Source organism: Pithys albifrons, chromosome Z (genome assembly GCF_047495875.1).
Source record: "Pithys albifrons albifrons isolate INPA30051 chromosome Z, PitAlb_v1, whole genome shotgun sequence".
NCBI classification, from domain to species: domain Eukaryota; kingdom Metazoa; phylum Chordata; class Aves; order Passeriformes; family Thamnophilidae; genus Pithys; species Pithys albifrons.
Genome location: NC_092497.1, coordinates 35,360,401 through 35,648,758, shown reverse-complemented (window position 1 = coordinate 35,648,758; position 288,358 = coordinate 35,360,401). Strand labels below are relative to the sequence as shown.

Here is a 288,358-nt window from a genome sequence, read left to right as displayed (position 1 = left end):
TTAACATTGACATGCTTTTGATTCAAGTAAAATAGTTAAGTATTTTTTCTAAAATTAGAGTACTTAATAACAATAATGAATGTGAGCTTTAATCTGCATTCTCTTACTTCCATAATGTACTAAATTTGTATCTTTTCATGCATTGTAATTTGGGAAGTTGTTCCTGAGCAATTCCACACACAGTTAAGCTAATCTTTCTTCCTCAGGATGGGAGATTCCTTCCTGATGCAAAACTAGGGACTATGATATCCTTTTCCAGGATACTTGACTTTGACTGATAGCAGCTAATCTATTCCTTTAAAAGTTCCCTGAAGGTGATGCTGCCAAGGCTAGGGCTGTGACCTGCCCTCCTAAAGCAGAGCATCCTGTACGTAAAACTATTGTGTCCCAGGGATTGTATAAGTGGCAATCTCTGTGGATGTGTATAAGAGTACACAGAGAGAGAGCAAACCTCTTTCATCAGAGTTGCTGTAGACTTGCAGCTGAAACAGCAAGTGGAATACAAACATTGAATAAAAGTCAAGACAAGAAACCGGGGGGGGGGGGGGGAAGGGGGGGGTAGTTTTTCAGTAGAATATAGGCTTAGACTAGACCTGTGGTTTTTTACTGATACTAGGAAGAATAACATGTTGACATAATTCACTTGAACAGGAAATTACATGTTATTCTAATCTATTAATATTTTCAAGTCAGTTCCTCACTGTTGTGAGCTGGTTTATGGTCATTTATACCTGTGTAGAATAAAAGTCTAAAAACTTGTTTCCTTTTGCCCCACGTTGATGCTGTCCCTTTAGTTTCTGCTCATTCTGTGGAAACATGGAGAATGAGCTTTCCCAGAGGTGCATACCAGTTTACTTCAGTATCACACCTTCCATTCTCACTTTGAAGAGATAACAAGTTTGCATTAATACCATCTCAGTTACTTTAAGAAGGGATCAATTTAAGACCATCTTCCACCCCATGCCACAGTCTGTCTTCTTCTGAGGCTCCCACCCCCCAGCCAGTCTGTCCCTCTCTCACTTCAGTGCCTTCAGAGTGGTGTAATTTTTCTCCCTCCTGCCAGGCCCTTTTTTTCTACAAGGTCTGACTGGCATTCACTGTCCAGCATCATGCATTGGGATATTTCAGTGCTTTGCTATCTCATGGCCCCTTAATTTTTGACTTCCGATCCCCTGTTCAGCTAATTCCATTGTCTATGTCAAGAAAGTCCCTGTCCTGATCCAGGCTTCTCCAGCCTCCTGACAGCTGTTGTGATATTTATCTCCTTGATGTAGCATTGCTTTTCTGGGCATCTGCAGAGAAAGCACAGGAGTCACATTACCCCAGCTCCAAAACATAGCCTGTTACCACCCTTGCTCCTCAGGGACAGAACCAGGAAGGTCACAGAAGATTCAATGGCTTCAGGCTGTATCCATAGCCTATGTCATGAACAACATGGAGTTGCTCCTCTTAGAAATGGCTAGCCTCCCTCTCAAGTATGTCTGAAGCATGTGTGAGCTACTGTCTCCCACGGGTTTGCAACTTACATTCACCATGTCATTTAAAAGACCAGCTCCTCCAGTCTACTTCTGAATAGCAAACACATACCATGCAGGCAGACAGGGCTATCCCAGGAGTTACAGAATGAATATCTCTGAGTATACAATAAATCAGAGCACATAGGAAGCTGTCTTCTGACTCGTCACAAGCATGGAGGGGAGGGAGGAAGGATCAGAAATTAAAAAATTACCTTGTGGCAAATTATTTACTTAGTTCTAACAAAGGACAGATCCTTAGGTAATCTAAGTCACTCTAATACTACTGAGGTCAAGTCATATATTTTAAGATCAAATGAGACTTCTACATCGTGTAATTTCACTTCTACCAGGACATAGGAAATTTCAGTCATTCATCCATCACTTTATTGAATTTAATAATAAATATTTGTTAGAACAGACATTAATGAGGTGTTGACCTTGATATGCTTTTTTACTATTTCAAAAATATTTCGTAATGCTGTCACTATGGAGCAAATATCTATCTATCTATCTATCTATCTATCTATCTATCTATCTATCTATCTATCTATCTATCTACATATATATATACACACACACATACACATACACATATATTTACATAGGCTTGTGTGTATTTACATTCACTGTAGGCATGTGGTGTGTTCTTTAAAGTTATGCTTATTTAATTAAGTTCAGAAAAGGACTTTTCAACTTATTTTCAGCCAAGATATACCAGTATGACTGAGTGAAATTCACATCTCCAACCCTTTTTTTCAACAGAGCCCTGTTAAAAACCCTGGCTAAACTCTCTCAATCCCCAGGGGGTCACAGAATTTTCTCCAGACTGCTCTCCTTGGCAGTACCAAGGAAACACACTCTAAATGGCTGGTGTGAACAGAATTTTAAAAATCCAATTATGCACTTCTGAGTACAATTGAAGAATCTGCTAAGGTAGCACAGAGCAATGCTGTCAGGAAAAAAAAAATCACACAGAAAGGAGGTCCCACATCTTCAAGTCAGCGTGTCATCCAAAGTATAGGTGATATTATGTTCAGATGTTAAATATTTGTTCTCTGATTCAGTATAGCAGTAGCTGCAAAGTGTGAATATAGATGTGTTGTGTTGCTTCTCTCATCCGTGAGAAAGAGCATCTGAGTCAAACAGCCCAGCTAAGGCAAAAGGAATACAGAACTGCCCATCTTGCAAAGGGCAGGTTTGATATTCAAGAGGGAAAAGGTCATATATTGGGTCCTGCTGAGACGGAGGAAAAATTCTCCACAGCAGCCTTTACAGTGCTGTGCTTTGCACTGGAACCAAGAAGGGTGTTGCTAACACACCGGTGCTTTGGCTACTGCGGAACAGTGCCAGCACAGCACCAGCCCATCTCTCCAACATTCTACATACCATGAGTAGGCTGACAGTGGGAAAAATCTTGGAAGGACACACAACCAATACAGCTGACCCAAACTGTCCAAAGAGATATTTCATATCATATGGCCTCTGCTCAAATACAAAAGCTAAGAGAAAGGAGGTGGAAACAAGACATTCATTATTTACAGTGTTTGATGTGAGTGTGTTTCCCTATTTTCAGTTGAAATCACAAAGACACTTGAATCACAGACAGAAACCTAGTATTTTCATATGCATGGATGATATACTGTGAATTCTCTTGTGTTTTCTTATGCTAAGTGCTTGTTTATCTGTATCTGGTTGGTAATTTTTATATATGGCAGAACAAAATATAATTAAACTATTCTATATTAACTCTCACTATTAAAAATTGCTACAGCTGACAAGCTCTTTTCTGAGTTGAGATTAATGGTGACATCTAATTGAGCTATACCTAAGCTACAGCTGGTTATCCATGTATCATTATAGGAGTGCCCAGAGTCTCAGAGAAAACTGATAAAGATCAGCCTGCCATGCCTGTCCTTAGTGTCTTGTGTAACTTGAGATGATAAAATCAATCATATGCAATTAGGCATTAATTTCATTATTGAAATGCTACTGTACAACAAAATATGTCCCTTGTGAACAGTAACCACAAATAGGGCAGACCCTTTTCATTATGAAAGTTTTTATTTTATGAAAATCCTGTTAAATGTCTTACCAATTTTTAAACAGTAATTGCTTTTAGAAAAATTCCCTGCTAAGTGGATTCTGATCCTTCATTCATGGTCCAATGCGAGTGAAAAAATCTTACCTATCAATTTGAATAAATATTCTCCCACTGCTGCTTTTTCCATGCTCAAATACATCTTCTAAATTGTTGCTTGTCTGTTGTAATGCTTGTAAGATGCCTTTTTATGAACACTGTTTTTTTTGTTACATGACACCAGGCTCTCCTTAGTGACCACATAATCTGGTTTTTGTTTTCACTCATGCTCTGGTGCTCCTAGAATTCTTTCTGCTATGTCTGTATGGAGGAGAAAGGAAGAAGGGATTTTTGTTCTTTTATTTTACCCTCTCTTGTGTCTGGCATGGTTCAAATTGGTCCCAATTCTGGAACTTCAGCCCAATGTTTGATACCTGCCCCATTGTCCTCAGTGATCATATTATCTGATACTTCTTAGATTTTAGATTGCAGTTCCTTGAGATAAAGATCATGTCTTTGTCCTACTGCAAACTGCCTACTAGATGTATGAAAAGAGTCAGTAACCATAAAAGTCCACCAGGAAACATTTGCACAACTAAAAGCTTTTGAACTTCTCAGAGTACTTTCTCACATTAATTTTACAAATACTTTTCCCCATATTTTCAGCAAGTCTATTGTTTTGTTTTCTAACCTATCCTCCAAGTGTGTATATAGCATAAAAGTAGGACCTTTGGACAAAGTCTATCAGAACAGTTGCCCCTCCTTAATGCATAAATCAAGCTTTTTAATCCACAGTGTTCAAGTGGTTTCATGAGGGTGTCACTCATTTAGTTCTTGGTTTCTTCAAACGAACCATATAAAAAAGCATGATATGAAATTGGATTTTGATCCAGTGATTTTAGTGACAATATAAGCAACAAGAACAAAACTGATATGATTTTAACTCAAATTTCTAGTTATAAGGTAATTAAAAATCTACACATGCATTCTAGTGGTCTACTATAGGCACAGTCTATTTACATGGCTCAGAGAAAATATGAAGAATAAACAAAATCGACTGATAAAACATTCATATTTGGAAAGCATTGTGCAAGCTGCATCACATGCCTCCTTCATTTTTCATATCACTGAATTGCCCACAGCAATACTTTGAACATGTAAGGATATTACAAATTTGAGTAGCTTTTCTCAAGACTCTGGTTAAAACTTGGTAGTTGCTATCAGAATCACACAGAGTGGATATTTATAGCATTTCAGCTCTTTCTGCATGGTCCCTTTCATACTTGAAAGCTTCACATCGTCTTATTCAGTAGTCACAGAATAAATAGCTTAGAAGATCATAGTATTTAATTTTGCCAAAAAAGCTTTTTTTATTCCATTCCATTTAGCTATCTTTTATGTGTGATATTAATAGAATAGCTACATTTCAATTAAAAATTATCAGTTAGCAGGAGTAAAAACACTTCTGTAATCCCTTTCTTTTTAGTGGTTTTGTTTATTTATTTGATTATCTGCTAGAAAATCTGAGATTTCAAGGCAGTTAATAATCCCAGTGACACAGATACAGTCTCCTTCAAATAACAGAACAAAGTGTGTATGCACTGACTCAGGAGATATGGGTTAACTAAGAGCTAAACATAGAAAGACTACTTTGAAGTTACGTTTTCCTCCTCAGTAGTGTTCTCTACAGCTTTTAGGATTTCTATTCTAAACCACCTTCTTACTACACTTTTGAGCTGAAAGAAATAAATATAGAAGGGCATACACATTTGTTAGATTCTTAAATAACTCTGAGCTCCAGTTCCCAATGGTAAATGGAAACAGTGTACATCCCTGAGAAATTTAGTATTTGGTACGTTAGTAATGCACCCTTACCTCAAGAAGATGTCATGAGAGCAAAAGAAAGACAGGTAACAAGGTACTGTCTCAACATACAGGTGCTTTGTTTTGAATTCAGGATGGATTCAACCCTGTCCCTTAAATAAGGCCATCATTCCCTGTCATACCTCTGTTTCTTTCTTCAGGACATGCAGTCATATTGAGGTCTTAAATAGGGGTCTAGCCTTATAGTGCACATGAATATCAGCCTATATTATCCATAATAAGTGCTGGCTTAATGGCTCAACTTTTAGGATGGTGTTATCATTCAATTACAGTGGAGTAACTGACTTTGAAAATATGACTCACTTGCCAAAGGAAACAGAACAAGAAATTGTCAGTTCTTCCTGTCTTCAATGACACAGTAGCACAATGGGTCTCTGCTCATCCCATGAGCTGAAGTCATGGTCTATTCTGATCAGGGAAAACTGTGAAGTGATGTAGAGAGGCTGAGCTGTAAAAGCCAGTGATGATCAGTCAAGATGGAAGAGAGAATGGTTCAGAAGAATGGGCAAAATTTTGGGATTGTCTGGATGGTCTTGTAGATAAGGCATGATGAGGGCCTTCAAGAAGAATTCTGCCATCCCTCTCCCATCTGAAGAACACAGTAAAACCACATGCAGTCGCACTGCCAAATTTCCTTATGATTTTTATACTAAGCCACAGGAACCTGAAGGGTTTTTTCTGTTATATTTCCATGTTTTCAGTATTCCTTTTTTCCTTCTGTTCCTCACAGAAGAGCAGTCAATGCAAGCATTCCCATGAACATTTTGCTGCAGTTCAGCAGCGGAAATTGCTGTCTATCCATTTGTGATCTGGTCATCAGATCCCCATATGTATAGACTCTGCATGTTCTTTGTTTTACTACAATATGTCTTTACCTCACATGGTATTTTTTTCATTTTAAATGGCATGATGTACTCCATATTTCTCTTTAAACATTTTCCCATTCAGTAACAATATTTTTACAGGATTTTACAAGGTATAAAACAAAGATAAATGTTTGAGATCTTTTTCAGATGACTGTTAAATGAACTGTGTTCCCTTCCCTCTCTCCAGCTGATGTACAGCTTCCTGAATGGTGGTCTGACAGCGTAAACAGGGACAGAAATTTCTCATTCACTGTCTCATAGTTAGAGAGTAATTTCTCCTCTGCCTGCACCGCAGTGTGCTATGGAAATGCAGATCTACTACAAGGGATGATGGACAGTCCTGCTGAGCGTAATTAACAGGTGCCACACAGATAGATTTCACTGGCCAAGCTGGATGTGTCTCTGCAGAGGGTCTCGTCACAAGCTGTCATGCAGTTTTTGCTCTGTCCATCAAGACATTCTAAGTCCACAGGCACACATGTCGTTTGCAGGATTAAAAAGGAAGGTGACACCAAATGATTTTTTTTATAAATCCCTTCTGTCTCAACTAGGTTCACATGACAAATTTTGTGGTGTCATTTGCAGTGGTGAAAAGCTGGATTTCTGATACTGACCTCACTGAAATTATAGTTGGATTTACACAGGTGAGACCAAAGTCATGTTTGCTTTCTATAGAAATCTTCATATTTATCTTTCCTGATAAGTAGCTGAAAACAATGAGCACAAAACTGGCAATGTGCCTTAGCTACAAACAATCAAACAAAAAAAACAAACAAAAAAAAACAACCAACCAACCAAAAAAAGACAGGAAAGAATGATAAAAAGTTTAGAAATTATTTTTCCCCCATATTTGAGATCCAAATGGGTTCCTACTTCTTGAAGTGCAAAATAGTTAAAAATAAATAAATTACCATTTCCTTAGGTTTATAGTGTACAGAGATGAGAGAGAGGGAAAAGGAAACAGTTTTACAGTCCATCTGAGTCCTCTCTGTGTAAAATGCTAAACTTTTTCTGACCTTTCCACCATGAATTTAAAAATGTCTCCTCTCTGCTCAGTCTCAGATTTATTGCAGAATGTCTAATGCCTGGTTTATGCATGCACAATTAAAAAAATAAGAATTGCTGTTAGTAATCCGTGTAATACTATGTGGGTGAATTTGGGTGAGCATGAAAGCTCCAGTGAACTGTTCACCTCCACAGTAAATGTAGCAAACAATCCCCTCTAAGTTCACAAACTGAATGCTGTTTTCCCATGAAGAAAAACTCTTTTATCATTCAGCCTGAATGTGCCCATTAGGATGGCAAAGGAGTGTGGGTCTAAAGAAAAAACGTTTTCTGGTGTCCATGGGAGAGGGATTCTGCAGTCCCATGGCAAAGCAGCTCCTCTCAGCCACAGGCAAATGCGCCTAATGATTGTTTCCTGTTAGCCAGAGACACGTCTCAGCTACCTGGCTCTGAAGCAAAATAATTCTGACTTTTAAGGACTTATGGATGGCTTGTTTCAATTTGCATCAGTGAGCCTGAGATCAGAACCTAGTGTGCTGTGGACCATCTTTCTGAAAGATTCATTACTTTTCCCTCTCAGGTTTGGGGCAGCATCTGGACTACTGATAACAATCCTGGAGCCAGAAGCTGTGAAATACATCATGAAAACCAAGTTGAGAGTTCCTGAGTGCAACAATCATTAAGGACTGTTTTTCAGACTAGGAACTCAACCATCCTACCTATTTGCTTGCATAATTACATGCCATCAGATGGATCTAGGCTAGAAGACAGCTTTAACATACCTTAAAGCACATAGAGTTATCCCTAATTACAATTTGGGCCTATCTAATGTAGTTGAGGATTGTCTAATTAGCTACATAAATGTTTAATTACTGTTGAGTCCTACTAACCCACTAGCCTCAGTAAGATTTGATGGCAATGGTTCACAAAGGTTGTAAGTTGCAATCAGATAGCAGTAGGGCACACTCTGGAGGAGAATGATTGACACACAGCACCAAGTAACTATGCTAGTGAGTCAGCAGGGAATTTAGATTTTTGTTGTCAAAGATCATAAAGATCATGCTTCATAATCCTTCTGGATATTTTAACCATGGAGCCTTATCTACCACAATCTCTGTATATAACAGTCACTGTCAAGTTGCTTTGGTTTCTGAAGATCTTCCATTGTTAGGGTTTCTTGAGCAAAAGAGGGTATGCTTTTTACTTTCCCATCTAAATAAGCAGGGATGAAAGGGCAGAAATGTTCCTGGATTACTTGATCAGAGACACCTAGGCCACCTCCTGTTGGGAAAGGTCCAGTGATATCCAAAGACAAAGCACAGCTGAGTGGGATGTTTGTAAAATTAAAAAGAAAATAATCTAAAGCACAAAGAGTGGCTACAATCTTCGCTTGACTAATGCCACATCGCACAATGTCATCACCAAGCTACCCTGAGGGACAACAGGATTGCCTCAAGGACAGCACCAGGGAAATCACAAACAGCTAAAAGCTGGTATTGCTGCCTAGATGAAGTCTCTGTTGCCTGATCCATTTCAGATGGTTCAAGTTTGCCTGAGTCAGAAGGTGCAGGGCTAGATCAGAGTGCTTCTTGCAATTGGACCTGGTGGAGCAACACACAGGCAGATGTTGTAATTGCTTTCCTTTCACCAATTTACCCAGCTCAGCAGGAGATGGAATAAAGCAGGTGTGCTTTTAGAAACACTGTCATTGTGTTCCACCAATTGATAACTGTCCACCAAAGCCTGGATTGAGAGAATCATGAAACAGACTCATGTCATCTGGGGCTTGGGCTCGTTCCAGCTGCCTGCCCTTCTAGCTTTGAGATGCTGGAATATGCCAGGTGGGCAAGTTCACCAGACAGGCAACTCCCTCCCTCCTAGGACCAATTCTCTTTACACTTCACTCTAGTGGCAGCTCAACAATCAAAAACATATTCATAGCATAGTAAGGCACATCACAGAGTTTCATACAGAAAGAAAGCAAATTATGCTTGAATGCCTGTGTCTGATCTGCCTTGTATCTTGCTTGGCATACCCTTCCATAAACCAGAATTTCAAGAAACTGTTACATAAAATGTATCAACTGCTCTCCCCAGCACTTTGTGAGCAAAACCAGTAACTAGCAGGTGAGGAAAAGCTTGTGAGAGATAAGCATTAGCTGCTTGAACAGGTATTTCTGTGGAGTAACTTCAACTTCTCCTGGCTATCCTTTTTGAGTACTTCGACAGCCATTGCTCTGAATGCTATTGCAGAAGAGCTTGGCTCTTGGAGCAGCTTGCTTTAGCTGCTGCTTGCCATTGTTGCTAAGCTTCCTGCTGTTTTTCTAAGCCTCAGTGCAGGCTAATAATACACTTGTTTCATTTTTAATTCTTGTACGACAAAGACACTAAGCAGAAACTCATTTCTTATACTCCATTGAGTGAAGGACTGGATATAAAAAGTCACTGGCTGAGGGCTGTTCTCTGTAGATTAATGTTCAGGTGGACTTTGGCTGTGCATTATCATTTCTACAGAAATAAACCAGTCATTTCTGGGGCTTGCTGCCTGAACCATTGAAGAGCTCCTTGGCAAAGTAGAGGATTCCTTCCACCAGGAGCTGCACAGCCACTTCATGTGCATCTTGGACATGGACATCATATACAACATTGCAGTAAATAGCACTGCAATTAGCCATCCTCCTTAGTCATGAACAGTCCAGCAGGAGGTATTGTAACCCAGCAAGTACTGTAGGGGTGGAACAGGCATAAACAGGTAATTCATGTGTGCTGAGAATCTCTGTGGGAACTGGGGAGAGGAGAGCAAGCTGTTATGTGTACACCTACTCTTTGGTGTCCTGAAATTCTGCCACTAAACCGAGCTTTCAGCTTTCTCCTGACCTTTAGTGAGCACACTGGCCTGTGGCTCTGGGCCACCTAGAGTCTATCCTCATGCTGGGAAGCTCCCTTCTTCTTCCTTCTATTCTGACACACAGCAGTTTTTACTCCTATTTCACTCAGGTTGAATATGGTGAGGTTGTGCAATGTGTTGGTGCAGAAGCAGGAGTAGACAACAGTCTCCAACATTACCTCAGTAATACATCTTTCATTGTTTCAGTTTAGCAACTGGCACAGTAAGCACCGTGACTTTGTTCCCATGACATTTCATCATGAGAATGTGTGCAGCTTTGAACAAAATGTGTAGAAAATCGCTTTAGGAGTCAACAATGAACTAACTTATTCAAAATTTGCTCTTGTTTAAGACTCAGAAACACTCTTCCTGCAAATCTGTTTGAAGATGTAGCTAAAAAGCAGAGACTCTGATGATAATTAGATCTCTAACAATTGTGGTAGGTCAAAGAACAGACCTGTTGTATCAGTCTTGAATGCAGTTTTACTAGCCCCTTATTTAACTCTGTTTTTTAATCATCTTGCTTGAAGGTTTGTGTTAGTTCTTCCCTGCCACGTATGTCTCTGTTTCTTGACCTATAAAATGAAACACAGAACAGTAGTAACATGTTTTTAAAAATGAAATAGTGAAACATTAGGCATTGCTGAAGATTTAATGGGAGAAACTTTCATAAAATGTCACTCAACACATTCAAAACTATATCAAACACTTTCTGTACTACAGAGTAAAATAACTAGAGACCTCATTCCTTATGAAAAATCAGCCTCTTTCTTTTCCTTCTTCCAAAACAGATGGAACAGTATAGATTATTGTTGTGAAAGTGGATTGCTTTAGAGACTTGGGTTTTGTCCAACTGGAAAAATGGAAAATGTATGCATGTGTAACAAGGAAAGAATAACCAGGAAGGCTGTATTATATGAAGGTTACTTTCAGCTCACCTTTGTGTTATTCTTAACTGATTAGTTAATTTTTAGAACTTCAAAGCTTCTAAATGGTGTTTGTCCTCTGGGCACCTAGATGTCTTTCAGCTATTAGTTTGGGACTTGCAAATTTAAAGATGAGATTTTCAAAGCTGCAGGAAGAATTTGAATGCCTAATTTAGTTACTTCCAGACCTTCTGGTATTAAAAGGCCTATCCTAAATGTTTAAAGCCAGACACCCATGCTATGTTAAATTCCATTATAACGGTGTTGGCAGTGCTAAGGTATTGACTTTTTTTTCATGCTTGAAGTGTTTATTTAGAAAGTTAACAATGGATTTGAGTCTCTAACTGAGGTTCTCAACATGAATGCTCTGCCCTTACTACCAGTATGTCATATACACAAATGCACACTCACATATTCTTTGGTGTAATGGCAGCTGATAAATAAAAGGCAGGCCAAACAGCTCTCGCTCCTTGAGCATGCCTAACATAGGAACTGCAGACATCTCAGGGAATGGAGCAATCACTTGGAGCTTACTGGCAGCACCCAACAAAATAAGACCATTATGACAAACAGTTAAAGGCAATTGTGTTAGAGATATTTTGGCTTTCATCGATTTAGTGTCTAGAAAACAAGGTTTGCTGGCAAATACTACATAGTATATCTGTGCTGAATTGCTGAAAACTTTGTGATCAGAAGTTTCAATTAATTTCTTAAAAGTAGTCCTAATTAAAGTGATTAATTGTACTGTAGCTTTGATATTTAAGGGATAACCATTAAGTAAGCCTTGCTTAAATGAGAAACATCTTCTGGACAAAATATAAAGGTAGAACAAAGTATATGTTTTATGTCTGTGATATGTGTGAGTGAGCAAACTGCAGTGAATCCTGCACTAATGAAGGACAAATCTTATACAAAACTTAATCTTTAACTTAGATGTCAGCTTTGCTTCTTTTTTATCTAGAATGAGATTCCTCTTACTCCTTTTATCCCCACCCCAGCCTTCTTTGTGTATCTGGGAAATCGAAATCATAATATCACTTAGACATCTGGGAGGTCATCTGATCCAAACTCAAACAAACTAAACATTATGAAATGAATTGTCTGTATGGTATCTTCGACCATGGGTAAGGTCCTTTACAAGTTATTATAACAAGTATGTAATATCCACGTTCTCTGACAGGGAAATTGTAAGGACAAACAACTTCACCAACATGCTCAGTTTTTTTAAAGAAAACGGTTAAGGAATGGTTATGGTGAATTCATCTTAGTCTAGCATCATCATTCCATATGGCTCAACCAGCAAGAAGTATTACAAGTTCCTTTAATTCCCACACTGGTATTATCTTTAAAGAAGAACATCCCATGGTGAAGAATTGCACTTTGTTCTGCCTGATATAAATAACTCTATTAGGTTAATATGATTAAGGCTAATGAGACTCTGAGCCTCATCCAAAAATTCTGCATTAAATCACGTTTACTACTGATGAATTCATTAGTAAAATACAAATCACCTTTTAAGCAGAATATATACCAGGGTTATTCCAAAAATGCCAACATCCAAGCGTTTTTTTTGTGGTGCTTCAACTTCTATGTCCAAGAAAAGTATAGAAGAACAAATATGCTGCTGATATATGCTCTGACACTGAAACTCAGAACCTTAATAATCACAATTACAGTCCTATAAAGATGATTAGCTTCAATTCTCTGATATTTAAAGAGGTTCTGATTTCTTTCTAATTTACTTAAACTCAGTTGAAATTGAGAGATTAATCAAATTCAAGCTGACGTGAACCAAAATGATTAACTTGTCAGGCTTCTCCTGACATCACTGTGTCTCTGTGGCATAAACTGTCCAGTAATTTTATTTCATACCTGTAGCTCCTTTTTGAACTCAGGCATCCACTCTTGACTCCACTACACCTTCAGCCAAATTGTTCTAACAACTGGTAATATTGGTGTATTATTACTTATCCCTATTATTTGTTTTCTGTTACTTTAGCCCAAATGTTCCACAGTTTGTGTCTTGCTGCAAGAGTATTAAGCTCAGTTCAGGAGGGAAAGAGGAGACTATGCTTGACCTGTACTAACTTACATAAGGGTTGCAAAATTCTGAATTGTAATTTGCCACCATGTTCATAATATAGTTGTATGATGACCACTCTTAATTACTCATGGCCTCTTGTAAACCACCATCTACACTGTTGGCCTGAAAACTAAGTTTATCATGTTATATGCATTTGCTAAGAACTGCTATCCTGATTTTTGTGTAGTTATCATGTGCAATTTGCTCAGAGATTGGCTTGATAATTTTCTCATTCTCACCAGGAGAATCTGGTTTCTTAAGAAAACTGGGAAATGCAAAAGATTCAGTCTTTTAAAAATCTTCACATTCTCATAAAAAAAAATTACCCAGTTGACCTGATTATGGACTGACTTAATAAAATCACAGGTCAACTTTAAAAGCTCCCTGGTAAAAGTATTTCAGTTTCTGTTACCTTACTTAGTCAGGCTGTTATATTGACATGTCAAATCTTTAATCCATTACCATCAACCCAGGCAGTGACATCCACATTCTTCTGTCTGCTAAATGTCTGATTGTATTTAAGAATATATATATATTAAGTACATTTAGTGGTATGATAGAAGGGCTAAAAAAGAGAGGCGTGATACTATATATTGCAGTGCTTTCCACTCATTGCATTAGGTAGCAGAGACCTGATTCTGTTGTTGCTTTGCTTGGCATAAGAGAGCAGACATGTGACCCAGACATGCATCCAACACTCATGGTGTTGTGCCAGTGCATGGCACAGGACAGGTCAGCCCTGGGTGTGCAAATTCCCCATGTCAGGGAAATGAGTGCTCACTGTGTAACACTGTAATTACACCTCCACCACATGCAGGCTGCAAAAATTACCTTCCTTGATAAAACATTAGCCAAAATTGTGGTGCTGTCACCAGTCCATTTAGGAAGAGCGATAGGCTTGTTCATCAGCACCTGAGGAGCTGTGAGACCTAAACAGGCAGGATCAGAGAGTATGCACCCAATTTACTGTCTAGCTGATCTGCAGGGTTGGAAAGGTACATCATCATCAGTCAGAGACCACTTACAGGGACAGTATGTCTTTCCAACACCTTGTATGTAATTCATTTATGCTGTAGGATAGAGCATGTAGCAGTTACTCTCACCAGATGAATACAGTTTGTAAAATTAACGCTTTGGGTTTGCAGGGACTTCGGGTGGGGATTCACAATCCCCTTCACAGCATGCACAACAATGTCGTTATCTTTTATTTGTTATCTTACAGACTCTAAAGGCCAAAACTCCCTGAATATTTGAAATCCACATAGTTACAACCTTTATATTTCCTCACTAAGAGATACATGTTCAAAAGTCTCTTTAAAATACACTTGCAAGTACAAAACAGAGTTTTGCACATAATTATATATCTACTTAGTAATATATAAATGTAAATTCAGTAATTACATATGGAAACACACAGAGCTGAGATCAGCACTGAGAGATGTCTGGAATGTGTCTGGCACTAAACTGGTGGGCCAAGGAATTTTGAATTGGACTGATGTTATTATTCTTCCAGTTGTGCATATCATCATTACCTGACAAATCTCATGTACTGGGCATATTTAACCATGATCTCTAGCTCCTATTCCACTTCCTGATGGAAAGCTATTCCTCTCTTCAGCATTAGAAACACACTTATTTCTAGTTCAACTAACTTTCTTTTTCCTTCTTTATTTCTTGTTACATTTTGTGTGGTGGGGGTTTTTTTGTTGTTGTTTTTTTTTTTGTTTCGTTGAGTTTTCTTTTAATTTCTGTTTTATTTTTATAAAACAATTCTTTAGAAGAAAACTAAGTCCAGAGTTTCTGGACCTGAGGGCCTATATTTAGATTTCTGTAATCGGATTTATTGTACATAAACAAATAGTTCATCATCAAAGTTGTTGAGAACCCATAATTATCATCAACTTCAGTATTATCTTGTTTCCACAAATCAAGAGATGCGCAGGCTGGTTTTAAAAATATGAAGACCAGTGATGGTCTGTTTTGAAAGCTATGATCTTTTGTGGGTTGTCTGAGAAATCAGTGGCAAGCTTAGAACTGAGGAATTCCTAGCTCCAGGCCTATGCCTGATCCATTCATTGGTATAGACAGTTATAAAAGCATACATAGCTCTTTCATTAAAATTCTGTCATGTTTTAACAGGAAATTCATTAGTCTGCTAAAGCTTAACATAGCTGTACACTTAGTCCATGGACCAACTTTTTTTTTTAACAACACAAGAAGCTACAACCCCAAAATCAGTTTTACAGATTGGTTCGTTGCTACATAACTCTTTGTAAATTCTTAAATATATAATTTGTCATCACTGGAATGTTCTAGCAATATACACCATTTTCTAATTTGCAGGAAAGGCTCCTTGTATGTCAGTGTTGTAGTTTGGGATGATTATGTAAATTCTCTCCCCTGCCACTTAACTGCCCAGGCCAGCAGTTAACAAAAGAAGTAGTTAACTGTTGATTACTTGGGTGGGGGCAGGTTTGTCTCTTTTGGGTTTTTTTTGGATATTCTTCCCAGTCTTGGCTCGGCGGAACGCGGGAGTGGGGGCTCCAAGGAGGCAGACTGCCCTGCTGGTTACTGCTGGGGTTTTCCTCGCTGTCTCGCTGCCGCTGTGCCCGGACTGCTTTTTGGCCACACAGCTGCTGCTGCCTGCCCCTGACTGCTTTTCTGGCCAAGTGGCTGCTGCTGCCTGCCCCTGACTGGTTCTGACCGCATTGCTGCTGCTGCCTGCCTTGGATTTGCTTCTGGCTGCTTGTGCTTTTCTGCTTCTTGAACGGGGAACACAGGGGGAAGAGACTGAGTCCATCTGAAAGCTCACTGCTCGTCTGTCTCGCTGGAGAGGGACTGAAACTCACTCTGCAGCCAGCCGGGCTGTGACATTGACACTTAAGTATAACTTTTCCTCCCGGAGGAAAACCTGCTGGGTTTTGTTGTTGTTTGGTTTTTTTTTCCTTTCTCTTGTGGTGTTGGGGAAGTGGGTTGCACTAGTCTGTATATATATACATATATATATATATATATATATATATATATATATATATATATCAGTTATCCTTCTTGTATTTAATTCCTTTTCTTAAATTTGATAAAGAGTGGTGTGATTATCGTGGAGGAGGCCCCTCCCCTGTTTGTGGGTAAACATTTTGTTTTTTTCCCCTCAAACCAAGACAGTCAGTGCTAAACAAAAGTGAAAGAAAACTATTGATGAGGATAGTCACAAAACAGCTACCCACTGTGTAAACTCAACAAGGAATAAAACTGGGTTTTTAATATTTTCTTACTATGACCAAAAAATTTTTGTCTTTGGAGAGAGGCACTGAATGGTTACCATAGATCACCCTAAAGAGGTTATCTTTCTTCAGGTCTGCTTTTTGTTTGCCTTATTCTTTTTATGCTAGGTACACTGAAACTCATTATTCAGTTTTCCTAGTAGCTGTTTCATTGTGCTAGTCTCGTTCCACCACATCCTCTCCAGAACCACCTGCTTGTTTCTGTTTATTAAAGATGTGATCGATCAATTCACCATAAGGAGGTGTTTCAGTTTTCTTTTATTCAAAGCTTTGCAGAGGGAGGCATGGAAGAAAAAAGAGAAAAGTTAAGGCTTTCTAACTTCCATAATTTCTAGACATGGCAAGATGAAAGCCTGCAGAAAATACTGCCTGAGACAATTATGTCAAGCTTGAGAAGGAAATATATTAATTTGACACTGGGAAGTGTTTTGAAAATAATCTTTTCCTGGCAGTGTAAATTGAGGGGTAGTATCCACTAATAGATCTCTTGCTAATGAAAAAGACTTTGTACCTGGATTCCTAGCTTTATTTTGTTACTGTTTTGACAGTCTGTGGTGTCTGTAAGCACTTTTCTGATATTCTCATATACTGAATGAAGCTGACATTCATTAACTAGTTTTTGGCTTCTAAGTTTGCTCTCAGCTTAATTAATGTATTTAGGCAGCTATGAGTTACATTTATATGGAAATGAGAGTATAACCAGTGGAGCATCTACTCATCATCCTTTATGTATAAATAAAGACATACTGGGGAATTGACATGGTTTGTGAAAAAAAATCCAAGCAAAAACTTTCTGTGTTTAGGATAAAATAAACAGAAATAATACATATGAAAATATGAATCCTTGAACAAGTAACTGGAAGAAATGTGACAATGGTGGATATTATAAGAAAGAGTTTTGGGTTGTTTTGGTTTTTATATCATCTTGATTAGACATTTCATTACTGTAATGCTTTTCCAACTTGTAGCTAATTAGCTATGGTTGCTCAGAAGATACCAGAAAAATATTTTGTATAGTCACCATGTCATTAGAGGTAGCATAGGGCTAAAACTTGCCAAAAGGCTCCTGAAATCAGCCTGCAAAGGCTGATAAACTTTCACAGAAAGGGATTATGTATCAGATACAGCACAGAATTACAAAATGAAATTGCCATACAGCATACACAGTACAGCAATATGGGAACGGAATTGGAGCCTATGCAATGATGGTGACACACTGGTTTATGTGGATGTTTATTGCTAAAAGGGTTGTCAGAGCCTCTCACCAACAGAAGGAAGGAAACAGAGCAGAGAGACCACACACAGACAGTTCTGGCATAGGAACAGGGCCATTTCTCAAGCCTTTTCTCCACATCAACTTTAGATTATTCATACTTCCATTTAATCTGTTGTTTCCTGCCTTGTATTAATGAATAATTTGCATTAATGAAGAGCTATTCAATGGCTAAAAATAAGTTAAGTTGGGGAATCCTAAACTAAGAGACAACACTAGGGAAGTTGTTCAGGAAAAGGGGTATTGTGCAAAGTAAGGTTTTGGGGTTTTAATGAATGAATCTGCAGGTCCAAGCAATTTCATGTCACACGCTCAACCTGCTACATAAACAATGTTCATGTCAAAATATGTACCTTGAAAAACATGAGACATTCATGGGTGCCTGGTGTACAGGTGAAATGCATCTCTTTATATAAATTTAATTTGGAGAAAACATTCTATAAATAAAAATGAGCAAACATTTCTGCTTTGCTGAGCTGAAATAAAATTATTCTGAAAAATTTATTCTGATTCAAGAAAAATATTTGGATCAAACCAATCCTATTATGTGAGGTTAAGGGGAAAGACTTTATTGTCCTTGGAATAGAAGGGATTATTCGCTTGCTGATTTATTTCCTTCCTCTCTGCCTCTCCCATTTACGTACACTTTCTGAGGCTAAATGATACCATGCTGAGTAGTGGAAGTATAATGTTTGACCATGACCGTTTTGCTGTCTTGGCTGATTCCATTAAACTTTGCAGCACTGCACAGGTGGTCATGAGGGTGTCCCCTGCAGCCACCCAGCTCATTCGTCTCTTCATGCAAGTGCAGGACAGGCAGTATGAAGGTTACTCATGCTCTCAGAGTCAGCCATTTAGCAAGGTCTTTGAGGTCATGACTCAGCTACTGAGACAGCTGTAGAAGTTCAGATGAATGAAACTGTCCAAGGGGAGCAAGGATTTTGGTGCCTCTCTCTCCAAGCTACATAAGATTTCTATTGCAAAGAGTCTCGTTTCCATGGGAAGGGTACATCTCAGAGCAGCCAGGATTTGGGGGTCTTTCTCTTCTTCAACAAGAGTACTCTCTCATGGTACCTATTCATAACATAAGTTTTATGACTCCTCCCAGTGGTATAACTGTGGTGTAAGGCTGTGAAAGTAATTTACACAAATCAAGTTAGGCACCACTCAGAGAGACTATGCATGATCTGCCAATTGACTCATGTCGACGCTGTGAGGGGACCCTCTGAATGTGAAAACAGCTCTGGTTTTTCAATTCTCTGTTGAGACTGTTGGGTGCTTAAAATACAAGTTTTGTATCACAGATCAATGGTTCCTGTGCTCTGCTATCACATAATCAAAAAGTTTTAGTAAAGTTGTAAGAAGGAAGAATTAAGGACTCATAAAAATGCTTAAGCGATTACATGAGACAGAGGATTTTTTTTTTAATATAGATGCAGAGAAAATAAGCTTGGGCTCATACCTCCAACCATATTCAATAGCATTTGGGACTTACATATATGTGTTGATCAGATTTTCCATAAATGATGATAACAGGCAAGATGGTTTAATAATCTTAGGTGAAGAGAATGTGCTATGGCCTAATGAGAAATTTTTTAACATGTAAACAACTGTCAGATTTATTTTCATGCAGTCTATTAAATGTTTTGATAAATTTGGGCCAATGCATTGATAACTATAAAAAAATATTTAAAATTAAACCACTGAATTCCCTTGATTCTAAATAAAATCTTCTAAAACAGGTTCTAAGCAAGCACAATTTTATGATCATGTACATATAGATGTGATTGATGTGATGTGATGGTAGTTCACATGAACTGGAGATCAGTCATTCAGTTTCTTCACTTGGCAAGACTGATGCCCTGGTTTAGGGTATAGGGAAGAAGTTTAACAGCAACTTTGCCCCTAGGAAGAGGTCACAAGTTCTGACATCAGGGCAGCATTTCACCTTGGACAGTGATCATCCTTAAAATAGGATTGTGAAATTGTGTGTGAGTACAGGAAACACAAATGTGTGTTTACTGGATTCAATGGAAAAATGAGAGCAAAAACCCTGTCTGTTAGCTGGACAATAAAGTTTAGATTCCTTGCCCTCTTCTGGGTAAGAAAGTAATGCAACTATTTTAAAAACTCAGTTTCATTAAAATCAAATGGTTTTATGGTGGAGAAAACAGACAAGGGTTTACACTTTCTGTAACTCTTCAGTATTTAACATTCCTTTAGGTCCCTGAAGACATTTGATGCCCTCAAATACCTGATGAGATCTTTATCCTTTTCCCATGAGATCTTTATCCTGTCACTAAAGTTTAAACCATCACATTAGGGAACAGAACGTGAACTTCCTTAAGTTAATCATGTCCTGAAATGCCTGTGGACTTCCCATAGGTATGATGAGAAGAGGCTATTGTTAGTCCTTAGGATATTGCATACAGCCCAGCCTCATTTTCATAAAGGTTAGGAAATGGCAAACTTGTTTGCTGTTGACTGATCTGTGCTGATGCTACCTTGCAGGCTCTCCTGGCAGCCCCAGTGCTGCTGCCCAGCCACTCCTCACTTCCCAGCCAGGTCTCCCCAGCTTCCATGGATTGGCAGGAGTGTGGGGCAGATGCCAGCCCTGACTGACGTGCAGAAGTACAGAGCACTACCTTCATCCCCAAGCAACAACTTGCATCATGAGCTGCAACACAGAGAGAAGGAGTGTTGTCTCTGGGTCTTTATTTTTGCAAAGTATGACAAGAACAGCAGGTCAGTTCATGCTGAGAGACATATGCCCAGGGTCTTACCTTAGTTGTCCATATTCTTGTCAGCTGTCATCTCTAACTTTTTAGAAATACTCAGTAGAAAGAGTAGGTATGTAAACATACATGAAGGTCAGGTTGTACTTGCACCCTTCTTGTACTGCAGCTACAGAAGGTGTGCTATTTCCTTCTCTTTGAGACAAATGGAAAGGCAGAGACAAGATGGTGATGAGCAGAACTGAATTGCTCAGGCAGTAGCTGGGAAAGATTAGACACAGGTTACATGTATAATCATCAATGCAGATTTTTACTGACACAACTCCAGCAGATTATACCATTTCCAGATGTATTTAGGTGCCAGCATCTGTGATTAGCATCCTAGATGGGCAAAAGGGAGTAACTACATTGAAAAGATAAATTCACTATAAAACATCGCTCTACAGAAGTTGTCAACTTCATCTGTGTTCCTTGGTTTTTGGAAGACTTCTTACTTTATTTGAATTTTTGGTTCACCTGATGAGTTTGAACTATTTTCATGATGATGATGTTGATAATGATGGTTGTGTTCCAGAACCAAACACAGCCTCAACTTGATTCCCCATCTGTTTCTCAATATTTGTTGGGCCCTTCAAAGAGAACACTTCAATAATTAATATTACAGCAGGAGTTGTGATTTGGGCATCTGAGCACTTCCACCAGCAAATAACTTCAAGCACTTTTTCAGTGATGCACCATTGCCAGTTTACCCAGGAGGCAGGGTATGTATGTATGTATATCACTGTGTGATTACAAAACTCTATAGTGTGCGGGGGGAGGGTGCGGGGAGGAGGGTGGGAACTAAAGAAAGAAGAAGATGAGAGGGCATTTTCTGAAAATCTTCTACAATCTCACCCTCAGAATTAAGACAAGGTGTTGGTCTGCCAAGCAGAAGAAGGGGTCTCATATCATATCAATGAGCTGACCATGCTTTCACCTTTCCTCTGTAGTCTAGAAGTGTAAATTCATAATCATTATCACACAGGTGTTCAGCATTTTCAGCAGTCAAGCAACAAGGGATTTGTCTTTATTTCATTCCAGGATTTTTACTTTCCAATTTAATGTAGTAAAATGCAGTCATTTCTTGAGCAGAAAATACTCTTATGGTTGTTTCCTGAGAAACCACTTGGATGGGAATGGTGCAACATTTTCTGCTGTCTTTCTGCCAAGTTTCCAGCTTCAAAAATTAGCTTTTAGGATTTCCCATTAAAAAGCTTAAGAAGATTAAAAAATAAAGATTGCCACAACAATTACAGCAGAAAATAATCCTTCTGCATCAAGAGCTATGGAACTTCCTGGTTTTATTTTGCAGCCTTGGCCCTATTAGCTAGAGCTAGGAATTAACCCCTACACTGCTTGACTTCTGCTGCCATTCATGTGCTGTTCTGTATGGAGGCCGCAGTCAGCGACTGAAGTTCTTTTGCTAAACACTGTACAAAGGCAGCCCCTGATCTGACCTCAAGAACCTGATAGATGAAGATTTTGATAAAATCTTTCTTCTTCAGCTAACATCTTCTTCTTACATTGTCACATCTCTCCTTCATCTAATATCTAAATAGCAATTAATAATTAAATAAGGAGAAATTGCTGAGGCTTTGTTGTATCTAACTCTGCACTAACACAATTAATTCATAGTTAAATCTCTTCTGCACTCATGTCATTATAGCTGTGATAACCTGTCATGTACTTACTTACAAGCCTTCAAGAAAAGAGACTGTTCATGGACTCATATAGCACCTCTGTGTGACAGAAAGAACACAAACCTTACATCCAAAAGTCTCTGGGCCCTCTTATATTTCTGGAGTTGTTTCTGGGTTAACTTCAAATCCTGCTGTGTGAACTGAAGAGCAGTAACTCCTCAGATATTTACATTGTAAAAGCAGTGAAGTCTGGTCTTTATTCTTATTTTATTTGCAGGAAGAGCAAAAGCTTGGAAAAAAAAATCTTTAAAAATTTCATATAACATCTTATCCTGAATATCACTGTTATCCTGTCAGAGAACATATACAGTAGCTTTAATTCCAAAAGGAGAGTATCAGAACTGGACAGATTGTGATCTAAATTATATGTGATAAATACAGAGCAGTTCTTCAGTCTACCTGATTTCTTGTAGCACAACTGAGCTCAAAGTAGGTCTTAGTATTTAATCTGCATATTAATATTTTATTCATATATTTTATTATTATTTTATTTAGAAATATTGCCAAAATGATCCAAGATATTAAGAGAAAGAGCCCAACACAATGAAGAAGTAGGGTTTTTTCCAAATCTCCTTCCCAGAAATCTACTACAGACTGGCTGCAGATTATGGCAACATATGAATGAATAATAACTTCAGATGCCTTAGATGAAATATACATATATATTAAAAGACTTGAGTCAGAAATGTAACAGGTTGTACAGAGCTTTCTGGAGAAGAATGCCAGTACCTATGTCAATTTATATGAATGGCTACATTTGCAGTCATCCCAAAGAGGGATTCATAGGAACTGATCTTGCAGTGATATTCCTGAGCTGAATGGATGATCTGGAGTGGATGAGGAAAGCACATATTGTATACAGGAATTTGGTTTTCTGTGTTTCCCTAAATGCTATTTTTTCCCATTCCATTTTCAAAGGCAGAAGTTGGTCATATATGCAACTGCTGTGTATACAAAATCACAACAAGATGAGGCTGAAAGAGAAGTCAATGTTGGACAGTCAAGGACCCACAGTTCAGAAGTACCAGCTGTCAGTCTCTCACCCGTGTGGTCCCTAGACAAATTTGTTAGGTGTACAGTGCTTTCCACTTGGTTCTTGTCTTGTTAGTGAACAAACTACTACTACACAGCTGATTAGCTGCTTTTCTGTATTCTCCTCCCTTTGCTGCATGGCTTTCCCCAGGGCATATTCAGTGATTTTAGCGTAAAAGAACTTGCTCAGTTCTTAGGGTTATTCTTCTTCCTGCGCTTTTCTGAGGTGCACGTCAAAATGTTGTGCCAGAACCAAAGAAAAACAGACTTTGTGTTTTGACCTCAAAAGATTTTATGCCTGCCTATGAAATGCTGAGCTGGATGGCTAGGTCCCCCAAATGACATGCGTCATGAGGTAGGCATTGCAAGAAGTATTCCACAAGGACAAATACAGAAAGATACAGTGTCCAGCCCATGAACAAGGAGGTGCCTATGGGGAGAAAGGACCAATGGGGAGAAAAGGAAGTTCTGCTTCTCTGTGGGGCTTAGAATGCCCTAGTCAATATATCTCCCTACAGACAAACTCCACACCTTCCAGGGCATGTGATAACTTCATAATGCTTTGGGTAAAAGAGCAGTGTTCCCTCCTTTCTTTCACAGCTGTAATGGTTTGACCCATGGTTTCCTCAGTAACCATTGTATCTAAGGAAGTTACAAGTATTCCACACGTGTCTTCCACATAGCAGGGGAGGAGTGTTTTTAGCTCTCTCTCTCTCTCTCTAGGCCGGGGAGCTGGTGGGAAGTGTTGGAGTCAGATCCCTCCGGTTGTTGGTGGTTCTCCTGTCCTGGGTGAGATTGTTTCATGCTTGTTCCCCTTCCTTGAGGTTTTCAATTGCGTTTGTCTGTTTCATTTGGGTTTTTTTAGTTTGGGTTTGTTTCTTCTCAATTTTCTGATTAATCAGTGCCCTTTTTCCCTTTCCCTTTCCCCTGGGAGTGGGATCCTATGTACTGTGTATACAGTGTGGTTGTGAATGTTAGAAAATATAATTTATTCTTTTTATTCAGTTCAGTTTCTTTTGAGTTTGTTTCTTTTCAGGTTTTTTTTTTCTTTCCTTTGCTGGAAGAGCTCTGGGAGGGGGGAAAAGGGGCCAGTCCAGGGTTGGTAACAGCTAGGCCAAACCTGCGACAACAGCATAGTCACTAAAAGAAGAAAATGATGCTCCTAAGCTTTTACAGTAGAAGGGGAACATGCATATTTTGTTTCGTCTCTACCCAGGACAACAAAGGTATTGTCCCAGAAGGCTTACAAGTTTTCTTTGAGTTGGAAAAGGGACATTGTCTTCCCAGTTTATGGGAAATTAATTCAAATGTGTGACACAGGATGTCTGAAAACAAATGTTCATAATGGGAAACACTGAGAATATCATTAATAAGCCTGGGTAGTCCTTCTGTTGATACCTTCTATAATTTCACAGAGATGCAATGTGATGACTCCTCTGACTGGAGTGTTTGAATGGAAGGACACAGGCTCTTTGAGAAGGACAGGGAGTGGAGGTGAGGAGAGAGTGTCACCCTCTATGTCAATGACCAGCAGGATTCATAGAGCTCTGCCTGGGGATGGCTGAGGAGCTGACTGAGAGCAGAAGACCTGGTTCTCAAGGAGACTTCAACTGCCCTGATACCAGTTGGAAGGACAACACATCTGGGAGTTAAGCAAGCTAGGAAGTTCCTGGAATGCTTTCATTATAATTTTCTTCTCCAAGTGATAGAGAAGTCAACAAGGAGAGTTGTTGTACTAGATCTTAAGGAGAGGCTGGTGGGGGATGTAATGGTCAAGGACAGCCTTGGGGCAGTGACCGTGAAATGGTCAAATTTGAAATTCTTGGGGCAGCAAGAAGGGAGCACAGTAAGCTCACTACCCTGGAATTCAGGAGAGCTGGTTTGGCCTCTTCAGAGATCTGCTGTGGGATAAAGACCCAGAAGGAAGAAGACTACAGGAAAATTGGCTAATATTCAAGGATCACCTCCTTCAGGCTCAGGAATGATGCATCTCAATGAAGAGGAAGTCAGCCAAAAACATCAGGAGGCATGCAAGGATGAATGTGGAGCTCCTGGACAATTCAAGCACAGAAAAGAAACCTACAGAGAGTGGGAACAGGGATAGGCAGGAATACATATGGATTGTCAAAGTATCCAGGGATTACATTAGGAAAGGTAAATCTCTCATAGAAGTATATCTGATCAGGGAAATCAAAGGCATTAAGAAAAGCTTCTACAAATACACTGGTGGTATAAGAAAGACTAGGGAAACTGTGGGCCCTCTCCAGAAGAAAACAGGAGACCTAGTTAGCCAAGAGATGGAGAAGGCTGAAGTACTCAATTACTTTTTTGCCTTTTTCTTCACCAATAAATTCTTCAGACACATGGCCCAGATTGCAGAAGGTGAAGAAAAGAACTGGGAGAATGAAGAACTAGCCTGTTAGGAGAAGATCAACTTCAGGAACATATAAGAAACCTAAATGTGCACAAGCACATAGGACCGGATGAGATGCATCAATGGGTCCTGAGACAAACTCAGGTTAAGCTACAACCCATTACATCTGAGAAGTTTTGGCAATCCAATGAAGATCCCACTGACTGCAAAAGGGGAAATAAAACCCTCATGTTTAGGAAGACATGGGGAACTACAGGCCAGTCAGTCTTACCTCTGTGTCCAGCAAGATCATGGAGCAGAAGTTATGCTAAGGCACGTGAAAAACAATCAGATTATGGTGACAACCAATACAGCTTGATTAATGGCAAATCATGCCTGAAAATTTGGTGACTTTTTACTACATGGTTACAGCATTTTCAGATAAAGGAAGAGCAACTGGCATCATTTACCTGGACTTGTGCAAAGCTTTTCACACTGTCCGGCACAACAGGTTGATTAATTAGAAGTTCAGCATATCTCAGCAGTGTATGCTTGCAGTCCAGAAAGCCAACCATGTCCTGGGCTGCCTCAAAAGCAAAGTTACCAACAGGTCAAGGAAGGTGATTCTCCCCTTCCATTCCTGTGAGATCCCATCTGGAGTACTGTATCCAGCTCTGAGGCACCCAACATAAGAAGGACACAGACCTGCTGGAGCGAGTCCACGGGAGGATCACAAAAATGATCAGAGGGATGGAGCACCTCTCCTGTGAAGGCAGGCTAAGGGAGCTGGAGTTGTCCAGCATGTAGAAGAGAAGTCCTCAGGGAAGACTTAAAGTAGCCTTCCAGTACCTAAAGGTGCTACAAGAGAATGGAAGAGAGATATTTCCAAGGGCATGTAGTGACAGGGCAAGGGGGGATGGCTTTAAACTGAAAGAGGGTGGGCTTAGAGAGATATAAGAAAGAAATTCTTCACTTTGAGGGTGGTGAGGCACTGGATGCCCCACTGAGTTGTGGATGCCTCATCCCTGGAAGTGTTAATGACCAGGTTGGACAGGGCTCTGAGAAATCAGGCATAGCAGAAGGTGCCCCTGCCCATGGCTGGGGGTTGGAACTAGATGATCCTTGGGGTTCCTTCCAACCCAAACTATTCTATGATTCTATGCTTAATGGTGCCAAAATGGTGGCAGCAGGAAAGACAAAGTAAAGGTCCTGTGTAGAAAAATTTACTGAAAACAACTGATTATTTGGGGGGAGTGAATTTTTGTTTTTACTATCTTGTCAAATTTTTGCCTTTGAAAGGACTTATAAGCATGAGGTTGTAGGGGAAAAGGTGATGCGTAGCAAGAGGGTTTTCCGTGTCCCCGCCGTCAGCCCCGATGTGACCTTGGGTTTCGACTTCTAGTCGCAATGTGCGTCTTTCTCATAGAGATACCGCCATGCGCTAAGGTTAAAAGCAATGAATGGTCAGACAACTTTATTGAGGGTGTAAAACATATAGGGTTTTGAAGGGTACATGCAAACTGGGGCAGCTTTGGATAGGCTGAGGATCTTTGTTCACGAGGTGGAGGGGTTCTCCCATTGGCTGGGAGGCAGCTTGCATGCGGTGTTCACGCGGCGAGCATCAGACCCTGGCGCCAATGGGTCTGGCCCACTTGCCTGCTCTGGGGTTGTTTACTACCTTGTTGGCTGCCCCAAGGTCACCCTGACCTTGCCAGCCTGGCAGCTCCTGACGAGGGTTGAGCAATGCAGGGGCAGAGGCCAAACCTCTCCTTCATGAAGTCAAACCACTGATGAGCCATTTGTGAACAAAGACACTTTGCAGTGATGTTCTGAACATGCAATTATGTGCAAATATCTATGCTTCCCTCCAGATACTTAATCTGAGGATCAAGGGCTGAGATAACAAATTTCTTTCAAGCTTGCATTCAACTTCTCTCAACTAGCGATTCCATTACGCTTTTCACCACAAAACTACATTGCAGGTTTTTAAGTCACAAAATAGTGCTATTAGCAACAACTCAGACTTTGAACATCATGTAAGAAAAGGCAAAGTTGCTCCCAGAGTCACAGTGCCTTACACTAAGAAGTTTTGTAGATGAGTTTAGAAGCCCTAGGAGGAAGATGAATGAAAGGCAAAGCAGTAGCTGATGCTTTTCCAGGGCAGCAACTTCAAGAATTGATTCCCCCTTTCCATTATTCTTCTTGTCACTGATATGACTTACACAAATGTGTTACTATGCCACATTTCCAAACATGACAACAGAGTGCATCTTGAAAGGGGAAAGTATTTTTTCAGATAAAAATCAAGAAAGATCCACAACAAAAGGTAGAATTGTAAGACCTCCTACTACAAGGTTAAAAGTGTATTTAAAAATCTCATTATAAATTGTGCTTTACTGTGCTACTCCCCTTCCTTTTGTGAGGTTTTTTTTTGTGGGTTTTTTTTTCAGGATGGCAAGTTTCCAAAGCTATTTCGCAGATGCTTCGCAGCAGATGTGATAATTACAAGATGCACCATCCTAGGATTTTGGCATTTGTCTGTTTTCCTTAATTTCATTCTTACTACCTTTCCTTTAAAGACAGAATGGATTGAGGCCATAAACTGCCAAATTCTGTATCTTATGAGGCAACCAACATTATGAAAGGCAAAATTATTTAAATCTTCTGTCAAATGGACAGAAATGAAAAATTCAGCACAATTTCCATAGAAGCATTTGAAGGCTCCCAAGTGGAATTTCTTTTCACCTTATTTCAATCTTTGTAATTTTGGTAGTGAGACTAAACTAGACTTTGTAGAAAATCTTCATGTCCAAAATTAGATCAGGTTAATAAAAGGAATGCTCTTTTCCTTAGTGTTTTCAGGAACTTCCTTCCCCCGAAGAATCAGGCTCTGTGGCATGATTAATTCTTGCTGGCAAGAAACAAGAATGCTATGACACTTGCTAATCAGAAGGGGAAAAGGTGAGAAACAGTCACTCGTCTGCTCTGGAAGAAGGATTTCTGTATCTAAGTATCTAAATATTAATAAATCAAAACTTGAATTGACAATTTGAATAGACAGTTTGTGGACAAAGCAGATGTGGCTCTTCTTTTCAAGTAATAAAGAGGATCTTGAGTGAAGGCACTGTGCTTTTCCCCCATCCCATTCCCTCCCCCAACCAGAATATGACATTGTGAACACACACACAAATAAGCACACACATTTATCGCTATGGAAGCAAATTTGTTGAGTAGCAGTGAAAGAGAATGCAACCTGCAAAGCACAAGGAGAAGTGGAGAGAAAGACATATGGTGACGTTGTGCTGTGCTTCATATTGTCTTGACATGAAAGACAACTCAGCAGGAGGATTTGCAATGCCCATCAACATGCAAAAGGCACCTTTCAGCTAAGCAGTTCTGATAGCATTCAGTGGCTAACAGGCATGGAGAAGTGTAGGCCACTTGGGGTCACTGGATAATTAAATGTAATCCTGTTTTTTCGCCTTCACTGTGGCAAAAAACCCAACAAAACACAACAGAAAACAAAAAAAACCTATGAGCCCTGACTTCAAAAATCCAAACATATTTGAAGCTTTTTCTCACGTTATTGGTTACTTAACTAGAACTTGATACTTCTGGTTAGGTTTCTATACTCAAACATAGGAGCTCTTACATCAGTTTGATATCTCTGTACAAGATATCATAAGATAATAGAAGACCCAGTGACATAAATTAAGGAGATGAAGTAGGGGGAGGGGAACTCCTATTCCCACATGAACTGTTGAAACCACTTACTCCAGTTGTTCTTGCTGAATTATTTTACATCAAAGCTGTTTCAGGGTTGCAAAACATCCAGGTGTTAAAAAAGTGCTGGGTGTTTGCTGGGCCAAAGGTGATGTTTATGCTAGTCAGCACAATGGGGTAGAATACAGCAAACCAGGTTTCCCTGCAATCACAAGAACTATGAAGGCTTCTGGGCACCATACATTGCAAAGTTGGGTAAGGGTTTTTAATGAGCTTGTTGTAGTTTGGGATTATTATGTAAATTCTCTCCCCTGCCACTTAACTGCCCAGGCCAGCGGTTAACAAAAGAAGCAGTTAACTGTGATCGCTGGGGTGGGGGCAGGTTTGTCTCTTTTGGTTTTTTTTTTTTGGATATTCTGCTCAGTCTTGGCTCGGCGGAAGGGGGGAGTGGGGACTCCAAGGAGGCAGGCTGCCCTGCTGGTTACTGCTGGGGTTTTTCCCTGGCTGTCTTGCCGCTGCCTACTTCGGACCACCTTTTCCTGCCGTGCTGCTGCCTGCCTTGGATTTGCTGCTGGTTGCTCGTATCTTTTCTGCTTCTTGGACGGGGAACACAGGGGGAAGAGACTGAGTCCATCTGAAAGCCCACTGCTCGTCTGTTTCTCTGGAGAGGGACTGAAACTCACTCTGCAGCCAGCCAGGCTGTGACAAGGACACTTAAGTATAACCTTTTCTCCCGGAGGAAAACCTGCTGGGTTTTGTTGTTGTTTTTTTTTTCTCTTATGGTGTTGGGGAAGTGGGTTGCACTAGTCTGTTTACATATATATATATATATATAGCAGTTATCCTTCTTGTATTAAAATTCCTTTTCTTAAATTTGATAAAGAGTGGTGTGATTACTGTGGAGGAGGCCCCTCCCCTGCTTGTGGGTAAAACATTTTGGTTTTTCCCCTCAAACCGAGACATTTCTTGGCGCCCAACGTGGGGCTTGCAAACAAAGAAGGATAACTGCTATTTTGTGGCACCATGTGGGTCTTGAGCTTAGGGTTCATCAGGACCATCCTGTATAATATATTGGCTTTTTGTTGGTACAAATTCATGCCAAAAGGAGCGGCAGGTTTAAGTCTTATCAACAAATCAATGAGCAAAACTCAAATAGCCGCAATTATTATTGAGTTCTTACTCTGGATTTATGGTGCCATGAATTCGATGCCTTTGGATGTCATGTGGGTGGTGCTCTCCAGGCTGTTTTCCTGCCGCAACCTAAGCTGCTACCTCTGGGGATTCAGTGATAATAGTACGGACCCTTGGGAAGGAACAAAGGGGAATCTCTTCTCCCAACCCTTTGTCCATTCCCCATTCAAGTCTGCTACAACAGCTTTTGAGATGTTTAAATTCTCCCTGGATGCCAGAGATATCTTGCTCTTTATGGTTTTTCTGCAGGGTTGTATCCCTGCAGCTTACAGAATGTTTGAAGGTAGGGCCAGGGTTTTTCCAGAATGCATTCAGAAACCTAGCCCAGTGAAGGGGGAAAAGCAAGAGAATAAAACCCCTGATTCCACAGTGAAGGGAGAAAAGGATGAGGCTAAACCAGGAGGACAGGCCAAGCCTATGGAAGTTGCCCCTATTCAGAAAAGGAAATATAAGACCAAATTAGACCATCCAGCAGACGATGAGGGGGCTGCTGCACCTCCACAGCAAGCAGACCCAGAGCCTGAGATCATCACTGAGTCATTGTCATTTGATAATCTCCGTAGTTTGCGGAAAGACATTGCTCGACACCCAGGTGAGCCCATCCTGACTTGGTTGATCCGAGTTTGGGACCTTATGGGTGAAACCTTACAACTGGATGGTGCTGAAGCCAGGTTTTTGGGGGCTCTGGCCCAGGACGTGGCTATTGAACAGGTGTTCGTGAGGGAATCAAAGCCCCTTTCACTCTGGGCACGACTTCTAACGAGTGTAAGAGAGAAGTTTGTTTATAGAGAAATCCTGCAGGAACATCATATTAGGAAGACTTGGAAGACGATGGAAGAAGGAATTTTACGTCTGAGGGAGATGGCAATGATGGACGTGCTTTTTGGAAGAGGTGGGCAAGCCAATAATGACCCTGACAAGGTCAGATGCACACCACATATGTGGTGGGACCTTTCACGCTCGGGGCCAGCTGAATACACCGATTTCCTGGCATCCATGTATAGGGAAGACAACCATGAAACAGTGGGCGCAGTAGCAAATAAGCTCCGGATATATGAAAGCATGACCCACAGCCCAATGCAGGCCCGTATTTCTGCTGTAGAGACATTGGTTGAGAGTCTCAAGACGCTGCCTGCAGAGGTAAAAGCGATCAGAGAGGAAATTAGGGAAAGTCTCCAAGTGGCACCAGTGCGAATGAGAACCTCTGAAGTCAGAGCCAGACGCCCCCCAGCCAGAGGAAGTGGACAGACCTCACGAACTGAGATGTGGTACTTCCTGGCCAAACATGGAGAAGACATGGGACGGTGGGATGGGAAACCCACCCGTGCCCTTGCAGCCCGAGTACAAGAACTGAAGGAGAATGGAAGAAGGTCAGTGAGAGTAAGTGCAGTCCCAGTTTCCCACGGGCAAGAATCTGACCCACAGGAGGGTACCTCCCAGGTGTACTCATCGAGAAAAGGTTCTGACCGCTATGACCAGGATCAGTGTTAGAGGGGCCCTGCCTCTAGCCAGGTAGAGGCACGGGACAACCGTGTCTATTGGACTGTGTGGATTCGATGGCCTGGTACATCAGACCCACAAAAGTATAAGGCTTTGGTTGATACTGGCGCTCAATGCACATTAATGCCATCAGGACATGTGGGCTCAGAAACTATTTCTATTTCTGGGGTGACAGGGGGATCTCAAGAGTTGACTGTGCTAGAAGCTGAAGTGAGCTTGACAGGGAGAGATTGGCAGAAACACCCCATTGTGACTGGTCCAGCCGCCCCATGTATCCTGGGCATTGACTACCTCAGGAATGGATATTTTAAGGACCCAAAGGGGCATAGATGGGCTTTTGGAATAGCCACTGTACAGACAGAAGGGATTGAACAATTGAACTCATTGCCAGGTCTCTCAGAAAGTCCTTCTGCTGTTGGACTGTTGAAAGTTGAGGAACAGCAAGTGCCAATTGCCACCACGACAGTGCACCATCGGCAATACCGAACGAACCGTGATGCTGTGATCCCCATCCATAAGATGATCCGTGAACTGGAGAGCCAAGGGGTGGTCAGCAAAACCCACTCACCCTTCAACAGCCCCATCTGGCCTGTGCATAAGTCTGATGGAGAATGGAGATTGACTGTGGACTATCGTGGCTTGAATGAAGTTACCCCACCGCTGAGTGCCGCTGTGCCGGACATGCTGGAGCTCCAGTATGAACTGGAGTCCAGGGCAGCAAAGTGGTATGCCACTATTGACATTGCTAATGCGTTCTTCTCCATTCCTCTGGCACCAGAGTGCAGGCCACAGTTTGCTTTTACCTGGAGGGGCGTGCAGTACACCTGGAACCGACTACCCCAGGGGTGGAAACACAGTCCCACCATCTGTCATGGACTGATCCAGACTGCACTGGAGAAGGGTGAGGCTCCAGAACACCTGCAATACATTGATGACATCATTGTGTGGGGACACACAGCAGAAGAGGTTTTTCAGAAAGGAGAGAAAATCATCCAGATCCTTTTGGGAGCTGGCTTTGCCATCAAACGGAGTAAGGTTAAGGGACCAGCCCAAGAGATCCAGTTCCTGGGAGTGAAGTGGCAGGATGGACGCCGTCAGATTCCAACAGAAGTCATCAATAAGATCACAGCAATGTCTCCACCCACCAGCAAAAGGAAACACAAGCCTTCCTGGGTGCCATAGTGTTCTGGAGGATGCATATCCCAGCATACAGTCAGATTGTAAGCCCTCTCTACTTGGTAACCCGTAAGAAGAATGATTTCCACTGGGGCCCTGAGCAGCAACAAGCCTTTGACCAGATTAAGCATGAGATTGCTCAGGCTGTAGCCCTTGGACCAGTCAGGACAGGACCAGACATACAGAACATGCTCTACTCCGCTGCCGGGAATAATGGCCTGTCTTGGAGCCTTTGGCAGAAGGTGCCTGGTGAGACTCGAGGCCGACCACTTGGATTCTGGAGCCGAGGCTACAGAGGATCTGAAGCCAACTATACCCCCACAGAGAAAGAGATCCTAGCCGCCTATGAAGGAGTTCAAGCCGCCTCAGAGGTGATTGGCACAGAAGCACAGCTGTTTCTGGCACCTCGACTACCAGTGCTGAAGTGGATGTTGTCAGGACAGGCTGCCTCTACACATCACGCCACTGATGCTACCTGGAGCAAGTGGATTGCCCTGATTACGCAGCGCGCCCGTATAGGAAAATCAAATCGCCCTGGGATCCTGGAAATCATCACAAACTGGCCTGAAGGTGAAAATTTTGGTCTAGCAGATGAAGAGGAAGAGCAGGTGACACGTGCGGAAGAAGCTCCACCATACAATCAATTGCCAAAAGAGGAAATACGCTACGCCCTCTTCACCGATGGCTCCTGTCGCATTGTAGGGACTAATCGCAAATGGAAAGCAGCTGTATGGAGTCCCACCCAACAAGTTGCAGAAGCTACTGAAGGAGAAGGTGGGTCGAGTCAGTTTGCAGAGCTTAAAGCCGTGCAGTTGGCCCTGGACATTGCTGAACGAGAGAAATGGCCAAAGCTTTACCTCTACACCGACTCATGGATGGTGGCCAATGCTCTCTGGGGATGGTTAGACCGATGGAAGAAAACCAATTGGAAACGCAGAGGGAAACCCATCTGAGCTGCCGATATATGGCAAGATATTGCCACCCGAGTAGAGAAGCTGATTGTGAGAGTCCGCCACGTAGACGCACACGTGCCCAAAAATCGGGCCGATGAGGAACATCTCAACAACCAACAGGCAGACTGAGCTGCGCAAGTGAAAGTATCACAGACAGATCTGGACTGGCAGCACAAGGGAGAGCTGTTCTTGGCTCGATGGGCCCATGATGCCTCGGGCCATCAGGGCAGAGATGCCACTTATAAATGGGCACGAGACCGAGGGGTGGATTTAACCATGGACATTATCTCTCAGGTTATCCACGACTGCGAGACATGTGCTGCCATTAAGCAGGCTAAGAGAGTGAAGCCCCTGTGGTATGGTGGGCGCTGGGATAAGTATAAGTACGGGGAGGCCTGGCAGGTTGACTACATCACACTGCCACAGACCCGCCAAGGCAAGCGCTATGTGCTCACCACGGTGGAAGCAACCACAGGGTGGCTGGAGACACACCCAGTGCCTCACGCCACTGCTCGGAACACCATCCTAGGCCTGGAAAAACAAGTGCTGTGGCGACATGGCACCCCAGAACGAATTGAGTCAGATAATGGAACTCACCTGGGCGAGAGAACATGGCATTGAGTGGGTGTATCATATCCCCTACCATGCACCAGCTGCCGGGAAAGTTGAGCGGTGTAATGGACTGTTGAAAACCACTTTGAAGGCGTTGGGTGGAGGGACTTTCAAACACTGGGATCAACACTTAGCAAAGGCTACATGGCTAGTCAACACTAGAGGCTCTGTCAATCGAGCCGGCCCTGCCCAATCAGAACCCCTTCACACTGTAGATGGAGACAAAGTCCCTGTAATACACCTGAGAGGTATGCTAGGGAAAACAGTCTGGATCAACCCTGCCTCAGGCAAAGGCAAACCCATTCGTGGGGTTGTCTTTGCTCAAGGATCTGGTTCCACCTGGTGGGTGATGCAGGAAGATGGAGAGACACGATGTATACCTCAAGGGGAACTTATCTCTGGGTAAACGACTCATATTACTGTATTTGTAAACACTTAATTATTTGAAAGAAAATTTAAGTTTAATGTAGAGTATCGGCATGGAAGAGAATTTAGGGGTGGATAATGTTGTAGTTTGGGATTATTATGTAAATTCTCTCCCCTGCCACTTAACTGCCCAGGCCAGCGGTTAACAAAAGAAGCAGTTAACTGTGATCGCTGGGGTGGGGGCAGGTTTGTCTCTTTTGGTTTTTTTTTTTTGGATATTCTGCTCAGTCTTGGCTCGGCGGAAGGGGGGAGTGGGGACTCCAAGGAGGCAGGCTGCCCTGCTGGTTACTGCTGGGGTTTTTCCCTGGCTGTCTTGCCGCTGCCTACTTCGGACCACCTTTTCCTGCCGTGCTGCTGCCTGCCTTGGATTTGCTGCTGGTTGCTCATATCTTTTCTGCTTCTTGGACGGGGAACACAGGGGGAAGAGACTGAGTCCATCTGAAAGCCCACTGCTCGTCTGTTTCGCTGGAGAGGGACTGAAACTCACTCTGCAGCCAGCCAGGCTGTGACAAGGACACTTAAGTATAACCTTTTCTCCCGGAGGAAAACCTGCTGGGTTTTGTTGTTGTTTTTTTTTTTCTCTTATGGTGTTGGGGAAGTGGGTTGCACTAGTCTGTTTACATATATATATATATATAGCAGTTATCCTTCTTGTATTAAAATTCCTTTTCTTAAATTTGATAAAGAGTGGTGTGATTACTGTGGAGGAGGCCCCTCCCCTGCTTGTGGGTAAAACATTTTGGTTTTTCCCCTCAAACCGAGACAGAGCTACACCCAAGTAAAAGCCAGCATATGTTTTGTTTTGTCTAACTGCAGCATAGCTCAGGTGGAAAGTAGATTTCATCATATGGAAGCAAGAGCACTTGGCTTTGCAACTAACCCACCTCCACCATGTACCTGACACTATTCTTGCATGAGAGTTTAATTTTGGAAACAAGGGGATTTATGCAGATAGAATTTTACATATCTAAACACTATTCAAACTGAATTCATTCACTTTGCTTTATTGATTTAGAGAGCTCAGGATTTTGAGTCACAGCTAATGGAAAGGCTCCCTTTTTATTTTTTAAGCTATATAAAAATACTTAGTAAACCACTACCACTGCTATTACTACTATTAATCATCATCATCCTCAGCACTTGCATGATATTTCCATTTTTTCCTCTTGAAAACAACTTATAAGCACTGTCTATGAGGAGGGAGCAAGTCTTCTTATTTCCATTTTACAAATGAAGAAGTTGAGGCAAAACATTAAGATTTCGCTACTTTACCTCTAGTATTAAATCTTAGGGGTTGAAAATATTTTACCTTACTTTCTTCTCTTGTTTCCACTGATTCAGCTCCAACATACCAGAATCTCTGCTAGTGAAATTTTCAAGCTAGCAAACCAGAATTGCTATAGTCTACTCAAGTTTTTGATGTGTCTTTGCTGATTTGAAACATATCATTACCTTTCCCTTTTGTTAACCTATAAGGTGTTCAGCAGTTTCCAGCAGCAAAAGAACTTTCACTTCTGCATGTCCTTTGACCTAAAAAGCTCTTCTGACTATTACTGATGTTGTTCTGCAAATTATTGAGCCTGAGGGCCCACTCATAAATTAGATGCTGTCTTCTGCACAAATGCTTACTAAAAAGACAAATCTTGTTAGGAGGAACTGAACTGTACAATTTCGGTAGTGGTTAGGAGGAATACATTTTACTTGAGATTAGGAGTAATTTAATGTAGCTTGAGATCCATGGTGTTTCTCATTTGAACTCACAGCAGGTATGCATAAGACAACATGTCCTTTACATGCTAGCATTTTAAAGAGGCCTAAATTCCAAACTTGGGTGAAAAAATGTTTTCATCTTGCTTTGTTTGTATTTCTGCATTTCTCTCTCCTTTTAATATTTCACCCTAAAATTGTAGTATTGGATTTTGGAAGTATTCATGTGATCATGCTAGAGTGACATCTATCTGACAATGTGAAAATATGTTTTCCTGTAAATTTTTCCCTTGAATCAAAATCTACAGTACTTACTGGAAATACTTCTGGTGATTCAGGGGCTTTCAGATTGTGAAATGTTATAACACGCTGCATTATAACAGATAAAACACTTTGAAATCATTTGTTTATTTCATTGTTCAGGTGAATATTTGCCTCTGTCTCAGAGAGTGATTCTTCAGCTAGTAGTATCTTTTGGAAGTTTAAGACAAAAACAGTCTTCCTGACAAGGGAAACATATTCCACCACTCATTAATTGCAATTTGCTCCACTTGCTGCACACCCTGCGCAGTCCAGCCTGAAGTCCCTGCTGCAGCTGAAGCATGGCATAAGTGGTAGAGATCCATACAACTGCATGGAGAGTCAAAGACATCCTTTGAGTCCCAATGAGCAGGATGAAGATTGAGACATTGATTAACTAACCTGGTTTTGCACTTTTGAAACAGTGCTTACTGTTACATGCTGGCCAAGAGGTTGAGCAACATGCTCTTACGTATGTTTGACATTCACACTGTAGAGTGTTTCACTGACCCCTCTACTTCTTTAATTAAAGAAAATAATAAGATTTTTATTTCCTCTGCAATGCTCTAAAAGTCTTGTGGCCACTTTAGCAACATAAATTAGGATTATTTCATTTTTCTGTTTCATTCTCTGTCTGCAGCACAGAACCAAGCCTTTCATATTAGGATGTCAGGAATCAACAGTGAGTATTCTGTGCAAGAGTGTAATAATGCCTCTCTATTAAATATGAGCAAATAGCTCAAGGAGAAAGTATTCTTTTTCTGTATTTCTGTTAATCCTTTTTTAAGAAAGAAATCTATGAATCATTCATTTTTTGGTGTCTGAAACACCCCACAATTATTAGAAGTCCACAGAGCTAGAAAGAGTAACATAAACCATACTCAGCAGCCATTAGCTTTTAAAGTTTTGATTAGATCTGACTTTTTCACTCTGTCTCATTTTGATTTGTAATCACATAAATTAGAAGTTTTATTTATTATGAAATTATTTTTAAAGTGGCTGAAAATTCAGATTTGTGTTTAGGTATGTGCATGGCAATTTCACCATGCCTGAGCCTCTCTTCTTCCCTCCCTCATGTGCTGGAAATCTGTTCACTGTAAAAAATTATTGTAAAACTTTATGAAAAGATTCAAAAAAGAAAGAGAAGTTACTGTAGAAAACAAGTCTAATGGTATATCACAGAACTTGAATGAAAATGTGATTGGCCTTTTTTAGCCCCCAGCACACTTACAGCAAGCGTGGGTACAGCCCTTCCCAGATCTTCATTTGCGAAGCCTAGCCATCATGATGATGATGATAGTGCCATAGACAGATGCCTTACTCTTTAAACAGGAGCAGTCATATCTGCAAGACCTATGAAATAGTCAATTTGCTTGGGATTAGTTCTTTCTAAGTAAACTTCATGCAATCTGTAGTTTGCAGAAGATGGGATTTAAATCTGATAAAGATCTCAATTAACTATATAATCCCCCTAGGTACATCTCTTCTTGTGCTATGATATCTGAGAGTAACTTACTTTATGAGTTATCCTATTGTGATCCATGTAAAAACTACAAAGTAACTCAACAACAATAGGTCTTCAGTTTAAACAGAAGATGCTCTTTGGTTCAATTACACAAATAATCAAACAATAAGAAAGTTATGAGTATCTGCAGACACACATATACTGTCAATCTTATCAAAAATAGTATGATATCATGATATTACAAAGATTAGCTTTTTGTTAACCAGAAGGAAAAATGTGATGTCTCCCATTAATTGTAAGACACAAGTTTTAAAATGATTACATTTGCAGGAACTCAGCCTCCTCTGTAGTGCCAGCATTCTCAGAAAATCCAGATGTCAAAATGAATCCTTTCCCTAGTTCAGCAACCTGGGACCAGTTTATCACTGTGTGGGTGTGACCAAAGTTGTGTATTCTAAACCCTCTATGTAATTTCCCCTTAACTGTTAAAAATGGACCCTTTGCAGGAGCTGCCCAGGGCACATACAACCCCTCAGGGTGCAAGCTGGGTGTTAAAGAAGCCTGTGAGATAGGAGCTGTGGTAACGCCCCTCCAGGAAGTCATTAGCACCTTCACACCCAGCCTGAGGGGGTGTGTCTGCTAATGGGCCATCAACAATTCCAAAAATACCCCATGACTCACAGAGTTAGAGCTCCCATTGTGGAACTCCCTGCCCTGGGGGAGGTTCCCACTTGAAGCTGAGGGTATATAATCTTGGGGTTTGGGGACTTCTGGGACCATTTCCTTGGATCCAGAGGAGAAGCAGAACCTCAACCAGACTGTGACCAACACTCTTGATCAGACTGCGAGCACCACTCTTGACCAGACTGCAAACATCATCTGCACCAACAGGTTTTTCTTTCCCTTCTTTTTACTTTGGACTCAGGAGAACAACATGGGGCTCAGCACAGGTGCTAAATAACACCATTCTGTTTATGCCCCAGGGGGCTGGGTTGTACTTCTGGGTTTTGTGGGTTAAAACAAATTTCTCTTTGTATCATTGCATTTATTGTAATCTTTTTATTAAATTGTAACTCTGACTTATAATTTCTTTTGTGTTGGGTTCATTTCTCCTGCCAGTTTACCTTTAAACCAGCACAGTTCTGAAATTTCCAAAAGCATTCAGTGTGTAATGCTGCTCCTGCATGGTATCTGTGGCTGTGTTTTTGATAGAGCTCAGTATTCAATGTGATAAGGAAATGATTTTGTGAATGCTGAGCTATTGTGAAAATCATAGCTGTGAGGTAAAGTTTTCAGAAATGCCTAAGACATTGTTTCAGAAACTAAAACATGATCTCAAATATGCAAACAAGTTGCTGTGAATAAACAAATCAACACTTACCCGAATAATTAATCATCTGCATGTACACTTCTAGATCTTTCTCACCTAAGCCAACTTAAGGGCTATTATTCAATAATGCCTGAGAGAGCATTTAGGATAGCACAAGCACCTCAGTAACCCATTTGCTGACTAATAAAAAGAGCATATTAAAATCACAAGACATCTTCAAACACTCATAAGCCTTTGACTTCTATAGCAAGCAGGAAAGTAGATATTTTTGAAAGCTAAAATAGGCCACTTATCTCCTCAGATTCTTCAGAAGTTTAAAACAATTTAAAAATATGGTTCTAAAGCACTTTTGACTAATAGTAGGTAGATTCTTTTAAGTCTTCTACAAGTATGTATTTGGTAAACAATATGGTAAAAAACTTATAGCTAATTTGATAGTATTTCTTCTTTTCTTTTCAGATGTTTTCTGCAAGGAGTTATATTCTCAAAACTAGGCAAATACATATGCTGATGTGTTCCATGAATCATTTTTTAATCTAGAGCCCATTCAGCAGTAGTTCACTGCAAATATTCAGAAATAAGTATTTGTCATTTCATTAGATGAATTACATGATATTGTATCTTTTTGCCTGAATGGATGACTTGGACAACTAAACTGCAACAGGAAGAGTCTCAAATTGCAATCTGAGTTAAAATCTGACGTTACAGATGCAATTAGGAACTTGCTGAGTGTTATACATGTGGGTATATTCCAGTAGCAGGCTCATATATGCATGTGCACATGTCTTCAGGACCGGCTCTTGGGCTGTGTAAATACAAGTACCTCTGTCGAGAAATGAGAATCTGGCCCCTGTGTTTAAATCGTCATCTCAGAGCTATGTAGATCAAGTCAGCTTGTATTTGCATCTTTCTCAAAGTGCTATGAGTGCATTTCAGGTTTTAATGGCTGGTGGAGAATATGCAGCACAGCAAGTAGATCCACATGTATCTCTGTGGCAGTTTTCCCACCAAAGTAACAGTAATAAATGAATAATTAAAGTTATTCACAGATATCTTAGTCCTAGCTCTTAGTCCAGGCATAGCTACCTTCTAAGTCTGAGAATAGCACTGCTTCAGGGTAGACACAACTGATTTATTTTTTTAAGGGTAATGATTGGGGCATCCACATGGTGATACACCTCACAGCCTCTTGATCAACTTCCTAATTACCTAAAAGAGATTGGTGCACCTGCACTGTCCACATCTGATGCTGATTTTGCTTACTCTCAAGCAGGAACTGCTAAGAATACATCAGAATTTCAGAAGCCTAAACTGGATATAAATAAAGATCATAATCTCTTCTGTGAAAACTTAATAGAGATTCAGATTGGCCTGTTCTCTGCCAGTTTGAAAATGATGACAGTGCAGCTTTAGTCAGCTGCACTTCTCTGGATCTGTTTTTCTTTCTCTTCATGAAGTCAGCACACTAATGCAGATCACATAAGATAGTGTAGACTGAGTCACTGGTTCTCTTGCCGTATTTGATCATCAACTGATCCACAATGTGGGGAATGGCACTTCACCTTCCAGAGCTTCCTCATATGTTAAAGGTATGTATCAGCATTTATTTCCTTAGAGAAGTCCCATATGACTTAAAGCTCTCTCAGGGCTCTTACAGCTCTCTCTTTTTACCAGCAAGAAGAATCCACTATCACCACTGTTGCTTCAGGGTGTTACGTTTATATAGTCAAAAGTTACCAGAGTGGCATGTTGATAAACATTGTGGCACAAAGTAGTTCAATCAAGCTGCTTAAAATGTTGACAAAATTGTGCATCCTTAAGTGACCTGCAAAGCAATCTATGGTGTAAATTACAGTTCTGTATGTGGTATGTAGTAACATACGAGTCTCAGTAGGAGAAACTTTGAAACACTCATGTGTTGATGGATATTTCAGAAGCTCCCATGCACTTTTATGCTGGCTGCATATCCTATATGCTAAGCTATATCTCTAGGAGATCTACTCAGTGGAAAAAAAGCAAAAACACTTTCTCTCAACCAAAAGGCAGGCACCAGAGCTTGGTAAGTGTGTAAAATTTCTGAACGGAGAAACTTCTTGCTTGTGAGAGAAATACAAGGATACCAAGCAATATGGGCAGATCTAATTTCAGCCCTAGATCATTTTCAAAATTCAGCCATGGGAGGATTTCCAACCACCATTAAAATACAAGAGTAAATCAGAAAAATTGCTCCTCTGTGTGCATAATTGAAGGGGCAATTAAAATAATTAGAGAAAGAGGTGTACAGAGAGCTGTTCATAACTCAATATTTCATCCCTCAAAGCCCTTTGAAAAATGTAGCCCTAGCAGGATTTCCTGAAAATGATGACATATTGTTCCTTAAAGTATACCAAACTATACTGCCTAGCATTCTACATGTGAAGTAAAGGCAGTTTGAGTACCAATATTCTTAGACAAAATTATTATACCTGTGAAATAAGTTATAATGTGTGTGACATGACAGCATAAACCCAAGTGCCTGGGAGAAATCCTCTCTGGCAAGAATCCAGAGAGACCTGCCCTCTGTGATAGGGATAGATATAGCTCAGGGATAGTCCAAATGTATTTGATGGCAAAATTGTAGTGAGGATCTCCAAGTCCTGAGCAATTTTTTTTTCCAGTAAAACTTCATTTTAGAATTGTGAAGTCGTTTACAGGATTGCATGTCTCTAAAAGTTGCAAAAATGAAGTGTGAAAAGAGCTGGTATAGATACCTCTTTAGCTACCTCAAGGTATAATAGATTTTAGTGATAACACAGAGGATAAAGTCCTTTCTGGAGATCCGTTGACAGGCTTATTCATTCTGTTGGCTTTATTTACTCTTCTATTGCTCCAGTTTATGTTTCAGTTCAGTGAAGTTACTCCAACATAAAACTTGAGTTAGGTGTGAATCAGCTCTTATGATTCTGTAATGCTTTCAACTCAGTTGTGGGTGCTAAATCTTGCTTTGGCTGACTCACTAATGATGTTGCTCAAACATGTCTTTTTAAATTATTTGAACTATATATATATTTTACAGTAATTCAGGAAGTCAGAATTGAGAATCTAGCAGAACAACATAGTCTGTGGAACTCAATAATCAGGATGACAGTTTATGTGATACATTTCTTTTTCTCTTTTTACTTGTGTATGTAAATTACTAGCCTCTGCAGATCTGTTTTTACTGTGATATATATAGGAAACTGTAATGCTATAATAATTCTCATGCTGCAAGGCAGTTATGTATAGCTGTTGCAAAATTATTTAACTAAAATGATATAGACAGGACCTCAGATTTATTGATGCTGAGCACTCACAACTCCCTCTAAAATTCATAGAAGGGTGCTCATCACTTCTGAAAGTAGGCTAGTAAGGTATTCTTGACAAGATCTGTGTATACAAGCTATCCTGTGAGTAGTAGCAGTGATTAGGCCTGCTTTCAGGAAGACTGTGTTCATACTTGCCTCCCTGAAGTAACTCCCAGTCCTTCCACCATGGCCCTCTCTCACCTCTGTAACCTCAATCCCCTCTGCTCTGTTCCTAGAGTTGCCTTAGCCCACACTTCCACCTCTTCCCCATGTATCCCCAGCCCCATTCCCTCCTTAATACTTCTGGCTTCTTCTACACCTCCCCTCAGGCATCATACACTTACCTCTTACCTCTTTTCCAGTTCTCTTCTATGCCAACTGAAAAAAAGTCTAATTTATTAGTTGCTGATAGGCCCAAAGTAATTTGGCCATGTTGGCTGGCCAGCTGGCAGGCAGAACTGAGCTGGTAATTGTTTAATTTGTGCTGAAACCATCCCCTCATTGGGAGTACTTATTTAGCTCTCTTTTACTTGTCTAGCTGCCAGTTTTCATGAAACCTGGGGGAACAGAATATATCAAAGGCTGATACCTCTCTGTTAAACTGAGTTGAAATAAGCCAACAGAATAAGAAGTTATTCAAGGCCAGGACACAAAACCCCCATATAAATATACATATATATATATATATGTATACATACATACATACATACATAGCAAGTTGGCAAGTAGTACTGTTCTGCAAGTCTTATTTCCTTAGGAAGCCAGGCTAATAAAACATGTGGGCAGCTGTTAATTGTGTTTTACTTCTCATAACCCCTTTCCAGTCCACTTGGATCCCAGTTCCATGATTTCATCCATATTAGAACACCCATTTGCCCATTCAGTATATCAGTTACACCAGTGCAGCTCTATGTAGATATCACCCACAGACTGTAGACCGTAGAAGCCTTACTTTCTTTCAGACAAGCCACTTGCTTTGAACAAGCACCTTTTTTTGACAGTGACCATTCATTATCCACCTTGGTACTGTTAACAGCTTAGAAACCAGATACTTCATGCACTAAAATCTTCCATCATTTTCTTCCTGGATACTGCACAAATTACTGGGAGTCTAACCCATTAACAATAATTTTAGAGTTTGATCAGTTTCTTGGTATTATATTTTATTGTACACTTAGAGATGCAAAGGATCAGGGTGTTTTGTTTTTCTTCTAAGAAAGCAAATTAAATATTTTTCTTCCTTTCTTCTATTACAAACATTTGAATTTTTTTTCCCTCTCAGGGGCTTTTGGAGGTATCCATAGAGATGTGACATACAGACATAAACTGAGCAATAGACTTTCCTCCTTGTATGGCAGCTGTGGATGTGAGAGAGATGTTGATCCTCAGAATTGCCAGAGCAGTGTAAAAGCCTATGGGAGAAGGCTGACCAGTTGTAAACATGGATGTGCTTGTTTGCCTATGGCAGCTGTACTACTATGGTTGGCACAGCAGTGCAAAATTTTCTCATGAGTAGTAAAAAAGTCTACATTGGTGGTCCTGTGGCTTATTCCACAAATGGAAGGACTCCTGTCCTACTGTAGACAAATTACATAATGAGCAATTTGTAGAAAATTAATGCAATATGACCTTCTTCACTTCTTGCCTACAGAAGTTGTAACTTTCTTTTAACCCCATCTCAAACCACTAGAGTGAACTGGGTTTAGGATAGACCTTCCATGGATTAGGGCATGCTGCCCATGAAAACCAGCTCTAGCTGAGTACCATACTCACAGTAATTCCATAAGCTTAGTCTAAATATAGCACATATGCATAGCAAGAGAATTTTAATGACCACAAATTGTTCTGATCACAGATCCGCATCACACTTGAAGTGATACCAGTTTGCCACCTCTGAGGAGATATTGATCTGCCAGACTTGCTGATCCACTGTCCCTTTCACCACACCTAAGGGCACTGGGATATCACAACACTAGCCACCACAGCCAAGAAGTTTATACTAAACTCCAGTGAATCAAAGTCTATTGTACCAGAGAGCTGTTGGGACACACTTAAGGGCTCCTCATCAACTCCTACCTGGCTTCCCAGCTTTGAACCTGTTGGCCTGAAGACAGATAGGGAAAGAGCAGAAGCAATTCCAGCTACAATTTCAAGGAGATGCCACTGTTACCTTTGGCATTACACCTCTCCACATGGGTACAGAACCCATCAAGAATGGCTGGAGACTTGGTCCATAGTCTGCATTTCTCCCAGTCCACATGCTGAGGCATGGAATAGTTTATCAAGTCTCTTCAGCAGTATAGGTTAAGCAAATTTTGTTGACATGCAGATGAAAAGCAAATAACTTCCCTGGATAGGTCCTTTTGTCCAGATTTAATGGAGCCCTTCTTCTTCTGAGGGAACTGAGACAAACCCTCTACCAGACTGAATAGACTTTGCCTTTCCCTGAACTGTGAACTTGAGAGGGGCTCAGCAGGGATAACAGATGGGAAAGTCATCACTACATCTTTCCTTCTCCTTGGGCCCTGTTTTAGAAGCCTCAGCAGCTTGTTGCTTGGGTCCATCTGGAGTGAGCAGCTCAATCCCATCACTGTTAAATGCACCCCTTAAGAGGAAAAAAGACTGGCTTGGTGGAGAGGGAAGTATATTCATCAGTAGGGAGTAGCTATTGTACAAGCACCAAGGCCATTACTAGTCCTCATTATGGTATGTCTCTGTCCCCAGAGCTGTCTCCCAGGGAATATCCCATCTGCACTACCTGCACAGTCTGCCCATGGCCAGAACTGGGCTTAGTGGCAGACCATTTCACTGGAGCCAGGTTCACCTCTTTTTAACCACAGAGCTGGGGCAGCAACTAACAGACACTAATATAGGAGGATCTCTCCTGATGCAGATACACCTTTCATTAATTGCTGAGGTAATGCAACAGCTTTTATTATGGTCCTGCACACACACATGCTGTTTCTGACCATCCTATTGAGCCACATTGCTCTCAGAAGCATACTAAATCTTTTGGCAGGTGTGAATGGTTTTATTCTGAGTATAGCAGGGGATGTGATCTGCACTGCTCCTTGCACTTTTACTTAGCTGAGTCTACATGGGTTGATGTTTGTCAGCTTTGAATGTGAAAATCAGCACCTAATTTTACACATTCAACAAAAAAGTCTGAGTTTTTCTTTGGAGAGGCAGCTTTTCAGAACGGCACTATTAAACCACGCCTTGGAAAGGTCTGTCTCTTATCTGAGAGAAGACAAGTCTGAATCTAACTCTGGGCACCAGTAGAACTTAAAAAATATAAAATCAATAAGCTTATCCCAAGTATATGTTGTCTCAGACCTGAAAACTTCTTGCTCTGCTTCTACAGAAATGGAATCCAGTCACGAAGTTTAGGTGTGAGTCACAGAAAACTCAATTGACAAAATCTCAAAGACAACAGGTACTCCAGTACCTCACAATCAATTTAAAGTCAAACCAAGGCAAACCAAGGAGATCATCTTCCTTGAGTTGCCTAAACTAATGAGAATCCCACAGTTTGAGACAGATCCTGCAAAAGACTTTTGACATGATCTTCAAAAACCTGGTTCCATGACTATAGTGTGTCTTTTTCATGCTTTATTTCCATGCAATCTGAATGAAGAGGGTCTTATATGCTTCAGTTCTCACCTCTGTGGAGAGTCTTGATGGACAAATCCGGTTTGCATAACTACCCTGAGAAATTAGGATGGTGGAGAAAACCATACAGACACTGATCTGTACTTGGGCATCCTGTCTCATGAGCAGTACTGGATGTTACAAGCATCAGCTAAAGGAACCATGAACAGTCCTATAATTAATACTGACTTCAGTTATTTACCTACAATTGATTCTGTTTCATCCCAGCTATTACTTGAGAAATTTTACACATTAAAATGAAATAGTATCATTTGACTTAAATGTTTACACAATGTATTGTAACTGAATTATAGAGAAGCTTTTTGTAATTATCTGAATGATGCTGGAGCCCTTTTTTCTTTCTCAGAGGTGAGTGCACTAATGGGAGAGGAAAGAGCAGGGTTCTGCTTCCCAGAGGTTCTTTTCTTGACCAGATAGGGTGACATTTGTGACCAAGAACAAGGATGAGCTTTCAAGAAGGAGGTTGACTTCTCATCTGTAGCAGTCCCACAAGCCAGAGGGATTCTAGGCATCCTTGAGTACACAACAACCAGGCAGTTGTCTAATCCTGAATTTTTATAAATTACTTTTATGAGTATTAGCGCTTTCGGTGCTTTACCATATAGTTCTGGTTTTTGCCTTCACCTACCTACTCCCCAGGTCTTTCTGTAATTAGCTGGAGTGCCGTCCAGTAAGGGGATCATTTTGAGACCTTCAAACCTGAAGTGTGGTCTCCTTCTCCAGCCAAGAGGGTGAAGGTTTGATGATGCTTTTCAGTGTTTTTGTATGGAGGCTCTGATGTGTGTTGTCTCTGATCTGTGCTGGACCAAATTCAAAATTCTTTATTTTCCTAGCTTTTCACTATTGCAATTACTTTTGATGATTGTCTTCAGGGTTAGCTCCCAGGCTCAAAAGATTTTATTACAATAGTTCTACCTTGATTAAAATAGTTCACCTACTTATTCGCCAGCCTAGAGATCCTATATGTTCTTCAATGTATTCAATAATAACACTAAAGAAACTCTCCCATTAGCCCAGCAACAGCCAAATTATACCAAATATATAAAGAAAAATGACATAGACTGCTAGGCTTTGCAAAATCAAATCCTTAGGGGAGATTTAATCACTAAATGCTCTGAAGCTGTAGCTGAACAAAAATAACAATCCAGTGGTTACAGACCAGAAGAAAGAAAAATTGGAAGTCCATTTAGCCAATAGTAACACAAACAATAAATATTCTGTGGGACTGAAGAGCTTTCATTGTATGATATGAAAATGCATCTTATTCTTTCTGCTTATATTGTTCTTGGTGAGACCACTTTTCTGTCCCTTCCCCTCTCCTAAGATACCACAAAACAAATGATTTTTATTTCACATTTACTAACTCATTTCATTTCTGGAAGAAAAGACAGCTCTGTCAGTTGTAATGTCTCTTCAATACTAACAACAAGCAGAGGGTCTGGAAAATATACATTATGCAACAAGTTAACCATTTATAATATTTCAAAAGTTACTTCCCTTCAGAGTTTGCTAAAACCAGAAAGAAATCAAATCATACCACTGAGAAGAGTAATGAAAAAATGCCAGAAGTAAACTTTAACTCTCAGCTGCTTCATCCATCAGTGGATGAAGAGTGAATCTTTTGTAATTGCAAAGAACTTGGTTAAGATTTTTTTTGTTAACCTTTTCAGTAAAATGATATAAAGAGTGCTGTTCCTTGTAGCAACCCTTCAGTGAGACTTTTGAATACAGCTATGTGAAATGCTAGGCTTTTATCTTGCAGGTGTTGGTAGGTGCTTTTTTTTTTTTAGTGTTTGTGGAAATTTCATATGAACCTCATGGCTAAGCAGTAGTAAAGCAACTGTTCTTTGGCTAGCTTTGGCATCAGATTTATTAAACCAAAACCAGGGCCTGATTCACCAAAAACCTGCAGTTTCTCTGAGTTTTCTCTCTGCCAAGTCCTCTTTGCTAAACTCAGAACTCAAAGCAGACTGAAGGCTTCCTGCAGTTCTGAGGAGCTCTTAGCTGGTAGACGGAAGAGGGATCCCAGCCTCCCTCTTCTCTCTCCCACACAAAGTGTCAGGATTGGATGCAGATGCACTGCACCACCTTCCAAGTTCTTGGGAGTCAGCAAGATAAAATTAAAAGTCAGCACCATGCAGACGTGAAGTAAATTCTCTCTGAACTCCTGGGGCTGGTCTGATGTCCACCAGGCAGGAGAAAAACCAGAGTGAACTCAAGCTGTGCTGGCTGAATGAATAACTCCTGTCTCCAGGACAGCAGTATGAAAAGGTGGTTCAGTCATAAGCTTTTCAGCAAATTCCACTTCTGTAATAGCAGAAAACTTATGTATGATCAAAGTAGTCTTAAAACACTGGTCCAAATTCTGACTCGGCTGTACAGAACATGTCCAGAAAAATGTCCTAAGACAGTGGAGTTGCTTCTGCTTAATGTCAGTATCAATTTGGTTCAATGCAATTCGGCTAAATTCAATGAAATTATAGCGAAATATGTAAATGGGGAATGATTTTAGTCTCATAGCTCGCCTTTTCCATGGTTTGCAATTCCCCTTTTGGCTTCTGCTTCCCATTTAATTATTCTAGGCTCTAAAATGCATTCTCAATGGCAAGCCAAGACTTTGAGTAATTGCAATGAAGGGAGGATTTCTTGTTCTGACACACACATTAGCTAATTTTCCTGGGCTTCTGATTCCACTAGCTGATTCCACTAGCTGATTCAACTATCAGATTCCACCACCCCACTCCCGTCTCCGGGATGGGTTGTTTTTTTTCCGTTGTTTTCCAATTGCGAAGCAGACATCTGGCAGCTTTCTGGTGGCAATAGCTGATACACTCACTCTGCTTACTGCACTTTACCATTTCTCTGTGGGAGGTAGGATAAGAGGTAAAAGAAGCCGTGGTTTCAGATTCAAGCCCTTATTTTTATCCTATGTAATTCCATAGAGGGAGGTTTTCTTCCTCCTACCACCCTCAGGCTTGTGCTTTCTATTATCACTGAAAGACCAAACTAGCAAAAGAGGCTTCCCCTGCCTTTAAAATCAGGGAAATTATTTCTGTTTTCTCTTTTTGCAAATACTATGTATTTCTTCTCCTAAACCTCAAGTGAACTCCTTCTCCAGCAGCCCCAGAGGCAAGTGGTACCTGAACTGGGGCAGGGGATGCTCAATTCATCACCACCACCTGGCCTGCCTGATGCTTGCTGCCTTGGAGATCACAGCAATAGGAGAAGTGATGTGGAGAGCCCCTGCCATGCTGGTTTTCTGTCCCCAGGGGACATATTGACATGTGGGAAGGGGCGGAGAGAAGGAAAGCAGTGCAGGACTTTATCTGCCATAATTTATGCAGAATATAATGGAGCCCTCCATGACCTCAAGCTTTCACCTTAATATTTAATAATGGTTTAGATTACTGTGATGTTGATTAAGGCTGAGTAAATATATATTACACATAAATGATTTCACTCTAAATCAACAGCCACTTTTTTTTCCTCGTAATGATCATCATTAGCCTGAAATATTTCTCATGCTTATAATTTTTTAATAGATTGAATTATTTTTATTGTGAAATAATCCCCACATGTCCCTATGTAATTTTGAATATTAATTCATCCCTATTCCCTTATCTGTGACAATTCTGCCTGAAGTCACTTAGGCTTATATGAGAATTATCACATTTTATTATGCAAACTATAGAGACTGTTATTCTTTTGATACCAATATGTATTTCATCTTCAAAAGTGATAGATACAAAATAATTGTCAAGATATTTCAAGATGTCTGTGTAAGGGCCTAATTTATGTGAGACTTTCTTTGTTGTCGATTGCTATATACATGCCTGACTGTCTAGAAATTATTTTGATAGTTGGTTTCAACTGTGCAAGCTTGTACACATAATCAATAGATATCTCTGTTTGCATTCTACCATGTTTACCTTACTGTCTTTATTCCAGCTCAATTACATTGCAAGAAACTGCTCAATGATATTTAAGAAAAATGGAAGGTACTGAATGTTGATATTAAGCAGACTTATGCCTCAGCAAGAATAACAACTATGATGTGTCAGCCTCAGATAACATCCTCAAGTTGTTTTCTGAATAATACCGATAATTCAGTCTCAAAAAGGCATTTTTCAATTTCTAAACAAGGCATCATAATGTTTGGAGTTGTCATATGAATATGTATTAAAAAGCTTTAGTATCTCAGAATGTCTAAATGTATAAATATTAAAAGGAACATAGAAGAAAAATTAAAATGCTTTAAATATAGGCTCAACTGATTGAAAACTTTGGCTAGCATTTTCTGGTATGTATGCTGGGAATGCACAATAGCAATGAGCCTGGGATGTTGAAAATGTGCCATTACTTTTTTCCCATGTAATCTCAGTTTGAGACTGTCAGCAGCTCTTAATGTACTGTTGTTATTAAAAGATCCACCTCGAATATGTAGAACAGGCTTAGTGAGTAGATACACACACACAAACACACACACACAAAACCACAAAAAACAAATCACAAAAACTCCTGCAGCCCACAGGTCTGTCTTCATTGCAAGAGGCAGTAATAATCTTCACTGCTTCCTTTAGGCTTAATCACAGGGCAGGACAGTAAGGGCTTGCAAAGAAAGTGTAAAAACAATACTTTTGTGGAAGTGTCTTTTCTGCTAAGAACATTTCTTTTTCAAGTTAACATAGCACCTCAGCTAGAGAAGGGTCATTGGTGTCCTGCAGCAGCAGAATTGGTCTGATGCTGGTAACAACCCAAGGGCACGGTGGTTTAGCCAAATCCCTGGTCCATCAGGACCACTCTAAGTTTCAGATGCCAGTAGTGCTACAACTGCTGCTCAGTCATCCTACTCCCTGCTACAAATCTCTTCTGTAGGAGAGCCTTTCTCAGTGTGTTGCATGTGGGCAGATTACCTCTTCTGTCTGCACAGAGTAAGCAAGATTACACTTGACCTGTCTGTCTGGTGTGTCATTCCCAGCACACAGATGGAATTTAACCAAAGCTATCATCACAGATGGATGGTGTACACTGATTTTTTGTGTGGCTCGGCTTCGCAAATGAAGATTTGGGATGGGCTGTCCCCCCACGTGGGTGTGCCCTTCCAGCCTGCGCAGTGGATTTTAGATGAGGCACAGCATGCGCAGAACTGGCCCCACTGTTTAAGTCCTGAGGTTCATCTGCCACGGCCGAGCAAGCTTAGACAGTGCCAGTGAAGTCCTCAGGACTAGAACCCACAGCACCCGGCATTTCCCAGGAGGTCTCCCATCCGAGTACTAATCCGGGGCTGGCCCTGCTTAGCTTCCAAGATCTGATGGGATCGGATGTCAGGGAGGCATTTAACTGCCCTCATGGTGTACACTAGAGGTGATCTATTTGACAGACTACTGTACTGCTTCCTACTTTACAGTGCCTAAACTCTGTCATGTGCTAAGTGCTGCTGTCAGTCTTAACTCAAAGTGAGCAGTCTCAGCAGGTCTCATTAATCTTGAGGGACTGGTGTTTGCTCACTTTCAGAGTTTCAATTGCTTCTAAAATTGTTCTAATGACCTACATATTTGAGGAACAAATTAGGAAGAAAAGTATTTGCCCCTCCATGTAAGCCTAGACACCAAGTGAGATATCCTCACCCTCACATTTGCCAAAAGTTTAGGCTGGAGTCATAGCATCCTCTCGCTGCAACTGTTGTGCATTCCAGACCAAGAGCTATAAGTCATTTACAGTCAGGAGGGAAAAGTCAGTAAAGTCATTTTAAAGGCAAATTCCATTCTAGTTATTTTTCTCCAGTATTGCTTTTTAAATGGATCAGTTCTGTTTCCTGGAAGTTCTGTCCCCCTCAGCTTTTTAAAAAGTGATCTACTGTATGCTTTATAGCCTGTCTGACTCGATTCTTGCTGTTACAGAAGTTAATCATACATCAGCTATTGGCTAGGTACAAAAAAAAAATAAAAAAAGGAGAGACTCAGCAAAAGAGTTGTTAGCACTCATATTTTACCTCACATTTGGGACAGACTAAGTGAATGTATGATGTGTTACTGTGGCTCTGCTGATGTGCACTAACTCATTGAGCTGCAGTAACCTTAGCATCTGTTTGAGCCCTGAAGGTTTCTCTACACACAAAAGTTATTGTGTTTAACTGTACCATTAAAGATCCCTCAAGGTCAGATACAGCCATTTTGATATAAAAGTATGTAAAACCATGGAATTCTGTCTTGTAAGAGAATAGCAGTAAGCTAGAGAGAATAGCAGTAAGCTAAAGGCACATTAAGTATCTTTATACCTTACTATAATATGATCTACAGGAGAATATGCCAGCATATCACTACTATGTGCAATTAAATGTGCAAAAATGCTATGCAGAAACTAGGCTTGACATAATACAGAACTATCACTGTTGTTAAAATTATAACAACACATTTCAAATCCTTTCACTTCTGCAGTGTCTGTCATTCAGCAGGGGAGAAAAAATTATCCCAGACTGCACACAGGGAAGATGTGTGGGGTGGGACGGAAACAAACAAAAGGTAAAATGTCAGAAAGAGTCTTGTATAAGAGGTATTAAAACTTTCTACTCAAGCAAGAAATTGTGTATTAAAAATTCAGGAACTGAAGAACAGGAAGGAATCTGAACCAAGGGTCACATTGATTTGCTAAGTTTTCTATGTTGAAAGTTCATTTTATAATTCATGACAATTAGCTGACTTTAGGAGGGTGGAAAGTATGACAGTAACATGATAGTCAACAAACAAGTTCTTCCGGATTTCTTATCACAGCTTGATTTGAGAATTTAAACCCACATATGATGTCTTTACTGTTTTACAAAGGAGCAAGAAAACATGACTCTTGCACATACATTGCATACACAGACCTAAAATCTAATACAGAATATATGTTATAAGCTGAATATATGCATAGAATGTGAGGAAGCTCTTTGTGGTGGAAGGACAGCATTGCTCCTAGAGGGGATAATAAATTACAGACTATTTCTTTTGACATGATTTAGAATATTTATTGCAAATATCTGTCATAACATAATCTATTGTGCAAAGCAAACTGGTAAAATATGTAGGGTGTACGCTTTTTGTTCCTGAGGAAAGTATGAGGTCTGAACTTCAGTGCAGAGGAGGTTTCTGCAGAGGTTGGATCATCACTATCAAATGCTATATGACAACCAGTTATAGGTCAAATGGCCATCCTTCATTGGTAATGAACAACTTCATGCCATTCTGTATCCTTTTCACTTCCAAGATATATTTATATTTTTAGTCTGTTGGATTTACATGGTGAAGTGAACTGCAGAGGTGTGTGAGAGACTGAAGTGTTAAGGGTTAGTGACTCAAAAAATCAGCCATTTGCAAAGCAGCAGGTGCTTTGCTGAGGCCAGGCTTGCACTTCCTAGCCAACGGGGAAGAGGAAAGGTTTTGGGTGTTTGGTGACAAAACCTCTGATCTGCATAAGAGCAGCCCAGGTGCAGAGGGGGTCTGCACCCACTATTGAAGGATAAACAGGACAAACCAACCTTTGTTTAGCAATAAACTGAGTTTTAAGGCAGATAAGGAAGAGGCTGATAAGAAGCAGGTCCTTCAGGTGGGACAATGTATATTATCATACCAATGTCCTCCCTTACACAACTGTTTCAGGTCTAAAACTCCCATGAGGGAGGTATTGGGACATTCACTGGTAGGCCTGAAGGGACTGACCCCTCCTGATAAGGCATACCTGGCTCAACTACACTGATGTGAGAAACAGGGATCTTGTCTTAAAAGGTGTCATAAACCATCAAAGACACCCCAAATACACCCAAACTCATTCCTAGGGCCTTCAAACAGACAACTGCACATGACCCACAGTGTTGCAACAGTGTTCAACTCCCCCCACCCAGGGGAGATACCTGGGCAATTTCATCTGAACTTGAATGTATATGAACTCTATGCTTCACAGTCCTCCTCCACTCCCGGTGGGTCAAGACTGTGACAATCACTTTGACCAACGGAGATCAAAATTGCAACAATCAAATCTCATGGTTGGACCCAAAACCCACATATCTTTCCCCTCCAGTAACTACATTTACTCTCTTTTCTTTTTTTTCCTTATATATATTCTTAAGTGTTATTTTTATACTTTCATATTGCTATATTTCTGTAGATAAAAACCAAAACAGCTACATACTTCCTTTCTGTTGCAACCAAATTGTTCTAAAATAAATGTGCCACATATACATATATATAAACACTGGTCATTCAGTGCTGTTTCACTCTAATCTACCCCAAGAGATCTATTAACAAGAATCTCAGTCACCCTTACCTTCAGGGATGGGTCATAACAGGGTGGCTTTTGTGGGAAGACATCAGCAAGTGTCCCTATATTGGACAGGAGGAGCTCCGAAGCTAAGCTTGTCAGTGATGTTGGTAGCACCTCTGTAATAACATATTTAAGGAGGAGTAAAAAAAGCTGCACAACGGCATCTGGGAGAGAGGAGTGAGAAAACATGAGAGCAACAGCCGTGCAGACACTGAGGTCAGTGAAGGATTGGGAGGAGCTGCCAGAGCAGAGTATGGTGAAGAGATGGTGAGACAGGCTTTCCCACTGCAGCTCTTGGAGGCCCACAGTGGAAGAGAAATCCATCTGCACCCCCTGAAGAAACCCATGTTGCAGCAGACCGGAAGGAAGCCCATGGAGAAGAATCACACAGAACCAGGTTTTCTGGAAGAAGCTGTGACCCTGCATGGGATTCAGGCATTCCTGAATGACTGAACCCCATGGTAACAATCCATACTGGAGAAGTTTTTGAAGAACTACAGCCCACTCTGAAATGGGAAGGACCCACTGTGAAGCCATTTGGGAAGGACTGTACCCCATGGCAGGGACCACACAGGAAAGAACATGAGGAGGAAGAAGTAGGAGACAGGAAGCATTATGAGCTGACTGCAACCTCTATTCCTCACCCTCTTTTGATGATTGAAGGGAGGAGGTAGAAAAAGTATGAGAGAAGCTGAGCTTAACAAGAAGGGTAGGAGAAGGTTTTTTTTTAGTTCTGTACCTATTTCTCACTATATTAGTCAGTTACAATTAATTGTCAATGTATTGAATTAGTTTCTCCAGGTGCAGTCTGCTTCACTCTTGGCAGTAATTGGTAAGTGTCCTTAGCTCGACTCACAAGGTTTTAATTGTATTTTCTCCACCTGTCCTGTTGATGGAGAGACAGTGATAGAGCAGGATGATGGGCACCTGGCAGCCAGTCAAGGTGAACTCACTATAGAAAGAGTAGTGTTGAAGGACAGGTTCTCACATGATTTTATCTTCTCATGTATTAACAAGCAGCTCTAACACTAAAATGCCACTCAAATGTAACACAAGTAGTAGACTTCAGCCCTACACAGTTACCTCTATAAAGAAGAATCTTCATCTGCCAGAGTCAGCAAACCTTTAGTACCATTTCTTTTCAAAGTACAGGCATCAAAGTGCTGATTTTGCCATTAGATTTCAAAATCACAAAATGCCCTTAAATTCTTCTGTACCAGTATATTTAGCATTACTAGAATAATACAGATTCACACCCAAAACACCCATGCAAAATTAAAGCACAGAAGTATCAGGACACACTTTGGGAGACTGTTCCTGGACCAGTAGATGCACAGGTGCTTTGTACTGACTGCGCAAATGCACACATGCATTGAATCAATGGACTGGAGATTTTCACCAGAGCATTTCATCAGTATGAAAGCAGCTACAACAGAAAACAACACCTAATTGTTACACCAGTGTGGAACAGGCAGTCCCATTTCAGGCCTTTTATTGCTTAAAGAGAGAAATATTGGGAAGGGTGTTAAATTACATTACCTCTATTTACAACAATGTATCTGCAGAGTTTGAGTAAAGTTAAAATTCCAGTTAATCGTAGGTGTATCAAAGACTGTCTTCCTACCAAATAAAACCCCTAAACCCCACCCTAGCACCAGAGAGTTGCCTGCAAAATGCCTGGCATTTCCTTTTGCCTGTAGCATGCCACACTGCCTGAAACACAGCTACTCAGGATAAGAAGGCATCCTCAGCAAGTGAAAATGGTTTTACAGATATCCTTTCTAGATACCTCTCCCAGCCTTTAATTTGCCTTCAGTGTTTCCTCTGTAAGGAGAGCTGTATAGAAGGAGGTGTAGATGATGACTACCCTGGACATCATTCCTGCACGATCTAGGTGACAAAGAAGAGAAAGTGCTCTGAACTTCTGCTAAGTGAGTTCAGTTTCCCCACAAACTATACCAGGACCTTGTGTGAATTAGGTTCTAAATGGCCCACAGGCTGTGTTACCCTCACTTAACATTTTGAACCAAGTATATTTCATATTAGGAAAACTGACCACATATGAACTCTTACAGCGTCTCAATCATGCAGTAAAATGTAGTAACATAAAGAGTTTCAGCTTTCATGAGGGAGAATATATTTTGCCTCACCTTTTAAATAGCCATACATATAACCACCATACATACACACACATATAATCACCTACCAGTGGTGCATAATAGACATAACTCAGTCTTGTATTTGAACTATGTGTTAAGTCTAATATATTTATAGTTATTTACACATATATATAAACTTTATTTTACTTCTTCTTTTACTGTTTTTACATCTATACATGTCAATTCTGTTCAATTCTTCCAAATGTAAGTGAAAGAAGAGACAACTCCATAGATCTGAATAACCAATAACCTTTAAAAGTGTAGTTTAACCAAACACTTCCAGTGTAGATGATCCCTTTGATTGATTATAGACAGTACTGCTACATTATGGCACACAAAATGACCTCAGCCTAGCAGTTGTATCTTTCTATTTTTAGTTCATTTTCATTCAAACTTTTATGTCAGGTAGTTTAATAATTAAATAAAAAACACAAACATGCATTCATGATGCATATCCAACAATGGTAACACACTGACCACCCAGCAGAGCAGAGTACTTTTGTTGTACAATTGCATTTCATATGACAGCTCTCAGAAAACACAAATTTATCCAATATGTACAGCAAAAAGTAACCAAACAAGGCCATTAGATGTAATAAATTATATGGAATATGCAGGCCTCTGGAGTGAGATCCAGAATTCTGAATTAAGTGCTTCCTGCTCTTTACATACTGCCAAGGGAGCCAGAATTTCCTTTCAAGGACAATCTGGACACCTTGAAAATTGAGCAAGTAATTAGGAAATCACCATTACTGAAATTTCCCCCATCCAGTGTCAGGGCTACAGGGATGCCACTCTGCATGCTTCAGCTGAGAGGCCAGCTTTAGTGAGAAGGTAAAACTCTACCTGTGTTTTACTGGGAGGCAAAGCAAAATGACAGGGATGAATAAATCCTGCCCCTCCCTGTGACTTATTTCCTGCTGTTTGTAACAGAGTATGGAAACTGTCTCACCGCAGTACAACAGTTTAGTTCCAGTGCTGAATGCCTGAGCAACCAAAAAGGTGACGTGCAGAGATAGGCACTCTATGCTGTCACCAAGCACAGTGTTCTGTTGCTGCAACTTGCAGTCTCCTTTCTCGTGACTAAAATCTGCAAGACAATAAGAACAATCATTGACTGAACCGAAGTCTCCTGCGACTTGAATGAATGGTTTTGTTATCCAATGAGTGCTGTCTGCTCCTTTACCTCCTGAGACAAACAAATTGACCCCATCAGCATTCAGATGAGAATCTGATCCTGACAATGAGTCAATTTGCGAGGTTGTATCTACATAGAATACGTAGAATCATATCAGGCAGAAATACTGATCTCAGCTGCATGAAGAGCTGCAAAAGGATCCCTGAACCAGAGCCCTGGGCACATCACAAAATTTCAAGTCAAAGAATATACTCAGGGCTAAAATTGAAAGATGGTATATATGGACGTCAGTTTTACACTCTCATGGCATAGCTCCACTCTAGTTCTCCTTTAACTATGAAAGCCCTTTATTTGGTGTAGTTCACCCTTTCATCTTGACAGAGATAACTGGAACTTCCAATTAGGATGAACTGTGATTGAATCACTGACTTTTTTCAGATGTTTGACCTTTTAAAGGTAGGATTTTAAAAAAAAAGCTGAGTAAGGAATATGACATGTTTCTATCAGATTTGTGTTTTACACTCATACTCAGACATATCAAGAACTTTAGGACAAAAAGTAGCCTCTGATGTCTTGGTGATGGTGCAGCAATTGTCTTTCCAAGACAGTGAGATATTTAATAACAGATATTCACTGAAGAAAGTGTCTATGTCAAAATAGGCATATATAGGAAAATACTCTTTGTTTCTTAAAAAATAAATTAGAAGGGAGCAGAAAAGTTCTTCATTAACAGAATTCTTACAGAGTCCCCTCAGTTTTATGTGAATTACTCATTATTTTCAGAACCTTAATATTATAAGTTTTTCAGTCTTGAAGCACAATGTTATATAGAGAGGAAAATAGAAGCTATATGAATAGTTACTAGTAGATTAAAAATAACTTCCCCATGAATACATGGTTAAAACTAGAAAAAAAACCCCAAAAAACATACAAAAAGGAACATGCAATTACTGGAGCTCTATTTATTAATATTTTCTGGCCAGGCATACCTCTAATAACACTTGGAAACAAACTGGCAGAACACCAAAGCTCCCTGCAAGTGCAAGTATGAGACAATGAAATCAACAGAACCTTGAGTTCATTTGAGATGCGCATTGTTTAAAAAAACTAAAAAAAATAAGTACTTCTTTTAACATGTTTTTTCTTTCTTCATTGTGTAGTTTTCCCCCATTTAAAGACAAGCATTTGAAAAATCCTTCTCATCTAAATGGTCTAAGATTACTTACTGCTTTCAAATATAAACAATCAAATTACACAGAAGATCTACAACTCCAAACTAGAACCGCAATATTGAAGCAACTTATGTCACTCAGACTAGGCAGTCCCATGGTGTAATGGAGTGCACTTTGGGCTCTGAATCCCAAGGACCTGAGTTCGAGTCTCAGTGGGGACCATCCACTGGCAGTTCAATGCCTCCCTGCCATCCGATCCCATCAGATCTCCGACGCTCAGCAGGATAAGCCCCGGTTAACGTACTGGGTGCTGTAGACAGTCCCGAGGACTTCACTGTCACTGTCCAAGCTCGCTCAGCCATGGCAAATGGACCTTAGGACTTAAACGGTGGGGTCAGTTCTGAGCACACTGTGCCTCACCTAAAAAATCCACTGTGCAGGCTGAAAGGGGGCACACCCACGTTGGGAGAAGCTCTTCCCAAATCTTCATTCTCGAAGTCTGGCCATGCATACATGTCACTCAGAGCAATGCTTGTCTAAAGAACCTCAGATGTTATCAGTACTTTATGATCACTTTGAAAGTCAGTCTTAATGTATTGAGTTCCTATGCACCTTGAAAACCTTACCACAACCAAAGAAGCGTGAATCTGAGCCTTTCTGTCAATTTTGTGTTGTGCTTCTCTGGAAGGGCTTTAAGAATTTTATTTATATATTTTGTATCATATGATTATACAAATTGCCTGAGTGGATCAGAATTTCCAGCCTATTTCCTCTAAGATGAGCCAAAAGTTATTTCCTAGAGAGATGCCTTCAGAGCAAAGCAAGGATTCAGATAGACTTCCCCCGAATTTTCTCTATGTTCTTAGAATTTGCAGCTTGTAGATTTCAAAGATGATTTTTCACATCTTAGAAGGCTTCAGATATTCATCTTCCAACAGCTAGTTCAATTTTCATTTGACCCTGTGTGAAACGTTAGTTTTCACAACATTCTCTGGTGAAGAACTCCCACTGTATAATTACCTATTATGTGTGTGTAAGATCCATCAGCTCTGATTGTCCTGACTTGCCCTTTTCTGGATATTTTCTAAACCTATGACAAACCTTTTGAAGTAAAACACTATTGAATCCACCACAACTTTACAGAGGAGTAACATTCTATTCTCTGTATTCTTTCCTACTTCTTTCTTAATAATTCCCAACTTTCCGTGTGGGGGTTTTACCACCAAGAACACTTTGTCATGAAACTTTCTGTGGTGAATTCAAGTCCAGTTCCTGACTCATTGCTATCAACTCCCAGACCATATTTTATATTTTCCCCATGAACTCATGGAGAAAAGGAGAGAAAGGCATGCCCTATGTTTGTCAATTTGTATTTATCTTGTTACATTTCATCTGTAATTTTAATCCCCAAATACCAAATTCCACCAAGTTCTTTTGCAATTCTGCACAGGTAGATCCATCATTGCTACCTTAAGTACCTTTTCATCATCAAACTTTGTCACTTCTCTATACACCCTTACAAAATCAGAGATGTTTCCTAGGTCTGTGGCAATGTCACACCCATGCAGCAAATGGGGAAAAGTTATAGATATCAGGGCTATGGATGACAACAGCGAAACAATCACAGATTTGAATTATTTATTCATGCATTCATTGGAGTCTAGATTCCAGGAGACTGATGAGGAAAAGGTGAGATAAAATCACTCTTTCAGAAAAAGTAATCTCTAAAACATGGTTTAACCCAGTTTAACCAAGTCACTCAAATCAATTTAGAATCCCTCTAACAGACTTAAGGGGACAAATACATTGCAAAATAGCCAGTTTGTTTCTACTTTCATAGTAGAACTACTACAGCAAATTACAGCTATTTTTAGCATGCATACTTGTACAAAGTGTATGAGAAATGAGGCACCTCAACAGCAAATGGACACACAGCAGTCTTCCAGTATGCTTTGTTATGACAGAAGACAGAAATGTTCTCCCAATTACTCATTACTTTTTCATTTATTTAAATGTTAATTTATTAACATACAGGCACTTTTCAGAAATGCTGTTGTATTTATCTCAATCAAACCCTCCTTCTAGTAAATGTGAGCTAGCTTGTGAGCTGTGTGTGAGTCAAAAAAATCTGACACTGCTGGATATACGGAAACCAGGAAGACACATACCAGATACAATTGCTGCCTTCTGCTAATGCACCACTCCTTGAGCTTCCCAAAGGAGGCACATAGAATAATGGCATAGAAGATACATGTGCTAAAAAATTCCCAATCTAAACAGAACTAGACCTATCACAGAAATAGAGCTGTAAAAGTGCTTTTTGGAGTAGAGGCTAACACACCATCTGCAGATAAGAGAGCATGAGAATAGATGTGGAGGGATAACGGAAACCAACCATGGAGGAACGACTTCTCAGAGAACACACCACAAGCAACATGGGGGTGAAACCAAAAAGCCTTTATTAATGGCAGAATTGGCTTTTAAGGGGTCAGTTCAGGGAGGTCTGAGAGGAGGATTCTGGATCTTGGACCCAGTAAGACAAGAGGAGGGGCAGAATGGCTGACAGCTCAAACCACCAATGGGGAAACACCTGTCAAGTAACAGGAGAATGGACCAATAGGGACTTGGAGATTGGGGCAGGATGGGCAGAAGAGAGAGGCACCATTTACAGTGGACTGCCAGCAATGTTGGCCAGGAATAGCATCCTTGGGAGGGGCTGCCCCTGTTTGGAACTGCCCTTGCGTCGGGGACACTGTGGTGGCAGCGTGCTGCTTGTAGCTACCACCACTGTTGCCCATGCCACAGAGGTGCAGGTGCAGCAGCACTCCCCTGGAGTGGCAGAGAAGCCATGGCGTTGTCACTGGGCGATTGTGACAGCAGCAGTCTGTCATGGTGGCAGCCAGGATCGAGCAGCCCCACGGCAGGGGACCACGCTGGGCAGGACTGGCCCATCCCAGGAGATTTGCCTCAGAGCCCCTATGGCACTACAGTCCACCAGGAAAAGCCACAGCAGCACACACACACACAGGGGGAACGAGTGTGGGGGTTTCAGGAGCCACACAGGAGGGGGAGAAAGCTGACTGGCATTGACAGTGCAAAGCAGCATGACAAAGCTGTAGACAGGGGTCATTTTGCAAGGAAACCAATACTCCAAACTGAAGGACTTATGTTTGAGAAAAAGAGTGATTAAAATAAATGATCGTGTTGATGCCGAAGGGATTTTTGATTTTCACATTTTGTAGATTTTAGGAACACAGTAGCTGTAGATTTTTAGTGGGTTAATATTTCTGGCTTAAGTTTAATGTCTTTCTATTACTACCCCTGCCCCAGAGTGGGGAGCTCAAATTCCTTTAGTTATTTAATCTTCTTTACACTCTCTTCAAGGTAGAATGCTGACAACTATCAGAAAGGCCTGCAGAACAAAACATAAACACAGGTCAGAGTGACCCAGAAATCATAACACTAGAAGAACTCCAAAAGCTCGAGGAAGAAGAGCTGATGAAGAGGGTCTCATCAATCCCCCAGACTCAAATCCTGGGGGGTGGAATAGGGGTGGGACTGGGGCTGGACTGAGAAATGTGTAAAGTAATGATTGGAGGGATCATATTATAAAAGCCATGGAAACTAGAACTGGAGAACACGTGCATGTCATCATGTATTCCTGTGGGCCATAAGCCTGATATTAAAGGACTTTTACTTTTTATCTTATCCTACATTAACTTGGCTCAGAGTCCTGCTTTGTGAACACAACTAACATAATACAGCCACAGTTATCAGTGAAACAAACTCATAATTCAAATCAAAAACCTCTTTACTCCTGTAAAAGAAAAGGTTTGACTTGTTTTAGAGTCAGTGGTGGAATATAAAAGCAATTAATCAGGGATTGATGGTAGCTGCCAGTGTCTTTTTACTCTTATGCAGGTGCTATAGTTTTTAACTTCTCAGTTTTCAGGCTGTAAGTGAGGACTCCAGGGATCCTCCGTTGAAATCCCTGAGTCCAAAATGCTTTCTTGCTGTAGTAAAAATCCTCAGGAGTGGTGGTTCAGAGTCCAGTGGAAGACAAAGGCACTCTGTACATCAGGTGAATCCTGAGGCTGAAGCCAGCCTGGTAGCAGCTTTAGGCAATAAAGGCTTTCCTTCTTTATCAAAAAATTATCAGCAATTATGTGCCCAATGCAGCCCTTTCCTCCACTTGGTGCATAGGCTAGGTGGTACTGGAGAAGGTTTCTTTTTAAGATCAGGGCAGCCCTTCTTAAAGTGCTCCGTTTGTTTACTTAGCTGCAGTGCTGCCAAGGCTTTAAATGGTAGGGAGGTGGAGTGGCAGCAAGCCCGCACCCATTCCAGCGGCTTAAGAATGTTTTAGTCTCCATAAAGTCCAGTAAACTGGATCCATGGGCAGCGCCGTCTTGGACTGGATGTTTACAACTGACACTTCTGCTCTTCTAGGGGGAGGCACTAACATCACTGGAGCGGGAAGTAGCCCAGTTGCCATCTTGGTTGTAGTCTTGGGAGCTATTGAGTTCTTCTGGAGGCAGGGACCAGAAATGGGGGGCATGTGGGGCTACCATGGCCTCCTGGGGACTGGGGCTGCCAGGATGAAGTACAGATAGCTGAGCAGTGCCCTCTTGTGAACCACCACCACTACTGCTGTCTTTCACCTCATGGCTGGTCTCTGATACCACAGGACTTGGGTGGTCACCACGTACCATGTGGCACAGGGAGGGCAAATCATTTTAGTGTGAAACACCACCATTTTGTCTTTGTTTGTTGGGGTGGGAATCACCATCTTGGCTTTGTTTAGGAGGACAGGGCACACACGGCGATGCCAAAAAGATGTTTTCTTGCCTTTTTCTTGTCCCGATAGAGTTTCCGCGCTACAACCACAATGACTAACTGTCCCTTTCTGGTATTCATCGGCCAGAATGGTAAGAATAACTAGCCATGCAACTGTTGCCTGCACTGCCTGTTGATCAGTGCACTGAGTGGCTTGCCACAGTTTAAAATGAAGCTTATCCCACTCGGAGTGAGTAATTTTGGAGAGGATCACATAGTTGTTTTTGATACCCACTTAACTAATGATTGAAGAGAAGCTTTATTGAGAGGGTGCCGACAGCAGTAGATTAGGTATTTAAGCCTGCTAGAGCCCTACTGCTCTTTTTTTGAAAGTCGTGCACCCATCGTGGGGCTTAGAGTGGATTTAGGGATAAAGGGCACAAGGGGGATGCAATTTTCACAGTCACAGACCTACTATTCATACAGGTCATTTAGTATTCTCACTGCTTGACCATGGGGTAATCATTTGGAGAGGGAGTCACACCACTCTGCTGCTCAAGCCTGTGGGGTTTGGCAAGATGTTCTTCATAGAAAAATTCTCATTCTCATTTTGTTTTCGAGTGCCAGTTAATGGAAACTGATAATGGGGGGACGGTTTCTCAGAGAACACACCACATGCAACATGGGTGTGAAATCAAAAAGCATTTATTAACAGTGGAATTGGCTTCTAAGGGGTTGATTCAGGGAGGTCTGAGAGAAGGGTTATGGATCTCAGACCCAGTAGGGTGGAAGGAGGGGCAGAATGCCTAACTGACAACTCAAACAGCCAATAGGGAAACATCTGTCAAGTGACGGGAGAACAGACCAATAGGGACTCAGGCATTGGGGCAGGACAGGCAGAAGTGACAAGCGCCATTTTTAGCAGACTGCCAGCAGTGCTGGCCAAGGACAGTATCCCCATGAGGGGCTGCCCCTGCTCAGATCTGCCCACGGTTTCAGAATGCCATGGCAGCGGCATGCCACTCGCAGCTGCCACCCCTGCCATCTGTGCCACATGGTGCAGGCATGGTGGAGCTCCTCAGCAGCAGTAGGGGGACCATGGCATTGTCACCAGGCAATGGCAGCGGTGGCAGCCTGCCATAGTGGCAGCGGGGGCCAAGCAGCCCCATGACAGGGGACTGCGCTGGGCAGGACCAGTCCATTCTGGGAGATTTGCCTCAGAGCCCCTGTGGCGCCACAGTCCACCAAGAAAAGACACAGGGGGGGACATGCAGGGGGTGAATGAACGTGAGGGGTGCAGGAACTGTGCAGGAGGGTACAGAACTCTTCTGAATCCCAACCTGTACAGAGAAAAATGCATTAATTATAAACTCTAACAATAAATCCTGCATGTGCAGCTGGTCACATTCTCGGGGGCACATTTCAGAATTTCCCCATAGAGGGATGTAAGTAGGTGCAGTTGTGGCCCAGAACTATTGGCCTTCATAAGGGCTATTGGTTGCACCACCCTGAAGTTGTGGTACTCCAGGGAGGAAGGTAGAGTAAAACACTCCAGAGCTATGTAGACAGTTGAGCAACTGGTCTGGGATAATGTTGGTTTCCACATATTAAGGCAACATTTTCCTTGCAGCCTATGTACCATATAATACATTCTGCACTGCCTCTGAAGGAATGCCAGTGGTTCAGTTTTCATGTGTCAGGTGGCATCTGAAGTGTGGCCTGCCATAGGTTAATCTGGGCTTCAATAAGAGAAATAACCCCATATTAAGCATTGTCCCAATTTCTTTCCATGCCCTACTGTAGTTTTTGCCCTGAAATAACAACATTATTGAAATGCAAATAGATAAGACTGAAATTATAAAAATACCTGTCTTCTTTTAGTTCTTCTGATGCCTGTAGATTGCGTATCCCTGTGAACAGAGACACGCTGCAGACAAGTTAATGGAGAAAGATATAGGGTTTTATTAGAAGGATCTTCCATGATCAAACCCAGGGGGTTTGATCCCAGATCTGACCCTATGGTCAGGAAGTCACAGGGTTTTATACCCCTCATGGACATCCAATCAGAAGTTCCCGTTTCTCTCTAAAGCCCACCGAAAAGTCCTGCCAATCTACCCCCTTCGTAATGGGGGGGGCAGTTAGGCCTTCTGTTGTTTGTCTTCTGTTATCTTGCAGGTGTCTGCTGCAAAACAGCTCGGCCTTGACTAGGCCTGCTAGCTGGTGGGAAAGGCACTTTAATATTCAGACTTAAGATCAGGGCAACTTAGCAGAGACTATATGATTCTAAAACCTTTTAAAATTACATTAAATCACATTCTTAGGCATCACTTCAAATTTTCAAATTAATGCAAGAGCACTGTGTGACCTGGGAAACAGCCAGTGACTTTTGACCAGCATATCTAATGATAATGTATGTCCATTGAAAATTAAGAAGCCATTTCCTGAGGCCACCTTATTTTGCTGCTGGCTGGCTGCTCTAAGGTCAACAGCACAGTTGTGCACTCTGTGCTACCAAATGTAGATTATTATTGAAACCATGGTACTAGACAAACCGGCTTCACTACAAGCTGTTCACAAGTTCATTAATTCATTTATCTAAACCTATTCCTAAACTGTCAGATGGTTTGTTAACCCATTGTGAATTTTCTGATAGAAAGTTGTGGGTTGTCACTGAAGTAAAATTTGACAACTTCTTTAAACACAGTGGTCTTGAGAGCAGTGAGGAATCACAGGTGACTATACTAAATGCCTGAGAGGAACGCTGCCCTCTATGTCTCCTTCTATAGAATGCCCATGGTTGGTAAAGGCTGTCTTCCTTTCATTGGTGTTCATTGTGGAGAGAAATGCACTGGTTATTTACTGATGAAAATGAGATAGCAGTAACAAGCAAAGGAAGACAGTGTTGTTTGTCATTTTGCATTGATGCCCCTCTACAGAGGCATGCATTTCTCACACTAATCTTTTCAAAGCCTTTATTGTCCTGGCTTCCTGTTACAAATCAAGCTGGGGATGGCAGCCCCACAAAATCCCATTGGCATACTGAGAGCAGTGTATTACAGTACCAGGCAATAGAACAAATGCAAAACAATAAGTATAATAGGGAATGCATTACCCCAAAATGAAACAGCAGCTCTGTACTGAGTGCCAGTTCTATGAAAGTTCCACTGCTTGAAAACAAACAAACAGCATTTTTAGGGTTCAATTGCACTGTCAAGTAAAGTCTGGCTAGTTTGAGCCAAGAAAAACAGAGATGCAAAAGGAGATACACACCCAGGTGCAACTGCCTGTCTCCCTGTTCATGCTCTCTAATTTTAATTTCTTTGAAAGACTGACTTTCAGGTACAAAAAGCTTCTTATTTTTTGATCTATAGATATAACTGGATCCTCCCAACAGCTGAGCTTATTTTAGAGCCCTGTTCTTTTCTTTGCTGGTATCAATAGCAAGCACATGACAGCAGCCTTTGGAAGAGATGTTGTCTTTAAAAGCACCAGGGCTGATTTTTAGTGTTAGTTCTTGTGAAGCCTGGACTAGGGAAGGGAAAGAAAAATTGCTAGTGTGTAGCCAGTCGAGCAACAAGTTGCTGTGGATGAGCAGGAAGACAGCTGGGTCTTCAACATATGCTAATATATCAGTAATGCTGACAGTTCTCAGGGCAGGCCTATATGTACCTTCACCATAGGTGGTCTTACTGGCCATCAGTAAAGGTATGTATAGTGGACAACTTTTGGGAAAAAAGAGACAAACCAACTAGAATGAAGTATAATTCTGCAGAGGAACTAACATTTACCTTTGCCTCAGACAGGGACAGTAAAAATAACTTCAAAGATGTGGATTCCCACTCCTATCAAACACCGGTGTGTTCAAAGGTGGAAAAGGAGCTGTGTTCTTCCAGAATGAAAAGAATGATCTATTTGAAAGATTTTTAAGAAAAGCTGTCAAAAAAAAAAGAAAAACAACTTTCAAAAATGCAAATTAGGTTAGGTATTGGCATGCTGTGTCTGATGGCTAATCTCTTTCTAGTTTTAAGTATAGGTTGCAATTCTAAAACTGGAGAGTTCAGATTTTTTTTGTGATACAGAGTTTCTGTGTTAGTAACTTACAATGATATAATGACATGAAATATAATTTTCTCTCAGAAATGGTTTAATTTTTAAGTGTGTCTGTGGCTTGGCATGAAGGTCCAAAGGTCTTCTAGAACAACAGATTTCCATTTGGCTCTGGTACTTTCTTTGCAGATGAGTAAAGGAGTAAAATATGAAATGAAAACTTGTCAATGAGGATTTGTATTAGGACAAACATATGTAAGTTTGATTTTCAGCTGAATATAGCTGAAATGCAGTGTCATGAATTTTAGTATGAGTTAATCTTGTTTGGTATGTTCTCTTGTAATTCTCTTTGTAAAATTCAAATAATAAATCGGGTTGAAAAAGATCTTGAAAAACAAATTAAAAAAGGAGATGTTGTGTGATATCTTTGTGGTTTTTTTCTTTCCAGATAGGTTAGTCTTGCTTTGATGTAAGAAAAAACAAGTAAAGTCTTCATAAACTCAAACAAATATGTGAGTGGGCAAGGAGCATGAACGTCTTCAGAATCTTAGAAAAGATATTCCACTCCGGAGCTCAGGCTGAAGTTGGACAAAGGTTTGAAGTTAAGACAGAAATCTGTCACACAGAAAGCCATCTAGTCTGTGCTAATTGGGCAGCTCTGTTTTGCCCCAGAAGAACATGGTTGCACAATAAGCATCACAATAAGCATGCCAACAGCAGATACAGGCCTCATAATGGGAGCACGAAGGGACTTGCCTGGATTTCCCACCTTAAGATATCAAAGAAGATGTCTACACAGATTTTGTCTAGAAAAACAGAACCTAGAAAGGACCATTTTGGTTGTCACATATAAACATGCATGCAAGAGATTTTTAAATCACATAGATCCCCAAGATCTCTATTTTACCTGTTACTGCATATCACATGTCAAAGAAATATAATTTCCTCTTAAAATGGAGACCATTCAGTACAAGAGATGAAGAATGAGATTCAACAGGAACAGAACAGGAGAATTCAACAGTGTTGCCTATAGGCTGGTCTAGAATCCATAAAAACCCACTTGCTAAGCAGCACATGTTTAGGAAGATTCAAGTTATCTTAGCAAACACAGTAAGAGCCCTTAACTCCAGAATAAATGCTGAAGTATTCTTAGTTACAGAAAACTAAAAGACAGGAAACTTCATCCTCTTTCATAATGATAACTCCTTAATTAAGGGATGGGGGATGTTAACAATATTTTACAAAGGAAAGTCCCAAATAGTCCAACAAAAATGGAAATACTCATATATCTGCACAGAGTGTGAAAGGGAACATGCTAATAATCTCATAGGTAAAGTACAATTGATTGCACAGCTTTTGAAATTATTACCAGCAATCGTGTAATTCTTTTTATCCCTATTGTACCATGTATATGCATTATAAGTCATGAAGATCTAAGAAACAGAAACTACTTCCTGTTCTCTTGGTGGATGGAAATGCTCTAAGGATTTCTCCACAGAGCTGGGAAAGGCTCCCCCCGTGCCAAAACCGCTTGTGCCAGCGAAGCGCTGCAGCCATGAAGGAAGGACATCCGGAGACCAGGAGGTTTGGTGGCAGAAAAAGCAAACTTTATTGGAGAGCCTCGTTTTTATAACCTCAAGCAGGGAAGATTCTGGAAGGGTGGGTGGTACAAAGCCTTCTATTGGCCAGGGGGCATGCATATAGGGGATTGAAAAGGGACCAGTAGGGTAAGGAGGTGGAGTGTTACAACAGCCAATGGGGGAAGAGAGATAAGAACCAATCAGTGAATTGGGATAGCAACAAATAAGGATACCTAACTCCAGTCAATAGGAAGAAACGGCGGGAAAGAGACCCTAAGAGATTATGGGAAGAAGACACTTGGATAGGGAATGACTAAGGGAAAATACAATAGGGAAGACATGTTTGTGATGCACTTTTATTATACTGCTGAAGTGTCCATATAAAGGGCATTTGTGTCCAAGCCACTGTAGACCTTCTGCAGAACATTAATATTAGGAGCCTGAGGGGCTTGTAAAGTCCACATCCTTGTCGACCCAGCACTTGTAATATTCCTGATATTTTATAAAACCTGGGTCTTCTCTCACAATGTTCACCTACCTGCTTCAAGCTAATATCCTGAATCATCCTATATGCATATGCAGTGAATTTATTCATTCCTCATCTTGGAAGCTGCCTTTTGACACAGTGGGCTCATGCTTCCTAAATTGTTAGTTGTTGTGATGGGAATCCCTCAAACACCACTGACATACATGAAGAGAGATTTGCATTTTTTCACCCTAATCTCATATTATTCAGTAGTAATGAGTGGCATAGGGAGCTGGTACTGAAAGTTCAGATCAATTTAAACCGCCCTTTGAGATTGAATGCTCCTTAATGTTTAAATTTTCAAAATATACTTGTAGCATAAAAAATAAAATTATTAATGTGATACACATTTGGAGTAAGAAAACCATTCATAAATATTTTAATAAAGCACACTTGTTTCTAAGTCTCCATAAGAAAACTTTATTAGAACAGTAATCCACTCTGTAATATCTTCCCCTCATGTTAAAAGCGAACCATATGAAAATCATCTCAGAGGCGTGTCTGAGCATAACTTGCTTTGAGCATGAGCATATCAAGTTTCATGACAGGCTGACCTTCATTTATAACCAGTCCATAGAAGATCTCAAAGAGTCAAGCCATTAATGCTCTGAAAATATATGTGATTTTCCAAAGTTTTACTTTTCAGATGCAGTCTTACTTCTCCTTCAGCTCTAATGACCATGTGAAATAATCTATTCTTCCTTGAAAAAGTAGAATGAAAAGGTAACCTGCAAGTGATGTTGTTGACTTCAGACCCTGAGGAAATCCTGCGCATTTGCAGAAGTCCCTCCTACTATCCCGGTCAGATTAGGGTTTTGCTATGTGATATCTGTAATAGGCTTTTGCTATGTAAATACAAACAGCTGTCCTCAGAAAAGTCATTCACTTCTTGCCTAAATCTGTAAAGGGCTAAAATTTACAGGACCACACTGGTTTACATCTAGGCTTATGGTCATTCCTAAAATAACTGGGAAGCCCTTGCAGTAGTTTCTGTCTCACATGCAAGCCCCACTGATTCCATTATCCAGATCTGTTTTCTGCTATATGGCTTAATACAATCCACATTGTGAGGGCACATCTTCCAGATGGCGTCCTGCAGAAGGCATGGCCATTGCATTGTCTCCAAATGAGTCAGATGAGGGACAGGATACACCACTGCTCCTGCTGCTTATAGAAAATCTATTCCAGTTGTCTTCCCTACTTGATGAGATCCTAAACTATACATTTGGCCAGATCATTCTGTCCTTTTGTGTCACCTGTCCTAGTAAGATAGGACTCCTCCATTGTCAGTTTTACCTGTTGTACATCCACTTGTTATTGAATATATCAAAGTAAAGCAGGAACAGGTAGTGAATGTGAACATGTCCATCTGTCATACTAAGTCTAGTCCCTGTGTATTGTGTATTGATATCAGGTATTTTATCAAATGACTGTTTAATGTAAAGTATACCTAAGTAGGAAGAACAAGGTAGACTGTCTGCTCCAATTGTGCACATTTCCAATTCACATTTCCAAGGTATGAAGAACATAAAGGATTTTTATTACAGTGACCTATATTCAAACTCTTCATTCAGTTACATCAGTCCAAAACTACACTGCAGGATGTCTGATGCCATATGTTGCCTTCTAGCACACCAATCAATGAGGCACTCAGTGATGTATAGCGCTTCCAAGGGAGGGAGGGAGGGAGGGAGGAAGGAAGGAAGGAGAGAAGGAGGGATGGAAGGAAGGAAGGAGAGAAGGAAGAAGGGAGGGAGGGAGGGAGGGAGGGAGGGAGCACACCAATCAATGAGGCACTCAGTGATGTATAGCGCTTCCAAGGGAGGGAGGGAGGGAGGAAGGAAGGAAGGAGAGAAGGAGGGATGGAAGGAAGGAAGGAGGGATGGAAGGAAGGAAGGAGAGAAGGAAGAAGGGAGGGAGGGAGGGAGGGAGGGAGGGAGGGAGGGAGGGAGGGAGGGAGGGAGGGAGGGAGGGAGGGAGGGAGGGAGGAAGGGAGGGAGCGAGGGAGGGAGGGAGCGAGGGAGGGAGCGAGGGAGGGAATTTTTTTTTCCCCATGCTTTGTACTATGACCTCACAGCAATGTGTGGTGATGCTGCACAAGCTACCAGATCTACTACTGTGTTTGTAGTACAAGTATTTTGTAGCCTTGGACTGTCAGTTTTTAGTGGAGCTGAATGTATGTTTAGTCAAAAAACTAGTGCTGATTTTACAACTGATGATTCCTGTCTCTCATTAGAAGTCCATCCATTGTACAGAGGTGGGATGTGCTTCGCTTTGCTGTACTCAGTTCCCTTCTGTTTCTACAAAGGATGTTCGTGTCACAGAAATCCCTGCTTTGGTTAAGTTTTTTTTTTTCCTTTTTGTAAATTCCTTGGGATTTTTACTTGGGTTTGGGTTTTTGTTGTTTTTTGTAGTTTTTTTCCAATTTGAGCCAAAATAAACAGAAAAATATTGTAAAAAATTGAATTCTTTAATGGAATTACATTTCAAGAAATTTACGGGCCTGTTTCTCATCAAAATATGTTTAGGCAAGTTTGATTAATCTTTGAAATGTAACATAAAACCCTGCTAAAATTCTGTGCCAAGCCACTTTCAGTATTATCAATATTGCGCTAACCTGCTAGAGTTCATTTTTACTTTACACCAGTTAATTGCCCCTGTGGTTCTGCTGACTTGCCTTCAGGAGTGTTTTCATACCACATGGCTTGCTCGCCAGCAGAAAATGATCCTTAATCCTCTCTCTGGGATCTGTAAAGATCCCTAATAAGATGTGCATTTGTCTAGAGGTCTCCCAGTCATTTATTACACCCATTCCCTCACTCTTCAGAAGAGTAACTCTGGAATTGTTCCTTTATTCGCAAGAACATAACAAAGTAATGTAAGCCTAGGCTGTGCAAAACTTTTGGAGGAACAGCTGCAGTCCAAGAAAACCCCAGAAAAAAGTGCTCTCATTCCTACTAATTGCCTTGTCCTATCTTGTTATTATACTGCTCTTTTTTGGTGGGGGAAAGCAGGGGGAAGTGATTAAAATATACCTTCATTGAGGTTATAAAAAAAACACTGCAGATTTCTCAGGGGAACAATGCAGACCTCCCATTGTAAATTAATTGATTCCCAGAGTGTGTCCATGTTTTTGATGGTGATTCCAGGTAATTAAAAGAAATATACAGCATGTAAGTAAAATTAATATTTTAATCAAGTGCTTTGCTGCATAATCAACCTAGGTGATTTTTCTTTATGGGCTTTAGCAGAAGGGAAAATAATAGAAAAATTAAGGATTTTCTTTTTTATTTGAATTCTATTCAACTTTACTTTGCCTAAACAGGGAATAGACCATCATGGCTACGCTTCGCGAATGAAGATTTGGGAAGGGCACTACCCACACTTGCTGTAAGCACGCTGTTGGCTAAAAAGGCTGATACAGGATAGGCAGGTCCAGTCACAGAAGGCACAGCGGACCATCTCCTTTGGCGATATTGGCAAGGAGCAGTTCTTTCTGCGTTGTCTTTTCTCCTCAAGACTGACTCTCCGTGCATTCTCAAAGGAAGCAGCAGCATCGTGAATGGTGTGTCTCCATGAATCCCGATTGGAGGCCAGAGTGGACCCTTGGTGGCAGTCAATAAGGCCAAGGCTGAGGTGTTGTTTCAGGGAGTCCTTGTACCTCTTCTTTGGGGCTCCTCTCTTGCAGAAGCCGATGGCGAGTTCACCATAGAGCACAATCTTCAGGAGACAGTGATTCTCCATCCTGGAGATGTGCCCTGCCCAGCGCAGCTGCGTTCTCATCAGCAAGGCCTCGATACTGCTGATCCCTGCCTGTTCAAGAACAGACACATTGGTCATGTAATCAGACCAGTGGATGTTTAGGATTGAATGGAGGCAGCACTGATGGAAGTGTTCGAGAAGCTGCAGGTGGTGGCAGTAGATGACCCATGATTCACACCCATACAAAGAGTAGACAGTACAATGGCTCTGTAGACACTGATCTTTGTACTTTTCTTCAGGTGTTTATTTGACCAGACTCTTTTATGGAGTTTTCCAAAGGCTCTGTATCCCTTTGCTAGCCTGTTGTCTATCTCTTTGTCAATCTTACCATCTGACGAAATGATACTTCCCAGATAGGTGAACTACTGGACTGACTTAAGCTCTGATTCACCTATGGTGATGCGGGGATGATGGAAGACTCCCTGAGGTGCAGGTTGGTAGAGAACTTCTGTCTTCTTCAAGCTGACTTCCAGCCCAAAAAGCTCAGCAACCTCTACAAAGCAGGATGTTAAGTGCTGCCCAGCTGCTTCTGTGTGAGCAATGAGGGCGGCATCATCAGCAAAAAGCAGTTTGCAGACAAGATGATTTAGGGTCTTAGTGTTGGCCTTCAGTTGCCTTGGGTTGAATAGGCTTCCATCGGTATGATAGCAGATGTAGATGCCGTTTTCTTCATCAAGGTCTGCCTTGGCTCTTTGGAGCATCGTGCTGAAAAAGATTGTGAATAGAGTTGGTGCAAGAACACAACCTTGTTTCACAACACTGGTTATTGGAAAGGTCTCAGAGAGTGCATTGCCATATCTGACTTGTCCACACTGATCTTCCTGTAGAAGGATGATCATTTTGAGGAACTTGGGGGGACATCCTAAATGTTCCAAGATCTGCCACAGGCCTTTTCTGCTCACAGTGTCAAAAGCTTTGGTGAGGTCAACCAAGATTACATAGAACCCTTTTTTCTGTTCCCTACACTTCTTGCAGTAGTTGGAGAACAAATACCATGCCTGTGGTGCTCCTATTGGTTCTGAAACCACACTGGCTTTCAGGTAAAAGTTCTTTTGTGAAGGGTGGTATTCATCTGTTTAGAAGTATTTTTGCAAGGATTTTACCAGCAATGGAGAGCAAAGGAATACCTTGGTAACTGGAGCAGTCTGATATTTCTCCTTTCTTCTTGTACAGGGTGATGATGACTGTGTCACCGAGATCTGGTGGTAGCTTGCCTTGTTCCCAGCAACACACAACAAGCTCGTGAAATTTGGCATAGAGTGCTTGACCTCCATGCTTCCAGATTTCAGGTGGAATTTCATCAATCCTAGGTGCCTTGACAGTTTTCAGCTGCTGTATGTCCTTAAGTGTCTCTCCCATAGTAGAGGCTGCATCCAATTCATTTTTCACTGGTTGTTGTGTAATGTGCAGAATTGCTGAGCCTTGGACTACACGGCTGGCACTGAAGAGAGTCTGAAAATGCTCAGACCATCGGTTCAGGATGGAGGTTTTATCTGTGAGAAGCATTTGAACATCTGCACTGAGTAGGAGGCTTTGAACATGGTGTGTGGGTCCGTACACTGCTTTCAGGGCCTCATAGAATCTTCTGTGATCACCCAAATCTGCACATAGTTGAGTCTTTTGTGCTAGGTTGAGCCACCATTTCTTCTGGATGGAGCTTACTGCATGCAAGACGAAAGGCGGCTTTTCTTATATGGCAAGATGGCTGAGCAAGGTGTGCTTGGTGTGCAGTTCTCTTCTTCTTCAAAAATTCCTGGATCTCTTGATTGTTTTCATCAAGCCAGTCTGTTTTTCTCGAAGGAGAACCCTAAGGATTCTTCAGAGGACTGCAGGATGCTATTTTTAAGGTGTTGCCAAAGTGGTTCAGGAGAGGGATCTATGGGATTATCTTTAAGTCTAATTTGAAGGTGTACCTGAAAGCTGTCTCTCACTGTATCTGTTTGCAGATTGATAATTTGGAGCCTCCTCCTTGCAATGCCACATCTCTTTGGTTTGGGCTTGAAATGGTGGTTAAGTTGGCAATGCACAAGGCGATGGTCTCTTTGACATACTGCACTCGGCATCACTCGGGTATGACGGACATCACCAATGTTTCTCTGTTGCGCTAAGACATAGTCAATGAGGTGCTTGGATTGAGGATGCATCCAGGTTGTCTTCAGGTTCTCTTTCTGTTCAAAGACAGTTTTGGTGATGGTGAGCTGCTGTTCTGCACAAAACTCTAGCAGGTGACGTCTGTTGTTGTTGCAGTTTCCAACATGTCTTGGTTTGAGGGGAAAAAAACCAAAATGTTTACCCACAAGCAGGGGGAGGGGCCTCCTCCACGATAATCACACCACTCTTTATCAAATTTAAGAAAAGGAATTTTAATACAAGAAGGATAACTGATATATATATATATATATATATATATATATATATATAACAGACTAGTGCAACCCACTTCCCCAACACCACAAGAGAAAGAAAAAAAAAACAAACAACAACAAAACCCAGCAGGTTTTCCTCCGGGAGGAAAAGTTATACTTAAGTGTCAATGTCACAGCCCGGCTGGCTGCAGAGTGAGTTTCAGTCCATTTCCAGCGAGACAGACAAGCAGTGAGCTTTTCAGATGGACTCCGTCTCTTCCTCCTGTGTTCCCCGTTCAAGAAGCAGAAAAGCACGAGCAGCCAGAAGCAATTCCAGGGCAGGCAGCAGCAGCAACACGGCCAGAACCAGTCAGGGGCAGGCAGCAGCAGCCGCATGGCCAGAAAAGCAGTCCGGGCACAGCGGCAGAGAGACAGCCAGGAAAGCCCCAGCAGTAACCAGCAGGGCAGCCTGCCTCCTCGGAGCCCCCACTCCTGCGTTCTGCCGAGCCAAGACTGGAAAGAATATCCAAAAAAAACCAAAAGAGACAAACCTGCCCCCACCCAAGTAATCAACAGTTAACTACTTCTTTTGTTAACTGCTGGCCTGGGCAGTTAAGTGGCAGGGGAGAGAATTTACATAATAATCCCAAACTACAACACAACACCATGCTTGCCTAGTACTCCTTTCCAGGCTTCAGAGTTCTTACCTACTCTGGCATTAAAGTCACCAAGTAATATGATCTTCTCCTCTGCAGGAACCTTTTGGGTGAGGCGGTACAGGTCAGTGTAGAATTTGTCTTTTTCCACTGGGTCAACTTGGAGGGTTGGGGCATATGCACTTAAAAGAACAACATGTTGTTTGTTGTGTAGTGGGAGCCATGAGGACATAATGCGATCGGAATGACCTGTTGGCAAATTTTCAGGTTTGGAGGCAATGGAGTTTTTAATCACGAAGCCAACTCCTGAAAGGGGGCTTTTGGCTTTGGGTTTGCCTGGCCAGTAGAGTGTGTTGCCAGCATCATGTTCTTTAAGGCTGCCTTCCTCATGAAGATGAACTTCACTGAGAGCAGCAATGTCAATGTTGAGTCATGACCATTCATGGGCAATTAGAGCAGAACTGTGCTCAGCATGTCCAGTATCCCCAGTATCAAGCATGGTTCTGATGTTCCAACATGCGAGCGTTAATTTGAACACACCTTTGGAGGCAGGTGTATGCCTTTGAAATCTCTTTGTTTTTGTTTGACTGCATTGAAAGATGCCAGTTGGCTGCAGTTATCCAACCAGGTGTGGAGATGAACTTTGTTTAGGACACCTTTGCTAGGCCCCTCTCCGTGTGGAGCAAGCAGTGCTGTCCCTAGAAAAGGCTGCTTGGTCATTCAGGATGCTACCGCAAGAGACTGTCATCTCCGGGGTCAAGTCTCTAATGACCCATATCCTGAACCGCCTGCATGGAGGGTTGGGGTCTGCAGCTTCCAGCTGCTTCCTATTACCTGCCGTTTTCGACCCTCACCTGTCGCTACAGGGCTTTGCAATGTGGGTGAACCCTTCAAACCTGCGCAATGGATTTTCTAGGTGAGGCACAGCGTGCGCAGGACTGGTCCCACCCTTTACTTCTAAAGGTTCATCTGCCACGGCCTAGCGAGCTTGGACGGTGACAGCGAATACCTCAGGACGTAGGTTTGGTTAGAGTATCCTTCTCTTAGATGGGCAGCCTTACAGGGCATTTGCCTGGGTTTGGAGTTAGAGTTGTCCTTCTCCTAGGATGGTTGCCAGACAGCTAGCGAGCCCATCCTGCCCATGGACACACTTTGTCTGACCCTTCAGCTGAGACTTGTCTGGCATGGGAGACCTTACTGGCGGCACAAACCACTGCCAGCATAGCTCTCAACTTCATCAGGGCACTCAAACTTCTCCCCCGTGACAAGGAGTTGTCCCCGGAGAAGGAATAAAACAAGGGGCCTAAAAAAGCCAGTCTTATCAGTTTAAGTTGTACACTGAAATATTTTGCTTTTCATGAAAAATTATCACACTAACAGTGGCTTTTAAAGAAAGCAAGTTTCATGTGTCTATCTATTGTCAGCATTTTTTCTAAGGCAGCATTTGTACTAAAATTTCTTACTTTTATTGCTGTTAGCAGACTTTGCTGGGTCTCAAGCTTTCCACAAACATCTGTTTCTGTTTTTAGGGAAAAATAGGAAATCAAAACTCAAGGCATTGTGAGAAAACACAAAGTATTAATATTTCTGAGTATTCAAATCATATGGAAAGGTAGACAAGTCACAAAATTTTATTTCTAGAGCTATTTCCAATAATCCTTCACATTTAGGCTGAACAAGGCATTAAAAATAAGCCCTAGACACAGTTTACCTAGTAAGTTTAATTTTTTATAAATTTGTATTTTCTCAGAAAGTGAAATCAAGCAATCTGTCTTATTTTCAAGTCAGCAGAAAATAATCTCTTAGGGTCCTACTGAGAGAATTGTACAAATAGTTAATTAAGCATATTTATATAAAGCTTCACTACCAGCACCTCTGGATCTACAAAGTAGCATCTTTTCACAACTCAGTTTGGGAATTTTATTTTCCCTTCATCCAACAGTGATATCCTCAAAAATAATGAATGTTTCAATCAGAGCTCCCACAGTTCTTTAAGAATACCACAAGAACTTTACTACTAATTGAAGAAATAGATAGCATGTGTCTTCACTTCAGCAGCCTTTATTTATTTTATGGACATTTTTCATCAACTTACATTTTCTGATTGAAATTCTCTATTATTTAATGTTCCTCATCTGGAATGTTAATACTCAACATGAAGAAAAGTAAGTTAAAGGAAAAATATAACAACATTACTTTGACTCCTATGTCAGTAGTACCAATTAGCTACATGAAGTTTCCATCTGCTTTCACTAAAGAATATGTGAACAGCTGCATCCTACAGGAAGACAACCTGATGCAGCCAACAGAAACTGTCAAGCACCTGGTCTTTTCCTGTCACTAGTTTCACCACTAATGCAGACATCAAATCAAACGGGCTTTGCCAACTGCATTTGTAAAAACATCACTAAAAATATTGCCACTATTTTACTTTCTCTTAATGAAATCCCTTTGCCGATTGTTTGAAGTGTTTAGGGCTTATATTTTACTTTATGTGCACTGAATTGAATAGCATAACGCTATATGTCTGGAAATTTATAGGCCTCACAGTCTCTAAACAATAAATACACCAAACTAATGCAACAAATTAAAGACAAATCAATTATTTTCTTTGGCATGGTCTGGCTCTGCTGTTAATTGGTAATATATATTGTGTTGGGTAGTTGCATCTAAACTATTTGTATTCTTGAAGGAATACCTACCACTTTGCCCTTATGTTTCACAGGATATTGTGCAAACTTTCTTATTCTTCAAATTTAAGAGACACTATTTTTGACCCTCCTCCTCCCCACCATACCACTCCTCTGGAAAAAATAAAATAAAATGCATAGTTAATATGGATGGACGGATGGATGGATGGATGGATGGATGGATGGATGGATGGATGGATGGATGGATGGATAGCTGATTTATAGAATCAAAAGTGCTGAGATTTTCAGATCTTATGCAAGATACTTGGACCTCTTCTAGCTGCCTACTGTCAAAAATTTTGAGAGAATATCTTCTCTTTCATTGTTGAATCAACCTTCTTACGCACGTGTTATTGTTCAGACCTCTGTCTAAATCACTGAAAGGCTTATACAGAGCTAAGATCATCTATGGTCTTAGGCAGAGATTGAGAATGCTTTCTGAATTGTCAGGGGAATTAGGAAATTTCTAATCTTTTCAAATTCAAGGATTGCAAGCCCTGTAATTTTGATTTTGCTTGTTAGGGGATTCACCTGTCTGTAAAAACTGCCTTATAGGCTGCCAGCCTTTTTAAATGGGCTGATACTATGCCTGGGGTCTGCAGAACTGTGAATCCAAGACCATCTCTTTTAAAATAGTTTTTATGATCTATAGTCCTTCAAGTTCCAAATGGTCCAAAAAATTGTCTTTCTCCTCAGCTTTCCCAGTAATTATCTAAAAAAATGTTGCAATTGAGATTTAATATTGTAGGGGCATGCACACACTGAGAATACAGCCTGGGTTTGCTAACAGAGTCATGCCTAGAAATAGGGAGAATCCTTGAACAAGCCTTTCCCTTTGTTCTGTGAAGGTCTCTGTTGCAAAGATTGTGCCTGTGTTCTCTTCCCAGGTCCTCAGCAAACACAGGCTCAGAAAACCAGCACCAACACACAAGCCTACATCTGTGTGGGAGCCTGGGCAGACTTTATGAGGCTGGAGTTATGCTGGTGTAGCCACAACGTTGTAACCTAATACTTCTGTTAGGTCAGCTCACACTGGGATGTGCGGCGCATCAATAGCAGCCCCTTTGTGTCCTTTGACTGGAAATGACAGGTTTTATGCCACAAATGCATTGTTGTCCCTCAATTCTACACAAACGTTTGTGAATCTCCTGCACCTTTAACAGAGGGAATTGAAATACAGGGATCAGAACTATGACCAACAAGTGTCTTAATTAATTGCAGGTGCTCCTCCAGGGAAAACCATAGCACAACTTTAAAGAATTTTGTGACACTTCCTAAGTTCTAGATGAGCTGTTTCATCTCACTCCCATGCTCACACCTGTCCTCAAAGCACCTGTCCCTCATTTTTTCCTTTCACAGTTGACAGCCAGCCATTTTCTGGTCTTAGCTCTAAGAGTTAAAAAAAACCAATTATTTGGGTTCCAACAGATGATGTTGTAAGTAAAACTGAATAAGGATTTCATAATGGGAAAAGCATATGATTGGTATTCAGCAAACTAAAGTTGTGATGGTTATTATTAAAATTCAGAGCACACAAGACCCATCAGAGATAACAGTGAGTTCTTTTATGTTACATTTTCTAGTTCTCAAAATACCCAAATATCTGTATCTATGAAAAACTGGTGACTTTTTAATATAACTATCTAACCTTTAAAGATAGTATCTGAAACTAAAACTCATTTTCTTAAGATATATTTAGATCCTTGAATACAAGCATATAAATGACTGGGGTTTGGACCCTGAACCATTAGGTTATCATGTTATGAAGGATTTCTTTTAGTCAGAATATAGAAGCATATGGTTTATTAGAACTTTCTCTTTTCATAATACATTCTGTTGCAGACATATCTCCATTCTCTTTTTCTCTTTTAGGCAATTGCCCTTGTCAATAACTATAACATGACAAAATTACACTTCAGATCTGAGAAGATCACAAAAGGAGATTTTGTAATGAATTTTCAGAGCTAATATCCATAAACCAAAGACTAATCTTCAGCTGAGATTCATTATTGGAACTATTTGTGCAAGGTTTATTCTTGACTCCTATTCTTATTCATTATTGGAGCTATTTGTGTAAGCTTTATTCTTGACTCTTATTCAATATCTTCCACACTTGCTTTAGCTTGTATACAGGCTCTTGTTTCAAAAGATTTATAAGTGGTGTACCATTGCCTACAAAACAAGTTGTTGATATTTGGCTTTTGAAAATCTGCATTTATTCTGTAAGTTCACAGTTCTGGCTTACCCTCCATAAACACTTCTGAAGTATCGACTCATTATTAGTATCCTATAACATTTTAGCTGTCCCTTTGAGACTCCTTTATGATGACAAAATCTCTGATAAGGGCTTCTAGTATATCAAGCTTTATCATTATCACCTCTGCTATAACAGCATCCCTCCGCTACAGAGTAACAAAACTGTGTTTTTGAAAATTGTTTTAAATTGTGTAAAGTATCCATTAGACAGACAGATACAGTATGCAATATATCTACATCATACAGCAAGAAAGGATGGGGCATCACAGCAAATGTAGCTCATTTTTTCAGATGAAGGTCTGTCTGACTGAATAATTTGTTTTATTTACTGATTCACTGGATGAACCAAATGTTGCAAAGCAGGGAATTATGTCAGATAAAAATTATGAACAATAATTCAATTCTAAGTTGAAACAGAGGCAGGAGTATTATCCTGTAGTGCTTTATTCAGAAAACAGGAGGGTAGTGAAGCTGTCAAGGTAAATTTATTTTTATTTCTTTTGACTTATAAATCCACTCATTTTGCAGTCTTTAAGCTATGCACATTTTATCACATAGTGTAAGTTCATACTGTGAAGCATCAATCAGCATATGTGTTTAGATACAAGGCAAAGATCTTTTAATTTCATAATTGCCACTGTGTAAACATATAAACAAACCTATAGCATCAGTCATCAATTTCTTTGGTGTTTCCCACCTAGTGTGAGGCTCAACTGAGAGAAATGTTGTACTAATAATGAAATAGTTAACGCCTTTCTTGTTAAATAGAATACCTTTCATTTAATCCCTATGGTCACACCAGGCTTAAGGATAGCTGCAGCAATTACCCACCATCAGAGAAAGGTAGCTAAGAGGTGTTGCAATGGAAGCTTGTTTATTTGCACATCTGGAAAGGTACCAGGAGAATGAGAGAGCAAACAAGTGAGAATAAGAGGGAAAGGAGGGAGAAAAAGAGAAGACAATGTTCATTCAAAGTACAGGAGAAGCAGTATATTAGCAACAGACAGCTCTGAGGAGCCCCACTGGAGGGACAGAAAGAGCAGCTTGAAGGCATTGCTGTGAAAACCATTGGCTGTGGTGTCACTTTTGATATGGTTCTGTCTCTGACTGCTACTGTGGCGGCTTGTGCTGCTCACATCTATCACTGTCATAAGCCTGAAGGAGAACGCAAGCTTTGCAGTAGCATTGGGTAGATGTAAAGACCCCAGTCAAAACAGCCAGTGGACTGAGAGGGGGAAGGAAATTCTTGCCTGTGAGGATGTCAAGCCTGTCCCACTAGCCACACATTGTTGAAAACCCCAGAGCAACAGTTTAAGCTACTCCAAGCAGCAATGTGCTGCGCTGTGCTCTGCTGTGCTGCCCTGTGCTGTGCTGTTCAGGGAGTTACAGATGTCTTGAGTATGCAGGTTTGTGCCAGAAACTGTCAGCATCAATGAAAATGCATGATGTTGGATGGGAGGATTTGTGCTAGTTCTGTAATTTAAGCTTTATCCTGGAGCCTTCACAGCTTTAGCATAATGATTTCTTAAGGAAGAAACTGAAAAGATTGTGCTCAGTGGCTAACATCAGACACTACAAATCAAGAGAAAGGAAAAAGATATTCAGCGGATATTGGACATATCCATATCCATCAACCAGCAGTATCTTCTTGTTTATTCTGGATTATTTTCTTTGCTGTTCAAGTCATCATCGATTTTTCCCCCTCTCCAGTGGTACAATTATTATTTAGGCAGAGTCAATCACTATAAAGGAATTCCTCATTCTGTTTATCAAAGCAGCGGGACCCAAGGTATGATTTGCTAGCTATGTGTAAATGACAAAGACTAAAAAGAAGTCAAGTTCATTAAAAAGAGATGAGAATGTGAATTGATCATTTTTCCATGATTGCATTTTTTCTATAAACTTCTATGCTCTTTCTTGATGCACTCCTGTGAAAAATAATGGTACTACTTGAATCAGTCTTCCAAACTCTATTCAAGTCTACTCCAACCTTTAATGACAAGCACTTAAGCAAACAGCACTGTTCCACTGGATTTACTGTGAGCCTCTTAAGAGATTCTTCTGGTCAGCAAACTCACTCGAAAGCTTGACAATCTGGCCTTTTTTTAAGTTGAAGAGGAGCTAATTTAAAATCACTGGAAAAATCAAATGTAGGAAATGAAAGCAGCAAATCAACGGAGGGAAGGTGAACAGAATTAAACGGTCAGTGAGTCGGTGATTTAACTGGTATCATCTCCTCTGATCACAGATACTTTATGTGAATTTCACCCGCCTTCCTGCCAGTATTTCTTTAAGATTGCTAGGGGTGCAATACCTTCTTAATACACATATTATGAGTAAAAACAATCTTAACAGATTTTTTCATAAATGCCTCCATTTCACTTCATGTTTCTGTAGTGAAATAACAGAATATAAACTATATATTTAAAATGGCTTCCATGTAGTATGATTTCTGATGACATCACCTAACAGAACTTAGACAATAACAGAACTATATCTGGGTATGTTTTCTTATTCTTTTGAAACCAGATGTCAGCCCATTTATTTAAGCCATATTTCTACCTTCATGGTTTTGAAACCAGTCACAAACTTGCTAAATTATTTTTACTAAAAAACAAACAAAACAAACAAACAAAAAAAAACAGGGAAAAAACACCCTAGCAATCTTCAAAGTAGACTTCAGAAAACCAAGGAAGAAATATCAAGGGTGTTTCTGGCCCTTTTCATTTCATGAGCTAGTGTGTGCTCTCTCGAGATCAGTTCCCTCGTCCCCCAATGGTCATTTCACATGATGTCTCTTGCAGCACACTGCCTCTGTCAATATGCTAAAGTTTATTCCAAGACTATCAGTCTGTTCATATCTTGTCAGCCTTACTGAAGTCTCAATGCAGTGGCTCTTCGGATTGATCACATGAAGTGGGATAGTGGCATAAACAAACCTGGGAGTGACTCTGCCTCACAAGCTTGGCAGCATGTCAGAGGCATCAATGCTCCTCTGGAGCCTCCAGGACTGAGTCTTCTCAGAGAGAGGAGAGGATTGAACCCAAGCCTTGCCTGAGCCATTGAACAGACCAGTCTCCAGACTGGATGAAAGAAGCTGCTACTGCAACCACATCGATCCTAAAAATCTGTCCAACAAAAGTAGACTCCACTTGACCTAAAGCATAGCATGCGAAGTTTTCCTCTCTTCACCCCTCAGCCTTCAGGTCAGCTTACCAGGGCTGTAACCCACATTGTGTTAAGCCTTAGATACACAGTCCCAAATGACTGTGGTTAATCACTTGATTTTTTAAATATTCCAACACCCACTGCCAACCTCAGCTCTCCAAGGTCAGCTTTCTGCAGCTCGCCTGGATTATCACCCTCTTCGATCTGCCAGGGGAGTTGTTTGTGTGATTTTTCTCTTTAATACATTTCAAAATAGACATGTCACATTGGCAAAGCCCTAACACTTGATTTGTCTAAGGAAGATAAAACGTTGTTTAAACAGCCGCATGAGGGTCTTTCACAACTATTGTCTCTGAAAATATGTCAGAGACAAAACACTTGTACTAAGCAGAAGAAATGTGACTTTGTGAGTGACTAAAAATAGCATGTAATAGAACTTCTATTTTTTTCCCCATGTCTAGTAAAAAGAGAGAAAATAATCATAAATATGCTGTCCTATTTTACACAGGACTAGCCCAACCCTGAGATACAGTCATGAACTGTCACACTCAGAGGTTTTCATAAAATGCAAACCAAGAACTCTTGAAAGTATTTTAGGTCTTTGATTTGGCTTTTTATTTTTTTCTGCCTTTGTCTACTGACTCCCATGTTAAACAGACAAAAAAAACCACCTTAAATTTTATCTTCTTTACAGAAAACATTGCTCTATTAATTTTCAAATAATTTAGTTGGAATGCAGGTTTTCACATAGTTTTTGTACTTGACTTTTTCAACATCTCAGCCCAAAACAGACACATGAAAAGATCTCCATGATGCTATTGTGACTTTCTCCCAGTTAACAGCCTCAGTGGAATCCTGTCCCACTGAACTCCAAGGCATTTTAAGGTAGACGGTTGTGGCATTGGACTCCTTACCTATTTCCAGGAACAACCTAGAGAAATCTAGCAGCATACATTATACTTTGAATTAGTGGATGAATAGTAGTTGAGGGCAGACTCAATGTCTCTGGCTTCCTGCTTGCTGCTGCAACTCTATTTATTAATTCTGCAGTATGTATTTTATAGGCACCATGCAATGCCAGCTGAAGGTTATAACAGTAAAGGAAAAATGATGAGGACTACAAAGACAGTGGCAGTTTATTTTAATTCAGCTGAAAAATGTGACTTCTGCTTTTATCATCCTTTGTATTTGGTGAAGGCTAGAGTTTATCTGTTTCACAGGCTGCCAAAGGGCTGAGTAGATCCTGCCATTGTCTCAGTGAACACTGAATTGCATATTAATTGAAGATCTAAGGCTCTGCATCAAACAATAGAACTGTAACCAAACATTGCAGACCTGGGACAGGAATGCCTCTAGAGCTAGATGGGAATGTTTGATTTAACAAGGTCCTTTAAATGTTTCCTTCAGAAACATTGCTAAGTCCTTTGAAATTTTGACGGTGTTTTGCTATTAGCTGCAGTTAAAAATTATTTTCTGGAGGTCAGTCCATTCTGCATACCTTATGGTCATACACAAATAATCAGTGTCAGAAACAACCCCAGCATCCCAGCTCCCAGGGCTGCTCAAGACAACACACATCACAAAGATTAAACACTTTACCTCCTGCCAGGCTTATTGATCATGCACACAGATGTGTACTTACTACTCCCTAACAAAAGTGAGAAATAAGATGAGGGTCATGAGAAGAGCTGCCTATCTCATTCTTCTAGAAGGTGTATAAGTGTTGGAAGGGCAAAAATCAGCTGCCAAAGGGGTAGACCTAAACCAGCAAAATGTCATTTGTGCACAGGTCTCATAATGATTCCAGCATACTAGAGTTGTAGAAATTGATCTAAGCTGTTTGTCTGAATAGGTTTATTCTTTTATGGAAATTTGCATTGGATCTGGGTTCAGCTTTGCTGGTCAGTCCTTCTTTTATACTGCTCCTGATCTAAAATATGGAATTCCAGCATTTAGAAGCTTACTTATTTATGTATGACCTCTCTCAAGCACGATTTGTTTGTTCAAGAAAACACTGGGAGTTAAATGCCTGTTTAAACTATGCAGAGATAACTGGCAACAGCCAGTATCACCATGTCTAGTTAAGTCCCTTGCTATAGAAGCAGAGTCACAAATACAGGTTATAGTGTGAATATGGTATCATAATTGGCTACTAGCCACCATCATCCCTTTCTGGATCTGACTGCACATAACTGCCCCCTCTGTACTCTGTGCCATTCACATAGGATATTTTGCTAAGCAAATCCCTACACATAGTTTTTCTCATTATACATGCAATACAAATGGTAAATAGTGCATAGATGTAGATTTCCAAGTATAAGTAATTAATAACACTTGTAGTTTTAATGAACATTCTTTTAACAGAGATAAAAGACAATAGTCTTCAGCAAGCAATGGTGTGGTGTAATTTAAATGTGGTCCTAAAGTCTAGGAATCAGATATTCAAGTAGGAAGGAGCTTAAAGTACTAAGTATCTGCCATAATTTTAGACTGTCAATGATGTAAACTGTAGCCAGCAAAATTTGCATTCCAGAGTTGGATATCATTCATAAAGGATCTTCAGGCTCCAACAACTTTTTACAGACCTACCGTAAGAACTACCATCTCTACCTCATCCATACAGTTGATTCTTTCCTTCTACCCAAACTTTGAGCCATAGATACTTCTAGTAAATATGTGGGGCAACTGACCCTTAGGATTGCAAAGAAGAATGGGTGAAATAAAAGATCTTAAGACTCTATGTCCATATTTAGTACACATACTGTAGGTATCAAAGGTTTCTTGAATTTCTTTCATTTCCTCCCTTGTGGGCATATAAATGATGTGTTGTAGAGACTTTGTCCTACAGCTACTGGAGTCAGAACAAAGAATTCATGGTGTTGACAAGTCATTTATTACCAAGTGCCTCCTCTATATAGTTACACACACATAAAATCTGTGATTCTAAGACAAAGCAATAAAAATTTTAAAAAATCCCCAAACAAACAAAACAAAACCCAAACCAACCAACCAACCAACTAACCAAAAAAACCCCCCACAGTAGGGACATAAGGGAGGTAAATACAATGAGATAAGACCTGCTTTGTATGAAAAACTCTACACCTTGATGCTCTCACTATAGAAAAATTATTTTGACTGCTGTCTATATATTTCATTGAATTCTTCCAAATGCTGGTTTACTTCATAATTAGTATTTAAAGGCACTAGTATTTGACAGGCTATGTGTTCTAAATAAATCATACTAGTGCTGTTGTTGAAATGTTCAGATCTATACACGCAGAAGTGTGTGCAAGAACATCAATTCTCAATGAAAAAGTTGCAATGTAAAACTGGAGCTCTTAAGATAGAAGATACTATTTGTGATTTACCCACATGTTCAGGGGTGACTAACAATCCCCACACTGATTCAATGTCTGACAACAAAAGAGTACTTCCTAGGTAATTCTTCCAAGAAAAATTACAACTTCAAAGGAAAGAGTAGCTCCATTCATAGAACAGGTTACCAACAAGAGCTGTTAGATGTTGTCTTGTGTTTGAGCTGGCAAAATGCCAACAGTCCAAGGCAGAGAAAAAGTGTTCCTCCCCCCCACCCCCCACTCCTTCCAACTAGCTAAGGGAAAAAGAAGAGGGAGAGAGGGAAAAAACCCCTTCAGACTACATGTATTTATACAGAAAAGAGAAAATTAAGAGGATACTACAATATAACACACACTTACATAAGTTATGTATAACAAGAAATAACTTCCCACTTCCCAGTAAACACAAATTCTACCATTTTAACTACAAATCATTCTAGAGAAGTCAATTCCCACGGAGACAGACTTAAGCAGAGAGAAAAGCTAAGAACAAACATTTTACTTCCCTAAGATAAGATGATGGTAAGCTGGTGCTCTGAGCTCAGGCCTCCCCATCCCTCCTGGGATAGCAGGGTGTGTCTTGCTGGGACCACAGCTGTGAAGTCACTGAACCAAGCTACACCCACACACCGGCTCTTACCCCTTCTGAGATGATGTAATATGGTATGGAATACAATATTATTGGCTAGAAGAAGTCAGCTGTTAGCTAGCCCAGCTCAGCTCAAGTCAGCTGACAATTCCGGGCCTAGTCTGAACTTTAAAGCCTAAATTTTTGGCCTACTTGGCCAAACCCATAACAGATGTAAGGAAATATAGCAAGCAAGAAGCATGGCAAAATGGAAAGTAATTTTTTTTTCAAAAGGGTGATATGTGCAGTGCAAAGTCAACCAGAAAATCCATAAAAATCTCTTACAAAGTTTCACTCATGTATTGCCACACACAGTGCAAATTAAGGATAGATTATATTTAATCCCCACTGGGGTTTGGTTTTTTTTAAATTCCCTCATTTACCACTATATTCATTCAGTCCTACTATTCCAGTTACATAACATGAAGGCACATAGTCATGTACTGGAACCCTCTCTTCAACTCATCAAAAAAGTGAATTGTTTAGCCAGTCTAGGGACAATAGAAGTCCCACTTGCACAAATCTGCAACCAATATAATACCTCTTCTTCCTGTTGATCTGCTCGCAAAACAAACTAAAAGTCCCTCCCACTCCTGTGCACAGCCATAGAGTGCAGATGGGACTTTTCAAAGAGGTGGTCACCCTGACTTAATTACCTGTGCGGTTATACAAGCTAAGCTAATAAGGCTAACTGAGTTTCCCATGTCACACTGTAAACTCATCTGTAGAAGGGATAAGATCTAAATAGCTGGAGAATTTTACCTGTCTTCTAAAAACTGGTGGACAGAGAAAATACAGCAGTCAGAGATTTTTAAAAGCCCTCATTTATGGTTAGTTGCCATAAGGTACTTTTTTCAACTCTTCCCTAAGCAACTTGATGAATTGAACATAGGGCATTTACTATAAAATGTGATCATAGTGCTGTATTTTAGGTTTGTAACAGGAGCTGCTTGTCTGGCAGCACAGTGCATACTTTTTTCCCATCCTAAATCTGGAAGACTGAGAAGTTGAGTCTACCAGTTCAAAATTAGATGTGGATACAGAGGACTCACCCAGGGGTGTTTTGCAGCCACATATGCAGCACTGAAATACCCAGCTTGCTTGTTTCATTGTATTTGCTCCCAAAGAGGAGCTCTAAAGAGACATTTCTTTGGCTGCTGAATGCCCTGTATTTTCTCTCTTCACTAATCATGCATACTGTGCAATGTGGAGTTTGAACTGCTAAGCATAGTGTGATTCACTTCATTATGCGAAAAAAACGCAGGACTGTTGCACTTCACATCAAAATCAGTGAGTTTGTAACTGCTGAGACTTTTAATGATTGATGAGAGCTTTGGCATAGTTTTGTTTGGAAAAGAGGGCTTTGAACTAGTGGATGAAATACCAAGAGGAGAGACTTACATAATGGGCCCATCTCCCCTAATCTCCTCACTAAAGAATACACAAGGAAGAAAAACAAGGAGTCCCTTGTAACCCTTGCAGTGACTAGCTTCTCATTTAATATATTCAGTTACTTATTAGTAGGCCAATATAAATCTAGCACAACAGTGTGCAAAGTCAGCAGGGGGTCTGAATCTTGATGTTAGTTTTCCCACCACTGAATAAATGATCCTAACCACCAGCTTCAGAAGCTCATCCTCATTAGTATGTATGAAATGAGTGGAATAAGCACTGAGAGATTTATATTGTGCTGTAATCAATTTAATTAATAAGAGACAGTGTTGATTTTTGGAGGAAAGAGGCAGTGTCCATAGATTCCTACGCACCTTTCATTGTTATTAGTGATAGAAATCTATCACAGCATGGCAACCTTAAAAAGTGCACTCATCATTTTCTAATCCTACTGACATTTATTAACCAGACATCTTAGCAACATGCATTTTATAATGTGCCACCAACACTAAAGTCACTGTAGAGTTTTCATTATAAGCCCCCTACTTAGAAGGCTTTGTAACTCTGCTGGAAAATTTAAGGATAACCAAGGAGTACTTTTTGCAGTAGTCTTGTCTACTTTTAAATTTTGGATAGGCCAAATCAAAAAAAGAACAATATAAATGCCATTTAGAAACAAATGAAAACAACACTTTAAAAAACAAACAAACAAAAAAAACCAAACAAAAACCCCAAAAAACCTCACATCTATCTCTTGGTGTCAGACACCAGCCTGAGAACAAATAGCACCATTTAAGGCACTCTGAAACTAGTTCCCAGGAGGCAGGAATTATATATTCATTTCATTAGCATAAAGTAGATTGTGGAGAAAGGTGGTTTGTGTATGTCTTATCTGACACACACAAAGACCATGCCAAAATCTGGATTTGAACTGGAAAATCACTGTCTCACTACACTGAGGTAAGATACAGTTTTGTCATTGATTCAAGACCAAGACTGAACCAGACTTTACAGTTTAATGCCTGGGTGGGAAAAGGGTTATTTTACACTTTTGACCTTCTTAGTTTTACGTTTTCACAGATTTAGGAGGCTTGTTACAAAATTGTTAATATTACATATTTTGCATCTTGGGTAATGTTCTGGTCCCATGAAAGTCAGTAACAAAATTCACAAAGACTTCTCCACAACCACTTCTTCTCCCTAAGCACTTTAGCCCTAATCAAATAGCACATTTTTAAATCTACTTTGACTTTTATTTAACTTAACATCCAAATTACAGATTTCAATTGAACACAGGCCTCACAAAATATTTAATTCTCTAAACCCAAGTTTTATTTGTGCCTTTAACATAGTGTGTAAGTAGGTATTAAAATGCACATATGTTTTCTGCTGATCTTCTGTAAACACTGATGCATACTGCACACAAGGCTGAAAAGTACTAACCAAGAAACATCCACAGGAAGTCCTTGCCAAAATTGAGGAACAATGTTGTCTTCAGGACAGACCAAATAAAGTGTTAGTCACCAAGAATATTGCTATAAATGATACCCTGGCCAATAATGTGTTAATTTTAGTGGGAGTTTCATCACTGATGGCACATCAACGAGAATGCCTGTGGTTTATTGCATGCAAGTCGATGTTTTCCTCCACATTTCTTCTTTCCACTTCTCCACCTATGAGGTATTCTTTATCTGCTAAACTTCCACATATGCACTGGTGAGACTATGTCTGGTATGATGGTTTATGGAAAAGGCAATGGTTTGAGCCAGAAACGAAATATACATCTCCAAACAGTGGAAACCCTTCTTTCATGGTGAGTTAAACAGACTTCTCTTAGCAGTCAGTTTCTCTGTGGTCTCTTGTCCTTTTTATGTTTGAGCAGTGACTAATGTTCCAAATGGCTTTCACTCACTTCCTCTCAATCTTCTTGCACTAATTTCAGGCACACCAGAGTGACTGAAACTCACTTAGGCAGGACTGGAATGTCTACGCTGTGATTTACCTGAGAGATTCACCGTGGGGAGCGGCAGCTAGGTAATGATTGCCATGAATGAGCAAACACAGGAATTCTCTGCTCCCCTTCCCTCATTCACTGGTGATAGTGCAGGCTTCATTAGCAAATGCTTTTCAGCTCTAATAATCACCAGGAAACTACAGATTACAACCAGCCTGGAGGTAGGGAGGAAGGAAGGCTTTATACATGGCAGTAAAGCCTTAGTCATCGCCATCCTCAGATGGGCCAAGAGCTATCACCTCTGCATACAGTAAGAAACACCTAACTCTTCAGTTACCTGCTACCTTACTACCTAGCTCGGCTACCTTCAGTGCAGCTCCTTGTAGATTTTAAATAAAAACACCATTGGCAGTGTACAGATAATTACCTGAAAAAAATCCAGACTACTGAATGTGCATCTCCAGAATTCTTATTATGACTTTCCTTGGCCTAACATAATACAGAGAAAAGCCAAAATAGAGCCCTTTCTACCCCAGTTACTTGAACTAGAGTTAGAAACACCATTTGAACAGTTTTCCACTTAGGAAAAAAGATTACAGATGAGCAAAGGAAAATATCCATTTCAACTCTTTTTCCTGAATAGTACCTTTGCTAGACACAGCATTCTCAGAAATCACTGAAAATACCCCATCAATTCCCCAACATAACCCATAAAAATCACACTGTGCTACAAACTAACAGCTTATCCCATGTTTTCCACTAGAAAGGAATAAATTTCTGCTCTTCCCTGTGAGACATCAGGGACATTAACTCAACCTTGGTGAGGGAAAGTGCACAGGGAGGATGTGAGAGACATGTTTCCCTATACCTCCTGGTTTTGCCTTGCTCACAGATGTGAGCCAATAGGTGCCAAACTCCATCCAACCCACCCAGGGGTGATGACTGCTGGTTACCTTGGTACCTTTCTATGATCCACCATTCAGCCCACATTCCAGCATACTGTTTCTTGACTATCCTGTGTCACTTTTTCCACACAGAATAGATTCAAATAGCTCATCAGGCTATGTTGGGAGGTGGCTGACTGATGAAAACTGCTTCACCAAAACCAGGACACACACTTTTTTTCCCAAATACTTTGTCATATCTTTGAACACATTTTCAGTCTTTTGTGTCCTAGCAGGCCATAATGTGCTTGACATTAATTTCTCCTTCAGAATGTAAAAATATTCATGTTGCTTAAAAGCAAGTGTAAACCTATAGTAACTCAGTCTCTTATTTCTTGTTGTTTCAATTCAGTAATTTCACAAGATTGAAGGATAAAAACTGACTAAAAGATCACTTCCCATCAGCTGCTCAATGGTCAAAGTTTAGCCAATCTCATTTTCCCTACATTGCTTTATCATATCTCACTAATCTTTTGCTGCATATAGAGATTATTTATTTTTCTCTGTCTTTGTTTGTCTTCCTTCATTTTTCCTTTTCCCACAACACTTCTTACTGTCTTTTCTCCTTCTTGCCCACTGCACATTCTGCTCAATAAATTTTCTCAGCTGGAACTTTCTTCTAGTCTCCTCCATTTTGTCCTGGCTCCATTTTCCTCCTCTGTTCATCTCACTCCTCTTTTTAGTTTGTCAGTTGCATATCCCTTTTTCTACCCACTGCCATCAATTTGAGGGTTTAAAAAAAAAGAGTCAGCTGGATGAGATTTAATGTTATGAATTAAAGTGTGTGTGTTTGGGAGGGGGATGGAATAAAGCCTCTTTATTTCAGACACTGAAACTATTAAAAGTTTCTCTTTGTTAATATTGTATTGCCTGGAAATTCCACATACTGAGTGTTTCTAAGGGCTCAGTTCAGCTGAAGGGACACTGAATACAATGATTTTGACTTACTAAACTAACCATTTCTTTTTATTTAAAACTGTGGTTGCTCTCAGTTTGATGTTGTAATTGTATTTAAAACATTTTTATTGCAATATTTACTTCTGTGCTGTGTTTTCAATTATGATAAGTTTACACTCAGTTATGGCATCTAGATCTGAAATGTTCATTTTGTTGCGGGGGAGCCACTGCAATCGTTCACTTTGGACCATATTTATCCACTGCAAAAACACAGACAATGCCAAAATAAATGTCTTTCCTTACTGTTTTCCTTAAGCTCTTGGTCAAGCCTGACTTTATGGAGTCCTGATGAAAACAGAGGATTTAACATCCCCCGTCCCAAAAAAAAAACAAAAACCAAACCAAACAAACAAAACTTTATCAATTTAACTTAACTTTCCAATCAAAACGCATTTTGCAAGTTTTCAGAGAGTCTCTCCGCCTCTTTGCTTGCTGTCCAAACAACTTAGTATTTAGTGTCAAACCTTAAATATATGAACTGAAACAATAGAGAAATATTTTATTTCTTCAGTTCCTCACTGTATTCAAAAAGGATGCAACACATAAGCAGACTGTTGGAGTAGCTGGGGGTGTGGATCTTCTGAAACAGTGAACTAAAAATGTAGAGTACAATACCTGAAAGTAAATCACCATGAAGTCCCTAAGGAGCACGCTGTCTTCTCCCACAGTAAAATTGAGGGGGGAAAAAACCTTGAAAACTCTCTTTAGATGTTCTCTCTATAGTTTCTGATTAATTTTCCTCTCAGAGAATCTAACTAGAAGAGACTAATGTAAGATCATCAACATCCACTGTGTGAAGAAATTAAATTTTCCTTTATGGAAAATCCAATAGAGTTTAATAGCAAATAATTTTTCTAGTGACTTAAGTGCATATGGACCAGTTACAGTCCTATTGTGGAGCTTTCTAGACTAGTTAAAAAGTATCATAAGATCCCTTCCTGTGAAATTTTACAAAAGAGATCATCAGCAGGTGAAATCAATACAGATGTACCAACATTAGTAAGATTACATTAATTTACACCACAGGAGTATTTGACCACTGTGTGTTTAGAGTAATTTGATAATGAATCACTGCAAATTTCTGTTAGCTTTAACAACTGTTAAATTCTACATCACTTTCCCACATTGATCTTACATACTCTGTTTTTCTTTTCTTTTTTCTTTTTAACAGAGAACCGTTCCCTTCTCCATATGGTGCAGCTGCTGTCCACAGTATTCTCTGCCTATTCCACCATCATGTAACACTTTTCTCTTTTGGGAATTAGATGACACGGTGGTATGTGAATGTTGCTCACAGTGCAACATGAATTTCTGCTGATTTTTCTGGCAAAGTACAGCAGGGGCTGACCAGGGCAGCTTCCTGTATAAAACATCTGCTCTGCAGCTCTGCTTGCCTTCCAAAATCCTCCACAGTTGTAAAGACCAACCTGCACAGAATTGGCACAGAGACAATTAGGGTTCCCAGAAGAGACAAATCCTTCAGTGAAGGGTTTCCAGAGAATACTTCAAATTATTTTGCTGAACTTTCAATACATTGAGTGCTCCTTGTTGAGTACCTCTCATGTTAGCCTACAGTCTTCTGGGTATCCATTTGGAAGATGTCTGTTTAAACAAAGCATTTAAGAAAATCAAACCCCTATAAGCTATCCAGCAAACTAAAAATGTGGCATTTCCAGTAAGGTTTTTAATTACAGAAGGAATTTTGCAGGGATTCACCACTGAAAATTACATCCATGAAGGAAACTTGTTGTTAATCTAATCTCATTTTACATGTTCAGAAAGATATGTAAAATGTCTAGCACTCATACTTGTAAACTATAAGCCTGACTCCACAGGAATTAGTTGGGCAAAAACCTGTTGCCATTTTACACTGAGAAGCTGAAAATTTTACACCAAAAACCAGTACAGAGTGTGTACTGGTTACTAAAAGTCTTTTTTTCCTCTAGCTGCTCTATGCCCAAGAACAGCTAAGGACTGATAAAAATATCTGCCCATTTTCAACACATGTTCACAGTGGAGCTAAGTCTGGTGAATTCCCTTGAAGTGATTAAAAAGAAAGATCTTATTTTTCTCTGTGCAGGAGTAATTACTTTGCCAGGCATTCAGTAACCTGGTCTTGACAAAAAATATATTTGCATTTTGATGCAATTTCATGATTGCTGTAAGATTAAAGAAGTCAACACTCTTTTTTGTATTAAGATGTGCCTGCACTCAACATTTTGGTTTTATTTGTGGTGAAATATATCCCCACAGGTAAAAGCATCTCCTCTGATGCCAAAATAGGAGAGGAAAAAGGAGTACAAGCCCTTCCTAGATTACAGGCTTCAAGTGCCTCATGGACATCAGAACTATCTCATACCTTCCTTGAGCCAAAACCCCCTAGTGTTCCTCAGCTGGCTGTAAAAATTCTCAGCTCTGCCACTCATGTGGTGTTTCCTGACAACGTAAAACTCTGCTACACTTTGAACTTTTGAAACAGAGGCAAGAACCAGCTGAACTGAACTGAACAATAACAACTGGAATCAGGGAATATTGCACATACTATTCTGATGTAGGAAGATACAAATGGGGGTGAGGTCAACAAGGTACCATTGCACCCCTGCAGTTTCTCAGCTCCTCAGAGGTATATCTAATGGGATGCTGCTCCTACAATCACATAGCTCTGGGAAGTTGGTAGAATATATAATATATATGAATACAATATGGGGCTCAGCATGGCAATTAGTATGAAACTGCACATCCCAACTGAATGTGACAACTGCTACCAGTGAAGGAGACCCAAATGCCCTTCCTCTTTATAGGCCAAGTGTTCCACAAACGTCAACATATTTCATATGTGATTGGGAAGAAAGGGTAGGTGTAATGTTTTCTTATGAACTCAACACAAATCTTTGCTAGACACCTACCCTCCAAAGGGGTTGGAATGAGTTGGAGAAATTCTCTATAGCTTGTGTGAATTGTTCAGGTAGGGCTTTTAAAATGCACAGCTCCATGGAGACATCACCAAGAATTTCTGACTGGAAAACTCACTGTACTCTACCACTGCAGCTGCCAAAAAGCAGTGAAAAGATATGACTTTTCCCGTCAATAAGGGCAATCATTCCCTTCCCCAAGTCCATGTGAGTAGCCCACAGTTAACTAGTCTAGGCAAAACAAATAAGGTTGTGTCCCTGTTTTCAGAAAATCTGACAGCATGGAGAATTGAGATTGCCATTAAAGTTCCACAAAAATAGTCTAAAAAACTTGGTGGGAGAGAAAAGGGGAATAGTTTATTGGATTAAGTACTGAGTGAGAAAGGGAACAGGGAGTCAGGTAAAACAAAAGAGGGTGGGTTTTTAAGCCACAAAGTTGTCTGGTTTTGTAGATCAATTCTAGTAGGTTAAGAGCAGAAGGAGTAGTAACAAAGGACAGAAGAGCTGGCTGTCATTTTGGCAGAGGCCTAAGTGAAAAAGGGCTACAATGTGTGATTTAAGTAAAGTTAAGCAGTGCCGACTTGGAAATTAAAGACAGGGAAAGAAAATGGATGAATGGAAAACACTTCTGTAAAAGAACCTGAATAAAAAACTTATAGTAACTGATGCCTTAGCAAGTACTAGTGTCTTGGAAATGGCATTTTTTTTTAGTGCTACTTCTTGAAGAACTTTATTGTATAAAAATCTGGTCTGTATTTTTCAAAATCCTAAATATAGGAGGGGAAAATGTTCTCTCTCAGAGAGCCTTTTTTTGATTAATGAAGAAATGCAAGCGTAAAACAAACCATTCAGTATTGCAGAAATATTTGTGAAGTATCTGAAGCACACAGTAAAGACCAAGCCTAGATCTGCTTACAGTTCAAACCCACAACAAAGACAGTGGCAATTTTGAAAAGCTCAAAATGTATGGAGTAATTGAATATAATGTAATGATGGGATGTCAGCCTTTGCTCTTGCCAAATGGGTATTTCCCACAAATCCTGACTATGTTCAGTATCTGTTCCTATTTCCTGACAGCGGGAGAAGTAGCATGATATGATCAAGGGCCTCTTTGTGGAAATGGGGTTAGGGGTCTTGGCAAATCAAGGTACATTCATCTGGTTTACGCCTCTAACACACGGTTGGGTACCCAGAAATTGTTTGTACCACTTGAGTTTCTCTAATTGCTTTCAGATCTAGAATAAGTTTGTTTCAGTAAAATATACCTACCCCCAGCAATTATTCTCTTTGGTGTAGAACTCACTTCTGGTTTAGATTTACAGGGGAAGAAAGAAAATATGTATTAAGGATCAGTTTCTTTGGTCAGAAAATTACTGTAAGTATACATTGTTTAAACTGTTAGAAAGGAAAAAGAAACTTCCTTGACACAGATGAATGTTTTTCTTTGTAATCTAACAACGTGAAATTGAATGGATATGTGGTTAATTTTAGAACCGAAATCAAGTACAGAACCAAAACCAATGTCTGAGTCCTTTCATTATCTGAAAACAAAAGGAAGACAAAGCGGCTGTCATAAACAAGTCACTATTTTAATGCCATACTGCATGACCTGACAGAAAAACCCTTAGCTAAGTTCTGTCCTTTGACTTACGTGGTTAAATAAATAAATAAATAAATTTTAAAAAATAAAATCATGTTAAAGCAATTGCACATGTAAATGAATCCCCCGGAAATGAGATACCTCCGTGATGAAATAACTAGAGCCTCTCCTTGCAGCCTTAACTCCGGCGAGATCTACAGGGTACAAATTACTGCTAAAACTCGAGGAATCGAATGCCGCCGTCAAGGAAAGGAGCACGAGGGGTTTCAGCTCGCCGATTTTCGACTACTTCGTAGGGTTTACAGTGTAGCCCGCTCCCGTAGCCTGTCCGTCCCAGTCCTGATGCTCTAGGAGGTCAGCGGGAGCGGAGAGGGAAAAGGGGAAAGCCCCGGGCCGGACTCACGGGCCGGACGCACCGACTCCGGGCGGCGCCGGTTCCGCACCGGCCGCTCCCGTCCTGGGACCGCGGCGGGGAGGTGGCGGCTCGGGCGCCTTGCGCGGCGGAAGGGGAGCGGTCCCAGCACAGCCTCCGGGGCCAAGCAGGGGGATTACCGCCGGTGGCAGTGGCGGGGGGCCTCGGGCAGCGACGGGGAGAAGGGGATTAATGTATTAGCGCCGCTTGCTCCTGCTCCTGGCTCGATCGGCTCCGAGGCAGGGATTAGCGCAGTCAGCGACCACCGCGGCGAGACGGGGTGGAGGGAAGGCGGAAAGGCGACAAGCGGACGGCCAGCCGCCAGCTGCGTCCCCAGTCCCGCTGCCGCTGGGGACACGGGGGATGCGCCCAGGAGGCACGGCCCGTGGCGGCTCCATGCGCGGCGCTACGCTGCCGCCGGGGCCCGGCAGCGGCCCCTGCTGCCGCCCTCTGCCCCGCACCGCCCTTGGAAGGAACCGTTCGGCGTGGAACGGCTGTGATGCTGAGAGGCGGTGGCATCTCCGAGGGGACGGGCAAGCCCCAGGGGCGGTGGGTTCGCTCCGAAGCCACCTGCTCGACACATGCCTCATGGCGCCCAGCACCGGCCCCGAAATGCCGCCTGCACCAGCAGCACTGCGTCACCGTCAGGCCCGGGCCCGCCCCGGGGGACCTGCAGGCCCCGCCCCGCCCCGCCTCGGGCCCGGCCCCTCCCGGCGGGGCGGGACTGGCGTGGGGTGGGGGGCGCGGCGGGGCGGGGCTGGGCGCGCCCTCTCGGCGCGCGCCTGTCTGCGCCCAATCTCCGCCTCCGCCGGCGGAGCCGCGTCCCGGGGGCAGCGCGGGCGGCGGGAGACGGGCGGCGGAGCGGGAGCGGCGGGAGACAGGCAGCAGCTCCCGGGTCCTTGCCGCGCGTTGTCCAATACCCGGCAGCCCGAAGCGAGGAGCAACTGCGCTTTCCTGCCGTGGCACAACTAGTGCCTCCAACCTCGGAGTTTTTCTGAAGCAGCCGTCACACCGGGAGCACTTTTGGTAGAGGGAGCAGGAAGAGACCCCGAAATGACTTCCCTCCCGAGGCTCGACTGAAGGGGACTCACTGGAGTGGAACCGTAGTGGAATTTGGGTCTGGAGAGGAGTTGCTAACGTGTTGTTGGGGTTTTTATATTTTTTCTTTTTTTTTTTTTTGTTCTACCTGATCCCTCCCCTTTTCGCCCATCATTGGAAATGAACAAATTGCTTTTGCAATTCAGAAAGTAGAAATATTAAATACACCATCCCCCGGGAAGCACACATGTAGTAATGACAAAGGATTGCGAAGGACAGAGGCTCCGGTTTCCCAGAGAGATCCCCTAAAATGGATTACTAAATGGGACACTACATCAGCTAGTTGTCCTCTAGCTGCCCAGATACATGCACCGAAAAGGTACAGTACTCCCCCGTCCGTATTGCCTACCTGGTGTTTTGGGGTTGCTCGGAAGGAAAGGCTCCCGGGTCGCCCCGGCAGGCTCGGAAGGAGCGAGGGTGGTGTGATTTGAGTCCGGCTGCTGCCTTCTGTCTCGACATCGTTTGCAGCGCCTAGGGAGGAGGATAGGCGCCCGCAAGTGCACACGCTGCGCTTGCTGTTGCCACTTTCCCGGCATCTCGTGGCTTCGTCTTTCTTTTCTCTTTTTTTCCCCTCTCTCTTATTCTTCCCTCCCTCCTCTTCCCCCAGTTGCCTAACATGTTACCCTCCCTCCCCTAGCCCTTGGCATGGCTTGCATGCGCCGTGCTAGGGCTCCTCGCCTTCCATCCCCGAGCCCTGCTCCCCGGGGGTCGCGCCCGCCGGGGCACCGCGGGGCGCTGGGCAGTCGCAGGTCGCCGCCGGTGCCGAGGCCGCTGCCCGCGCCCCCCGAGGCCACCGGGCATCGTGTGGGGATGGGTGGTGGGGTCTTTGTTACAAGAACTATGTGGCCGGTCCGTGCAGAGGCGTAACCCCGCCGTCTCTCCTCTCCTGCGAGGTAGTTCGGTCGCGGCCGATGTATTTATTTACTGGTTTTTTTCCAAGGCTGGGACTGCTTTTTGAGGGAAGTGGCTGGGAACCGAGATAACTTCTTCTGTGGAGCAGCCCTCGGCGCAGCCGCGGGCTTTGTTCGCGATCGTGGGCCGGGGCCGCTGGCTCCCCTCATCGTCCTCTCCCTGTGGACAGTGGTCGCCATCCCCCCCGCCCTGGCTCCGGCCAAGGTGGGCTGCCAACTGCCCTCTCGCAGCCCTGAGGAGAAGGGTGTCACTGGGGCAGGGATGCTCCCCGCCCCTATCTGCCTGGCGCCACCAGCCTCTCCCCCGCAGGCCAGTGGCTCTGCCAAGCCCCTTCTCCTCGGCCGGGGAGCGCGGGCAGACGGGCTGGGCGAGGCCGGACCCCTTCGGGCTGGCCCGGCGGGCGGGCAGCATCGCGAGGCGGCCCAGCACTAGCCCTGCGGCTCCCGCGGCCCCTCTCCGACCCCAGGCCCCGCGAGAGCCGAGCGAAACGGTGGAAAAGAGAAAGTTTTTTTAAAGGGGAATAACAGGGCCGGCCCCCGAGGAGGGGCCGCGGGATGGCGGCGCCCCGCAAACGCCCCGCGCCGCCGCGGACCGGCGGGCCGACGGCAGGTCGCAGGGAGGCTGGGCGGGGACCGGGAGCGGAGCTCCTTAGTGCTGGTGATGCCGAGGAGGGGACAGGATGCTGCTGAGGGGAAAGGATGCTGAGCACGAAAGGAGTAATTTCCCCCTGCACACATAGATAACTCGTCCCCTCATCTGCATGGGCCGGGAAGGCTCCCGGCTGAGGGCAGGGTGCGCTAGCAGGCTGAACCTCCATCTGCGGTACGGTGGCGACGCGGCGCCGAGGCACGGCAGGCGACGGCGGGGGCTCGAACAGCCGTTGGGGCGATCGAGGGTCAGCACCGCCCTTAGCTTCCTCGGCCGAGAGAACAGTGAAAAGTTTGGGTCTCCATCACCCGTGGGAAAAGTACCTGCGTCTTACGAAGGCTCGACCGTGCCCCCGCCCCTTCCTTAGTGCCTGGCTGTCCAAGGAAGGCGTTTCTCGGGGGTGGCCCGGACGGCGTGTGGGTAGGGGGCTGGCGGGGGAAGCAGGACTGAGACTGAGGTTACACCCCGGTCAGTTGCAGGGGAGATGCCCTTCTGCCACCGGCTCTCTCCTGCTTGGCTCATCTTAGGGTGAGTCACAAGGCGGCAGCTGCTGGGTCTTCCGTACGCAAATGGCTCTGTCTTTTTCTAACCTTGACCGTCTGTTCAGGGAGTATTTTCTTCTCCTGTTTCTCTCGCGAGCTAATTGCTGCTTTTAAAGTTTGTAAACATGCACGCTTGTGCTAGCGTCAGTACAGCGCGGATGTTTGGCTGATACAAAGAATTATTTCACTAATAGAACGGCAAAAAATAAAGGCTTTAGTTAGGTCTGTGATAAATTGTAAAAGATGCTACTTCCTGATACTGAAAGGTGAATACTTCATTTTCCAAAGGAGCACACACAACGTGCAGGTGTTGTAAATGACGAAGTGCTGAGTCTCCACAACCATTTTCTGTCACAGGCTTGCACGAGGTGACTTATTGTTTGACAAAGATTCCGCTCACTTGTTTTATATCATCCAGCAACGATATTAATTATTAAGTTGACCTCCAAGACAGTAGCTAAATGTGTGATTTTCCCACTGTCTTCACAACGATTAATTCAGTAACTGATTTTGCTGTGCATTTAATTTAAGTGTGACCCAGTGATTCTTATCCAAGTAATTTTTACTACGTGAGTAAATCCTCTGGCATCAATGTCATGAAGTCCAGTAGAGTCAGGTTTTTTTAATCAGAATTCATGCAGATTTTGAGCAATCTGTGGCGTTTCTCTCCAGGTAAGTTTTATGTACCTATTACTATGTTTAGGATTTCCTTTGCCATTTCAGACCAGAAAAGCAAAATGATCTTGCTGTGATTAGCTTTTTTCCCCCTTTTCTTTTTAATGAGATTATTCTAGTGTATTGTGAAGAAATTTGGGTCTGCTCAGCAAACCCCTTTCTTCATTGATTTGCCTCATACATGGTTGAAAGGAAATACCTGCTTCAGTGAGATTGGGAAGGTTTGTGATTATTAAAGAAGTACAGATGCCAAGATGTTTAGCTGTGTAAGGTATCACTTTGTCTAATAGGAGCCTAGTTTTAATATGGTAGCTCTCATAAATTATATGACCAAGAGAACTAACTCTCTTTAAAGCCAAACGTTTTCCTACATGTTAAAAAGTTGATTTCCATTCTCCACCACTCTTTGTTGGAGAAAATATCTCCCTTTTATGGAAGTTTAGTTCAGGAGCAGAATGCCTAAATGAGATTCTGTCTAAATGCTAAACAAAATTTAAAATAGTAAGTAATACCCTAACATATATTTGTAACATTTGCTTTTCATATAATAGGAATCAAATGTTTGAAGCATGGGTGAATGCTTTCAGGGACTATGAATTATACAGTCACAGATGTTCTATGTACTCTCAATTAGTCTACTTGAAAATTGTGTATTCTTACTTCATGGTAAAACCCACCCTACCAGCTGAAATCATACCAAAAAATAATTGAGCACTGACATTTATGAGAAACATGGTTAGCTAATATTTTTAGCTGCTTGAAGATGAAAGTGAATATTAAATATTAACCATAGTCCACTTTTAATGTTTTTAAATAGAAGATTGCAGTTCATGGGGTTTAAGACTGAAGGAGGTGGATTGTGCTAAGGGTGAAAAGTTGCCTTCATTCCTTTTTTGAAAAGAATAAAAAAAAATGGAGAGAAATCAAATTAATGACCTGTGATAAATCCAGACTAGAACTGTTTGCATTTAAAAGGAAGTAGGTGATTGTGAACTTGCTTGTGTATGTTTTGGGAAGAGAAGGGGAAATTTGTCATTTTGTTTTGAAGAGCCTTACATAAATACACATGAAAGGAGTTCACATGGTTTACAGCAGGGAAGACATAAAATGTTTCAGGATTAAATTGACCTGAGCTAATACATGCCTTACATCCAACTTGTTTGCAAGAGCACATTGTTATACTACCCAAACAAATGTTTTGTGTATAGTACCTGACTCCCACAAGCTATAGCAGAGTGCTGAAAACAAACAAGCCAGTAAATTCTGGAAAACAACAATCAAATTATATTACACAAAGTATATGCTAGAGAAAAGTTGAACCATACTAAAACAGAAGTTTTCATTATCCTGATTTGATACAGATGCTGCAATGTTTGACTTCCTACTATTTATTGATGAAGTAAATCTTTAGCCCTTATCTTTCCTAGTCTCATTCACCCAAGTAAGCTTTGCTGACCCAGAAAAATCTTGCTTGCCTGTATAATGTTCTGAGAATAAAGACAGTTGCTGAAATATTACTTAAATGGGAACTTTTCTCCTTGTTAAACCCCAAACCGAAAATACTATTCTTTGCTGGGAATCAATACTTGTTAAGTACCTGAAGCTCTGGATGGCCCTTTAATGTTAAATCAGACCTAGGTTTGTGCGTCATGGAGCAAGTCATGTCTGACAAATTGTGACAAGCTTTGCTTGACAAGGCAACAGAAAAATAAGGAGTAAGGAATGCTTTTTTTTCTTGACCATTTGAGCATTTTATGCTCATAAATTCTGAGTATCAGGATTACTCTGAGGTGGGTGAGACATTATGGCAGTAAGATACACTCAGTAGCACAGTCTGACTGCTGATCAACAGCACAGTTATATGAACGGCGTTCTAAGGCAAAAACTAGCAGCTGGGGGAAAGCCTGGGCCTGAGCCTGACAAGTGGTCTCTAAAGGAGTATTTTTATTTTTGTCCTGGTGCACCAGTCTCTTGAGTGAGGAAGAGCTTTGGTGTGTGTAGGGTCTGTGAAGACAGAAGTGGACTCGGTTCAAGTGCAAATCTGACAGAGTGGAGTTTATATGTCTGTATTTTCATTATGTGCTATGTAACCTATGACCATGGAAATAACTGAATGCTTAGGCTTATACAGTGTTAAGGGATCTTTTAATTGTCCGTGGTAAAAATCGCTTTGGTTTGGGGTCTGGATTGCAACATGGCAATATGGCAGCACATCTCCAAGGCACAGCTCTAGGATTTAAAGGGAAGAGTGCCACCTACTGTGTTATAATTATAGATATTGCACCTCCCATGTGTCTTGTGGTGTTCCCAAGCTGCTCATGTGTCTATTTTGTTTCAGCCACTGGAAGATGTGAAAGGATTCAAAATTAAATATGGTATGGGAATGGCAGGAGAAAAAAAATAAAGAAGCAGTCTGCACCTACAAAATTATGGTATTCTGGAGGTCTTGGCTGGGGTTATTTGAAAGACAGGCATACACAGAGACATTTACAGCTTTTATCACTTCAGACTTTTACAGGCTGCTAACAGTTAATAGTGGGGGCCCTGAAAACAGTGAAGGGGATGAGAGATCTATGCTTCCCTGCATAAAATAATCATGTTCTCAGCTTTTGTGGACCAGATGAATATAAATAAGGCTAACAGATTTATGCCTTCTGAAATCTAAAGTTTAACTTCAGCTATAGTTTAATAAAAAAAGGAAGAAGATTTTTTTTTAAGAACAGTTTTCAAAAAAGAAGAAAAAAAGGAAAACCCAACATGAATTTTCCTGTATTTTGCTGCAAAACCTTATGAAGTCTCTTGCAATATCGAATTGTAGTTATCTGTTAGCCAAGAGGAGGGGTGTGCTATGCTTAATGTGCATACAGGGTCATTTTTGTATGAAAAGAATTTTTCCCAAAGCACCAAAGTGTTTCTTCAGTGGCTGAAACAGAGATCTAAAATGAAGCAGATAAACCAGCTATTAACAGAACTGCCAGTTGCTGTATCTGTAGAGTGAAGACATATGGTAATTCACTACATTCAGTGATGACCTTTCCTTTAAAAGTATTGTTAATAATAGGCACTTCTATATAAAGTATTTATACTACATAGTTGAAATTCATATATCATGGACTACTCCAGGCCATTTTTGGTTTTGGGGATTTTTTGGTTTTTTTTTAGCTACTGACAAAACTGCTACCAAGGAACTTTCTGTAGAAATATACTTCTGTAACATGCCTGAAGTTTTGAGTTTAAAAAGTTTCCAGGAACAGATGCACAGCATTGTTGCACATCATGTGGCATGGCATGTGTGCTGTCCTCAGTATGGGGAGGCCTTTGGCATCATCTCTCACTCTCTCCAGGTAGAACCATGTGTTGACTGCAGGATTGTACCCTTTCCATGAAACAGGCAAAAAAAAAGCATACCTGTGCTTTCATTTATGTTCTCTAACCAGTTTTCTTTTGTGAAAACTTTATGAAAGTGGAAAAAAAATAATATTTTTGTTATACCCTTTCACCTTAGTCTGAGGCCATCTAGTTGGCTAAGAACTACTACACTAAGTACTTTTGCTGGAGATAGTAACAGAGGTTCTGTTATGTGCTTAAAACAAAAAGGTATTCCTAACCATCATTAATTTTACAATGACCCTGACAAACTCTTGGGGCCTTCTAATAATGAAAATGTATAGAGACAGATATGGTCGGGTGTTGCAGTTCAGCAGATGGAAAAAGTACTCTCCCTTAGGAATCCCCAACACAATGCGAAAAACTGCAGCTGAATATATTCCTGGCTGCAGCAAACATTATTTCTACTTTCTTATCTCTGTCTGCTCATTTTCGCTCAGATGTTTTATATATTGAGTATTCCTCATATGGCTTTGATAGTCAAATGGGAAATTTCTCATGTTGTTTCTGTTGCCTTTGTTCACGAACATTTATCCATTACTTGCATTTCAGGCAGCCATTCATTGAAATGTTAATGAGATTTTGAACATTTAATGGTTCCATAGTGCTTTTTTGGTTTTTGGAACAGAAAAAAAATGGTGGTTTTGTTGATGCCTTTTGAAATTTGTATTTTATTGGTAGATTGAGATAGATTCTATGCTAATTCCTCCTGCATTCCTGAATTATGGCCTAGTGAGGCACTGTCACTGGGATCTTCATCTATTAATCATGGAAGCTGCTTTCTTATTCGGTTGCCATAGTTTCAGTGCCTCAGATAGTGTTGGGGTGCCTTGGGAAAAGCTTGCGATACATTCGGACTTGCAAGCCTTGCAGTTATTTTGGCAGTAGAAGAGCTCTGAAGGAAGAGAGAACAGCATCCAACATTATTCAGAGCTGGATTAAATGCGGAAACTTCTGGATATGTCTCTCTGGACCTTGTTATGTGAATGTCCAGCTGATATTTACTCCCAAGGTTTGCTTTTTGTTTTGTCTTGCTGGTAAAATTGTACACTTCAGAGACTATTGGCTACCTCTTTGCATTGTAAGAGCAAGAGGCTTTTCATTAGTTCTTCTGATAAATTGTTGGGTAAATTAGAACATTTCTAAGTAATCCAGGTAATTTGTTCTGCATTCCCTTTTAACTTAGTTACATACGACATCATATCCTGTTTGAGACAGTTCATGTTTATTCTTACTTTTAATAAAATTACAATAAGAGCCCTTTTATTACCTGCAAAGCAGCTTGAATTACAAAGTCAAAAAGGGGAAATAAACTTTTTTCAGACAGAAGTAGTGCTCTTTCAGCACTATGTTGGCATTGGCAGTATTTTTTTAAAGGTATTTCAATATTTCTTCACAAATTCAGTATTAAAACATACATACTTTCAGAAATGTAGTTAGTAATACCCTTATGGATGAAGGAGAAAAATTGTAAAGTAGTAAATACGACTAACAGGAAAGTAGCTAGAAAACAGACTTGTCGATGTAGTGCTCAATATTAATTATCAGTTGTGCATAATATAAAATAATACACAAAATATATTTCACTAAGCAAATAATGTTTTCATTTTTCTTTTCCCATTGAGAAAAAAGTTTTATCACTTCTGTGTGAGCAATAGTAAGCCACATATTTTAGCAGATATTTAAATCCCATTTATTCTTTTCTTCTGGATTTTACAGTGTCTGCAGAATCATGTGATTTCCTTCTGGTTCTGATGAAGCAATTTAAGTCTTGTACAGATAAGCTTCATGTACTTTCTGCTCAAAAAATAATAAAAACAATAATAAAAAAGCGCCAGCCTTAACTATTCAAATCAGTCAAAGTTAGTGTTAAAAAGCTGTGCAGTTTAGATTAAAGAATTCAGTATGATTGGAACTAATCTAGAAAATTAGCCACTTTTTTACTTTCAGATGGTTAGGGTGCACTTAAAGATGAGCTTTCAAGCATCCGCTTACGACTTTACTACCCAATCTTGTTAATTTTTGAAGTGACATCAACAAGCAGATTGAGAACATGTGCCTGTTGTACATAATCCACCCGCAGGAGTCTTACAAACAGAAAAAATGGAAGTCCGAAAATTTCACATGAATTTTAAAACTTTGTTCGTAGCTGCACGCCAAATCTGTATTTGTAATTTTATACTCTCACATAGTATGGAAGTTCTGGTTTATAGTCTGGCTTTTGCATACTCTGTTGTATACAAATATTTTACATGAAATTAATCTTGCCCTTTTTCTAGGTAAACTCACAATGTGCATGTATCTAGTAGACTGGCAATCTGACAGGATAGAATAAGATGTCCTGATCATTTTGCAGTTCCATTTGGAAGAGTGGGGAAGTAGTGATTAAGTAAGAAAATTGTTAAAGTGGGGAAATATCTTGGTTTGAAAGCTGTAGAGGTACATTGTGTTTTTCTTCTTAGAATTTATTGTACTTCTTTTAATTTCAGGTTAGGTATAGAATCTCCTGGTATAGAAATTAATTTAAGCAGTTCTGTAAGGTACATTCTTTAACACTGATGATTTTTTAATCTTGTAATTTATTTTTTTACCTTCAGGAAACAGAGAAATGAGTGATACATCAATATAACAAGCCAGTCATGTTCATGTTGGAGATTAGGAAAGAATTTGCACTGAACACTTCAGCAACAAGCCCTTACTCCATTTAGAGTTTAGTATAGAATTATAGAATCTTTTAGGTTGGAAAGGACCTCTAAGATCGAGTCCAACCCTTAATCTAACACTGCCGAGTACATCACTACACTGTATACCTAAGTGCTACGCCTATATATGTTTTATATACCTCTGCCCAACTTTTAAAAACCTGAGTCACTGACTCAGCCACTTCCCTGGGAGCATTGTTGTTTCAGTTTATTTATGGTTGACAATAAAAGTTCTTCTGCATCCCCAAGCAACTGAATCAAATGTACTTATCCAGAAAAAAAATAATTTCTGGGAAAGTAATTGTTGTATTTGTGTCTTTTATGCAATGTTACAGCGTTTGTTTTGCAAATCTTGCACATCTTACCATCTGAATATTGCTGGAAGGCTGAACCTTGTCTTGGTCTGTGTGCTTATGGACAGACCTGAGAGAGAAAAGAGTTGTCCCCTATTCAGCCTCAAAGCTCCCTGGGTGCGTGCAGCTGGTCACCAGGTGTGGGAAGAGCACACAGTGGTCCTTTGGAGTGGGTGGGTGGGGAAGAATGACTGGTGGGCAGCTGGAGCACTGGCTGCATGCCTGATGTCCATAGGAAATGCTGTGGTTGCAGTCTGCACGGCCCAGGAGCATACTGCTGCATCATGTTCCAAAATGCCACAGCAAAGAAAAAGATGGGATGAAATGCCTTTTCTGCCAGTTGCTCTATGCTTTTTGTCGCTTGATGGCAAAACAGGCTGAGTCCCATGGGATAATCTTTCTTGAGTAGTACTTCACACCATGAGCATGGCTAAATGCAGCCTGGTATTTGATTCAAAATGCCTCTTGTTATATAGAGAGGACTAGAGGCTATTTAGTTGCAATCTTGAACCTTGGGTCATAATCCTTATAGTACTGGCTTTTCTTCATAGCTCTCTAAAGAAAGAAGGGTATCCTGAATTAAAATCAACTGTTGAATTTATTTTCCTGTATGAACAGATTTTGTTATACGAGTATAAACTTCTAATAGTATTCAACCTACTGAGTAATTTGTACTCATTAATTACAAATGTACAGCTTTTGCAGTTAAAACTTACTGATCCAACACGTATTAAATCAGAAACGACCACAGTTAAATTGAATTTTAAAAATTTTGCTGTAGTCTGTTATATGATAGGAGGGCGATTATGTAACATGTCTTTTAAGAACTGTGTCCATGAAGAAAGTCTTGCTTTTCTAGAAATACTTGATGCAGATTTTTCATGAAGAAGCAAGAAGACAAAGTTTACTCTAGTGATTTTTTGGGATGTTTTGGTTTTTAGTTGTTTCTATTTTTCCCTCTGATGAAATTATTCTTGAATTGGATTAGGGATTTGTTTTTCTTTAAAAAGAAATTAAAAACTGAAACCTTAAAGAGCTGTTGTGGGAAAAGGAAAGATTTTTGCATGAGCTACTACACTTTTGCATTATTATCTGCAAGGTGTTTCCTTTTAATTCTATTGTAGGGAAGTTCATCCTGTTCAGATACACTGATTAATTCCATCACGAGACACATATATTGCAGGGTGGTGTCGTCTTTTTTGCTTTATCCTGTTCTAAGCATAAGACCTAGACATACTGCCAGAACACTTCCTTTCCCAAGATAAAAACAACAAAAAAAGGGAGATCCTGTTCTCATTCAACAACATGTGTAATACAAAAGGCAGATTTAACCAACCTGGAGCTAATGGCCTGAAGGTGTGAGATGAAGGCTCTTGACTGTCTGGATGACTGTGAGAAAAATTCAGTTTTGATTTTCAAAACATACTTCTTAAAAGGACTACATGCATGTGTTAAGTATCTATCAGAGAAAAACTTTGAAAATATGAGGCAAACTGTGGAATATAGTAAGTTCTCTAACACATGAATTCTAATTCCTTTTCAATGCACCTTTTGCATTTATTACAATTTTTTTGTGGTCATCTTTGTCATAATCTCTCTTGCTTAGCTGAAATCCTGAAGGTAGCATCATTTGCAAAAAACCCAACCAAACAAATAACACCCAACTCAAGCATTATTTATGTGAGAGAGGTAATTCAGCCAGGCCCTTCTTGGTAACATGTTAGTAGAATAAATGCTGCTGATGTGCTGAAGAGCGGTGGAAAAGCTGGAACTGTATAATGATTACTAATATCAGAGAAGTGGTCTGTAAGAATGTTTGCATTGAATCACCTTGAATAGCAAATCTGTTCATTAGACTTTTTTTCCTTCCTTTTGTTTTTTTTATTTCCTCCCCTCCCCCCATAAATGGTCAAGAATATGGTTTAGTTTGAAGCAGATAAAAGAATTCATTGTTATAACAGTCAAAGAACTTCAAGAACTTTTCAAAACCTGGATCCTCTACACAAATGCTTACACCACTGTGTTTTTTAGGACTAATCCTGACCTTCCCCTTTATGCCAGGCTCCAAATATTGAAATATCTGAATTCCTAGCTTAAAACTATTCAAACAAATCTTCTTAGTTTACATGAATATTTCATCAGAATCAATTACATTGCTTATGTAATGTGCACTTATGTAATAAGTGTAGAGGGCCTGGGCAGAGACAAGAAAATATGGATTAGAAGGGTCTAACTGTTGATCTGTAAGCATCAACCAAAAAAAAAAAAAAAGAGGACTAACAGTTTTGCTTCAGATTGCATATTTTTGCCAGGCATGGAATTTGTCTACAAAAGTAACCGCTGGCCTGTCCATATTGGTGACATAAAGCTTGCTGATTTCATTAGAAGTCATTAATTACTGATTTTGTTGTTGTTGACAAAATTAACTCATGAGCTCAAAATATCAACAACAACAACAATAATAATAGCAGCAAAACGCTCAAGAAGGCATTGTACTGTGACGGCATCTGTAAACTGAATTGATATTTTAGCTTCAAAGATTCTAGTACTGGAAATTTTTCAACAGCAAACCAGCAGAGAATGTGTTAGTAAGGGGGGCTGGATTGCTACTTCGCAGCTGCACTGCCTACTTCTAGGAGCCGGCTGCTCTAACAACTACCCGCATTTAAATAGCAGGATTGTGTAAGAATGAACACAACACACTTACCAAAATACATTTATGGTGGGGAGAGCCTTAAATATTTCAGCGGGTGGAATATACTGGGAGAGAATCTGTTGCATTTTCACTAGACTGCGTGTCAAGTGTTGGAAAGAGGAAAAGTAACTTTTCTTACTGTTGGATAGTAGCCTTAGAAATTGCTACAAGTTTCAAGAGAAAAGACCATTCACCTTTTGACACAGTTTCTAACTGCAGAGGTAGTGTATTGACTGGAGAAAAGGAAGAGCTTTGATCACATGTTTTTGATACTGAAAGTGAGAAGCGCTTCTCTAATTTTTAAAATTTTCCGACAGTCTGTTTAACATTGGCTGTTTGGGTTGTGAAAACTCTTGGGGAATGCGCCGCTCGTTTTCCTTTGCATGTCGCCTGCCCTCTAGTGTTTAAACAGCTCAGTGCAGGTGTCTGGGTGACAACGGAACAATGAAAAACATGGAGTTAGAACCACGGGATGATGGGCACAAGCCATGTTCGTCAAAGGCACTGATTTTGCCTCTGTGTATGTGGGTTGCCTTGCTGTTTGCAGTCTAAGAAGCAATATAGTTTTCAGCTTTCTTATACAGAGGCACAGACATCAGAAAGTGGGTTAGCCAAACTGATGTGCAGCAAAGCTCTAGGAGTGATATCAAAGCGGTGGATAAAGGCCATAATGCATATGATTAAAGTGAAATATGCTGCCTACACAAGGAATTGCTAGCAAGCTTCTTTCACAGCTTTCGTGTCTCAGCTCTGCTTTTACAGAAAATAAATTCATGTTTGGTTTCAGTGGGTGTGCTGTTTTCCTCAGCCCTACAGGATAGATAAGACTGTCAAACTATACAAATGCAACCAACTGAACACAAAATAATACAATTTGCACTGAGCAGAAACAGCAGCTGTGCTTATTAGCAAAAGGGTGTACCAAATTCTCTTGGTCTATCTTGAGCTTCTCTCCTCTTACTATTTAGTTTTTCAGTATTCATAAAAAAGAGATGGTATATGCTAGGTTAAGCATAGAAGCGTAGATTAAGCTAAGGCAAATTAGTTGTTTGGTTTGGGGTTGGGGTTTTTTTGTTGGTTTGTTTTTTTAGGTTTGGGGGTTTTTTGTGGGTTTTTTTGGGTTTTTTGAGACAAGGGAAGAGAGAAAGATATTCCATGTCCTTAACACAGTTGGGGTTTTTTTTCTTCCCTCTTCAAACAGGAGGATAGAAATTGCTTCAAGCCTTTAAATAGTTCCTGGCAGTAATTTTACCACATCCCCTTGTTCCTATGAAGTATATTTTCTGTAGCTTTAAAAAAGTATTTAAATACTCTCATGCTTAAAGGGCTACCAGAATTAGATAAAGTTTTTGCAAGACACAGAAAAATAGATTGCAGCAGCTGTGTTTTCCCAGTGCTTAGAAAAATAAAGAAATAGTAATTCAAGTAATTCCTTATTAAGAAAGGCGTTTAGAAATCAGCTGCTCAGTTGATCCACAAATCTAAGGTAATTTTAATTTTCAGTTTTCCAGTTAGGTTTGTTTGTTTGTTTTTTATTTTATTGAGAAATACTGTTCATTTGGATTGGAATTTTGCCTCAGGTCAGTCCCATGTGAATTCAGTGCTTATCTCAAACCCTTTCGTTTGTCTTTCTTGAGACACAGTATCTTTCAGTCCTTTTTTCCTAACAATAGTCATATCATGGATTCAGGGAATGTAAAATGCAGATTCTGAAAGTCATTCTTTTAGCCATCCAAAAGTGGCTTTTGCTTAAGGACTCAAGCCCAAGTGCTCTAGTCTTAACAAAAAGGACTTGTGAGGGTTAGCATGTTTTGGGGATTTGTTGGTCTGGTTGGTTGGTTATTTACTTCAGAGCAAGATACTCACGGAGGAAGTTTTATGTTTTAGAATCACACTGCTCCTACTCCTGCTGAATTCTTTAGATCCACATAGGCTAAGAAATCAGCAGAAGGGCACAGCTGGCTGCTCAAGATGCCTGTGCTCACACATGTTGATTTTGGGCCGCTTGTGCTTAAAACTTCTCTGTGTTTTGCTCTCTCCCTGAATCTATCTTATCATACTACAGTGGCTTCCTATCTGGGGAAGACCTTTCTAAAAATGTAGCATATTTGTGTTTGTATCCTGCAATTGCTCTATGGACAGATGCTTCCTTCTGACCTGAGTTCATACCTTTGCCACTCAATCCACACCTCAAGTCTTAGATCAGTCATGCAGCTGACATTGTGTATAGCAGAAAAGTGATGTGTTCACAAAGAAAGCATTTAGTTCTTAAGTCTCATATGATCAGGTCTCAGTTCTTAAAAAAAATAGCAAGTTGAGTGTTGAAATGTGTCATGACTAAAATGTCTAGAGACTTAGAACCGATACAACTCAAATGGAAATATAAATAAATCAGCTGTACCAAAAGACTTTTAAAAGACTCTAGCTTTCTTTTCCTGGCTACATGAAAATGTTGCATTGGAAATGCATTGGTGATATGTGGAAGTTTATCTCCAATTAAAGATGGTGCCTGATTTCTTCACTCACAGTTTTTACCTGATGGTAAACCAAACTTTATAGACCAGGCAGTTGTTTATGTAGATTTCTGCTTTGCGCAAGCTCATAACTTCAGATGTGGAATAAGTCTGGAAGCCTTCAGTTTTTCTCAGAGGAGACCACAGACTCTGTAGGTATCTGTCCCAAGCTCACCTCAATAGCCCATCTCAATATCATTGAACAGTGCGGAAAATAGAGAGGTTGTACACTGGAGCGTGTATTGGATTTTCAGGATGACAAGCACAAGTCATCTTTCCAAGAGTGGTGCCTCAGCAGCCCTGGCTCTGTAGACAACATGCTGCCAGCTCCAGCTTAGGTCTCACTGATTCAGACAAGGAAAGCTGCTTTGTGCAACAGTGTGGTGAAACCAGAGAGAATTAAGCATAAGTGCCACTGAGTGACAAGATGGCTCACACTAACTAGACTATCTTTTAAGAATTAAGTGAAATACTCTATAAAATATTATAATAGACTCTAATGATGGAACCTGTGATCTCCCAAGAACATACGGAGTATTCCTACCAATAACAGTGAAACAGGGTCACTCTCTTTGACCATGGTGTAGGTTTAGAAAATGCTAGAATATCTTGAAGTCAGTGCCATTATTCTCTGCTTAAAACTCCATTACAAATCTATGTTATAGTGTGACATATAGAAAGATAAAACATATTTCTGGAACCTACAGAACTAAATGGAAAATTTAAGAATGAGATGTCTCCCCTAACTACAGGAAAAATTCTCACTTTTTATCAGTTTGAATGAAAGCCTTTTCTTGAACCTTGTACCTCATACCTAATGTATATTCTCAGCCTTAACTCAGCAGGCAAAAGATGAGAAGCTGTGTTGTCCTGCTTAAGGATAGATTGGAGGAGAATAAGTCGTAGAGAATTTATCTACTTCAATATTTGTGGTGTCTTTGAAGTGCTAATAATATTTGTTAAAGTTTACATATATCAGGTTAATGCCTGCTCTGTGAGCTTGCAAGAGAGATTGCAAGCTATGAATAATTTGCCGGGTTTTTTTATCTTTGCCCATAGGAAAACTACTAAGATGGTCCTGGTTGAGGTATCACTTTATCTTGTCCACTTTTTTCTTTTTTTTTTCCTGACTGAAGTTTTGCTCAAAGTATTTCAGTAATGAGAAAGATACTTTTGATAGGTGCTCCCCAGTTAATTAAGTTGAAGTTCAATTTTTGGAGGCATGTCAGTGCTGTTGGTAATCTCTCAAAAATGTTATCTTTGAAAAAATAGCACCATTACTAAGTCAACAAGAAACCCATAAACCTTGAAATTATGAGTGGCTGCAGCAGTTGTATGATATTGCTCTTGCTAGCTCCCAGCTTACCCCCAAGTGATGGGAAAACCACTGATATGTTAGAGTAACTTCTAAGAAAAAATGGGTATAGATAACAAGGAAAGTAGCTGTAAGGTCAAGGCTGAGGGGAGTAGAACGTTTCTGGAACCTGAGGGATTAATGAACTAGCTGTAGGTATATAGTCAGATGGGTACAGAAGAATAGCTGAAGTGCCAAATTAGAGGAGGTGTCTCGGTTTGAGGCGAAAAAACCAAAATGTTTTACCCACAAGCAGGGGAGGGGCCTCCTCCACAATAATCACACCACTCTTTATCAAATTTAAGAAGAGGAATTTTAATACAAGAAGGATAACTGCTATATATATATATATATATATATATATATATATATATATATATATGTAAACAGACTAGTACAACCCACTTCCCCAACACCACAAGAGAGGGAAAAAAAAACAAACCAAAAGAAACAAAACAACAACAAAACCCAGCAGGTTTTTTTCTCCGGGAGAAAAGGTTATACTTAAGTGTCCTTGTCACAGCCCGGCTGGCTGCAGAGTGAGTTTCAGTCTCTCTCCAGCGAAACAGACGAGCAGTGGGCTTTCAGATGGACTCAGTCTCTTCCCCCTGTGTTCCCCGTCCAAGAATCAGAAAAGGTACGAGCAACCAGCAGCAAATCCAAGGCAGGTAGCAACAGCAGCACGGCACGAAAAGTAGTCCGAGGTGGGCAGCGGCAAGACAGCCAGGAAAAAAAAACCCCAGCAGTAACCAGCAGAGCAGCCTGCCTCCTTCGAGCCCCCACTCCCCCGTTCCGCCGAGCCAAGACTCCTGAGAAATCCAAAAAAAAAAGAAACCAAAAGAGACAAACCTGCCCCCACCCCAGCCATCAACAGTTAACTACTTCTTTTGTTAACCGCTGGCCTGGGCAGTTAAGTGGCAGGGGAGAGAATTTACATAATAATCCCAAACTACAACAGGAGGGGAGAGCAGGATGGAAGCATTCTCTGCCTTACAAACCATAAGTATGCTGTGGGACAATTCCTTTCTGATGAGCTGTCACCATCTAAAGTATATATGAAGCTTGAAGTGGAAAAAACAGATGGCACATGGGAGCTCAAGTGACATCGTTTGTCTCTCTGCCTGATTTCTTTATCCTTCGTACAGAATTTGGTGGTTGGAGGAGGAAAAAAGCCCAGATTGGATTATTCTTCATCCCCACACTCTTCTGGTAAATCTCACGTGACTCTGTCAGATTCTGTCACAAGCTATTGGTAAAGAAGGTTTTCCACCATTGTCAAGGACTTCATGTGACTGGCTTGGCGAGGTGTTTTCTTCTTGTGGGGAAGAGAGATTGACACATAGCAATGCAGAGATAAGAGGCACTAAAAACAAGTATGGTAAGCAATTTTGTTGTTCTGTCTTGGGCAAAGAGGTGGAAGGATGCTTTCCAAGATGTGCATTTCAAGGGAAGCTGATAATGGACTGTGTGATATTCTTGACAGGCCAGTGGTGAGCTGACATGTTTGCAGCCATGAGGGAAAGGTATTACCCTTTGCAGCTGACTGATCAGGTGTCTGGAACATGTTCACAGCTTTTGGCCAGTTTCCAGTGAAATAGTAAAGCTTCCTTTAAAAAAATCCTTACATCTGTCTCTGTTCAGGAAAATCATTGGTAGCCTCATTGGAGAAGAAAAAGCATGGCTGAATACAGAGGTTAAAATCCCTAAAAATTTGATTTTGATATATTATACATTCTTAAAAAATAGCATGTTTTGTTGAAGAAAGGGATTTGTGGGTAGGAATGTGAGAGATGGGGTGACTCTGGAGGCAGGAGGCCTCTGGCTCTGTGCTGGACACAAAATTCCTGCTGAGATGGGCAGGACTTGTATCTGTACAGACAACCAGTACAGGGTTGATCTTTGTAGTACGGGAAGGGTAACATCAGCACTAGGATTATTTTAAATGTGATTGTGCCACTGTGGCTATATCTACTAATGTGCCAGGAGCCATGTGAAGTTCAAAGACTCTTTTCCAGCTCCAAACCTAGATGTCCACAGAGGGAAAACCTGCTGATCTGGTTGCTCCAGAGTGAGCCAGGACTGTGTCATGCTAGCTGGGTAGTATCAGGAGGCAGGGCAGGGCAGGATGTGTGGTGACTCTGCCTGTATCGTGACGAACATAAGCAATCTGGTGTTTATCACAGGTCTTAAAATTAAAACCAAGTGTAAATAAAGAACCCTACAATTTGTGTAGTGATTTTGAGGAATTAAATCAAACCTAAACTGCAAGGGAAATACTCTTCTGCCATATTCAAACTTTGTGTACAGAACATTTCAAATAAATGCTCTGTAAAAATTATTTAATTCTGCTGTGATTATGAACTTGCGCAAACATGCTGTTTCACATTACTTTCTTAAATGAATTTGATTGGTAACAGCTGTGGCTCCTCTAGTCCCCCAGATTTTATTTTTTCAATAGAAAAGTGTTGAAGAAATCATCAAATTATTGTAAATTAAGATTTCATTTGTATATTAAGGTATAATGTGTTTGACAACATCCCAGCAATAATTAGATGGACACACTCCTTCTTGGAGAGGCTGCAATGAACTGCCTTTAGTTCAAAAAAGACAAACAGTCTTTTCAGTTCCTAGAGCACTCTATTAGCTGCTGTGTGCTGAACAAGTACTGAAATCTAACCAAATAATAAATGGTACTCCTCAGTGACAGGCAGTTTGACCCAGAAGCAGGCTGCCATGGCTGCTTTGTGAGCTATCCGCTCATGCCATGCAGACTAGCTGCAGACACTCATCCCCTCTGATGCACACATACATTGCATGTTTTCTTATGGTAGTGTGTGTTTACCATCTGTGACTGTGTGTGGTGCTCCATGAGACAAGACAATGCGACGCTGTAAACATGTGTTGTCTTTCCCACCTGTTCCTCCCACATGCAGAAAATGTACTAGGGACATGTTCTGCTGGTTGTACTCTATGCTGTTGAATCTGCTGTTTGGTTCTCTACTAAAGATGCCAAATCTCACTTTTAGGCATGGTGTGCTGCAGAGTTTCACCTGCATTAGAGGACCGACATCCCTGCCCCCAGCTCTGCCATCTACAGCTATTGCTGCCAGCACTGGCTGGCTTTCTGCATGTGCAACTTCTCTGCAGTCCTTGACATGACCAAGGGCTGCAGGCAAACTCTTCTATACAGCTCTTCTGCTAATGAGCTTGTCTGCTAATTAAATAAAAAGGCAAATTTGGCAATGTCTTTGATATTTATTCTCAGTGTGGACTTTTTGACTTGTTTAAGATTTCAAGGTGGTCTTGAGGGAAGAGATATGGTAAGCAATTACCAAGTTTGTATTATGCTTTATCAACATTAAAATAAAGTTTGTAAAACACTGTTTTGTTCCTTCTAAGACAGAGAATGCAATATAATTTTTAAAAAATATAAAGGTAAAGCTTAATCCAGACCAAACTTACAATACAGAACTAAAAACAAAACAACACAAAACAAAAACAAAAACAGAAAAAAACCCCAAAACAACAAAAATACCAAAAACCAAAACATGTGGGAAAGACATTGTTTAATAATTTTATGCATGCCACATGTGCTCCATGACATCCATGACAAATGACAGTCAGAGGTTAAATAGCATTTATTACACACTTTTGACTATCTTATATGTACTTTACTTCTTAATTCTCCCTCAAGATTACTACTAACCATTTCAGCCTTCTTGAACAACTTCAGGAGGCTGCTGTTTTGCTACAGGAGAAGAAAAAACAAACAAAATGGCAGTTGGAATAGGAAGGTTGCCTTTTTACTGAGGAAATGAAGAATATCCTACCTAAGCATATCTTTGGCAAAAGTAAAATATTTCTTTGCTGAGGTAGGAAATAGGTTTAAAGCTGAGATCCTCTGATCTGGTAGGGTGAGAGGCAGATGGCTGGATCCCCAGGTGATTTGTATCTGCTCACTCACTACTCCCATATCAAGCATCAGTGCTCTGCAGTACACAGAGCCAAAGATTTCCATACCTCCAAGGAGGAATGTGCTGCTTGCCTCCTGGTTGTGTGACTTACATAGGTATCAGAATGTATAGCATTAGTGTGACTAAAAAAACCCAAGACTGGGACATTTCGAGGTTTAGAATTTCTAATTAGTTTGTGGTTTTTCCTTTCTTCTTCTCTATCCATGTCTGTAGGTAGAAGCAAAGTAGCTTAAGCACTAAATATGGATATTCACAAAAATATGTGGAAAATGGCGCAAAGCCACAAGAGTTTAAAGTTGTGAAATGCTACAAGCAATTTGCAGTGCTTCTGGTTTTGTCTCTGCTCTGGAGATTTGTTCATGGTTTTTTCTAAAGATGGGATACCAAGGTAGGTGAACTTCTGGTCATAATGGCAGGGATCTCCATTCCAGTGTTCTGATGTTATAGAGAGATTTGGACATGTGCCTTTGTCTGCTTTTCAGCAAACCAGTTACTAGTGGAGTTTTTTATGCAGATTGAATGAAAAAAATATAGTGTTACTACTGTGGCTCCTTTCTGGGAACAGAGCAACAAAATAATAAAGGGAAAGTTGAGGTAAGCTAAAGAGCCACATTGGTAAATGCAGTAATTCCAGGAAAAAACAAAACAAACAAAAACAAAACAGCTTTCAGAACTCGTATCTGATTGTCATTTGTGTTGCATTTGAAAGTAGGAACCAAAGCTACTCAATAAGGGCTGACTGAGGAAAAAAAATGGAAAAAGTGAAGCTTGTTCTGAATAAACTGAGAGTAGTTCCACATCTAGCAATGACCCCCCCTAAAAAACCTGCTAAAGAGCTGGGAATTGGACTAGTAAATTTGCTTCAAATACATTCACTGTCTGGTGAACCAGTTTTCATCAGCACTGTGCCCACAGCAGCTAGATGCTCTTGTAAAAGCAAACTGACAAGGAACAGCATTTTTACCCCACTGCATGCAGACACCAGAGTGTAGAAATAGGAGTAGCATCATCACTGCTCAGTGTGCGGAGGTTTACCAGTTGACGCTTGGTGATATTTGCAGAACAAAAGCACAAAGCTCTGTCAGCATGGAAAAACTCTGCTATTCAGAGTCTTGTAATACACTCACTCCTTTGTTTGATGTACACTCCCTATTATTTCACCCCTTATATATGAAGGTCACACAAAAGTGATATTTATTGGTCCTATGAAATATTTCTGGAAATGAACTGATTTACTTGAATATTTCGGTATAGGCAGTGAAAAGGAGTAGAAAAACTGTAAACATAGGTATTTTCTGGTGATGTTGACAAATTAATCAGATAGATTTAATGGATGTTAGAGATGTTAAGGTTTTGCACAAGTTTTCAACAGGATATAGTCTCCAAATAAAGTAGGTATGTTAAATTGATGCTAAATGGTATCTCTGTTCTGTACAGTAAGATCAAATATTTGATAATTACTCGTAATTGAAGAAAACCTATTTCTTCAATTCATGTAGAAAATATATTTGCAGCTGATCATTGTAGTGTATGAACACTTTTGAGATAACGTCAGTTAGTGGGAATTAATTTCCTAATGGAATTCACAGTGGTTAGAATGTATTATTCAACCCAGTTCTGATGTAGCTAATTTTTAGCACTTTGACATTCCTTCCAGAGAGAAATAACAATACTGTAATTTTCAGGATTTGCAAGGAGAAGGGGAAGTAATAGACCTTGACTGCAGACGCTATAGAAGAAAGTTCCCATTGCCCATAATGGCTTGTAAGATCCCCAAAATGGCAGAAACCTGCAGGAATCCTGCACGTAGTATGGTGACCCTTTAGAGAAGTGCTTGGTTATGAAAGCCTGGATTGCAGATGTGTCGGGGAGAGGTGGGTGAAAACCATGTCACAGCCTGGGGTTGGCCGCACTATTCCTGGAAATTGGTAGGACTAAAAAGAGTCATTGTTCACAGCCTCTCTCCCCTCTTTATTTGCTGTATAGTGGTGTTTTGGGGAAGGTATAGTTAAGGACACAACCTGGCAGCTCTGTGCCAACATCAGACCGTTCTCTTTCTGAAAATGTCTTGTTACAGCTCAGCTGCAGAGGTCTGTGTCCGTTTGCCCTCAGAGCCAAGATGACAGCACTGAAAGAGTCGAAACAAAAAAAAAATCTATGAGCTGGCAAAAAAGTGCTGTTTATGCTTTGCAGTTCAAAAGCAGAAATAGTTCTTTATTGTGAAACAAGAGATAAGGAAATATTTCTTATCTTTGTTTTCTTTTTCAACTCCCTTTGATTTTAGGACACATTTTTTATTATTATTCATTGCATATAAGACATACTAAACTGCCAGACTTAATCTGAAAATTAATTACAGTACACCTTAGCATTTTTACATGCCTTGTGGCGTACAACACCTGCACTCCACAGGACTGAATTATCTGCTGATAGCCATCTTCTTCCAGGGTAAACAGAGACTCCAGACATGAGACCTGATTGGAAATGGTGGAAAGAGTTACCGCACCTCAAACAGTTGTTTGTACTGGCTCTATTCTTACCAGAGAATTTGACAAGTCATTTGAGAAAAGGAGCTTTTGTTTTATTTGTTCAGTGAGCTCTTGTAGTTTATAGTAATAAAATATCCCAAAAACTTGTATCAGAAAGGAGGAAAAAAACCAACAACCTGTGTGACCAAATGTCACATGGGTAGCTGGAAAGGAATTCGTGGTACTTGCAAACTGCTCCTCATAGGACTGAGGTAGGAATTGGGTTCATGTGTGACGAAACAGTCCAGTGCATGTCAAAGCTCTGCAGTCTTACTGCCTCAGCTAAATTTTTAAATAACAGGAACATGGGAGGTGAAATATCCTGTTCTCTTACTTGAAATGCGTTTGCTGCCTTCATTATTTCCTATAGTGATGCAGAGGATATCCGGCTGATTAGTCACAGCAGGCTATGTGATCTTCCCATCTACAGGAACCTAAGATATAATCTCTCACTGAACTTGAAGAATAAACCTTTATGATTTACCAGCAATGCTTATACAGGTTTTGGAGAAACTGAGTACAGATTGTCAAGGGATGAGGATCTGGTTGCTTATGATAAAGTCTTACCATTATTTTTGCCAATCAGGCTTTTTAAAATCTCTTATATTCTCTGTATCTTATCTCCTTATATCTCCTTTTCTGTATGTCACCATGTGCTTATTCTCCAGGACATAGATAGGTAAGACTCTTTATCTACAACTATATTTTAATTAAAGTGTATTGACCTCAGTGTGAGTAATCTTACTGTAGCCTAACTCTGCATGCTTTGGAAGATTAGTATGTTTTAAGAATTACCTTTGAATTCACATCTTTCTTCAATTCTTCTTGACTTTCCTCCATATCTCAGTATTGACAAGCTCCTAATCTTTACTGCAGTTGAACCAAATCCTTTCTTTCTCGGAAGGATTCATATTTCAAGTCTTCTCCTTTTTTCTCGATAATTACAACTGCTTTTCTCTCTACATCTTGATTGCAGTGGTGCTTGCTCCTTCCTTTTTTTTTTTTTTTTTTTTTGCTTACCTTCTGCCTCTTTACTACTTGATTGTTTGCCCTTCTAGTATGTGACAACACCTGCGGAAATCTGATCTTCAGCCTCTTTGTGGCATTGTACCATTAGTCTTTGAGAAAAACTTGAATATTCTGAGTTTAGGAGATCCCTGAGAAGCAGGCAAGTTTTTATCCCTTTGTTATATTAATAAATATACATTCTGTAAAAACAGTGAGCCTGACATAGAAGTGAAGCATTATTTATGCAAATGTGAAGAAAATGTGGATGGGGTTCAGGATTTGAGCTGGAGGTCCAGTTGCATCTTGTTCTAGCTAACTCAACCAAAAATTTAATGTTGTGTTGAAGGAAAAGACTAGTGTTCATTTTTCTGTATCACTGAAAATAATTTGACCAAAAACCTACTAATATGCACAGAAACATCACTAGCAGAGATTTTTGGGTAGTCAAATAGTTTTTAAGGATGCCTATTCTTTCAGCAACAGAAAGTGTGTGCTTGGGAATGAGTGTCAGAGAAACTAGTCATCTGTAGGTATATCTACATGATTAGCTGCAAATTTTGTATCTTTTTAAGCTTTTGTTTCGGTTATGAACTTAATGTACAAAATAGGCAGAACTATCTACCAACGTATCTTCATCTTAACAAAAAATGGGTTCTTTCCTGTTAGCGTCAGTATAACTTGTGAGTCTCACAGCAAGAGAGAAATACTTGCTCTTGTGAGGTCAGTGGAAAAACTCTCACCAACTGGGATTTTATTCCAGGTTCTGAACATGTGTAGATTTATCTGGGTATGAAAGAGCAGGGGTGCCCTTCCTTACTCTGTGTCTGGGATCTCAGTCCTCTGAATCGGCATCAGACAGAACTGCATCTGGTGCAGATCCATTTCTTCTTGCACACATCTGGATCAAGGCTGCTTTCTCTTCTGGTCTGAAAGCTGGAATTCAGAAGCTAGTGCACATGTCAGTTGTGTATCTAAGAGTAGTATATAGTGTAACTAAGAGCAGTGTATACTGCTTCCTGGTTTGGAACGCCTGTAGTAGTTTAAGCATTTTTATATTAACTCTGGTGTATACATAGCTTGCAGATTCTTCAGTTGATTTTAATGATGGACAAAGGTGAAACAGAGATGGAAGTAACCCTTCAGTTGAAAATAAATTCTCAAAAGAGAAAGAGCAATGGGGGGTGAGAAAAACTGGAACAGTCAGATGACCTTTCATGTCTCAGATTCAGTATGCTAATGGATCCCAGAAACAGTCCAGCTGGAATCCCTAGTGACGGGTGTTGTTTCAGTACATTAACAAGGAGTGTATCCAAGCTACAGTTCCTCAGGTCTGGCCAGAAAAAAATAACAAGCACACCCTTTGGTACTCTAAAGTTGAGCAAGTTGCAGCTGGCACTGTTTCAAACCTCTCATCACCTTCATTGCCTTAGAAAGAACTTTTTGCTAAAAGGTGAAGGCATATGCTTTTCTCCTTGTTTCATCTGCACAAATTTTTACAATCTTTAAGTAAATAAAAATGCCACATAGGCTCAAACAGGTTTCTAGCCATAATGCTGATATTTATGGAAACTTGGATTTACCAGCTTATGTTGATTATTCATCACAAGTTGAGTCAACAAATCTGAGTGCAGAAAGTCTTGAGAAGGGAGCCTCATAATTGGACACCTGAGGTTTTGTAAGAAGCAAAGAATGAAGTACAAAATCTCTTCAGAAAAAAAGTGAAATTACAGTATTCTGAAAGTTCCTTGAAGTCAGATGTGCCATGACCTTCATGTGTGCAACTCTTGAAAAAAGAATTCTTCATACTTGAACTTACATGTTCTTCTTAGTCATTTGCAAACCAGGATTTTCAGATCATTAGGCAAAGAGAAAAAGAGCAAATAAATGAGAGTATGGGGGCAATAGACAATATGCATTAAATAGATTATTATTTTAGGGGAAAAGGTCACCAAAACTGGCTTAGTAAAACACCATATTATTAAGCACTACAAAGGCTAAAAGTGTACTGTTTCTAATGAGAATCATGGAATTTAGCAGTCCATTGAATTCTAGTAAAAAGCATGTTGTACCTCATTTCATTCTCATAGTAGAGAAAGCTGGGAATTACATCACCGAAGCCTATACCATTTTTTAGTATGAATCAACCTGGTGGCAGTTAGGTGAGAATCTTTTGTTTCAGTGGGAACCTGGCATGGAATTTTTCTACAGAGCAGAATTTAAACACTGAGAGTTTCGGCACAGTTTTATCTACTGCTAGCATGGACTAGCATGTTGCATATTTTTTGGTAAATGGAACCTTGAAGTGCTTTATTTTGTTCTGCAAAAAGGAGCAACATGTCAGACAACCGGTGTCAGTGAGGTCTGAGGGTGTCCTAAGAATCTCTGAGCCCTCAGCAACTCTTCCTTCTGACCACCAGGGTAGGGTCTGCTGCACATTTTTGAATATTCTTTTCGTGACTGTAGGGATTTTATGAAACCTGGAAGAAGAGTGAAATAAGTCATTGAAATAAGAGAGCGCTAATTTTGTAATGGGGGTTGCAGAATGCAAAAATATATGTAAGCAAGGGCATGATTATAGCTATGCAGGAGAATTCCCATGTGAATATTCCAGTCTTCTTTATGGCACAGAACTTAGATCTTTTCCTGTCCTTGGATATACAGCCACATGTAAGATAGCAGCAAGTGTGCTAGAATTTACTAGAGTGTTTGAACCTGTGATGACAATAATGTGTTAAGTATTGGAAGACAAAAGTTATGTGGGTGGATTGTCATCTTCAGTATATAATAATTAACCCTTTCCTGTGTCCATGGCAATCTCCTTTTTAGCAGTTACTTCAACTATATTTTTAGTTGTATAATATGTATAGTATGATTTGTATGATCGTACAAATGATTTCTTCAGAACACCATAGCTTTCAAATAAAATCTCTCTGCAGTTGTTTGTTTTTCTTCTCAAAATGGACACCCTGTTTTTGTAAGACTGATAGGAGGAAGGACTGCATTTTCTGATTTCACTTCGAACAAGTTCAGGATTTTTATATTAAGGTAATTCCAGTTAATTGGTAGTTTTCTTCAGCAAAGCTAGCATGTAATTCAAGCTTTCCTTTACTGCAGGGTTGTTGGTTTTTTTCCTCACTATAACCTGCACCTGCCACCCACTCCCAAATGTCTCCAAGTGTTCACAAGGGTATTCAGCCTTCAGCTCACATGGCACAAAACCAATTGTTGCCCTTTGTCATTTTTCAGAGAGCTCTGTTAAGAGCTTTTGCAGGAGGGGTGAATTTTTATGTTACTGTCAGTATGGCATGTTTGAATTCTTGTAGTTTACACTAAAAACTTTGACACTGACTCAACTTTGCCAGTAGAAATATATTTGTAATGATGGTTTTGGCTTCATTTCGGAGACAGAGCAATAAACTGTAGCCCAAGGGCTAAGAGAGACTAAAATTAAGCAGGGAAAAGGGAGAATTGTGCCAACTAGGAAAAGGAAGGATTCCCAAGGCACAGTAACATTATCTTACTCTTGCCTGGCATCCTTTATTTGATTAACTTGAAGTAAATTACAGGAGTTAATGGAAGCTCGTAACTTCCTTGTGAAGCAGGTACTACATAACAACACTGATTTGCAAATACATAAACAGAGGTCTCTTGCAGTTCTGGGACACTCAGCAAAGTCGTCAATATTCTCAAGAGAGATTGTGAAGCAGGGGAAAAGGCGACCTGACATATTGATGGGTGGGTTTCTATCAGTGAACCACCCATACACTGCTCAGTCTTAATTAAATATGTCTGCCTGGCATCTCTCTCCTAGATAAAATCTGGCTTATAATGTTAAGAGGAGAACGTTAAAGAATTCTACCCTCCCCAAAAATGGCGGGGAAAAAAATTTGGAGACCTGGTATTTTTGTTTGACTACTAGCTCTCCTCTTTGAAGAGCCACTCCAGTTCTACTCTGCTTCTCTCTCCTTTTAATTTGTTTTTCTTCGTGTTCCTCCAAGTGCAATTTAAATGACTTAGCAATGGCTTTGCTGTCTGCTACCGCAGGGCTCTACTCAGCAATCTTAAGGGAATTTCCCACCTATCAGCTTTTTTGCTATGATTATTCTTTGTGGGGAAAAAAATTGGAATCTAGGAAAAATCAAACATTGCCCAACCTTTACGACCTTGCAAGACCACCAATTGTTGAGAGCTTTGTATTTCCTGTGTTTGTCCCTGCTCCTAAGCACAACTAGTGAGCGGGAAATGCTCTACTTAACACTTGCAAAGCAGGCTTCATTTGCACTGTGACTAAGAGAGTGCGATCCTTGCATGCCAAAATACATACCTTTTTATTGACATGAAAGCAGCTTCTGGCTTGGTATTTAGGACATAACACAGCTCCTAGCTCAGGCTTAGTTTCCAGAATAGATAGAGCACATTCTTTTCTACCATGCATGTTAATGCATTGTACTTCTTCCTTCTCCTAATAGCCCGTGAGATTTGAACATCGAGTCAGCAAAGTAGGGGCTTTGTGAAGCACAAAAGAACACCAGGTTTTTATCACACCATGCCTATAAAAAGAGCTGTTCAACCATTCAGTTGCTGTTCGTATTGTGCAGCTGTTGTTCTGCTGCTGAGAACATCTTGCTGTCGACACTGAAGTAGTACCTACAGGAAACACTGGCACACTGAGCTTTTCAGGAGAAGTTGGGCTGGGGGATTTGCCAGATCACTGTGTGCAAAGCTGAGGTATTTTCTCGTCATGTGCCTTTCCCATTCTAAAATTTTGTAAGTAAAAAATTTTTGTCTGCTCGTCAGCACCTGTTCTGCGATTTTTCCATGATGACCTCTTCCCAACACGATAAAGGTTCATGTTTCTTGTCTTCCAAAATCACCTCTTCAAAGCTGACAGTGAGGGTGTGATGAGCAATGTGCTGTCTGGGTCCCCGGTGGGGGAATGCGGATCTCTCACACAATGATCCTTTGTTCGCTGAGCTGATGGTCAATATCTGATCAGCCTAATCTATTTAAAGTCAGACAAGCAGGGACCCCAGGGCTGGTGGAGGGAGTGCTTTGTTTTCTTATTAGTTAACTGGAAATTCAACTGTTTGAAATTAAGCACAAACAACTGTGTGAGGACAGGGTGAGTGAAAGAAGTGTCTGAAATCCACCAGAAGGGAGCGGGGTCAGAGATAAGTTCAGCCCCATTCAACCTCAAGGCTAAACTTGTCTCTGTACAGCTAGGGGTACAATGCCCACTGTAGTTCAGAGCTGAAATTTTTCTGAGTAATTAATGCAAAAGGCTGTATTTTTAGCCTGGCATCCTAAAGAAACAAGACTTGTGTGATCTCATGGTGTCTATACAGGCGGTTGTCAGCTCCCATGAACTTGTGAATTTTTGGGTTGTACTTAGCTCAGTCTACAGGATAGCAGTTTTCCAAGGCCTCGCCTGAAACCAGACAAGTAAGTGAAAGAGTGGCTTAAGAGAGGCAAAGGGCTTGTGGGGAGGTCTGTCCTCTTAAAGACATCAGCATCAGGACACAAATTCATAACAGCCAGGCATCTCTGGTTCTAGTGCTTGTTTAGTAGTAACGTTTCCATATAAATAAACAGAACGTTCCTGCTGTAGGATTGTGTGAGGCTGAATTTGGTATGTTGCGTTTCACACTGCCCAACACATCCTATAACATAAACTCAGAGACTAGCTAGTGCAGAATATTAATTTCATAAGGTCTGCCTTGCTGGCTACACTCCCATTAACTCTATTAAATGTCAGTTTTTTCTGCCTATATTTTTAGGATGCAGAGCCACAGTTTGCATATTTTTAACAGTTTTAAAGTGTAACAGTCCACAGCTCCTGATACGTGGGATACTAACTTTGTGTGCCTTGTGTTGGAGATAGAATCCCATTAGAATAAAACACTTATAAAAAAATAACACCTTGGAAAAATGCATGGAAATTAATGAATGACTGTGTGCAAGCAAGCAATGGGTTGGATAACAGTGTGACTGGCTATATATGTGATACACCAACATCAAAGGAATTAAATGTTATTGTCTTAAATATATGTGCTTTCTTGTTGCTTTTTCACTTTTGTTGTTTTTGAGAGTAAAAATGCTGAATTAATGTCATCTGTATTTCCAGCTGGATCTTTTAAATCTAGTGGAAATCCTTCTACTAACTCTACTGAGAGATAAACAGATCCCTCATTTTAAAAATTAACTAATCTTTCTGTCACTCTGTAGTGGTGCAGAAAACGTTTTAAATCCTTGAAAGTACAATTTCAAGCTGTAAAATGGAGCATTGTAAGTCTACTTCTCAGTTGGAATTGATTTGATGTCTGAGATTGCCAAATTCAAGTCTGATACAAATTGCAACAGCTGAGCAAAAATTTTTAAATCAGCCTTGAAGATGAGGGATTTATAAGGGTTTCATGGGAAGCATGTTTCTTTGCAGCTGTATGAAAAAAGATGTCTGTTCTGTTTAGATTCATTACTCAGTTTCCATGGTCTTTCTGTATGTATCCTTTCTCCCTCTTATTTCTTGCAGGTTCCCTTCACTCTGCCTCTCCTTCTGCCCTAGTTCTGTCCTTCTGTCTTTCCCTTCTTCCATTCCACCTTGAGGCTCCCTTCTCGGGTGCCATTTGTCAGTCCTCTCCAACGAGTCTGCAGACTGAGGTGTATGATAGTGCTCTGCAGGAGGACGTTTTCCTGTGTTTTTATAACAAGTCCCTGTGCTTCAGGCAACAGACATGATTACTATATAAATCAAGGCACACATGAATACACACAGGGAGCTGGGCCCAGACACCAAATCCTTCATCTATGAAGCATAAGGACAGTTTTCATGCATAGGCAAAATTTCCTTGGCTCAGGAAAGTCTCCAGGTTTTTCAGTGTGAATCTCACAAAAGTGATACTGTTTGGTGGACCACCTGCCTTCCCACCCATGATCTAAAAGATATTTCCCCTTTCCTTTATGATTAAATGAGATGAATACAGTGATCGCTGACACAAAAGAGTGCATTTAAGAAAGTTTTTAATGTACTTTAATGATTTAGAGGGGTTGTGACTAGAGAGATGCTGACAGAAGTATTGGGGAGTTGTTCAGCATGTGGTGAGCCACAGAACACAAGCCATGAACCTATGTTTTGATGCAGCTGTAATAGTCATGTCTACAGCCTTTCTGAGAGCCAACTGCTGGGAGGGAAACATCATTGTAGTCTGTAATACATGGCATCAGTAAATAAACAGAAGACTTCCTTCTGTCCTTCTCTCTCATTGAATACTTCTCTGAGATTAAAAAGTTAATGAATTCATAAAGAAACAAAAATATGATGCACCCAAGAGACAAAATTTTCAAGCATGGGCTCCAGATGAAAAAGAATGTGAGACACAATAGTTCCTTAATGATGTGTTTTCTTACTTTTTTGATTCCTTCCATCCAGCTGATGCCCACTTTCTTAGGAATCCTCTGAATCTTTTCCTTTTCCCATTGCCCATAGGTGCCTTCCTTCACTTCTAGAGATCTGTTGACACATACCTGTGTCTGTCCTTTTCCCTCACCACCTTTTTACAGCTATATTAGTTTTGAATGGTCCTTTTCATACTTGTATTTTTGCTGTCTCCTGTTTGCCAGTCATTTCTCTCCCTCCATGCCCAGATGCCATAATAGCTCTGCCTTCCTAGCCTGCTACACCTGTCTGAACCTCCAGCTCTCACTTTTCATAGTCTTTGTTCTCTGCTTTCCAGTGCCTGTTCTGAGATTTACATCATTTATTCTCCACTTTAGCCTTGCTCTTCCCCATTTCTTTTCCATCTTCTTCTATCCATGTGTGTAAATACAACCATACTTTCAGTCACTTCTGTTCACTAGTGTGGGAAATCTCTGTGAGAATCTGGGAGTAGGACTTCATCTAAAGTCTTAGATACATTTTGGTGGTTGCGGTGGTGATTTATACCTCATTCTTACTTACATTAGGCCTGCTCCTAGTGTTTAGCTAGGAGTCATAACAAATCCCTGGCACTTGAGAACATTGAATATTGTTTCTTCTATCATTTAATGTACTGGATCAGGTTTGCCATGAAAGTGTCATAATATGAGAAATACTAAGACAGCAATCACACAACAGTGGAGTGTGAAAAGATACATCTACACATATGTTCAGGTACATTCATACCTCTCCTGTGTCAGTCTTCACAGTAGTTTCCTCAATACTTGCTTCTGCAACTGCTCCCCATAGTGAAGTCAGTGGAAGTTTTACAGGCAGAATGAATGCCAAACTCCACTACTTTAGACTGTAAATGCTTCCGAGGAGTAGGGAGCACTTCTCTCTGTGTCTGTACTGTGCTGAGCACACAGCTGTTGCTCAATGAATAATATATACATGGGCTTGGTAGGAGTGACTGTTCATCTAGTGCAGCTGAGGTGAAACATCTCTTTGTAATAAGAGGCAATGCATTATTACTTTTACTGGTCTGTTTTATAATTTGGGTTTTATGGTGAAAGTATATTAGCCATCTAGTTCAGGGGAAGCTCATTTGCACTGCCTTCACACAACATGTCCCATGTTTCAAATGACAGGAAAGATAGGTAGTTCTCTACAGCCGAATGCATAGTGATTAAACTGTCTGGGCACCAGCAGTAGGCAGTCATGGAACAGATCATTATTAAGATGGCTATAATTACAGAGTCAGAGTAGCTCCTTGCAGTGCACTAGTAATCTGCTTTGAAAACTGGAGACACAAAGGCATATCTCCTTTATATGTTGAGGTCCAAGCTGTGCAAAGTAACTGCAGATTTTTTTATGTTACATCACTCATGTCTTAAGATGTTAACTGTTTCTGTCTGCTGTTTGGAAGCTGGCCTGTTTCTCTGACCAGGAGGATCTGAGATAGAAATAAATGCTTAGTAAAGGGCAGTTAAAAAAAAAAAAAAAAAAAGAAGGATAGCTATGACACCTCCACAAGAGCTCTCATGGTATTGCTTTAGTCATTAGCTGAGTGGATACTTGAGCTTAATCAGTATCAAAGGGACATACACAAAGTCATCTATTTCATTAAGCTAATTTGCATTACTCGGCTTACCAAGAATCAAATTTTCATGTATTGTCCATCTTGCTGTCAGCAAAATAAGGGGAGGGGGAGGAGTAAATGGTAAGCAATGCAAAGACTGAGGTGTAGTGGTGTTTATGACTTTTTTCAGAGATATCTGCTAGTCTCTAAGAAGCAATCATCGCTTTTGGATATCAAAAATACAGACTAGTAAGAGGTATAAAGTTTATTTTTAGTACCTTCTGCTTAGAAATCAAACTTACAGAGCTTTAGTAAGTGCAAGATCCTTCAAGCAGTGCCTAGTTAGGCTTTCAGCTGCTGCTGTTGAAGAAGGTAAGTGTTGGTTTGGAAGGAAACTCTGGGAGCGTTAGAGTAGTTAGCTAAAATATACCTTTAGCCTCCTCTGGTCCTCTAGAGACATCAATGAAGTGTTTTGCGTGTAGCTTCACACAACGTTGGAGTCCCAAGGGAATGGCTGCTGCTGTTTAGCTTGTACCAGATCTGACTGTGGCTTTAGCAGAAAGCTCTAATGTGCTGAGTTGGCTGTTCTTGCTCTTGTGTTTTGTCCCTGGTATTCATGACACTCTCCTCCTTCAGTACTGATTTTTTTCTTTCTGTCTTTCTTTCTTTCTTTCTTTAAAAAAGAAAGGTAATGTTTGATATCTGGCTTTTCATTACTGCTGGACTTTAAACTTAATTACTGTTGAGTGAAACCCTATTCTTTTCTTTTAGTTGTATAATCTGGTAACTGCATGTTAAACCTTCAGTTTGTCTACAACATTGTAACTGAAGTTTGCTTTTAAATGTGAACTTGTTGTGATGATTAAATTATACTGGTTAAACCCCAATGTTGGAGTCTAGTAATTAAATGTAATTTAACTTGGTTGATTAGACAGAATGATGGAACTCTTTCATAAGACAACTTAAATGCATGGGTCATCATTTCTCTTAGTTTTGAGCCAAGACTGAGTGGTTAATTCTGCAGTCTGTTCCCAGACCCTGCACAGGGTTTCTCAAATATTAGTGTTTCTAAAATCTGTTATTTAGGAAAGAGATTTGGTAACAACTCTTATTATTTGTGTGACTTGTGTACATATAACTAGAAAAAACATAGCTCTGACTGACCAATTGGTAATGGTGGACAAACTAAACAAATGAGTGATTATGAGTTGAATATTTTCAGTGAAATTAGTCATCATGTTTGTGCTCCTTGAACAGCAAAACTATCCTCCAAAGCCACATCCCCACTGAAAGAGAAACTGCAGGCAATAACTCCTCTATTTTGGGGAATGCACCCTGTATGTGTACATGTGTGCGTGATTTAGTTTTTAAGGGCTTGGTATTAGGATGGAGGTCAGCAGTTGAATGCATTTGTTCCAGCCCAAAATGTTGATCTGAGAAGTCTGGGATGTTGGTAGTCAGTTATGGATGCTGTTATGTGGTAGAAATGCTGGCAGTATTTTTGCAGTTTAGTAACTCAAATATTTCTTTAGAGAAAGAACAGGGCCACTTACATATTTGAATCATAAGAACTGCAGGTGGGAACAGTTTTTCTTGTACTTGCAAAAATTTTTTTACAAAATTCTTCTTTATCCGCATATTTGTGTTGCCTGTGAGGATTGTAAACTTTTTGAGACAATGCCTTTTTTAAATAAAAATTGCACAGCACCCATTAGTGCTGGAGTAAAGCACAAATTGGGGAAAGAATAACAAAAAGAAGCTCCAGTACAGTAGTACCTTCTGCTGGTGAAGATACTTATTTTTTCTGTGTATTGGTAGTACTGTTTTAATCCCAAGGAGTATTTTGCCATATGGATTGTAGCCCAAACTTTATTTTTGCTACAAAGGCAGACAGAAAGTAGGTTACAGTCTTCTAGCCTACAGAAGGGTCCAGCCAGCAATTGAAGTTATAGCGTTGACAGGACTGCAGTGCGCTACTACTTTGTTCAGCTGATGCAGGACATTGCTTGACTGTAAACGATGTGTGGTTGTTTTGTGACAAAGCAACAAGCAATAATCTAATTGCTATTGTAGGAAATCATCAATTCATCTATTGTATAGATTTGCAGAGTCAAAGAGGAAACATAAAATGAAGGAAGGGTGGAAGCCTGGTGGCTGGTGAATAAGCCTAAAGGAGAGGTTTCTTATCCTTGCATTGAACACTGTCTTATCCCTGATGCCATATCTGTTGTTACTAATTAGGGCTTCTTTATTTTAGGCTTGTCATAAAAGAGATTTTACCTTTTGTCTATGTTTACATTTTAAATACCTTAAAAGCAGCATATTGGAAATTAAAATTTTTTGGTATTTCATGCATGTTGGTTCACACGGTACTATTAATCCTATGTGAGAACTAGGCAGAAGGACCCTACAGAGCATGCATGGCTTAACATTTTTGTCCTAATATGTTTGACCTTGTGCACTTCTAAGCATGCGTAGCAAGTGAAGAGACTGAAGTGTAAGTTGTGCTGAAAAGATTTCTGTCCTCATTTGCGTTTCCAGTCAGGCAAAATTCTTCTGGATGACTGTGCCCTGCCCCTGGGGAACACACAAGAGGGCAACACACTTTTTTCCTGACAGAGGGAAACAGTTGTCCTTGGCAGGTGAGGGAAAAGGAGGGTGCCTGGCTCTGTCGACTGAGAAAGAGCACAACAGCTGTTGTAGAAAAAGAAGGAATACGCCTGGTGGACTTGCTCACCATCTCCTTCACTTTCCAGCTCCTGGGCAAAAGTGACCACATCTCTCTTCTGGTTTTACACCTGCCTTCAGAGCTTATCTACATTCAGCTAAGAGAAATTAAGTTACAAGTCAGCTTTGTTAATATCTACATTAAAAGATGTATTCCAAGTTTAGTCATTCTCTGACCATCAAGTGCTGTGTTTTATTTCTGGGAAGCAATAGCAATCTTCTTTAAGCTGTCCAAAAAAAGGAGGGAAGATACAATCCGTCCCCAGGAGCTTGCAGCAGAAATAATGTTCTCAGCTTTTGGGGAACGTAAAGGTGTGTGTGAATAAGGGGCGTAATCTATTCTGGTATAAGGAAAGCCAAATCTGTTCTTGCTTGAGGAAAGCCAAGTCCTTTTATGAGAGAGACCCTATATGTAAATGCCAAGAAAGGAAGGGATTGTGGGGAGCTCCTTAGGATTCAGAAAGGAAGCTTGCCCCTCCAGTCTGCCTGCTCCTCCACGCAGATCCTGTGCAGGTTGTTTCTTCCTGCCTGGGAGAGTAATACCTTAAAAAATGCCAGGGAAAAAAGGTATGGTAATTTTTTGAGGGAAGAAAATTGCTTTCTAGGTTTAAATGAAGAAGAGGTGTTGTGGTAGGTACCCATATTCAAGGTGGTAAATTATCAATTAATTCCCACCTTTTTTCTCCTGAGCTTTAAATATATGAGATCACACTCAATATTCATGTGTTGGGATTTTTAAATAAATTATTCATCAGCATGTTCTCAGACTGCCATTTGTTCCATAGCTGGACATGTTTCTGACATCAGATGGAGTAAGGAAGGCTTATTAGTAAGTGAACTAATTAAAAGTCTATCTCCTTTCTGAGATTTTTATGAGATCATGGAGAAGCTCTGGGCTGTTTGCCTCAGGTACCTCTATGACTGGTGTCTAGGAAAAGCTATTGCTGACCACCCTGAGGTAATGCAGGTGTCAGGTAACAGGGTACCTCAGAGATTCCAGAAAAGATTTTGTAGGTTAAGTGCTGTCTTCCAAAGTTACGTATTTCCATTAGAAGAGAGGAAATACCTAAAATTATATTCTTCTGATCTCTTTCTTGCAGCAAATTATTGGAAGAAGTCTTCCAAAACCCCTGTTTTTATTGAGCCATCACAATGTACCTTTTAGGCATTATTTGTCCTGTTGTTCAGGATAACTTAAATTTTCAATATATATTGTAATAGACACTGCAAATTTGACTTTTTTTCAGAAGTACATGTTGAATATAGGGGCAATCATGTGAAAAGAATGTCTTTTACTTCAAGCTGGTGTAGTGATGTTTACCACAGAAGAGTAATTCTGTTTTGAATTGTTTACAGGAAAATTTTAACTAGAAGAAATATGGTGTGGAATAAGATCAAGAACACCTGATTTACTTTCTCTAACAAAGTAAGAATTGGAAACCAAAAGAAAAATTCTTCTTTGTAAAGATCAAGTATAGCATTACATTTCATAGGAAGTTTGGATGTGGTTATTTCTACTTCCTAACTTTTGATGGGAGACTTTTCCCAAACCCCATATGAAGTTAGCAGAATTTAACTGAGTCTTCATCTAAGTATGTGTATTCTCATGAGGATAAAGGTATTAAATATATACAATTCTCTGTAACTGGAAGACTTATAAATAGGTAAAGCAACATCACTTGTGAGCTAGTGCGGATGGTACAAGCTGTAAGAAGCTACAGGCCTTTCTGAAGTCCAGTGGAAATCAGTACTCCACAATCTAGCAGATGTCATTGTCAGCATTTTCACTGACATAAAAAAGTGTCCTTTCATTGTAACTGCTATGTGACTGTGCTGCAAGCTGGAGACTCACTGCTCTGTGATGAAGGGAAGCACAGTCTGTAAGACATTGTTCGTATACGTGGGCAAGGCTTGACAAGAGGCTGCCGGATTGGATCCAGTTGAGAACATTGTACCTTGATGCCTACCAGGATCTCTTCAGTCTTTTCCAGTGGGCTCACCACGGTTCATGCATACAGCCTTAAGTCTCATTGAAAAGTAATTTGATTTTCTGGACCAGTGTCTTTCGTGTGGTTTTTTCCTTCCAAATGCTGGCAGGAATTTCAGTCTTGGCTGTAGATCAGCTCCTGGCAGCTGATCAGTTGAATGTCCACACTATGGAGGCCAACCTAGAGTTAGAGGAAACTCTGCAGCATTTGGTAGAAATCACATAAGCAGCAGAACTGCAGAGTAAGAAATAACAGCAGCAGTTTGTCAGCTGTGCAGTTTCTTCCTTGTTCCTGCACAGGAATTTCTGTTCTGTCAGGCAAGCTAGGAAGGATTCTTTTGGTTTCAAAAACAACTGGCAGACATGTTAAAAACTCTTAGCTGTCTGTGACTACTCATCAGTTTTACTGAATTCACTTAGATGCAGTCACCTAATGAATCATTGTTTTTCCTGTTTCACCCACCATTATGGAATGAAGCTGCAGGGTGTGAGAGAGAAGAGGAGAAGGTTTGGAGATGAGTCTCTGGTTGTCTGAGAAAGCATATTTCTGTTAGAGTCAGACTTTCTCCAGTGAACCCCAGAGCAAGAATCTTTCCATCCTGATGCTAGTGAATGTTTTTTCATTGCTGGGATGATGCCTGCATTCTATCTGTTGAATACAGAATAGGTTTTTTAACTCCATAAAATTATCTGGAATATTAGAAGTGATGCTTGCAATTTCAGTCATTAGCTGTGTGCTGGTGCCGTGAAAATGACTTCTCCTCCTGTGTATCTCATTATTTGTAGTGGGAACCTGAATGCAGCCAATCATTCCTAAAATAGTGATAGGAAGCACAAGCAATACAGAAACATCTTTGTGTTGCTCTGGGGTTTTGGGCTGCATAGTTGAGCCTGCCTTGGTGTAGAACCTGGAAACAGGCTGCTGTCTCATCTGGATGACAGTCTGGATTGTCCTTTGCAAAACCCTGCACGTGGTATCGAAAAGGCAGAGGTTATTTCCCGAAGAAGAAAAGAATGACTTTGCCTTGCTCTAGCAATGAGACAGAGAACAGATTAGAGGCTTTTCCTGCAAGGAAGCTCATCCGTCATGCCCCATTCAGGCAGTCATACTCAGTGGGCTTGTTCTTTCTTGCTACACTGAACCTTTTTCTCCTCATCTTGTCCAAAGAAGCAAAGCAAATAATAACAGAGCTACTGCTTTTGTAACTTGTACTACAGGCATTTGTCAATGCTGCTTTGACTTCCTTTTCTATGCTGCTCTAATTCCCCCATGCTGTGCTAAGAAGCAGGTGTGAACAAATGTGTAAGGATGCTTGTATTTTTCACTATGTGAGTGCATGTGTGTAGGAGAAGGGAGTAATGTATTTCTGTGGTACAGAGGCTCATTGCTAACTGTAATCTCTTTTCTTATTTTTCTGACCCACACCACCTCAGTTTTAAGTTTGCCCATGCATCGCATCAGATTCTTCATGTTTCCTCTCAATAACAGACCCTCAGTGATTAAAGTGATCTTGGACGACTCTGTTGGTTAAAGGAATTGTGATTTTTATAATCAGATTTTTTATATTCAGAGATTAATTTATTACATGTGTATATAGCATTTTCCCTTAAAATATACTGAATTACAGTAATTAATCTTATGCCAGGTTAACGGAGAGTATAATTTGTCTCAGCACTACCCTGCAAATGGGATTTTTCTTAGATATCTGTTGACTTTTTGCTATACCGGCTGTCTTCTTCATAACTCTGAAGTGGTGAAATGAAGAGCAGAGTGAAAAACATGTCATGTTGGCATTTTGAGGCGATCTCTTTACTGAAAGGCATTCTTGAGGGTTTAATATTCTTGTATTAACTTGTCTATAAAGCTGCTTGGATTATATATGATGTAAAATTTGGGAATTTATTTGGCATGAATCTAGGCATAGCAAAGCTCAGAGTCTGCCACTTTTCAGCTAGCAATTACTAGCAAGCTAAAGGAACTAGAGTGTTGTAAGCCTTGTGCTCATCTCAGAGGAAAAGCAAAATACATAGATTTTTCTGTTAGATTTATTCTATTCCTTTTTAAGTTTCCAAAAATACTAGCAAAAAACCATTGGGCAATAAAGAGTAACCATGAAAGATAGAGATCTATGAAATTTCTCTAGAGTTTTAACAAGGAAACCTTTCCTTTGATATCTGAGTTTTTTAAATGTAAGTGAATGTCTATGACTGTATAGGCCCATGTGAGTGGATGGTTGTCTGAGGAACAGAGATTTCATAGGTGGTGTGAGAGACAATGTTCCTAGTTAATTTGATTGTTTTCTTAGTACTTGGAGTCTTCTGTTTTATCCCCCTATATATACACCTGTGTCTATCCACAACTATTTTTAGATTTTCTCTCAGGGACTACGTTTGGTTTGTGGATATTTTTCATTTTTGGACATTTTTTATCTTTGTAGTAGTTAATCTATTTCATGCTTTTTGTCAAGGTGTAGTGAAGCCCAACAAAACTGATTCCATAAACAAATTAGGGGCTAAAATTATAAATAGATATTGAGAACTCTTTGTTTACCTGTATTTTTTTTGGTTGGTTGGTTGGTTTGTTGGGTTTTTTTCCTGTCAGGGACAAACATAATTTACCTTGAAGAGTCTACAAGGTTTCCAGAAGGAAAAGCCCTTCCCTTTTTTCTGTCTGTTATACTTAGATTGCTTGACCACAATGTGTCTATGTGACCTTGTGCTGAGCATCCTTCCCCAGAATACAATGCTGAAGTTTGGCCTGAGTTTTCCTCCCATGACTGGACTGTTTCAGTGTGGAACAAGTGGTGGGCTCTCCAGAGGTGACTGTCAGGGTAAAGCACTTTGGGGTAGTATGTTGTTCACAGATGCAGTAATTAATACATAAACGGTAATGTCTGTTCTTAAGCATTTGCAGTGCAGTGTTTCAGTAGATTTCATTCACATGTTAGGGTAGGCATGTGGTTTGATGTATGAAACCTCTTCACAACAAAGTTGATTGGTGCCTTTTGACAAAATACCCTGACAAAACTTGCTATTTCACTCAAGGTAAATGAAGGCAAGTTAATGAGTCAGTTTTTCCATAAATGGATTTAAGGGCAGAACTGGCCAAATGGCACAACAACTAAGCAGTGTTCTCTGGCTAACAGCTGACTTAAATGTGAGGCTTTGCACTTCTCTACTGTTTTATTACATTAAAGCATGGACACTGTAATTCCAAATGAATGGGACAGATGTCCTGAAAAATACAGCCAGGGTTGGTATTTAAGTGCTTGAATGTTTCTTACATTAACAAAAAGCAAAGGAGAATTATTTGTGATTACATTGAGCTTTAAACACAGTGGTATTGAAATCATAGAATCATTGAATGGCTTGGATTGAAGAGACCTTTAAGATTGCCATATTTCAAACCTTCTGCCATGGGCGGGGACATCTTCCAATAGACCAGGGCTCAAAATCCCATCCAACCTAGCCTTGAACCCTTCCAGGGATCTCTGAGTAACCTGTTCCAGTATCTAACAGTTTGAATACATTCCCCCTTGTCCTATCACTACATGTCCTTGCAATATTCTATAGGATCCTAACCTTTTCTTCAAAGTTAACCTCTGCCATTATATATTGATTTCCTTTGTTACGCTGATGTAAGAAGGTTGGAAATTAAGTTTATCCTCTTAGTTAGAGGGTGAAGAAGTTGCTGAAATCTGTTTAAGTGTTTACCAGCAGGGAAAGGAAGCAAATGCTAAGTATCTGAGGAAAATGAATTAGCTGAGCTGTAAGTACTGGTTTTGGATTACTACCTGAACCTAACGTTATGTTTGCAGTAGGCATGTGGCAGCTGAGACAATGGCTTTAGGGCTGTGTCAAACTTGCCATTTGTAAATATTATTGTGAAATCATACCAGATTTTGTGTTTTACTTTTGTTATCCAAAAGGAGGAGAAAACACAGGGAGGGCATGTTACAGCTTTGGGTTACTTGCAGCTGCATAAATTTTATTCCATCCATCAGATGAGGGAATGGAAGGTGAGTTCACTGGCAATTATATTTCCCAGGCAAAATGAGGGTCAGGGAGAGTAATGTTGTTGCTGGTAGTGTATCTGTTTTCTATCAAGTACGTTGAGGTGAAAGAGCAAAGTATATATTAGAGATGGTGTTGCCTCCTGTCAAAAGGCAGTGATAGCTGCATTTAGCTCCTAAATCAATTCAGAATCATGACATAGTTCTGCTGAAGTTCCAGAAATAATCAATAGAGTTATTTTTATCTTTTAAATGAGTGAGGCTTTTAAAAATAATAAAGACATCTTTGTAATGACTGACCAAGCTGTTTCAGAGTTAGGTCTGTGTGACTGGGGGTGTTCAGTGAAAGGGGTTATTTAGGCATTGCCTTTTTTCCATTCTGCAGGTTTATAACTCCAAAATAAAATTGCAAATGTTTCTGGCAGTCATCCTCCAGACACAGATGGCTTTCCTCCCAGTTTTGGCAAGCCTGATTTCAGTATAAAACTGAGCAATTATTAGAAAGTGAAATATTGCATGATATAGTACCACTACCACCACCATCAACATCATGATAAATGGAGCGCTCATTGTTCTGGTGCCATGCGAGAGAGCTAGTGCCACTGCATTACTGCTTTCTTTAAAACCTGTACCTTTGCTGCTACTGGTGATGCACTTATAGATGCATCTTGCGAGAGCAGATGCTTTAGTGAGGAATTGTGGCCATTTTCTCATTTGCGTTGGCTCTATATTTCAATGCAAATATCACGGAACAGGTGGCTGATGAGGCCCCCGTGGACTGTTTACTGTAAAGGTTACAACCAAAATCGATAGGCCTGAGATACTTCTAATTCCATCTGGGAGTTGTTCATCTTCTCTCTGTCTGTTCCCTCTCTGAACAGCAGCATCCTATTAACGCTGCAGTCATCAGGGATGTCTCACTCAGGTCAGTGGAAGGTTTCATCTATTTAGGCCTCTATTTGTTCTTTATATTTTCTTTTTGCACTGCACTGGATGGAGCAGCAATGTGGATCTTGACAGGACAGGTTGCCAGCATTAAGCATGCTGAGTTTTGCCTACTGACTTGACACCTGCTACTACCGTTCGACAGGCCGAGGCTCATCACTGCTGTCTGGGGGTTGTCCAAATCTTTTCAGTTTGTTGCTTACTGAGGCAGGAGGTAGTGATGTTACATATCATAGCTGACATTATTGTGTGTGAAGTATGGCCTTGTAAAGGTGCAAATGAGGGGAGCAGAAGGCTAGTATAGACTCAGGTTTGCACAAACCTGAGCAAAATTAATGAATGCCTCTGTAACTTGTGTGAAGCTACTTTGTATTTTGGCTAAAATTTTACTTTAAACTTGCACCTTTGCAAGCATTGGTGGGAAAATCTGCATGGTCTGCGTAGCCGTGTTTCATCAAACTAGTAATGAAGTTTTTACTATTCTTTTTAATGAAGGTATATGCTGTTGCTTACTATATGAGGCAAAATCACTCTCATTGGTGTCTTTCCCTTGGGCCTAATCGTCATGCCTGGCATGCAGCCCACAGCAGCTGGGCAATGAGTAAGCAGTACTGAATCCAATTAAGTGTTAGTAAAACATGTATAGCAGAGGGCACCCATGCAGTCCTCTTACAGTCAGTGATAACTTTTTGGTACACACAAAAGATGAAAGAGTGTGCTTCACACACATAATTTAGGGTCAACAGTGACACCAGACAGGTGGGGGTTTCCTTTAGGCTTCTCTCCCCTCACGAGCATTCAGTAGCAAGCCCTTGTTGCACTGAGATCTGAAGGACTACAGGTGATTACCTCGATGTATTCATGCACCAGCCTTTCTGGCATAAGGGCCAGCTACCTGGAGTGCTAGAGTGCTTTTTTGGCTGAATGAAATGAATAGCCAGCTGTAGAGACAACAGGAGCAGAACAGGAGAAGAAAGACGAATGATGGCTGCACCATCAGTCACAAAAAGATGTTGGAAGTTGGTAGTGATGATGGGCATGGAGCTGGCACTAAATCTCTGTGGCCACCTGCACCACCATTCAGGTGACTGAGCAGCAATCAGTAGAGAAAGGACAATACAGGAGAAAAGCTGTCCATCCCAGGCAATGTCCTGCCATGTGCCAATTGAGTTGTAATATCTGGCACTCCATGTTGTGTCTTGCTGATAGGCGCTTGTGTCTCAACTCTCTTGAGCTCCCCAAGCACATGCTGAGCTCCTGTTCACTCACATCTGTTTGATCCCCGTGGCAGCACTCAGCCTGGGTATTTTTTATGATCCCTTCTGCTGCCTGGTGTAGCCATGCAAGGTGGCTGAGCAGCAGCTAACTCGCCACCCAGACAGACATAGACAAAGGATGCTCTCCTGAACGGCTTTGCTGTGCTGGCCTAACTTTCCTCATTGTCTGGAAGCTGCAGCCTTCAGGTTGTATTCCTCTCTTTTTATTTTTGTTGTTGCATTTTTCCTAATTCCTTCCTCTGATGGGCAGAACTCTTATCTTTCTAGGAACTGTGAATTTAAAAGGGTAAATAGCATTAAGGGTATTTTCCATTGAGAGATTTCCAAAAACTTAGCCAAAGGAGTTGAATGATGCTTGCCCTTATCGCATGGCAAATCTGTGCCATGGGAGCAGCAGTCAGGCTGGCCAACTGGCTGGCCAACTGGTTTCTGCACTCTACCTTGAGCACAGCAAGCCATGTGCTGTATAGATCAGTAGATGATTTTTTTTTTTGTATGAGTAGATCTTGCTCTGTAAGTTTCTTTTGATGAGATGCTGAAATAGGACTTGGGTTCCTAAACCACTTGCATGCTTTTAAAGCTCTTACCAGAGGAGAATCTCTGATCTTTTTACCTCTGTTAAGCAACTCAAATTGGTTTCTTCCCTGGTTTTTAATGGTACTGTTTTTCCTGATGATGATTCTAAGCACTATTTGCTGAGTGTTTCCAGGACCAGTTCGTACAGGCTGCTGCTTTGCCAGTCATGCATTTTTCCTTTTGTAGTATTTTAAATTCATCTGGCTTTACTTTTTACTTTCGTCACTCTTTGGTTAAATGCTGTTCCTTCTTCCAAGACTGTCTTTTTGAGGAATAAGTTAATTTTACATGTTTGTAGAAACAAAGGAGTTTACTTAAGACAGTCACAGGTTCTTAGGGGCCACTAGGTTTTCTTGTCTTGCTTCATGCATAACACAAACCATTAAATTTTATCTCTTAATTCTCACATTAAGCTTAATAATTTGTGGGTCGAAGTGCAGCTGCCATGTATGAATACAACTCATCAGGGTGAAAAGAGGGTTTGTAATAAGTGAATATAAAAAGATCTATCCGTTACTGAGCAGGCTTGCTATGCCATGGGAAAATTCTGACATGGTTGCATACTTGATTTTGCTCGGAGTTACGCTGGGATTAGCTGAACATACAGTGAGGCCAAAGTAACAAGATAGGAGGTTTTCTAAGACGGAAGAGCAGCATCCCTTTCAATAGTTAAATATGTGTCTATGTAGTATTGCATTCAATTGCTGTTGCAGTTGAATTTGATCTCAATATCAAATCTGGCCTTGCAGTTTGATGGAGTTTGCAGGGAAGTTTACTCCTCCATTTAGATTTTTCGTTGCATTTCTGTAACCCTTTTGGAACTTACAAGCTGTAGATGAAATAACCTGGTTGTACTGTATGATGACAGGAGCCATGTAATCATTTCGCTAGCCAACAAGCTATTCCATATGCATTTCCACACAGACTGTTGTAAATACTAAAAGTATCAGGCAGCAAAAAGCAGAGCTCATCGTGGCTTCTTGATGGCTTGGACAGCCATGAATAGCCATAGTGGAAAGCACTTGCACAGGAAAATGAGACTTTTCTCCTTGTTTTGGAATGATCATTACTTTCTTAGCTTCAGAAACTCTTTCATGCCGGCTGTATGAATTTTACAAGATTAGATGACCCTAAGTCCAGCATTTGTTTGTATGTGGCTGATATATGCGTATGAATATGTATATTGATGTGTATATGTCGATTCTGAGTAAGTAAACCCAGTAGTAATAGCAACTTAGTGCAATAGTATCCAAACACCCTACTTAGAAGGGATTCATCTTTGGGCTGAAGTGTACAGAGAGACTTATTCCATCTAAGAAAGCAAAACTTTTATGTCTATATACATTAAGAGATCATATGGTTTATTTACAATTAACTATAATATCAAAAAAGGAGGAAAACACAGAAGTAGCCAGAACAAGTTGTCTTACAGGTGTATTTGAAACCATCAGCATCAGGAAGAAAAATCAGAGCACCAAAGTATTTTTCATGAAGTTATATTTGCATTGGTCTTAGGAGTGCAAGATGCAGGTTATTTGTGGGGGTTTTGAAGCTTGGAAGAAATCTGATCTGCTCTGCCAACTCAATAGGTACAAATCATGGCATTAGACATAGACATAAACCTGCTCTTATTTGTCTTTTATTACCAAGCATGCTCTTAAACCTGCTGGTTTTTTAATAGCATGCTTGGTACTAAAACACAAACAAAACTCACTCTTCTTGTCACTAGTAGCTTCCTTCATGAAGGGTAATAACCATGTTCTGAACAGGGATAACTGGATTTCTCAGAGCCAGTTCTGTCTCAACCAGTATGGCTTAATGAAGGCCAGATTGAACTACAGTTCAGATCTCTCCATGGAAGATGGAGAGTTCTCCACTATGTTTGCAAAACTTTTACTTAGTGACAGAGCCTGTACTCACTTGGCATCACTAACTGCTTGTGCTTCATCAGAGTCTGCGTTCACAAGCACTTTTGATTAGAAAGTAGTTTCAGCACAGTTGCAAGTGAGAACATTTGCATCATTCTCAGGGGCCCAACCAGAGGGAAAATTGTACTAAAAATAAGTGTGACCTTCTCAAATCAGCACTTTTCTGAAATTCCTCTGAGCCAGTACGGCTCTTTCCATCATTGTAAGAATTGCAAAAGTAATAATATGTTTGAATAATTATCTCTGAGTAAAAAGCTGCCTTTGGATGCAACTTGAGTCCTCCTCAGTTAATTTATTGGCACAGGCATTGATAAATATGTGTAGTCTACTTAAATCATTGACAGATCAAAGTAGACATTTTGCATATACTTTGTATTAATTTGAACAACTATGTTGGCACTAAAGCAACAGAGTACTATGCTGTTTTTCTCCCTTCTCCCTTTTTCCTTCTCCAGAAGCATCACCTTAAAAATGATGGAGAACTTCATATGCTTAAAAACCTACTAAGTTATGTCAACTCACTTGCCAGTTCATTTTTTTTTCAGGTAAAACAAAATGGATTTGGCCAATAGCATGTACATGAAATCACAAAGTAAGCATTGTTCATTTTCCTGGAAGCTGTCTCCCATATATATTTACACAGAGCAATAGACATGTCCGAATGAGAAGTAGGGAGTGACAGTGCAGAATTACCCATGGGAAAAGGTTTTCAAGCTCTGAAGGAGGGTGGCAGAGTTATGTCCACAGTACTGTGATACTTTTCTCACAGCATACACACATTTTTAGATAGTGAGTGGATTATGTGCATATAGGAAGTTAGATAGAAGTTATTCTCATGCTCCAGAGTCTCACTGTGAGCCAAGGGGTTTGAATTGTCAGTCTGATACAGACTGATACTGTGGATGAATACAGTTTAAGTGGAAGAGTTGGATCACTTGATAAGTTCTTCCCATTAAACTGTTGTTCCTTATGTGCATTTCAGAAAAGATTTCTACATTGGATTGTAGCAATTTCAAGAAGAAAAGAGTTTCAATCTATTTATGTATTAAGACACTTTGTTTTGTCACTTTGCAGTGTACTTACAGGGGCAAAATTTTTCAAGCAGCAAAGTGACATTTTGAAAAAGGGAATACAGATAAAGGAATAAACCCCTTTAATGTGTATATCTTACTTTTAATTAAAACCTCTTGAGGGAAACTCTTTCCAAGTATGCTGTTTACTTCTGCTGCTTATTTCTACTTTGGGCCTTCCTAAGGGGCCAAAATGGCAACAAATAGAAGGAAACAGTTCTACTCCAGAGAGCTGGCAGTCAAGAGAAAATGTAAGACATGACTAAAGAGACAAATAGAGGAAACAGGTAGAGAAAGGTGTCTGCAGGCAAACATAGCTGTGTCAGTAATCATACACAGCTATTGGCCTAACCAGTGCTAGATGGAAATACTTCTCTTGGGGCTTTTATGTACTATCTTCTAGAGTGGATTCTCTTATAAGTTGTACTAGACAGACAGTGTCTGTATTGTGTTGCATTTATTCTTGCTGTTCTGATCCTTTGCCATCCGTCTGACACTTTGTTCAGTTAAGGTGTCAGTCATCACCTTACATTACATCCCAGGGTGATGAGGGAGCTGGCAGAAGAGCTTGCCAAACCTCTCTCCATCATCTTCCAACAGTCCTGGCTCTCTTCTGGGGAGGTCCCAGATGATTGGAGGTTGGCCAATGTCACCCCAATCCACAAAAAGGGCTGCAAGCAGGACCCTGGCAACTACAGGCCTGTCAGCCTGATCTCCGTGCCTGGCAGGGTTGTGGAGCAGTTCATCCTGAGTGCAATCACACAGCACCTTCAGGGTGGACAAGGGATTAGACCCAGCCAGCATGGGTTTAGGAGGGGCAGGTCCTGTCTGACCAACCTGATCTCTTTTCTACGATCAGGTGACCCACCTGGTGGATGAGGGGAAGGCTGTGGATGTGGTCTATCTGGACTTCAGCAAGGCCTTTGACACTGTCTCCCATAATATACTCCTGGAAAAGCTGGTAGCCCATGGCTTGGACAAGTGTACCCTCTCCTGGATTAGGAGCTGGCTGGAGGGTCAGGCCCAGAGAGTGCTGGTGAATGGAGCTGCATCCAGCTGGCGGCCGGTCACCAGTGGTGTTCCCCAGGGGTCTGTGTTGGGTCCAGTCCTGTTTAACATCTTTATTGATGATTTAGATGAGGGGATTGAGTCCATCATCAGGAAATTTGCTGATGACACCAAGTTGGGAGGGAGTGTCGACCTGTTGGAAGGCAGGAGGACTCTGCAGAGGGATCTGGATAGACTTGAGAGATGGACTGATTCCAATGGGATGAAGTTCAATAAGGCCAAGTGCCGGGTCCTGCACTTTGGCCACAACAACCCCCTGCAGCGCTACAGGGTGGGCACAGAGTGACTGGAGAGCAGCCAGGCAGAAAGGGACCTTGGGGTACTAATTGACAGGAAGCTCAACATGAGCCAACAGTGTGCCCAGGTGGCCAAGAAGGCCAATGGGATCCTGTCCTGGATCAAAAATAGTGTGGCCAGTAGGACCAGGGCAGTGATCCTTCCCCTGTACTCTGCGTTGGTGAGGCCACACCTTGAGTAGTGTGTTCAGTTCTGGGCCCCTCAGTTCAGAAAGGATATTGAGGTGCTGGAGTGAGTCCAGAGAAGAGCAGCAAGGGTGGTGATGGGACTGGAGCACAAGCCCTATGGGGAGAGGCTGAGGGAGCTGGGGTTGTTTAGCCTGGAGAAGAGGAGGCTCAGAGGTGACCTCATCACTGTCTAGAACTACCTGAAGGGAAGTTATAGCCAGGTGGGAGCTGGTCTCTTCTTCCAGGTACTCAGCAATAGGACAAGAGGGCACAGGCTTAAGCTCTGCCAGGGGAAATTTAAGTTGGAGATCAGAAAAAAATTCTTTCCAGAGAGAATAATCGGGCATTGGAATGGGCTGCCCAGAGAGGTGGTGGATTCACCATCCCTGGAGATTTTTAAACACAGATTGGAGGTGGTACTGAGTGCCATGATCTAGTAAATGGACTAGAGTTGGACCAAGGGTTGAACTCGATGATCTCGGAGATCTTTTCCAACCCAATCAATTCTATGATTCTATGATTCTGTGATTAGAATTTTTTCAAGTCTCATTTTAACTCAGTCCCTCAATTATTTTGTTAATAGAAAGAATCAGCCAGAGTTCCAATTTGTGTGTTGAAATAATAGGCTAACACAGAGTATAATAAATCATTAGTCCTTATGGATTTTATTGCAATGCAACAGAGCCCTTGTTCCAATCCATTTATAGGAACTGAAATTTTATTTGAAAACAAATATCTGATGAGGCAAATTAATTATTGTGACATTTTTCAATTGGGTAAAAAATGAGGAATCAGCTGTGTCTGTGAAATTACAAATGGCAATCCGACACTCAAGACTTGTTAATGGTTTTTTTGGCATCTAGAAAGGTAGATGTAGGTATCTAACATTAAATAGTGTTGCAGAAAGGCAAGTTAGCAATTTGTTTGCCAAATTAAGTTTCAAAGACTATGTAGGTTATGAAGTTTTATTTTTTGCCTATAAATCTTGAATAACTGACAGACTACTGTAAAATAGCTTTGTTCAAAAGGAATCTTTGGCAGGCAGCATCAAAGGTTTGAAACTCTTGAAGGGATAAAAAGAAAACCTCACTTTTGTACTGATTTCCTCTGCAGATCAATGTCTCTGTGAAATCTGCCAGGGAATTATGAACTATTTGCTGTATTATGTGCTGTTTTCTTTCACTGTATCCAAAGGCCCCAGTGGTTCCCTTTATCTTCAAGACTTAGGGATATTTTTGTACATGAAGTGTGAATGAATGTGTCAGAAGAACACAGGGGAAAAATTGCTCACTTTGGACAGTTCCTTTCTCCCTTATTTTATCACAAGTTGGAGTATTGGTTTTATGGCATCTCAATTTATGGGTACGTATTTTTATGGTAAAGCCCAATGACATGTTCTGAATGCTCCATCAAGCTCTGTCAGTCTTTCTTCACTTGATTCACAGCTCTGCAGAGTATGAATGAGTCCCATAGTATAACCCTTAATGTCTTTTTAACCAGAATAATGTAGCATGGGGCTTTTTATTTATGGGGTGTGTCATCATGTCATTATCCCAGGATGTAAACCAACGGGGAAAATAAAATATTTTTTGGAACACGCTTGTCAGCTGTCAATCAGTGGAGGAGTTGAAGTGTCTTTATTGCATATAAGCAGCAGAGGCTTAACACACTGGAGCTTAAGTCTATCCTGAAGCAAGGTGTGGCACTGCTGGGACTAAAGAAGAACTGGCTTAATAGGGCAGTTTCTACTTCGAAACACAACATGACCACTTAGTTACAATAAGAGGCTTGAGGAGACAAAAAGCTCCCTCTACTTTCCTTTGACTCTTTAAAACTGATTTAACAGAAGGTGCTCAAACTCTTGTTTGTCTTCCACAGGGTGAAGTGAAGAAGTGAAGCCTCACAGCTGAACTACTATGAGGTCAGAAGCCTTGCTGCTATATTTCACACTGCTACACTTTGCTGGGGCTGGTTTCCCAGAAGATTCTGAGCCGATCAGTATTTCGCATGGCAACTGTAAGTATAAGGGGCCAGAGGACGTAATTGAATACTGATCATGCGGCCTTCAAATCAACATTATTTTATAACAGTTGCAGTGAGTAAAGCTGTTTTTCCTGATTTCAGATCAGCTGATTTACATTGTCAGATACTAATATAGGAACATCACTTTTTCACATGACCATATTATTTATTGATCTAATACAAATAATTGAACTTACTTCACTAAGTTCTGACTGATTCTGCTTAAATATTAGGCATTTTTTTCTAAGTTGGAAATGTAGCTAAAAACCAAATCAAGACAAAGAATCTTTTGTAACAGCACCTCTCTCCTTTTTACCAGCAGATTGGCAAACTCTCCAAAACCTGCAGTAGCACCAACAGCTGCAAATCCTATTGAGACTTGCTGGCTAAACAGGTGGAGAGCTTTCTGTGTATTTTGCAGAATTTCACATTGCAAATCAGTCTTTGCTTAACTGATTCTTTCACATTTACTTCAGCTCAGTTGTGATTACTGCAGAGAAAAGTCTTCAAACTCCTGAAGTTTCAGGTGTTTAAAAGGAAGTCTTTGACATCTGGGCCTCTAAAAGTATGCTGGGGAGTAGCAAGTTAGCCAAGAGCAGTCTTGTGTTTTACCCTATTTTTGGCCAGGAATTTGATTGAAAATTGAATCTTGATTGTCCTTGTTTGCTGTGCTTTGGGATAGCCTTGTCACTCATAAACTTGAGTAACACCAAACTGAAAGAAGACTCCAGGACACACCTGATATGCTACAAATGCTAATAGACATGTGCCATACAAGGAGAGGGAAGAACTGCTGTGAAGCAAACCCTGCTGAAACCTCTAGTGTCTAGAGTGAGTACTGGCTCTTCAGGACTAGCATTTGTCACCCACAAAGAGTGGTGCTAATCATTCTTGCTAATGCAAGCCTAGACAGTCTTGATCCTTTTGGAGAAATAGAACATGGGATCACTTTTTCCTCTGCAGCATGTCATGCTGAAGTGGACATGAACATACAAGCCCCCAGCTCATGATAGATCCATGAATTACAGAGGAAACATTACTGGATAGAAAACAGCCTGATAGTTAAACTCAGTGTTTTGCATGAAGGACATGGCCAGAAAGATTAAGCTTCTGAATGCAGATGCTGCCTGGTGTATTATTTTGTTTCTTCAAGAGTTCTCAGCATCTGGTTTGGAGTAAAGTTCCTGTTTCTGCCCAGTTTTATCACCAGGCTTTCTGACACATGGTGCTTTCAGGTGCTTCGCTGAAGCCATGCTGTGATTCAATACTTTGACTTCCTCAAACAGATGCAGGATTCTGGGAAAGCATATTCATAGGGGAAAGGCTCAGTCGTAGCTAGATGCTAATCAGCTCTATATAACATCCACTTGCATCAGTTCTTTACTGATGATGATCCTTATCAGAGGGTTATTCTCCTCCTGTCTTCTGTCATTTTATTTACTTAATTAGCTCCCTGTTTTGTCCATGTAGATGTCTTGATCATATGTACATATGAAGTCTAACCATAAAGTGGTCACTGTTGTTATAGACTGTACACACAGGTTATCTGGGGAGCAATGGCATGTCTCATGTATGCTGACTTCTCACCAAAAAACATCACAGGAATAGTCAATAAATGCTCTTGCTGACTGATAGAGTAGGGAAGAAAGCTGGCTTGTTGATAGCATAAGCTCAGTACAGGAATTCCAGTCAGGATTGTTGTCCAGTTGCCAGAAGAACTGAAGTATCAGACTGGTTGCCAGAATAATAAGCAGTGACTTTCATTTCATAAAATTCTAGTGGTGAATTCTCACTGTTTCTCAGAAATCCCTGCAGCTGTTGTATGACAACAGTCTAATCCTGCAGAAAACCCAGGGAACTGGCAATTTGAACCACAGAGAGCTGTCTTGCTTTAGCCATTAGCAGTCCAGGCATTGTGGTGATTGATGGGTCACTGTGGAACAGCTTTGTCCTGCTAGACACACTTTGGCAGCCAGGAGCAAGCATTTAAGCTCTGCAAGCAGTGAAAGAAAAACTGTGAGAAAGTGCCATGTACCTATGTGCCAAGAGCTCCAGAACAGCTTTACACTTAAAAGAAATCACAGTTTTTGTCTTCTACACAGGTGATGACTTTCTCCTTTGCAGCTGCAGAGACTGTAACTTTGAAGAACTCTCCAACTCCCTGTGCTCATGCCTCGCAACCCCAGGCTGTGCTTCCAGGACAGAACAGAAGCCACTGATTTTTGCTATAGATGGGCCCCATGATGCTCCATGTTAGCACCATTTCAGTTTCTCATTCTCTTTTGACCCTATTGACTGTTTTTTCCTTCCTACAGATACAAGGCAGTATCCGGTGTTTGTGGGTCACAAGCCAGGGCGGAACACCACACAGAGGCACCGGCTGGATATCCAGCTTGTCATGGTCATGAACAGGACCCTCTACATTGCTGCAAGGTCAGTAGTCTCCTGCTTCGATGCTTCTGCCTCACTGCTTTAAGAGGAGGAAGGAGAAGAAAAGGAATGTTCTGAGTTCTTCTATGATGGGATCATTATTTTTAGGGTTTTCTTACACTCAGAGAGAGCTTTGCAACCTGTTAGTAAGACATACAGGAAACCTTGTTAGTCGGTCAACTAAACTTCAGTTTTGTGATGTGCTACACCTATGTTTCAAGACTACACACTTCTGCATCCCTCTGAGTGCTACAAGAGGGAAGTTGCTGGAGAAATTTTTTAGTCCCATGGAGGAGCAAGTCTGTCCTCATCCTTTTATTTTGTTTGTGCTCAGTAATAATGATAATTTTAGAGACTGATTCTGCTGGTGCACAAATTTGCTTTTTTATAAGACTTACTAAAATTTAATTTTGCTGGCTTAGACATGTTTTTAGTATCTTAAGGCAAAAAAAAAAGTTAAAAAAAGCAAACATGCTTCTGCTTCCACAAAGTTAATTGAATTTTGTGTTTGGATTATTTTTTGAAGAGCTATACTGTGCAGACACAAGCACATGTCTTATTATAAAAATTGCATATAGAGCCACTCATTCAGTTTCCATAGCTCAGCTTAGCACTATCAGCCTCAGTGGAGCTACACCCATTATACAGCTGCCAACCTGGCACAGATCAGATATTAACACTTCCTCTTCCAGCCTGTTGTTATCAAAGTTGATTTTAGAGTGGAAATTACATGAGAGATACAATATGAATGCAAGATGCATCCAGATCAGCAAGGGTGGGTAATCCTGGCCAGGAGCTCTTGGACCCAGATCCTGTTTGGGACCTCCTTGCAAGCTGCCTATCCAGCAGCAGCTTGTTTCCTGCCTGCTTTCTAGTCTTCCGTTGGAGAAATACGTACCCTTCTGCATGTGCCACAGAGAGCTTGGCTGCTGCTGCAGATGGGAGAAGTGGCAGGTGGGATGGCCAGAAGCTTAGAGGGGACAGCTGCTGAGCAGGCACCCTCTCACAACCAGCCCTGTCCTCAGAGCCCTTGGCAGCCTCCAGGAGCTGCCTGGTGTTCTTCTCAAACAGCCACTCCCAATCTTCTGGGTGGTCAGATGTGTCTTGTGGGTCAGATCTGCCCGTCGATCTCCCTGTGGTGCCAAGTAGTTAGGGTTACACCAGCATGGTCACTGAATGACATTTTCACAGTCAAGTCCCTGACTGCTGGAAGAATACACTTCTGCCTGTTCCTCTACCCAGCCATTGCAGCTGTGATTGCAGCTGCTTCAGACCTCTTGCATATGCTGCTTTGCACAGGCTCTGTGAGGCAGAGCTGAGAGTTCTAACTCATGCTAAACATTTGTGCATCAAGTGCAGGCCAAGAACAAGTATTTTTTCCAGGGGAGCTGTGGTGTCATTGGTTGTAGGGCACAAGGAGAGGCCAGTCCTGCAGCAAGTGGCAAAGCCCTGTTCGTTGCCTGAGCTCAGAGAATTAGTATTTTTACTGGTGTTTAGTGTGATAATGAGGGGGGTGGGGAGAGGGCTGAAGAGGTTTAAAAGGTGGTGGCAGGATTTCCTCCTTTTCATGGCTGAGTTCCCTTTGCTTTCCTTATTTGTTTTCCTTTAAATTAGGAAATCATTTGCAGTGAGATGGTGGTAAATCTACTTTGTGGATTTTGCTCTGTTGTTTTCATAGTTTGTTCCCAGACTCAGATTGACGCAATTAGACTGTTGCAGTGCCCAAGCAACTGGCATTACAACAGGAAAACTCAGAAAAAGTTTTTGGATATGAAACCACTGTATGCAAAAATTATATAGCAATACTAATATGTGGGGGACAGCATGTGTACTAGTATGTGAATATGCATTCTTACATATTTGTATAAAACAATTTGCTATTACTAGGGGCTTATATATTCCTAGGGTCTTGTGACCTAGAGAAAAGAATAAAGACCTCATCTGTTTTGTACTTGAGCGCAAAAAAAATCTTCTTACATGTTTTTCCTTTCGTAACTCAAAAGCCCTTTGACATATTATTTTCCCCTTCTGTGTTGTACAGAATAAAGTTTCTCCTGGGCTGAGAAGTATATGTGATACAAGTTAAAAGTCAAAGGTAGTTTTTATCTCTAAGTAATAAACTTCAGAAAATTAGTCATCTTTCAGCATCTAGTGTGAATGAAAGTTTGTAACTCAAATACCACATCTCCTTCAGAGGTTGTAGTAAATCTAGAGACTGAAAGCAAATCTGTATACAATCAAAGGTATTTCTCAAAGAGTTTTTAACCAGATTCATTGAAAACTGTAGCTAACATAAATCTCTTGCCTATTATATCAGATGTTGCTTTCATGCTTTTTTTAGACATTGAAATACAGCCATGCTAAGTTTATGTTTGTACCCAATTATCTCAAAAGCAATGAAAGCAAATGATTAAATATTGAGAGTTTTATTTTAGGACTGTTGTGTTTAGGTTGGGTTCTCTTTTTGCTTGTTTTAGAAAATGTAGTGTTGACTTCTGCAGACAGTTTCTGTGCCCCAGAGATGCTAGCTTAGATTTGAGAACTCCTAGCATTTTATTAGTGAGCTGCTGATGGAGATCGAAATTTCTGTCTGTCAGTTGCTTATTTTGTCATACGGGATATGACTCCTGTATTAGCTATTACCCAATAAAATTTTGTGTCACTTGAGAAAGGCTTTATTTCATGTTGTCAGGCAGAGATACCCAAGCCAGTGTAAATCAGAATAACTCAGCCAAAGCCCATGAAGCCTTACTGTCTGAATATCTAACTTGCAGTCTGCAAAGGACCAACTCTGTTTTCTCTTTTTCTCGTGGGAAGGGTACTCCCTCGCCATCTCACTCGTACTCACTCACACCCATGCACACACCCCCTTTTTTAAGTTTGCTGTGTCTCCTCCTCCCATTGTCTCGTGCTGTGCCAGCTTTTGTTCATGTTATCTGCCACCCCTCATGAGTATGTACGAAACAGGCTGAGAGCAGAGGATGGATTGGCTCCCTCCTCACTGGCAGTTGCATGTTTCCAGACGATGCACTGAGGGGCCAAGGGTCATGCACAGCCGGTGGCATTATTTAAATTCCCTTCCTCGACAAGATTATGCCATGGTAACAAAACTTGGTTCTGCTCACTGGAGGTGGGAAAAGCAAAAACTGGGATTAAGTAAATTTGTGTTAGAATAACTTAATTAGCAGTAAACTGTACACATACCACAGCTAGTAGATAGAAGGAGTTGGGCAGCAGTGGGAAAAGGAGAGCAAGGACAATCCCACATTGTCTGTGGTTAGCTAGCCCTCCCCCGAATTTGACAACTCTTTCTCTCTCTGCTGACACTGTCAGCAACTATATGTCACATTCAGCATGAGAAGATCATATGTAATTTTCCTGATGCTAACCCTCTTTCGGACAATCCTGTAACTTAGCTTTTGAGTTTTCTTTGAACTGTTTCTGGAACCAGAAAGTAAGTCCTCTGAAAGCTGTTCTTTGAGAATGGAACTAAATAACTCATCTCTTTCAGGGGACCACCATTGTATTTTTTAATTGTCTTGTTGAAGAAGAAAAAATTGTAACATCTGGAAAGCAAGACTGATGATTAAAATCAACAATTGTGTCAGAAGAAAGTTTTTAGAGGTCCACCCACACCTCATTTACAATTCAAGATATTTTTCCCCGCTTTTGTATAGCAGGAGTGACAGTAATAGAGAGCAGTGTACATGAAGAGAGAAACATGCCATGATCTATGAAGCTGATATCATGCTAATAGATAATGTTAGTCCAACATCAACCCTGACCACTGCTCTGTCTCTAAAGTCAGGCAGATAATAAACTGAAGCATTAAATATATCTTTGAAGAAAATGACAGATCTAGTTTTACAGTCTGGAAGAGAAGAAAACCCTCAATTCTTCTCTTTGACATCTTACAAAGTAAACAGCCTTAAACTCCACAGCAGACAAATTTTTAAACACTAGTTCCCCACAACAGTGCTGCTTCTTTTTCCACGTGAGAGAAATGTTGCTTACTTCTGTTAAAGCAGTATTTTGTGTTTGCTTCATTTAAGAGATTATGACTACTTGCCCAAAACCCAATAAAATAAACCCAAATTTGTGAGCAGGGTTTCTCAAATGGAAACAGTCTGTATTCTGCTTTCAGCAGGCCCTCAAATGCTGTGGATCGTGCTTCAGCTGCACAGCTTCCTGCATGTTGAAAAAAGCCAATGTTATTTCAAGGAAAAATGAGATGGCTAGACCCAATTTGATGTGCTGCTTACTACAGCATTGTGGGTTGGGTTTTTTTTCAAATTTTGAGTTCCATACAGAGCTGTCTTTGTTCTCAGCTTACACAGAGGATCGTGTTTAAAAATACCTTTTTACCTTTTTACCTGAGTCTATTTTCTCTTTCCAAGAACAGATTGGCAGCTAATTGCAGAGATGGAGAGAATCTCAGAAAAACTGGAAAGTAAATGCAAGAAAAAAATGTGAACATTTTTCAGAAAAGTATTTTGGCCAGCAGTGTGAAGAGAAGAATGCTTTCTGGGAATAGTTTTGTGGCTGTCAGTCTTTTGTCTACTACATTGCCAATCAGATTATAACAACTGAGGTTAGACACATAATTAAAAGAAAAAAAAAAAGAAAGAGGGAAGAATTTGCCTCTTTTTAACCTTGAATGGCTAAATGTGACACAGTGACTGCTAGCCCAGGAATCTGGCAAAGGCTGCCTAAGAGCTATTGTAGCTGGTTTCAGGATACAGAAAACATCTGCATGCTAGATTGTGGCATCTGCTGTAGGACTGATAGAACAGAAATCACATGGGACTCATCTACTTGCCCAAATCTCATTTGTTCAAATAATTGGTTTTGGGAAAGAATCTTACTTTGAAGTTTGGTGGCTTTTTTTTTTTTTTTTTTTTTTACTGGGAAGGCAAAGAGTTTATATGTGAAAGTGCATTTCTGGGAGAAGCAGGCAATGATGCCAGTAATGATTCCTCATAAGACCTGTGAATTTTTTTTAAATGAATTATGTATTATCTTGTCATAGATAGCTCTCTTGTAGAAAATGAACTGTCTGACTGCTCCATTTGATTTTGTACTCATTTACCTTTGTTTACAGGGACCATATTTATACTGTTGATATGGACACATCACATACAGAAGAAATTTATTTTAGCAAAGTAAGTAGCTTTTATAATCATCCAGAAACCAAGGACACTAGAACAAGTTTCAAATAAATAGGAAGATGACATTGTTTCAAAGAACTTGGCAACACTGCTGTAAAAACTGTAATAAGCAAGTACAATGGCATTGCTAATCATATTTGGGGAAAGCTAGGGTAGCAATCATGTCCTGTGTGAATTTCTGATAAGTGATTTAGCTGGGCTGATAAACAATCTGTACTGAAATACAGTGAGGTCCCTGATGGAACATCTGTCCAACATTATTCATTTATATGCAGCAGTTTTCTATAACAGCTATACTATCCCAATTAAGTATACTGAAACTTTCATCATAAAAAGCAAGTTCCGTATTTTCATGCACACGAATTTTTCTGACTCATGGAAATACTGACTAAATAAAATCTTACTATATCATCACTTTGTAGATGTATTGAACATTATCTCCATGGAAAGTTGAATTCAAACTAAGAAGAGCTTTGTCTGTTTTTACTGTATTGTGTATTAACATAAACATACTGAGAATAATCTCCATTCAGCTCCTTTGCCTTGCATTCATAGTGTGTTATATGTGTCAAACACAGCCTTGATCCAGCAGAAGATCATACGAATTTGGGCATTGGATGAATTCCACTGTAAAGGGAACAGTGCTTCATTATAACTGTGAACAATGCTGAAGATTAACTTATGCACTATTATTCATCAAAGAGTGAGGGCGCAGGCTTATAGTGGAAATAAACATAGATGGTTACTCTTTCACCTTGAAGACCTTCATGAATATACAGTGCCTCAGTTTACTGATCAGGAACACTGTCAGAACTATTGCAGCATTAGTGTCTAATGTGACACTATCTTAGGCCATATGATTTTAAACAAGGTTTTACAATAATTAATGAGCCTTCCACATTTGACCATTCCTGAAACTAATTGCAAAAAAATCCAGAATGGGTTTTAGCTGTAAGTGTTCTGGACGAAGAGTGTTAGCTGATAAAGTCAGCAGTGTCTTGGTAGGTGGAACCTGTTAGCTGTACTGAAGTGATAAGAATTACCTGAATTTGATTTCTTTGCTGATCTAAAATGTCATCTTCCATAATACATATTTCATTTAGAATCCAGTTAAGGTTCATAAATGTTTTTTTCTGATTTGAAGAGCAATATAAATTTAAAAGAGAGTATGTAGTACTTTTAAGAAAAGCACATATTTTTCAAAGTTGGCGTATTGTTAAATTAGGATTAAAAAAAGAGGAATACGTTTCCATCTAATAAATAGACGGCTAAACAAAATTAAGTGATGCTCCACCTCACTGATCTTTCATTGTTCTGGGGAATTACTCATGAAGAAAAAGTGCACAAAACTTTCAATAAATATATGTTCAACAGCTAGTCTCCCCTAAGGAACTTCTACTTCTGAAATCAAATGCAAAAAACCCTCTGCATTCTAATTGATTTCTTTCTTGATATTTGCAGAAATTGACATGGAAATCTAGGCAAGCTGATGTAGACACATGCAGAATGAAGGGAAAACATAAGGTAGGCAATTTTCATTTTTTCTGCATCTGCCACTCCAGTTTAGTTGCTTCACTATTATCTCAGGCTGCTATTCACTTCTTGACAGTAATTGCTTTTTCCATAAACTTACTGAAGGCTTTAATTTGCAAAAATAGTTCACTTTGAATGTGATAAAATATTGTGACAGAAGCCACAGCAATATCCTGAAATGCTTCAAGTATTTAGAATTTTGGACACAATGCTTAGTGTACTAGTTTTTGCTTACCATTGCTCCCTACTTCTCCGGGGACATCCCCTTGTCATGGGGGAGAAGCTTGTGTGCCCTGATGAAGTTGAGAGCTTGCTGGCGGTGGTTTATGCCTCTGGTAGGGTCTCCCATGCCAGACAGATTTCAGCTGAAGGGGCAGACAAAGTGTGTCCAGGGGCAGGATGGGATTGCTAGCCCTCTGGCAACCATCCTAGAAGAAGGACAACTCCAACCTTAAACTCGGGCAGATGAAGCTCGTTTAGCCCTGTAAGGCCATCCATCTAAGAGAAGGACACTCTAACCAAACCTACGTCCTGAGGTATTCGCTGTCACCGTCCAAGCTCGCTAGGCCATGGCAGATGAACCTTAGGAGTAAAGGGTGGGGCCAGTTCTGCGCACACTGTGCCTCACTAAAAAATCCATTGTGCAGGTTCGAAGGTTTCACCGACATTGCCAAGCCCTGTAGTGACAGGCGAGGGTTGAAACAGCAGGTGAGGAAGTGCTGGAAGCCGCAGACCCAACCGTACATGCAGTCAGCTCAGGACATTGTTTGCTCAAGACTGACCCCAGAGATGACAGTCTGGTTCAGCAGCATCCTGAATGACCAAGCAGCCTTTTTTGAGGAGAGCACTGCTTGCTCCACATGGAGAGGGGCTTAGAAAAGGTGACCTAACCAAAAGTCAACTCCACCCCTCACCTGGTTGGCTGACCATGGACAATGGGCATCTTCTGATGCGGTCAAAGGCTAAAACACAAAGGCATACAGCTGCCTCCAAAGCTGTCTTCAAATTGACTCTCACATTTTAGAACATCAGAACCATGCTTGATACTGCAGATAGTGAACGTTCTGCTCTAATTGCCCACGAACTGTCACAACTCCACATCAACATTGCTGCTCTCATGACGAAGGCAGCCTTAAAGAGCATGGTGCTGGCTACACACTCTACTGGTCAGGCAAACCCAAAACTCAAAGTTACCTTTCAGGAGCTGGCTTCATGATTAAAAAAAGGCATGGCATTCCAAGAAAGAGTATCAAAGTTAACAATGTTCAAACAGCTACAGTGAGAGACAGCTTCCAGATAAACTGTCACATTAGACTTAAAGATAATCCCATAGATCCTTCTCCTGAAACACTTTGGCAACATATTAAAAATAGCATCCTGCAGACCTCTGAAGAATCCTTAGGGTTCTCATCCAATAAAAACAAAGACTGTTTTGATGAAAACAATGAAGAGATCCAGGAATTGTTGAAGAAGAGAACTGCTCATCAAGCAGCCATCTTGCCATGTAAGAAAAGCTGCCTTTCGTCGTGCATGCAGTAAACTCCAAAAGAAACTTCAAGACATCCAGAACACATGGTGGATCAACCTAGCAGAAAAGACTCAGCTATGCAAGATTTGGGTGACCAAAGAAGTTTCTATGAGGCCCTGAAAGCAGTGTATGGACCCACACAAGGCAGGGTCAAAGCCCCCTACTCAGCGCAGATGGCCAAATACTTCTCACAGATAAAAACTCCATCCTGAACAGATAACCTGAACATTTTCAGATTCTCTTCAGTGCCAACCATGTAGTCCAAGGGTCAGTAATTCAGCACATTACACAAGAACCAGTGAAAAGCAAATTGGATACAGTCCCTACCATGGGAGAGACACTTAAGGCCATGGAGCAGGTAAAAACTGGCAAGGAAGCTGGGATTGATGGAATTCCACCTGAAATCTGGAAGTATGGAGGTTAAACACTCCATGCCAAATTCCACAAGCTCATCGTGCGTTGCTGGGAACAAGGCAAGCTACCACCAGATCTCCGTGATGCAGTCATTATCACCCTGTACAAGAAGAAAGGAGAAATATCAGACTGCTCCAGTTACCAAGGTATTCCTTTGCTCTCCATTGCTGGTAAAATCCTTGCAAGAATACTTCTGAACAGATTAGTACCACCTATCACAGAAGAACTTTTACCTGAAAGCCAGTGTGGTTTCAGAGCCAATGGGAGCACCACAGACATAGTATTTGTTCTCAGACAACTGCAAGAGAAGTGTAGGGAACAGAACAAAGGTCTCTATGTAACCTTCATTGTCCTCACCAAAGCCTTTGACACTGTGAGCAGAAAAGGCCTGTGGCAAATCTTGGAACATTTAGGATGTCCCCCCAAGTTCCTCAAAATGATCATCCTTCTACATGAGGATCAGTGTGGACAAGTCAGATATGACGATGCACTCTCTGAGCCCTTTCCAATAACCAATGGTGTGAAACAAGGTTGTGTTCTTGCACCAAGTCTATTCACAATCTTCTTCAGCACGATGCTCCAAAGAGCCACGGCAGACCTCGATGAAGGAAACGGCATCTACATCCGATATAGTACCGACGGAAGCCTATTCAACCTAAGGCGACTGAAGGCCCACACTAAGACCCTGAATCACCTTGTCCGCAAACTGCTTTTTCCTGATGATGCCACCCTCGTTGCTCACACAGAAGCAGCTCTGCAGCGCTTAACATCCTGCTTTGCAGAGGCTGCTGAGCTTTTGGGCTGGAAGTGAGCTTGAAGAAGACAGAAGTTCTCTACCAATCTGCACCTCAGGGAGTCTTCCATCATCTCCACCTCACCATACGTGATTCAGAGCTTAAGTCAATCCAGCAGTTCGCCCATCTGGGAGGTATCATTTCCTCAGATGGTAAGATTGACAAAGACATAGACAACAGGCTAGCAAAGGGATACAGAGCTTTTGGAAAACTCCATAAAAGTCTGGTCCAATAAACACCTGAAGAAAAGTACAAAGATCAGTGTCTACAGAGCCATTGTACTGTCTACTTTTTGTATGAGTCTGAACCATGGGTCATCTACCACCACCACCTGCGGCTGCTCAAATGCTTCCATCAGCGCTGCCTCTGTTCAATCCTAAACATCCACCGGACTGATTACGTGACCAGTGTGTCTGTTCTTGAACAGGCAGGGGTCACCAGTATCGAGGCCGTGCTGATCAGAACGCAGCTGCGCTGGACAGGGCATGTCTCCAGGATAGAGGATCACTGTCTCCCAAAGATTGTGCTCTGTGGTGAACTCACCACTGGCTGCCGCAAGAGAGGAGCCCCAAAGAGGAGATACAAGGACTCCCTGAAATAACACCTCAGCCTTGGCCATATTGACTGCCACCAATGGTCCACTCTGGCCTCCAATTGGGTTTCATGGGGACACACCATTCACGATGCTGTTGCTTCCTTTGAGAACGCACGCAGAGTCAGTCTCAAGGAGAAAAGACAATGCAGAAGGAACCATTCCTTGCCAGTATCGCCTAAGGAGACTTTCCACTGTGCCTTTTGTGACCAGACTTGCCTATCCTGCATCAGCCTTTTTAGCCACCAGCACGCTTGCAGCAAGTGTAGTTAGAGTCCTTCCCAAATCCTCATTTTCAAAGCCTAGCCATGAACTGAAATTGCTCCCTGCAGGAATTTACTGAGAAGTTTGTGTAAAGCATCAAAAAGCGTGAATATGTAGTTGTAGAAAGACTGTTTCTCATGCCAATTTCACCTTGCTGTAACCTAAGACTAACACAAGTAATATCATGATTGAACACAGACTCTTTGATTCTTTATATCTACTTCCACTTTTAGTTACAGGTACTTTATGCCAGTACATTGTAGTGGTGATGCTGCTGTCTGACAACAACATAGATGAGAAGATCAGATTTTTCACTCTTGAGGAAAGCAACACCTTTCAAACAAAATTCACCTGCATGAAGGATAGCAAAATATGAGCTGTAATATGGATGTTGTATCTTCAGTTCTTTGTAATTTTTAAACAACTAGAATATAAGTTAATTACAACTTGCTCATTGACAGTTAAATATAGTCAAAAGGTCAGAACATCACTGCGGCTATCAGCCAGTTTCATTTTAAAACTGACAGTGAAGTATTATGGCATAAAAATAAAAACAAATCAAGACGCAGTAGTTGAATTAGTTTTTATTATTTTTCTTCAGGATGAATGTCACAACTTTATTAAGGTTCTCCTAAAAAGAAATGAGGATACACTGTTTATCTGTGGAACAAATGCCTTCAACCCTTCTTGCAGGAACTACAAGGTATGTGATCTGTTTATAGAATTGCATTTATGCCTTGTCTTTTGGTTGAATTTATTGTGACTCTGCTGGCAGCAGCATGAGTTTGTCATTCAACTGTCCACCATCCAACTCTGAAGCATTTATTCTGACTTATTTCAGTGCTACTCTGTTCAGTGTTGATTGGATTTCTGAGAGTTTCTCAGATTGATTACCTACTTCTTTACAACTCCTGCACTTCAAAGGGTATTGCTATTTTGCATTGCCCTCCATAGATGCAGAGTCCTTCAGATTCCTACTTGGGGATGTAGTCATTCCTCAGTAAGTTCCTGAGCCTGTCGCTGACATCCACATCAAGTCATAAACTAATGCTGGGCATTCTTTCTGGAGTAGCATGTTTCACATTCTCTGTTGTAGTGTTCTCAAGCCCAAAATGAGTTCTCTAGTTGCTTGAGGGCTTAGCACAGCCAAACCTGAATTAGTGTTGGGGACCTATCCCAGTTCAGCAGGAGGGACCAGCTAACACTGTGTGGGGGTGATCAAAGCTGTGTATTCTACCCCCTCTAGTCATTCCCCAAGGACAATGGGCCATTAGCAGCAGCTGCCCAGGGAGCTGTTATCACCTTCACAACCAGCCTGAGGGGTTGGAGCTGCTAAGGGGCCATCAACAGTTCAATACCCCCTGGCTCCCAGAGTTCATCACCCATTGTGTGAGTCCCCTCCCAGGGGGAGGGACTGGGTACTCCCTGAGGGTACATAAGGGGTGGGTAAGAAGACCTCGGGAACTTCTCATTGGATCCGGAAGAGCAGCAGGACCTCAAAAAGAGGAGATCACCGCTCTCACCCAGATCACAGCCCTTGCCTGCAGCAACAGGTTTTTCATTTCCTTTTGCTCTGGACTTGGGGGAGCCACAGGGGGTCTCAGCACAAGGGCAAACAAACCCCCTTGGGTTTGTGCCCCAGGACACTGGGTCATACTGCTGGGTTTTTGTGAGTTGAAAGCAATTTCCCTTGTGTGTCAGTGTTGTTATAATAATATTATGATTAAATTTTAGCTCTGACTTATAATCACTGTTGTGGTGAGTTCATTTCCCCTGCTGGTTCGCCTTTAAACCAACACATCTTTTGGAGCCCAATGTGGGGCCACGAGAGAGAAGTCAGAATTACAATTTCATTTTCTGTATTTGGATACAGAAACTCCCTGACTACCATATTGCTTGAAGTATTCATGTGGATGGTGCATACGGGCCTGTTCATATTTTGACACATGGGGAACCATTTGCCTATTTTGATGCTCTCTTTAATACCAGGGAGAAGGATCAAAATTGCTTTATTAATATACTATGTTTATGTTGTCATAACATCAGAAGCAACGAATTTCATTGTGAATGTATATTCAGTCTGGCTTGCCTGTCCAGGTTTGGGTTGTTACCTCTGGGGTCTCATTAAAAATAGCACCCAGACTGTGGGGAAAACAAGCGGAGATGGTTACTTCCACCTTTTCACCTCTGCTACAACAATCATTGAAAATATTGAGCTTCCTTTTTATGTTAGGGACAGCATAATCTTACTGTTAGTGCTGTTAGTGTTGCTTTGTCTCCTCTGTACTGTATACACCATGTTTAGGGTCAGAACTGGGCTTTCTAAGGAGGCTTGCTGGAGGCCTGCCCTGGGAGCGGATGATGTTGAGTGGCACAGGAAGTGGGAAGATATGGGCCAGTATTTAGAGACTATCTCTCCTCAAATGATCTGGAAATTCACCCCGGAACAACTTCAGGACCCTGCCAAAATGCTAAGCTATGTGAAAGGAAGATGCTCTGGCAGCCCCAGAGATGTGCTGCTCACAGCAACCTGCTGGGCCCTGGCCACTGCCTACCGCACACTGCTTGGTGTGGTACAGCATCGTCAGGAGGAGGAGAAAAGGAGCAAATCCACAGGCACCATGTCCACCCAAACCATGGCTGAGCCAGAGAGGAAAAGAGATAGATCAACCAGCACCATGTCCACCCAAACCATGACTGAGCCAGAGAGGAAGAGAGATACATCAACCAGCACCATGCCCACACAAACCACAGCTGAGCCAGAGAGAAAGAGAAACAAATCAACCAGCACCATGTCCACACAAACCATGGAGGAGCCAGAGGGACAACAGAAACAGATAGCAGGTGCCCCTGTCCAGAAAAGAAAATCAAAGACCAAATCAGTTCATATAGTCCATGACGAGGAAGAGTCAGGACCTTCACCTCAAGCAGAAGAAATGGAGCCAGAAATAATCACCCGGTCCCTATCCCTGGGAGAGCTGCGTGAGCTCCGGAGAGAGTTCACACGACAGGCAAATGAGTCCATCTTGACCTGGCTACTTCGAATCTGGGATGCGGCGGCCAATGATACCATTCTAGATGGGAGTGAGGCAAGGCAGCTGGGATCCCTTTCTCGAGATGTTGTCATTGATCAGGGCATTGGAAAGAGACAGGAAACTCTCAGCCTCTGGTGGCAACTGTTGTCAAGCGTGAGGGAGAGATATCTTTGTAAGGAGGACCTCCACGTACAGCAAGAACAGTGGAACATGATGGAACAAGGTATTCGGTGCTTAAGGGAATTAGCCGTGCTGGAGATAATCATTTCAGAGGATGAGAGATTCCCTAAAAGTCCAGATGGTGTCCAGTGCACATCCCAGATGTGGTTAAAATTTGCACGACTTGGACCAGAAATGTATTCTCGCTACCTTGCAACATTGCAGTGGAGAGAGGGAGAAGACAAGGTGGGCGCACTGGTCAGCAAACTCAGAATTTATGAAGACACTGTCACTGCTCCATTACGAGCCCACGTCTCAGCTGTGGAAACAAAACTAGCTGAACTAGAAGAGAAGATTAAAGAAGGACTCTTCCATATCTCTCCAGAACAAACAAGACTCTCTGCCATCAGAAGCAGGCATTTTCCAGCTAAGGAAAAAGGGTACACTCCACGCAGCAATCTGTGGTTTTACCTCCATGAGCATGGAGATGTGAGGAAGTGCGATGGGAAACCCACCTCTTCCTTATCAGCTCGGGTACGTGAATTGCAAAGAGGCACAACTAACACAGGGAATTCTTCAAGGTTGAAGGCTGCTCCAGTCTCTCGTGGGCAAGGCTCCAGACAGTATAGGAATGATGATGTTATGCCCGATCCTCTTGAAGGAACCTCCCGGTCATATTCACAGGGAGAGCGCAGTGAGTGCCATGACCAGTACTAGGGGGGCCCTGCCTCTAGCCAGGTAGAGGAGGGGGACAATCGGGTTTATTGGACTGTGTGGATTCGGTGGCCTGGCACATCAGACCCACAGAAATACAAAGCTTTAGTGGACACTGGTGCACAATGCACGTTGATGCCATCAGGATACGTCGGGGCAGAATCCATCTCTATTTCTGGGGTAACAGGGATCCCAACAGCTGATTGTACTGGAAGCTGAAGTCAGCTTGACAGGGAAGGAATGGCATAGACACCCCATTGTGACTGGTCCAGAAGCCCCATGTATCCTTGGAATAGACTACCTGAGGAATGGGTATTTCAAAGACCCAAAGGGACTGCGTTGGGCCTTTGGCATAGCTGCTGTGGAGACAGAGGAAATCAGACAGCTGAGCACCTTGCCTGGCCTCTCAGAGGACCCTTCTGCTGTGGGACTGCTGAAAGTTGAAGAACAATTGGTACCGCTGGCCACAGCCACAGTGCACCGTCAGCAATACCGCACTGACCGAGACTCTGTGACCCCCATACACAAGATGATTCGTGAGCTGGAGAGCCAAGGGGTGGTCAGCAAGACTCGCTCACCCTTTAATAGCCCCCTATGGCCAGTACGAAAGTCCAGTGGAGAGTGGAGGCTGACAGTGGATTACCGTGGTCTCAATGAGGTCACACCACCCTGAGTACCGCTGTGCCGGACATGCTGGAGCTTCAGTATGAACTGGAGTCCAAGGCAGCCAAGTGGTATGCCACCATCGACATTGCCAATGCCTTCTTCTCCATTCCGTTGGCAGCAGAGTGCAGGACACAGTTCGCTTTCACCTGGAAGGGAGTGCAGTACACCTGGAATCGACTGCCCCAGGGGTGGAAACACAGTCCCACCATTTGCCATGGACTGATCCAGATTGCAGTGGAAAAGGGTGAGGCTCCAGAACATCTTCAGTACATTGATGACATCATTGTATGGGGGAACACAGCAGGGGAAGTTTTTGAGAAAGCAAAGAAGATAATCCAGATTCTTCTAAGAGCTGGTTTTGTCATTAAACGAAGTAAGGTCAAGGGACCTGCTCAGGAAATTCAGTTCCTAGGAGTGAAGTGGCAAGACGGGTGTCGCCAGATTCCAACAGAGGTGATCAACAAAATAGCAGCTATGTCCCCACCAACCAGCAAGAAGGAAACTCAGGCTTTCCTGGGCGCTGTGGGCTTTTGGAGGATGCATATCCCTGAGTACAGTCAGATTGTAAGCCCTCTCTACCTTGTGACACGGAAGAAAAATGATTTCCAGTGGGGCCCTGAACAACAACAAGCCTTTGAGCAGATTAAACAGGAGATTACCCATGCAGTAGCCCTTGGGCCAGTCAGGACAGGACAGGATGTGAAGAATGTGCTCTACACTGCAGCCGGGGAGAACGGCCCATCCTGGAGCCTCTGGCAGAAAGTACCTGGGGAGACTCAAGGACGACCGCTGGGATTCTGGAGTCGGGGATACAAAGGATCTGAAGCCAGCTATACCCCAACTGAGAAAGAGATCCTGGCAGCTTATGAAGGAGTTCGAGCTGCCTCAGAAGTGATTGGCACTGAGGCACATCTCATCCTGGCACCCCGACTACCAGTGTTGGGCTGGATGTTCAAAGGAAAAGCTCCTTCTACCCATCACGCCACTGATGCCGCATGCAGTAAGTGGATCGCTCTGATCACACAGCGAACCCGGATAGGGAATCCTAATCACCCTGGGATTTTGGAAATCATCACCAACTGGCCGGAAGGTGAGAGTTTCGGATTGTTCTCTGAAGAAGAAGAGGAGCAGGTGGCATGAGCTGAGGAGGCCCCACCATATAACCAGCTACCAGAAGAGGAGAAGCAATATGCTCTCTTCACAGATGGCTCCTGCTGCATTGTAAGGACAAGCAGGAAATGGAAAGCAGCTGTATGGAGTCCTACACGTTGAGTTGCAGAAGCGACTGAAGGACAAGGTGGATCAAGTCAGGTTGCAGAGCTGAAAGCTGTTCAGCTGGCTTTGGATATCACTGAATTAGAGAAGTGGCCAAGACTCTACCTTTACAGTGACTCGTGGGTGGTGGCCAATGCTCTGTGGGGATGGTAGGAGCGTTGGAGAAAGGCCGGCTGGCAGTGCAAAGAGAAACCCATCTGGGCGGCTGAGATGTGGCAGGACATCGCTGCCCGGGTAGAGAAGCTGAGTGTGAAGGTCCGTCACGTAGATGCTCATGTACCCAAGAGCCAGGCTAAAGAGGAGCATCTTAACAACGAGCAGGTGGATCGAGCTGCCAGGATTGAAGTCTCACAGGTAGATCTGGATTGGCAGCATAAAGGTGAATTGTTTCTAGCTCGATGGGCCCATGATGCCTCTGGTCATCAGGGCAGAGATGCGACATACAGATGGGCTAAAATTTAATAATAATGTTACAATAACAACACTGACACAAAAGGGAAATTGCTTTCAACTCACAAAACCCCAGCAGTATAACCCAGTGTCCTGGGGCACAAACCCAAGGGGGTTTGTTTGCCCTTGTGCTGAGACCCCCTGTGGCTCCCCCAAGTCCAGAGCAAAAGGAAAAGAAAAACCTGTTGGTGCAGGCGAGGGCTGTGATCTGGGCAAGAGCAGTGATCTCCTCCTGTCGAGGTCCTGCTGCTCCTCTGGATCCGATGAGAAGTTCCTGAGGTCTTCTTACCCACCACTTATGTACCCTCAGGGAGTACCCAGTCCCTCCCCCTGGGCGGGGACTCACACAATGGGTGATTAACTCTGGGAGCCAGGGGGTATTGAACTGTTGATGGCCCATTGGCAGCTCCACCCCCTCAGGCTGGGTGTGAAGGTGATAATGGCTCCCTGGGCAGCTGCTGCTAATGGCCCATTGTCCTTGGGGAATGACTAGAGGGGGTAGAATACACAGCTTTGATCACCCCCACACAGTGTTAGCTGGTCCCTCCTACTGAACTAGGACACTAGTGGATAGAGAAGCTGTGGAGACCCTGTGTCATTGTGTGCTGTAGAAGGGATTGAACAGGAAATCTTCATAGAGAACAATACAATAGGACAGGGATGTATTTCTCTCTAGCTGGGAATCTGCAAAGCCAAAACATTATCTAGAGTAGTGTATAAAACTGTACTGGTTCATGCATACTTGACATTAATGCCTTGAACCCAATTTATTGCTTTGGCATAGTGTGTCCGTGTTACTTGTATTTCACCAGAACCCATTTATTGAAATATTTCCCATTTTATTAGGGTTTCCCCAGTATATTCTGATATAACCCTCAAGACTGGATGACTCTGGAGTAGCTTTGGAATTAATTTAGGCACTTGATAGCCAGACTCTACTCTTCCAGGCAGCATTGTGACCCACGGGTCATTTCTCATTCTTGTGGAAAAAGAAAACTCAGCTTTGCTAATGCTGCTTCTGACAAAGTCACAGCACAATTTGCATTCACTTTTGGGGTTCAGAGTTATTATAAAAAAAAAACCAAACCCATAAAAGTGGAATAAGAAGGTTAACATCCAGGAAAGCTACTTCCTTAGTGGTGTTCTCTGTGACTGCTTGCTCTTCCTTGATTTTCATGCAAAGCTGCTTTTCCTCCTTTAGCCATTGTGACAGTTGCAGTCTAAGAAACACAGGAGAGAAGTTCAGGGCAGTATTTTCTTCCAGTCTGTGAAGGAAGAGCCAAATTTGAGTAAAAATACAACCCTGTGTCATGGCAACTGTGAGGTACAGGTAACTTCTGTGAGGTACAGCTGTCTCTTTTTTTCTTTCTTTCCTTGCCCACTTTTAGTATGCAATGAAACATCTTAGTGCTGCATTTAGTCTAGTGCAGTTTGTAATTTTTTAGCTCTGAATGCCATTAATGAGGCTAACAAATCTCAAGCAGTCCCCTTCATATCTATCTTCTAAACATAACTACAGATTTCTTTGTCATCCTGATGTCAGGGATATAAACGGCCCTCCTTACCCTTACTCCAGGTGTTTCATTCCCCATGATTCATGGACTCTGCAGATTGCCTTATTTGTTGCTGAGCCTCAGTGCTGGGCACTGATCCTCCTGGCAATCTGTAGAAGGTGTCTTCAACACCTGCCCTGGCCTCCTGCATGTTCCTGCATTATACAAACAGAACTAAACATGTGCCAAACAGAGAGCAGGACTGTCCCTCAACCATGTGGGGATGAGCCCAGCATGTGGAGCTTGGTGCAGGGAAAGTTGCTCAGGACTGTAATTCATTTTTTCTCACTATCACTTGAAATGCTTTTCAGGTCTTTAGTAAACACAGCTAACTCCCTTCAGAATGGATTTTGACAAGAATGATACTTGACAGAAAACAAATGATGGAAAATCGTCCAGTGGAGGTCTTGGAAGCTGTAACATACAAGTTAAAAGTTAATGGAAGTAGCTGATGGTGCCATGTGCATTGTTTTTCCTGCTCTGTGAATCTATTCTTTATGGGATTTATATAATATGAGCTGCTCAAGTTACCTCAATATTCTAGAAAGGTTCTTATTCCAAAAATACAGTAGTATAGTATAAGACTCTTAAAGAGGTAAGAGGTGTACACTTCCCCCTTGGCTCACTAAACCTTCTTAAACTTAGCATAAAGTCAGTCTGTAAATTTGTGTCATTGTCAGTGCCCAGAGTGAATTTATTTCCCAAGAATTACATATAAGCCTCAGATTTTACAATTTCCACACAGATTAATTCTTGCCTGATGGTAAGAGGATTTCTCCATGACACAGACTCAACTGACACAGTAAAAGTTGGAAGAGTGTGCAAATCAAGGAAGAGAGCACCAATGTTTAGGCTAGAGCAGAAGGACCTCTGAACTTGGGGGAGGAAAATACACATAGAGATAATTGTTCTAGTGTTACTTCTGACTGCTGTGGTCTGCAGTCTTTTCTGTGTATGAGTGCTTTTGTTAGGTCACTGCTCAGGATAAATTTTGAGGCCTTGCCAGAACCACAGATCCCATAGCCTGCTACAGTTCAAAACAAAGCTTGTGTACAGATAAAACATAGACTGAAGACTTTCGTAAAATGTGTTGGATTAAGAGTGAATACTTCCAAAAGAATGCCTGACTTACTGGACACACTTTCTTCAGACTGATTTTATTTAACTGCATGATTTTTCTCAGGTTTTTACTTCATAGTCAGCAGCAGAGACCTTCCTCTCTTCTCAGAAAAGAAGAAACACTGTCATAAGCCCTATCCTGGGTATGAAGTTCTGTTTCTCTGTCTGAGGAGCTCCCTTTGGTTTTTCAGATGGATACCTTGGAGTTCCTGGAAGATGAATTCAGTGGAATGGCCAGGTGCCCCTATGATGCAAAGCATGCCAACGTTGCATTGTTTGCAGGTAAATTGATGGAGATAAACCTTTTGCTTTCTTTTCTGCAGCCTAGGCTTGCCATAACACTGTGTCTCTTGTTTTAGTTCAGCATGCCTAAGTCTAAAAAGGGTGGCAAAGGGGGTGAACAATGACTAAAAATAGGGGGCATAAGGAAATCCCTAGCAAAAAAAAAACCTTCCTTGCTCTGAAATTAACTTTCCTATCATAAACTTTGCCTGAAACTTCAGTTTCCTGGTTCAGTATTTCAGTATTTCCTGTATTCTTGATAATATGAACAGTGAGGCATCGTCTCTGGCTGCATCCAGGTTCTGTGAAAGTTAAAAGAAGTCACGGCTTGTGTGAACTTTAATAATGATTGGGCAGGATATGCTCTTTAACAACTCTAATTCTAAGTTAACATTCATAATATAAGGAAGTTAGGGAAAATGCTGTGGTGTGTCATTTTCTAGGTCTAGAAGGCAAGGGAAGGTGGTTTTATTTTAAAGCTGGCAACATCTCAGTATGGTCTTACCAGCTGTTGTAAGCAACGGAGAGAAGTGTGTTGATTAGTGGTGATTTATGCTGCATGCAGCAGAATACAATTAACTCTGATTTTTGCCATGGTAGTTAGAAAAAGTTTCTTTATTGAACTTCACTTAGCGTGAACCCTGCTGATCTTTTCTTAGATTTGGCTGTAAAATAGGCAGTGAAGGGAATAAAGAAGTCATCCATGATAATGTCAGTCCTCTTCAGCAGGTGTGATGCTAGAAAGCAGAGTCTGGGTGCTCACATGGAAATACAGTAGCATCTGAAGATTTAAGAGTGTGCAAGTGTTTCAGCCACTCTCCACTGAGTCTATAGGCAAAGAGCACTATTAAGCACTACTCTGTTTGATATCATCTGCCTCACAACGGAGAGATTCTTTAACAGGGTTTTTTTTTGTTTGTTTGTTTTTTACTCTTTATAGTGTAAATAAAAGGGTCCTTTTGTTTCAAAAATAATGGTGATTATGATGGTGCTAGTCTGTAATTTCCTAAATACAGTCAAAAGAACGTACAGGAGAAATTCTTTAATGTAGCAGATGATTCATAAAGCATGGAAAGAATAAAACATCTTCAGAGAACTAATTTTCCCATGTATCTCAGATTCCCTATCCTTGGGCCAGTCTGACTGACCTTTCAGAAGGTCCTTTCTCACTATACTGGCGAAGTGTTTATGACCGGCCTGTTGTAAGCATTCACTTTGCATGCAGATGAATTCAGTAAGAAGACTCCTACTTTGTCACTGAAGAAATCCTCATATTATTTGAAAATAAAGAAAATAGTTGTAGAAATGGTACTTTTTCATGGTTATTCAGAGTAAATTTGATACTGTTCAATTAAATACTTCTGGAATATAACCTGTACGACTACTAGCTTCAGAAAATCACTGTTTTATATGCCATACATACTGATACCCATGATAACTTTTCAGAGTGCAATGAAAAGCCATTTCAGAGCAGTATAGGGCACTAATCCAGGTCATCTGAGTTTGTTGGGTGCACTTAAATAAATATGTCTCTTCTACAGCCTGTAGCTATTACAGCTGATATGTGGGAATTGTGATTGGTCATGTGGTATTCACGAATTTGGCAGGAAAGAAAATAAATGTGTGGTTCTATTAACAGGAGTTCAGACCCCATATCTAAACAATTCAGCTTTTATTCTATTTTAAATTTGGTTTTTGCATGAGAGGGTTATTGTAATTATTTTTTCTGTTTTGCTAAGACAAAAATACTCATTTTAAAGTAGCCAAATAAGGACTAGAATTGCATGAATCAGATCAAGGCATACAGCTCTGCTGATAAAGAACAGTCTGAATAGTAAATCTGGAGCTGAAATTCACATAATCATAGAATTGTTAGAGTTAAAGATCATCTAATCCAACACCCCTGCCAAATCAGAGGCACCTAGAGCATGTTGCACTGGAATGCATCCAGGTGGGTTTAGAATGTCCCCAGAGAGGGAGACTCCATGACCTCTCTGAGCAGCCTGTTCCAGAGTTCTGCTACCCTCAATGTAAAGAAGGTCTTCCTCATGTAGAGGTTCATGGCTATTGCTCCCTGTCCTGTCACTGGGCACCACTGAAAACAGTCTGGCACAATCCTCTTGGCACCCACCTTTGAGATCTTTATATGCATTAATGAGATCCCATCCCAGTCCTAAATTAAATGTTTTCTGCAAGTGTAATGAGGAGTGTAACCAATAAAAACCTCTCTGCTTTGCCCAGGGTATGTCCTTGGTTCTGGTGCCTTCAAGGCACACACATAGTCTATGTGGCAAATGCCTAAAATGCATATTAGAAAATAAACATTGATGGGCAATCCTCCTCCATCTCTTTGCATCCCTGTTTCAGCAGGGCTTCCAGCACACTATTTAATTTTTTGCCAGTGATCTTTGGAGAGGAAAAGTACTCTCAAGAGGAGACATTTTTGTAAGTGTCAATTAGCCAACAGTCTCCAAGACCTATCTGGTTTGCACTCCCAGTTAAAACTAACAATTCTGTTATATTTGTTTTCTTCATGTACTTACGCAGGATTACTAAGCATTGAACCAGAGGCATGTGCAGAAAAACTGGATAGGGTAGTCAGTATGACATAACTAAACTGGAGAAGAATTACTCTGTAATGTTTCTTCTCCTTCCTCTGAAATTACCATTTTGCAAACCAGTGACTTGCTTTTGTTCAGTACTCAGTCCCACTTACCTAGCTGGATTCCTAAGGTCATTGCGATGGTTTCGTTTCCCCCATCTCATTTGATTGATGAAAGAAAGCAGCTGTATTATTTGTAATCCTTCTTCCCCCTTGCTTCTTCTTTCCTTCCTCCCCAGAGGGAAAGCTGTATTCTGCCACAGTGACTGACTTCCTTGCAATAGATGCCGTCATATACCGGAGCCTTGGAGACAGCCCAACTCTGCGGACAGTTAAACATGACTCCAAGTGGTTGAAAGGTAGATAAACGACAAAAAAAAAGCAGCATCTCTGATGAGAGTCTTGGATTCCTGGCAGATCTCTTTGTCATTTCATTTCACAAGTGCTTTCTGGCAGAAAGAAGGAACTAGATTACATCACTTGCTTACACTGATCTGTTTATCTCTTTCTCTCTTCTCCTGATCCCAAGTTACTGGACCTGACAGAAGCTGTGAGCTGGGTAGATCAGAATATGTATGCCAGTGAGCTTTCCAAGCTGAAATCCACCAGTTTACATCTGTTCGATGTAAAGGTTGGAACTTGCAGGGATCGGTGTGCTTGGGCTGTGTTTGAAAATATTCCTGCCACAGGACTGTTAGGTAACAGTCATGGCTTTATGAAGTATAAAAGGTTTATCCTGTAGTGTTAACATTCATTAATGAAAATAAATTATGGGAATATTGCACAAAGCCTTTCTGTTATAGTTCTTGGAGACTCCTGTTGCCATTGAATTAGGCAATTTCTGTGCTCTAAATGCCCTCATTGTTAAGAGCAGTGCTGTTTAGCTTCATGTAGGTGTTAGGAATAGTTAGCATTTGGAGTGATTTCCACAGTGAGCAAAGCCATAGTTTAAAGTCTTTTTCTGCATGCAGAAATGTTTTGCCAGGTGTCAACTTTAGCTGTCCCACTTTGCTTGCTGCTACAGACACATGTGGGCAGAAAGTTACCTGGCTTGTTATTCCCTCCACTCACAGCGTGCATGCCATAAAGAGCACTGCTTGGATCCCTTAGGCATGCAGTTATTAATGCCTATTTACCTTTCGTCCTACTCCACTCAGGGCAGACATATTAGTGGCAAAGACTTAACTACTTTGAAGTGATGTTGAACAGACTTGTCCCCAGCTCTCCTGTCCCCAGACAGTGATTCTTCTGCAGCGGTGATGTTGTTAGTTCTGAAAACTGATCAAACCCAGACATTTCACCTCTGGATGTTAAGTGTGAATGTATTTGGCTTCTCTTTGCATGCTATATGCTGTACATGGTGCCTAAATAGGATGTTTTGGGGTGTTGTTTTTTTTCTAGAACCATACTTTGTTCAGGCAGTGGACTATGGCAATTACATATACTTCTTCTTCCGGGAAATAGCAGTGGAGTACAACAGTATGGGAAAGGTAAGGGCAAAAACGTTTCCTTAAATGACTTTGTCAGATTCAGGAGGAGGAAAATTTACACAATTCTTCAACCAATTCTGTTAGAAGTGACCTTGAAATGAAAACTGTAAATCATGATGACAAGGTCATCATTTTGAGAAGATTCCTGTTGCTCAAGCCAAAAGGTTGGTTGGGGTGAAAGGAAACTGTGTGGTTTCTTACAGTGATGGTGTATGCTGGAGTCTCTGTTCTAAAATTAAAAAAGCACAAAGCTAATGCAGATAGTTCTGCATAGTAGATAATTGTTAAAAATGGATTCCAAAGCAGGGAGATTTTTTTTTTCTGTAAGAAATATGAATTGGAGTGTTGAGTAAACAGGGATAGGAATTTTATGCTCTGCTATTCTGCAAAGAATAATTAAACACTTTCTGCATTTTGCTAATTTCACAATAGTTTTCTGACTAAGCAGTCAGAAAAGCTGACTAAGGTCACAAAGGTGGAGAGCAGGAATAAAAGCCCAGCAAGATCTGCATAGTTTTCAAGTCCTGAAAACACAAGAGTCAGAGCAGGCAGTGTGGGTTGCAGGGATTGTGAATATGAAATGTGCTTTTGTTTGGGGAAATAAAAAGTTAAGCAGTCTATATGGAAATGAGTTTTATATGGGCTGAGAACAGATCTCTTGAAGGATTTATGTCTGTATATTAAATGCCACAGTCTTATCTTTCATAGCACACTGTTCCAAAGCTTAATTTTTCTCTGTTTCTTATTTGTCACAGATTATAGAAATGTGGTATTAAATTAAGTACCTTGCTGTGTTATTCCAAATGTTTTAAAAGCAGTATTCCAACAAAATCTTTAGTTCAAACAATCATTTCATTTTCTGCATTATTTTTGTTTTATTCCTTCAGGTAATTTTCCCAAGGGTGGCCCAGGTTTGCAAAAATGACATGGGAGGATCTCAGAGAGTGCTGGAAAAACAATGGACTTCCTTTCTCAAGGCTCGGTTGAACTGCTCAGTTCCTGGCGATTCACACTTCTACTTTAACATACTGCAGGCAGTTACAGATGTTATCCATTTCAATGGCCGGGATGTTGTTTTAGCAACGTTCTCCACTCCATATAATAGGTAATAGGCACAATAATGTTTTAGCTTCTATTTCCTTTAAGTTTTGCTTTTCACTACAGTTTCTTTTCACTTTATGAAAGTACAAGAAGTGATTGCTCATACAATGTAATTATTTTGTGCCATGATCTTGTCAATAGTTTGTGTTTCATTTTAAGTGACCCTGGTATTGCTTATTGCATTTTATATCTGATGACTTGAAGCTGCTTTCAGCCATTTGCTATAGGGACACATTCCTTGAACATATTTTTCTTTCCATGGGAATAATTCACACCAGCCACCAAGTGTTGCAATGTGTAACTTGCAGAATGTTATTCCAAAGAGAAAACACGGTATTTTTTTTCCTCACAAAGAAAAGACTAGATCTATCCGGTTGATATGTAAACCTCCAAGAACCACGTTATCTCCTTCCCTTTATTTCTTGCATCCCTGCTGACACTTGCATTGACCCTTGACCCTGCACTGACCCTGCTGCCCTTTGACTCTTCTGGAAGATCCAAGCTCCTAAACTTCTTGCTGGCTGGGAAGTAGGGGTTCCTGAACACCTATTGTATTGTTAGTATTGTTATCCAAATAAATAGGTTCATCTGCAAGGATTTTATTACTGTTATACATTATAACATGTTTCTCTTATTTGAAGAAGGGCTGTATCTAACTATTGAGGACTCCCAGAGAAGTTAAAAAATAGTATTATTCTATTATAAACTAAATTGTAGTTTCACAGAGTAACATTTGAACTGAAAGGGTAACTATGTTGATGAAATTCATCTACTTTTGCTATACACTTGCCACCTCTTGTCAAAGCCTGACCTCAGTGAGATCATTCGCAGAACTGACTTCAAATAAGAGTAAGTCTGGGCCTGTAACATATAATCACTGCTTCTGACATCAAAACAATAGGAACTGCAATGGAATACTATACCACCAATAGGGTATAGAAGCTTAAGATGATCTCTTTTCATGCAATCTGTCTTAATAAAAATAGATGAACAAACAGAAATTTAACGTCAGAAAATAGATTGTACCTTGCAATTATCTCAAAATGAAATTGTCCTCCCACTCTGCTAGTATTTCCTGTGGTGTGTCATGAGTAAGTCTTTTCCTTAAACCTTGCATTTTAAGATCTAAGTTCTTGTTGTACAATCAAGATATATTTTATAAGACCCAGTTTCTGCCAGACATTGAAGATGACAGTAAACGTATATTCTTGGAGACACCTTGTTAGGAGACCTGGCAGCCAGAAGGGCCAGCCGTGTCCTGGGGTGCATCAGGCACAGGATCACCAGCCAGTCAAGACACAGGATTGTCCCTCTCTGCTCTGCACTGGTGCGGCTTCACCTTGAGTCCTGTGTGAAGTTTGGTGTGTCACAATATAAGAAAGTTATAAAGTTATTAGAGCCAATCCAAAAGAGGGCAGGGAAGATGGTCAAGGGCCTTGAGGGCAAGCTGGATGAGGAACAGCTGAGGTCACTTGATGTGTTCAGCCTGGAGAAGTCTGAGGGGAGACCTCATTACAGTCCTCACGAGGGGCCGCAGAGGGACAGGTACTGATCTATTCTGTCTCCTGACCCATCACAGTCCCCAAGGGAATGGCCTGAAGTTGTGTCAGAGAAGGTTTGGGTTGGATATTAGAAAAAGGTTCTTCACCTAGGGGGATGTTTGGGCACTGGAACAGGCTCCTCAGGGAAGGGGTCACAGCACCAAGTCTAACAGAGTTCAAGAATCGTTTGGACAATGCTCTCAGGCACATGATGTGACTCCTGCAGTACTCCTGCACGGGGCCAGGAACTGGACTTCAGTGACTCATGTGTGTCACCTCCAATTCAGGATTTTCTATGATTCTATGAAACCTCTGAAATGGATGCACTTCTTTCATTCCTTATCCACTAAGGAAAAGCTGCAACAAGTACCTTTGGTCTCTGGAACAAAGTTTCCCTCTAGAGTGAACTGAAAGAGATTCCTTAGTCTAATCTGAGGTCACTCAGGGTAGGAGCTGGTGATGGTTTGTAGTCCAGTGGTTCGGAGATGGCTTGGCTGTACTCCATCCTTACCACTTTATCATGCTATGGAGCTGCAAACTGCCATCCTTGAGAGTAAAAGATGTTGTGGTACTCTAACCACAGCAATCTCTCCATCACTGAGTAGTTGTGTGTTGAGCACAGTTCTCAGCAATTTTAGCCAGACACAAAACCAGTAGTTCATGTATAAAAAAAGGAAAGGTGAATAAATGAATAGGTCATGTTTCCAACTGACTGACCATGGGAAACCCCTAAGCGTTTCAAAAAGTATGTAGGTAAGCATATCGTTTTGTTTAGACAATGCTGTCATGCAGTTGCATGCAAATACTCAAAAAGTTGAAATTTGCAATGTTATGATATAAAAACGACATTGAATTTGGTTCTATAAGCTCTTTACATCTCATTAAGTAGAGCAAATTCCAGAGCATAGTTAACTCCTTTCCATTGGGAAAACTTGATGGAGGTTAGGCTTTGGGAGGGTGAAGTAATTACGTGTAAATGCCAGGTCAATAGCACATTGCAGCACTCTTCCAGTTTGATTAACACCAACTTCTGAACTGTCTGCAGTGTATTTTTAAGGCATGACAGGGACTGTGAGAGTTAGTACCAAGCGATGTTATGACTCATAAGAATTTAAAATTCCAAATCATGGGCTCTGCATGAGACTGGCCATTACTCTTCATGCATCGCCAGTGGTAGCCAGTTTCCCAGATTTTTTCCCTTCTTCAATATTATTGCAATTACCTCTTTTTGTAGAGGCTTTGAAATAAATTCTGCAGTAGGAGCTGTCTGCTGATTGGTATGTATCAGGCTTTTCCTTGGGGCTGGCTTTTCTTGTAAATACTGGATTCAGAGTTCAGAATTGAGTAGCCTGTGATACTAAGACTTCTACAAAGCATGATTTTTGCTCAGTTTTATGCATACCTGTAGAATGAGTAACAATTTCTGGGAAATGTCACTTTGCAGCATCCCTGGCTCTGCAGTTTGTGCTTATGACATGCTTGACATTGCCAATGTATTTACTGGGAGATTCAAAGAACAAAAGTCTCCAGACTCCACATGGACACCAGTACCTGATGAACGAGTGCCCAAGCCCAGGTACATTTCATGTATAGTGATATTGTTCTGTTCCTTCATGCAGGTTACAGAGGTTTTTTTGGTAATTTCAACATCCTTCTAAGGTGCAGATACAATTATACATATTGCAACAGTAAAATAGAAGTTTAATTGAATTTGGATCTAAAGCAAGCAAGTGAGAATTTTTCCACTTAAACAAGATTTGTATAACATGAATCAGGCCAGCATCAGATCCACTTGGTCAGATCCACTTGAAAGTGGTGTGAATTACACACCTGTTTCAAATTGGTTCAGTAATGGTTATATATCATTACAAATCCTGCACCAGTTCTGCAGTTTGCTCTTCTCTGATTAACATGCAAATAGTGAATGCATTATGGAGAGAATAAAAGAGCATTCCACCAAATTGGAGATTCAGTTTACCTCATTCCTCCTATGAGTTGTTTTCCCTACTTCCACTTCCTTCCTGTTTTCATGCATCTCCTCTATTATACGTTCTTCAAATTTCCAGAAAGTTCCCATTTTGTACAAGTTGCTGTTGACAGGCACTTGTTAGCTCATTTACACCAGTGTCATTTTGCTCTATTTATCTCAGTTAAGCTCTACCACTTTAATGCATATTTTACATTGCCTTGTGATACCTTAAATAACTTAAAAACACACCTGGAGTACTTTGCACAGTATTGAGCGCCACAATATAAAAAGGATATAAACCTTTTAGAGACATTCAAAGGAGATCTGCAATGCTGGTGAAGAGCCTAGAGGGCAAGCCATACAAGGTGTCTGAGGTCATTTGGCTTGTTCACCCTGGAGAAGAGGAGTCTGAGGGGAGACCTCATTGCAGTTACAACTTCCTTCTGAGAGGAAGAGGTGGGACAGGCACTGATCTCTTCTCTGTGGCAGTCAGTGACAGGACCCAATGCAATGGCCTGAAGTTGTGTCAGGGAAGGTATAGGTTGGATATTAGAAAAAGGTTCTTCTCCCATGAGTGTGGTTGGGCACTGGAACAGGCTCCCCAGGGAAGGGGTTACAGCACCAAGCCTGACAGAGTTCAAGAAGCATTTGGACAATGCTCTCAGGCACATGATGTGACTCTTGGGGTAGTCCTGTGCAGAGCCAGGAATTGGACTTAAGTGATCCTTGTGTGTCACTTTCAGCTCTGGGTATTCTATGATTCTATGATTTTATGAACCTCTATGGCTCAACTGAGCTTCTGCCTAATCTAATTTAGCTCCATCATGTTCTGGAGTTGCCAAGTGTAGCATTCCTGTGCTGTATTTATTCTGAAGTTGTCTCTCTGCAGTGTTACAAGTCGTTGACACAATTGACTGCCTTGGGATTGCAAGGCTGCAGGTGGGTTCCAAGGTAATTGTTTGGAACTTACTCAGGTAGAGAATATTGGCAGAGAAGGGGGAAAGGAGAAGGAGAGATCCCTTTCAGTGGGAAGAAAAATGAGAAAGTTGCATTATGAGTTAGAGATGAGCTAATAGCAGGATAACAGTTACAATGAAGATGGGATAATACTTCTCTTTCTAAGCCTGCAAGAGATAATGTGAAGTGAATTGTGAACGCTGTTTCATGTAACATTTGGCCATCAATCTGCTTAATAGAAATAATCATTACTTCTAACTCATGAAGTGCATGAGAGGCACTTTTGAAATACGGTCATTTTTATTTGGGTTTCTCAGTATGCTGCAGAAACATTACTGCCCCTCTTGATCCTAACAATTCTCAGAAACCTACTAGAGCATTTCAGAGGCCTCACTTCCCTCTTTGGCCAAACAGCAGAGTTTACTTGGCTTTATGTTTACTGGATTAAGCCAGTTTTGAGATTAAAACAGGATTAATCCAATCATGTAATTAGGATTTAGGAGTAAATAGCCTCCAGCTTAGATATACAGAAAGCCTACTCACCACAGTGCCAGAAGGTGTAGGCTATTCCCTCAAGCTCTCTGGGAATGTTGCCTCATGAGTCAGTGCCCCTGCAAGGATCTAGGAAACTAGTGATGACCTTGGTTTCTCTTTCTCTCCCTCTATTACTAGTTCTGCATGCAGTTCCAAGTCAACCAAAATATTTTGGATATGAAGGGGCAAGAGCACGCAGTGTCTGCCTGTATTTTTCATTCCTCAGCTCATATGGGACCAGACTTGTTGAATGGTCCATCTTTCATCTTCCCATCTCACAGTGGCTCAAAGGTTTGAAGAGTCATAGTGCTCTAGCCAATGGCATGAAATGCACTTTTTATTAGAGAAAATGGCCCACAAGATACAAAACAATGGGCAAACTATTTCACTGCTTCCTTTGTAGAGATGGCCTGTCTGGGTAGGAAAGTTAAGCTACCTCTTAAGACGAGGGTAGATTTTAGAAATAAGGTGAACAGATTTGCATTGAAGTTGCCAAAGAATGATAGATAACATTTCAGTGAAAGCCCTCAATGTGCTACCATTCTTAAATCATCTCATCCAAATTGAATGAAGGGTAAAGCAAATGTTTACATGGATGCTAACTGGATTTTCTTCTTCAGTTCTCTTCTTTCTACCAGACAGGACAGAAAGTGGCATTTTTCACATACCTATTAAAAAAACCCAACTTCCTTCTGTATTATAGGGACTGCTTTTATTCCAGGAAAGAGCAATTAGGCACATTACAGATCAGAAAGCACCTGTGCCAGTAGGCAGAATCAAGCCAAATGCACGCATGCAGGGATTAGGTTCCATGTGAGTGGATAAACTACAAACTCTGTGTGTAACACTCCTGATGAAGAAATTGCGTTGTGCTTTTAGGTGACATGCAAAGTCCTTTTGAATGGAGGATAACACAGGATTTTAGGCTTCTCTTGAGGGGCTGAACAAGTCCACCAGACTTCTCAATCCTTCATTTAAACTCTTCTAAAGCATATGAGATTTCAACGACAGTCTCATAATAAAAGGAGGTTTGCTCTTGATGTCAAATCATTTTTCTGGCTTTACTCTCTTGTTTTACATAGGCCTGGTTGCTGTGCTGGCTCTACATCATTAGAAAAATATGTAACGTCAAACGAGTTCCCAGATGATACTTTGAACTTTATCAAAACACATCCACTGATGGACGAGGCTGTACCTTCCATCGTTAATCGACCCTGGTTCCTGAGAACAATGGTCAGGTATGTACCACCAAGTAAACTCTTGTTCTCATTGTAGCTGTCAAGTTGTGCTAATAGCCGTGCTCCAAGTACTCGCCAGCTCTGTAAATGTCCTTGGTGTGCTGGGCATGAATCCAGCTAGGAGTAATGGCAGAGCTGAACAGATGCTGCAGAATTCCCTGAGCAGCTTTCAAGATAGGAAAAAGCCTCAGTCCTTTCCAACTACACTGTGCTGAAACCAGAGCTTGGAGGAAATGCTGTGCAGGAAAGGTTGACCCACCTGCCAACTTATGTGTCAGTATTTGAGACAGCTCTGTAGAAAACTTGGGGCAAGGATCAGCACTCAACTCAGGAATATGTACACAGGATACAAACATGTCTGCCAGGATATGTCCACAGGATATGTCTATCAGGCTATGTACTGGTATGCCTTAATGTTTGCACAAGTGTATAGGCATAAGTAATCACATAAACTGTATCCTCTCTATGACAACAAGAAAAAAACAGCAGATTTGAACAAAGGGTCATAAATCAGCAAGTGCTAAATACACCATCGTCTTCCTATCCAAATACATTCCCACTCTTTAGTGTGGCCAATATACTACTTATCTACCTTCCAGCTGTGAACAGAGTAACTTTTGCTGTATTTTCTTCAATTCCTCTGAACAAGATCAGAGTTTTGTGCTGGGCAGTGTTTAGCTCTGAAGCATCTGACTTAGTTTTAGTAATATGCCTTCCGTCAGCTTTTTATGTTGGGTTTTGTACCTCCAAGCAAAGACAAGAGCAGCAAACTCTGCAGAGTACTTTCCTTTAATAGCCAGTACCACATAACTGATACCAAATTACCAGTATACTCATTTTCAATAAATTACATCATCCCAAGATTTGATATCACCTCGGTACTGAACTCCCTTGGTGCTGGTTGTATAATTATTTTTAATGGATCAAAATGGTGTTTAGCATTTTACTGTTGAACTGACAGAGCTTCTTCTGACAAAAAAATTGAATCTAGTTCAGTTATCATTATTGCTTCTTTTAATGTGACAGAGCTTAAAATTATATAAAAAAATGTTCACTGCGCTGATTCTCTTTCCCTGCTTGAAGAAAAAAAACAGGCTTTTGCTTTTGAGTGGAATGATAATTTGTAAATACCCTCAGACTTTTAGGACCCCTTCAGCTTTCTGCAGACAATTCTGCTAGCTATTGCTCATATGGACAGGCAAACACATGAAAATTCCCCAACATCTATGAAACCAAACTGGTACAGTCTGTGTTGACTTATAGTCAGGTAGGAAAAATGATTAAGTATGTTATGTGGTTGCTAGAAGGCTACCATCTGAAGTGGAAAAAGGGATTAAATAAATGACGATCTAATCTCAAGTGATGCAAAATGCTTTATTATTATTTCAGATACCGCCTGACCAAAATTGCAGTGGACTCTGCTGCTGGGCCTTATCAGAACTACACTGTGGTTTTCTTGGGGTCAGAGAAGGGAATCATCCTGAAGTTCTTGGCACGGACAGGAAACACTGGTTTCCTAAATGACAGCCTTTTCCTGGAGGAGATCAATGTTTACAATCCTGAAAAGTGTGTATCTGATTTTTTGTAGTCATGTATGGGTGACTTTGAACTTCTGATTTCCAAGAGAGTAGTTTGTCCCACAGAAAGGGAAATGGTTAGAGAAGCCAATTTTTTTGAGTACTTTTAAATTGAGGAAGGAATGTCTGCTTATCACTCCCTACATTGCAATAATTTTTTTTATTCAGTATGTGTAGAAAATAGCCCATCCTATGCAGCAGCTGATGGATAATTAGGAAATGAAGTTCTGCAAAGGAAGATTAATTTTCTAATCCCATAAAAAAACCTGATTACCCTCCAAATAACTCAACAACCATCAAGCTGCTCTCCAAGGGAAGTTTTCCACATTTCAGTTTTCCTCAAATGTGCCTGAGGGCTTTGAAGTGGGCCATAATCATGCAGAAATTTCAGCTACTTTGAGTGCTGGAGAAGAATAAACACAAAAAATGAAGGGCCCTCAAAAGTTTGTCTGGTGTGTCATCTCTCTCCAATTCTTATTCCCCTGTCCCATGCATTTTTAATACTTGTTTATACTGCTATAAGGAGTTTTAGTGGCTATTGTGTGCTGTTTTTCCTTGACTTGTTCAATTCCACCTTTCTTAGGATTTTTTTTTTTGGAGGGTTTTATGTTCAGGGTTTTTTTTTTCAGCCAGAGAAATCATTAAGGTTTCCTCTGGATTCTCAGCAGAACCCTTCTGTAACTGTATCTCACTTTTTTCGGATCAGATGCAGCTATGATGGTATGGAGGACAAGCGAATCGTGGGCATGCAGCTTGACAAACCCAGCAGTGCCCTGTACATTGCTTTTTCCACCTGTGCCATCAGGGTTCCCTTGGGACGTTGCGAGCGTCATGGCAAGTGCAAAAAGTAGGTATTTTGTGGCGGCTGTTGGAAGCCAGCACAGTAGGTGTGGGAAACCGAGAGCGCTCCTGAATGCCACCTTGTGCTCTTCTTTCCCAAGGGCCTGCATAGCATCCAGAGATCCGTACTGTGGATGGGTGAAGGAGAGCGGGGTGTGCATGCAGCTGGTCCTTGGCTCCAAGTGAGTAAGGGCTCTGGCTGGACAGGCCGTGACACTGGCAGTGGTGCCAGGCAGTCCTGAGCAGAGCTATTTGAAATGCGGGACTCTGGGGAAGGAAAAATGTGGGAAGTGTTTCTGCCTTATTTGCATTCACCTCTGAAATGTCTCACAAATTTTTTTGATGTGAAGTGTCAGCTGATTTGTAACTGCTGAAAGAGGAGGAAGAAGAAAATGAAAGAGCTGTAATAAGGTCCGCGTGTTACTAAAAGGAGCAAACTGGATGGATATATCTGCACCAGCCTACACTGGAGCCATCACAGCTGATTAAAGAGGCAATAGAATCCAAATTAAATTACTGAAGCAATTTGTCCACTGAAAACAAAACCAGTCCTTCTAATTTACTGTGCATTACTGAGAGGAATCACGGACCACAGTAAGGGCTTAAAGCAGATTTAGAGAAGTGCTGGGTCTCCCCTTGTTTACGAGTAAAATTGCATTATTTTATAATAATGAGAGTTTGTGAAGGTTGCAGAGAGCAGTCCCACTTCAGAGTTCACATTTCTTTGCCATTTCTGATACACCTCATGATTGCCCACTCTGAGGTATACAGCTCAAGGTAGTAGTGGAAGTGTGGTGCAGTCATCACAAACATACCCTTGGCAACCCCACAGCTTGCCCCACTTAACCCTGCTTCTGTACAGGTCTTTGGTATGTAACAGACAAGTTACAATCCTTTTGCTTCTGTCTTGTTCTTAATTTTCTATTTCAGTTCAAACTCCTTTGTCCACTGGGCATGTTATAGCTGTATGTGTCTGTATATTCTTTACTACAGAAGTGTGGGCTGTTCCTGAATGGACATTTGGTAGAATAAAGTTAAAATGGGCCTGTGTCCATATCAGGTTTTTTTCAGCATTCCAAAAGTGTTTGAGTCTTTTTGAACTTCCAGGGAAAGTTCTAGAGGACTTCTATACCTTAGGGAATGCAACTCCCACATGCGTCAATAGATCCACTGAGACAGAGGCAATGCAGCTTGTAATGGTGAAGTCCAAAAGTGGGCAAGGCAGCTCATGCTCTGTCCAGTGCTTAGAAACGGTGTCCAGATCAGCTGTGAAGATGTCTGGTGAACTTCTAAGCTAGCCAACAGGAGACAGAGATGTTAGGTGCCCTCCTCGAGCAGATAACAGTTGACCAGGAGGGTTAGGAACATGAAGTTGAGAATGAATTTTCTGCAAGGGTAATTATGCCTCAAGGGCAGCACCCCAGCTAATGCAGACAAGGGCTTGTGATGGAAGTTTGTGAAGGTTCTTTTCATTCACCTTTAACCACACAGGAAGCTGGAAGGGCAGCTTCAATAGTTATCCAGAATCACAGGCAGAGGTTAGGAGCATAAACTGAACATGTTAGTTATAAAAGCCTGTGAATGTTTTTCAGTGAGGTGCCTTGAGTTAAATGGAGTACCTTCTGTAGGCTGGACCGTGCAGTCTCATCCAGTGTAATATCTAAGTGATTGAAATGCAGGTTGTCTTCCCTCTGGTACAGTACCTGCCCAATGTGTTAGCTTCCTTCTCACACCAAAGTATCAGTGCATCTAGTCTACTATGTGGACAATTTAAGGTAGTGTTCAGTTGCTCCTGATAGTATCACATATTTAACAGTTTAAAAAATACAAATCTGTTTTCATCCTTTGGTAATGAGGCATGAAGTGGATTTTTTTAACTAATAATATGATGACAAAGCATCATCAGAAGCCAAAAAATAATTTAGCAATGATGTATACCTCAAATGTCTCTGTTAAAATTTTTCAGCCTTTGTGTGGACTTTCCAAAGAAATGGCCAGTTTCTGTTGCAAATTTGGTATTTTTTTTCTAGTTATGCCTGTGACTGTTGTTATTCATACTGTTTTGTTTCTTTGTATTATTTAGACTGGCATTTGAGCAGGACATAGAACATGGCAATACAGATGGCCTGGGGGACTGCCAAAGTAAGCAACGCTTTTACCCTCTATTTACCATATGTCAGAGTATCCTTCTGAATACCTCAAATCACCATTACCTGTCAGGCATTCTTTTGTAGCCATGTAAGCCACGACAGGGACAGCAACTGCAGCTAACAATGCGGGTTCAGAGGAGGAACTGTTGTGAACTGTGCCTGAGCAAAAGAGCCCAGTTCATGTGATTTATACAAACACCAGACTTCAAAGCATTTACATAATGAGAAAAGCTCGGCTCTAGAGGATATTGATTACAGCAATGACATTATGAATTAGGTGTTCATTGTCTTTTTTAGCCATGGTGGCTGGATTGTTTATGTAGATGTACAGAAGTGGCTCCGTTTCTGGATGTAGTCTGTGACTTGGACTACGTTCCCATGCAGCATAGGTAGACAGTGAAATATATCTTCAGTTTTGGATCTGGATCAAGAAGTGACAACTGCTTAGTTTGTGAATCTTAGAGTATTTTACACACAGTCTGGACAACTTAGCGGTATTAAGGATCAGGCACCAGTAATTCTGCCTAAAAAAATTTAATCCTAAACCTTACAGCATGAGCTGAAAGCTTAAATACAGTCTTTAAACATTTACAGTTTTGCACTGAAATGCTTAAAAGTGCATTGCTTGCACTGCATGCAGAGGAACCTTGCATGCTGATTTCTGAGCCTTCAGGAGTACCAACATCTGTGTTCAGGACAGCTCTTGTTCCAAATGTTCTTACCAAGATTGGTTGAATTCTGAGCCCCAAATATTGTTTACAAACCTCATGAAGTCAAGATTCACATTCTTTTCAGTGCAATTTGCACTGATGCCTATAGATGCAATAAAACTCATGAAGCTGAGGAATCAATGCAAAGTGAGAGATTCATTCCTTCTGGAATACAGATTAAAATAACAGAGGGCTAGAGTGTGCTATGGGATACATTGTGGGCTAGCTGCTCTACAGAAAGCCAGAGCTTTCTCATGCCCTGTGCATCCTTTTTCAAGAGCCATTAATTACTGTGATCACTGTGCTTGGAGTAAAAGGATTTCAGCCTCTGCCCTAAGGTAGGGCTATGTAGGCTATCTCGAAGGTTTTTGACTGAGGTGTACACATAGTCTGCCCTCTGTTCTCTGCAAAATGGGTTAGAACCAAAATCAGGTCAGTTCCCAGCTGGTACATCCTTGCCCTTTTCAGCCACTTCTGCTCTCCTTGGTCAAATAGGTTAGGCAGGATGGAGTGTACCTGATATGTTACATATAAAAGAAAGGTAGGAAATTATTCAGGAACAGCACATGGTGCTCATGGAGAACTGCTTCTGTGCAGAGACCGACAAAGCCCATGCCCTGCTTAAATCCCTCTTTAGCCCTGAATGATGCATTGAACCTTGACACCACAAAGGGGTAGACTTCATTCCCTGCTAAGCCAGCTGATCTTATTATTTCATGTGGTCATGAGTCATCTGAGTTTTGTCCTCATTGCTGGCTGCATCCCCTGCAGTGCCTTGCATTAGATTAGGACTTGCAAAAGAAAGCCATGGCAGGGAGGACACTGGCCTTCCCACTTGGTACCCCTTGTATAGAGCTTGTCATGAACACTTTCAAAGCCAGACATTGTTTTTGGGTGTGTTTGAATATTAGTCTTGCCTGAATCCTTAGTGCACTTGTAAATGTCAGCTGAAACATAAACGGTTGCTAGCAGCAAACTATTGAAAAGAAATAACAAGTGAGAAATAATGACTTTTCCCCTGTTATTTGTCTTTCAGATTCCTTCGTAGCCCTGAATGGTAAGGAAGTTCTTAGTTTCATTATTTACTGACAGCAAATATGTTTTGGAGGAATCACTTTTTACTAAACTTTTAAGTATTTTCCTACTTTTGTTGTATTTAATGTTTCTTCCCAATTTATTTTGTTCATAGACATTTCAACTGCTTCATCTGATCGTGAAATGTCTTACGACACAGTGTATGGTCAGTTTATGAGTGTTTTTAAAAAATTCTCCCCAGGTCCTCATGTTAGCTAGTAGTTCCTATACTCAAATAGCTGTTATCCTTTTTCACTTGTTTTGTCTTCATTTTGAGGGCCCGATTCACTAATCACAATTAGGATTAAGTTATACTTCCTGATTTGCATTCTCGCTTTTCTTGTCCTCCCTCAAAACTGTACTGAATTAAAGTCAGATAAGACCTATTTTAATAGCATGCCAGGGGACATGATTAGGAGCATGCTTCTTCTGAACACTGAAAGAACACTTGGGTACAGTGATACATCTTATCTGTTCACCAGGAAAAACAAGATAGCAGCTCACATCCCACTCATGAACTGTCCTGACTGGTGTCATTACTGCTACAGCAGCCAGTCACAAATACCTTAGGGAACTGCCCCTGGATTACAGAATGATCTTTCCTAAGGAAAAGTTAACCATGTGGGTTGAGATTGGATTATGCCTCAGTTCCTGAAGGTTCTTGTCACTTCAAGAGTGAGTCATTTATGTTCTCCATTCTTGCAGTATCTTATTGCCTGAATGGCGCCCAGTCTGTTAAAAAGAATAAAAGAAATTCACATCGCAAATTAAATTACCTGAGCTGAAGAGCATCATTTCTGGAAGCCTAGAGTACCAGTTTCCCATGAGGCAGCTGTTAATCTGTGCTGCCAGTGCCTTCCATCACCTTGTTCTGCATATTTGGAAGTGGATTACACTGCAGGAAAAATAAATGTCTTCATGAAGAGTCATTGCAGAATAAATAATCACTTTAAATTCAAACCTAGATATCTATTTCAATAACTTTTCTTTAAAGATATCCTTAACAAAGATAAGTAGTCACAAACTAAGAAGATATGTGGTATTGCTGCCAATGAAATCAGTGGCAAATTTCCATGTGGGGTGGGAGCTTCCTCGTGAAGTTGCTTTCAGGCTGTACAAGACTAGCAGTTCATCAGGGCTAGGTCAAATTAACCATAGGTTTGGCTGAAAGTAACAAGAGACAGGTTAATGTGAAGCTGTGATGAACTCTTAAATGATCCTTTCATCTTGTGCCTGCAGAATATGTAGGTGTAAAACAGAAGCAATGACAGCTCAGAACAGCAGAATATAAATAACTGAAGGCACATAAGGGCTGTTCAACGTTTGTAAAACTAAAATCAAATTCCCCTTGTTGTTTATTACCAGGAAATGGAAAATGTGCAGGTGAAACTTGTTTGAAAGTATGATAATGAAAACCAGTGAAGGGAATGTACAAAATTAAAGGCAAGTTAAGACTTCGTAATGTATGGAAGACTCACAGTTTCAGTTGCATATACATTTTTTCATTATAAAATTGCTGTATTTCCAATGTGCAGAGCAGCAATTAAAGAAGAGTAATAACAAAATCCATACTGAAGATAAAGAATAGTGGACATAGTGCTGAAATGCCAGAAATATTCTAGATTTCCTGTTTTGAAGTGAATTTGTAGGCTGCATAGTTACAGCTGTGGGACTGTGGTTCTGGATCCTGCCAACTACAGTTTTAGTATGAACTTTAGTGAAAACTGGTATGACCAATAAAGCAGAAAAGTGTTTCAAGTGAGCAACAGAGTGCAAAAAACTTGAATCCAAAAGAGTACAGTTAGTAAAAGGGAATCCATTTTACTCTCCAGGCATGTTAAGTGTAAAGACAGACTCCATAAATGAACCTAGCTCTTAAAGTAGAACCCTACAGACAGGTGCAATGGAGAAATCCTGACCCAACATTAACATGAGTTCTCATTCATGTCTTTCACAGATTATTTTATTGACCCTTCCCAGGTACACCTTGATAACATGGCCTGTAGGCAAGTCAGCTCATCCTTCTGTGGATTCAGTTAAAATGACTGATATTATTGTATTCAGTCTTTCTTTTCACCTACCATGGCAAAATATGAAAGAAAATGCACTAGTCACCTCTACTGATCTTCCATGTCAGGAGTGCAAAATTCTGGGATGAGGTAGTAAACCAGTGTCGGTAAACATATTCATGTTTGGTAACTGTAGTGACTGATGGAAGCAATTTGTTTCACTGGAAACCAAAAACTTTACGCATAGTATATTTCAATATTATTGAGTACAGTTTCATGCATAAGTAAATGGTATGTTGTAATAGATTAAGCCTCAGAGCACTGGGATAAACCATAATACCAACTAAATGAATGCTCAGGGTTCCTTTGTGGGCCAAACATATCCAAAGGCATCTGAAACTCAAGACAAAAGAGGGCTTAAGGCCCGATTCTCTTGATTTGCTCCACTGTAAGTCACCCTCCTTCAACAGATTTAGTGCCAATCTCTAGCAGTGTGAATGAAAGGAGAACCAAGCCCTTAATCTTCATATTCTTGGCACCAGACTCCTCCTGAGTTTGGTGGGCTTCTGTTTAGGGCAATCTTACACGATCAGTTGCAAACAAGTAAAGTGCAAAGTCCACACAGATAACTATGCAAGTGACACCCAGGTAGAGGATAGCAGACTGGGAGGTCTAGCTGCAGAAGGTCAAAGGGAAATTATGCAAGGAGATTAGGCTAGGTTCCTCTACAAAATTCTAAGCGGCTTCAATTACTTTTGGAAACATCAATTCTTAGTGAATTGGGCCCTTATTTTACCCCCTAGCCATAGTCCTTTCTCCCTCTGTAGTATTGATTTAGCTTTTCCCTCTAATTGTCTAATTAGGTTGCTATAGCTGTATGCAATAGGATAGCATACAGACATCTTAACCTCTGAGATCCTAATGACTTGTGCATATTAGAGCAACTATCAAATACTTATTGAATCCCTGTCTTTGTTTTAAACCTGAAAAAAACTGCTTACATTTTACAAGTGCACTTCAGAACAAGCTATAGTTACAGAATTGCAGCCTTTCTCAATCATTATCTGTGCCTGCAGACACTAAGTGTCTTTGTTCTTCCTCTGTTACTTGATTACAGCACTCCAAATGAAAAGGTTTTGCAAATAATGGAAACACCTAAACCAGATTTTTTAAAACTGTGTCTGTTTGATTTTTAGATGTTTGCTTTAAACACAGACATTTGAAAAGCACTATGAGTGCAGTTATTTGAATACTTTGTTTTAAAACAAAGGCAGAATTGTTTTTTCAGATGTTTTTGTATTAACCATTATTAACATAGAGGTTTGTATTAACCATTATTAACATAGAGGTACTGGCCACGTCTCAGATGTGCAAAGGCCTCTTTGAATTTCAGAGAAGCCTATTTACACAGTCAGAGGGGTAAAAATGGTGTAATGGGAAAAAAGGCCCACTATGTGCTGCAAACTATACGACACATTGTAAAGGTTTAATAATGGCTTTGTGTGAGAGGGCCAGGAATGAGTTGCCTGCCACTTCAGTCTTTTCTCTGTTTATGAGAGAAACTTAAGTAGCTCACACATTTGTGCTGCCATTCTGCTCAGAACTGAAATTCACCCAAGGGGACTGGCTGTTCAGGCACTTACAGGACACTGTGATACTGCTTATGGGAGCAATATCACTGCCCAGTAGTAAGTGTTTGCAGAATGCAGCTCTAACACAACTGGGACAGGCTGTTAAGGTTTAATCTGCACCTGCCTTGCTTCCTCAAAATTAAATGGAAGAAAGTTTATCTTGATTAGCTGTGGAAGCTTGCCTCTCAGGGTGTACTGGACTAACACATTAGTAACGGAGAGAATAGACAATTTCTTGCATTTGCGTAAAACCCCTCTCTACCTAGTGATATCTGGTACACACTAATATCTTCATAAAGCCTTAGCTTTCCATTACAAGGAAGTTCTCTGTGTATTGGCAACATATGGTTCAGGAAATATTTCCCCCCCCACCCTGCCCCGCAAATGTGTCTCTTAGGCACATAATTCCTCTAGACTATTATTTTATTAAATGTTTTTCTTAAACTATACCTATAGCTTTCCTTTAGAATTCCCCCTTTACACTCACTTAAAAGTGCAAGTGTCTGTACAGAGATATGGGCATACAAATGCATATCAAACACAGGCAAAAATATGATTTCTACTTGACAAGGTTTTCTTCTCTTTTACCTCCTTATCAAGCAACAATTAATTGCTTTCTTATGTTGAGTGCAAAATATTTGTAGGCTGACCAAATACTATGCACATTATTGTGGTTGCTGATTGAAGTGTTAACTTGGAGACTGGAACCCAGTGAGTGCTGGCACTGTGGTTTAGTCCTTTGGGAAAAGAAACCATAAAAATCTCATTATTTCCATTTTCTAGCCTGTTCTCTTCCCTGTTGTTTGTGTTATTTCTTGGGGATGAGCACAGGAGTTAACAATCATAAAATGGTGTTGGAGTGAATGCTTCCATATTCCAGCATATTCTTATTTCAAGAAGGCATGTATTTTCAGTGGCTGGACCTCTACCTGTCCATTGTGTGGATGGCTGTGGAGCAGGCAGCACATTTGGATCAAAGTCCATCATCATCTGTATGTTACCAATGGACATGGTAACACTTGCTGTGGCTTATGGAAACCTTTTAAAAAAGGATAACATTTGGCTTCTCTTTTCTATTTGAGTGACATTAAAAGCTCTGTCTTAATAAAATACAGTCTTTAATTTGCTGTTTTAAAGAAAGATGGCTGGGAGGAACCACACTATCTACCATGAGTGGGTAAAAATAATCCAGTGCCCTTGTCAGTTAAGTCTTCAGACTGAAGTCCGGAGCTAAATTGTATTAACAATTAGCTGTAGATGAAGGTTGGCTTTGTAGTGAGAATACTGTGAATTTTACCAATTTTCCTTTCTAAGTGGAATTCATTGTGTCCATGTCCTTTGCTACACACAGTCCAAACTATTTCCATATGTAATCCTGTGCAGTAAATCAAAAGGACTCCTTGAAAGCATACAGAAGAGCAGAGACTTTTTTTTTCCTCTAAGGCCATTAATATTCAGCAAGACTTCATACCAGAATCTTAATAGAAGTTGCAGCATTTTGCTGACTTTAGCATTAGCTCAATACCATGAAGCTGGTGAAAGGACTAAATAGAATAAAGCATGAGGGTGCTTCAAAAAGCCTAGGGATGGTGGGCAACATTTAGATTTTGAATGCTGGAATGGTATTGAAGATCTAGGTTCATCATCTCTTTCTATGCTTCTGAGAGCTGGGGCTTGATGCCTTCAGAAGGCATTTAAACAGGCTTTTTGAGATACAGCTTCCTAAAGCTTTGTGTTTATCCAGTGACTGTTTAAAATAAACTATAGAAGCACAGACTCTACCGCCCAACTCTATGCCTTCTCTGAGAGGATTTAAATTTCAGCTCCTTGTGTTCTTCTGTCACTGCCTCAGTGAGTCTCAAATTATTTTTCTGAGCAGTGAAGCAAGATCAAGGGAAAGAGCAGAGAAAGGGTCCCTGCTAGGACAGTCTGTAGCCTGGTCATTGGACTCTTCTCTAAGGGAGACTCATCTATGGAAGGAAAATTAACTTACTGGGCTGTTCAAAAGGAGCTAGGGGAAAGGAGGGCTGCTGTCAGTCTGTCTGGCATTATCTGAAGAAAAATCTTTCTATACCATTCTGTCTGTGAATAATCCAATTCTGTTAGTTTGTGTTTGTTTGAGCAGGTGTCAAAAACCCATCTTTTGATGAGCTGTTTCAGAAAAGTAGGCAAGGGAAAATACACTTACTCCACATCAAATTAAGGAGGCCCAGAACTCCTTGACTCCTACTGAAAATAACTCAATTTGCCACATGTACCAAATGGAAACTTTCAGAATGGTTTTGAGGACAAAATGATGTAGTGTGGATGGCATTTGGTGCCTTCTCCCCAAAGCAGCTGAGCCATCTTTCAGAGACAGTAGACTCCAAGCACCTCAAGCATTTTGAGTGCTACCCCAACCAAACTGCCTTTAAAATTGTGCTGTTTTCAATGGGGCATTTCTTTGAATGTCTTGTTCATTGGGGTGTTTGATATGCAAAGAGCTCATCAGCCTTATTCAGGATAGCAGCAACAATGTCTACAGCATTTGTAATGGAAAAAAGGCATGTGAGATGTCAGTTCAGCTGCTGCTGGAGTCATGGCTTCTTGGGCACCTAGTCTTCACTGTCTCTCTGAGCAGAAAGGATATTCAGTTTTGTGCTTATTTCGGAGCCATTGTGGACCATCAGCTCAGACAGAACCAACAGTGATAGTGCAAGTGGGTGCGAGCAGTTGGCCCTGGACATTCCCCATCTGGAAAGGGATGCCACAATGTGAGCTTGCTGGTGCTAGGCAGTCCTTCATCCCCCTGGGGGCATGAGGCAGAGTGCCACTGATGTTGCCATTTTGTAGTGCAGGCATTCCTGTTCAGTTTTGGCCATGTTAGAAGTTGTGCTGTTTTAATTTGTTTTAAAAATTACTTTTTAACTAAGCCAGTACCATGACAACATGGGCTGACACTTCAGTTTCAGCCAGACTGTGTGCTGAATCCAGCCAAAGGATGCTTGACTCAGATGAAGTGTGCTTACCCTCTTTCATATGCATTTAACTCTGTTGAGTTAAAGCAAGAAACTGCCAGATCAGTGCTGGCACTTCTTATCACCCTGATCTAAAATGTTCAAATCTCCACTTTGGGGCTGTGTTTTGAAGGACTTCTGAAACATTGCTCAGCCTAAGGCAAGATTTTCACCCATCACAGAAGCAAAGCCATGTGTGCATTCCTGAGCACGGGGAGGTAGCGTGGTAAGTGACTAATGAGACTTGTCTTCCCTACCTGTATTTATAATGTAAACAGGACACTCCAGTTCCCTAGTCCCAAGCACCACCACTTCCGACTCTCGCACTCGACAGGGTTATGATGCTAGGGGACGTTTACTGGATTGGAAGGATCCACTTGATTCATCTGAAAATACAGATCCATATGTGGCAGTTTCATCCCATAATCATCAAGACAAGGGTAAGGCCTTGGAAATTACTTCCTGTGGTGAGGAGGGAGGGGGAGAAGGACTAAAGTGTAACTGCTTCCAGCTGGCTTGGAGTAACATGTAATGAAACTCCTGTGCTATAATTAAAAGCTTGTCTTAAAGCTTGAAACTAAGCAGCCAATCTTAGACTCAGTCCTAGATAATTCACTGCCTGAGGAAACCACACAAAACAAACAGAAGTGCATGCCTTTATAGAGTATCTTATGTATGAAAAGAAGTGAAACATTGGGGATTTAGCTCTCTTTAAATTTGATCTGTCCTGTTCTCTGGAAAAGTGAGACCCATGGCTTCCCATTGTTCTTAAGGGTACACTTTTATATTGCCTTTTCTAAGACAACGCAGCAGATCTCAGCTAATTTCACAGTATTTCCTTCTCTTGACAATCATAGAATTATAGAACCATGAAATAGTTTGAGTTGGAAGAGACCTCAAAGATTCATTCCCACCCTCCTGCTGTGACCAGAGATACCTTCCACTAGACCAGGTTGCTCCAAGCCCCATCCAACCTGGCCTTGAACACTTTCAGCAATGGGACATCAACAACTTCTCTGCGCAACCTGTTCCAGTGCCTCGCCACCCTCACAGTAAAGAATTTCTTCCTAATATCTAATCTGAACCTGCCCTCTTTTAGTTTGAAGCCATTCTCCCTTGTCCTATCACTAGTTGCCCTTGTAAAAAGTCCCTCTCTAGCTCTTTTGTAAACCTGTTTAGGAACTGGAAGGATGCCCTAGAGCCTTCTCTTTCCAAGTCTGAACAACTCCAGCTCTCTCAGCCCCTCTTCCTAGGAGAGGTGTTCCATGCCCCTAATCACCTTTGTGACCCTTATCTGGACTCACTCCAGTCAGTGGAGGTCCCATGCTGAGGACCCCAGACCTGGTTGTCACAATCCAAGTGGGGTCTTACTAGAGCAGTGTAGACGGGCAGAATCACCCTCCCCATGACCTGCAGGATGCAATTGGCTTTCTGGGCTGCAAGCGCACATTTCTGGGTCACGTCCAGCTTCTAATCCACCAGCACCCCAAAGTCCTTTTCAGCAGGCATGCTCTTAATCTGTTCATCTCCCAGCCTGTATTGATACTCGGTGTTGCCCTGACTCAGGTACAGTACTGAGGTTCTCATTGGCCCACTTGTTGAGCTTATCCAGGTCCCTTTGGATGCATCCTGTTCTTCAGGTGTGTTAACCACACCACTCAGCTTGGTGTCATTTGCAAATTTGCTGAGAGTGTATTCAATGCCATTATGTCATTGATGAAGATATAAATAGGACTGGTCCCAGTACGGACCCCTGAGGCACACCAGTTGTCACTGATCTCCATCCAGACGTTGAACCATTGGCCACTAGTTTCTGGATTCGACTGTCCAGTCAATTCCTTATCCATTGAACTGTCGACCTCTCAAATCCATTCCTCCAATTTAGAGAGAAGGATACTGGGGGAACTTTGTCAAGTGCCTTACAGAAGTGTGGGAAGAGAGGTTGCCAGTGAAGACTGAAGCAAAAAATTATTGAGCACCTCAGCCTTCTCCTCGTCCATTGCAGTTTACCAGCGTTGCTTAGCAGATGGAGTACACCTTCCTGACCTTCCTTTTCTAGCTAGCATACCTGTAGAAGCCCTTCTTATTACTCTTTTCATCCCTTGCCAAGTTCAACTGCAATTACCTTGGCCTTCCTCACCCCATCGTTACACAACCGTACGGTGTTACTATACTTTTCCCAGGGTACCTCTGTCTGCTTCCACTATCTGTGCATTTCCTTCTTGCTGTATAGTTTGTCCAGCAGGTCCTGACACAGCCATGCCAGTCTCTTGGCTTTCTTGCCCATTTTCTTTCACCTGGGGATCACTAGCTCTTCTATCTTGGACCAGCTGAGTCTAATGCAAGCCCTATATTAGACCTTTGGCCTCCATTCCCCCTTTGCAGAGAATTAGGCAGAGAATTGCCTAAATTTGCCACTTGAACCTACATAGAGAAGAACCTTTTCCCCTGTGTAAATATGGTTCTTGCATCTTGACTCTCATCATTCTCCCAGCTTCTTTTAGTCTGTATCTCAAAGAGTTTAAAATTTTCCTTTTAAACAGAGGAGTTAAGTTCAAATAGCTCCACTTCCTAGTGAGGTCTGAGGCTTTGTTATTCTTCTTCAGGGTGTTCTTAGATCTCTTTTTTCAATCTCTGCTCTGTTGAAGATATTTTGCTCTGCATGGACTAATTAAGTACTCAATGGGTCAGAAGGAAGATGGGTATGAGCAAAACTCACTTGCTGAATGATTAGGGTACTCACCAGAGGCAGGAACACACATGAACCTCAGACCTTTCTGCTATGAATACTTGATATAAAACACTTAAAATATTAATTGAAATATGGATTCCAGTCTCTATTGTTCATGCATTTTACATGAAAAACTCATTAGACAAAAGCATCATCCATTCCTGCAAAAACTACTGGCATGCCAGACCTCATGCTTTGTGCTGTCTGCCCAAACTAGTAGGTTACTAAATCATGCTCCTTGCCCTTCATCTGACCCAGTGAATCTTGACTTCTCTGAATTGGCTGTGGAGTCTTTCAGCATGGGGTTATGAGCACATTAACACTGCAGAACAGTCATCAGCAGAGCTGCACAAATAGCTGCTGGTGATCTGAACCCAGACTGTGACCTCCATGCCAGTTATTCACTACAGTCCCAGATACATGATGCCTCCCACAGTCCTGGGATATCTGGGATTTCTCACTGAACTCCCCAGGATTGATGTCAAAGAGCCTTTACAGTTCCTAACCATAAAGGCAATGGGCATCACCAGGCTGGTCCAGCAGAGACAAAGCCTGAAGCACTTTTCCAGTTGAGGAGGACAATCAGTTTGGCAGGGGATTTAATACAATTTCATGAGATATGATTGCAAACATTACCTTAGTAGCCTTGGCTGTTAGGCTTGTTGGCAGGAAATGGAATATGAAGTTTAAAATTCCCTCAGGCAGAGATATGAACTTGTCCCCCACCTCCCACTAATTAGCTTTTTCTATAAAAAGGGGGAAAACTGCTGCTGTTTGGTCAACTTTTTTTTTTATAGCTTGATCCTTTCATCATTCTGGGAAAATAACTGTAACTCTAAACCAAAAAGTGAATTTTCAAAACCTGATCAGACTTACCTGTGTGTTAAGCATAGAGCTTGTTTGCAACTCTGCAGATCTGTGGGCTGCTGAGCCTTGGCAAAAGAAGAATTTCATGTGGCTACAAGCAACTGACGGTGCGGTGCTAAAGATGAAAGCTCAGGCTTCTGATTCCTATTTAATCTGTTTGAGATATCATCTGCACTTTTTTAATTCCTCTTCTCTCACTCTTCATTTGTAAAAGGGCAACTGAGAAAAAGTGGTTTCTGTGTATCACTTGTGTAGAGAAGAAAGAAGATAAATCTGCATGCCCTCCTAAAGGTGCATGTGATTTACCTAGCACTCCTCTTTCCTCTCAGCAGTAAATCAGTGAGAATACTGACAGCTTGAAAAATTAGGCTCTTTTCCTCCTCTGTCAAGTCTTCTAATAACATCTGTTATTCAAAATGGTTCTTGTGAGAGGACATTTCATAGAAAATCCAGTATTCCCTCTTCTGAAAGTAAGGGATATCTGCCTCTCATAAGGAAGGAAGTGCGGAAGGAAGGAAGGAAATGCGGAAGGAAGTGCGGAAGGAAGTGCGGAAGTGCGGAAGGAAGTGTGGAAGTGCGGAAGGAAGTGCGGAAGTGCGGAAGGAAGGAAGTGCGGAAGGAAGGAAGGAAGGAAGGAAGTGCGGAAGGAAGGAAGGAAGTGCGGAAGGAAGTGCGGAAGTGCGGAAGGAAGGAAGGAAGTGCGGAAGGAAGGAAGTGCGGAAGGAAGGAAGTGCGGAAGGAAGGAAGGAAGGAAGTGCGGAAGGAAGGAAGTGCGGAAGTGCGGAAGGAAGGAAGGAAGGAAGTGCGGAAGGAAGGAAGTGCGGAAGGAAGGAAGTGCGGAAGGAAGGAAGGAAGGAAGTGCGGAAGGAAGGAAGGAAGGAAGTGCGGAAGGAAGGAAGGAAGGAAGTGCGGAAGGAAGTGCGGAAGGAAGGAAGGAAGGAAGTGCGGAAGGAAGGAAGGAAGGAAGGAAGGAAGGAAGGAAGGAAGGAAGGAAGGAAGGAAGGAAGGAAGGAAGGAAGGAAGGAAGGAAGGAAGGAAGGAAGGAAGGAAGGAAGGAAGGAAGGAAGGAAGGAAGGAAGGAAGGAAGGAAGGAAGGAAGGAAGGAAGGAAGGAAGGAAGGAAGGAAGGAAGGAAGGAAGGAAGGAAGGAAGGAAGGAAGGAAGTGCGGAAGGAAGTGCGGAAGGAAGTGCGGAAGGAAGTGCGGAAGGAAGTGCGGAAGGAAGTGCGGAAGGAAGGAAGGAAGTGCGGAAGGAAGTGCGGAAGGAAGGAAGTGCGGAAGGAAGGAAGGAAGGAAGGAAGGAAGGAAGGAAGGAAGGAAGGAAGGAAGGAAGGAAGGAAGGAAGGAAGGAAGGAAGGAAGGAAGGAAGGAAGGAAGGAAGGAAGGAAGGAAGGAAGGAAGGAAGGAAGGAAGGAAGGAAGGAAGGAAGGAAGGAAGGAAGGAAGGAAGGAAGGAAGGAAGGAAGGAAGGAAGGAAGGAAGGAAGGAAGGAATCCTTGAACCCAGCACTTCTGCTGGCCTCAGACAGGGGAGCAGTGTTAGAACCACCAGTAGTGGAAGATCTGGCCCTTTATGTACCTGGAGGAATGCAGAAATGTGTATGCATTTTAATGGCACTATTTGTTATGTGTGGGTCCCTGCTTCACAAATCTTTTGCTCAGCAATGCTAAATAGATGGAAAGCTAGCTCTTAAAAGCATCTTGTGTGCCAGTAGCAGCTTTCAGAAGAGCATGAAGTGAAAGTATTAATAAATGTATAGCTGTTGGATTCTAATCATTTTCGCTTCAATTCACTGACTGATGAGGTGGTTTACATTCAATCCTTCCCTCCTCAGGGAATGATGGTTACCAAAGAGCTTTATAAGCACTTGACAGTGTCATTTAAATATCACACATTCTTTGGAGCCTGATTATGAATATTGACAAAGCTGGAAGTAGTCTACACCTTTCAAAACAATGGTGGCAGAGGTGACCGCATGTTTGTTTACCATTACCCTCTACTTGTGTGTTGTTACTCCTTGCTTTGCCCAGTTAGAGCCAATTCGCTCCAAAGCTGCTATTGAATTGTTGTTTTAAAAGGGCAAAGGAAAGAGTTCTTACACAAAATCGAATCAGGAAATGTTACACTTACTATCCTTTTATCAAGATTTTGTTTTCACTTTTGCTGTGATTTCTTTTGCTTTCACACATTCACAAAGAAAAAAAAATTTAACATTTTCTCCTGATTTTGTAAGGTGCTTTGTGTTGTTCTTCATTGTTTTTGTCAAATCCTTGGAACCATGTTCTTTTTCTGTGCTCACAAATGGCTCCTTACTGATTGTACTAATTGTATAGAATCCACTTGCTGCTTTCTTTTCTGTAACATGGTTCCTTTGATGATGTCACATCCATCCATATGCTTCACTCTTAATTCAGTGCAGGCATCTTGGGGAATATCTGTGGGGGCGTGAAGAGGAGTTTTTTAAAAGGGTTGACTCATGGGAATGTGACATTTGTATGTCGCAGCTTTAGTAGCTAAATATACTCTGGGACTGTTGTTTCGTAGCCACATCATGCCAAGATGAAAATGTGTAGTGCAGCCCATATAGTGGGAATTATGCATTACCATCCCCGTTGGTATTTTCATTTTGGCCATTAAGGAATCTGCCCTTTCTACTGCTGGGGAACATTAAAGAAAAAACAAAAAAACCCAAAACCACAAAACCCACAAAACCAACAAACATACAAAGCAATCGAAACAAAAAAAACATCTCTGATTGGGCAAACTGCATCCCTCTTTCTTCCTCTATCCCCATCTCTTACCCCACAAACAAAAACAAACAAACAAAGCAAAAAACACCACCAAGCATGTTCTAGAGTATATTTACATTTTATTTCCTTTCTTGCTGTGTTTCAGTGTTAACTTACTACATTTCTTACCTTTGTTGAAACAGTTTCCCTAACCCTGCTGTCTAACCTTCCCCCCTGCTGCCATTGTATTTGGTCTTCCTCCCTCTGCAGTTGCCTCACGAAGCTCTTCTGTGGAGCACTCCAAGGCTTTACCCTTTACACCCCAGTAGTGCCATAGTGCTTATCTCTCTGTAGTCGTCCTACTAACGAACGGGGGAGTGGAGATGTACAGCTCTTTGACAGGCCTCCATAAGTGAAGAAAAAAAAGTGATTTTCTTCAATAGCTGGCCTTGTCCCCCATTACTCTGCTGCCCTTCTCTGCTCCCTCCTGTCCTTCCTGCCTCCCTTCAGAAATGCCTCATGCTTTTCAAGTACTGGGTTCATTAGCGTAAATGTAACAAACAGCCTGGTTTTCTCACTCGCTTCCTAATTTCCTGGAACTTGCCCTTTAATCATGGTTTTGATAAATTGGTTTCAAGTCCAGCTGAAGATACCATGGCTCCGCTACAGCTCCTCCACAGCATTCAGGGGGAGGTGGCCTGAGCTGGGCACTGAATGACAAAAAGAGTAGTTTTGCTGTTAGCAGGCTTTAATGTTTGCATTCTTTCTTGTTTCAGCACTCATTAGGTGAAAATTATGAGGTGGTATCTCCTTTCCTTAACAAATCTTTTGTCAATATCCATATAGCAATAGTAAAAAGCTGATTAGAAGTGGGATGTGAACAGTTTATAGAGTTAGGAGTTGCTGGTTTATTTGAATATCAAGAGTGCTTCTTTAGAGACTGCATCTGTATAGAATCTATATTATTATTGTGAATAACTGTAGCTCTTCCTCTGGTACAGAATTAGACATGATTAGCAATAGTCAACTCCTCTAGTTGTAGAGGACTGTGCTCGTGGGGAGCCCAAGATCTGTTCCTTTCAAAACCTGCCTCAAGAAGATATTTCATATTGTACACAAGTCGCAGTGTTACTAAATTTTACTGTGATTATCACTACTTGAAAGATTTGGCAAGTGCTGACAATGCGTGTCTCAGGAGAGTCTGCAAATGTTCAGGCAGATTTGCTGCAGTGAGACAGAATTATATGAAATTTCAGGTACAGTTATGATAAAGACCATAAAGTGCTGATATAACAAGATCCTTTACAAGTAGACGTGAAAGGAAAGGGGGGAAATCCATGGCAAAACAAAGCTTCAGACTCTGGGATTTTTTTATGTACATTAAACAACTGGTGTTTACCATGGGAGAGCTGAGTTTTGCACCAGAAATACATTTGCAGAGTATGTTTTTACACAAAAATATTGTTATCTGCTAATATGTGCAAGGATCTAAAAGATTCAAAGTGGGGGGTTTTAATCAGAGAAAGCAGAGGAACGTTGTTATTATCCTGCTGGTATATAATAATTCAGATGAGGAATTAAAGTGGCGTAAAGTTTGTCAAAACTTAGCTTTTGAGTCAGGTTTTCAGGTCTGACTGGAAGAGCTTGGACTCTCAGAGTGAAAAAAAGACCACTGTGTTTTATCAGTATCATCATCCTGACACTGTGAGAAGGAACTGATTGATCCCCAAAAAAGTGTAAGGCTAATGGCAGAAGGAGTTGCACCATAGTCAATTCGTCCTGGAGGGCCTTGAGGAGAGATGTAAACTCAAAGCATGTGCACCTGGCAGGAAACCACACAAACATTGCTATTCTTCCACATATCTCAAACCATTGTATGCAGAAACATAAAATACATTCCAAATACTTTACAGATCACTATATTTCAATAGTGCTGAGGAAATAATGAAGACTGAATCAGAGCAGATCTTTCAGATCCTTGAAAATCCTTTTAAGTCTTTGCCCACAGTCTAGTCAGAGAATGTTGTGAGAAAGGGACTAGAGAATTTGCCCTGACTCTGTCTCTGATTTTGTAGCATTTGGCTGAGGTTTGGAGTGAGAGGTGTGTTACTCAGAGCTGTAGTACTTCACAAAGGGATTTTATCTAGACAAGACAAGGTGACATGGGATTTGGACCATTTAAACTTATACAGATCCACACCTAGATTAAAACCTATTTAATTTTCCCACTAGGATTTACATAGAGATTGGTTGGATGAGTTTATACTAAATAAAGGCCCATAGGTTCTTTTCTGAAATGTTCTTAGGTAAATTACCATCAGTTTACTGTAAACATTCCTTTTTCTAGAGGGAGGCCCTATCTACATTTGTCACATATACTAGTTGCTTGGTTGAAATACTAAAAAACCCACTTTTTTAGAACAAAAAATACCACATTTGCCTGAAATGTCTCTAATGAGCAGCTTGTCCAGTAGTTAAATGTCTCATAGACTAATCACAGTATATCTCCTGTGGAGCACCATTTTACCTCTGTATCAGATAAATACCAGAAAGCCATTGTTAGTAGGTAAATGAGACCAAATTTCATAGCACAGTTGTTAGTGGCCTGTGTCACTAGACCAGGCTAATAACTAGAAACATGCCAGGAGATTGATGATTTCACCACACTGGAATCACTGGTATCCTGTGGCATGCACCAGAAGGCTGTGCAGCCAGGATTAAGGGAACACACCAGACTTGTCCAGAGAAATGACACTAATCCTTCCTTCCTCTGTTCTATCTTGCATGTATGAGCTGTCTGCTCCCAGGGCTAGAGACAGCTAATCATCTCAGATTACATGCTGAAGTTTAAAGAGTGACAGTAGAAAACTAGATACTAATTAATAAAATGGAAATTGTATATAAAATTCATGAAAGAAAAATGCTGAAAGGATGAGTCTGACAACAGACTTTGTTCAAACTTGTTTTCAATATATTTTTGGAAGTTTCTATAAGAACAGGAGTGAAGAGAGAGTAAAGACAAAGCATTCAAGAACTAAATCTCTGAGCTCAGCCACATCCTTAAACCTTACACAGGAATTACAATAGAGTACTGGGCAGTGATTTGCCTGTACTTCAGAACTGACAATTACTTAACACTTTCAGAACTGAAAATGTTTCTACATTTCACTAACAGTACAGATTTCAGACTTAACCAGCATAAGTTGAAACATGAGTGGCAAGATTAGAACCAAAAGCTATTTGCTGTTTAGTAGCCAAAAAGAGAATACAAAAACCCCCACAACAACAACAACAACAACAACAACAAAGCACAGAAAAAAGATATCACTGGTAATAGAAGAGGTTGTGTCGATGTGCAACCTCTGGTTATGAAAACAGAGCTTTTCTGCTCCCAAATAAATGTATCCTATAACTAAAAAATTACGAAGTTTAAAATTGATATCATCAAATGTTAAATGTGGCTTCAGGAGACAGCAGGTATCCTTAACCCGTAATTGTCTACCTGCATAGATTTCAAGTCAGACTGCATATTTCCAGGCTGCAATGAACAGTAAAAGCTTATCCCACTAAAACAGAGAAAAACTGTCATTGCCTGAGGACCTTGATCTGCTTTTCTCAATAAAAGAGGCCATGTCTAATTTGTCAAGGCAGCTGCTCAGGGTTCAGGCCATTAGAGGTATTGTGTGATGGACTAGATCCCCAGCTGCATTCATCCACAGTCACCCAGTGAGGACAGCTCGGTAGAAGAACAGACTGCCTCGTGCTCATGTTTGACCCTTGTAGCACTGACATATTTATCAAGAGCTGTGAATTCGCTGTAGGGTGTACTTGCCCCACAGTGCCACTACTCTGTCTGGAAATGGCAAAGCATAACTGGTGGACAGGATGCTGAGTAACACTGAGTTTCACTTTTGTGACATTTTGATTATAGGGAGATGCTGTGCTGTACAGAGATGCTGAATTGGAAGGGCAGCCTAGCCCTTTAAACAAGAGATTTCTGAAACTGCTTTGAAATTTGAAAATTGAAAATCTAGTAGCCGAAAGACATTTTAGTGTTGTTAGTGCTACAATTAAAGTATCAATATGCTGTTAAAGATATTTGAGTAATTAGTTTTTCTTGTATAGTATGTGCCTAGTTTCAAAGATTATACTAATTAACCGGTGAGATGTCCTGTAGTAATTTTGCAATGACCTAAACACTGACAGTCTTGGTTCAGAGCACTTTTAATATGACCTGCAGACTGTTAAATTACATGTCCTGTAAAAAACACCACCTACATTTTTCTTATATAAATTACCTTTTCTTTAATGGTATCAACATTCCTTTTAGTATGTAGAAAGGATCCCAAACAACTCTTTTCCATTTTTCTGTTTCCTTTAAGACTGTAAAAAAGGCACACAATTCTTTGTGTCAGCATGGGCTGGTGCTTACTGATCAACAGCATGTAGTTAATTAAATAATGGAAAACCTGGAGAGGGCATGATTTAGATTTTACAATCTTAATTTTATTGAACATTAAGTACAGATACCAAATGTCACTGTGTTTGGAAAACAGTTGTTCCTATGAACTTCCCTAGTTTAGTCAGGTATTCAGGCAGGTGTTACTTCAAACTTTTTTAAGAGTCATTTAGTGAGACACTGTAGTTTCTGGTATGCTATTACTGTTGCTATTACTTTTGCTAGACTTCAGTCATGTGTTCCAAGATTGTGCCAATAGCTGAGAGAGAGGATAGAGAAAAAATATATTATTCTCAAGTTACAAAATAAGAGTCTTTAGGGCATTTTATTGATAAGTTTTGAAGCAGATAGTGCAAATTTACCATTGTATCAAAGATGCACATCATGACATCCCCTGAGGGAAAAAAGTTTTCTTGGCCAAGCTGTAAGTTTTTTAAAATTTCAGTCTCTCATGCCCAGAAGAAACTTGTCACAGTTAAGCAACTAAATACACAAACTACTCTGTGTACATTGAGGTGTTCCTAAGCCACCAGCTGATAGTCTAACAGCTCTCCCTGCCCCAGCAGAGCAGAGTAAGTCAGAGTCTCTGCTGAAGTAGATTTTAACAGCCCCACTGGCATTAGAAGTGCCTAGGGTGGTTTATAGACTAGTTGCTCAGGAAGCATTTAGAGGCACTTCTAGTACCAGTGTACAATACAGCAAACATTTGGAAATGGCTAACAGCACATTCATCACCAACTTTGTGTCGGCCAGGGTATTAAACTGTAGTTCTTCTACCAGCAACCAAAGATTGCTATCTTTGTAAAATCTCAGATGAGGGTGCAGCTTGATAGCATTGTCACAAGTGGGCAGTTCTTTAAAATGCCCAACAAGGATTTTTTTAATTGGAAAATAACGCCAGCTGCATGCTGTCAATAATATGCCATCTTGTTCACATTCTACCCCATCTTACACACAATTGTGATAGAAAATAAAAGAAGAGCTGTTATTAAAAAAAAAACAGGGTGTGGGGAGGAGGTAGCAGGGAAGCAGGCAGATTTTTGAAGCCCTACAAAACTACTGCTATTCACTATCATGTTCTTGTAGAAAGAAACAGAGGGGTATTTTTAGAGAGCCTGAAAGATCTGCATTTACTGAACACAAACAGTACCAGCACAGACAGGGGATTTAAGTGTGTGCAGGAACACCTGACCAGCACCACTAAAGACTTCACTAAAATAATTCCAATAAACTTTTGAGAAGCATAAATGTTACAGGTGTTTTCTTGTTCTAAGAAATATAGTTCAGGAACTATATTGAGTTCCTCTTTGGAAGCAAAAAGGATTAGTGAGACAGAAGCCACAGCGCTGGGTGAACACTGAGCACCTCTTTCTTTCAAAGACACTAACAGAGGTGTTCTTAACACGTGGTGCAGAAAAGGCCATCAGTAGTTTTGCTGAGCCTGTGGTCAGCACTGCAGAAATTTAATTCCTGCTGTCAGCTTATAGCCCCCATCAAATAGTTCAACAATTCTCAATGTGTATTCATGGCTGAATGAGTCCCAATCAGAGCCTCTCAAAGGAGGGCACAGAGCAGGAGTGCCCTCTGTCCCTTCTGCCATCTCTTTGCACAGAACCTCTTGCGTTCACCACAGCCTGCCCAGAGGTTTGGGCAATCATGGCTCATAACAAGGAACTTAAAGAGCACTGGGTTTTCTGCAGATAGCATTCAGCTTTATCTGTGCAAAGCAGTAGTCTCCATTCAGTGTCTTTAAGAAGTCTTCCAGTCCTGCATCACTTTATGTGTTTTTTGTCTAAATATGATTGGCTACAGGCACTGTCCTGAGGTACTTATCCAATAAGACCAATTAATTTTGCATACACAGAGGAATTTGTATATCTCAGTGTGCAGTTAACAGCCATTGAACTAAATTACTAATATCAAATCAGCAGCTACTTTCATGTACCCAGCAACAAGACCTGAAAAGACAATACAGTTTATTTCTATTTGCTCATAGTAAGACAACTTGATAACATCAGCTGTGCTTCCCTGAAAGGTTTAGTGTCACCTACACTGTGTTTAGAAAAGAGGAGAGGGAATAAATATAGGTCACTGAAAGAAAAGAGACTGTGATAAAATTTTCTAGGATTCCAGTGCTGGGGGGAAAATGAGGCTTTAACCTCCCACTTTTAAGTTTGTATATCTGTAGGTCAGTAAACATATCCTGAGAGCTAGTCTAGAAATGTGAAAAAACCAGTTGTGTTCCTTGTTATAGCACCTACCTTCATGTTCATTAACTAGCTGTGCAAACTTCCCTGTTTTCCTGCAGCAGCGGAAAATGGTGGGTTAAAGAGCATTAGCAGAAACTGGACAGATGACTACAGTAAATCCAGAAAAGTGAAATTTGATCCAGTACCAGAACTGATTGGAAGGCTAAGGGAGTTGCTTGCAGCAATGCTGCTGTTTGTGAGATGTTTGGTAAAGCAAACACAGAGGGTATATCTGCCTGGTCTGCTGCTGGACTGTCGAGAGGATGCCTGGATAGGATGTGAATATATGTTGGAGAGGACACTGGCTTTCCCACACTACTGTGGTTAGATTACCACTGGCCCCAGGGCAGCTTTATTGGAGATGGTGCAGGTACCCACTTGCCAAGGTATGTCCTCTGAGATGAAGCTACAGGTTCACCTCCCTCAGGGAAGCAGGCTGGCCACAGTAATTAACTATGTTAAAAAGTGCGCACAGGAAACATCAATGAAGTTGTGGCATCAAAGTATAAATATACATACAGTTTCTGCAAGGTGTGGAGGTGCTAAATAAATTAGGTTAAAAAAACAAGCAGAGAACTATAAGTGACAGACAGAAAACTGCAAGAAAAATTCACCACTGGAAACAGAAAATTAAGTAACTGAGAGAGAGATCATAGCAACACGAGGGCAAGAAGGCCACCAGGTCTTTTACCTCAGGATGTGGCTGGAGTGACAATGATTTATTGAACATACTGTGGTTTCAAATGAGTGTAACAGATGAAAGAAGTGTTCTGTTATTTATATTTGAAGAGCAGCAAGATATCAAGGAAGAACTAGCAGTAAAATGAGTCTTGATGACTGTTACAGCCACTGTTTCAGACTCATTGCAATTCCTCAGTCACTTAATGTATTCAAAGGCAGATGAGGCTATGGGACTACAATACAAATGAAAATTATAAATGTAGTATCAGACATGAATAAGCTACTTTTTGCCTACATTACCAGCCCTACCAATATTTCTGGAAGAAGTCTTTTATTGATCACTTATGGGGAGCATGTTTTACTTCTTAAGTCTGGGTCTTTTGACTACACCTGCTGTGTTCATTAGTTTAGCAAAAATGCAGAGTTAACCCACAGTACTTGCTTTCTGTCATGCAGTATACAAAGATGGCATTTTAATGATAGAAGAGGTTTCATCCTTTCTCTGAATAAAAGCAGACATAGTCCAGCCATGTTCCTAACATGCATCAGCAACCTAGCTGTGGGCAGAAGGACTGTTCCTAAGAAATACAATCTGTGTTCATGAATGAACATAGTTGTTCAACTGTTTAATAATAATTTCCAAGGACCTCAGGGAATAGGAAATAGAGGGTACTGTCTTACTATTTCAATGTCTTGAGTGTTTAATAGATAATTCCTTTGTTAGTTCAGCTGTGGTGTGTTCAGTTGCACTAGCAGCTCAAATTAGCATTCATATTTTTGTGTCTTTAAAGAAGACCAGAGCTGATGAGGAAAGAATTTTTGCTGTTAGGTCACATACACTGTTTGAAATTTAAACTGATTTCTTCCATAAGGCTGCTTTGAGCTTCAGCCTGCTAAGCAGAGCTGCTTATGTTGACATTCTGCAAACTACACTTTTCCCCTGTTGTGAAGAAAGGCCATAGTTCAAAACAGACTGTATAAAAGGAGAGGAGAAGCCACAGAATTTCTCAGCGACAGCTTCTCTTTCCTTGACATTGTTCATATAAATGTCTTCCAGAAAGGCAGTAGGCTGCCTAGAATACATAATGCTCACATCAGGAAAAGGGGGAAAAAAAGAAAAAACAAATCGACCCAGCATTTGTTCTGTGCCATCAGAGGAGCTCCATGCAGTGAAGTGGGAACTGTGAAGATGAGAGATTCACTTTTCAGGCTACAACAACTTCTCTGGAGCCCTGAAATCATGCATATTCAGCCAAACATATGTAAATCTGTTTTAACCCAGCTGTGAAAGATCCCCTGAAGAAAGCTAATAAAGAGCAGCTGGATATGTTTAAGCACATCTCAGGCAGGGTAGAAAGGTCCCAGAATGTACACTGAGCTTTTTTTACGTCACTAGAGGAAATGCTGCAGACTTTAAAGGAAATTTGTGTTAAGATGCAAAGCAGCATGAAGTTTGTCTCTGCTGAGACAAGCTACAAAAGAATTCATTTTCCTTGATATTTGGATTTTATACTTCTTGTTTTGAACTACTGTGTCCGTGTTTTACTTTTTCTAAAGGATATGCTATGTCTGCTTATTTTCCATCACACAGGCACCTAAAATTATTATTGCTCACTGGGAAAGCATGAGAGGTGAAGGAAAGTACTGAAATTAGAAATGTTCAAAATGATCAGCCACTGCACACCACCTGCCAGTGGGATAAAGGTTGTCAAATGCTTTCTGGTCCAGGAGCTGGCCCTGAGCTTAGCCTCTGGTACTCTGGTACAAACAAAATTGGGCTGGCTTCAGGACTGTAATGACTTTCATCATATTATATATGCAGGAGGTTGTGTCAAACAACCCATCTCTCATACCTGAAAGCTTAATAAACTAGTTTACTTACAGAGATACTGTTCATAAGTAATACCATTAAAAAAGCTGTAAGAGCTTACTGGGGTGGTCCCATGGTGTAATGGAGTGCAATCCAGACTCTGAATCCCAAGAACCTGAGTTCGAGTCTCAGTGGGGACCGTCCGCTGGCAGTTAAATGCCTCCCTGCCATCCCATCCCGTCAGATCTCGGATGCTCAGCAGGGTCAGCCCTGGTTAGTACTGGGTGCTGTGACAGTCAACCGAGGACTTCACTGTCTCTGTCCAAGCTCACTCAGCCGTGGCAGATGGACCTTAGGACTTAAACGGTGGGGCCAGTTCTGTGCATGCTGTGCCTCACCTTAAAAATCCACTGTGCAGGTTTGAAGGGCACACCCACATGGGGAGAGCCCTGCCCAAATCTTTGTTCTCGAAGTTTGGCCATACACATATATACAAGAGCTGGCTATTCCAGTCTTTTCAGGTCTGTCTCCCCTTCACTTCAGTGGGTGTGGGAGTTGTCTGAGCCTGAATTTTCTGGTTCAGATCTTGTAATTTTCATCTATTATAATCCATTTTTTCTAATCCTCAAAATTCATAAGTGTGAATTCACAAGGCTACGGTGTGGATTTTATGTCGCCACTGACATGCAGAAAAGTTGTGTTGCAGGCTCATAATCAAGCTGAAAACAGATAATTGAAATTCATTCTGAAAGTGTTACCTCAAGAGTCTCAAGTTATCTTATATGGACATGTTCATCTCCCCTGCTTTTGTAAGTTACATCAGTCTTTTTTCTATGGAGAGTCATGTTGGCAGTCATTCATGAAAAGTGGAGAGAAGTGATATAATTTGAACCAGGAAAGGAGAAATAAAACCACTGTTAGAGATCAATTGATTAACTTATCCTGGAGGCATTGTTTCTGAAATACGTCTGATAAAGGGCCAAAAGACCCTAACAGAGGCCACTGGGGCTGATCTGATTGCTTAGATACTTTTCAAGGCTTTGTTGTGTGTTACTTCAGTCTCATTATGTGTGGTTCTGTTTTCATAGTTCTGAACGATGATGTCTCCTCATATCTCCAATGATTCCCAGGCCTCTTGTAACTGAAGGTTTTTTCTTTACCAAATTAATTGTCCTCTCCAAATGCAATCATCCACTTTTTCTTTTTTGGAGACCTCAGGCCACTAGCTCGCCCTAGGGTGGAATCTGAGGGGAGATGGATTGCAGTTCTCAGCACAGTCATGCAAAACAGAGCTGCAGACCTTTACAAGCCAACAATACAGCTTTACTGTGAGGGAAGGGGGAAAAAACATTTGCCAGCAGCTTTAACTATAAATGTTTGAGCTGCTTCTTTTCTAGCTGGTGGTACCGAGAGTCCAGAAAAATGGGTAGTATTGCCCTGAGTCAGCAGAATGAGTTCTTGTAGCTGGAACAAAGATGAAGGAAAAAACTAACTGTTTTCAGCAAAGCAATTCCATTAAAGTGGCAAACACCAAATCATTGGGATTATAGTGTGGTTCATTTATGTCAAATCTTGAAATTATTCCTTCAGGAAAACATGAGGTAAGTACTCAGAAATGGTATGGTTGACTCTGGTCATCTTTGAATTTTCTATCACTTTAAATCCAGGTGTCTAGTCTAAATTTGCCTTCTTTTTTCTTCTTTTTTTTCTCTCTCTCCTTTTTTTTTAATTCTTTTTACTAGTTAAAAAAAAAGAGGAAGAAAGCTTGTTTATACCTGCCAGGATTTTCCAGTCTGAAATAGTCTTTTAGCGGTATAAGACTGCCTGTAAACATAGTTCTAACACCTGGAGACACATGTTGAAAATCTATTCAGTGGTATTTAAAATGGCATTCTGAAGCCCTTAAAAACCTCCATTCATAATGGGGTTTGACTTGTGTTTGTTGTACACCTAAGGAGTAGGAAATGTTCATCAGACAGAGAAGCTTGCACTTAGAATGAAATTAACTGCAATTAAATGAAATTAATCCCTTAAATAGGAACAGTAAAGAAATCATTGTGCTTTTCTGGAACAATGACTTGTTCTGTGGAAAGTCTCAAGTGATTTTGTAGGTGTTCTAGATGGAAGTGGGCTCATTCTTTTTCATCTGAAGAGGTGAAAGTTTAAGACAGCAATGACACTCACTCCCTCACTGCTGTTATTGTGAGGTCTAGAAATAAATACTTCCTTATTTCCTGATAGCTACTCCCTCATTTCACTTCCAAAATATCATTCTTAATTTCTTACTTCAGTGTTTCAGCTTTGTGTGTGCCACCATTTGGGGTTATTACTTTACCAACTCTTGCAGGCAACTTTGGAAAGTTAGACCATGACAGCTCCCTGCAAAGCTCGTCACAGAGCAATCCTGGTGCACATGGCATATGGTCTTCCCAGTGTCTAGGGTACACCTCTTGCAGTCATAAATCATTCCTGGGACAAAGGTGTCTTTCTCTCCACACTACAGCTAACTGTAATGCTGAAACTGAAAGGTGTTATTCTTTGTGACAGGTAGATGTTAATTCACACAGGGGAGATTGTAGTGATGTGACCAGATATTGCTATCTGTCCTGTGAGTTCTCCTCACTAGCTTCAGCTTGGTTGTGGAACAGTGCAGCATCCAAACTGATATATCACTGAACCAGCCTCACATTAAGCTATTCAAACTGGGATGAACTTGAACTTAAGGGAATGTTACTGTGGGGCTTTTCTTGATGTTCTGCCATTCTTGTTACACAGGGATCACAGATGAGACAAGGAAATTTAGGCTTCATCATAGCATTTTTCTTTTTGTACTGTGCATGACAAAAGGACACAGCTCTGTTGTTGGGCCTCTGGGGTTGAGGTCTCCTTTCTGCAGATGCCTGTTAATTGCTGTTCTCCTGAGACAGACACCTTACTTCAGATCTCTTTCCAGGTAGACATTTGATCAGTACTTTTCAACTGCAGCTTTTCAGCTGGTTTTAGCTCACTTTCATATACTTCTGAGAAGATAAGTCAAAGACTTTACAGAAGTCAAAGGCTGTCACACTTACTCTTTCCCCATAAAAAGTAATCCTTTTTTCTTATAAAGAAAGAAGGTTTGTCTGGTTTAATGTAATTTATTACTGGAAAATTTGCTTTGGCTTGTTGTTTTGGTTTTTTTTAATTACTTCATCATCCTTTGTATGCTCATAAAATTGATTTGTCTATCACTTGTTCTAGTGTCAGCCCCATTCTAAAATTGCACTGACAGGTCTGTGTTTCGTTAGATCCTCCCTTTGGCTCTTCTCAAAGGCAGGTAGTATGCTTGTCCTTTTCTGGAGCTTTTCTTGCTTGTATTACCTCCAGTGTTGTCCAAGACACTGTACAATGTCTAGAAATTGCTTTGCCTTGCTCCTTAAGCCTTTTGGGATAGATTCCTTTAGAAAATTGGAAAATGTTTACATGTTTCCTTCTTTTCTCTATCATGGTCAACACTTATTCTCTGACTTGTTATGTTTTTTATCACAGGTCAGAGTGGGGATTTGTGTTGAAAAGTAAAGCAGGAAAGGGAGTTTCCCTGTATTTCCTTGTCTATCCTCCTTTATTGAACTTTTTGGTGTTAATATTCATTATTCTTATTTAGTTACGCTCATGCCATGTATTCTTGAGACTTATGAACTCTATTCCTTTGGGATTATTCACCCTAATTACATTTCTGCTCTTGAATTTTCTTTCCTATTAGAATTAGTAGAAGCAAAGCATGCCCAGAATAGCTTCATCAGCATTTCCATACAGTATTATTTTCATCACTCTTCTGTCACATGAAAAGGAGGGAGAGAAATGCAAAGATTTCTTGTCCCACCTGTATTAATACAAAGTTATTAGCTATAAAGAAGCAGTCTCATCTTCCTGCTTGTGATAATCTAGCATACAGGAGGTCTGTATCATTTTACAATCTCTAGTCTTTTTTGTCTCATTTTTACCCAGAGACATACCACAAGTCTGCTTCTTAAATTTTCCAGAACTTTAGGAAAAGCATATGCTTTATTCACATAAAATGTGATGTCTCCTTGATTTTTCCTCAACTACCTTTAGGGGAAAAGCTAGATCAATGCTCTTCATGTGATTTATCCAAGCACTAGCTCATTTCACAACAGAATCAACCTGAAGGTTTGGAAACATTTTTCTAAATGTCCTCTTAACCAACCAGCCAGACAAAACAATGTACGAGGAAGAAGGAATGAATTATGTATAGCAGAACAATACAATACCATATCAGGTCTCCTTTCTCATTAGGTGAGTAAGAAGAGGTGATTTTGCACATTCCAGACTGTTGCAGTACAACGTATACTGACTGATAAAATTAATGGTTAGGTTTGGAGGTGCAGACGAAAGGACATAGGATGAAACAGAAAGTTAGTGGAGGAGAAAGGATCAGGTTGTCAATGACAATCAGAATGGTCATGAAATGAGGAAAGTATCAGGTGACTAGACTGGCTGTTTTAGTACCTAGAAATAATAATGCAGCACTTGTAGGAAGACCCTGAACTTGTAAGCCCAGTTGTGATCTGTAAGGAAGAGTGCTTGACTTAAATGGAAGACTTCAGAGAGGTCAGTAAGTGTCAGCATGTTTGTGGCATTAGTGGGATGTAAGGTCTGATCCTTGAAGGTACAAATATTTAATGTAATCTGTGTCTTTTAACATCTTCAGTTTTACTATTACCTTAACCACCACATGTCTCCCAGTTATAATGTAATACAGGTAATTCTGTCAATACTATCCCTTTCCAAAGAATAGCTTGCTGTTATCCATAGTGATAAGTTTCACTACAGAAAACATCGGGAGTATGGATGCACAGTCCATAGCACATTAAATGAAATAAGCAATGTATTTTCACTTTTGACAATTATATATTGCAAACAGGAGAGTGCTAGACATAACATTTTAAAAATATTTAATTTAGAATAATAGTTTTATTATTAATAAGAAAAATAATGTGATGATATTTATATCAAACATATTTTACAAGCTAGTTCCATAGCATTTTATGCAGCCAGCCCAGTTGGTCTTGCAGTACATGATGTCTTAAAAGTATGTCAGATAATATATAGCTGTAAGAATTTTTAATAGCAGCTATTTCCTTAGAAGTGGGAGTCTGGATACTTTGCTTGTTTTTCAAAACGTAGGCCCTACATTTTTTTGATTATTTTCTCCATCCATTTTTAATTTCTTGAGTAATGAGTGCAAATGATTGATGCTGGACAGGGGGACTGTGCTGTTCTTTACGAACTGTAGGACAGGTAAAAGCACATGCAATGTGGTCTGTAAAATGCCATGAACACTGTCCTGTCTGTTTGCTTCAAACTGGCTTCTTTGGAATCACACACCTGCTTATTCATCCCAGTCTGTGAAGGCAGTTACTACTATTGTTAGAGGCTTGAGATATCCATAGACAACAATCATAATTATCAGCCCATTTTGTATTAAATTCCAACCCCTTCACCCCCCATTACCCTGTGGTCATGACAGTAGGATGCTGAGCATTTTTCCTATTTTTTCATTATTTAGTTTTATCTATTCCATAAACATTGATGCAGGGTCAAATCTTGCCCACTTTATTTTATTTACTTGAAATTAGTGGGATTGCTTTGCATAACTTAAGACACATGGATGTGATCTCTGATAAAAAAATAAAAAATATCATTAACATGATACTGTGTCCAGAGAAGATTTGTCTGCTCAGAACAAAGCCACTAATTTAAAAATATCCTTTAGAATAGAAAACATAATAAACACCAGAAAAGTCTGAGTTCAGGAGAAATTAGGTGGAAGCAGGTTGTTTTAAGACTGTCATAAATTTAGACAGATAGAACACCTGCAGCATGTACAATATCATTCCAGCAACCTCTTTCATGAACACAAATGGTCATTCCGTTTTAGCACATGAGTACTAATGATTTGATATTAGTTGGTAATCTAAAACTGAAGATTTCATGTTGCTTTTGTATGCAGTGATGCAGGTTTTTGTCTAAGGCAGTCTTACTCACAGAGTGAGACTTAGTCTGAAGCAAAAGGTTGAGAGTGTAAAACTTGAAGTTTCTCTTAGCCAGTAGAAAATGTCAAGCATGAACATGACTTCTAAGCTGTCCTCTTGCATCCAATCACTGGATACCTGAGAGAACAGCACTTTCCTCTCCCCTCCTCACCATGAGGAAGTTTTAGATAGCAATGTGATTGACCATGAGATCAGCTCAGTTGGATAGAACATGGTGCTAATATTACCAAGTTCATGGATTGGATCCCTGTATAGGTTGATCACTTAAGAGCTGGACTCAAGGGTCCTTGTGGGTTCCTCCCAATTCAGAATGTTCTGATTCTGAGGCCTCCTCTAAGCTGAACAAACCCAATGTCTTTGGACACATTTCAATAATTTTATACAATTGGCCCTTTAATCCACCAGGGCACATTGTTGACTTGTGTTGAGTTTACCATGAACCAAACCCACCATTTCCCTTCCCATAGGGCTGCACTCCAGCCTCTTGTTCACAGTCTATACGTAAAAGGATACTGGAATCATAGCATCATAGAATCCTTTAGGCTGGAAAAACCTCTGAGATCATCGAGTGCCACCATTAGCCTAGCCACCATCATGATTTCTGCTAAACCGTGACCTCAAGTGATACATCCACACATTTTGTGAACAATTCCAGGGATGATAATTCCATCACCTCCCTGGACAGCTTGTTCCAATGACTGACCACCCTTTCAGTGAAGAATATCAAGATAATAAGATATGAATTTGCCTTCATGAACCCATGATGGCTTTGACTGTAGGTGCTTACAGCATTAGGTTGGTGCTTGTTCCCAAATACTGTGAAATTGTCAGGATAAATAAAACTTTATAACACTGTCTTTTTAGTGTTAGAATGCAAGATATTATTCCATTTCTGGCCAGAGGTGTGTGTGTAAGACAGAGAGTTCAGTTCCCACACAGACCACAATACATAATTTTTCTACCTATTTATAAATTGTTAGCAAAGAAAGAAAGTAGTGTTCATTGGTTCTTAATTACATAATTCTCTTCCATTAGTATTCCTCTTTCTATTGGTTATTAAGTTTTTGCTTTTTATGATAATTAGTTCATATCTTCAGTCTTTTTAAAATCTTTTTGTCTCAGAAGGGATTTTCCATCACATATATTGAGTCTTTGTTAGCCTTCTGCTTTATCTGCTGATTTCTGCAAAAAGTTCTTACACTTCATAAATCTTGGGTTCCAGATGTCCAAATTCAGTAATACATCCTTCTCTCTCCTGGGCTTTGTTCACTGAAGTATATCAAGGTTAACTTTAAACAAAACTTCCAGTTTCAGTACTTCTCCCAAGCTATGTTCCCACAAAAGTAGCTTATGACAATTTCTCGCTTAACACTGGCTTAAAGTGATTTAAGCCCTAACAGAGCATCTGTAATTAATTAAAACAACTAATCAAAAGATTAATTAAAGCTATTAAAAAATAGAAAAGTTATATCATTTCCAGCAGGGATTTTGAGTCATTTTCATGGAAAAAACATTGGACTTAAATGCTCAAAGGGCATGTCTGAGAAGTTTGTGGATGAAAGGTGTCCATGAAATTCAGCTTTAAAAGTATCTGCATGTGTGTCTTATTCTCCAGTTAATGACTGCAAATAGTCTTACAAGTGTAAATAAATGCGGTCTCAAAATGCTGCAGGATCTAGCTTGTAAATATCAGCAGGTGAAGGTCTACTCCTCTGCAGTGAAATATAGTTCTTGCTGACTATGCTCTAACCACTAGACTGTGCTTCTACATATAGCAAATTTTACATGCATTTAGATTACAGAGCTAGATTTTACTGCTGCTTGTTAAGTGCTGATGACAAGAACAGAAAAATCTGCCTCTTTAAGCTGCTGGAGTTTAAAAGATGGTTCTCTTAGAAATACTTCTTTTGAAGATTGTTTCTAATTATATATTGTTTTCTGCTATTTGCTTTCCTGTCCTTATGTTTTTATTATTAAGACATTTATATGAATGCTGGATCTTATTTTCTTAAATGATCATCTGCTCATGATTTTTTTACCTTGTGAAATCATAATCCTCTATTTTGTTGTAGCATGATAATATCTGTGGCAACCAGCTGTGATGGCACATGCAGGTGGTTATGATTTCAAGAGCTGTTTTGCTTTTAAGTACAAAGTTCTTGTCTTGTAAGCAAATATCCCCTATTCACCTAAATGCTGCAATTAATTTGGGACAGAAAAATAGGAACAATACTATATATAGCCATAATATTTATCAAAAGTTCCTGTGAGGTAGGCAAATTTTCGATGTTCTTTTAACATAGTTTGCTGAGAAGCATTTTGGTCCTAATTCTGGGCTGCAGATACTTTCTGTTCCAAATACATGAAAAAGCCATTATTTTAAAAGAAGTTGGTTTACAATATCAAAGTTTTGTATCTTCATGAAATATCAGGACAGCTTTGGAGGTACATTTTCTGCCTTGCTGTATTTCCTGTAATAAGGACAAGTATTACATTTCCTTAGCGCTTGAGAAGCTTGTAATCTCCTGGCACTTAGGCCCTCTCTGGAGAAAGAAGTGGGAGAGATGTTGCTTCTGTCATACTGTGGCTGCTCTTTGTTAAGTAGGAAGAAAAAAAAACAGAAATGAAAAAAAAAAAGGCTATGTAGGCTTTGTGCTTGTGTTTCATAGTGCTTCTGGCTTGGTGCCCAAGTATATCAGGAAAAAAATACTTTCTTCAGAAATTCAGCGTATTCATTAATGCTTCTTTAGAGACTTCAGATGGAGCAGATGCACTCTGCCAAAGACACTTCTCAGACAGCGGGTGCTCGGAGGGCCAAGTAAGATTTGATAATGACCTCTGACCACAGCACAGGACCACAAGATGAGGCACTCAGAGTTGGGTCTTTCAGGCAAGAAAGCATATGCTTCAGCATAGAGGACAACCTATTCAGGTGTTGAGAAAGAAGAGCTCTTTTAAAATTGAAAAGCAAGGACAGTCATCTAGCAAGCATAATAAATTTCAGCATTGTGTTCTATCTTTCATAGTTACTTCAGCATCCTCCTGAAACTCAAGCATGTCACACTGACTTAAAAAAAACATGACAAAGATAACAGAATAAAGAGCAGAGAAAGAAGCCTTAAACAATGTGAGATGCACTTCTCTGGTATTTGGAGAGATTCTATCTTCTTTCCTCTTTTTAAGGGGTTTTCAATGTGAATGGCTTACTGTAGTAAAAATAAGACAGTATTAGACAAGATACAAGAAAGAGGGAGGTGAGGAAATGAGCAATATGTCAGGGGAGAAGATCTGCTGAAGTTAGTGTGAGTTGCCCAGGGTCAGGATTTCAAACCAATTGCACTTGCCCTATCCTCTCCTGAACTTTGTAGTCTCCAGTTCCAGATCTGAAAGCTGAAAGATGAAAACTCAAGGCTGAAAATGCAAGATGTAGCTGGCAAGTAGAGTATGTCTCCAAATTTAGGTGACCTGGTAAACAAAATCACCTTGCAAAATACAAACCAACCTCCCAGAGGCATGCCTTTAAATAGTTAATGATAAGCAGCTTCCCCCACCTCCCTATTTCTCCTTTGTCCTTAGTTTGTTTAACCAGTGTATGCTGTTTATTGCAGGAGTGATCCGCGAGAGTTACCTGAAGGGTCATGATCAGCTGGTGCCAGTCACCCTGTTGGCCATTGCTGTTATTCTTGCTTTTGTCATGGGGGCCGTCTTTTCAGGAATCCTAGTGTACTGCATCTGCGACCATCGCCGCAGAGACATGGCTGTTGTGCAGAGGAAGGAGAAGGAGCTGACCCACTCCCGCCGTGGCTCCATGAGCAGTGTTACCAAGCTCAGTGGCCTCTTTGGAGATGCTCAGTCCAAGGAGCCAAAGCCTGAAGCTATCCTCACGCCTCTGATGCACAATGGCAAGCTGGCTACCCCAGGGAGCACTGTCAAGATGCTAATCAAAGCTGACCAGCACCATCTGGACCTGGCTGCCCTGCCAACCCCTGAGTCAACCCCAACCCTGCAACAGAAGAGAAAGCCCAGCCGAGGCAGCAGGGAATGGGAGAGAAACCAGAACCTCATCAATGCCTGCACAAAAGACATCCCCCCAATGGCCTCACCAGTGATCCCAACTGACCTGCCACTGAGGGCTTCTCCCAGCCACATCCCCAGTGTTGTGGTCCTGCCCATAGCCCAGCAAGGCTACCAGCATGAGTACGTTGACCAGCCAAAAATGAGCGATGGGGCTCAGATGTCTGTGGAGGATCAGAACGCCACCCTCGAGTACAAAACTATCAAGGACCATCTCAGTAGCAAAAGCCCCAGCCACGGGGTTAACCTGGTGGAAAACATCGACAGCATGCCTCCAAAAGTACCCCAGCGGGAAGCTTCCCTTGGGCCGCCAGGTGCCTCGCTGTCACAGGGCGGCCTGAGCAAGAGGCTGGAGATGCACTCTTCTGCTTACAACGTGGACTACAAGAGAAACTACTCTACAAACTCACTCACAAGAAGTCACCAGGCATCAACTCTCAAAAGAAACAATACTAACTCCTCCAACTCGTCACACCTCTCTGGCAATCAGAGTTTCAGCCGGGGTGACAACCCACCACCAGCCCCTCAGCGAGTGGACTCCATACAAGTCCACGCTGCTCAGACGCAGGCTGTGACTGTATCTCGACAGCCAAGTCTTACCACCTACAACTCACTGACAAGGTCAGGTTTGAAACGCACGCCCTCGCTAAAGCCAGATGTACCTCCCAAACCTTCTTTTCCTCCACTTTCAACATCCATGAAGCCAAACGATGCGTGTACATAATCAGAGGGGGGTGGGGAGCAGGGCAAGGATGGCAGTTCAGCAGAGGTTGCCCTTGAAAGCCAGTGTTCAGCAACTGTTATCACTCGCTCCTCTGAGAAGGTGGTTGTTGCAAGCTGAAGATATGTTGGATTTCTACTCTCTGGGAAAGGTGGAATAATTTTTTAAACCCGAGCCATATGACCCATGGTTGAAGGTTTGCAATTGCAGGACTCACCCCTCCACTCCCTGCCAGTTCTTTGCTCAAAAGACTAACCCTCCATCACAAACATTGAGCCAAAAGCGCACAGGTGAAAGATGACTGTGACATTTCACCCCCTGGCCCGAACTGCACAGTGCATTCCTGAACTGGGAAAGAGTGCTCTGAAAAGCAAAACAAATTTAAAAACAAATGAAAAAAAAAAAGGAAAAAATCAATTGATAAAGCTGACTCTGACTTAACAATGGCAAAAGTTTACTACTTGCAGGTACTGTGAAATGATGCCCATCAGTGTTACAGCCATTTGGTCACAGCAGTTAAATGCCGGGTTGGGCAAGCTATGTTATCGATTTCTGCTACCCTTCTCTTTTAATAAATAACATGTGACTGTTAACACAAGTAACTCCTCTTATTTATTGTTCAACTTTTGTTTTTCCTAAAGAACTGACCTGCATATCATGCTGTGAGCAGCTTTCCGGAGAAGTACCTTGAAAGTTACACCTATTTAACGTGAAACCCATTAACTGGAGTAATTAGAACTCTTTTATTTTTCCAAGAAATTCACTGAGGTAGATGAGTTGAGCTGGAATCCTGAACTTTGTGCCTGGACTGCCTGGTTAGCTGAAAAAAAAAAAAGGGGATATCTATTTAAGTCTCTCAGCTAATTAGCTGGCTGGGCCTCTGACCTAAGACAGCAACAAATACCGCAAATTCATAATTTCTAAAGCAACTACAAGAGAAAAGCTGCACATCTGTGCACCATTGCTATCAACATGGCTTTGTCAGTAGCTAATACTTTCTGTGAAGGCACCAGCTTGTGGTGTGCCATCTCATTTCACCTTGCATGTGAGACGGCAAACAAAATCCTCAAACAGTGTGAACTAGCTAATATGCCGGCTGTTACCATGCATAAATTACGGTCTTATCACACGGGTTTTTCGTGGGAATATATCTGTGAATAGCCTGTTTTCTTCCACATGTAAATTTGTGCCTTACACTCTCAGTTGTGTATATTTGTGGGCTGTAGTATGTAAAACCTTTTTCTTTTTCCCCTTTGAGTAATGCAAATATTTATTGATCCTTCCTCCTCCAAGCCTCTTCAAAAACTGGAGTAAAGACATTGAAATAAGAATGTGGTGATTGTTGTCATAACCCCGCATCCTTAAAGAAATTAGGCTAGCACCATACCTGCAACTTCAATTTGATTTTCTATTCTAGCTGTGCCAAGTCCTCTCTCAAAACCACTCACAAGCAGTGATGCTCCCAATGCACCACGCTGGGGGCTCTGCCCTCCCCAACCTCCCGCTCCGTTTATACAGCGTGATCATCTCACTGAGTAGTAGGGAAATGATTAATGATGTCCACAGAGCTGGTATGTCCCCTGGTTGGGGGGAAGGGCCAAGTCCTGCGGAAAGCCCAGCCACACATCCTGCAGCCTGCAGGGCACATGGAGCTAGGATAGGCAGGCAGGCTCTTGCTGTAGCTACCTGCTGCTCCAGAAGGATGCTGCATATACTTCTTTGGGGAAAAATGTGGGGTTTTTTTCCTTTGTTTCTTTTGTGTGACTGTGCATGTAGCTAGTGTGGGAGTGTGTGTGCGCGCACAGGTGTGTGCGTGTGTGTGTGTGCGCGCGCAGGTGTGTAAGTTCCTTTCCAGTCTTTCAGTTTATGCAAAAACATAGATGTGTTTTTAATTTGTTACAATAACTGTGTCAACATACTGTAGAAAAATGATGGGGATCGCTTTTAAGCTTTTTTTATATATATATATATATCTCTACTGAACAGTATGTTTGAGTAAGGTGGTTGTTTCTGTTCCAATTTGTTTTTTAAAATTTTATACTTCCATTTGTTTTTCAGGGTTTTGGTTTTGTTTCTGAATGATTGAAAAGACAGATTTTAAGTCCATTAGCTTATAGATGGTATGTATAAAGTCTGGACGGTCTACACCAAAGTGTGTAACAAGGGTGCTTGCATGTTCTTTCATTTCATCATGGCTTCTTTTATGAGACAGTTTTGTTCACCTGTAGTGAACTATGCAGACTGGAGTAGATAGATCTGTATCCAAAGCAATGTTGTTGTTTTAATAAAAACAAACAGAAAACCCTTTGAAAACAGTAGGTAGCAAGGTAATTTTTTTCGGAAGAACCAACTCACAACCTTTTTACAAAGCCTCAAGCCCCTGAAGCACCAAATGTGCAGGTTCCCTTGATAATACCCCTCAAAGCATTCTCCCAAAATGTAGAGATGAATAATCATGGCAACAGCTTGTGCAGTGATCTGCCTTTGCAATGTACATCACAGTTACTGAGTTGACCTTGAATTCTGCATTTTGTACTTGGTGGGTCTTCTGTTCTCATCCTTTCCCACCCCTACTTCTCTTCCACCCTCTGTTTTGAGGGGTTCATGAACCTATGTGTGCCTTTGCTTTCCACCCTTGCTATACACTGGTAGATGCAACATATTCAGACTCTCATTTGTTGTAAAGTTGTAAAGTATTGTGATGTCACCAATTTCCCTACATTTCCACTTCCCCCTAACATATGATTCACAACTTAACGTCAGTTGTAAAAAACAAGAAAGGCAAGAAAAAAAAAGAAAAAAGTAGGAGAAATGGGAAATAAAAGCTCTTGATTACATATGGTAATAAAACCAGACTGTTCTACTTTGTTTCTTGCTTCCTGGTTCTGTTGTTTCTACAATGATTCATCCTTTTCCTTTAAGAATATAAACAAATGCCATGCTGATCATTTAGGTTATAGTGAGAAAGAAATTTGTTACTTTTTGCCTCTTAAAGAAGATGAACTTGAATGTAGTGGTGCTGGTAATTAAAAATTGAATCACACATTTGCTCTCCCTTTATTCATATTTTGCATTTTCTTTTTATAAGCTTGTTCATTGTCAAATATTTATGGCAGACTTAGTAGTTTAAAAGATCAAGGCTGGGGTTTAAGTGCACGTGGTCCACCAAAACAGATCATTTTACAGATGTGACTTCATCTTCAGACTTTACATATTAATAACAGAGGAACCTCTATTTTCTTTTAGCAGGCATAAATCTGTTGTGCTTCATAGGCATGATTTAGAGGATGATACCTGAGACTAATTCTGCAAGAAAATAATAGTAAACAGATAATAATAAAGGAGTGTAAAATCTCCCTAGTCCTGGGAGTCATTAAAACATACCTGCATTCTTCACATTTATTTTGTATAAATGGGGATCACTTATGCACAGCCATTAACTACAGTACAGATAAATGCTTGGTGATGTCCGTTACTAGGCTCAGTGGTTTCATTTTGAGAGGAGTAGGCAATATGACAGTGTGACCATGTAGAAACAAGGGATGTAATCCCATCATCTACCCATTCTCTGATCATATTTGGGCTTCTATGCCCTGCCAGTACACCCTGTTCTGAACATAGAGCCTTCCTGAAATGTGCCACATGTGTGACACACAAATGCACGAAGCATTGCAAATATAATTTTTCAGTGCCTTTCGCACATACTTGCCCATGTTTTTCTCAGTGCAGGCTCCCTTCAAGCTGGGCACATTGGCATGCAGATGTGTGGTGTGGATGCCAGGAGGATGTCTGCCAGGACTGGGATGTGCCCCAAGTAAAGCTAAGGGACCCACCATTGTGGGAACTAAGGGCACTATATGGTCACACAGTGCTCCGCACTCTGGTGCATTTGACCTGCACACTCCCAGAGCTGCAGTAAACGAGAAGGCAAAAACTCTTCAGGTGCTTAGGGCCCTGTATTGTTTTCAGTCTTGCAGCCAATCCTTTGTCTATAAATGTTTGAAATGTTTTGTGTGAGCAACACCTACAGAACCTACTCAGAGATTAATATACATCTATTTTAACATTAATATAAATATTTCTCTATAAATAATTGCAAGGAATTGCCTGGGGGACAGGGCCCGAGAACACCTCTAGTAGTGGTGCTGGATGACTCCTTTTGTATAGCTTCTTCGTCTCTTGCCAAGGAAAGGAAGGTCCATTTAAAGCATGGGCGTGGGTGCATTTAAAGGAGAGCAAGCAACAAGGTACCCCACAAGCCATGGGGATAATTGCTCTGCTTAGGTGTCCATAACCTGCTGCCAAAGGGAAGGTGTGAATCTAGCCCCTTAAAGCATTATTCCCTCACAATACCTCCCCAGAGGTGCACTTCTGGGATGTCACACACAACAGTGCAGGCACCCACTGCAGCACCCTGCTGAGGAATGGTTATCCCACTGAGCACCCACAACTCCCCACCCCAGAAGAGGCAGTGCCCTTAGACTGCAGTACGGTGGCTTTTGAAAGGGGAGGAGACCACTTAGCTAAATGCTGTCTATTTGAATCATGAAAGCTGTCCCCTACAGGGACTGCTGGTGCCACACTGAAGAAACCTGGGACTGAACAGGGCAAACAAGAAACCCAAGAAAAAGCAAGGATGCTTTGAGCACTTCAGTCAAGTTAGTGTCATCTTATTCATTGTATTAATGGTACTCATGTTGACCTCATTTAGCATGTCATTAAGGATGCACAGAAGTTCCTTTCCAATCAGCATTAATTTGCATACATGTTTTTACACAAAATGGAAACCAGATGAATGACTCAAAACAATAGGCCTCTGTAAATAAATTCTGGTCCACTGCCCTGTTCTTCCCCTCTCCCTCCAACAGACATACATTTTCAAACTGCACGGTGTCATTTCAAAGATAACTGCAAATCCTGCCCCACTCTATCTTCTACAGCACCTGAAAGCTCCTCATGTGAAAAACAATGAGGCAATCAGGAAAAGTATGCACAGTTCTGTGCGTTTTGCTGCCAGCAGGATGGCCCTACACAGTGCTGGTTTTGCATGAAAGGGGTTGCCAGAATGAAGTGCCCTAATGATAATGCATTGACGCTAAGAGCAACACAGTGGTCCAGGTGATAGCCAGAGTAATTTCTGGATGCAATTCCAGATAATTTCTCTGTCACAGAATTAGCAGGATTACTCTTGTGTTCTCTTCCAGGGCTGAGCATGTATTCTTGCTCCTGATGCTTGCTTATAAAGTTTGTTTAAAGCCATGTGGAGGACCTCAAGTTGTAATCTTATCCAGCCCACTGCACTGAGGCAGAATCAAGGAAACCTAATCTATTCTTGGTGGCTGATTGTCTAACCTCTCCTTGTAAACATATTTAACCCAAAGAAGTGAAAGTCACCCAAGGGATTAAAATCAAGTGTTTCAGGGTGTCTAAAGAAAATAAGAAGCTAAGAAAGTGAGTTGGACTGGTTTAGTTAAGGCCAGTTTTCTATTTATCCAATTAAAGTTAATTTCCCAGAAGTATGGCACCTGCTCCAGTGAACAAGTGTTAGAGAGAGACATTGTGTGTATAATATTCATATGCTTCCTGCTGATGCATATGTCTGCTAATGAGTCTCCAAGCAGTCTTTTTATTACTTTTTTCCTTTAAGTGTGAAGATACTTTTCAGAATAAGTACTAAGTCCATCGTCACATGCCTTGTTTAGGAGAACAATGATGTGTTAGACTTCTTTGTATGAATAGAAACAGGTACATAGACATCTATCCCCTGACTGTAATTTAAACAGTGTAAGTCAGTAGAAAAAGGCTATAATTGGAGTCAGAGTAAGTGAGGTGAAAATTGCTAGGTGGCAGTGCCATCTGCATCTTGGTTTTAATTAGCCAAGTTTATTGTGAGAATATAAAACTTTCTACTATTCAAGTCCCTGGCTTATTTTAGCCCACTTATTTCAGAAGTGATTGCCACACATCTAGGTAAGCACAATTACTGATCAGCAAGGGAGAATTATTTTCCCCACTGATCTGGCTAACAGTTACCACATCTAGGAGTAGGGACAAAAATATGACTAACTAAGATCATTGTCATATCTGCTTAGTGTTTCATGACAAACTCTATTAAGGCTAACAGAACTGCTGTTAATTCAATTAAATCAGTGTTTTCCTTTGCTGGCCTTGATGCATTTGGAGGATCAGCAACTGTATGCAGAGCATCACTGGCAGTCCATTGCAAGGAATAATGGCATCATAAATAATATATTAAGACAAAGACAAATCTAGCATGCTGCAGTCAGAGCACATCAACCTTATAGATGAATCTTGTAATATCACAAGGTGAGGGAGGAAAAAAAGCTATGACAGGAAATTATAGCAACCATAAATGACAAGGACTACAGGAGGGAACAAAACTCATTAGGTCAGCTCTTAAAGCAAAGTGCAGGGGAAGCACAGGACAGCCTGCTGGCAGCGGTGGAAGCCCTGTGAGCCCTCAGATTCATCCTTCTTAAAATGAAATAGCAGATGTCGAGTGCTGGATTTAAAGAAAGATGATAAATAATGGAAGATAACTGGCAAAGAGCTCCATGGAAACCCATCTCTTTCTCTGGCCTTCAAGCCCTGCTCTAATATTCAGATTTGGGCTTTCAGGACACACACATGAGCTCGTGGGCACCACTGCACAATAGCCCCCACCAGGGAGTAGGAGCAATGATTGCGGAAATCCTGTTCCAGCTTCTTCTGTGTTCAAAGGGAAAAAAAGCAAAATGTACTTTTGCTTCAACCAACATGCTAGTAAAAAGGTGCTGATAAGAGCTTCCCAAAGCAATTTCCAACTGCTCCCCTTTTTGTTTTTTTTTGGTGTGGTTTTTTTTTTCCTATACTGCCTTGCTGGTAGAGAAAGACACTCCATGTCAGGGGGGAAAAAAACCCCACCAAAAAACAAAACAACAACAACAACAAACAAAAAAACACCCCAAAAAAACCTAGACTATTTTATTTCTCTGACTTTTGGAAATTACAACATAAATGTATCATTTCTCAGCTAATACAAACTTAAGTATTCAGACTGCTGATAAAGATACTGCTTCTGATGGTGCAGCAAACTGCAGACTGAGCTTTTATTAAATGCAGCATGTCTGTGAAACAACCTTTTTGTGAGACACGGTGGTTCATACAATTTTACAAAAAGCAGGAGACAAAAGAGTTCCTTTTAAACTAAAATAGTTTCCTAGGATACACTGCAAAATGTAACAGGAGAAGTCTTTGTACAAGTTCAAGGACTTGTGTGTGTGAGTGTGTGTTTCTCCTGACCCTTTTTTTTCCTTAGTGTGGTATATGGTATCACAGGCCAGTTTTACCTTATGATGGTATCACAAGAACAGAATAAGCCTGTACCATAGCAACTGACAATCTGAAGGATATTTTCCTCTTTAATAAACAAATCTCTTCTCTAAACAGAAAGAAAAATTATAGAAATCCAGTCTTTTCATCTGTAGCACAGTGTTTCAGAGTAAGGAAAAAACAATAACTGAAAATGCTCAGAGCCAAATTTTAGGTTTCAGACAGTCCTCATACCTAAGCCAGTGTATTTTCTCATCTGTGTGTAGCCTATGTTACACAACATGAATTGGTGGGACGAGAGCAGAAATAAACAGCCTGCAATGCTAATCAGAGATTGAGATATGTGTGGTACTGGAAGATCAGACACATGTCCAGATCTTCCTTTTAATTATAAGCTAATAATCTGCCCATTTGAGACAAGTACTTTGCCCTTCCCTATGTGCAAGGAGTGGGTCCCCATAAATGCAAGTTGCTAACTGGGACAATTCAGCTGTTTTTCCAAACAAGAGGTAACTGTGTCTGAATTCACCTTTCTGCCTGCCCTTTCATTAGTCATACTACTCTCATAGATGCTAATACTGACATAGCATTAGGTTCACCTCTTATACATGTTAAAGACTGCAGACCCGCAGACATATTGATACATAAAACTCTTTTCTGCAGTCATGGCTATTCTCAAGACCTCAATATTCTCAAGTACTTAGCTAGACAATACATGACCATATGCAGTACTGCAATATGTCTGTCATGCTCACAACTGTGTCCCAGGTACTCAGATCCATGCAGTTCCCGCCAGCACTAAGTCCAATTACAAAAGCATGCTGGCCCAAGTGCAGGAGCACTAGGACAGTGCTTACAGAGCAGCAGAGCCAGACTGGCAGGGCACAAGCCCCAGCATGGCTTGCAGCAAAACACACCTTATTTCTTGCAGGGTACTTTACAGGAAGTTACTTTGCAAGAGACCCATCACTGGATAAAAGCTTTGAACAGGAATGGGTATACACATTAGGTCCTAGGATTCCCTTTGCCTGGTTTGGAGAAAGGACAAGCAAGTACTTCATAAATAGTAGCAACTTCATTTAAGCAGTGTCATTCAAGATGACAGAGGCAGCACTGTCTGTCCCTGGTAACCTCAGCCAACAAACTTCCCTGCATTAACAGAACTCTTTCTTTGGGAAGCACACACACAATGCACTGATCCCTCGTGCTGTCTTCCCACACCAGTTGCTAAATTGTACTACCCTGTAAAAGGTAAATGGTCCTTTGTGCCTTGAGCGGACTCTGGGACAGTGGCAAGCTGAAGTGTGCATGCTGATGTGTCTGGATCTGGTCCTGGAAAAGGTCCCTGGAGCATTTCTGTTCTGCAGGTAACTGATAATGAAGGAAAAACTCACAGAACAAAGTCCTGAGAGGTTTGCTCATCTTTATAAGCACAGCATAGTCCACGTAGCAGATGAGGTAATGGTTGACATTTACTGTTCGTGCAGAAAAGTGAGCTTTGGGAAACTACTGAATTTGTCAGATAATGGAAAACATGGCATTTGAATCCAGGTGTGCACTCTGGAAGAGCAGGAGTGTATTCCTAGGGAAACCTTAGGAATTTCATCCACTGAGCTCCTTATTTTAAAACTGGGCCAGAACAACTGCTTTTCTGGGCAGGGCCACACAGTCCCTCCTGAAGAAAACATGCCACCCACAAAAAGAATGGTGCTGAGCTTCTTCCAAACTAACCCAGGGCAGACAGCCATTCATCCTCCGTAAGAACACCTGTCTTCCAAGCCAATAAAGTTTAAGGAGTTACCTGACAAAGCTGAACAGTCAGTGCCATGTCACTGAAGGTAAATTGCAGACCTGGGACTTGCTTCCATTCTCCTTGTTCATGTCCCATCAACTGTGTGGACATCTCTGGGTACTCCATGTGTGCTACCCAGGAGCTGTCCTCATGGGCATGTTGGAAACACCAAGGCTAAAGGGGTAGGTCTTGGCCGTTGCAGCATGTAACACTGTTTTGTTCGTCTGCTGTATGACTTTGCTATACTAACAGAATTAAAATGCATTTAACTGAGATTTCATCTTTAAGATCAGGACATAATTAAGCCCATGTTCATGCACTATGTTTTTATAAACACCTTCTGAGTAGAAATGTATCACACTTTCTCACTGTCCTAAGCACTTTATTCGGACTGCCCATTTAAATAATTCACACCTACAAATAGCTCTCCTTCAGTGTAATTTGTATGTTTAAGTATCCCCTACTGTAGCACACCTGCATTTAGAGTTTAAAAACACTATACAGACAAACACATCTACCAATTATACCAAGTATTAGTCAATGCAGTGAAACCTGACTTTCAGGCGTGAGCTTTCTAAAATGGAGGAGTCATGAGTTAGACAGCCTGAACTGCCAGGGTTTTGGCTCTGTCTCCCAGCATAACCAGCTCAATACATAGGTTATTTAGTCTGTCCAGTCTCATCCATAATCACAGATGATACAAGATCTTATCTGATACACAGAATACAAAATACATTAGACTGACAGACAGAAAACTAGTCTCCAGAGTATTTGCTTTTAAATTAACATGCCATTTTGTATAACGAATGCAACTCAGTAGGGTTATTTTTGTTCACCTTAATCTTTTAAAGAAAGTAGGAAAAGCAAGTCTACCTGAAGACTGAATTACTAGCTGCTATAAGGCTGAGAAGGTCTTCATTCATAGATAGACCTAGTCTGAAAGCAATAAAAACCAATTTGCCATCTTTGGATTCTGTCACTATGTCCTATAAAAGAAAGGACAAACTCTCCCTTGACCTAAATAAAGATGTTTGGGACCTTTTCCCACTGCTTTAAAAATCAATATGAAAAGCTGTCCCATTAGCACTGATCATCCAGGCTGCGCTTTAAATGGATTTGGCATGTCTGTGGGGCCTTCACTGCATGGAAAGGGGAACTCCTGGGGGTCACTGCTGTTCCTGTGACTGGCACTGCAGAACATGAGTGCTGTGAGTGCTGCAGGAAGGAGTATGGCTTGCAAGAATAAGACAATGGCAAGGATACTCCCAGTCCTCTGTGGTGGTTGCACAAAGGTGTCCCTTGTTTCCTTCCAGCCCAAAAGTCTATGTGCATCCACAGGTAATTCAACCTGATTTGGAGAATGCATGTATTTCAAAATGGGTTTGATTCAGGCTGTTCTTTTTCAAATAGTTCTTTGCTCTCTCTTTCCCCTCTTATCTTGCTACTTGTCCAACTGGGACTATTTTGATGCAGGAGAATAGGCTGGATGACCCACTTTATGAGCAGGCAAAGTGAGGACTAAAACCATTTTATCCCAGGCTACCAGCAAACCAGCAGTAGAGATAAGGGCAGTCACAAGGTCACAGGTCACTGTCTTACACATTCTCCTCTGAATTGCCCAGTCTAACTGTCAGGTTTAAAGAAAAGCACGACTTCAGAAGCCTGCAGAGTTTGGTGGCAGAAACAGAAGAAAAGGAAAAGGGTTTGAATAGAAAAGAATTTTCTTTTGTCAAGAAATTCCAAATAGGGCAGGCACAGAGGTAGTTCCTGTTTCAAGCAAAAAGAATTAAGAACAAAACTGAATCTTCCCACAGGGTGCAAGAAGAATGAAAAAGGAAGCTGCTAGTACAAGACCAAGAAAGAAAGCAAAATGCTGCCACAGGGGGCAAGGGCCATGGGTTGCTTCAGGTCGGGTCTCTGCAGAGCACCTCACTGCCTTCTCTGGTGGGGTGTGTTCCACCTGCAGGAGATGGGCTGTGCCCCAGGTGAACCACCAGTTCACACCAGTCACGTGTGAACCGCCCAGCTCCAGCCTGCCTCTGGCGCTGCCCTGGTGCTCACAACGCAGCCAGCTGCCAAGGGACAGAGAAGCAAATGGGATGCCTCCAGCACCACAGGATTTCTACCTTCAGAAACCCTCCTGCAGCAAATTGATTACAAAATGTCAACCTTACTGGTGTGCATATATATATATATATATATATATATATATATATATATATATATATGCATATGTACACGTACACACACATACAAACACAGACATGCACATAGGTATAATATACAATAATATAAATATTCACATGATTTACATATATGATATCTAGGATATATTACAATATATTTCATTTTAAATATTTTATATCTATTAAAAATAAATACTCCTCTTGATATAATACAACAAATTAACTACTAATATTCAGGTCTTCGTACAGTAACTTGTAACTTGTTCACAGCAGTAGCAAATTGTGAAACTGCCCCAAGTGCTGTGGTCTGGGAGTGGTGGATGCAAGGAGGGGGATTCCCCTGCAAGGAGCAGGTCTCCCCCTGGGGTGAGACACAGCAAGGTTCCCATGAGTCTCAGAGACCTCACCTTTCCCTCAGACATGAAATATGAAGGTCAAGGTCACTGGAGGAAGCACTGCCAGGGATTCGGGGAGTTGCAGAAGCAGGTTCTTCTATGAGTAGGGTAAGAGTAGACGGGATTGGAAAACCTGCTTCCTTCCTACAATAAAATAACCTTGTGAGACTAGAATTTAAGCAATTTAAGAGACATGGTATGGTCTTACTCATGCAGCTAATAAAAGATTACCTCACTTAAAGGAAAAAAGTGTAACATTTAGAGCAATAAAAATGATGAATGATTAGTTTCCATATCGTGCCAAAACCAAACAACCCACAGTGCAAGAAAAGGTTTTTTTCTTTACTTCTCTGGGGAATGAGGACTGCAGGCAGCCAGATGCCTCCTGCCCAGGGGGCTGATGCTGGCCAGGAGCAATTAAATCCTAGATTGTAATTGGGCTTTGGTGAGACACCTCTCTAATCAGTCATCAGCTGTACTGCTGCTGTCAAAGTTGCTTGATGTTCTTCACTTAGCTTTTTTGTTTATTTATGGAGGGCTCATATGTGTTTATTTTCATTTTAAGTGGACACAACTGCCAGTGCTACACACAGCTGTTTTGGCTGCTGTCCCTTTCCCAGGGCTGTTCTGTGGTCCTGGCTAGAGAGTGGCAGGAAGGCCCAGCAGAAGCAGTGGCTCCCTGAAGCAGTCAGCATGACCAGCAGGATGCACATGGCAGTGCCTTTTTTTTCCTGTTTCCATTTCCTGTCATGTGTGCCCCTTCACACTGGGGCAGAGGAGGAGGCTGCTTGCCATCCCTGACCAGCAGCTCTGCCAAGGAGGCCTGGAAGGTCTTCAATCCCAGCAACTTGGAACTGGACCACATCCGTTTCCTCCTTCCTCTTGTCTCAGGATGTTTTTGGTCCCTGCTGTGACCACAGCTGTGCCAGAGAGGAAGCGCTAGAGACCTGAAACACTCCCTAACCCAGGTTAGCCAAACTTTTCTGAGCAGCAGTGTGGACTGGAAAAGATAAACCAAGGTCTCCAGTACATATAATGAAGTCATTTATTTTTATGTGTATCTCTGCATATTACAGAATCCAGATGTATTCACAGGCCACAGGACAGCTGAGGCTGGAAGATACCTGCAGATGCCAGTTCCATCCAACCCCCCTGCTCAAGTGGTGTCAGCTACAGCAGGCTGCCCAGGACCCTGTACACTTGGTTTTCAGGTATCTTCATGGATGGAGATAGCACAGCCTGTCTCGGCAACCCCTTCCAGCATTAGATCACCTCCACAGTAAAAAATGTTTTTTCTTGTATTTGAACAGAATTTCCTGTACTTCAGTGTGTGCCCATTTGTACTTTTTCTGTCATTGTATACCACTGAGAATCATAGAATCATAGAATCGATTGGGTTGGAAAAGACCTCCAAGATCATCGAGTCCAACCCTTGGTCCAACTCTAGTCCATTTACTAGATCATGGCACCCAGCGCCACGTCCAATCTGTGTTTAAAAATCTCTAGGGATGGTGAATCCACCACCTCTCTGGGCAGCCCATTCCAATGCCTGATTACTCTCTCTGGAAAGAATTGTTTTCGGATATCCAACTTAAATTTCCCCTCACAGAGCTTAAGCCCGTGCCCCCTTGTTCTATTGCTGAGTGCCTGGGAGAAGAGACCAGCCCCCACCTGGCTATAACTTCCCTTCAGGTAGTTCTAGACAGTGATGAGGTCACCTCTGAGCCTCCTCATCTCCAGGCTAAACAACCCCAGCTCCCTCAGCCTCTCCCCATAGGGCTTGTGCTCCAGTCCCTTCACCAGCCTTGCTGCTCTTCTCTGGACCCACTCTGGCACCTCAATACCCTTTCTGAACTGAGGGGCCCAGAACTGAACACAGTACTCAAGGTGTGGCCTCACCAATGCAGAGTACAGGGGAAGGATCACTTCCCTGGTCCTGCTGGTCACGCTATTTTTGATACAGGCCAGGATCCCATTGGCCTTCTTGGCCACCTGGGCACACTGTTGACTCAGGTTGAGCTTCCTGTCAATTAGTACCCCGCGGTCCCTTTCTGCCTGGCTGCTCTCCAGCCACTCTGTGCCCAGCCTGTAGCGCTGCATGGGGTTGTTGTGGCCAAAGTGCAGGACCCAGCACTTGGCCTTATTGAACTTCATCCCATTGGAATCAGCCCATCTCTCAAGTCTATCCACATCCCTCTGCAGCGTCCTCCTGCCTTCCAACAGGTCGACACTCCCTCCCAACTTGGTGTCATCAGCAAATTTCCTGATGATGGACTCAATCCCCTCATCTAAATCATCAATAAAGATGGTGAACAGAACTGGACCCAATACAGACCCCTGGGGAACACCACTGGTGACTGGCCGCCAGCTGGATGCAGCTCCGTTCACCAGCACTCTCTGGGCCCGACCCTCCAGCCAGCTCTTAATCCAGGAGAGGGTACACTTGTCCAGGCCATGGGCTACCAGCTTTTTCAGGAGTATATTATGGGAGACAGTATCAAAGGCCTTGCTGAAGTCCAGATAGACCACATCCACAGCCTTCCCCTCATCCACCAGGTGGGTCACCTGATCGTAGAAAGAGATCAGGTTGGTCAGACAGGACCTGCCCCTCCTAAACCCATGCTGGCTGGGTCTAATCCCTTGTCCACCCTGAAGGTGCTGTGTGATTGCACTCAGGATGAACTGCTCCATAACCCTGCCAGGCACGGAGGTCAGGCTGACAGGCCTGTAGTTGCCAGGGTCCTGCTTGCAGCCCTTTTTGTGGACTGGGGTCACATTGGCCAACCTCCAATCATCTGGGACCTCCCCAAAGAGCCAGGACTGTTGGAAGATGATGGAGAGCAGTTTGGCAAGCTCTTCTGCCAGCTCCCTCATCACTCTGGGATGGATCCCATCTGGTCCCATAGACTTGTTAGGATCCAGCTGGCTCAGTAAGTCTCTAACTATATCCTCCTGGAATACAGGAGGGCTATTCGGCTCCCTCTCCCTGTCCACCAGCTCCGGAGGCCAGTTGTCTTGAGGGCCACCTGTCTTACTGGTGAAAACTGAGGCAAAGTAGGTGTTAAGTACCTCAGCCTTCTCATCTTCCTTAACTATATTTCCCTCCAAGTCCAACAGAGAATGGAGGGTTTCCTTGCCCCTCCTTTTGTTATTAATGTATTTATAAAAAGACTTTTTGTTATCCCTAACTGAAATAGCCAAATTTACTTCAAATTCCACTTTTCTTTCCCTAATTTTTTTCCTGCATGACCTAGCTCTATCTGTAAATTCTTCGTAAGTAGCCAGCTCTTTTTTCCATAGTCTCTAAACTTTCTTTTTATCCGTGATTTCTTGCAGAATCTCCCTATTTAACCAAGCTGGCCGTCTTCCCCTCCGGCTGGCCTTTCGGCACATTGGGACAGCCTGTTGCTGTGCATTCAAAATCTCCCTCTTAAAACATGTCCATCCCTCCTGGACCCCCTTATCTTTAAGGGTTGTTTCCCAGGGTATGCTCTGAATCAGTTCTTTGAATAGGCCAAAATCTGCTCTCCGGAAGTCCAAGGTAGAGGTTTTAATGGTGGCTCTCCTTACATCCCTGAGAACTGAAAATTCTATTATTTCATGGTCACTATGCCCCAAACGGCCTCCAACCACTACATCATCTACCAGCCCCTCTCTGTTTGTAAACAGTGGGTCTAGCAGGGCCTTCCCCCTGGTAGGCTCATTTACCAGTTGATGAAGGAAATTGTCCTCTATACACTCCAGGAACCTCCTTGACTGCCTCTTCTCTGCAGTATGAAGCTCCCAGCAGATATCTGGCAGGTTAAAGTCACCCACAAGAACAAGGGCTGGAGATTTTGAGACATCTGCCAGCTGCTTGTAGAATAATTCATCCCCTTCATCATCCTGGTTGGGTGGTCTGTAACAGACACCCACAAGGGTGTCAGCCTTGTTGGCCTTGCCCCTGATTCTGGTCCACAGGCACTCAACCTTGTCACTGCTGACCTCAACTTCAACAGAGTCAAGAGACTCTCTAACATATAAAGCCACCCCTTCACCTCTCCTTCCCTGCTTGTCTTTTCTGAAGAGCTTGTAGCCCCCCATAGCAGCACTCCAGTAATGTGAGTCATCCCACCACGTTTCTGTGACAGCAACTATGTCATAGTTTTCCTGCTGCACTATGGCTTCCAGCTCCTCTTGTTTGTTTCCCATACTGCGTGCATTGGTGTACATGCACTTCAGCTGGGCCATTGATTTCATTCTCAACTCGGGCTCTATGCCCTTAGGCCTATCTCTGGAGAGCCCAGTTGCCATCCCTTCCCCCTTCAAACCTAGTTTAAAGCCCTCCTAACTAACCCTGCCAACTTATGGGCTACAGTTCTTTTGCCCTTCCTAGATAAATGAAGCCCATCTGCTTTGATAAGACTGGACAACACAGAGTTTGCGCCATGATCAAAAACCCCAAAATTTTGACGATAGCACCATCCCCTAAGCCACCTATTGGTAAGCTGGGCTTTCCTAAACCTCTCCTCATTCATCCCAGCTAGCACAGGAACTGAGGCAATTACTACCTGTGCTCCTGTCCCCTGAAGAGATCGGGTCAGTGCCTTGAAATCTTTTTTAATTACTCTGGTACTCCTTTTATTAATGTCATCACTTCCAACCTGGACAACCAACAGTGGGTAACAGTCTGAGGGTTGGATAAGTTTAGGAAGTCTTTTGGTAATATCCCTCACCCTGGCCCCAGGAAGGCAGGAAACTTACCTGTGGGACAGGTCTCTCCGACATATAGGGCCCTCAGTTCCCCTCAGAAGGGAGTCACCAATTACAACAACCCTTCTCTTTTTCCTCTTACCTGTAGTCGTAACCTGTCCGGTAGGCTGGGGGTAACCAGAAGATCTTGTAGATAGATCCTCCTCCTGACTGTCCTCCAACAGACTGTCCGAGTCCAGGGCCATATACCTGTTTTTAAGGGCACCCTGGCAGGTGAAAGGGGTCGAGAGGGGGTGTTTTTACCTCTACGACCAGGCACCTGTTCCCATTCATCCCCATCCCTATGGTTTGTTCCGTCTGCCTGATGGCAGGAGGGGCTGGGCTTCACCACCTCCTGCTGGGCTTCCTTAGGAGTGGAAAGGGTGTGACTCCACCAGTCAATTTCCCTTTCACTCTCCCTTATGTTTCTGAGCCTATCCACCTCTTCCTTTAGCTCTGCCACCAGACACAGCAAATCGTTCACCTGCTCACATCGTATGCAGGCGCTTCTCATACTGTCCTCTGGTAGTAGGTCCAGGCTCAGACAGTCTATGCAGCCGGAGGCCTGAGTGGCTGCATCCTTTTTAGAGGGTTCTGTCTGTATTGACACCCCTCTACTGGTAACAGGAGCAACAGCTTTCATTTTTCTGGGAGGCATGACTGCCTTAAGCTGTGGGGAAAGGTAGAAAGAGACAAACAAACAAACGAACAGAGGAGAAAAGAAAAAAAAAAAGGCTGCAGAAATACCTAGGCTTCTGCCCTGCCTGTTCGCCCTGCCTGTGCGAACTGCCATGCAAACTGCCGTGCCACGCCCTCACTGACGTGCCACGCCCCTGTTTGACCGCTCCTGTTCGCCGCGCTCCAGGTTGCTTGCACTCCCTAGAGATGTTTTTAAAGCCTTCTCACTCTCCTGCTAACGAGCAAGCCCCGCCTCCAACTCCCCTCTGAGTCACCTGCTGATAGCTGAAGGAGCAGCAAACAAAGCCTGCCAGGGAAGAGTCTGGCTTCCTACCATCAGGTATTTGTAAATTTTTATGTGTTTTTATTTTAAATCCTTTGTGTTCAAAAATAAAAAAAACAGGCTTCTGTAACTGAAGAAAGAATTGAGCCAAATAACATATAAAGAAAGAGAGGCAAACTTCCAAGAAAGCAAAAGTGGAATGCAGAGCTGTATGCTAAAATACATAGTTAGCCTGCCTGTCTGCATATAACAGCACCAATAAGATTTGTTGTTAGATGGTGATAAACTTCCTCAGATCGTATATTTACATGTCTCCCAAAGTGCATGTTTCAGTCAGCTCGAAAACAATTTTCTGTGGGCTACCACCACTGTAATCCCCCACTACGTTCCAAAAGCTTTCACTGTTGCAAAACACATCTGAAACTTTAAAGTGAGAGCTAGAGGCTCTCACTTTTTAGAGATGGGATAGGGGGAAGCTGCCTCACCGAGTCTGCAGAGACCACTGATGTTAGCATTTCCAAAGCAGCATCAGTTCAAAACACCCACCTGGCTGGTCACTGAATTCCTGCTGGACAAAGCCTGATGTCACAAAACAGCAGCAAACATCTCCTTGCAGTGGAAAATATTGGACAGCTTTAAGTGCACATACACATTTACCTACATCCTACCATGTCCATTAATGCAGGTAATGTTACTGCAATTAAAAACCAAGCATTTTCCAAGAAACCGCAGTTAACCCAACTGTTCAGAATAGCTTATCAGAATAACATCTCAGATGCCACTCTGTGTTAAGTGCTGGTGAATAACAATGCTTTTAAGAGTAAGTACTTTGTGAAACATTCTAATTTGAAGAGCTTTGTGCATTAAGAAAATTTCTTTCTGAACGGTTCACTTTAATTTCTTAGTTTTCATTTATATCAATGTGCAATAATACTATGTACAAGCCAAAGTCAGATGGGTTTATTGTCCTCTACTTAGGGTAAAGGATTACAGTAAAATAGTCACAAAATCTCAGTGAAGGCCATTTGGAATTTTCTGGACCTTTTCTGAATCCACCTTCATGTCTACATCCACCACATTGCCACTTGGTGAACTTTTGGTGTACTTACCATCAGTTAAAGGACATTTCTATAGGATACGGTGGCACCAAGTGAGACCAAGCATTCTGGGTGGTGCACACTGCTGGGTAGTACCATGCTCAGAGCATCAGACTTCTTCCCTCTGTGTTGCTTTATGCCTGATTAAAGCCTAACCTGTCTGTAAGTTGAAAAACCTATGAGAAATTTTGACTAAAAACCTCATACACTTGCCCATATATACTTTGGATGATAGAGAGAAATAATATAATCTATAAAACAAAACAAAGCTCCAGGGGAGACTGAGGTTAAGGTGACTCTGATTTTCATAGTCATCCATTACTTGTTTTTAATTGGGGGAAAAAGACTTTATGTACAATTACTTATTTACTGGGCAAATATAAAAGAAAAATATTTGCAGATGAGTCTAATCACAGAGGCTTCAGGTTGCTGCTTTATACAGAGATAAAACTGCTTCAGCTGGCAGGCTGCTGAGTAGGAGGGCAAATATCCATCATGTGCAGGAGGCTTACCATCACCATAGATAGTAAAGGTTAGTCAAGCAGGTAGTTTTGGTAAAGTATGAAATAATTCTTCTGCCTAAAGTTGTATATTTTGTCAAAGAGTTTACAAGGAAAAGATGGCAACAAAGATTTCTGCTTTTATGTCGCACTTTCTTACAGACTCTTTTTTTTGTTATAGATAAAACAATTCATCTTCTAGAAATGAAATTTCTTCCCTTTTATAGACATGCAAAATTTCTTTATTATAATAAGATATTATTCTGTTTGTATCTTCTAGAAATGAAATTTCTTCCCTTTTATAGACATGCAAAATTTCTTTATTATAATAAGATATTATTCTGTTTGTATCTTCTAGAAATGAAATTTCTTCCCTTTTATAGACATGCAAAATTTCTTTATTATAATAAGATATTATTCTGTTTGTATCATTTATGGGCATCTATGAAGTCTTTTAAGAATCACGGATGAAAGGTGCTATGCAACTGCCAAGTACATCATAAATTATTAAATGTTTCTCAAAATCTGCTTGCTCGGTCTTTGTTTCATCAGCTGACGCCAGCTTCAGAGTGAGTTATACAAAAGGCCTTTATGAAACTTTCCCGTTCTCAGCATTCTGTCTCCTCTCTGCAGGATGAGGCAGAATCAGGATGAACCAGAATACATGCTGCTTTCAGCAAGGAGCACACTTCCCGGGTGACCTGACACTGCTCTGTGCCTCAGAAACGCTACAGGCCACTTGAGTTTCCCAAATTGAATAAAAAAAAAATGGAGGAAGAAAAGAGAGATGAGAGAAGAGGAGACGAGATTAAAGGAGAGGAGAGGAGATTCAAGGAGAGGGGAGGAGATTCAAGGAGAGGAGAGGAGAGGAGATTCGAGGAGAGGAGAGGAGATTCGAGGAGAGGAGATTCGAGGAGAGGAGATTCGAGGGGAGGGGAGGGGAGGGGAGGGGAGGGGAGGGGAGGGGAGGGGAGGGGAGGGGAGGGGAGGGGAGGGGAGGGGAGGGGAGGGGAGAGGAGAGGAGAGGAGAGGAGAGGAGAGGAGAGGAGAGGAGAGGAGAGGAGAGGAGAGGAGAGGAGAGGAGAGGAGAGGAGAGGAGAGGAGAGGAGAGGAGAGGAGAGGAGAGGAGAGGAGAGGAGAGGAGAGGAGAGGAGAGGAGAGGAGAGGAGAGGAGAGGAGAGGAGAGGAGAGGAGAGGAGAGGAGAGGAGAGGAGAGGAGAGGAGAGGAGAGGAGAGGAGAGGAGAGGAGAGGAGAGGAGAGGAGAGGAGAGGAGAGGAGAGGAGAGGAGAGGAGAGGAGAGGAGAGGGGAGGGGAGGGGAGGGGAGGGGAGGAGAGGGGAGGGGAGGGGAGGGGAGGGGAGGGGAGGGGAGGGGAGGGGAGGGGAGGGGAGGGGAGGGGAGGGGAGGGGAGGGGAGGGGAGGGGAGGGGAGGGGAGGGGAAGGAGAGAAGAAGGAGAGGATGAGGGAGAGGGAGAGAATGAGGAAGAGGAAGACAAGATGAGGACAAGAGGAAGACAAGAGGAAGACTAGAAAGATATATGTTTATTATTTGTATTTACACCATTTAAGTCTTTGTCTCTCCAATTATCCCTGCAAGGCAGAGTTCCTGGGGGCAGCAAGGTGAAAATGAAGCAGCAGCCTTATACAGCTGTGCTGTACTGCTGTGAACAGCCATACCTGAGTAAGTAAAATTATGCTGCTAGTGGGCATTTAAGATGTAAATGTACAAAGCTGTCAGTCCAAGATCTAAAACTTATTCAATTGTTTAAACTAATTCAGTTTTATCACCCAACTCTGACATTGCTAGCACTTGATGTAGACCATTTTTATGGGAAGTGATATGTAAGAGCAAACACCTGGGAGGCAGACAGCGGGGGGATTTCTCTGGTAGAACAGTCATCACCATAGTTGTTAACAGCAGTGTCATTTATGTGATTCTAATTATGCTGTAAGCAGAAGACAGATAAGAAATGTTCACACTTCTCATCCTGCACTGCTCTCACACCATCTGCAGGTTCCCATTGCCCCTGAGAATGTCCCCAGACTTTGTACATCTCCCCACTTCACTGTGTGTCCCACACAGTCTCCACCGCCCATCACAGCTGGCTGTGCTGCCTCACTCATCCTGTCCACAGAAGGACAATGTATTTCAGGTATTGAATGTCCCTGTTAGGACTGAAATCAGTATTTTCCAAGTCTTCAGCACCTCTTAGGTCAGAATAAAGGAACAAAGAGTAGCCAGAAATAAAACAAGAAAACAAGAAACAAGACAATGGTAGAAGCAGTGAACTTTTGTCTGCTAGTTGGCCTTCAAACACTGTGACTATTGCAGATCTGATAGGACCATTTGATGTATTTGCATTCACATATCTTCCTAAGGGTGATAAAATTACGGAAAGAGGTCTTACCTTGAGACCAATTTCTGATTTATCCTAAGGTTTCCATCTGCAGATGTTTTCTTCCAGGATGGCAGCGGTTTGGAAGAAGATGGCCTTTAAGATCCTTCCAACATAAACTGTTCTATGACTCTATGATTTTCAACACCAGTAAATTCTAGACATGGATGTTTTGGTTCCAAAATAATATTGCATTAATAGTGCATGAAGATAAAGTACAAACTGGATCTCTGATAGATCCTAAAGCATGCTTAATAATGGGGCTTAAATCCAGCAGGGTTCTCACAGGACTAAGTCTTGGGCCAACATTATTTAATTTGGTTTTAATCAATGTTCCAAAAAAATATATAAATTCTTCAACAACAGAGTCTGCAGATGCTGTACTGGTCACCAGGCACTGAATAGCAAGCAGTACAGGCTGTGGCTGCTGTATGAGCTGAACTGAATGCTACATCTCAATGATTTTTTGGTTATGCAGGAACTCCCCACCTCAGCTGGGTAATTCACATGGGATGCAGGGAAAAGCTGGCTGCCGTATGCTATGCGGGCTCAGTGTGCACCCCACTTTGAAGGGAGCTAGTAAGGGCCATTCTCTGTAGGAAAACACAGTGGTGGTCATGGTCAGTGCATACTGGGAGAGGGAGCAAGGTGGATTGTGACCTGGTGGAAGAATGCAGTCTAGCCACTAGGGATGTCACAGAGTGTCCCAACACCATTGCACCATGCAAAGTCTGGGCTGCATGCTGTGTGGCTGCTGGTATGTGGCCTTTGGGGGGTGAGATGGCTTTCACCTTTCACCTATAGAATCTGCAGGGAGGCCACCAGACAACTTAACAGTCTGTGATTTACCAGGGGCCAGGCTGAGATCCCTTAATGATCAATACTCCAAATGTGCAGAGCTCTGCTGAGATGCTGTAGTTTATATCAAAGCCACAATCACCAAGGTCAACATTCCAAGGAGGTGGAAGGCAAAACAGAGCTTAGTTTATATTTAGTTTTACATCCCATTAATAGCAAAATCAAGGGCAGAACTTGCTTTCCCTGCCCCCAGCCTTGCCCCCAGGCTGAGTCTTTGCAGCAGTGACACTGAACAAAAAACCAGCTTCTAAAGAGTTCATGCAATCAAGTTGGGTTTTTTTAAAGTACAATGGTAGTACAATTCTTCATTTGCAAGTTGCAGTTACCTTTGCCATTAAGAGGGTTGCTGGTGATATTTTTTTATTATTTATTTATGGAAACCTTTACATTTGAAGTTTCTTCAACTACACAGGCTTATAAGGCAGAAACTCAGCCTTCTATCTTGGACAATAAGACTCCTCAAAAAACAAAAAGCTGCAGCTCTAGTCCCTCAGCTGTGGCAGCAGTGCCAGCCAAAGCACCTCTTAGAGTAAATTTTTGACATAATTGATATACAGGTTAACCCTAGACTTGTTTCATCACAAGAACACAAGGCAATAAGTGGCACAGTGATGCAAACATCAGTTTCCTTTGCTTTCGCCACAGAGAAATACTGTGTCCTCCACAGGAAACAGTGCTGAAAGGATACCAGTGTGGGACAGTTGTGTCCTTCAGACACACCATACATTTTGCGATATATGCAATGATACATGTCAAAGCAGTAGGTGAAAGTGCTCTTGACTTTGTTTTGTAACATGCATGAGTACAAAGTGTGATCCTGGTCAAAAGAATAAATATATAGATCCCTCAACAGGAGTTTTTCAGATGAACGATTGGTTTCTTTTGGCATCTGTTGTGCCTCTCAAATGAACCAGTTATCAGAACAGAAAAAATGTTCCTGCTTGTTCTCATATCAACAGTATTTTCACTTACCATTAAGACCTTGTAGCTGTGCAAAAAAAAAAAAAGCAACAGACATGATTGTTGGGCTTGCTCATTTTACTTTTCAGAAGTAAAACCTTATCACATCTAAAATATTCCTTTTCCAGATTCACCGAAAGCAGCACAATTCACGTAAAATTTCTAAATATTTACAATTTTCTCACGTTAAAGGACTTTGGTTGCTTACGCCTTTTTGAATGATTGTGTTGAATTGTCCTGGGTTACATAAAAATTCTTTTCCCTTTTTCTCCAAATACACCATTTTTGATGTCTTGCCTTCTTTAAAGAGACTGAACTACCAGTGATTAATGACAAACATTCGACTACGTGCAGTGACTGCCCAGGTGCAGTGAGACACTGGACTACTGGTGCTCATGGCTCAGTGAGCAGCGTGCTTTGCCAGCAGTGTGCACAGTGGCCATCCAGGCCAGGGGCTGAAGGTGTGCAATCTGACACCTCGGGCTACAGGCTGAGGGTTAAACAAGATAAGGAAAACCCCTGCAAATCCTGCAAGGTGGGGTATTGTGTCTTTTTCCTTACACTGTGATAACTCCTGGGAACACTCACATCCAGCCTTGAGGTAATTCATCTCTTGTTGATGAGCCATAATGGGCCACAGTGGACTCAGCTGCACTGACCTAAGAGAGAGCTGCAACATCTTAGAAGGTGTCAAAGACTCCAGAAGTATCCCATGACTCATCCAGGGGAGGTACTGGAGGTTCCCGTCTGAACCTGACCATATATAACTTTGAGTTTTGGGGCTTCCCTTACCACCTTGGGCTTCTACCACCACCTCAACTGATCTGGACTGTGATCCACCACTTCGACCAACAAACATTAAATTTCCAACAACCAACAGGTGTTTTGAAGGTCCTTCCAGTCACATGGGGAGCCACAGCCCAACTGCCTGTACCAGCCCTGCAGCCTCACTCCAGCCCCACACTGTCTGCCAGTGTCAAATCCCAGCTATTCACGTTTTCCTGTCAGTATTGACTCTCCAACCATTCCTGCCAGGTTTTCTGGGCATGGGGGAGGTGAACTACATGGAAGGGCAGCCCATCCTCTCCCTGTCCTGTGGCCACATGTTTTACCCGAATGGGAGACTTTGTCTGCCATCTCAGTTTCAACTGGTGGGCAGGACTTGGGAAGTTTCTCCTCATCAGTTTAATCCACTTTTATCAGTGTTTAACTCCTTAGTAAAGAGTTATTTTTTTCACTTGAATCTAGGCATATTTGGTCTCTCTCTGTATTGGAGAAACTGGGGGTACTGAACCCTAGGGAGAAGACTTCTTTCCAAGGTCTCAGATGCTCCAAATTGTCTTGGACTAAGCCATGCATGTAATAGGAAGAATAAGCACCATCAATTAATAATTACTATTTAACATGTAAATTGCAGTAGGGCATGACACCTCCTAATGCAAATCTCAGCCCTTCAGAAATGCAAACCATACAATCCACAGATGATTCCTGGCACAGGGACACTGGGCAATGCCAGAGTGAGGGGGGGACTATCCAGGCAGAGAAGGATGGGGCCCCAGCAGTCTTCTAGATGGTTCGTTTTTTCTTTCCATGCCCTTGCACACTGAGAACAGACACCTATGACCTGATTATCCCAGGGCCAGCTATGAGGAAGAAATGGCACTATGGCTTTTTGGCCCCAGCCAGCGTGCATCGATAACCTTGAATGTAGAAAGAGTGTTACACACTGGTCCAAGACAAATCAAGTAGGATAAGACCAATTTGCAAACAATAGTATCTCTCTCAATATGTCTGTAAGTGAGGAGCTAAATCCAAGGCTTGGGTTTCAGGACACTTTGGGAAATGGAGAGAAAATGCTGTTTGTGAATACATCTGGTTTTGCCTGCTCTCTCAGTAAAAGAGGGATATGGGTAGGAATAGCTGGTAGCAGTCGAGTTTTGCTTAGAATGCGAGTAGGTCACACTTACGTGATATTTTTTGAAGAGGGCAAGGTCTGTTGCTAACTGCAAATGGAGAAAACAGCATGTGGGAAGCAACTCAATTGACAGGCATAGACCCAAAAGGTCATGTAATAGGGATCAAAGTCTGTTTAACCATGCACAGCTGAGCTGAAAAGTGTCTAACAAAGCATGAGGTAGGTGAGGCACAGCTTTCTGCATCAAATCACACTGTTGGGGCTAAATCACTGGAAAAGCAAAGCTCTCTGCACAGCAGCCAGGTTGTTAATGGGTGCATCCCTGTGCTGCCCCCCACCATCACTTGCATGGTCAGGCACACATGGACTCACAGTACCCCACCCCTCCGCTTCACATCCCACATCTCACATCCCACGAGGTGAGGTGGGAGGGAATGCCGAGAGCAGGCACAGGCAGCTGTGGCCAGACTGATAAGAAAAGATTTATGTGGTTCTTTTAACAGATCTCTGGTCCCCAGAGGGCTGAATGCATATTGCTTGTCCATTTTGCCACCTGCCCAGACAAGCTTCCAGGCTATGTCAGATGGAAACACTTTGTATGGCTGCTCCTCGAGAGTACTGAAGGAATGGCAGAAGTCAGGGGCTAAAAAGCCCACAGGGAAACCCATGCCGAGCAGCTGGGCTCATGAGAAAGATCATCATCTGTCTTTTGGGGCGTCCTACTGTAAGGAGAAAAAACAAAGCAGAAGGTGGATGTCTAAACATACAGGGTGGCAATGCTGTAAATCCCATGGCATCAGTAGTGGCTTATACAAAGTGCCAGAAAACCTCCTCTCCTGTCCGTGGGGACCCAAGTGTGGTGAGGACAGGGTATATGTTAAGAGGAAACTACTATGTCTAAATCCCACCAGATTGCCTCACCAGCCCTGCTGGCTGGAAAGCTACAAGGCATTTTTAATCCTTTGGGAGGAGTTATTTAAAGGATAAAATACCTGAGGGACTTCAGGCTTGGGAAAACAGAAAGCAATTGTCTAAGCTTATTTCAGGGAAAATAATACATTTCCTGAACAGTTACATGTGAATGCAGAAGATTTTAACCTATAAAAGCACACAAACAAAGCATGCAACAAGAGCAGTTCAGACATCTCATTTAGAAGCAGAAAGACAAGACAGTAAAAACCTAGGGGATGGAGAGCTCTAAAAATTGACATTTTAAACAATATTTAACATAGTCCTGAAATACTTCACTCAACATTCAGCTAAAAGTTCAAGGAATTAAAAAGTGCTATTTCCTTTTAAAAAATACACACAGCAACCCTACTTGTACTCAAAAATATCTTGAATTAGCTCTTTGTTAAATCCTTCCTGTTAGACCAATATTATGGGTCAGACAGGAATTATTCACCCTTCTACAAAGCAGGCTGTTTACCAAATGCTATTGTGGTTAGCAGGCTTAATTTATTTCATCACATGATTTAATTTGGCTTTTAAGCCTAGTTCAAATCAACTTCAGTTAACCTAGATTTTTTTAAAAATGGAATAGTAATTATTTGAATTGTAGAAATAATTTTTTTTGTCTTCTGCAATTCCATATATGCATCAGGATTCACATGCATGATTTATGTGCATACATACATACTCCCAATATCTGCTTGAGTGCTCCCCCATCTTTGCAACTTGGGCTGCTGCCTTCAGTCACCTGCTAAGCTCTTAGAGACCAAAACAAAGAGATGAGGATGAGTTATGTTCTTGCCGGGACCACTCCCAACAATGCGACTGCAGCTTGAGGAAAGTTGAGACTCAGCAGGGGAAAGGTTTTTTACCCTAAATTGTATCTCTTTTATATCCTGCTTGGCTCTGAAATCTCTTGGTGCTTGTCCTGCGAAAACCCCAGGATGTGTGGTGTTGTGTGATGGCTGCAACCTGGCTACAGCCCAGGACACCATGCAGTTTTGATCCTCTGTAGCCTAAGAAGAAACTCCAATAACTGGTAAAATCCTTCTGGATCACAAGTTCCTTTATGAAGATTAATAAATTTAGATGTCCCATTGAGTCCCCATCACTTTTCAGATCTGATCTGAAAAATGTATTTTCTTCCTTACATGTACCTCTTAGTTTCTCACTGAATCTGATATTATTTACTGTTGTGCTTTACAATTGCACTATTGGACAGTACAGAAATCTGTGATTGTAGTTTGCACAGATGATTATACATAAAGTAAATCAGAATTATATATACCCTAGTGAACAATATTAAAGATGAGCACATAAAATACAGCTCCAAACATACTACACTGACAACTCACTTGGGATGTTCTTGAATCTTGTCAGGAGCAACATCTTGGGCTCTGGATTATATGTGGGCTTGGCAAGTAGGTCAGGGGGTTGCAAAAGGCTGGGCCTGAGCCTGAGAGTTAACTCCAGCTGATAACCTCTCTGGATGTAAAAGGATCATCTAGTTTTCCAGCTGAAGGATCCTGTTGGGGCCAAATTCTCCATCCTTCCTTATGCAGGACTGATTACAATGACGAATGAACAGAGCACTGTACCACTGAAGAGCAGATGAATTAGTCCTTCAGCAAGCACAAGATGAAATATTAATAGGAAAAAAGGTAATTTTTAATTAAACAAAAAGGTGGAGTGGCTAAATATTCAGACACTATACTTTTCTTAGGGTTATACTTCATGAATATTTGTCTCTCAACAGTAATTCAGGAGCTATGTGTATGAAATGTCTATAAACATTAATTATATGTCAGAAACCATATCTTCACACTTCAACCTACAGAAGTGATCACTAACCCTCTGATATCCAGCAACAATTTTCAATAGTCTCACATTAGATAATTAAGGGGTTTCTTTCCTTGTGAGACCAAATCACTTCACAATCCTTTTAACAGACTGACTCATATGAACAGCTTTTGAGGTAGGAAAATGCTATACCATTATACAGCCACAGAAGAGAGCCCAGGAGACACCAAAGGCCAGGAAGGTGGTGGCTGGGGAGCTGGAGATAGGTCACAGCCCAAGTCTGCCACTGACTCTTCCAGCTGATGCCAAAATCTGAGCTCGTAGAAGTGTACAGGACCCAGTATGATGTGCTGCCTTGTGTATGGATTAGCTAATTCATCCAGCGCAACTTGGCACACCCCGCAGCCTTCAGCAGCGCTCCATCAGCCTACACCCACCAAGTCTCTTGGACTTCTGTCTAAAAAGTATGTTTCACCCACCTTTGATAGTTCTTGTAACAATATACTGTAAAGTAGGTAGTTAAATGCCTCCCTGACATCTGATCCTGTCAGTTCTCGGAAGCTCAGCAGGGTCAGCCCCGGATTAGTACTTGAATGGGAGACCTCCTGGGAAATGCCAGGTGCTGTAGGTTCTAGTCTTGAGGACTTCACTGGCACCGTCCAAGCTCGCTCAGCCATAGCAGATGAACCTCAGGACTTAAACGGTGGGGCCAGTTCTGCGCACGCTGAGCCTCACCTAAAATCCACTGCGCAGGCTGGAAGGGCACACCCACGTGGGGACAGCCCTTCCCAAATCTTCGTTCGCGAAACCTGGCCATACACATACTGTAAAGTGCATTGCTGGAACTAAATTTGCCCCAGCACGACTCTGGAGTAGAAAATCTTAGATTTCTTTCTGTCTCTCTGATAACTGTTCTCACTCACAAACCAGCAAATGTTTTTTGCATACCTATACATTCCTCTGAAGGACAGAAATGTTTTGCAATTCATTTCTATTGCTACTATTCATTATGCTACTCAATTACATTAAGTGCCCTAATTATTTATTTACAAAGGCTTAGTAACTGTACTTTTTAACTGATCTATATATTAAGCCTGGAGGCAAAAACCCTTTTATGAATTTGTCTCTTGCTAGTAGCTGTTTTCAATAGCCCTTTCTTTCCCATGAGACAGGTTGGCAAAGTTTTAGAGGGAAGGCATGACTTTCAGTTGACAGTGAGCCCAGACCTGTGTGAGCCTGGGAGGCCTCGTACTTTCCTGCGGTAATCTCACTGTGGTCTGTACATTTCTGCTGGGGAAGGTAGGGACACATGGCCTGTGTTTCCAGCAATGGCATGGTTAGGTTAGAGGACATGACCTCCTCTAGATGTCCGCAGAGGACAATAAGCTGTGAGGAATGCTGTGTGTCAGGGCCACTGCTGGTAGAGGATTGCACCCCTGTGGATTGGCCTGCCCTAGAGCCTCACCTGTCCTGCTGTTTCTATTTCCTGTGTGGTTTACAGAATCACAGAGTCACACAATCACAGAATCAGTCATGTCAGAAGGGATCTGGTCCAACCTCTCTGCTCCGCCAGGGTCACCCCAGAGCACACGGCACAGGATTACATCCAGATGGTGCTTCAGCATCTCCAGTGACAGAGATTCCATATTCTCTCTGGGTAATCTGTTCTAGTGCATAGTCACTCACACAGCAAAGAAGCTCTATCTCATATTCAAGTGGAACTTCCTGTGCATCAGTTTCTGCCCATTGCCTCTTGTCCTATTCCTTGGCACCACTGAGAAAATCCTGGCTCCATCCCCTTGATGCCCATCATTTAGGCATTTATACACAACAGACGCATCTCCCTCAGCCTTTCTTCTTCATAAGACAGATACTCCAGACCCTTGACCAACTTAGTAGCTCTCCGCTGGACCTGCTTCAGGACCTCTTGTTTCCAATCAAATTTTTCCTGCCTGTTTGAGAACACTAAGTCCAAACAGTCCCTTTACCACAACTTGTTTTGGCTTCAAGCTTACCCTATCTACAGCTGGACTTTTCTTCTCTGGCTAAAGAAGCAGTTTGTACAATTTTTTTTCCATGTTTTCTTGTCTACTACTCCCATTGTTCTCTTGGCTCTAATCAAGTAAGGTACCCTCTTTTTGAGATGCCATGTAGAAAATTGGACCCAGTAGTTCAAGGAACATTTTTCTGTGTGAAGGAGGAGAATGTATACCATTGTCTCATTTTGAGGGGCAAAAACCAAAATGTTTACCCACAAGCAGAGGAGGGGGTTTCCTCCACAAAAATCACACCACTCTTTATCAAATTTAAGAAAAGGAACTTTAATCAGACAATGGATACAAGAAGGATAACTGTTCTTAACATATATATATATATATATAGGTAGGTATAGGTATAACTATATATATATATGTAGGTATAGGTATAACTATATATATATATGTAGGTATAGGTATAACTATAAACAAACCAGAGCAAAACTGCTTCCCCAATGCCACAGAAAAAAAAAACCAACAACCACAACAACTTGCACTGGCAACTTTCCTTCTGGAGAAGAGTTATACTTATGAGGCAGTATCAGTGTCACAGCCCGGCTTGCAGCAGGGTGAGCTCCCAGATGAACTCTGTCACTCTCTCTGTGTCTCTTGTCCCAGATGAAGAAGAAAAACTGGAAGCAACGAACCACTGCATGTCCTGGAAAAGCAGCTGCAAGGTCTCTCTCCCAGGTCACTGCCCCAGCCGGGGCAGGCAGGCCGTGATGCTGCAAACAGCAGTGAGACCGGAGCAGAGGCCGGGACCCCAGATGCAGGAACCAGAACAGCCGTGGCGAGGAGAAAAAGAAGCAGCTCACCCAGAAGCAGCAGCCAGCAGCAACAGCAACGAGGAGCAACGAGAAAACGGCTTCCCCTCTACCCCAGCGCACACACACAACCCGCTCCTCTTTTTTGCCAAGCTAAGAAATGGAAAACATGTCCCCAAAAACAAAAGAGACAACCTGCCCCCACCCAACCAATCAAGAAGAAGATGGTAGCAGTTAACTACTTCTTTTTGTTAACTAATGGCATGGGCAGTTAGTGGCAGGGGAGAGAATTTACATAATAATTCCAAACTACAACAACCATGTTTCCTTGCCTCCTTACAGTCCTACATGTACTATAGGCAGATGGGTTGTCACTTACCACTAGGTCTGTGCAGTACTGTCTATTTCCCGTTAAATCTATATTTTTGCCCACTGTTCTTTGTGTAGCTGGTTTATTCCTTATGTGTTATACTTTAGATTCACCCCTATTGACTTATGTGCTACTTTTTTGTACATATGTTTACTGTCAAAATTATTTGGAAAGCTAATCCAGACATTCAACTTACTTGCAGCAGCACTTATAAGCATGATCCCTACTCCAATATCCAGGTAACAAGTGAATTACTGAATAATCCTAGTGTTCAGAGTTGCTGAAGAGGTAGTTTGACAGATGTAAGGCAGCTGCTTCTCTGTGTTCCCAGATTCACATAGCAGCAAGCCTGAGCTTCTATTCCCAACAGACACTGAGTGCTCATCCAAATAGGAAGCATGCATATGGCCTGATTGTTGGTCTCCTCTCCTTCCAGTAAGTGGCCTTAGACATGCAGTCTCTGCTGTATCTGATCCTGGATCTCCAGGCTCTTTGGCTGCCTTACAAGCACTACTTCAGCTTCTGGTATTCAGAGCCCCTTGTGCACAAACATACACAGACACTCAAACAGCACAAGTCCTCAAGGAGAGCTGCACACACTGTGGTCTCCCCAGGCACCAGAATCCTAGTCAGGCAGGAGACCCTTTGACCATGATCTGACTTACACACATGCATATCAATGCAGAACACAGTCAAACAGCTCGGAAAAGTGCACTTACCATTCCTGTTGACCTACATGTGTCCTCTTTTATCCCTTCTTCCCTGTTTTCCCACACTTGTTCCTTCTCAATCCAACTTGATCCCTCACTTTATCTACCTCTGTGTAAGACTTGCACATCCCTGCAGCCTGCATCATAAACATCCCATAAGAGTTGCCCCAGATGTCTTTCCCCAGCAACCCATCGGCCCCAGACAGTGACCCCTGAGGCTGTTCAGTGCACCCGGGAGCCTCTCCCACCTCTCCCAGAGAGGGTCTTAACCCACACCCTGAGTCCATCACTTGCCAGGTGCTTTTATGACTATCATTTCATCCACTCCACAGTGGGCCATGATTTTAGCTTGCCAGAGGCAACTATGAGGTGACATAGCAGATAACATACACACTGAGAGATGTTTCTGAAAGGAAAATGATCCAGCTACATGCCTCAGACCAAACTATGAGGACTACTCTGCCAAAGCCAGTGCAATTTTTACCTTTACCCCATGATAAACAAACTCCCCTCATCAGCTCCCTACACAGTGACTGGAACTTCCTCTGGGCCCACACCTCTCCCCAGAGATAGGCAAATAAGAGGGCAGACATTCTCACAGCAAGGGTCTCCTGTATATATAGGAGTTGGTGCAAGGCACAGGCATGACATCTAGACACAAACTGAGATTTCTGCCAGGCTTGGTTGCTCTGAGCCTGTCATCCCAGGAAACACACTGTTTCTGCCCTGGTGAGAGCTCTTGTGGTCAAGCAAAGCCATGATGGGGTTATAGATACTCACACACACTGGCTGGCAGTAATACCACAAAGCCTTCCTAGGTAGCATGCTGTTAAAAGTTCAGACAAAGGAAGGTGCTGTTGGGAGGAGTCCTTCAGAGAATTTTTCTCACCCTACCAACACAATGGTTTTGGGTGTTGAAGTGCCAGGACTCAGAACAAAGGGGTGGCTGATGACTTCAGATTCCAACAGAATGGTGGAGTGGAGGTAAGAGATAGAAACCCAGCACCTGGGAGGGGGAGAGGCTTTTCCTGTGTGCTGGCATGACTTTTGGTTTGGGGCAGATGATGGGAAAGAGCCACTGTTTTGCTAATCTGGTGAGAGCTCCTTCTGCCTGTGCTCCTGGCCTTCCCCCCTCCATCTCTCAGCACCCCGAGCTTCAGGGAGAGAGAGAGAGAGAGGGAGGAAGAAAAAAGGGTCACAGCTGCTTCAGGACATGCTGCAGACCTTTTCTTCCTGAGGACTGACTTTGACTACAAGGAGATTTCTGGGAATTATCACCACTCTGCCACTCCCAGCTATTCCTTCTTTTTGAACAAAGGACAAGGAGAGAGAGAGAGTCTGCTCTTCCCCCACGAAAAAGGCTCCATCCTGCACCACGTGAGTTGTTCACCCCTGTGCCGGTTTAAAGGCGAACCAGCAGGGGAAATGAACTCACCACAAGAGAGATTATAAGTCAGAGCTAAAATTTAATAATAATGTTACAATAACAACACTGACACAAAAGGGAAATTGCTTTCAACTCACAAAACCCCAGCAGTATAACCCAGTGTCCTGGGGCACAAACCCAAGGGGGTTTGTTTGCGCTTGTGCTGAGACCCCTGTGGTTCCCTCAAGTCCAGAGCAAAAGGAAAAGAAAAACCTGTTGGTGCAGGCGAGGGCTGTGGTCTGGGCGAGAGCAGTGCTCTCCTCCTGTTGAGGTCCTGCTGCTGCTCTGGATCCGATGAGAAGTTCCCGAGGTCTTCTTACCCACCACTTATGTACCCTCAGGGAGCACCCAGTCCCTCCCCCTGGGCGGGGACTCACACAATGCATGATTAACTCTGGGAGCCGGGGGTATTGTTGAACTGTTGATGGCCCATTAGCAGCTCCGCTCCCCTCAGGCTGGGTGCAAAGGTGATAATGGCTCCCTGGGCAGCTGCTGCTAATGGCCCATTGTCCTCGGGGAATGACTAGAGGGGGTAGAATACACAGCTTTGAACACCCCCACACAGGGTTAGCTGGTCCCTCCTACTGAACTAGGACAACCCCCTTGTCTCTGCCTCGCTGGGAAAAGACTGAGAATTCATCTCACAGCCAGCCAAGGTATGACACTGACACTGGTCATAAATATAATTGCACCAGGAAGACCCTACAGTTTTGGGGGTTGTTCTTCTTGATGCTGGGGGAGTAGTTTGCTCTGGTCTATTTATAGTTTCTTTTTTAAAAAAATTAATAAGGGGTGAGTAGTTATTGAGGAGGAATCCTCTCTTTTGGCTTTGGTAAGCATTTTGGTTTCCCTCAAACTAAGACACATACGCAGGGAGAGACTCTCCTCTTTCCTGAAAGCTGCTAACACAAAGGGTACCAACCAAAGCCACACAGAGATGGACACTTGCTGCTGCATTGCAGTGTGGGTTTGGCAGCCTTTTGGTGGAAGGCACTCTCAAATCAACCTTAAATCAAGCTGCACGAATACAGAAACATTTAATCACAATCTTTAAAATAGATGTGTCAGTTTATTCTTTTGAAGAAAGAGGTAAAGAAAGGAAAACTGTGCTTAAATGAGCATATTTCCTAAAAAAATGAAAAATGTCTCTGTTTCTCCCTTTTTCCTGACCTTTCTCCAAAGCTGGCTAGAGAGCACCCACCCTTGGTAGAACACAGGAACTCCCACAGTTAAGCTCTTACAAGAGGGTCTAACCTTCTTTTTGATACATCTGTGCCTCTTTTCTCCTCCCCCAACATGCTTCTCAGGTAGTCCTGCCACCCTGTAATCAAAACAAGAATTGTTCAGCTCCTCAGAGGCACAAACTAGGTTTTGCAAGGCCAAGCACTGTCTCCTGGACTTGGACAGTTCATCTGCTACTCCTTTAGTTAAAGAAGAGGGCACACTGTCTCCCAAAGCATTCACCTCTCCATATACAGGGTTTGTCCCCACTTGCACATAAAATTAGAAACTGTTCCATGTGACCACTAATGCACTCAAGCTTCAATATGCATATGGGACAGACATGTACAAGCCAATGCTGGTTTATAGCTGGCCACAGTGGTCAGACGCCACTTGGCAGCATAAGCTTACCATCCCACAGCAGCTTTCTCTGGACCATAGCATAAACATGCACAAGGCTCAAAGAGATGGAAAACTCACTTCTTGCTTCTTCACTGGACAAAATTTGAAGAACAACACAGAAAGTGCTGGAGGGGAGAAGCTAGAGGCAGCAGAAAGATCTATTTCATGCACGTGGTAACAGTGCTGGCTGTATTTCTCACATATCTGTAAATATTGCTCTAAACAGAAAGGCAGTTTATTTCCACAAAATTAGTCTGTTTAGATGTTATTACTCAGCATGTGGTAGGTGAACTGAGAGTACAGATCTTCCTGTGAAGTGTTTGTAACATTCCCTTGAACAGTAACACATGTTGTTAGAAGGGTGGAAGTGAAAATGTGGAAAACAATGGCAAGAAATTTGACACCTAAGCATCACAGAAATATTAAGACATGCTAAAAATTATAGTGCTAATTTTAGTTTAAATTTACTGAAACTTCCATTATTTCATTATGTGGGTTTGTGTTGAAAAGAAGATTTGATTGGCAAAAAAATTACTTAGAGATGCATTTACACCCTGTAAACAGAGTGAAGCAAATTGAGACCTATCCAGAGGGTAACACATTTAAATGAGAAGACACTTTCTCCACCGTGCATCCGTACATACCAAAGTGAACATCATCAGCTAGCAAAATCCTTTAAACTGCATACATATTACTGCCGAAAATAAACCCAGGCAAATGGACACAATGACATACACCTAAATGTGACATATAACCAGCTTAGTATAAATGTAAGTATCAACAGAATTCTAATTCATACATGATGCTATAGAAAATGCTTATTTGAGAAATGTCTGATACCAGATTACAACATTCTTAAAAGGTCTTTGCTTCAACATGCACTAGAGATGTGGAAAGTTCAGAGCAAACTGACAACATTTGATTTATTTTTCAGAAATCTCTAGAGCTTTGTCAACTTATGACAATTAATTCCAAATGCAAAAAGAGATTAATATGGTGTGTGAGGAAAGAACTGGATGCCATCTCTGACTACCTTGTGACAAAAAAAGTGACTTTCATACATCTATTTGAGGCATTCCATTTTTGTCCCTCTGTTGTGACAGGGTAGCACAGAAGAAGTACCTTGGGGTGGTGGGCTGTCTTGTTTATACCACCAGCAAACTGAAAAAAAATTAGATATATTTTTGCCTTCTCATAATCCACAGTGACAGCTGCAGGAAAATAGGAGCAACTCCTCCAAAAGCTCTGTGCACTGTTACTCCATCATGCCAGTAGGCTCATACACACATAGTTTCAGAGGTCACTCATGCTGTATGAAACACTCTTGCATCCTTCAAGATGCAAGAAAAATTACATAGACACACTGGACTTTTCATTGTCATTATTCAATGCTGATATTAGTCTTTCCAGAAACCTCAGAAATGCCAGCAATATACACTGGGAGTGGGCAGTTAAATGCCTCCCTGACATCCGATCTAAATGCCTCCCTGACATCCGATCCCGTCAGATCTCAGAAGCTAAGCAGGGTCAGCCCTGGATTAGTACTCGGATGGGAGACCTCCTGGGAAATGCTGGGTGCTGTAGGTTCTAGTCCTGAGGACTTCACTGGCACCGTCCAAGCTCGCTTGGCCGTGGCAGATGAACCTCAGGACTTAAACGGTGGGGCCAGTTCTGCGCACGCTGAGCCTCACCTAAAATCCACTGCGCAGGCTGGAAGGGCACACCCACGTGGGGACAGCCCTTCCCAAATCTTCGTTCGCGATGTTTGGCCATACATACATACATACATACACTGGGAGTTCAGGTGAGGCAGAAATATCTAAATAAATTAATTGGCCCAAAGAAGTTGCTTATACTTTCTTTATAGCCTGCATCCTTTGCGGGTGGAGGACGTTTTGGATATGCACAATAAAGCAGTCAGTGAGTTAGCTAGCCTGACTAACACGCAGACAGTAAATCACTGCAGACCCCAACAGTATGATAGAGGTCATTAAGAAATGGAAGTTATAGAAAGAAAACTTTTTTCCAGCCTGTTAACCATAAGCAACCACTTTCTTCAGAGCACGAAGGTAGGTCAGCTGTTTCTGCTCTCATTTTGCATCATGGAAACAGACTGCAAGGGCAGAAGAGAATTTCTGGGTTGCTGGTGCACTGGGATTTATCTTAGGACAAAAGCTGTGCCATGAGGAAGTTCAGGGCATTGTTCCCCCTCTCTTGAGCCTCCTGTGCTCTAATGTTACAGACTGCTTCTTGAACTGTGCCACTGCCAGGGGAAGGATTGCTATTGATCTCCATCCTCACATGTAAAAATCCATACTATTTTGTTGGGTGTCTCCAGGGAAGGAAGTGGCACCAGGTGCAGATGGTAATGGGGGTAGCAGCTTTCTGAAAATCAAAGGTGACAGTTTTGTATGATTAAAATGCTTAGAAAGATTTCTAGCCTGCACATCTCCCACAAATGCAAATCATTCCCATTGCTGGTCTGGAGTCTTGTGGGCAAAGTGAACCCAGAGAGCTGCAGCTGACAGCACCTCGCCCCCTGCCTGTAAGAGGCAAACAAAGGAAGCCTGTGGCCCCAGTCAATTCTGTGCAACAAAAGGATTTGAGGAAATTCTTTCACTTTGGGCAATTGGACAGAATTAGCTCAAAATGTCTTGGATTTTTTTCTCAGGAAAGAGATTTCCAGTAGGCCCCCCACCACTCACCAGTGCTGGGTAGTGCAAGCAGAGGGAGTTCTGCAAAGGATGCATGCACAGGGGTCTCTCCATACACAGTCTTCCCCCTCTCAGTCCATTTCTGTACATAGCTTGCTAAGAACTGTGCATATGTGGGATCAGGTCTGCTGCCGGTTGAGCAGTGCAAGGGACTGGAACATGTCTTTCCCGTTCAAGGGCACTAACAAATTCAGATGGCCTCTTGGTCATCAGACATGCCTGAAGGAGCCCCTTAGTGCCAAACACCTCAAAAGGCTGCTCCAAAGTTACTCTTGACAACCTTCTCTGGTTGTCCTCTTGGAAGTCCTCTGTTTCTCCAGGCACTTCTTTGGAAGTCCTCTGTTTCTCCAGGCAAACTCCATCCAGCCTTGGCCACGCTCCCACTCTGTCCCTCCTACACGGTCACCACCACCTTCCCCTGGCTTAGGCAGCTGAGGGTCCATCTTCCTCCACCCCATGAGCCTTGTCCCTGTGCCCTGGGCACTGCACCACCTGCCACGCTGCCCTCTGCCCCTTTAGCTGGGAAGCCCTTGACACAGAGCCTCACCCCATCCTGCCTCAGTCACTGCCTTCACAGCTAATGACCCTGTGTTTGTATCCAAAACCCTACTTTGGAAACAGAATCCCGACAAGGTGTCCCCTAGCAGCAGAAACTGTCCATTTTCACTATGCAGCCTGCCTGTTTACATACCCTCCCTCATCACAAAATATGGAACTGTGACTGCACCACCAATGTCTGTCAAGATTATGTGATTGCACTAACAACTTATTAAATGTATTTCTTCACATCAGCTCAGCAGACACTTCACACCCCAGCAAGCATTCAGCAGAGAAGAGGATGTTAACATCAACCGAGATTAAACACAGCGTGCCACGGAAAAACATCTTATATTTTGTGCAACTCAACCAATTTTAATAAAAATTATCTCTACTCCATAAGATACAGAGAATTTGCAAAATTTTTAGCAGAGACAAGGGAAGAGAGACACAAAAAAGCGAGAAACAAACACCAGTGCATACTAAACTGAGCAGGAGAGCTGAGACAGAGTACAGATGTGTTTCAAGGGCACTGAGTGAGCTCCAGCACCAGTCCTTGCCTTTTCCCACAGTGAGCTGCTGTCTTCAGGGAAGAACATAACACAACAAAGCAGGCATAAATGTGCAGCTCCTATTCAGTGCCAAAGCTGGTTATCAGCAAGGAGGCCCCATGTCCCACGGAGTACTTGTAAATTTACTGTTGGCTTTTTGTGATGTACAGATAGGTTCATTGTGTGGTTATCTCTTCGGTAAAGACTGCCAGGGGCTGGCTGGGGTTTATGGTGTTGACTAAGGCCATGAAAGTAAAATAAAGGGCCTGGGAGTGAAAATGTTAACCCTTTATGAACCAGAGGAAACACTTTGTGTTTCTGAATAAGTTCTAAAGCAGAAGTAAAACGATATGATCCATTAACAGGGATTAAACTATGTAATGCACCTCAAGGCCTGAGCTTAGGACCTGTCTGCATCAGATAGTGACATGCATTAACACACGACACTGGTAGGGGTTGTGCTCTGAGCAGGATTGGTGCTGTAACTACAAAAAGCCTGCTGCAGATACAGCTTTCCCACTGTCCAGAGATGACAGTTCCTGTGTGTGCCAGAGGTAATGAAAGACAGTGGTATTAAATGCTACAAAACCTCCAGGTAGACCCTGAGGTTCAGAAGAGACCTATCACCTTCTCAGTTCCTCCCCTCATTCAGAAGCACTGAGGGAGCCAGCAATGGGGTGAAGCTCTGAACCTTCAAGAACATGCAAGGACTGTGCAGTTCCTAAGCACCTGAACCAACCTCCAACCAGGACCAGCTGTTCCTACTAGTACCTCCACTTCACAGCACCGGGAGATGCTAAAACACCAGAGGAATGCATGGAATGGATGGCATGCAGACAGGGACACCCCAGCATTATCTGCAAAATGAAAAATGGAGTTTACTTAGCTTCAGAAGGAGTGTTAGAATACGATTTGGCAGGAGAGCGGAGAAAACTTTAAAATATGTTCTTCCAACAAGCAGATCCCAGATTATTGACAACCCCTGGAACATTAAAATATCTACAGAGTTTTTTTCTTCACAGAGTATTGTATTCAATTAAACATATAGAACACATCCTAATAAAAAGATATATGTTGAAATACAATGAAGAGCATCACATGGTGTGGGCATCTGCAAATGGTATGATCTCACCAGCCCTTCCTGGAGATATGTCCCAAAGTTCAGGGAGGCTTGTAAAAACAGGCTCTTTGTAGAAACATTCCTTTCTCTTCATATGCTTTCCTAGAAAAAGAAGTATAGTTTAAAATAGGAAAGCTTGAAGAAATCTACCTCAGTTATTAAGGAAGTTGTCTTTAATGCCTAGATTTGCATTTCATTTCAGCATTTTCACAGTATTACCTGCAAAAGTACTTTGATAATGCTAGTTTGTGTTACAGGAATGACAACTCTCTGAGAAGCATCTGAGCACTGGGGAAAAAAAAGATATTACAAAAATGGAGGAGAAAAAGTGATTTTCCTGTTGATCTGAAGTTAATGATCTGTCACAGGGGGTTACACCTTTGCAGGTGTCTACAGTCATACATGCAGCTCTACCTTTGCAGGAAGCTGGATACTTAGTTAGGAAAATATTATCTGCCAACCACAGGAGGCGAATATAAAATTTCTGCAGAGTGGTCCATATAAAAATCTAGCTACTAAACAAAATTAAAATGCCCAGTATAAGAAACTGAAAAACTAGGTGAACTGGGAGAATGACACTTGTGGAACTTCAAAGCATTGTACATGGAATATGGGGTGAGGGGTGTGCTTTAGTTTACTTCTTAGTGAAGCATGTGGGAGAAGGATTGTTTGGGAAATGGGGCAGGGGCATCCACAGCGCAGTAACAGGCTTCAGGGGGACCTACAGCAACTCTGACTCATGTTGAGCCCTCCAGTCCTTGAAGAGGGAATAAACACTAGGATTTTCCAGTTCTCACTAGGAAAATCTGGTGTAGCAGAGTCTTTGGGGACTGTCTCCATGAAAGAAAAAACTATCAGTCCTGAAAGTCCAGTGGAAAGTTTATGATTCATTTACAAGCTATTCTGCGAGCAAGGCAAACACTGTGCATGAAGGCTGATTTGCTAACACAATCCTTATCAGTGCTGCAGAAAGTGATAGATACAAGCAAGTGGAGTCTAACCACTCCTGACTGAGGCAAGCAAGCCATTTTCCTCTTCTTTCTTCAAATTTCCCAAGAAGGGACATTTACCAGCTGGCCCCAGCTCCCTGCGAGGCAGCCTGCAGGGAAGAGGAGCAGCCACAGCATCCCTGAAAGTGCCACAGTCAGTGCAGATACCTTGGGATTACTCACCAGCCTATTTGCAGTTTGATCCTGCGTAACAGAAGCAAATATCAAAATAGTTTGCTGCTAAACAGCAGACTGAAGGCTGTTATGCAAATCATTCTTATCCTAATGCACAGGCAAATGATTGAATTAGATCAATAGGATTAGACACTAAGTTGTCAATCCAACAGCTCAATTTAGAATATAGCAAAAAATAAAAGAAAAAAGCTGACAGTGGAGTTTCTGGTCTACCAGTCAAATGTTTCAGGGGATGATGTCTTCTCTTTCTACAGAAAATTCCCCTAGAGCAGGGTAATGGACTAATTAAGGCAATTAAGGGCGAAGGCATCACAGGCTTCCCTACAAATCACAGCAAAAAAGTTACCAAGGCACTGAACCCTCTGCTTCCCTGAGCCCATGTTGCCTGCAGCATGAGGCAGGCCACACTCAGGCCTTCTCTCCCTGCTGGGTCCCATTTTCCCCCGGCTGGGTGGATGGAGCTGTCACCTCTTGTCTTGCAAGGAGATGCTGAGCCCCGGGCACCAGAGGAGAGACAATGTGGGCCTTACACCCCCCGACCACACAGGAGACAGCTATGGCACTTATGCCCCAGCCACAGTCTGCATGTCTAGAGGAGCCCCTCTCACTCTTCTAACCCTACAGAGGGAACATGATAATTTTCTGTGGTGCTGGAAGTCCAGCACCATAAAATCTGTGCTTCTCCCCAACTCAGCATACAGTCCTTTTCCTGTCTGTTGCATCTGGCTGCAGAGCAAGCCCAGCCTTCTGTTTCATGTTCAGTAAAGAAAGATCAGTGGAAGTGCCTGATTGCTTGAAGTACAGTACAAGTAGCACTAGGCTCTGATATAGCAATTCCTGTCTGAAACAGTTTAGCTTTTGATTTCTGGACGCAGTGAATTGCTAGCTATGCAGACATTTGTGGAGGAGAAAACAATCACAAGCGATTTCAGAAGTGAGACGCTTGATGCTTAATCTTGCACCTGTCCTTGGAACTGAAATGGACTTTTCGTAGTCTGGATCATGCTGCACAGAGCTGCAGATCAACCAACAGCAAAATATTTCAAACGTCAAATAGATGCAAATGCACTACGCTCCCTCATGATAAAAAGAGAAAGTCACCAGGATAAAGACAATAAGGAGTTGCATCCGATATAGTCTCATTAGCTAGCATTATTCGTGTTTTGAAAATAAGGCAATAAATCACATACAGAATAATTGGGAAAAACAGCTATCTTCATTATTCATTTGGGTCTTTTTTTTTCTTTGTATGGGCAATTCTAGGGCAGCAGAGAGCCAAGTCTCACTTCTCCAGGAAAAAAAAAAAAAAGCAATGTTATTTTCAGAGGGGGAAGAGAATAGAATCAGACAGGGCACCATGGAGTACACTTAACCAGGTTCAAGTACCAGCATATAAAACAAGTGGTGGCAAAGAAACTCTCAGACTAGGAGCTCATTGGGCATACCTGAACTATAACTGCCCAGCTACAGGCATAAGCTGTGACAGACATGCTGCTACCCACCACCAATTTGCTTCTATTCTCCCGGGTGTAGTAGCAACTCATCTCAAACCCTCAAAAGCCTGCTAATTTGAGATTGGCTTTAAGAAATGACATTCCAAAGTCCTATTTATTCCAAAAACCAGAGACAACCAAGACTGGCAGCAAGGGCTTCAGGAAGTACATGGAACAGTGCCTCTCCCTTGCTCCTGTGCTGCTGCCAGTTTACGGCATGGCTGTGCTGCAAGGTGCAGAGATGCTACCCAGTTTGACTTGTTCCCCACACTCTTCTTCCTTCAGATTACTCACCCTTCTCTGCACCTGCTGGTACTCAATATCCCCAAAATGCAGAAGCAAAAGTACAACTCTGCATCACATGAGAAAGCATTTCCCCATGTCCGCTCCAAATCTGACAATCAGCTTGCTCACTGAGCAGCAGTTGGATGCTTTTAGCAAACTCTCCATAATGACTTAAACTGTCTTTCATTTTTTCCTGAGCTAAGAGATCACGATTTTGTATATGTAGTCACTTTTCCCCTGACAGCCCCAACACAAAATTTCATTTTAGTGCAATGAACTATTTCAGTGTCTTTTCAGTCAACACTAGTTTTGGTTATCTTGAATAACATTTCATTGGTTTTGAACATTGTCACTGTTTGCACCACCTTCTCCAGGCCACTTAGGAAGATGCTGAACACCAGGGCCAGGTCAAGTGTCTGTAGGACCTCCTCCTGATGTATGAGTTGCCTGTTTCTTCCAACCTTCTCTTTTCTGGGGTTTATCCCACAGGTAACCTCTCTCGTAAAGCCAGAGGGAAACCTCTCCTGTTCCATAATAAATGTCACTTATCATGAGCCTTTCTTTCTTCCCTAAGGCAGTGTTGAAAGCTACATAGTCTGATCAAGCACAATATGTATGCTCATGAAATCCATCTGAGAGTTCTTGCGGCTGTCAGGCCTGACCTTCCTCTCTGCATCCATGTTTCTTCTCAAACCTCCAGCCACTATAAATGAAAGCCTTGACTGACAACTAGTTCCCAGGATCACTCCTAAAGCCTGGTATCAAGTTCCTACTTCCATTCCTCTAAACCCAGAGCTGATAGTAGTGCTAGATTGCACGCAATCAGTATTTCAGAAAATTCTTGTTTGTAGTGTGTGTTTTTTCAGGACTCCTGGGTAAACACCATCTGGTACTGAGAATTTGTTAATGTTTAGTTTATCAATTTGTCCTAACATGCCTTTTCCCAACATCTCCATTTGAGGTGGTTCCTCAGACTTCCTTCCCATTCATGATGTCTCCATCACAGTGAATGCCAATGTATGTAAAGAATTTCCATTTTCAGCTTTTTGACAATGCCATTGCTGTCTGCCAGTGGATCTTTTCACGTGGAGTTCATTCACTGGCCCCAGTAACCCTTATCTCTATGAACTGTGGACAGCTGTTGCACAAGTAAACTGATCACATTAATATGTATATATCAGATAAACCTTAAATGCATCTATATTTCAAAAACATGCTGCTAAGTTTACTATGAATATTTCAGATACAAAACACCAAATGTGGTCTTGGTACACATCCAAACACAAATGTGAATTCTTTTGAGTATTTCCCTAACAGGAGCAATTTTTGTCTTAGGAATCTACCAAAACTAACTGCTACACAAGTATACTGTGTAGCCTCCAGTAGTTCGTTATTGACAGAGATGAATGTAGCCTGAAACCAGCACCTTTCTTTGTGTTGCTCCATTGACTCCCTGAAAATACTCGACTGGAGAGAAAGAAACCAAATACAGGGTGACCCTTGCCTAGCCAGACATAGTGCTTTTGAAGCCCTATGTGAAGAGTTGTTAAGAAGATTTATGTGAAATTGCTCATGAAAATTCATAACAAATGTTTCAGTAGTGGAAGGTAAAATATTTATTAAAACCAGTGGATTGAAAAGTCCTGTGATCAGTCTGACATACATAAAATAAGCAATAAAGGTGACTGTTTAACATTTACTTACAATCCCAACTTAAGCTCTTAGAAAAAGTGGAGATAAGGGGTAGCAGCTTCTGCAGTGCTGAAAGAGATCACCTTCAGTGCAAATGAAAGGGAGATGAGGAGCATGATTTATAACTGAAATGATTAATCTTTCACTTCATGTGGGAACAGACTTGGGCATTTGATTAAATATTCAAGGTAGAAGAACACCATCTAATAAGGCAAAATCTTGTTTTGCAACTGCTTCCAAGCTCTCACTCTTTCTTCCATGAAAGTGGTTTGAATTTCAGATTGACATTTTAGGAATAAATTTAAGTGCAGATGTGTGGAAAGGACGGAAGAGTTTTATTTAGTAACTAGAGTAGTTTTTTTCATTTTCCCCTTCTCGTCTCTTGATCTAGGGGCTAAGGAAAGCAATCATAACAATGAGGAACATGCTTCTGGTCCCAGAGTAAAAGACAGCAGCAGGCAAATTAATTGGGAAGCTGTTCAGAGCTGAAATTTCTCACTGTGTATTCACCAGCACTGGGCATGGCAACACATAAAGAACATTATTCACATAGACATAGTAAGGATAATAAACCAGCAACACATGCCTGGGAACGAAAAGCAACCCTTTAAAGTTCATCTGTCAGACTTCTGTACTCGAGGTGAAGAGATGGAGGGAGGAACCCAGGGGAACCTGAAATAACATAGGTTCATGTGGGAAGATAATACCATCACAGAGTTCTGAACGGTGGAAACAGATATTTAAAATTTGTTTTCATTAAATAACATTTTTAGATGCTCATCTATTGCTCTTCTCCTTTGTGTTTTCTGGATATCATTTGAATGAATATGTATATTTCCAAATATTGTATTTATATATGTTCACTCCTTCTTCATCATAATTCTGTCTTGTTACTAAGTGACGAGACTGTGCTGTTGCTATGTTTGCTTCCTCAATAATTGTGCTCATTGGATGCTGCCATTCTTCTCCCTGTACAAATAGGCCTCAGCCAACAATGGGGAGAAACAGCTGGCTTTGTTTCAAGGTCCCAGATTTCACTGCTGTTGGTAATGGCATGAGCTATGTTGACTTCACAGATGTGTGGCCCTCTGAGACTTTCTGACTATTGCTACACCACTAGCTGCAGCCTCCTGGACCTCCACTCTGCCAAAGGCAACCAAACCAAACCAAAAGATGCATGATCTGCTACCCAGCCAGGAGACTTTGCTCACAAGTATATCCATCTGCAGCCACTCAGCTGTATCATGAGACTCTGTTTGAATCCAGGCATCCTACGAGAGCCCACTGAGGTCTCACACAGACAATGTAGATGAGGGAAGAGATTACTGATTCAAAACCAGCTCGATTACAGATACCTATTCTGTTAGAAAAGCAAGTGCATATTCATAGGCATTTGCCCCAGGTACAGTTGCAGCAGGAGCTGTAGTTACAGCTGGGCAGCACTCAGCTGGTGCCACCTCACAGCCCACCGCAAGCCCAGGGAAAGACAACATTATTGATCTGCAACCGAGGGGCATGCCCACCCCCTTGGTAATCCAGGAATGTTAGGCTTACAGAGCACAAGCAAGGCAAAGGTGGAGGGTACCAGTTCAGCTGCAGCTCCAGGCTGGGGTGCTGTGAACTGGCTTCACCAGGCTCACTATCTCCTCTGGCCCATGTCCTTTGCAGGGTGGTGACAGAACAAAGTGAGCCCCTGGGCCTTGATGAGAATCAGGGCTGCAGAGGGGTGCTCCTGATGCACCCACTGTGCACCAGCCATCATGGCAGAGGAGAAGAGGGGAGTTACTCTGTATGATACAGCCTTGTCTAAGACCCAGACAGACCTCTGGGGCTGCAGGGCTCTCTGGAAAGGAAGGGAAACTTCAGAGAATGTGAATTTTAAGGTCAGAGAGACCATCCTTATAATCTACTGTGATCTTCCAAATACACTGGTAATATTGCTTCACCCACCAATTCCTGCTCCAAATCTACTTGGATGTTTTCAAATTATGTTGACCTTGATGCTACACTGCAATCTGGCTACAACAAGCAAAATACAGCTCTACATTTACAAAAGCTAACACTGTAGCATCAATCAGTTTATTTTTTACTAATACATTCACACTTCCTTCTCACACATCTCAAATTCTAATTGACAACAACCAATGGTTTAATTTAAAATATAAGAAGTATCTGTGTTATGCAATCAAAACAAGGAAAAAAACCCCCCAATAAATAGGCCCATTTATTTGTGCTCCTGCTGTGATGCGAAAAGCAGATGATCTGGCTTTTTACAATTGCTTTAAGTGCATAGCTTTGTCAGCCAGACTCCTGATCTGAGCCAATTTTTCCAGTTGATTTGCAGACCCTTTAAAATGGGTGTTCCTAATCCTGTTGTAAACACAGAGATGACAGAGACAATCCTGCCAGATACCTCTCAAGAAACAACGTCCACTGCAGCTGTGAGAGGCGTGCTGGGGCAAGGCTTGTCTCCCTCATCCCACAACATAATCCCAGGTTTTCACACACAGTAAACTTTTGTATTTGGGCCTAATAGTCTGTTCACTAAAAGACTAGATCTCATTTCCCAAGCTCTCTTGCATTCCTGTTATTTTTCTATCTCTGATAAAAGCTGGTTTGCTGCTAGTTTCTCTTCCCTCCCCTATCCCACCAAGAATCACTGCACTGGAGTTTTCTGGCCCTAATTACTCTAGTTTAGTATGGTTAGCAATTAATTTCAGTAGGAAAAACAGGGAGCCAAAATTCACTGAGGCAGACATAGAGATTTCCAGTGTGGAAACAACAAACTCATCTTGTTCCCCTTGAAGTCTGATTCCTGGCATGTTTAATTTAAAACAAATACATCTCCTGCTGAGTGGATAGAAAGCTTGAAATCTGGACTGAAGTGATGTCAAGCTGCTCAGTGGTAATAAGTGGCACATTTCCCTCAGCTTCCTTTCAAAAAGTATTTATTTTTGGTCTGAGAACTCTGAGGTTAATTTGGCTGCTAGTCCAATGAGAACTCACTCACATAAAAGTTTGGTTTTGCTTGAAAAACACATAGAATATAGGTATTTACAAATTCAGCAGCAATGGAGCATGGTCAGTATAGTATTATAAATTGTGCAGCCTTCCACTTTTCTTTCAAGCTGAAGAATGCTTCAGTTTTTGTTATTTCTCTTCTCAAACAGCCGTGTACTCTATTTCTTCACTAAGATATAATATACTGAGTTCAACTGGCACTGTTTTTAGGAAGAATACCAATCATTGTCCAGGATAAAGCAACACATTTACAGCATTTTACCTAACAAAGGAGAAAATGTCTAAATGAGCTATTTCTCAGCTTCAGTCTTGACAATATATCCATGACCCTATTCACCAGGCTTTCACACCAGGCTCATTATCAAGGTAAAATAGCATCTGGCAACCCCAGGCACACCTTCAGGCTGAGTGGAGAAGTAACTGAGAGTGGAGAAGCTGCGAGGGACTTGTGGGTGCTGGTGGATGAGAAGCTGAACATGACCTGGCAGTGTGCACTCACAGACCAGAAAGCCAGTTGTATTCTGGGCTACATCAAAGGAGAGTGGCCAGCAGGTCAAAGGAGGTCATTCAGCCCCTCTACTCTGCTCCTGCGAGACCCTACATGGAGTACTGCACCACACAGTTCTGGCGTTCCCAACATAAGAATCAAATGAAACTGCTGGAGCAAGTTCAGAAGACACCATGAGGTTGATAAGGGCGCTGGGACACCTTCCCTATGAAGACAGGCTAAGAAAATTGGCGCTGTTCAGCCTGGAGAAGAGAAAGTTATGTGGAGACCTCACAGCAACCTTTCAGTATCTGAAGGGGCATACAGGGAAGCTGGAGAGGCACTGTTCATCAGCAACTGGACTTCAGCAAAGCCTTTGACACCGTGCCCCCTAACATGCTCTCAGAAAAGCTGGCAGCCCATGGCTTGGACAGAGGCACTGTCTGCTGGGTTAGGAGCTGGCTGGATGGCCAGACCCAGAGAGTACTAATGAATTGGGCTGTGTCCAGCTGGCAGCTGGTCACCAGTGGTGTTCCCCAGGGGTCAGTGTTGGGCCCAGTTTTGTTTAACATCTATTGATGATTTTAATGAGGGGATTGAGACCATCATTAGTAAATTTGCAGATGACACCAAGTTATGAGGGGGCTGTTGATCTGCTGGAAGGCAGGAGGGCTCTGCAGTGGGACATGGATAGCCTGGAGAGATGGGCTGATTCCAACAGGATGAGGTTCAACAAGGCCAAGTGCCAGGTCCTGAACTTTGGCCACAACAACCCCATGCAGAGCTACAGGCTGGGCACAGAGTGGCTGGAGAGCAGCCAGGCAGAAAGGGACCTGGGGGGACTGATTGACAGGAAGCTCAACCTGAGTCAACAGTGTGCCCAGGTGGCCAAGAAGGCCAATGGCATCCTGGCCTGTATCATGAATAGCGTGGCCAGCAGGATGAGGGAAATGATTGTTTCCCCATAATTGGCACTAGTTAGGTTGCACCTCAGTTAGTGTCCAATTCTGGACCCCTGAGTTTTGGAAGGATATTGAGATGCTGGAGCATGTCCAGAGAAAGGCAACAAGGCTGGGGAAGGTTCTGGAGTACAAGTCCTGTGAGGAGCAGCTGAGGAAGCTGAGGGTGTTTAGCCTGGAGAGGAGGAGGCTCAGAGGAGACCTTATCGCTCTCCACAGCTACGTGAGATGAAGTTGTAGCCAGGTGGGGGTTGGTCTCCTCTCAGGCAAACAGCAGCAGGACAAGAGGGCATGGGCTTAAACTGTGCTGGGGCAGGTTTAGGTTAGATATTAGGATGAAATTCTTTATTGAGAGAGTGATCAGACAATGGAATGGGCTGCCCAGAGAGATGGTGGAGCCACCATCCCTGACGGTATTTAAGAAGAGACTGGGTGTGGCACTTATGCCATGATCTAGTAGGCAAGGTAGTGTTCAGTCACAGGTTAGACTTGATGATCTCAGAGGTCTTTTCCAACTGAGCTGGTTCAGTGATTCTGTAACTGTAGTGATAAGACAAGAAATAACAGGTACTAACTGAAAGAGGGGAAATTTACATTAGATACACGGAAAAAAATTCTTTACTGTGCGGGTGGGGAGGTGCTGGAGCAGGTTGCCCAGAGAAGTTATGGATGCCTCATCCCTAGAAGTGTTCAAGGCCAGGCTGGAGGGGGCTTTCAGCAATCTGTTCTAGTCTGTTCATAAAAGGGGTGTTGGAACTAGATGATCATTAAGTGCCCTTCCAGTCATTCTATGACTTTATGATTCTATCAGGAGTAATAAGAGCAAATTATATAGAGTTGTCAATTCAGATGTTATGTTCAGCACCGTAGAGATGGCTCAAATGGGCTACTAAGAAAATGACAATTAAATTTTTACAAAACCATTTGCAGAGAATAAATGAAATGCATGAAATTTAAAAATCATACTAAACATTAATATTTTTAATACTGACAATGGGACAGTTAGAAATTACCTAGTGACATCTATATTTAATTAGGCTTAATGAAATGCAAAGTCAAGACCAATACCAATAACTTATTCTAGGGAGTTGTTTATTTTTGGACGATTTTGCTTGGTCATCAGGGGAAAAAAACCTACAACTGTTTTACAACTCATTGCTGAATAGAAGTTGGAGCTAGCTGCCTCTTTTCAGCACAGCCACACTACCAGATTAATACACATAACATATTTTTAAGGAATTTTATTTCTTTTCCTGAGGAGCAGTAAAATAACCTAGATAAATATAATTACTATACAAGAGGCAGCACTTTGAGCTACACACACAGGGAAGCAGAACATGTTTGGGTTGGTTTTTTTTTTCCCCAGTTGTTATTACCAGCAACCCTGCCCAACCCAGCTTTGAAGTCTAATCTGGAAATTTTTTCCCGAGCACCAGCTTATGATTTCTTTTTTCCTAGAGCATCCAATGGCATTATGGAAACAATGATAATTTGTGATAACTGTTGGAGAATGGATGTGAGCAGGGGAAATGAGACCTCAGTTGTGAATAAGAGAGAGGAGGGAGCTCACATTGTTGCAGTCCAGACTGGAGTCTGATATCTGAGGACTATGCTGGATGCCACTGGTGGGTTGGTGGGTCAGATGACAACTAGAGCTAACCCAGTGCTGTCATCACATCTCTCCCTCTGCCTGTTCATGGGCACTCTGGAGGCCCTGCTCACCCACCTCTTGAAACCCTTTCAAGCCATATTCATATTTGGGCTCCCAAGGCAAGAACAGAAGCTCCCTATGGCCAACCCTACTGCACACAAATCACACTGAGGTTTCTTCTAATCATGCTGGTGTTGTGCGTGCTCCTGCTGCACCATGAGCATGTTTGGTAGGACATGCACTGGCATCAAGGCTCAAGCAGGTGAAAACTGCCTGTGATAGCTAGTTTTGCCTGCAAGTGCCAGTGAATTTCTTGTTTCTCATAAATTCCATCCCGAGCAATCCATCTTATCATGGGGGTTGCCCAAGGGAGAGGGACTGCTGCAAAGAGTCAAAGCATTACGACAGTGGAGCAAAATGTTACTGGCATGTGAAGGGATGGCAGGACCTGGTAAGAATAGCTGACTGCCTTGACAGAACAGAGAGTGTAAAAGACAGCAATAAAACATCCTCCCTGCACTGCAGAAGTCACTGCAATAATCTTTTAAGAGCAACCTCCATTGTTCAGTGGGTACACTGTCCAGGTGGGACCTGTCAGCATGACTATACTATTTAGACAAAGGGATTGAGTCCAGCTTTGTTTCATCTTGTGATTCAGGTTGATTACAGCTGCTCGTACCCAATACAGACCCCTTCCACTCCTATGGGCTGCTCTAAATTCATAAGGACTGTCATGGAGTTTCCCTCTTTGAACAAATTCATATTTGAGACAAAACACACAAGGAAGATACAGGGTCTTCTTCCTGATCAGGGACATGAAGGGATGAGTCATGATGGGGAAGATGTTGCAGTGTTCCAGTTACATCTCACTTGCCAGTTTCAGGGAATGCTCATACCAGGGACAATGCTGCCCAGCCAAGCCTAGGGACTGAGTTCCAGTTTGGGAGGGTTAGAAAGTGGTAAATGGTCTTTACCTAAAAACTACAGAGACTATCAGTCAGGTCCTTGGCAGTTACCACTTTGTGTCTGGACAGATGTTACTCCTGAGGGAGAAAATGTGTGTCTTTCCTCCAAGCAGTCATCTGTTCCTGGGAGTGAGAAATTGTCATGAAATTCCACATTGAAAACTGACTGCAAATGCAGCACCTTCTCACAAAGCCAACCTGTTCACTCTGTGAACTGTCACTTCTGCTGATTTCAGGTGACTGAAATAGATTCTTACTACCTTCTGCTTATTAGTGGCATAAAAACTGACAACATTGAGAGCAAGATAAAGAGAAAAAGGTGAACCGTTTTCTCTGTTTCATCAATTTTCACTTTTCATTTACCAGGGACAGTGCAAAACGATGCAGAAGACACAGATTCACACACTGATCCCATGCAATTATGAAAAACAACATGCACAGACGCCATAACCCCAAATTTTCCTGGCTTATTTTTCAGAGCAGAGCCACTCTAATGTTTTTATAAAATTCCTTCCTGAAGACTGCATTTTTGCAGCAGCAAAGCTATTTTTAATATCAAAAACAGTCTCTGGAAACACCAACCTTAAATAATGCCATGAGGTACATAGAGATCAGCTCACCTGATATCCTAAACATTGACTCTGCACTTATGCTACCAGAGTCCTTTAGCATATACCAGAGAATGTCCCAAACAAAGCATTTCTAGTAGCATGGTTCCTCCAACACAACTCAGCAGCATTAGATCAGAGCTAAAACAGAAGGAAGAGAGCTATTTAATGAATATTAAACACCACAGCAGCCAGGTTTTACTCAGCAGATTTCAGGAAAAAGAAAAAAAGTCAAGGCGTAGAAAGGTCCGATGATGGTTTTGTCATCACATAGCCACGTGAAGTCACCAACTCAGCCCATGTAGATGTTTCAGGCTCTATGTACCTGCCCTGGCTGCAGAAATGGTACTGCTCTGTTTGCTGCTTTTCAGTGCAGGGCATTTGTATGGTGTAGACACTTCTTCAGGCCTAACAAGGGAAAGAGCAAGCAGACAACAAATGTAAGGAAACATCATGAACAAAGCCCAGTGAGCGTATAAATCCCCGCCTGGTCCATTATGAAGCTACTTCTTTGTCTATTGTCCTAGTTCAGCAGGAGGGACCAGCTAATCCTGTGTGGGGGTGATCAAAGCTGTGTATTCTACCCCCTCTATTCATTCCCCAAGGTCAATGGGCCATTAGCAGCAGCTGCCCAGGGAGCCATTATCACCTTCACACCCAGCCTGAGGGGGGCGGAGCTGCTAATGGGCCATCAACAGCTCAACACCCCCTGGCTCCCAGAGTTAATCACCCATTGTGTGAGTCCCCGCCCAGGGGGAGGGACTGAGAGCTCCCTGAGGGTATATAAGGGGTGGGTAAGAAGACCTCGGGAACCTCTCGTCGGATCCAGAGCAGCAGCAGGACCTTGACAGGAGGAGATCCCCGCTCTCGCCCAGACCACAGCCCTCGCCTGCACCAACAGGTTTTTCTTTTCCTTTTGCTCTGGACTTGGGGGAGCCACAGGGGTCTCAGCACAAGGGCAAACAAACCCCCTTGGGTTTGTGCCCCAGGACACTGGGTTATACTGCTGGGGTTCTGTGAGTTGAAAGCAATTTCCCTTGTGTGTCAGTGTTGTTATTGTAATATTATTATTAAATTTTAGCTCTGACTTATAATCTCTCTCGTGGTGAGTTCATTTCCCCTGCTGGTTCACCTTTAAACCAGCACATCTATCAGTGTTACCCAGAGGAGGGAAGTAGCCAGATCTCTGGCAGTTTTGCTTCAGCACCAGCTGCAAGACATGCCAATAGCTCTAATTGCTGAAAACCTTGTTGTAGTGATCAAACTGACACTTTCTCTTCATTCTCAGAAACAGCCAGGAATACTGATTTGAAGCCAGTCTCTCCTTGTGGAGACATATGCCACCGCAGTAACCCAACTGGCTTAATCAGGCCTCTGATTTACGTGGTTATGGGTCAAGTCCCCTTCAACTCTTTATACACTTGACACTCAAAGTGCAGATGCCTGTCATTTAAAGGTCTAAAACCCATCACTAAAACCATTACAGTTTGTTTTTTTTTTTGCCAGACTACTCACATAGGGGAAATTATTTCCAAATCCCTAAAGTAGGAACCAGAATAGCTGCTGCTGGAACCAGTACAACATTTCAAGTCAAACTGGCCCCTGGTCCAACCATATGTCAAGCTCTGAGGCAGCTGTGCCTGAGGGAACTGATGCCAGTCCATCCATGCCACCCCTGTGCCTCCCCAGCAGACTTGGAGAGGTAAGGAAGAAGAAAGAGAAATAAATAACTTCCACTTGCTTCTGCCATGTCTTCCCCTTACAATGGGATCAGGCCTCCTCAAGGTAGCTGAAGGAGCTGCTCCTCTGCTCAAAGGCTTCATGAAGCATTTCAACAACAAATAGCCAAAATTTGTCAAGAAGCAAATTTGCACTGGTATCAAGCTTTACCTATTGTTTTGATTTGCATTTGGGTCAGGCCAAGATCTAAAGAAAAACTAAGTCCCTTTGAAATTCTGTATGGCAGGCCATATGCAATGAATCCTGTTAACACTGAAGCTTTGGATCAAATAGGCAATCAATATGTATATGATTACATTGTAACAGAGGGAAAACAACTGAACAAGAATGCTATCTCAGTAATAGAACATCAGCTTAATCAACCTGGTTGCAAATTACATCCATTTAGTCCTGTGATATGATCTATGTTCAGAATTTTTCAGGAAACCCCCAGCAAGAGAAGTGAGATGGACCATACCAGGTGCTGTTGATGACCTTTACCATGATCCAGATAAAGGAGAAACCAACCTGGATCCATTACTCCCAAGAAGGCTCCTGAGCAGACATGGACTTCAGAGCAAGAACCATCTACTGTCAAGCCCTCTCAGTGGTGATCTTTGGAACTTTGATAAGTACATTGATTCTAAAAGAAACTCATGTCCAAAACATATCATGGTCTCAAGTTTATGATGGAGTTTTGGGCCTAGTACTCAGTCTAGGACCAGGTTCTCAATACAAGTACATAAACAGCCATGCCCAGATGAGAAAGTACAATACATGTCATAGCATTGCAAGGAATGACAGTCCTGACAGGATGGCAGAGTGAGAATTTTGATTCAAGTATTTTGACCAGAAAAGTCAGAGCAAGAACTCAAGTAAGATGCAAAGCATACAAACCACTCACACAGATCAACTGGCCACTCAAAATTTATATTACTGTGCGAGACTCCTTAGCCATTTACCCCACTATCGTACAATACAGAAGGATAATCAGTGGACGTGTGTGTGAGTCTCATCAATGCTGGCACACTTTCACCAAATCAGTTTCTGTAATTTGCAATTGGGTATTCAAAGAAGGAAACATAATGAGAAGGTTTATAATAAAAGCTACCCCAGGTGACCTGACAACTAAATCTCCTCCTAGACCATCCACTGGGACCATCCCACTTGCCACAACTCCTTCCTCAAATTGTGAAACTGCTCACAACCTAACCTTCACTGGACCTTATGTATTTCAGCAATCAAATGAGCAAAAGTTACTCTTAGATCCTACATATCACTGAAAAGAGTTCACATAAACATCCGAATAAACATATCTCATTTGCAAAAAGACTGTCAAGCCCTACATACAGCAAAGTCTCAAAGGCTGGAATGCGTGGCTAGCAGCCAGATCACACAACAGGATTCAAAGAGATGTAGCTGGATGGTTTAGCACAGGATTGGGTGTATTAAATACTATAGATCAAGAAGTGTTAGTTAATAAACTCAGTGCTGTCACCTCTGATTTGGGAAAACTCAAGGTTCCCTCAAGAACATCTTTGCTTACTGTGGCAAAACACAATCATTGGCTGCTAACACAATCAAGCTGCTAACACTAGTGGCCAACCACACAGCCGCAGATCTTAGCAAAATTGCTGACTACTAGTGGCATCAGTAAGAAGGTTTCACTCGCTATACAATGCATCCAAACCCAGCAATGGGTACAATCTGTGGCTGCACGAATATTTAGAGAGGGAACATCATGAATACTGCCCCAGGAGATAAGAGAAATAACAGCCAGAAACAATTCTACTATTCAAGTTGAGAAAAATCACCAGGCTTGGTGGCAGTTAGTAAATTTCACTTACAATTCACAGCTTGAGCAAATTGAGGCTTATGTACTCACCATCAGTGCAGTCATGGAACAAACCATTTTTCCTCTTTTAGCTTTAGGAGCCATACACCAGAATGTCATTGTGAGACCCACAAGCTGTGGCAAGCTGTGGTCAGACCAAAGGCAAATGGCAATCAATCAGTACTGAAGATTGTATTCCTAAGGGACAGTCAAGGTACATATGTGAAAATACTGTAGTAGAAAATGAAGATCTGTGCTTAGATACTGGAGAGACTGAATGAACCTTTGAAATGCTTCCTTATGCTAAGACCACATCTGGAGTATAATATGTAGGCAATGGATGTGTATGTGTTAGGACCCTTTGTGCTAACATTACCATTGATAATTATCACAAAGTAGCAAACGGTACAAATTTTTGTGTGAGTAATTTTACTCGGCCCAGAGGTTGTGATTTTGATTATATTGTTCCTGTAACTGCCCGACAACTGATTGAAGCTGATTGTTTTGTATCTAAATTGCAAATAGGTATGGACATTGACCTCTTTAAAGCAATGCTCAAACACTCAGATATAGAAACATTGGTCCAGAAAGTAAACAGAACAACTCAGTACATGCTATGGCAAGTTAAACATGATACTGAAAACATTTAAGAAATTCTGACCAAAGCTGAACAAGTGGGAAGCCACCAGTGGTGGGACTTTTTTTAGGCTATTCACCCACTGCCACACAAGTCTTTAACTTCCTAATACATCCAATCATAGTCATAGCAGCAGCAATACTGTTGCTGGCACTGTTCAATGTGCGGCTATGGTAGAAATTGACCACTGTTGTCAAAAGGATACAAGTGATATTGGCAATGGTACATATGGATCAGAATTCAATAGAACTGAAATATAATGAAAGAATTCATGAATCTCAAAACAAAATGGGAGATTGAGAAGGAGCAAGGCCCAGATTTCCAGAAGACTCCCTAAAAAATCCTAAAGTCTGTGAAAGCCTGGTTGCTCAACCCTTATCATTACCCTTAGCATGCTGTGTTCTTTCTCCCGGATTCACTGAGTTTGCTGTACCATGGACTAGAAGCTATAAATCAGCTAACAGTAGACCTATGAATAGGGAAAAAATGGTAATAAGTCAAGATTTTTTGCACAAAATTTGGCTGGGTCACTTAGGAAAAGGAATAAGCTAGGTCAATCTGAGGAAGACCTACTGAAACCCCTGAAAGTGGGGATGAAGAACAAGAAGCCACTACCCAAAATTGATGCCAGAAGAAGACATTGCCCAAACTCCACCCAGACTCCACCCATCATCAATATGTAATGAGATGTAATCACATGCATAATGTATGAAGGTGTTGTAATCACTTAGCTTCGGATGTATAAATTAACCTGCTTTTGCACTTGTGCTTGGAAATGAGTTTGTGTGTTGTTAACCGCCTCACTTCCCTGCACAGAATAAATACCTGCTGCTAATGGAATACAAAACTTTCTCTTAGCTGTTCTTTTTTTGCAGAGTTTTCGCTATCAAAATGTGAACTAACAAAGTTTGATGGCAAGATTACTTACTACATGGATGACACATACAAGGCAAAATCAAGTTAGAATGAGTCCATTTGGAGTGACAGAGACTGAAGATGCAAAAGGGTAAGGGAGACTTTCTTGTTAAGTCACAAGATTTGGAGTGGACCACCTTGCTTTCCAAACTCTTGATGAAGCCTAGGTGCAGCTGGGGCCAGCCTTAGTCTCAGATTTGGACAATGGTTTGTATCTAAAGGAATTAACTACATGAATTTCATTAGTCTTAATTTACCATGCTATCAGCTGCTTACTGAGGATGTCTTGCAAAGAAGGGATGTCTCTGCCTTGGGTAAGGAAGGATTTCTCAGTCTGAGGCAAGGAACCTCAAACCTTAAAAGGCATCCCAGCTCAAGGAGAGAGTTGTTAGTGGGCAGTCCAGCTGCAATTTAGAGAGAACTCAAATTCCAAACTCATGCAAAGACCTGTCCTTAGTAGAATGGTCTCTCTGCCTTAAAGAGCAACTCTTAGAGGCATCACAGGTCCAGTGGAGATCACACCCATGCAGCCACAATGGCTAGCAAAGAGAGCTCAAAGCAGGTGCACTTGGGCTGTCCTACTGGGGATAAGGAGTTGGCTTACAAATAAATTGCATACAGTGCGAAAGGTAAGCATGACAGTTCTTGTACCCACAATTGTCTTTGTTTCTTGACAAAGGCATCTTGGAAAAACCACAGGCTACTCTTATGTTAATGGCATGTTTGGTGTTCCAAGTTCATATGCATCCATGCTCACTGGGTCACTGCCCCTTTGTGGGTTCCCTGGAGGAGATTTTTGTCTTGGCTATGACCCAGGCCTTTACCTTCTTGGGAGTCTGTACCAAACTACTGCTAGTTTGGTTAAGGAGTTGAGTGCATCCATCACGGGTGAATGCTCTGAGAGCCTCATTTGTCAATTTGTGCAAATCAACGTCAGTAAAACCAAGTAAGCTTCATCCACTGGGGAGCTGACCCTTTACTGTTGACATATCTTGATTCTCATCTGCCAAGAAGATGAAACAGCAGGCTGGTTCCATAACCCTCTGAGTGACTGCAAACAAATATTTCCAAACATTTTTAAAGTTCCTTTCTTCCTTTTCAGGGTTACATATCATTGGATGGAATTTCTATAACAGGTTTCTAACACTCTTTCACATATCCCTACAATGGCCTGCAATGTTAGAGAGAGATCCAATTTTGCATGGTTTAAACTAGTCATAACTACAGAGCTGTTATATCCTGTGCATCTTGCCTCAAGCCACAACGTAAATGAAAGTGGAGCTAAGAATAGAGTCTCGTGTCTCAGCTGAGTAGAGAAGCATGTGCCTGCCTACACAAGAAGTAGGTTATGTTTGTAATAGCAAGAGACTTTATTTTACAAAAAAAAAAAAGTCAAAAGTATCAACAAAGCAGAGCCAATCTATTCTGCTTACCTCATTCCTAAGCAGGTAAACTATATATACCAGAAAAATAGACAGACTGAAAATTCCCAAAGGAGAACCTGTCTTGTTTAAGATATAATGAACTCTGTCTTCAGAGACCATGAAGTCTGACTGGTTTTAAGCTATGTAATGTCAGTCGAATAATTATCCCACAAAATGCATTTGTGTAGGTGAGGTCCTTCTGGTTTGGTTGTTTTCCTGCTGTGAAACAGAAAGCAGCTAACCCCATGGGAAAAAAGCACAGGGAAATCACAGAAGTTCAAGTCTGTGTAAACACTGCTTTCCAATTGTATTCTTCATTTAAGTCTTGGTGATGAAACACTTTAGAAACAATGCTTCTCTGTGACACAGACTTCTCTCCCAGCTAAATGTGCAGACGACCATACAGAAAAATTAAAATAAGGAAAATTAAACATGTTGCCAAACAGTTGAGTGTTAAACATGTCATTAACTGAAAATCTTACTCTGGGTTGAAATACAGAAATTTCAGAAAAATACCCTAAACTAATACATGGTTTTTGTTCAGTTCATTAAAAATAGAACATTACTTCATTTGCAATGTGCCTGTGTCATTAACTTGATTAGATATTTTCAGATATAGAATATTTTACATTTAAGAGATAAAATCTGGCAATGTGGCCCTGCGGATATGGAACTGGATTAAGAATTAATCCTGTAATTTGTTGGGCAATTGGGCAAAGTACACAATCCCTCGGCATGACTCATATTTCTTCATCTTTAAAACAGAGTTTTTATGCTCTTCAACTTTCCCAAAGTGTTTTGACTTACACAGATAAAAGGCTTATATTAATTATTATAGATGAATACTGAAATGCTACAAATGCATTGCTTAATGAAATATTGATTTAAAAAATATCAAGGACTAAGTCCTTGCCTTAGATGTTAAGGAAATGCCTGTGAATTAGGGGTCTCAGATCAGTATCCTCAGACATGATTTGTGGCTCTGAACAGAGGAACAGACCAAAAGCAGAAGTACCACATTGTTCAGTGGAAAAACCAAGGCCGGGGTCTCCTAAATGACAAACTGAGAGTGCCATTAACGGTCCAGCCACAGGCACTTAAGACACCACCACTGCTCACAGTAAGATCCCTGGTGACTTCAGTGGTTTTGGGCTGTTCCGTTTTTTAAAGTGGAAATGAAACCTAAGGGAGTTGAAGGTATCATTTCATCTCTCACAAAAATCTTCCAATTTCGTGCTCTGTCTCTTTTAGTGGAGAGTGGTCTGGACGTGGAGGCGTGGGGGCAGCAATTAAAGGTTGGTAGCTAATGAGGCTGTGTGGAATCAGAGAGACCAAAGATGAGAGGAGGCGGAGGCAGGGGTTTCTGCTAGCTAAATTAGGGAATCAACAGAAAGTTGTTTAAGCTTACATTTGCAGAGACATTTACAGGATCCCACAAACACCTACAGTTTAATGCACTGTGGGTATTTTAGGTGACAGTGGTACACTGGAGCTTTTCGATAACACAGTAAGAAAGTTTAACAGTAAGGGCAATGTGACAACCACCTTGAGATTGATGTTTTACCACTAGAAGTGCTTCAAAAGAGATTGGAAAGCAATCTGGATCGTCTGAGAGGTGGAAAATCATGTGAGCAGGATGTAATGGATTAAACTAAATAATCCTTTTACCCTCAGTTATGAACCGACACCCTTATTTTTTCATATTAATGTCCTTCTTTGAATTCTGCCTTTTTTGTGTTGCTACATTTTCCTCTTACCATTCTATGCTTTTTCCAAATGCATTTTTCCCCTTCTTTCTTTATGCCATTTCATGTACCAGATGGCACAGAGATAAAACTGACCACAGACATAAAACTGACCACAGACATGTTTCCTGAAGCTATAGTGGACACTGTCTCAAAGTTTACCAATCTTACTCACTTTTCTTCCCTGTCAGAAAATCACTGGGAAGAGCAGCAAGGGATGAGTGTGGCTGACTCAGATCTGAAGTCTGAGGCTGCATCTGCCAGTACATCACAGGTCACAGAGGCAGAAAGCCTGGCAGTATTGTTCATCCACTAGAAAAAGAGACACGAGCAAAGCCGTGCTCTCACCTTCATTTACTTCTCAACCTGGATTTGCAATTTCTGAAAGGAAATCTGGACGTTGGAGAGGCTAGTGGCATAGCATGGCTGTTAGCATTGGCACCATGCTTAGGCTGCAGATGAACCCTTGGAAACCCCCCAGGGCTTTGGGCTCCGCAAAGCCAGGTGAAGTTCTAACAATCCCCTGACTAGATTTCAGTGCAGCCAGGTATTTTAACACAAGTGCAATTTTAATAGCATCCATAATCCCACTGAAATCTGCAGGGCTATTCATATCTCTTCATTTAGACATTTTCTGTAAGTATTTTGCTGAATCTAATATATTTATTATTTTTAACTGTGTTGAGACCTCTTATCCCATACAAGAGTTTACCAAACTTTAATTAACAACCCCACCATCACTTACATTACCCAAGAAGCACAGTTTAAAGCATAGATGGAAGTCAACAGAGATCAACTGAAGAAAAACAAAAACTCCAATGGAGTGAAATTCAGATAACCTTGTACCATGTGCCTATGCCCCAAGAAGCCCAGTCAGCTTCCACATGACCCTTGCAGGGGTGAGGTGATACTCAGTGGCAGCCTGAGGTACTGTGGTTTGGCACATAACAACACAGAGAACACACTGAGATATGAAAACCAAGAAAGGAAGAAAATGAGCACGCAGGAAATGTCTGGCCAGCCTGCAGAGCCCACTCTGGCACATTTGAAGGAAGCCTGTGAAAAAGCAGGATGACTGAGCTTGTAACCTCCTGCATAAGGGGACATGAGCTCTGTGCTCAGCCTTCTGCAGCGCTGTGCATGGTACATTAAGAGGAGCAATTCAATACAGCAGAAATTATAGAAGTCAACAAAACACCCCACTACTTCTGCTGGTTTATGGCATAGGGGCTGGGGAAATCTTTCATTCATCTAATCTGCAACAATGCATTTCTGGTGTTTTGTTGGTGTCAGTGAGAGAACTGCAGGCATAGAGGCTGAAAGTACAATTCATGTCCCTCTATCCTTTCTGAACACTGTGCCACGTACAAGAGACACTGTTACAAAGAAATCAAGCCTAGCAGAGAACAGCTTAGGGTTGTTTTGCCTTTTCCCTTGGTAGCAGGAGTACAGTCCTCATTTCCATGACTGCCATGTACCAGTTGTTTCTTTGAGCTAGCCTGGTCTGTGATCCTGCAACTGCAGACAATACAGCAGCATAAATAAATAATATCTCCACAGAAATAATTTAAAGGAATGATCTAGAAATAGACTTGAGTTCTCACTCAGGACTTCAGTTTTGCCAGGATGGTGGCTTTGATATGCCTACTTCAGACACCATGCTAAATTCATACATCCATGTCATTTTAAAGTGGGAAAATTAATCCTTATTTTAGCTCTGTCACTTCAGGGAATATACACCAAGAAGGAGTCAGACCATTAAAATAGATCTGAACTCAAGAAAAAAGGTTAAAATCTAACACTTTATGAGTATTCATTAAATATCTAGTAAAAGTGCAGAATATTCTAGATTTTATGCATCTGATTTTATAGTTATCTGAATAATGGAGAAAAATCCGAAAGCTGGATCTATTAAATTCTTCATATCAAAACAAAAGCTGGGAATCAGAAAGAAAAAAAAAGGAAAGTGTGAAAAGTTTCATTTCAGTTCCCTTTTTTTCCCCCCACTAACTTCTCTCCCACTATCACTTCAGTGATTCAAATTCTACTTCACCATCTGTTCTGGAAAAAAAAAGCAACAAAACCAACAAATGGAATGTGTTTAATTTCTGGAGATTCTGAAACAACCTGGGTAATCGGGTTCCAACAAAGAATCTGAGTACGATTCAGCTTTCTGATCTTTATATTATACAAGAAAATGCAGCTGAGACTGCATCAAAAGAGTGCTTATAGAACAGAATGCAAACATCTCAACAGAGTAAATATAAACAAAAAAAATTTACTTTTTCACTGCACCTCTGCCTAATGTACCCATTACCTCAAGTGACAGGGTAGTGTCTCACTCAAGCTGCCAGACTGTGTAACAAGTCTGAAGGATGTTCACAGCAAAGTTACTGAAGAAATTTCCCTTAAAACTCCGCATTAAAAGTTAAAAGTGACTATCGAATCTGTAATCTAACTTGGCAGAGTTGAAACCGTGTTTTTAACCTTGTCAGCTGCCCATGAGTTACACAGCATGAAAAGCATCCCTTCCCCTTGATGGCCAAGGCAACTGTACGTCATATTCTCACTGTGATGTGTGAGGGACATGACAGATGAGCCTCCTCCATGTTCCTGTTCAATGCTGAGAGGTGCAATTTTACTGACAATGCACATCAGCCCCTCTAAAGGAAAAAAGAGTTGTTTAAAAAATAGATTGAGAGGTTAAAAAATGCCTTTTGGAAGAACTGCACTTTTTAATCTGCATTCCTAACTTAGCTTCTTTGCAATAGCCTGTAGGTTTACACAGAACTAACAATCAGGTAAGAGTGAGAAGAAATAGAGCTGTCATTCATCCCATTTCAGATAAGCATAAGTAGTTATGCAAGCATCCTACAGATTGCTGGTTAAATGTACAGTGACTAACTAGACATCATAGCGTGGAGCCTTTATTTCCAAACACCACATCTGCTGAACATTGCACACTTACTTTATAATTGTCTATAAAACAGGTAGCTGCCTTTCAGACTCCTAAGCAAGAGCATGTTCTGTCAGCCCAGGCACCTGGAAATTAAGCATGCTGGGGATTTCAATCACTTCTGCTCTTTGGTTTCAGAGGCTTCAGGTAAGTTGTTCTAACTCACTGTCTGCATAGGCAAAATCTAGCAGGCAGATGCATTACAGCTTTTTCTTTAAGTACATCTTAGAGATGACTTAAGAATCTTCTGACAGCCGACACACACCTTAATTTTTCTTTGCTATGTGTGTAGGGTCCAGACAGGAATGATGATGGCGCTAGTTTTGGAAATAATGGGTATAGGACTCACCTTAAGAGTGAGCTCTGTGGCAGTTCTTAGCATGACATTATCCTGATGACTGGCACTCAGTTGAAGTTTAAGAAGTCAGGTCAGTACCTTCTGCCACTTCCCTCCTGGCAGCTTGACACAACTAAGCAGTCTCAGTTCAAAACAGAATTGTTTCAGCATTGTTCACAAGATAGAAGTAGCCACAGGCCCTTTTCAGAACCAGGACTGCCTTACTCTATCATGGTGCAAGCAATCCTATCCTAAAAGTCAAAAACATATAAAAAGATTATGAGTCAAACAAAATTAAGTGCAAATAAGAACTGCTCCACACAGCACACTGAATGTGGAATGAGTGACCATTTTTGTAAGAAAAGAAAATGGAGATTATTCTAAAATTATTTTAAAAGTACTAGAAGATGAGGCCAGCAAGTGGAAGGGAGGAGAATAAAAATAATTTTCCTGAAGTTTTAAATGATGAACCATTTGTCACTACTGGTCTCCAAAAATTGGCAATCTTAAACTGTTATTTTAGCTAAACCATATTCTTGTTTCAACACCTTCCAGTCTGTCAAGACTAAGTGAAGCCTACATCAGCACAGCACAGGAAACAATTTCACAAAAGGGTCTTACTAGGTTGCAATAATGAAAAACATCTTCATGGCCTACTGCAGGACTACTACCTGCCTCTCTAGTGCTTCCACGTTTTTCAATAGGTCTAAATAACTCCTCTGAGAAGCAA

General features: G+C 41.4%; 1 protein-coding gene across 5 annotated transcripts; it reads left to right on the top strand.

Moving 5' to 3' along the window:
• The first annotated feature begins 100,594 nt into the window (after positions 1-100,594).
• On the top strand, positions 100,595-227,034 carry SEMA6A (semaphorin 6A). 5 transcript variants are annotated; one of them, XR_011699923.1, is made up of 21 exons: positions 100,595-101,180; positions 151,079-151,216; positions 153,538-153,655; positions 158,754-158,814; positions 160,282-160,344; positions 164,547-164,648; positions 173,108-173,198; positions 176,040-176,159; positions 177,202-177,290; positions 178,178-178,395; positions 181,377-181,508; positions 184,475-184,630; positions 186,020-186,196; positions 186,914-187,054; positions 187,149-187,229; positions 189,131-189,189; positions 190,944-190,964; positions 191,097-191,147; positions 197,896-198,057; positions 222,805-225,826; positions 225,992-227,034. XR_011699923.1 is itself a non-coding variant. In XM_071580514.1 (20 exons), the coding sequence occupies exons 2-20, from the start codon at positions 151,117-151,119 to the stop codon at positions 223,992-223,994; spliced, it is 3,132 nt and encodes a 1,043-aa protein (XP_071436615.1). In that variant the 5' UTR covers positions 100,595-101,180; positions 151,079-151,116; the 3' UTR covers positions 223,995-227,034. The 5 variants fall into 5 exon arrangements, 4 of the variants coding, with proteins under 4 accessions (XP_071436615.1, XP_071436617.1, XP_071436618.1 ...); XM_071580514.1 differs by having other exon boundaries at positions 222,805-227,034; XM_071580516.1 differs by lacking the exon at positions 191,097-191,147 and having other exon boundaries at positions 222,805-227,034.
• The last annotated feature ends 61,324 nt before the right edge of the window (positions 227,035-288,358 follow it).

Coding starts and splice junctions, on each gene's coding strand:
- SEMA6A (XM_071580514.1), top strand. CDS start 151,117: ATGAGGTCAGAAGCCTTGCTGCTATATTTCACACTGCTACACTTTGCT. Junction 158,815..160,281: donor AAGAAATTTATTTTAGCAAA/GTAAGTAGCTTT, acceptor TGATATTTGCAG/AAATTGACATGGAAATCTAG. Junction 184,631..186,019: donor TTCCTGAGAACAATGGTCAG/GTATGTACCACC, acceptor TTATTATTTCAG/ATACCGCCTGACCAAAATTG.